The sequence below is a fragment of the Leguminivora glycinivorella genome, chromosome 26 (genome assembly GCF_023078275.1).
Source record: "Leguminivora glycinivorella isolate SPB_JAAS2020 chromosome 26, LegGlyc_1.1, whole genome shotgun sequence".
Lineage (NCBI taxonomy): Eukaryota > Metazoa > Arthropoda > Insecta > Lepidoptera > Tortricidae > Leguminivora > Leguminivora glycinivorella.
In genome coordinates, this window is record NC_062996.1 from 3,592,965 (window position 1) to 3,872,767 (window position 279,803).

Sequence of the window (279,803 nt, forward strand, 5' to 3'; positions counted from 1 at the left end):
TTACTCGCGAAAAAAGAATAATAGAGGTGGTACATGTATTTTGTTACGAGACCATTATGATTTTGAAACACTGCCATGGTTAAATGATTTATGCGTTGAAAAAATATTTGAATGCTGCGGAGTTGACATACCATCAGTAAATGTTATTATTGTATGTGTATATAGGATACCGGGTGCTGATATAGACGTATTTTTTATGAGATTGGAAGAAGTACTGGCAAAAATGTCATTAAAGCGCAACAGAAAGGTCGTCGTCTGTGGCGACTTTAATATAGATAGAATGAAAAACGATCTTGAAATCGGAAAAGAGTTCGAAAGACTATTGAACTGCTATAACTTTAAACTGCAAATTAGCGAACCTACAAGAATAACGGCACGATCTAAAACTTGTATCGACAATATTGCCATAAATTTTAACAACAATCATAAGGCTATAGTACATCATTTACAAATCTCTGATCACTCTGCGCAAGTCATAGACATTCCAATAAAACCTATTATTAGATATAAATATTGGTATGTCTGGAAACGCAATATGTCTGCTGAAAATAAGAAAAAATTTCATGAATGTTTAAAAGCTCTAACATTTAGTGAGACATATACATGTGAAAACACTAACACTTCATTTCAGTCCTATCATGAATTAATTACTCTGTTTTTTGGCCTCTGTTTTCCTCTGCTCAAAGTGAAAATAAAAGCTACAGTTACTAAATCGTGGGTAACACGTGGTATCCGAACTGCATCTAGAACTAAACGTAGGCTGCATCAAATCTACACAATGAAACCTACTATACAAAATAAAACCAAGTACAAAAAATACTCTCAATGTTTAAAGAGAGTAATACGCTACAGCCAGAAAAAAACCAACGAACAATATATTGAGCACACGGACAGCGTAGCCAAAGCTACCTGGGGTCTTATTAACCAAACATTTGGTATTAAGCAGCCAAAGAATATACTTGATAAAATTATGTTTAAAGATAAACTTGCAGAAGATCCAAGGGAAATTGCTAATATGTTCAATGAGCAATTTATACAAGTTGTGGAAAATGAATATAATGAAATACATAAATTGGATACTCTGCCAAATGTTGAGAACTCAATTTTTCTGAAACCTACTGACGTGAGCGAAATAAGTAAAATAATAATGTCACTAAAGAACACAAGTTCAACAGGCTACGATGAATTTCCAACACGCCTTCTTAAAGAAAACTGCACTGCCCTGGCACCACCCTTAAGCTTTATTATAAACCAGTCCATTGATCAAGGCATCTTTCCAGAGCAGTTGAAAATTACAATAACCAAACCTATTTTCAAAAAGGGCGACCGTCAGGATTCTGATAATTATAGACCCATAGCGCTGGTGCCTATCCTTGCTAAAGTCTTTGAAAAGGTATTATATAGTAGAACAGTTTCTTTTTTCAATAAATATGACTTATTATCTAGCAGTCAATTTGGTTTTAGTAAAAATAAAACGACTGTGATGGCCATTTACGAAGTATTAAAAATCATAATGGCCTGTCGAGATAAAAATATTCCAGTGATGACAGTTTTTATGGACATGTCAAAAGCTTTTGACAGAGTATCACATCAGGTATTGCTGTCAAAGTTACATAGCTTAGGAATAAGAGGGAATGCATATAAATGGTACAAATCTTATCTGCTGGACAGACTTCAGTGCACTGAGATAGCTAACTTTTGCCACAAAACAAAAACAGTAGTTACTTATAGATCAGAATACAGTAATGTCAAATATGGAGTACCACAGGGGAGCATCCTAGGACCCCTTCTTTTCTTGGCCTATATTAACGATTTACCTGACGTGACGAAGCATAAAATTGTATTATTCGCTGACGACTGTTCTCTGGTCGTAAGAGGTGATGACCCTATGTCCTATGAGTTCGAAGCGAATCTAGCATTTAACAATGTAATTACATGGCTGGAAAAAAACAATCTCAAAATTAACGTTACTAAAACAAAATTGATGGAGTTTTATGCTCCCCAAGGTAATCCTAAGTGTGTTCGATTATCATGTAATCAAAATTGTAATCAAGAAATAGAACAAGTGTCATCGATTCGTTTCTTAGGTGTCACTATGGATTGTCATAATGATTGGAAACAACACACCGAAAATCTTATTAATAGGTTGAGTCGATTTGTTTTTGCACTAAAGCGACTAAAATCCATAACATCACTTAAAACCGCCCTTATGGCTTTTCATGGTTACGTAATGTCAAATCTTAGGTATGGCCTAATACTATGGGGCAACAGTACAAACGTTCCAAAGGTATTTTTGCTACAAAAAAAATGCTTGCGAGCAGTATACGGCGTCAGTCAAACTGACTCATGTCGACCAATCTTTCGAGAATTAAAGGTTTTAACACTTTATTCTCTTTATATTTATGAGGCGTGTTTATTTGTAAAAAGTAACATTAACTCTTTCTGTAGTTTTGCCTCCACCTCGAGGTATAATACTCGTCATGGATTAAACCTACATTACCCGGGAACAACATCTGCCCTCGTTAATAAAAATATAGTATTCATGTGTGTAAAAATTTATAACCACCTTCCTAATGATCTGAAGGAACTAGAATTGCCGAATTTCAAATCAGAATTATACAAGTGGTGTTTGGAAAAAATGTATTATGGCAACTCGGAACACTTTGCACCTGACATTCCTTAAATCCCAATGTAAATATAGTTATAAGTTTTGTAAATATAGTTGTTAAGGTCATTTTATTTGTATGTCTATAATAGGCTGAAAGTGGAGATACTTTTCATAGAATAAGATCTTTTATATACACCCATTTTTATTGACAAATAAATATTTCATTTCATTTCATTTCAAGAGAGATGGTTTATCCATGTTCGAGTAACATAGGACAAGGCAAGAACTAGAGAAAATAATTTCTCTTATGTGCCACCTATAATATATATGAGAGATACTCCTAAGTACTTCTCCCTTTTGGCCTTTTATTGGCACCCTGCCCCTGTGCAGGATTAACTTTCTGGGTCGCGGAGACCTTTATGAAAGACACACTGCCTTTACCACTCCATGTGCCAGCATCTGTCTTGGCCCTTTCCTTGTCACAGCAGTCACAGCACTTCTATGTGGAAAGAACGAGCTGGGTAGTGTTGACGCTGCAAAAGAGATGCCTTGCAATATTTTAGCGAAACAAAGTTCTGATTGCCGTTACCACCTTTCCTTGTGAGGGATTAACATGCTGGGTCTCGGAGACCACATGTGAGTGAGGTTGCCTTGGGCTAGTAAACCTACATGATTCCTTGTCCCATCTGAGCATTTTGCAGTCCTGAGTAGGGCCAGACAACAGTGTGGTTGGACATTATTAGGAAAATAATCTGGACTGGTGTCAACTTGTCGAGTGTCATGGAACTCATGCCTATGTCAGAGCTGACGGTGATGCCTACTAAATCAATAGAGTATCCTGCATGAAAAGAGAAGATTATTTCTCAGTCCAGAAAAGTCTGGAGAATAACCACATGAATTGCAACACCGGCTGTGACTCCTGAACAGATAAATATATTTTATTCATACACAGTGTAAACAAAGATTAAAGAACTGATGTACAACAATAAGAGTAGCGCCAGATACTTAAAGTTGACTCATTACTCTCACTTGCAAGTAAGGAATTCTAGAGAGGATAGAAACGTTAGATAATAGAACGGTGGGTCAGAGTTATCCATCAGGCAGCAGTAATAATTCACTCTACTGAGTTGCCTAAACTGTGATGTTTAAGATGGCATAAAGACTAATTTAATTGAAGATGAAAAAGCAAGCAGATTAAAATGCATTTATGAAGGCTAAATAAAACTATATGCATAGCTTATATGCCAGTTTTTTTATACAAAGTCTCGCACAGCTTCTCAATTTGGCTATGGCAGATCAATGTTACTACTGTTAGACATACATCACAATTGCAAACTGACTGCTTTCTACAATTGTCAGCTGCTACACAATAGCCTGTTGTGAAAGGCACCTAACCTAACTCTGGCAGACACCTAGACACCTCGGAAGTGGTCACCCTGCCATATCAAGCCATTGTGTTAAAAGACTTCAGATTGAATTTCAGAGACAGTTAACAAATTGTGAAACAACCTTGATGAGGCGATAATCTAGCCTTCTTCCTTGTGAGTTAGAATACCAGATGAATCCACTTAGTGCTCAGGGCACTAGCGGGTTGTACACACTGAGTCAGGCAGACTTGCTGTCAAGAACAACAGTGGACCATTTCAGGTTATAAAGATTTCATGAGGTGGATAGAGTTGACTCCAGGCCTACCTTCCCCAGCAATAGAGACGGTACAACTGCTGAAAAAGGGGGGGGGACAAAGGATATTAAGATACTAAGGAAGACAAAAGTGTTATTGAAAATGAGACTATTTCTATGTAAGTGTTTTAAATAATATAGACAGTAGAACACCAGAGCAGAGGTACATAGATCAGCTGTTCTGGACTAAAACCTCCTCTAGTTATAATAGTTATAAAGTTAGAAACTGCTTTGAAGGTCCCCCAACTAGGACGTCAGAATTGCAGATGCCCTCATCTGCAATGCTGCTCACAGTGGTCCAGATCACTCCAGCTGAGCTCACTCTTGTCCTCCCAGGCTGCGGAAGCTAGTATATGACACGCAAGGTGTCACACGGAGAAGATACCCTAGTGCACAAAGGTTGGCTGGTACGAATTGCCCTTTAGTGACCAACTGCCTGTTGGTGTACAACTTTTGAAGTTGCAGTGTAAGTTACTGTATTGTTTCTGTATTGAGGTGCACAATAAAGAGTATGTCTGGTATTATACCTTTAGCTTTGTGTTAGCTAATACATACAAAATATTTAAGGCTATATACATATGTATATATATTCTTAAAATTAAATAAATTAAATTATGTAGTTTAGACAGTCAAGATTACACATCCCTGAAGATTGGAAATCTAATGAAGAATCTCTGAAAAGCTTGAAATTCCAGGTTCTTGAACACTATACCCATCATGTTTCAATTACCTTCAGTTGGTACTCAGACTGGTAGGTAACCAGGGCAATCAACAACCATAAGTAAGTTGCCACATTTGTGAGGGCTTATAACCATTGAGGAAAGCCCCCTTGGGCCAGTAGTGCCAGAAAGCAAGAAAGGAAGGTAATAAATCTGTATTTTATTTATTTACAGTCAAGTTCCTACACTATCCTGCAGCTTGGTGCAGACTGGACACCTTGAGTTGTAGTACCTACAGTAGTAGGTACTTAGTACAGGGTACGGGCATAGGTGCCCACTGAGCAACTACCGCTCTACCGTCTCCTGCCTTGGACAGACTGTAGGAACTTACTATAGAAGCTTGCCTACAAACAGGTAGTTGGCAGAGCTACAATATTTAAATAAGTACTAATGCCGAGAGATTGATTGCACAGGTACGCGACATATAATTTAAAGCTATCTTAAACATTGTAACATTTAGTTTGATTGTTACTGACTATCATGATCAATTGTGTGTTTAAGGTAAGACATGATATCTCAGATCAAATGCTATGAGAGACAGGACTGACTGATATAAGCTATTGCTATTAGAACAGTCTGCAAATATACTTTAGTCCGTATGAGAACAGACCCTTGCTTTAAGTCTGTTAGTTTTGTACCTTAAAATATTAATAAAAAATTAGGGACATGCCTCCCATCTAATCAGTTTATGTTCATTCTTACTAATGAAGTGATTAACATTATCATCAAATTGCGTGTAATATTGTCACCAGCAGATAACAAACACGTCTTCATAAAGCGACGCTGTGCTTTCCTAAGGCACATAATATAACCGTTTTACATAACAATAAAACGATTATTATGTGCCGAGAGAAAGCACAGCGTCGCAGGAAGTTTCTTCCTGGTGAAGTACGCCATGACAAGTCTAAAGCGCGCGCGCCCTCTGGTGACAGATAATTCGTTCAGAAACGCTAAAAACGTTCAGAAATCGAATAAAAATATCTGACAATAGGTGAGAAAATACATTGCATCTTCATAAAGCGACGCTGTGCTTTCTCTCGGCACATAATAATCGTTTTATTGTTATGTAAAACGGTTATATTTAAGTATAAATACCAAAGTCATGCTTTTTTGATCATGACCAAATGAAAACCATGCGCGTCAGTTACCCGATTGCAGCAGTGGCGATATATTTTAAAAATGGATTTGCACTGCAGCTGCTGCCTGCTGCGGCGGCCGGAGAGGGGACTCGCTACGCTGTACAACCACAACGGCAGGACGGAGGTGTACTCCGACATGCTAAGAGAATGCTTTGATATCAATGTAAGTAAAAGGCTTCCAACGTATCAGTAGATTCTATAGGGCATAGCTAGATAGCTACAATACTAAAGCGGTAACAGGTAAGCTATCCGAACCCAGAATGCATAATTACTTTGGTGACAGATCGCTAAAAAAGCGCATCTCATATCTGCTCAATAGCTTACCTGAAGCCATCCGAAGTGAAAAGCACCCTAATAAACTTAAAACTCAGTTAAAAAAGCACTTCCTGAATACATTAATTTAAATTCTCCTATTTTTGTTGAACTGACTGTTCATAAATTAAATTATTAAGTTGAAGTAAATTATATACAAATGAGAGACTGCTGATCCCGCAGTCAAACTCTATCCAGAGTTTTGCGGGGCAATATTGTAATTATAAGGTTACCACTGTATTTTAATAAATAATAAAGAAAGAGAATAATAATAATTAAAAAAAGTATCACAATGTTTAATAGTGAATTCAGTGTTCAGCTAAGTGCAAGCTACCTCTTGATGAGGTTGTTGTATCCCATAGGTTAGAGGTGGCAAAATATTTTTTTTCTAGCCTGCGTTAGTGTCCCACTGCTGGGCAAAGGCCTCCCCTCTCTTCCTCCACTCGACCCTATCACTTGCATTTCCCCACCAGTTGGGATAAAAATTTTCCAGGTCGTCGCACCATCTCCTTTTTGGTCTGCCTGTACCTCTACCTACACCGTCTATCGTAGTCCGTGGGTCCCATTCGGTAACCATTTTAGCCCACCTTTCAGGATGCATGCGGCAGACGTGTCCAGCCCAGTCCCACTTAAGCTTAGCGGTCTTGGCACCTACATCTACTACTCGAGTTCTGGAGCGCAGTTCCGTGTTTCTGATTCGATCAGTTCTGCGAACACCCAGTATACTGCGCTCCATCGCCCGCTGACAAACCTTGAGTTTGGACTTTAAAGCCTCCGTTAACGACCACGTTTGAGCACCATAGGTTAGGATAGGCAGGATACACATGTCAATGAGTTTGCGCTTGAGACACAGGGGAAGGTCACCCTTCAATAGCGCTTTCATGGACCAGAAGCTCTTCCAGGCGTTTTCGATGCGTCTATTGACTTCTAGAGTTTGCCTGTTTTCGAAGGATGCTATCTGGCCCAAGTAAATGTACTCATCGACATATTGTATATCCTGCCCATCTACCGTGACCCCATCTTTTGCTCCGTTAGTCATCAACTTGGTTTTCGCTCTATTCATTGTGAGTCCAACTTCAAGGCTCGCAGTGCTGAGATCTTGTAGCATGCGTTGTAGTTGAGGTGCCGTGTGGGAGAAAAGGACAATATCGTCTGCAAAACGTAGGTCAGTTAGCCTTTTGTTACCGACAACAATGCCCAACTCCTCCCACGAGACCGCCAGCTTTTTAAATATCTCCTCTAGGCAACTGGTGAACAGTTTAGGAGACAGAGGATCTCCTTGTTTAACGCCTTTATCTATTGTAAATCTAGGACCAGGTGTGTGTAATTTAATGCTGGCTGTACTGTTACTATAAATTGTCGTAACGAGCTCAACATATTTGGGATCTATACCCTGATTCTGCATGGCGGAAAATATAGCGGAGTGTTTAACGCTGTCGAATGCTTTGCTATAATCTACGAAAGCAAGATATAGAGGTACGTTGAACTCGTTAGACTTTTCTATTAACTGATTTAATGTATGGAGGTGGCACAATATTATCTAGTTTAAAAATTATCCCTTTACATGTGAAGATAATACGAGCCAAATACTGAATTTCAATCCGTTTTTCTATTTTTTGAGCCAGTTTGAGAATCTAGAGTGCATTCCCATACATAAAATGGTGACGAATGGGAATGATTTGTGTGAATGGAGAGATTGGAAATATGAATGGGAATACACAACAGACTACATTCACACCTCATTAATGTAATGTTTTGAAAAGAAGTGGCCCGCCGAGTTTCTTGACTCTTGCCGGTCCCATAGTGGATGCCCCCCTCCGACTGAGGGGAGGCTGAGGCGTAAGGTTAGAGCCGTCATAGCTTTATTTGACGTTCATATGCGCATTGTAATATGCCTACTTGGAAAATAAATATCTCATTTCATTACATTTACAGGTGTAGTGCGAAAAGGGTTTCCTTCGGAAACGTTCGTATTTGTCATGCTAGTTCAGTCAATGTCAGCACATCTTGACACTGACTGAAATAGCATGACATGTTCGTATGTTTCGGTAACAATTCGAAGGCAAATCTTTACTCACTACATCTGTACAGTTTTACTGGTTGAATAGCATGGTTCAAGCTTAACTCATTTATAAATATGCCAAATTTGAGTGCTGGTTGTAAATGTTCATACCATTGGACAAAGAATGTCCATACTAAATGACTATGAGAGAACATACTATAAGTAGGTAATGACTTTAATTTAGTTTGCATACTCCATCTAGTAGTTAAGGTGGTCTGTGGAATGCGCTGCATCTCAAAATGTTTAAAATTAAATAGAAATAGCCTGTATTATTGAAGTGTTTTTGTTAATAAGTATATTATCAATTGCATTGGCAACTCCAACTTGTCCCTTGACATAAGCCTCTTCCAAAGTCTTCCAGTCTCTGTTTCTCTCCAGTCTTAGGTCATTGGACCAATATGTTTATCATCATCCTCCTTGCGTTATCCCGGCATTTGCCACGGCTCATGGGAGCCTGGGGGGTCCGTTTTTGACAACTAATTCCAAGATTTGGGGTAGACACTAGTTTTTTTATGAAAGTGACTGCCATCTAACCTTCCAACCCGAAGGGTAAACTAGACCTTGTTGGAATTAGTCCGGTTTCCTCACGATGTTTTCCTTCACCGAAAAGAGACTGGCAAATATCAAACGACATTTCGCATAGAAGTTCCAAAAAACTCATTTGAATGAGCTTATATATGTCTAAATTATTTCATATAATGTTATCTTTCAGCTGATCTCAACATATGATAAGTACGGCATCTGTGAGGTGTGCGTCGGCCGCTTGCGAGATGCCAGTGATTTTAAGCTGCAAGTGAAGTGTTGTCAGGAAAAGCTACATCAATGCCTGCAAAGAGAGTTCTCAGACACAGATAAAATAGAAGAAATAATACTCAAGGATAAGCTTCAAATAGGTTAGTAAATGATTACCATGAATATGCACTGTAAAATAGATCAGCTTAAAAATATGTATGTATGAAAATATGTGCTATCCACACATTCTAAGCTTGTGTAGGTGAACGTGTACCATGCTTGTATGAGTGAGATATGACAGGTCGTCTGTTCGCGTTTTTGACAGGCGGTAACTGTCAGGTAACTGAGAGGGGGTGGGCAGCACTTTCAGCGGGGAGTAGGAGTGGCCATACTGTACGATAGTACTCTTTGTTATACTGTGCCATTGTTAAGCACATTCATTAATTAAATAATTATGTAAAAAATCATAAAGTCCTGCCAGAAGGTGAAATTTATTTATTCCTTTAATAGGTTTAAAACATATACTATTTGCTTGTAGTGTATATTTGCTTGACAAAAAATGCTTCTACCCACTAGTTGTCACAGTAAGAGTAAAGGACCTGGGGTCTCTTTTGGCATCTGAATGGTGTATAAGACTAAAGAGGGTGTAACACGTAACTTCTTTTAGTATTTACATTTGCCCCTGTATTTATAAAAAAGAAAAGAAAGAAAACGTTTATTTGGTGTATTAAAACTTTGACTGTACGTGGTAAGATTTATGAAAGAGTGTCGTATAAAAAAATGCTTTTATTTCAGCGTCGATATACGGCGGGGCACCAACGCCGGCGCCCGCTGACGCAGACATATGCGACTCCCAGAACCGGCCACATATTCCGGCGACACTGCGCATACATGCAACGTCTGCCAGAAATCATTTGACCACAAATCAAGGCTCAAAGTTCACCGTCGAATACACACAGGAGAAAAACCGTACTCGTGCAATGTATGTAATAAAAAATTCGCACAAAAAGGCAACTTGAACGCTCACTTCAAGTACCACATGGGTGACTTTAAGTTCTCCTGTGACAAGTGCGATACGCGATTTACACAGAAATCTCACTGGAGCAAACACATGTTGATACATACCGGTGAAAAACCTCACAAATGCAAAGTATGTAAGAAACGATTCAGACAAAAGGGCAGTTTAAATGTTCATTTGAAAATACATTTGAAATCTGACAGTAATCGTCTTGAACCAGGAGAAGTGATGGAATGTAAAATAGAAACAGCAAACTTAAAATTCGTTCAAAAGGTTTCGGAGAAAAACCTCACACCTGTGATATATGTAAAAAACAATTTGCAGAAAAATGTAACTTAACAGCCCATCTAAAACATCACACGGGGGATTATCAATTCTCCTGTGATGTTTGCGAGAGGAAATTCTCTTCAATATCTAGCTTGGATACTCACAAATTTGTCCATATGGGAGGAAAACCATTCACTTGCGACGTATGTCACAAAAAATATACTACAAAAAGTGTTCTAAAATTACATTCTAAAATTCATTCAGGGGATTACAGCTTTTCTTGTGACGTGTGCAGCAAAAGGTTTATACAAAAAGAAGCCTTGATAAAACATATGCGCGTACACACTGGTGAAAAACCTTATTCGTGTGATATTTGCAAAAGGAAATTCTCGTATAAATGCGGCTTAAAGAGTCATCTAATAGTTAGACACGGCCAAGTTCTCGATAGTCCCAATCAACCCGTCCCGTCCTATTCATGTGAATTCTGCACTAAGCAATTTAAATTCAAGTCCGCTTTAAAAAGACATGTACAAACACACACAGGTGAAAAAGAGTTTAGCTGCGACATATGCGGGAAACAATTTTCCTTAAAGAGTTCTTTAACTAAACATATAGATATACATATGGGTAAAAAGCCACATATGTGCGAAATATGTAGTAAGCGATTTACTCTTAAAAGCACGTTGAGAGCTCACAGGAGACCCATAATGAAGAACGACCATACTCCTGCGATAGATGTAGTAAGTCATTCAGACTGAGCAAATGTTTGCAAGACCACATGAAGGTGCATGAAGACTTTAAGCAGCATTCTTGTGAAATTTGTGGCCAGCAGTTTAGACATAAATCTGCTTTAACAGTTCACATCCGGCGACTGCATCTTAAAGAGAGACCGCATACTTGTGACGTATGTGGTAAGACTTTTCCAGTTCTTGCTGAACTAAAGACGCATTACCGTGTACATACTGGTGAGCGGCCGTACGCTTGTTCGGTTTGTCAGAAGAAATTTCATCGACACGACGGAATCAGGCGCCATCTTATACGAGTTCATCATGAGAAACCCACGAAGTATATTAAATTAAAGGAATTTTATGAGAATAGCTAAATAGAAAATATAGAAAAGACGAGCCAAGCGAAGCACAAGGGTTAATATTACAGTATTCATAATCAACTTTCTATAAGATGAATCTGGATTACATGTAATGGTTATGGGTAAATATGGTCTACCACAATATTGCATGCAAAATCTTATACTAACTTAATACCTAAAAATAATACTAATGAAATCAAAATGTCATGATCTGAAAATATTCATTGAAATTATAAAATGGTCTTATTAATAGAAATGATTTTAATTTTTTTGTAAAATCTATATTGTCACATAGATGTCCTCGTTTAAAAAAATATAAATCTGGATTATTTTTATAATGTGAAAAATTTTTCGATTCTGGTAGCTGTATATCAAATTTATGTCTTAGTCTAGGCTGTCTGTTTTTACATTTACATGAAAACCGAGTTTTATTTTTATAAACAATAAGTTGTTATTTATTTCTAAAGACACAATTTATTATGACTGTTATTACATGTAATAAGCATTTTGTCGTTAATAAATAATGTGAGCTGTAGTAATGTCTTAATTTCTCCTTTATTTTGTTGTGAAATCTAAAGTTGTGGCACTTGTTTAATTTAAGATTGTGGTAGTCCCTTGTCCTTCAGTGGGTCATTATCAGCCGGCTTAGCTTAAGTGACAATCGTTAATGCACAGCTCTGTCGCGCGACTATAGAAGAGTGAAAGAGCTAGCTATATTCTAGGGAATGCAAACCGGTTATAACCGTAACCGAAATAATCGGTTATAACCGGTTATTAGACAAATTTTCATAACCGATTATTAGGAAAGTCAAATAACCGGTTACGGTTATTATTTTATGTCTGAAATTCGACGAATTCGATCTTTTAGTGACTAGAAAATACACCTCTTTGTCTGTGACTATTATTTTTGTCATTCGTTTACTTTGGTAACTAAATTAAAGCATATTTCTTCCCTTACTTGTCTCATTAAATATTATATCACGTCAAAGGCCTTATTATCACTCTCACAAATTTTCGGGTTTTCTTATAAAAACACCGACTATTCTTATATTCTCTAATAAGTTACCTTAAATTATGGTATTTTTTTTTTCGATTAATTGATTGAAAATTTATCACTTTTTATCGAAAATAACCGTATCCTGTTATCGGTTATTTTTCGGGCATAACCGAAACCATAACCGGTTATGATATATGGTCGGTTATTGCATTCCCTACTATATGCTTACGAAGTGTCAGCAATTGTAACATTGGCTCATAAATTTCCCGTTTTCAGTGTCTGGGAGAGGACACTGACTACTATAAGGCCTGATTTAGACGACGAACTCGCATGCGATTTTAGTTAAATTGCGGGCTGTTGGGGGTACCTACAATTTTGCACAGCCCTCAAATACCACGATGTAATAAAACTCGTATGCGAGTTCGAAAGCCGTCTAAGGGTACCAAAAGTTTTAACCCAGCTCAGAACTTGAGGACTTCAAAAACGACCTGTACCTCTACATGTCTTTTGTCAATAAAAACATTTAAATTATATAGCATCGAAACGTCGGTGAGAGAGGGATAGCAAGAGGTGGGAAAGGGACAGGGAGAACAATTTGAATGGTGAACGAGCGAACGTGCGATAGAAGTTATAAAATCCTGTGAAATAGTTTAAGCTGTGGAAATAAAACAAAATTGTGTGTTACTTCGGTTTTTACTCGAGGTCTATAATAACTCAACAATTATTTTGTTAAGAACGATATAATACGGGACTGACAAAGCCCATATAAGAAGCGTACCCCTGAAATGTATGGGTTTTTTGGCTTAAAACTAGGTGGCACTGTTGCGCAGACTGGAAGTGGCCAAAATCATATTTCCCCCAAATATTTTTGCGAGTTTTTACACGTACAATTAAAGATAAAAAAGTATAACTAATAATAACTTAACTAACTAACTTATAACTTTTTTACACTGTGTATTTTCATTTTATGCTGTTTTAAAGTATCCGAATACCTGAACGCCAAGTTGCACATAGAGCATGTGTAGGGCTTGTCACCGGTGTGAATAAGGTTATGTCGGTTCAAACTTTCTAATCGGCCGAAAGGTTTTTTACATATTTTACAGAAAAACGACTTCTTTTCATGAATTCGTTGGTGCCTCTTAAGCAGATCTGATCGTGAAAACCTATAAGTGCATATTTCACACGAGTACATCTTAGAATTTGCGTGTAAACGTTTATGTTTCTCTAAACCATGTTCATCTTTAAATTGGTTGTCACATATTTGGCAAGAGAAGGGTTTCATAGTGTGGACCAATCGTTTGTGTGTGCGTAAATTACTAGACTGCGTGCTTCTGTAGTTACACATGTCACAGGCATAAGGCTTGTCACCGGTGTGGATTCGTTTATGAATCTTCAACTCACCCGGAGTGAGAAATAGTTTTTGGCATATTTCGCAGTTATAGTACAGCTTTACTTCAGAATGACCTTCTTTGTGTTGTCTTAAATTACTTGGAGTCTTAAACTTTTTTTTACAAATGTTACAAGAGTATGCCTTTACTGTCGAATGAACATGCATGATATGAGCCTGTAAATGGCCCATTTGCGTGAACGTTTTGTAACAATGTTCGCACGAATAAGGCTTTTCCCCCGTGTGTATGAGCATATGCCTTTTCAAAGTATCCGCTCGCGCGAACTTACTGTGACATATATGACACGATTGGAGCCTCTCTCCTGTGTGAGTTTGTTTATGCGTCCTTAAAGCACTCGATTGATTGAACGCCATTTTACAAATTTCACAAGAATAAGGTCTTTCACCCTTGTGAATTCGTTGATGTGTCCTTAGATTACTAGCTTGTCGAAAGTATTTTTGACAAACATCGCAAGAGTACGGTTTAGCTCCCTGGTGGATGAGTAAATGTTGTTTTAAACCATCGGCTCCCTTAAACATCTTATCGCATATCTCACAGGGAAAAAGCGCTCCTAAATGTGTAAGGATATGATTCCTTAAACCAGTCGATCCGGTGTAGCTCTTTTTACATATTTGACACGAATATGGCTTCTCGCCACTATGCACTAGTTTATGACACTTCAAACCACTCCAATATGAAAACCGTTTGTCACATATGTCGCACGAATACGGTCTTTCTCCAGTGTGCGTTCGTTTATGAATAATCAAACCAGTTGATTTCTTATACAGCTTGTTACAGATTTCACATTTATATGATTTTTGGGTAGTATGTCTTTGTATGTGTTTTGCCAAGTATGCTTTTTGTATATATTTTTTACCACATAGATCGCAGGTATATGGCTTCTCTTTCCCCACATGATTTCGATTGATTTTTGATGTCTTTTCAGTTATGTTAAATGAGTGTAGTTGAATATGACGTATCAAGTTATGTTTCTGTTCAAATGTTCTACCACAAATGTCACATACGTATGTATTTATCTCAGCGTCATTCTGAACTGTAGCATTAACTTTTTCATGTAAAGTTGTTCTGACAATACTTCCTCGTGATTGATCGTGCGGCCCAAAGTCATCTTTGTCCATTTCAGCTGGCGAGTAGATATGAATCATAACATGTTTCTTCAAATCAGATCTAAGCGCGAAACTTTTGCCGCAATGATCGCAAACTTGGATTGGAACATGTTGGTCAGAGCTATCAGCGGTGTCTCCGTCCGTGTTGCCCGCCTCGGTTTCTGCTCCGGGCAGTTGTAAGCGCTCGAGAGCCACCCAGCAGTCCCTCATGCGAGGGGCGCCGCAGACGACCGACGGCGAGGACCAGACACCCTCGGATACCATAGCCTCGCCTGTTAAAATACATGATAGATATATTTTGGATACTTATATTCGATTATTGGAGGATAATGAAGGGAGAACTACTTCTATCGCTTAAACGTAGGCTCATGGACACGTGCGTACTGTCAGTTCTCAACTACGGTACTCAGAGCTGGTCTTTGACGAAAGCTCAGAAGTCTAATCTCGGAGTAGGTCAGAGAGCTATGGTGTGAATCCATATAAAAGTAATGTGAGTGACGACTTCATCGAGTGTTTATTTGAACTACAGCTGTAAATGAAAGGAGCTATGCATATATCGAGAAAGTAACACTTATTTAGAGATAGATTATCGCTTGAACTTGCATCATGAATAAATGGAACATAACATAAAATCGTGATTCATGTTACTCTTGCCGTGGACTGACTGCGCTCCATGCAGCATATTAACACTTTCGAAACCGGGCTCTACGCGGCGCTACGACATTTTCGCTACATACGGGGAAACCCATGTAATCGGCTACGCTTCTACGAGCGGTGTACCCGACAGTCGGGTTCTTGGTAGCGAAAGTGTTAAGGGATCGGATTCGGAACACCACGCTGCGCTCTAAGACTCAAAAATAGAGCTCGGAAAGTGGCTAACTTGAAGTGGGACTGGGCTGACCATGTCTGCCGAATTCCGGACGACTTGTGGGCCAAGACGAACATGAAGTGGGAGCCCCACGAATCAAATCTGGGATCCGACAGACCACAGCGATGGTGGGATAACCTGGACTCAGTTTTGATTGGTTGGCCAGACATAGCACCAAACAGAAATGAATAGAAACAGAGTTGGGTCTTCTACATACATACATATATACATATACATATAAATCACGCCTGTATCCCATAAAGGGGTGGGCAGAGCACATGAACTACTAAGTTTCAGTGCCACTCTTGGCAAAAAGGGGTTGAAAGAAATTCAAATTGTGACATTGCAGTGACAGGTTGCCAATCTCTCGCCTATGCCACAATTTAACCCATATCCCACAGTCGAGTTGGGTCTTCTAAAAATAAATAAGGAATAACCATAGAATACTCACCTTTTTCTTCAAAACCATACTCCTCTGTTATTGTGTGTTCTTGTCTAGTGTTCCCGTTCGAGAATGGCTCGATTAAGCGTTCAAGCTGCACAAAACAGTCCCTTGATACAATATTATGGATATCTCTCTCACAGTTTATCATATTGTTTTCTTTGGTTTCATGCTCGCCGTCAGACGCGCTTTCTCACAGTTGTCATTGTGACTCGATGTATGTGTAACACCGGCCTCTGCAAAGTGTAAAGAGCTGATCTCAGATAGCAGATTTTGAATGGATATGACTAGTGCATTTTTTAAATACCAAATCACGTACAACATTAACATCGTGCAATCTTCCGTCTGTCTGTCCGTTTTTCACAACTAAATATCTCGAGAACTACTAATGCTATCAATTGAAATTTGGAGTTTGTGAACATTGTAAAGCGAATAGAAATTTATTTTTCTATTAATTGAGTCGTAATAGAACTGTGCAAAGCGCAAAATGAAAGGGGGGCAAACTGTAAATTTCAAGTTACTAGCTCAAGTGGGGTATCGTTAGTAGAGCGCAAAAAACGTATATAAACCTTTTTCAAAATTTTTTTCCTAGAAAGTCTTTATAAAGTTCTACTTTTCCCCCCCTTTTTTTCATATTTTTTAAACATATGGTTGAAAAGTTAGAGGGGGGGGGGGGACGCATTTTTTTCCTTTAGGAGTGATTATTTCTGAAAATATTAATATTATCAAAAAACGATCTTAGTAAACCCTTATTCATTTTTAAATACCTATTCAACAATATATCACACGTTGGGGTTGGAATGTACTTCAAAAAAATATCAGCCCCCACTTTACATGTAGGGGGGGGGGTACCCTAATAAAACATTTTTCCATTTTTTATTTTTGCACTTTGTTGGCGTGATTGATATACATATTGGTAGTCCAAATTTCAGCTTTCTAGTGCTAATGTTTACAGCTGAGATTATCCGCGGACGGACGGACGGACGGACAGACGGACGGACAGACAGACATGGCGAAACTATAAGGGTTCCTAGTTGACTACGGAACCCTAAAAAGAGGAACTTAAATTGATTGAACTAATTAAAAAATTAACAAATTTTTTTTATTGTATTATCATCATAATCTTTGCCCAATATTCACAAAACCATTTTATATTCAGATACATTTTTTTGTGTGTATAAAAAATAATAAATTATGCGAGTCATATCCACATTAATATTAAAATCGCTACCTGAAATCCGCTCTCTAGTAATGTGGACGTCTGCATTTTCAGACTCGCTACCATTGTCAGATGCCCTGTTATCCCTGTCAGTGTCTCCATTGTACTCCTGTTTTAATTTGTTAAGACTCGTGTGTATTATGCAGCTATCTTTACTAACAGAATCGCTGTCAGTTATGTCCTCACTGTCCACTAGTACTGGTTGTTGTATGAGTGGATCAGCAGCAGGTGCCCAACCTGGTGACAAAAAGCTACTGTCAAAATCAAATATCTAGGTGCAATAATAGCATCTGAAAGTATTGTAAAAAAAAGAACATAGTGAAATGTGAAAATCTTCTATTATTTTATCCTCTAGTGTGGGCCACATTTGCCAAACAAATTTGAATTAATGGTACAATACAATACAATACAATACAAAGCATTTATTCATGGTAAACACACATAAAAAAAAAAAATATAAACAAATGGTTATAAAAAAAAACAGTATAAATGTTGTTTACCACGAAATGGTCCCGCCTCAGCATATTGCTAACCATAAGGTCAGCGCTGATCTTCCGTCGAGACCATTTGTGGGCCACGAACGCAAACGTGCAGCACGGCCTTAACAGTTATCCTGAACGCGTCCATTAGGAGCGCGCCATCTTGTATTCGGCCTGCGCGTTAAATGTCATGAATGACACTTGAGAAGATCGTGCTGCACGTGTGTTACTAAATATAATTTCTACATTAATGAAGTATTTATTTGCTAAAGAGTACATATAACGGACATGTCGAAGCAAAGAAAAATAAGTACATTTATACACTTTAAAATAAACAATACAATGGTACTAGAATACAGGGCTGAATTTCTTTTGTTTGAGAATCGAACGAATATAAACAAAAGCAACTCAATTCCATTTAACGAGATTAAAATGTCACCGTAGGTATTTTGTCCTAGTACTAGGACATTGAACCTCAGGGGGCTAAAACAACTTACTGCAAACCGTAGGATCAACGTCAGGTGGGTGTGTGCACTCTTTGGCAGACAAGTCCGCAAGTAGTTTTTGCACCTTGTGGTCAGCTTGCACCTCAGTGGGTGCCCCGTCATCAGAACAGGGCCCTTCTTTGATGTATTCCACTTTCTTATGCCCAAACTCTGTATCCTTCTTTACTTGCACTGCACAAAAAAACATGAAAATATCTACCCACAGTAAGTTAAAAGGACTACTAGTAATTTAGGTTACAATGAGAACTACAAGTAAGTTAGGTTATTTCTTTCCTGTGATATATAAGTAAACAAAAATATTTTCTTGTATAAACATATCCTCACCTTGGACCAATAACTATGCATTCACATACATAAAATAAATAAAAATAAATAAATATTATTAGGACATTCTTACACAGATTGACTGAGTCCCACGGTAAGCTCAAGAAGGCTTGTGTTATGGGTACTCAGACAATGATATATATAATATATAAATACTTATATACATAGAAAACATCCATGACTCAGGAACAAATATTTGTGCTCATCACACAAATAAATGCCCTTACCAAGATTCGAACCCGGGACCGCGGCTTAGCAGGCAGGGTCACTACCGACTAGGCCAGACCGGTCGTCAAAAAGAGAGAAAGTTGTAAAAAAGATAATATTAGTATAAGTAAACATATGATATCTCTCAATTCTGACAGTAATGATGGCTAAAATTGTAATTCACCACTTATGCATTTCTGTTGTCACGCCTCAAGTCATAATAATAATAAGGATGTAGTGTAATATGTATTCGGAAAAGATAATTTGAACTATTTCAAGTGACAAATAAAAAACTATAACATTTCTTCTTCCTTTCCTATGATATCTCGTTGTTTCCGATTATTCTACCATTGTCATTTTTCCTTCTCCTTGCACCATTTTTACATGTCTCTGTTTAGCCCGATGATTGACTGGTAGAGAATGCCATTAGGCATTAAGTCCGCCATTTGTACATTTTTGTTTTATTTGTGCAATAAAGTTTAAATAAATAAATATCTAAGTAAACAAAATTTTTCTGGTATAAACATATCCTCACCTTGATCCGATAACTCTTTGGGTTGTTTCCTGGCGCTACTGTCGCACTGGTGTTCCTCCTTAACCGTTCCTTCCGTAAACATCTTAACCCAACTGTTAAAGACGTACTCGTAGTTACAGCCAGATATCAACCTCTGAGTATTTTAAGGAAGCTTTGCGATGATGCGCCTCCGGTATGGGTGAACACACATCGAATTTTTTTAACTTTTCTGTAGTTTCCATGTAGTTTCACAGGTAACCGGGCCCAGCCAGTCTTCCGCTGTCCTTTGACGTTTGATAATGACAGTGACAGCTGACTGTTCCGAAAGGAAGTATTACAGTGAATTTGTAGGCTTTTATAGCATAATGTTTCTACTATGATCATTCTGTATATGAATTTATATAACTAATAAATAAACACACTCTTCAATAATGTCATCTATTAATATTTTCATAGCTGAAAACTGAAACTTGGCACAAGTTGTTATCACTTGGCCCCATGAGTGCAACACTACAGCGATAAATCATTAAAAAAAAAACAAAACGTCAAGCATGTCAATGACATGGACGCTTTCAATATTTCCGATCGATATGTGGCCCCTGTTTTGATTATAAACCTTATAATAGCAAAGTAATATTCTAAAGTGTATAGGTTTTTCATCAGTTATAATTATGATCTAAATACTGTAGTGATTAAGACGTAAAATGGAGGAATTACAGTGCAGCTGCTGTCTGTTGCGCCCCCCGGAAAAGGGTCTCAAGACCCTGTATAAACATCTCGGCAGGACGGAGATATATTACGATATGCTGAGGGATTGCTTCGACATTAATGTGAGTTTTACAATTCGAAGACTAGATTGAAGTTATTGCTGAGATTTGCAGACATTTTCTTGAACCTCAATTCCTAAACAACACAACCAGCACAAAAAGTTGTCAAGCTCTCTTTAAATTTCAACCAGCCTACATTTATCGGACAACTATTAAGACTAAAATAAGACTGATGATAAGCTTTCAGATACACATAATTAAGTACCTAGAAACTAGGATTGATAAATTGATGTAGACTATAACTTTTTATAAGTTTGCACACAACGTTTGGCCATAGGGTATATTCTTAATTACGCTATTATAACACAGAGAGTTTTCTCACAAGAAAGCATCAATATTATACGACATTCTTACACATATTGACTGAATCCCACAAAAAGCTCAAGAAGGAGCAAATATCAAATGTGTATGAAATAAAAATGAAATCAGGAGCAGGTGCCTTATATAGAGTCAGACCAATTTATTTATTTAAACTTTATTGCACAATACAAAAAAGTACAAATGGCGGACTTAATGCCAGATGGCATTTTCTACCAGTCAACCATGGGCTAAACCGAAAGATTAAGTAGGTGCAGGGTCCTAGTATACTTAGCACGTTATTTATGTTGGTACAAATTTTAATTGCACACTCATTGACCCTGAAGTTAAAAAAGATGTGTTTTGATATCCAAAAGGAGTGTAATACTAACCCATTCTGAAATAGTACATTCCTATACAAGTGCGAAAAAAAAAGTTCGAAACGACTGGCGATAAATTAAAATGCGATCAAAGGGAGTATTTGAAATCGACACAAGTTACGAATTTCCTTTTAGTACGTGTATCATATGACGTTTTTCAAAACAGATGGACTCCGAAGTTTCGACCTGACATAATTATAATGAACCACTTCTTGCAAAACTTTCAAAAAACACCATCTGTACTGAAAAAGTTTTTTTTTATAAGTATGGTTACAGTGATATCCGTTTTTTAGGTTGAATTTGTACAAATAGCTAAAATACACCTAAATCAAGCCAATTTACTATCTGGAAGAAATTGCAATTCTGGCATTAGAAAAGTTTTAACAGTAGATATTTTCTAAGGGGTGAATGAATTTACCTAAGTTTTATTTAGACACAATAATTTAATCTTAAAATTTGTAAAAAATAAGTATTTCATTATAGGTATCAAAACCAATAAATCAATTTTTTTTTTCATTGAAATAATAATGTTGCGGAAATTGCACATAGGTACAGATGTGGTGCGAAAAGATTTGCCTTCGTATTGTTACGGAAACGTACGAAAGTGTCATGTTATTTCAGTCAGTCTCAGTAACTGACAAATACGATCGTTTCCGGAAAAATACGAAGGAAACCCTTTTCGGTTTGACTTATTGGGTTTGACCACACACCCCTTGATCCTATGAACTGCAATTGTTTAACGATTAGTCTTTGATATTTTGATGCCTATACATAATGATACATTTAAAGTTTAAACCATAGAGGAATAAGTAGGGGTAGAGTTGTAACTCCATAAATCAGTAAATGCGAGTTATTTGTATAGGCATAGTTAAGTGTCATCTGATGACGACCGGTCTGGCTCAGTTGGTAGTGACCCTGCCTGCTGAGCCGTGGTCCCAGGTTCGAATCCCGGTAAGGGCATTTATTTGTGTGGTGAGTACAGATATTTGTTCCTGAGTTATGGATGTTTTCTATGTATATAAGTATGTATTTATCTATTTAAGTATGTATATCGTCGCTTAGCACCCTTAGTACAAGCTTTGCTTAGTTTGGGGCTAAGTTGATCTGTGTAAGGTGTCCCCCAATATTTATTTATATTTATTTATCTAGCGACAATCACGCGTCAAACACGCGACAACTAGCGTAAATTATCAGTACTGCTACTTGTCAATAGATGTCGCGACGAACGAAGAGTTTAATGCTCACCAATTTTTAGCTAATATTACAATAGTATTAACCAGTATTCTGTTTTCAATTCCTTCTGCTTGTAATATAAATTGCAAATTGTTCTAATATTACATTTTTGGCAGACGAGACAGTTGCCACCTAGTATCGAGTAGTGGTAAAAAAACCGGTTCCGGTGCTAAATAAGTAAGACGTTTGTCAAACGCTCCCGTGAAATAGTGAGAAATTAGTGCAAAAACAAGGAAACTCTACGCGAAAGTGTTGATAAAAACATTAATTAATCGTGTGTGAACTAGATAAATTATAAATAACACTACCAAACTCGATATCTTTCGTGAAAATTAGTCGGAGAAATCCACAAAACGGCTTTGAGGTTATCTGTCGGAAATCAGACAAAAACCGAAGCGTTACTGAACTGACAAACAACGCAAAAGATTGATGAAAAATTACAACTGAACTACCAACCTAAAACGAGAAGGCGCGTTCGGAAATCAGACAAAAACTACGTTCCGTTTCACGACAAAATGGCTACCGAGCTGTCACCTGAGATGTCACTTTTGTTGACAAAACTTGAAGAGCAATTAAAACTACAAACCGCTGAACTGACAAACAACATAACGGCAATTGCTCTACAAAAGATTGATGAAAAATTAGAACCCATTCGTGCAGAGAACGTTAAACTGAATCGAGCTAGACTTAAGAACTTCGAACGGAGAGAAAAATTTGCGTATCAAATATGTAAAAAAAATGTAACTCAGTTCACAGGTCTGTCAGATCGTGTAGCAATATTAAACCTAACATTTAACGATTGTTCAACTGGAGCCACTGAAAAACTAAATGCGGAAAATACACAAATACTAAAAGAATGAAGATACGAAATGCGGATAACTTAACACTGCGGATACCACAGAAGAGTTGGGGAAGAAATAGCATCATCTATGAAGTTGAACGAATAAAAAAAGAACCCAAGAAATAACAAATTGCCGAGAGACATTAAGGAGTCTAAGTCTATAATAAGTTTCATAAAAGACCTTAAATTCCATATGATCAATAATTTACGTCTAAAATAATAATGTAAAATTAATTGTTATATTAAGTATAATAATTAATTAATTACCTAATAGTAATTTACAATTTAAAATAATTAAACTTTTCAATATTAATTAATAAAAATACTTATATAATAAATAATTATGTAAAATATGTCGAAGATGTAAAAAAAAAACTAAAATTCTTATAATATAAAGAGGTAGGCAGAGCACATTTCTTATAATAACTTTTATAGTCTAGTTCATATTAAACAAATAAGTTAAAACAAAAATCATGTTAATCAATAATATAAATAAATCAATATACTAAACATATAATAAATTAAATGACTACAAGTAAAACCATCTAAATAACCAACAAATAACAACATCTGTAGTGTGCACACTTGCACTGTTATGCGGTGCATCCACTAACTGTCAAACGAGTGTTGACAGTCATTATACCTCCTTAACACTCATATTCTTACTTGTTTATTATCTACGCTGCGACGCATCTGAACCGCCGTTAATAACTAATGATTTCTACCCACTTTTTTCTGCCATGTATGCATAATTGTAAATAGTACTTAAAATAATTAATTTGCAAACCCTTATAAAACTAAATATTTATGTAGTGAACTGCACGTTAGCCATAAGATATTATTTGTAATGTAATTGAATCTCATGTAAGCGAATTTTGTAAATTCTTTATGAGATAATAAATGTCTTAAACCAGAATTTTAAAATCTATAATAACCTAACCACAAAATTAAAATTTTGAAAAAACCCCCAACTGCGCCATAGTAGATCGATTTTCATGAAACATGACTAAGAACACTCCCGCCTTACTCAGCTTTCAGACAAATAAAACTAAATCCAAATCGGTTCATTAGTTCGGGAGCTACGATGCCACAGACAGACACATACACAGACAGACGGACAAACAGACAGACAGACAGACACGTCAAACTTATAACACCCCGTTTAAGTATTTCATTATAGGTATAAAGTATATCTCGAGGGGTGAGTGATCAAACCCAATAAATCAATCCTTTTTCATTGAAATAATAATGTTGCGGAAATTGCACATAGGTATTTTGAATTTTAAAAATAAATTTACCTAAAAACTTATTGGATTTGACCACTCACCCCTTGATTGTATCAAAAATTGTTTAACATTTAGTCTTTTATTTTTAGTTGTCTACACATAGTGATAAAAAATTTCATGTTAACTTGCAGCTAAGTTTAGGCAATGATGAGTGTGGCATCTGCGAGGTGTGCGTGGGGCGGCTGCGGGACGCGAGCGACTTCAAGCTGCAGGTGCAGCGCAGTCAGAAAGAGCTGCGCGCACGCCTTAAAGGAGTCCTCACTGCCAGTAAGCTGTCACAGGTCTTTTTAAATATGTAGATTCTACCATCGGACACTTAGACGCACGGCCGGTTTCCATCCTTACTTGGTAGTAGATATTCCGCGAATTCGCACGAAGCGCTTGTTTCTTCTTTTCTTCGGCGGCTATATTTCCGAACTCATATAACCCGGCAACCTACAAATCAAGATTGAACAGGCATCTTCTGGGCAAGATCACTCCATCGTAGGCCACGTCTTTGCCTTTGGCTAGTCTGTGACCAAGTGAAAAAAAATGGGTTTATTTATAATTTAAAAAAAGATAAAGTTAAAAATTATTTCACACTAAAAGTGCTGCCATTTCGGTGTGAGCCGACCCTTACTGGCCAATTTAGAGCTGGTATGAATCGCACGAATGAGTTTCGACAACGAAAAGCGCTTATTTCATGTATAACATAGAACAAGTAAACACTTCTGCACCGTGGGCCTGAATAACCCGAAAAATTGTATTCACGTATTTTTTATGTAAAAACAAACAAAAAATAGTATATGACTTTTGTAATTTTTTGAGATATTTTTTTTGTACTTGTTTTTTACATTTTTGAATGGGCTTTTGATAAGTCATGACCAAAAAATTAAGTTTTGATGTCTTTTTTTGAATAAGAGGCTTTTCCAAAATTATCCTTTTTTTATTAATATCTGTCAATTATTATAACAAGACAATACATAGTGGTGTAAACTTTAGTCAAAAATGCGTTATTGCCCGAGTTATGACGAAAAACAGTTTTAGAGAAAGATGTAATTAAATATCTCTGAATCTAAACCAAATCCAGATATTTCATACTGACATTATAGTCTCTAAATGGGGTCACTTGTTCAGGAATGCACTGTTAATTTTGTTAGGATTATTCAGGCCCACGGTGTATATAGCGTGCCCGAACTCGGCCAAACCGTCTAGGTATCTAGTCAGTCCCTACTCACAGCTCTCACTTTATTGGTGGAAGTAAACTCAAACATACAAAATAATAATGAACACTCAAGGGTCAGAAATGGGCAAGTATTGTTTTTTGGCCTGACCACTGGTAAATTTTTTATACTACACTGCTAGATGTTATGGGGGGGAGTTACAGTAGCGCTCTAGCGCTGCCTCGTTTTTCAAGTATCCTCATTTTAAAATAGTCATAATGGTCCATTTTATTTTTTTATATACGATAAACTGCGCCAAAAAACACAAAGTAACGCCTTTCGATATTAGTTTAGAAACATGTTTTATTGATATAATAAATCTTAGATGAACTAATCATACTTTTTTGTTGCAGGTGACAAGCTGAAAATCAAGCTGGAGAGAGCTTCTAAAGAGATATCCTTTTTGCGTGAGTATATGAAACCCATTTAAATATTTACTAGTAACGTGCTCCTCCTTTCATGTTTTGAGGCAAAAATATCAAAAAAAATATGTACCTAACTACTAACAACAATGATCTCAGTTAGTCCTTAAATAAATGAAATTGAATTGAATTAGGACTCTAGCCTAGTGTGAGTAGGGCTTAAAGAAAAACAATGAGGTGTGCCGTATAGTTATGTGATGTAGGGAAGTTGTGTAAAGTAAATCCAACTCCAAAATTTTACGACAACTTTTAAGTTAAATAATAAATATTTTTATTTTGCAGCGGACGATATCAAACTTGAGAAATCCGAAGTGGAAATGGCGGATGGCGAGGTCGTATCAGGTGTGTACCTATTTGATTGTATGTCTTACTAGCTTCTGCCCGCGGCTTCGCTCGCGTTAAATTCGAAAATTGCGAAATTCTCTATACAAACGTCCACCCCCCGTTTAAGGGAAGTGGGGGTTAGAAAGAGACAAAAAGTACCCTATGTCGCTCTCCATCCCTTCAACTATCTCCACTTAAAAAGTTACATTAATTCGTCGCTCCGTTTAGCCGTGAAAGACGGACAAACAGACACATACACTTTCCCATTTATAATATTAGTATGGATATAGGGCTACAAAAAAGTCCGAGGTGGCATACGTTTAACTTTTAAAGATCATCATACAATCATACAATCACGCCTGTATCCCATAAAGGGGTAGGCAGAGCACATGAAACTACTAAAGCTTCAGGGCCACTCTTGGCAAATAAGGGGTTAAAAGAAAACGAAACTGGCATTGCAGTGACAGGTTGCCAGCCTCTCGCCTACACCACAATTTAACCCATATCCCATAGTCGACTTCTACGACACCCATGGGAAGAAAGGGGGTGGTGACATTCTTAACCCGTCACCACACAGGCAACTTCTGTCACTTTTAAAGATAACTTACTATAACCGTTTTTATGTACTCTAGAGCTTAGCCAGGGTGGGTCGCTACTCGCTAGTTAGAGATATAGCCTTGATGGAGATTCTTACACTACGTATTGTTTCAGTGGCAATATACGGCGGGCCGCCGGCGCCCGCAGCGCAGCCCGTGCCCACCGCCTCCCGCGTCTCGTTCCGGCCGGCGCCCTCCGTCACCAACCTCGACGACTCAGACCCCGGTGGAGGGGACACCCCCCACCGCACCGTCCACACCTGCGACATCTGCCACAAGTCCTTCGACCACCAAGCGAGACTCAAAGTCCACCGCCGCTCGCACACAGGAGAAAAACCCTACTCCTGCAAAGTATGCAACAAGAAATTCGCCCAAAAGAGCAACTTGAACGCTCATTTCGCGTACCACATGGGAGACTACAAGTTCTCCTGCGACTTGTGCGACACCAGATTCACACAGAAATCCCACTGGGTGAAACATATGCTTATACATACTGGTGAGAAACCGTACGCTTGTGATATATGTAACAAAAAATTTAGACAAAAAGGAAACTTAAATGTTCACAAAAAGATTCATTTGAAAAATGACGTGGAGCCCGGAGAAATAACTGCGTGCAAGAGAGAGTCTGATGAATTTAAAGATCGAATACCCACTGAATTTTTCACATGCGATATATGTAAAAAACAATTTGCAGAAAAAAGCAACTTGAACGCACATTTGAAAAATCACTCTGGAGATTATCCTTTCACTTGTGAAATCTGCGAAAGAAGGTTTAATACACAATCTGCCTTAGATGTTCATAAATTTGATCACACGGGAGGCAAACCTTTTTCATGCGATGAATGTAATAAACAGTATACAACGAAAAGTGCTTTAAGACTTCACTCCAGAATTCATACTGGGGATTATAGGTACGCGTGCGATGTATGTAGCAAAAGATTTATTCAAAAAGAGGTGTTAAGGCAACACATGCGCGTGCACACAGGTGAGAAGCCTTACACCTGTGAGATATGCCAAAGAAAGTTTCCATACAGATGTGGCTTGAAGAGTCATCTGTTAGTTATACATAACCAAGTCATGAACAACCCCACTAAACCTATTCCGACCTATATATGTGAGCACTGCAACAAGCAGTTCTCAAATAAACCCGCATTAAAAAGACATGTACTAACACACACTGTGGGGAAACAATTTTGTTGCGACGTTTGTGGCAAACGATTCGCCATAAAGAGAACTTTAGTGAGACACATGGAGAAGCACGCCCAGAAAGACGGAGAGAAGGAACCGGAAGACCCAAAACCATATATGTGTGAAATATGTAGCAAACGGTTTTCACTAAAAAGCACATTAAGAAACCATAGAGAAATACATAACGAGGAAAGACCGTTTGAGTGCGAAGTGTGTCACAAGAAATTCAGGATGAAGAAGTGTTTGCAAGACCACATGAAGGTACATGAGGACTTTAAGCAGCATTCTTGTGAAGTGTGCGGGCAGCAATTTAGGCATAAGTCGGCTTTGACAGTTCATATTCGACGGATGCACTCAGAAAATAGGCCACATATCTGCGATGTTTGTAAAAAGCTTATCCAGTTCTTGCTGAGTTGAAAGCTCATTATCGGGTACACACCGGTGAAAGACCATATGCTTGCGAAGTATGTTACAAAAAGTTTCCAAGACACGATGGGGTCCGAAGACATCTTATACGAGTTCACCATGAGAAACCTTCCAAATATATTAAACTAAAAGAATTTAATAATCCTAACTGAATTCAAAGAGCAATGACCTGTTTGTTGACCTTGTCAAATATAAAGGAAGGAAGGATTTCGGACATGCCTAGCGATTTGTATTGAATACGCCTGTCGCTTTCTTGAACCCACACACACTTGTAGGTGGACTCTTTTGCTCAATACTCATGCGCATTATTTCCATGCCTGGTTACATGCGAACGACCAGCGACTCGTGGCATCAGGCACGCACACAACAACTGTATGCTCAGTGAGCTAACAACTGCGACTCGTCCGCCGCCGATGTGTCCACTGTAGCAGGGTTCGAAAGGATTATCAACCCGGCAACCTTCAAATCAAGAGTGAACAGGCAGATGCCAAGAGTAGGCCCATTTATAATTTAAAAAAAGTCAACGATAATTATCATGACAATAAAAAGTGTATAATTATCGCTTGATAATAACAAACAAAATGGAAGATCGTAATTGTTGTTTTTTTTTCTGAAAAAAAGTACAAGAGAGTGTACAAGTAGCGTAGGGAGTGTACAAGTTTCTAATGGGGTGGCAACGCGCATGTGACACTGTTTGAGTTGCAGGCGACCATAGGTTTCGGTCACTTTACATCAGACGGGCCGTATGCTTATTTGCCACCTACGTAGTATAAAAAAAGTAAGAAGTAATTTTCCTATACACGATCCGAGCGTAATTATCTTAATAATTTCGAACCCTGCTCTCTAGTATTATACACATGCTCTGAGGTTTTTGTAATATTAATATAGGCAATGTTGTATGGAGAAAAGGCAATGTTAACTACTTATGGCAATGTGAAACTCTGATTATTTTTTCACTACATTAGTTTTACATCTCTGTAAGGGCATTTTCAACGGTTTGCCCAATTAGCGTAAGTTGTTAACAACAATTAACTCACTGTCAGTTTTTTGATGACAATTAAGCATAAAATCTGTTTTTTTTTCACATTCTAAATGTAGATTATCGCTTAGTTTATAATTAACACAAAAACAATATTTTTATTGATTTTTCATGCTTAATTATCGCCACATAACTGACAGTGAGTTAATTTTTGTTAACGACTTACGCTAATCGGGGGGGGTGCCAAATTCTAAAAATGCCCGTGAGGGCATGAGAGCTTGGAGATATTTAAAACAAATCGTTCGAGATGCAAGCAGTCAGTTTTCTTTATAAATATACTAGTTAATAAGAATGTTATGTTTTTCTTTATAATTTGTGATACGACATATAATTTTAACTATAAAACTCCCGTGAGACTCAAACATAATAAAAAATATTTTAAACGGGTTACTCACGTGTTAAGTCGATATAACGTTCGACATGTTTCGATCCATTTCCGAGGATCTTTCAAGAGTAGCAACCCCGCCATTACGTGTCGCGAGCGCGACGCATACTGCGGACGCTTGCTCTGTGCCCAATATTTTTAAATACGACATATAATGTTACACTTTTCATATTGCAATTGTTTCAACTCTAGATGTCTCCTAGACTAGTCTTAAGCAATAACTATATTTTAATTATTTTAAAGCTTTTAAATGCTTCGATGTTAAATAGTTTACATTTACATTACAACTAAAGTCTGACCAGAAATCTATTATTGTCAAGAGGGCGCTGTTACTATTATGTATGCGTTCAGTTCAGTTTATTATGAAGAAAATAGTTCTAGTGAAATTCCGCAAGATGGCGCAGGCCTTAGATTTAAGTCGAATCGGCTGAATATGTTTTTGAACATATGACTTACTTACGTCTTACTTACTTAGGACATATGCAAGAATATTTATTAATTTAAAAATATTTTGCAAATGCAATACTTTTACTTATATTATTCGAGATTGTAATTTTGAGATTAATTATATTTTTACAATAAGTTATATTCACAAATTATGGTATTATTAATTTATATTGTAAAGGTTATCCTATTATTGATTTTATTAAATATAAGGTAAGGTACAGCGGGGCAAATCCCGACTGGGGGACAAATGTAACTGATCCATTTTTTCTATGTTTCACAATGTTTGCATTATTAAATAATAAAGTGTCCACCGGTTGTAGGCGGGTTCAGTAGATACATGTAGAACTCAATATCATAGGGTAATAATGGAAAAAATGGATTAGTTACGATTGCCCCCCAGTCGAGATTTGCCCCGCTGTACTTACCTCTAATTTTCTGCTCTTTAAAATCTAGCTCTTTAAAAAAGAAGACACCCCCTTATTCATATACGTTCACTAAAGTTATCAAGCCGATAAAGTTTGTTTATTTCCGACGTATTGGTGTGATAGAAAGGGACAAACGAACTTTATCGGCTTGATAACTTTATTGAACCTTTATGAATAAGGGGGTAAAAACTTACAATCATTGTGGTCAAAATTAACACAATATCTGTAAATTCCTTGTCATCTTTATGGCAGTTTTGGTCAAATTATTTCAATTAAGTTTTTTTTGTCTCTAAGCACGTTATGGTACAGTCAACCAATTGGAACACTAGGCCACAGTAAAAAAAAAATCGTTTATTCTCAAAATAAACCCTTTTTTAACAACATTAAATCTTCTGCCAAACTGCAGGACAGTAGAACTATGTCATAGTGACGTTATAAATCAGATTGTAAGAAATCTCTCACTGCTTGTTATTTTGACATGGTTGTAGAGTGGCTTAGAGTTCCAATTGGTTGACTGTACACACTATTCTCGAAAAACTTAGAGACCGCGCACACGGGCAACTTTTGCCAGCGACTTTTTTGTTGCGACCATGGCCTAGTATGAAAGTGCGCTCACGAAGCGACGCTACTTTTCATACAAATACGAAAGTCGCCGAGCAACTTTGTCGCCCGTGGGCGCGCACCCTTAATTCATTATTTAAATGTGCTGCTCGGTTTTAACGTGTTATAGTTACATGATTTATAAGTACACAATGTAAATTGTTTTAAGTGTCTTAGCGGCTTAGCTAAACTAAGCTTTAAAAATGTTAAGTTGGTCAGAAAACCAATAAAAGTAAGTCACAGATATATCTATTACTTTTATTGGTTTTCTATATTAAAATAACAAGTTCAATATTGAAACATTTAAAAAGAACTAGTTTTAAGAAGATATACTTAAACATGCAATAATAAAAGTGTTTCTGTTTTTTTGGCTTCAACAGATCTGGATAAGAGCAGTTCCCGGCAACTTTGTACATAGCCACGTCAGCAAATTTTAATTGATCCTATTTTGTTACCAACATTTAGTAATATAAGTCGACTTTCGTAAGATATATACAGGTGAATTGTTATAATTAAGAAAATATAGATACTAGAGAACCTTAATGACGAAATAAAACTTACTAAAATCTCAATTCATCAAAAAAACCTTGGTAACAAAATAGGAATAATAAAAACAAATTTAACTTTTTCCTTAATTTTTGTACAAACTTTTCGAGAACTGCTGATAAAGTGTATAATTATTATCTTAGAAACCATTAAAACAATATATAAAGGTACAGATTAACTGTTGTCTGCTTAAGTGCAATAGGGTTTCAGATACGAAATATACATTTCTGAAATATAAATGACATTTTATTTGGCCAAGCAATTATTCCACTATAACCTTTATTCCCATCCTTTTCATCAGAGCTCAACTACTAGGTACTCTTAGTAGTTTGTGCTAGGTACTATAGACAACATATGAAACTATGAGATAGGAGGCAGAAAGCCCCCTAATGGTAAGTTATCATCGAAATGGAGACCCGAAACAGGTGCGTTGGCGGCTTAGAGACAACCAAAACGTAGTGATTTGATGCTCTTTGGAGACAACACCTTTATTATGTTTTAATGCTAATTTATTCGTAAATCAGTCATTTTAGCGAAATAAAGAATTTTGTTTTCGGTAATTTCCTTACATACAACTTACACAGAAACAATTCTTTCCATAAAACTGTATCGCTTGACTTGGCATGTTATTGGAATAACTTGGCAAATTACTTGGTGCAGCACTACATGACACATTAGAAAAAAAACAAGCTGTCAAACTGGATTGGACGGATTGCGAGAGAATCTCTATATACTAATATTACTCTTTAGAGAATTTTTCTGATCGATATGTAGCTACAAATCCGCTATTTTTTTAACAAAGAACTGCATAAGTCTTAAAGTATACATTATATGAATTTTTGGGTTTGTAAACCATTTGCCAGTGTTTCATATGAATTATAAGTAGCATATTGGAAGACTTACATTAACATTTTAATTACTCCATAAGTGCTTTGATGTTATACTGTTAGATCATGTGTTAAGTTTAATAAATAGAAGAAATAAATATGGAAGAGCTGCACTCATGTAGTTGTTGCTTGGTGCGGCCTCCGGAGAAGGGCCTCAGGACGTTATATAAACATCTCGGCAAAACTGAGATTTATTATGAAATGCTGAAAGACTGTTTCGATATAAATGTAAGTACAATTAACTTGTGATTCTTTGCCGTTGTTGCTTAAGTGCTCTTAGTATACTACTATAGATTTGAATATTAGTAATTTATTTGTTAATTTAGGTAAAGGTAAGGTAGGTCGATTTATTTAAATAAAAAATTAAATCCTTTAAAAAAAAATAGGTACTACTGAAGACTTAGAACAGTACAAGTTCCACAGCATACAAGTTATTATACCACATTCAATGGTTTGTTTCTAATTTCAGAGAAATTTTAAGGTAATTGAAATAGTGCTAGTTTTACTGAAATGAAATGAAATGAAATGAAATATTTATTTCCAAGTAGGCATATTACAATGCGCTTATGAACGTCAAATAAAACTACGCCGGCTCTAACCCTACGCCTCAGCCTCGAGAAGATTTCAGTCCCCCCTCAGTTGGAGGAGGGTATCCACTATGGGACCGGCAAGAAACTCGGCGGGCCACTTCTTTTCAAAACATTACATCTTATATTTAACATGCATTAAAAAAAAAACAAGATACAATTTAATAAGCAAAAGTATTCATAAAAAAAAATATTAACACAAGAAATTATACAAAGTACAAAGCTATTATGATTATTAATAAGAGATGTTAGAGATGTATAGAGTCTCTAAGTGTCAAAGTACATCTAAAAAAATTATACATGAAGAAAAAAACCGAATAACTAAAATAACTTTAGAGTTGTTGTTCTCTGTAAGAGAACTGTAATTCAGTAAATACTTAATCTAAATATATAAAATAAGAAACTGACTGACTGACAGACATATCAGCGCACAGCCGAAACTGCTGATTCTAGAGATTCCAAATTTGTCATTTAGATTCCTTATAAGATGTAGAGGAGCAAGGGTTTCTTCACCTCCTAAGGGGATGAAATGGGGTCCAAAGTTTGAATTATTTTAGTATGCGGGTGAAGCCACGGGAAAAAGTTAGTTTCTAATAAATGTCAGTCATAACTTTATCTTAAATTAGTTATGATAATACGTCATGCCATCAAATTTAAGATAACATTCTGTGATTTGTAGCTCGGCATTGGAAATGACGAGTGTGGGATCTGTGAGGTGTGCGTGGGCCGGCTGCGGGACGCGAGTGACTTCAAGCTGCAAGTGCAGCGCAGTCAGGCCCGGCTGCATGCTCGGCTCAAGGGTGTGCTTACTGCCAGTAAGATACACTACATACTATATTTTAGTGGTACATTAGTGTCCATTATTCCTTGCAACTACTTAACCTTACTTGAACAAAACAATTGCTAATCAACTTACCCTGTTTTGGTTGAGTTCATTCAGTCTGTGGCATGTTATAAAACAAACTGGCAAAATGATTATTTTTGCCAGTTTATTTGTCAGTACCTAAATGATTATTCATTGAAAAGATTGAAAAATATAAACCCACCATTTTTCGAAAACCTTTCCTTTATTTTCATAATTCTTGAATTTAATCTTTCTTGATTAAGTGTGAAGACTGTGAAGCCTAACTACAGTAACTACTCTAACTAGCCCTGAACTATCTTTTTTGTTTGCAGGTGACAAGTTCAAAATCAAATTTGAGAAAGCATCTGCAGATGAAAGTATCACTAGTAAGTATATTAGTTGTACAGTAATTACTCTGGAGGTATGTAAGGCTTGCATGATTATTGGTATTATAAACTTTGTGAGGTGTGCATGAAAGTGTACTGTAACTCTGACCATGATACCCTTGCGTAAACAGGTTACTAAGAATGCATACATATTATATATCCCTGATGGACATGTCTTGCATATATTAGTATTAATGCAGGATCAATGGAGAGTCCTTTAGATGCAAGCGTCATAATATGTGCCATTACTTTGAAACCTAACTATTTAATTCTTTTTTTATACTATGTCGGTGGCAAACAAGTATACGGTCCGCCTGATGGAAAGCGTTCACCGTCACGTCACCTATGGACGCCTGTAACTCAAAGAAAGTCACGTGCACGTTGCCAACCCATTAGAAACTTGTACACTCCTTTTTGCTGTGTACTTAACACAGCAATGTTCTAAAGAGAGTTTTGGTTGCGGACGACTCAAAAGACAATAGACGGAACAAATTAGTTCCGTAGGTCCTTCCGTCACCAGCACACCGCACCCTCGTTTAGTTCCACTATTTCTGGTTAATGGCCAATGTACCTACTAAATTTATTTTGTTTCAGATGACATCAAGCTGGAGAAATCCGAGGTAGAGATGGCTGACGGGGAGGTTGTGTCAGGTGTGTACATATAATGAGTGAATTTTCCCTTTGTTCGTTAATCGGTTATTAGAACCTAGGCTGGAAACATCAGCTGTGATGTTGTAATCACTGTTTACCGTTGCAGTGGCAATTTACGGCGGACCTCCAGCGCCTTCAGCGCAACCCGTTCCTGCCCCAACCGACCGAGTTTCTTCTGCATCAGATCCAACCCTCACCAACCTCGATTCTGTCGAACCAGCTCCGATTTCAACTCGCGGTAAACACGAGTGCGACATATGTCACAAAACATTCAAGAACCCAAACGCGAAAACTAAACTCATAATTCACCGCCGCACCCACACTGGCGAGAAACCGTACTCGTGCAATGTATGCGACAAAAGATTCGCACAAAAAAGCCACTTAAATAGTCATTACGCGTACCACATCGGGAAGTTCAAATTCTCTTGCGAACAATGTGACACGAAATTCACGCAGAGAAACCAATGGGTGGTACATATGCGGATACACACGGGTGAAAGACCGTATTCTTGTGAAATATGCAACAAGACATTCAAGCAAAAAGGACACTTAACCGTTCATAAGAAAAATCATTCGAAATATGATCCTAGTTGCATAGAGCCCGGAGAGTTAGCAATAAAAACAGAGTGTGTAGAAGAATTAAAAAATCAATTAATCACAGAACTTAAGTTTTTTCCATGTGACATATGCAAAAAACAATTCGCAGAAGAAAAGTATTTAAATGTTCATTTAAAACATCATCCTGGTGATTATCCATTCGCCTGTGAAACTTGTGATAGAAAATTCAAGTCGCAGTCTGCTTTAGATATCCATAAGTATGATCACATTGGGGGGAAACCATTTAAGTGTGAAGAATGCAGTAAAAGATATACATCAAAAAGCGCTTTAAGACTTCACGCGAGAATTCATTCTGATGACTATAGGTTTCAGTGCGATGTGTGTAATAAACGATTTCTACATAAAGACGCTATGATCATACACATGCGTGTACACACTGGTGAAAAGCCTTATACCTGTGCGATATGCCAAAGAAAGTTCCCATATAGATGTGGCTTAAAGAGTCATTTATTAGTACAACATAAACAAATAATGGACAAACAATTCTGTTGCGATATTTGTGGGAAACGATTTGCACTGCAAGGGACGTTAAGTAAACATATGAATAAACACGCTGAGAAAGAAAGGGCAGAACAGGCTATCAAGGAAGGGAGACAGGATGATCTCAAAACGTTTATGTGCGAGATATGTAGCAAACGGTTTTCAACGAAAGGTATCTTGAGAAACCATAGAGAAATACACAATGAAGACAAACCTTTTGAATGCGAAGTGTGCCAAAAGAAATTTCGGATGAAGAAGTATTTAGAAGACCACATGAAGGTTCACGAGAGTTTTAAACAGCACGCTTGCGAAGTATGTGGCCAACAGTTTAGACACAAGTCTGCCTTAACGGTTCATATTCGGCGAATGCATTCGGATATCAGGCCACATTGTTGTAATGTTTGTAAAAAGGCTTTTCCGGTACTTGCTGAGTTGAAGGCGCATTATCGAGTACACAGTGGTGAAAGACCCTACGCCTGCGAAATATGCTATAAGAAATTTCAGCGCCATAATGGAGTTAAGAAACACCTAATAAGTGTTCATCATGAGAAACCTTCCAAGTTTATTAAATTAAAAGAGTATAATAATCCTTACTGAATTTTGAGTAACATTCTTCCAAAAAACTTAATATTTTTTTTTGTTGTAATAATTGCTATGTATTAAAAGATATATAACTTTTCTTTATAAAATTACTAGCTTTTGCCCGCGGCTTCGCTCGCTTTTGATTCGAAAATTGTAGAATGCTCCATACAAACTTCCGCTACTCATTTTAGGGAAGTGGGGGGTTAGAAAGAGACAAAATCCCTTCAACTATCTCCACTTAAAAAATCACGTCAACTCGTCGCTCCGTTTTGCCGTGAAAGACGGACAAACATCAGACAGGCACACACACTTGCCCATTTATAATATTAGTAGAAATGACTTATTAAAGGTTACGAAAGCAAATAGCTTGCGTTGTTTAATCACTGAGATCCTGTGACCACATCCTATCTCCATCATAAGATCAGCTTGATGGTACTCATGGTAGTTACCGGAATAAATAAATGATGATTTATGTACCTTGTCACTTTAGCGTCGTGTCTGAGATGCCATACAAAATTTTCCAACGATTTAAAGCGACAAGGTACTGAAATCATCACTTATTTATAACGGTGACTGTACCATAATATGATTTACCTACATAAGTAGACGTGAATATCTTCAGATTCGTCGGAGGAAGGCCAAAATTTAATTTGCAAGATTTGACTGACAATCAGGACTATTGGAAATAATTATAAGCTTGAAATATTACATTACGGTACAAATGCGGAAAACTATGACTATGAGTTACTAATTTCCTTTCCGCACGTGTATCGTACGACGTTTTTGAAGTTTTGACCTGGCAAAAATGTACTACTATGAGAACTACTGCGGAAAAAGCACTATCTGTACTGAAAAAAAAAAAAAACCCAACTCGAGCACATATAGGCATATCCATCACACCATTGACCATATCTAACTTCAAAGGAACTGTTAGAAAAATAAAAACATGAAGTGCAAACAATATTTTTTATTGAATTATAGTTGCCATAACAAATAACATGAGATTTGTGAACATCGTCCAGTGATAAGCAAAACTCGTGAATTAACACAAGATGAAACTTGTGAACTTTATTACTAAATATTAAATGTGTTGCTTAACTTCAAACCTGGGTAAAACCATTCTGCTTTAAGATTGAATATATAAAAAACATAATATGATCAGAAAGATAATAAACCTTATAGCAGAATGGATTTACCCAGTTTTGAAGTTAAGCGACACAAAAGACAAATACTTTATATGATTAAAGAGTTTTGCGTGTCACACGACGAAATGCTCAATACAAGCACAATTTTCTACAAAACCTAAATTTGGAAGCTAAATGTCTTGTCCCTTTCCACTTACTAGGGTTGTCAAAATTAAATTTTGGGTTGAACCCAGGACTAACACTTAAATATTAGCGTCGTCTCGATACCACTAGAGGTACTATACTGTATATCTATAGTAAGCTAAAATGGAAACGTGCAAAAAATGCCCATTGTGTAATAGCTAACAACAAATTAGGAAAGTGTCTCTTTATGAACACTTGTGAGATGTCTTTTGAGATGAGAACGTCGAGCAAATTTCATTGGACATATTTCACAACCGAACGGCTTTTCTCCAGTATGCGACATATAATGGTATTTTAAGGCGGATAGCTCAGGGAACCCCTTTTGACACACATCGCAGGTATATGGTCGTTCGTCGGTGTGCAATCGTCGCATATGAATGTCTAGTGTCGACTTTAATCTAAATTCTTTATTACATACTTTACAAGTGTGTAGCTTAATCCCGGCATGTATAAGCATGTGGTCTCGTAAAGTTGCAGAGCGATCAAATCGCTTCTGACATACTTCACAGGCGAAGGGTTTTTCTTCCGTGTGATTTCTAATATGACGTTTAAAACTCGCCCTGTGTGTAAATTGTTGGCCACAAATTTCACAGGCGTGTTCCTTCGTCTCTTCGTGCACTTTTATGTGATTTTCTAAATACCTCTTCAACTGAAATTTCTTATGACACACATCGCATTCTAAAGGGGGTCCTTGTGAGTGTATTTCTTTATGAACTTTTAAAATACCTTTCAACGAAAACCGTTTGAAACATATGTCACACTCGTATGGTTTTGGATCCTTCTGTTTCCCTTCTTTCTTTGCCTTTTCCTCTTTCTCGTGTCGTTCTTTATGATTAAATAAATTCCCTTGTAGTGCAAATCGTTTCCCACAAACGTCGCAAGCATACTTTTTGTCCACGGTATCAGTATTGAAATGACTTCTTTTATGAATAGTTAATTCGCCTTTTTGTCTATATTTCTTATCGCATATATCACAGGCGAACGGTTTTTCACCAGTGTGTATCCGCATGTGTAAGATGTATTGGTTTTTATGAAGGAATCTCTCGTGACATACTTCGCAAGAGAAGTTAAACTTCCCCAGGTGGAGTGCGTAATGAATATTTAAGGTTGCTTTTTGTATGAATCTTTTGTCGCATACGCTGCATGCGAAAGGCTTTTCTCCAGTGTGTGAGCGGCGATGGATGGCTAGATGATATCGGTCTGCGAACTTTTTTTGGCATATGTCACACGCTTGCCGTTTCGATTGGCTGGTTGAAGTTGACTGGGAATGCTCGTGGTCGGTGAGGGTCGAATTCGACACTGAAGGACTGGGGTTGTGCTGTGTAGTGGTAGATGTCGTCGGTCCGTTTTGTATAGCCACTGAATCTGGAAAGAAAAATTAAAACCTTTACTTTAACGAACTAAAGTCAAGGACGTTTGCAATAGTAAATTATGGTTGTTGGTGGATTGTTTTCATTGCATACAAGCGTGTTGCATCTTAGCGTGTATAAAAGGAGCCCGGACGTTAATTTTGGTTTTATATTCCATGGGACTCAGTCAATCTGTGTAATAATGTCCTATAATATTTATTTATTTATTTTTATCTATTAGGTATGAGCTTAATTCTAAAGGTCCTAATATTGTCTTCGGTTACCGCCAGGGGCAGCTCACTCCGCGATTTTATCGCCACGCTACAAGTATATGCCGGTGGCCGAGAGTTCGCGGCCTAATCAAGGGTGGCGCACGTTCTCACGGAACGCACATTCGCTCTTTCTAATGTTATTTTACGTCGCGAGTTTTTTTTAAGGTTCATATGCGATGTCCGCTTGTGGAATGGCTAATAATGCTTAGTTAAATAAACATCATGAATAAAATAGGACAATCTAACACAGACCTACTATTGATTTTGGGATTAGGCTTGTAATTTTGGGACTTAAACAAATATATATAAATAGCATATATACTTAGAAAGTACCCGAAACTTTAATATAATAATATAAAAAATGTTCCGAGTATTAATTCGTTTTAATCCATAGGCAACCCTATCGTCCGACGCTGCGCACGTGCGGCTCATTTCTTTGTAAGAATTTTTTAGGCATTTAAAAAGGCGGCATTTTGTGAAGATCAAAGCAGTGGGCCTTCTGTACTTGTACTATTATATATTCTGTGTTACCGCGAAAGTTACTCATGAAATAAAACTATGGACACGGATTACACGGACGGATGAATTGTAAATTCATTATACGCGATATAATCCGTTTCCATAGTTTTATTTCTAAAGGTCCAGCATTTTTCTAGCACTATACATTCAGTACCTAAAGCGAACTCATCGTCGTCATCTGCTATCTCGACATCAGCCTTCTCCATCTTGATATCGCCTGGAGGAAAAAAAACACTTGTAAACATACGTTTTCAGTACAGATGGTGTTTTTTTCCTAACGTGTCGTAACTCGTGTCGATTTAAAACACTCCCTTCGGTCGTGTTTTAATTTATCGTCACTCGTTTCGAACTTCCTTTTTTACGCACTTGTATCGTGATGTACTATTATTTCATGACCATCATGACTGACATAAAATACGGCTTTTTCTTCCCTATGGTTGTTTTTCCATTCACTATATTGGGTTTAATAGTCAGGGTTTTGAATGCACAATTGCACATACATACACCATAAAGGGAAAAGTATAATATCCAATTAAAGGGTGAAATTTTACAATCAAATTAAAAACGTAGACAGATTTGAGACAGATCAGAAAGTTGATTCGCCCATGAAGCATACAAGAAACAGCTAGAATAGCAACTTAATTGTCATGGATAATACTCACGTATAATTGTTTCACCTTCAGGGGCTTTTTCCACCTTGATTTCTATCTTGTTACCTGTGGGTACAAAAATACCTGACATTATAGCTTTTACTTAGTTTTAAAATATTTTTCATCACACCCGCACTTTAAATGTGCGCAGGCGGAGGGTGAGTTATAGAAAAATTGTTCTCCCAAGGGAATAAATTAAATTACTCGCGTTCCCAGCACAAGCAATCCTAATCAATTCCTATCAAACCGTGTCGTACGCGAGTGGAATAAACTACCAGAAACAGTGATAAGTGCTCCTTCAGTGAACAGTTTCAAAAACAGACTTGATAAACATTTAAAACTAAAATATAAACAGTAACTTAAAAACAAGTGCAGTGATATACACGCATCAGCTATCAGCTGCTAGTGTATCACACCACACATAGATGGCGCCACAAAAAATGCCTTGTAGCCATCGATTATTTGTAGATTGGCGTTTAGTGTCACTTTCGATCCATAAATCTATGTCAAAAGTGACACTTAACGCTATCTACAAGTATAATCGAAAGTTACAAGACAATTTTTTTGTGGCGCCATCTATGTGTGGTGTGGTGTATGCGCGATCTTAGGCAGTCGCATTTTAATGTATGAGATGGTATAGTCTTCTTATATTTCAATCTATGGTTATATTTCATTGCCTAGGTAATAAAGGATGATGACACTGATTAAAATAGTTCTGACATGGAATTCAGCTTAGCGCCCACAGAACTAAATAAATTCTATGGCAGATTTTCTTCATTTTTGTAGTTCATGGTCTTTAAACTTATCAAAACATTTGTTACAACTTACATGGTTGCATTTATAGGTCTCAAAGAGATCAGATAATATGTTGTGTTGTAACTTACTTGACATTACCCCTTTCTTAAGCCTTGCCTGCAGCTTTGTCTGGCTGCTTTGCACTTGCTGCTTGAAGTCAGTTGCGTCCCGCAGCCGTCCCACACACACCTCGCAGATGCCACACTCCTCATTTGCCATGCTGAGCTGGAAGTTGAAATGAAAATAAAGTAGTTACTAAAGAGGAAGGTGGCCATTCACTTCTCCATGGAAACATAGTTTAGTTAGTTGAATACACATGATATCAAATAATTTCCCTGTTTTAGTTTGTAAGTTATTTTTTCTGCCTGAGATACAGGATCTCCCTATTTTGTGTTAATATAGTTTATGGCCTGTTTATAACTGCTATTTTTGGTACACGAATAATTTTTTTTTTTTTTATAGTTCCAATTCTCCTTCCTAGATTTATGCATGAAGACTGATTTACATTGGTAAAAATAGATGTACAAAACATTTATTCAGCAAATAAGCCACAGGAGCACTTTTACAATGTCATGTCAACATTATTCAAGATTATAATGAATAATATGAATTCAACTAAAATAGAAAGCTATTAAAATGAATATGAGATGTAAAGAAAATGTCTAATTTAATTACATCTTAAAACTACACATCATATATAATAACTTAACCACAAAATTAAAATTTTGAAAAAAGTCCCGACCATACACATAGTGGACCGATTTTCATGAAACATGGCTAAGAACACTCCCGACTAACTCAGCATTGAGACAAAAAAAAACTAAATCTAAATTGGTTGATCCGTTCGGGAGCTACGATGCCACAGACAGACACACACACAGACAGACAGACACATCAAACTTATAACACCCCATCGTTTTTGCGTCGGGGGTTAAAAATACAAACTTAAATAATCTAAAATATTAAACTTCAGAGGTGTAAAAGACTCTAAAATGTCACTACAGATAACATACCTAGGGCGGGTTGCATCAAACCCTCTGTCACCGTTAAGGTGTTTGTTAAATTTTATTGTATGTGAAGTTCCATAGTCATCTGCTGTGTGACGATGATGTGTTTGTCAGATGAGCAATTCCCGTTTAGTTTGTACATTTGGATCACGTCTCCGATTTGGATAAAAATTGGTAGGCTGATAGAGTCCGTGATGCTGAGCAAGATCCACTAGGTTTCCCAAAATGTCCTATGTAGTTTGTATGAAACCTTCCTTTGTTGTTACCAGATTTCTATACATTTTCGGTAACAAAAAAGGAAAGTTTCATACAATCAACCTAGGACATTTTGGGAAACCTAGTGGATCTTGCTCAGCATCATGGACTCTATCAGCCTACCAATTTTTATCCAAATCGGAGACGTGATCCAAATGTACAAACTAAACGGGAATTGCTGAGATGTGGTTGAGGCCTTAACTTAACCTATATTAGATTAGGCCATAGGGCCTTTAACATGTCAACATTGCAATAAAATAATATGTAAATACAACAAAAAAATGTGATCTAACTAAAGCATCATGTTTGAATGTGAGCCTGAGGCCAGGATTGGGCGTAGAATTTCATCATGAAACTTAATATGGTAAAAGATCTTTCAGATCTAAAGTTGCTTTTATTTTACTAAGTTTTTTTTTTTTTTTTTTTAGTATAAGTCAATTTTATTTTATATTGTATAACACAAAGTACACTAAAACCACAGAATATATAATAGTACAAGTACAGAAGGCCCACTGCTTTGATGTTCCCGAAATGCCGCCTTTTTAAATACCTATAAAATTCTTACAAAGAAACGAGCTGCACGTGCGTGGCGTCCGGTGATAGGGTTACCAATGGATCCAAACGAATTAATACTCACATAAAATGTTATACTATTATATTCAAGTCTTAGGTACTTTCTAGGTATATATGCTGTAGTTATATATTTTTGTTCAAGTTCCAACATCACAAGCCTTATTGAACTTTTCCGTGGGACTTGATCGATAGTAGATCTGGGTAAGAATGTCTTATGGCATTTATTTTATTCAATATGTCTATTTAACTAAGTATTATTAGCTATTCCACACGCGGACATCGCTTAAAAAACCTCACGACGTAAAGTAACAGTAGAAAGTGCGAACGTGCATTCCGTCAGAACGCGCGCCACCCCTGAGTAGGCCGCGAACTCGCGGCCGCCAGGATGTACTTGTAGCGCGGCGATAGAATCGCGGAGTGAGCCGCCCCTGCTAAAACATAATAAATATTAAACTAAAACTAACTTAAACTATAAATATATCAAAAAAACTTATACAATAAAAAAAATACAACAACTCAATCATAAAAAAAACACCCCCTCCAGCTGTTCCGCCTGCGGCATGGTGCCAATTACACTGGCAGCGTTTCCTCGCTGTATTGCTAGGGCAATGCGTTGCGAGAAATACGCGCCAGCCCTCGGGTCCCTTGTGGTGTCCACCAGCCGAGTCGACAGAGCTCTTACAAAGGCCTTCATGTTGGCCGACCAAGGGCCCAGCGTCTCCCCCGCGAGCGCCGCAAACTCGTAGTCCTTATGCAAGGACGAGTATTTGCGGCGCTTAAGGACCTGAGCCTGGTCAGCCGCACCACCGGCCTGGATACGGGTTGCCCCAATGTGGGACCCTGCAAGGGTGTCAACGCATGTAGCGTCCCACACCAGGGCTCTCCCTAACTTCCACGGCACCAATGTAACTCCATCGGGACGCTTGCCGTCATCTCTCGCCATACCCACTGGTTCCAAAATTGAAGGCACAGAGACGGTAGCAAGCGCGCGACGAACTAAATCGTTGATGGTACCGTGGCGGTATATACGGCCGGCGCTTTTGACGCAAGAGAGGCCATGGCGACCCAGCTGATCCACACCTTTGCCGCAGGCACACGTGTGTGGAACACATATTGTGCACCCAAGCCTCAAACCAATGGCTATTCTTAGGCTGCTCGAGTCCAAAACAGTGCCTATTGTTTTGGAAGGGAGAGCCTGTAACCAATGGCCCGACTCGGGGGCCGAAACCGCCAGGGTGCGGGCGCGCTCGAAATCGTCCAGAGTATTTTCAAGGAGCGAGGAATGAACAGCTTCCAAACAAGGGACGTCCCAAGCACGCTGAACGTGCCTAGCGTCTGGGATGTCCGCACTCGGGCACGACTGGCACCATGTTTCTCTGGCCTCCGTAAGGCCCGCTACCTCATCATCGAGTATCTGTGGAAGGTTTAGAATGACACCGATGAGAGACAGGGAGCCGTATACGGAAGACAGAAACGCAGGTAAAGCGGTACTAGCCGAAGTGCGTATTCCAAGACCATCAAATTTAATCGGGAGAACTCAAATCCTCAAACGATATATTTAAAACTTTGGATAGTGTATCCTGAAGGGAAATGTCAATGGACTCAGTAATTGAAGGATATTTCCAAATTGCGCAGCTACGGAGCAAGTACATAAATTTCGGGGTAAATAGGCAGAAGCGGATGATAAACAGCACCATATGAGGGTTAATTTTGAAAAGAAATTCTGACCTACTGTTAAATAAATTTAGATGGTGGTTAATGACCGGTGCAATAGATTCATTAAAAATTGGTGAGCCTAAAAGGGTGAGAGTTGAGATTGAACAGCTTGAAATATTCGGCAAAACTGCACTAAAATTGCACAAAATTTCGTTTTTCCTGTCATTCGGAAGATTGTCAGGTATAAAGATTTCGCATTTTGCAGGATTAAGTGACAATCCGATTTCTGAAAACTTCTCTATAATGAATTTTAAATCCTCTAAAACTGTTAAAGCCTCTCCTCCCAGTGACCCATCGTCTAAATACCATAAATTAAATTTTGATTTTAAATTTGATATGATTGGATGAATGACAAGGCTAAAGATGGCTGGCCCAAGCGGGTCCCCTTGTTGGCAGCCCATGCTAGAAGAAATGATGTACTCTCCGAATAGCAATTTAGACGGCGCTCCGTAGCATTGCCACATATATTTGTAGATATCCGGCAAATCGTTTTTCACAGCCGCCAGCAGAGCACCACGATCGATCGAATTAAAAGCGTTTTTCACGTCTATTTTCACAAAAACTCCGTCCGCTCAGTTATAGTACAAATATTGCTGTGGAGACCTAGACTGGGAAGCCGAGGTGACGGGAAACCACGAGCCAGATGGTCGGACGACATCAAAAAGACGGCAGGGCCGACCTGGCACAGAACCACCGCTTATAGAACAGAATGGAAATCCATGAAAGAGGCATATGTTCAGCAGTGGACGCAAATATGCTGAGAAGAAGAAGAAGATACTACAAATATTAGTTAGTCCGTATTTACCATAGAAATAGGATGTCAGTAAGCGGCAGCGAAATGTCTGTGGTATTTATTCTTATAATACTGTGTACAATTTATTGTGTAATTGTTTACTTACATTAATATCGAAGCAGTCTCTCAGCATGTCGTAATATACCTCTGTTTTGTCGAGATGTTTATACATAATCTTAAGGCCCTTTTCCGGCGGCCGCACCAGGCAGCAAGTACATGAATGTAACTGCTCCATTGCCAAATATATAAATGCACTGACAATGGGTCACAAACAGCTTAATACTACTGGAACTTTATAATATATATTAAATACATCTAATGATGAATTTCATGCAGAAATATTAAAATTAGACAGAAAATATACAACAAATTTGACATAGTCATAGACATTATAGACAATGTGAAGTTTTTTTTTATAACTGTAGTGCTGTACCTCTACTATAAAAACACAAATATTTATTTACAAAAAGATAGTTACAAATATTGTAACTGTACCTCTACTATTGATAGCCAAGTTTGTGTGCCAAGTTTCTGTTGATGATTTAGTCCATTTTAGACAATAGAAAAAGTCGGCAAGTTGAAAATATAACCATGGCCTACTTAACTTTCTAGATGACAGAGATAATGGTAAAAACTTGGCAAGTTTTGATTTGACAAACTAGCCCATCTGCAGTAGCATCACTAATAGCAGGGGCGGCTCACTCCGCGATTCTATCGCCGCGCTACAAGTACATCCTGGCGGCCGCGAGTTCGCGGCCTACTCAGGGGTGGCGCGCGTTCTGACGGAATGCACGTTCGCACTTTCTACTGTTACTTTACGTCGTGAGGTTTTTTTAAGCGATGTCCGCGTGTGGAATAGCTAATAATACTTAGTTAAATAGACATATTGAATAAAATAAATGCCATAAGACATTCTTACCCAGATCTACTATCGATCAAGTCCCACGGAAAAGTTCAATAAGGCTTGTGATGTTGGAACTTGAACAAAAATATATAACTACAGCATATATACCTAGAAAGTACCTAAGACTTGAATATAATAGTATAACATTTTATGTGAGTATTAATTCGTTTGGATCCATTGGTAACCCTATCACCGGACGCCGCGCACGTGCAGCTCGTTTCTTTGTAAGAATTTTATAGGTATTTAAAAAGGCGGCATTTCGGGAACATCAAAGCAGTGGGCCTTCTGTACTTGTACTATTATATATTCTGTGCTAATAGTAAAAATCTGATGTCTTGTCTATTAGGCTTGTGCCGATCTGGGCTGGGTGTAGGTATTCAAGTCAAGAGTGAATAGGCTATTACTGAACCAGTGAGCTACAACTTCGGCCTTGTCGTCACTTACCATCAGGTGCGATTAAGGTCAATCACAGGCCAGTTTATAATAATAAAAAAAACGTACAATTCAGAACACCAATGAAAACGCATACGAGTTACGCACCATGTAAATGGGCCATGTTTAGGAATCGTGCTCCTACTAGGTACCACATAAATAATAAAATAAAAATATTATAAGGACATTTTTACACAGATTGACTGAGTCCCACGGTAAGCCGAAGAAGGCTTGTGTTGTGGGTACTCGGACAACGATATATATAATATACAAATACTTATTCAAATTCGAACCCGGGACCGCGGCTTAGCAGACAGGGTCACTACCCGCTAGGCCAGACCGGTCGCCACATACATTTTAACTGTGGTAATATCGCAAAGATTATTGGTGTCAACTGCCAGGAATATTTTTTAGTTGTATATAGATCTGAGGATAGATCCGAAAAAGATAACATTTGTAACAAATGTTATAAAAAAACACGAACTATTTTAAATGATTAATATGATTATATTTTCCATCATCAAAAAGTAAAACTGGGTTGTAAAATTAAACTAATACTTACATACATTTTTTTATTCAATTTGTATATACTTGAAATACTTATAAGGAAAAAAAAAACCTGGGACATGAAATGTGAATATATTTTTCTATTATTTACTGATTTCATCAATTCTATAAGTATGTTAAGCTTTCTACATGACATAAATTGCACAATGTAAACTATAATTATGGTATGTACATAGTTACAGCCTTATACTACTGCGGACATCTTTTCTATTTAGGTATAACTATAAGTATTCATTGTTTTTAATTTAATAAACCTCGTAGGCTTCTCGTGGTGCACGCTTACAAGATGTTTCTTCACCCCACTGTGTCGCTGAAATTTCTTGTAGCATATTTCGCAAGCATATGGTCTTTCCCCCGTGTGAACACGATAGTGTTCCTTCAATGCAGCAAGGACCGGAAAAGCTTTTTTACATACATCGCAAGCATGCGGCTTTACAGTAGAGTGAACTCTTCGAACATGAACTGTCAAGGCAGACTTATGCCTAAACTGCTGCCCACACACTTCGCACGCGTGCTGTTTAAAGTCCTCGTGCACCATCATATGGTCCTGTAAATTCCTCTTCTTCCGGAATTTCTTATGACACGTTTCACACTCGAATGGTTTTTCATCTGAATGTGTTATACTGTGATTTCTTAAAATACCTTTAGTTGAAAACCGTTTGCTACATATCTCACACATATATTCCTTTCTACCTTCCCTTAAAGCTTTATCTTCCATTTCTTTCTCGGCATGTCTATCCATATGCTTAGCTAAAGTCCCTTGTAGTGCAAATCGTTTCCCACAAATGTCGCAACAGAACTGTTTGTCCATAACTTGGTTGTGTTGGACTAACGGCCTAGCCACGACAATGGTCTAAGGCGGCGAGCGGGGCGGCTGGGCTGCGCGGGAAACGCGCGCGGGCGCTAGCCATGCCACGTACTTTTAGAAGCGGCGGCAGGGCCTAGTTGCGGCCAGGACGCTTTCATATTTAAAAACATGTTTTTTACTGTCTAATATGACTCTAAAGTGCATAGAATGCTTTAATTAGTCAATTACGTCTTGTACAAGAAAATATGTGTGATAACTAAATACAGGACATTTATTTTATGGCTAGTTAAATGATACTTAATATAAATAACCAATCAGAAAAAAATTAAGAGTAAATACGAATAAATACTATACAAAAATATGTTTGAAAACATTATTACATACTACACACGCGAAAGTAGGTACATTTCAATTTTTAGTAAATAATGGTTTCGGGTTCAAGACGCTCATAATAAAAACATAATAGATGTCTCTTTAAGCTACATCTATAACGGAAGTTCATTTGACATATCTCACAGTTATAAGGCTTTTCTCCAGTGTGTACTCCAAGATGTATACTCAAAGCGTCCTTTTTAATGAAACGTTTGTTACACACGACACACGAATACTTATAATCCTCATCGTGAAGTTTCGAATGGAGTTTTAAAGCACATTTTGATGTATACCTTTTACTGCATTTGTCACACTTGAAAGGTTTGCCTCCAGTGTGATCAAATTTATGATTTTTCAACGCAAACTGCGTATTGAATTTCCTTTCACAAACATCGCATTTGAATGGGTAGTCACCGGAATGATTATTCTTATGAGCATTATAAGTGCTTTCTTCTGCAAATTGTTTTCGGCATATATCGCAAGTGAATACTTGTTGATCTGCAGATAGTGGATTTATAGGGTCATCTGCAGACTCTCTCTTGCAAGCTGTTATCTCTCCTGGCTCTACTTGACTGTGATCAAATTTCAAATGTGTCTTTTTATGAACAGTTAAGTGACTCTTTTGTCTATATTTCTTATTGCATATATCACACGAAAAGGGTTTTGCAGCGGTGTGTATCCGCATGTGTATAACAAATTCATGTAACACCTCTACACCATACCTATTTTCAAAGGAACTGGTAGAAAAATAAAAACATGAATTGCATTAATTATTTTTATTAAATTAAAGTTTGCCATAACAAATAACATGAGATTTGTGAACATCGTCCAGCCAGTGATAAGCAAAACTCATTAATTAACACAAGATGAGCCTAGTGAACGTTGTTACCATTTTTTTTATACTACGTTGGTGGCAACAAAAAATACTACAAGTTCCGAGGAGGGTTGGGGATGCCGACGACTCAAAGGAATAGACGGAACAAATTAGTTCCGTAGATCCTTCAATCACCAGGTGCCGTAGCCGGATGGCATTTCTCCGACGCGAAACGAAAACGAAACGCCGCGAAAGGTAGTCTGGCTCTGTCGCGCCAATACGCAAGAGCGATAGAGATAGATATCTACGAGCGTTTCGTTTCGTGAGCGTTTGTGCAATTTGGCTACGTACCCAGCACACCGCACCCTCGTTGAACTCTGGCAGCCTTACTCACCGGCAGGAATACAACACTATGAGTAGGGTCTAGTGCTACTTGGCACTAAGATTGACATTAATTCATTCATTCATTCACAACGAAATGTTCAACACAAGCACAATTATCTACAAAACCTAAATTTGGAAGCTAAACGTCTTGTCCCTTTCCCCTTACTAGGGTTGTCAAAAATAAATTTTTGGTTGAACCGAGGACTAACACTTAAATATTAGCGTCGTCTCCATACCACTCGAGGTACTATACTGTATATAGATATATACACAATAGTACCTCGAGTAAGCTAAAATGGAAACGTGCAAATAATTCCTAATGTGTAAACAAATTAGGAAAGTGTCTCTTTATGAACACTTGTGAGATGCCTCTTGAGATGAGAACGTCGAGCAAATTTCATTGGACATATTTCACAACCGAACGGCTTTTCTCCAGTATGCGACATATAATGGTATTTTAAGTCGGATAGCTCAGGGAACCCCTTATGACACACATCGCAGGTATATGGTCGTTCGTCGGTGTGCAATCGTCGCATATGAATGTCTAGTGTCGACTTTAACCTAAATTCCTTATTACATACTTTACAAGTGTGTAGCTTAATCCCGGCATGTATAAGCATGTGGTCTCGTAAAGTCGCAGTGCGATCAAATCGCTTCTGACATACTTCACAGGCGAAGGGTTTTTCTTCCGTGTGATTTCTAATATGACGTTTAAAACTCGCCCTGTGTGTAAATTGTTGGCCACAAATTTCACAGGCGTGTTCCTTCGTCTCTTCGTGCACCTTTATGTGATTTTCTAAATACCTCTTCAATTGAAATTTCTTATGACACACATCGCATTCTAAAGGGGGTCCTTGTGAGTGTATTTCTTTATGACCTTTTAAAATACCTTTCAACGCAAATCGTTTGAAACATATGTCACACTCGTATGGTTTTGGGTCCTTCTGTTTCCCTTCTTTCTTTGCCTTTTCCTCTTTCTCGTGTCGTTCTTTATGATTAAATAAATTCCCTTGTAATGCAAACCGTTTCCCACAAACGTCGCAAGCATACTTTTTGTCCACGGTATCAGTATTGAAATGACTTCTCTTATGAATAGTTAATTCGCCTTTTTGTCTATATTTCTTATCGCACATATCACAAGCAAACGGTTTTTCACCAGTGTGTATCCGCATGTGTAAGATGTATTGGTTTTTATGAAGGAATCGCTCGTCACATACTTCGCAAGAGAAGTTAAACTTCCCCAGGTGGAGTGCGTAATGAATATTTAAGGTTGCTTTTTGTATGAATTTTTTGTCGCATACGCTGCATGCGAAAGGCTTTTCTCCAGTGTGTGAGCGGCGATGAATGGCTAGCTGATATCGGTTTGCGAACTTTTTTTGGCATATGTCACACGCCTGCCGTTTCGATTGGCTGGTTGAAGTTGACTGGGAATGCTCGTGGACGGTGAGGGTCGAATTCGACACTGAAGGACTGGGGTTGAGCGTGACCTGTGCAGTGGTAGATGTCGTCGGTCCGTTTTGTATAGCCACTGAATCTGGAAAGAAAAATTAAAACCTTTACTTTAACGAACTAAGTCAAGGACGTTTGCAATAGTAAATTATGGTTGTTGGTGAATTATTTCCATTGCATACAAGCGTGTTGCATCTTAACGTGTATACCTCTAAAAGGAGCCTGGTCGTTAATTTTGGTTTTATATTCCATGGGACTCAGTCAATCTGTGTAGAATGTCCTATAATATTTATTTATTTATTTTTATCTATTAGGTATGAGCTTAATTCTAAAGGTCCTAATATTGTTTTCGGTTACCGCGATAGTTACTCATGAAATAAAACTATGGAAACGGATTACATGGACGGATGAATTGTAAATTCATTATAAGCGATATAATCCGTTTCCATAGTTTTATTTCTAAAGGTCCAGCATTTTTATAGGACTGTACATTCAGTACCTGAAGCGAACTCATCATCGTCATCTACTATCTCGACATCAGCCTTCTCCATCTTGATATCGCCTGAAGGAAACAAAAACACTTGTATACAGTTGCTATGAAATAGTACATTACGATACAAGTGCGTAAAAAAGGAAGTTCGAAACCAGTGCGATAAATTAAAACGACCGAAGAAAGTGTTTTAAATCGACACGAGTTACAAATTTCCTTTTCGCACGTGTATCGTACGACGTTTTACAGTACACATGGCCCTCCAAAGTTTCGATCTGACATATAATGAACCACTACTCGCACTAGTGCGTAAAAAACACACCATCTGTACTGAAATAGTACATTACGATACAAGCGCGTAAAAAAGGAAGTTCGAAACCATCTGTACTGAAAAATACGTTTATTTCATGACTAAAATAAAAGTTTTCAATGATTCACGGTTATTTTCATTAGACTTATATTGACCGGGATATACAAAAATCAAATATCACGGTCTATATCCCGGTCAATATAAGTCCTTTTTTATGACTGACATGAAATTTGTTTTTTTTTTCTCTTTGGTTGTTTTTCCAATGGAAATATATGAGATATGTCTCGTAACCATTCACTATATTGGGTTTAACAATTAGGGTTTTGAATGCACATACATACACCAAAAGTATAAAATCCATTATTAAATGGTGAAATTTTACAATTAAATTTAAAACCTAGACAGATTTGAGTGGTCAGAAAGTTGATTCGCCCATGAAGCATACAAGAAACAGTTAGAATAGCAACTTAATTGTCAGGGATAATACTCACGTATAATTGTTTCACCTTCAGGGGCTTTTTCCACCTTGATTTCTATCTTGTTACCTGTGGGTACAAAAACACCTAAGTAACATTATAGTCTTTATAAATTGAAATAGATATCATACAGATACACGAAAGAAAAAATGGCAAGGCCCACTGGGCGGGCGTGTGGTCTAGTGGTAAAGACGTTAGCCGCGTAAGCTAAGACCCGGATTCGATTCCCGGCTCGGCCACCAGTGGGCCTTGCCGTTTTTTCTTTTGTGTATGATATCTATTTCAATTTATAATTTATATTGAAAAAAAAAGAACAAATCAAAAAATATTCAATAAAACTAGTTCTATTATAGTCTTTACTTAGTTTTAAAATATTTTATTTATAAACAACATAGGGTATAATTTTATTTATGTAGGTAGGAGTCATTTCTTAAGTCCCATACATTCCATACATTAAAATGCGACTGCCTAAGAACGCACGTACACTACACCACACATAGATGGCGCCACAAAAATATGCCTTGTAGCCATCGATTTGTAGATTGGCGTTTAGTGTCACTTTCGATCCATAAATCTATGTCAAAAGTGACACTTAACGCCATCTACAAATATAATCGAAAGCTAAAAGACAATTTTTTTTGTGGCGCCATCTATGTGTGGTGTGGTGTATGCGCGATCTTAGGCAGTCGCATTTTAATGTATGGGATGGTATAGTCTTCTTATATTTTAATCTATGGTTATATTTTATTGCCTAGGTAATAAAGGATGATGACACTGATTAAAATAGTTCTGACATGGAATTAAGCTTGGCGCCCATAGAACTAATTAAATTCTATGGCAGATTTTCTTCATTTTTGTAGTTCATGGTCTTTTAAACTTATCAAAACATTTGTTACCATTTACATGGTTGCATTTATAGGTCTCAAAGAGACCAGATAATATGTTAGTGTGTTGTAACTTACTTGACATTACCCCTTTCTTAAGCCTTGCCTGCAGCTTTGTCTGGCTGCTTTGCACTTGCAGCTTGAAGTCAGTCGCGTCCCGCAGCCGTCCCACACACACCTCGCAGATGCCACACTCCTCATTTGCCATGCTGAGCTGGAAGTTGAAATGAAAATAAAGTAGTTACTAAAGAGGAAAGTGGCCATTCACTTCTCCATGGAAACATAGTTTAGTTAGTTGAATACACATGATATCAAATAATTTCCCTGTTTTAGTTTGTAAGTTATTTTTTCTGCCTGAGATACAGGATCTCCCTATTTTGTGTTAATATAGTTTATGGCCTGTTTATAACTGCTATTTTTGGTACATGAATAAATGTTTTTTTTTTTATAGTTCCAATTCTCCTTCCTAGATTTATGCATGAAGACTGATTTACATTGGTAAAAATAGATGTACAAAACATTTATTCAGCAAATAAGCCACAGGAGCACTTTTACAATGTCATGTCAACATTATGTTCAAGATTATAATGAATAATATGAATTCAACTAAAATAGAAAGCTATTAAAATGAATATGAGATGTAAAGAAAATGTCTAATTTAATTACATCTTAAAATTAAAATTTTGAACAAAGTCCCGACCATACACATAGTGGACCGATTTTCATGAAACATGGCTAAGAACACTCCCGACTAACTCAGCATTGAGAAAAAAAAAACTAAATCTAAATTGGTTGATCCGTTCGGGAGCTACGATGCCACAGACAGACACACACACAGACAGACAGACAGACACATCAAACTTATAACACCCCATCGTTTTTGCGTCGGGGGTTAAAAATACAAACTTAAATAATCTAAAATATTAAACTTCAGAGGTGTAAAAGACTCTAAAATGTCACTACAGATAACATACCTAGGGCGGGTTGCATCAAACCCTCTGTCACCGTTAAGGTGTTTGTTAAATTTTATTGTATGTGAAGTTCCATAGTCGTCTGCTGTGTGACGATGATGTCTTTGTCAGATGTGGTTGAGGCCTTAACTTAACCTATATTAGATTAGGCCATAGGGCCTTTAACATGTCAACATTGCAATAAAATAATATGTAAATACAACAAAATAATGTGATCTAACTAAAGCATCATGTTTGAATGTGAGCCTGAGGCCAGGATTGGGCGTAGAATTTCATCATGAAACTTAATATGGTAAAAGATCTTTCAGATCTAAAGTTGCTTTATTTTACTAAGTTATAGTACAAATATTGCTGTGGAGACCTAGACTGGGAAGCCGAGGTGACGGTGGAAACAACATCTCCGAGCCAGATGGTCAAGAACTTGCGATGAGTACACTCAACAACTCAGCTCTATCTCAAGGTAGCCGTTCACTCATGGTCACTGCAATATCCATGAGTATATCAAATATAGCAATGTCTCACTTACCAAGAGCGTCGTACACGTGCCACACGGCGAATTACGTACCAGTACTCAGAGCATCTCTCTCCACGTGTCTCAACTCGTTTCCGCTCTTTTCTCCCCGCGGTCACCTCTGACACTTGCTCACCTCCATCGCCAGTGTTACCAGTGAAGAATACGCTAAGAGTGACGGTTTGGATACATACCACAATAACAGACTTCGCGATCTCCGCGACACTCCCGAAGGCGAGAAGATCACATAAGTAGCGTCATCAACTGGCGCGTCCATTCGGCTATTCGTTCTCTAGCCCAAATGGCAGCGTTCCGCCTTGCTCTAGTCACTTCCTGTGGCTGGTCTTCCATAACAATTGTCTCTTTCACTTCTGTCTCGTCGGGTATATCATTATCAGAAGCTTGCTCAGTTTGCATAGGACTAGTTTCAGAATCTAACACAACTTCTCTCTCGATTGTCGATTCAGTAGGGATTGTTAACTCATCAATCTCCATCTCGGGCTCAGGAGATACCATCGTATCAGGTACTTTCGGGGGTTCTCTAATTTCAACTATCTCCATTGGCTCAGCTGGTATCTCTGCCATTTCAGTGTCTTGTGTTGGTAAACGTGCATAATCTGTTGGGCCGTACGTGTCAGACTCTAACGGATACAGGTGTGCTATGGATCTCGTGAATTCTGTATTCCCAACTACCACTTTGGCTGCTCGGCATTCACCGTCATGGCTTCGGATCAAGCTTGAAATTCTGCCAACCTTCCAATTGATCCTATGTTTGGAGTCATTCTTGATCTGAACGATGTCACCAACTTCTGGAGACTTCTTAGATATCACTCGCGGTTGTTTATGAGAGTGGCTGAATCTATCCCGCAGACTTGGTAGGTATTGGTTGGTGAACATCTCTTTATATTCGTTAAGTATCCTCTGACCTCTCTTCCAGCCTTCGACCAAGTCGACTTTCGTATTGGTGCCTTGTGAGGTTCCTTCGCAAAGTTCTGAGTTTATCTCTAGGCACTCACCTAGGGATAGAAAATCTGCTGGCCGCAGCACTGCCTCTGGGTCAGAACCCACTGCAGTCAAAGGTCTAGTGTTCAAGACAGCCTCAATCTCCTTCACTACTGTCTGCATTTGACCATCAGTTAATAAATGCTTATCAAGTGTGCGCTTCAAGCAGTGTTTCACCAGTCCAACTAAACGTTCATAGAAACCGCCTTGCCAGGGTGCAAGCTGCGTAATGAATTTCCACTTGATATGTTTCTCCTGGCAGTATGACTTGATCAGTACTTCACTCGTCAGCTTGAACTGTAGTGCATTGTCAGATATCAATACTTTAGGTGGTCCTCTAGCAGCTACGAAACGCCGTATCGCTAGCAAACACTCCTCAGCTGTCAAAGCCTTGACCAACTCCAAATGTACAGCACGAACTGCTAGGCATGTCATAAGACAAATCCATCGTTTTTCTCTGCCAGTATTTGTCTCCAAACCCTCAACTGCTTGAAGGGCTGGTCCCTCCAAAGATGCTAGCAGGTATGAGAGCTTCTCCACATTGGCAATATCCTTATTGTCTACATTGGCTGCAAACTTGTCCCAGAATGTATTCCACTTTAGGACATCACCATTATATTTGCCGAGTTCTAATTTAGGTAGACGTGTCCTATTATTGTTATCTCCTTCGTGGCAGTAGAGTTTCATGGCAATTTCCAATTCCGTTAGCACGTCCTCCGCTTTAATCTGCACGTCGCGACACTGTTTCCAAAGATCTTCTCTTACATTGGCGCTATCACCAGACAAATATCTGTTGAGGTCTGTTGTGAACGACGATAATCTATTATTAACATTAATTTTGACGGCAACTATCCTGTCCCTTTCTACGCCGGTCCCCATACTATGAAGAGCCTCGGCGGCTCCCGTTAAAGCTTCTGTTAGCCTCTCTAAGCGCAATTCTAATGTTGAAAGTAAAAGGTCCATTTTGTACGCAATGCAAGCTACTGATACTCTTCATTTACTTATTAATCTTATGTGTGTCCTATTTGATGCTAATCTGCAATGAAATGCATTGATTTTAAGTCCACTTTAAACCATAGAAGTTTGCTAGTTTTACAAGAAGATGTTAATTACTATATTTACTTAATAGTGAAGTCGTCTTAAATTTATTACTTACAGCGAGTTATTTAGCAATCTGCTCACACACTTTAGCACTCCTAAATTAAGTAATTGCACAGTTTTATTTAATTTTTACTTCTAGAAACAAACTTTTATCACAGCACGCGAAAACGAAAAGAAAACCGGGTAAGTTTACAAAACTTAAGCCATAGACTAAACTTCACTCTATTTCTTAAGCCTCCTTTACACGACCTGACCTATCAATCTGTCGTGTCCGCTGCCGATTCGTTCCAGACACAACAAATATACCGCACCGTAAATATAGCCGTGAGGGAAATAAAACAAGTAAATGTTTTAATATTTATTATTATCCTTACACCTAAATTAATTTGTAATAAAACAAACGAAGTAAGGTGCACAGAATGACAGATTTATATAATAAATTCCGAACGTGATGAGTTGTGTATTTCCGAACGTGGACAGAGCAGTGTTGCCAATGTTTAAAAAATTTAGACTTATAGAACAAATAAAACTCATCTGTCGGCCGGTCCTCCGTGCAACATTAAGTACGGAGCTCGAGACGTGCACATTCTCTTCATGGTTGGGTAGGTAATATTACTACCTGTCTATACCCACCACAATGGTCATAACTACCCATGTGTATACACCACTATGGGCATACCCAAACCAAAAAAAAAATTGAGTTGAACAGAAAATTCTCAATATTAAGTTCATACTTAATTCCTTTATCTCTCCAAAGACGTCAACCGCAACCGACAGACCGCTTTAAGTTCGGTTTTAAGCATCTCCACCAAAAATGTAGCGACAACATCAAACAGACGGCAGGGCACACCTGGGCCGACCTGGCACAGAACCACCGCTTATAGAACAGAATGGAAATCCATGAAAGAGGCATATGTTCAGCAGTGGACGCAAATATGCTGAGAAGAAGAAGAAGATACTACAAATATTAGTTAGTCCGTATTTACCATAGAAATAGGATGTCAGTAAGCGGCAGCGAAATGTCTGTGGTATTTATTCTTATAATACTGTGTACAATTTATTGTGTAATTGTTTACTTACATTAATATCGAAGCAGTCTCTCAGCATGTCGTAATATACCTCTGTTTTGTCGAGATGTTTATACATAATCTTAAGGCCCTTTTCCGGCGGCCGCACCAGGCAGCAAGTACATGAATGTAACTGCTCCATTACCAAATATATAAATGCACTGACAATGGGTCACAAACAGCTTAATACTACTGGAACTTTATAATATATATTAAACACATCTAATGATGAATTTCATGCAGAAATATTAAAATTAGACAGAAAATATACAACAAATTTGACATAGTCATAGACATTATAGACAATGTGAAGTTTTTTTTTATTAACTGTAGTGCTGTACCTCTACTATAAAAACACAAATATTTATTTACAAAAAGTTAGTTACAAATATTGTATACAAGACTGCCACTCTATAGGATGTACCTCTACTATTGATAGCCAAGTTTGTGTGCCAAGTTTCTGTTGATTATTTAGTCCATTTTAGACAATAGAAAAAGTCGGCAAGTTGAAAATATAACCAAATACTATATACTATAATACGTGCAGCTTCTGACGTTTCCCATACAATTGAGCGGCAACAATTTTACTAGCGCCATCTAGCGGTTCGAGTTGATCAAAGTAGTTGTTCAGACTTTTATTTGAGTAAATTAAAATAGAAAATGCTATTACTTGATCTACTTTAACATTTTTAGACGGAATAAAACTAAAAAATAAGAATTTGTAATTTTTTTTAATTTTATGCTGTATGAAACTAAACTATTTTGATCAACTCATGCCGCTAGGAGCGCTAGTGTGCCTGTTGCCAACTTTGGCACCGAGCTGCACGTATTAACTCGTAGAGTTTACATAGTATTTGATTACAGAGATAATGGTAAAAACTTGGCAAGTTTTGACTTGACAAACTAGCCCATCTGCAGTAGCATCTGCAGTGCATTAAAAATGCACTATACAAATGGCTAATGGCAAAACTGTTCTACTCGATTAAAGTGTAAAATTGTAATATCTTAGTTTAATAATAATAAGTAATTAAGTTAATTTTTAATGTAGTTTTGTTATTGTATAATTTGACAAAACACAGCTAAAAAGTTGGTACACACAATTTATGTAAGACCTATCAGTTAACACTTTTTAAATGCGAATAAAGAATTATGAATTATGAATTATGAATCACTAATAGTAAAAATCTGATGTCTTGTCTATGGATACTGTATGTCAATGTCATGGGTTCGAGATATTCGAGAGAACCGCTCCCGAAATTCATATGTCTGTACAAAGTGGTATAAATATAGATTAGTGTGTTTATTCATTGTGATACAATTGCCAGTACCAACACCGTACATAATGGAGGAATTACATTCGTGTAGTTGTTGCCTGGTGCATCCTCCAGCAAAGGGGCTCAAAATTGTGTATAAACATCTCGGCAAAACAGAGATATACTACGAAATGCTAAGAGACTGCTTTAATATAAATGTAAGCTTTCATGGTTTCGTAGATGCATAGGGTTAGAAGTGCCACGAATATTCGGCACACAGAGCGAGGTAATAAGCAGCTTGCTTGGCCATACAAAAGGCGCGCACTGCGTCAGCCGAGGCACGATAACGGACTTGACACCCGGGACATGGGCTACGGTTCGCTCCCCCTTAGACCCTGTTCTGGATTCACGTCAGAAATAGAGCCGGCCCAGTCAACATTTGGAACAGGCAGGCTAAGAATATTTACATAGAGGAAACTGCGATTTTGCTTCATCCTTGCCTTGCAGAAACTTCAGACCCGGAAATAATAATAAAAATGCCAAGTGAAATGTTCATATAATGTTTGATTTGGATTTTAGCCAGTTTAGATATTATTAATGGTACAATTAAAACAAAGTTGTAGTTTATAATTTAATCCAAATATATTATAAGTAGAGATGGGCCGAATATTCGGTATTCGGCAAGTTTTTCAATGTTCGTTGAATTGCCGAATATTTACCGAATAAACAAAGCAAAGCAAATGTATGAAGATCTTACGTATTCCATTGGATAATAAGCTCCTATTTTAGTATAGTTTTCTAAGGAACTACTAAAAAGAGATAATTATGCGTCAAAAATTCAAAATGTAAATACAATTGTTTAAAAAAAAAGTTAAAAGACCGTAGTTTAAGAGTTGAGAAGAGTTCAGAATTATTATAACTGAATTTTAGTTATCCACTAAATCATAATTCATAAGAACAAAGTTGTAGTGACATATGTAACCGTTATCAATCATTAACTAGTTTTAATCTTAACATCCACTTTAAAAGTATGGCGTAACCGAATATTCGGCCGAATGTTCGGTTCGGTAAGAGCTGAACCGAATGTTCGGCCGAATATTCATATTCGGCAAAATCCATATTCGGCCCATCACTAATTATAAGCCAACATTCTAAACTACACAAGTGTTTTTTAAGCGGGTTACTTACGTTTTTACCCAAGTTGAAATAACACTCAACATGTTTCTATCCATTTCCAAAATTCATTTCCTCGGAAATGGATTAAAACATGTTGAGAGTTATTTCAACTTGAGTAAAATGTGAGCAACCCGCTTAAAATATAAACAAGTGATGTTTAATGTTCAGCTAGGTTTGGGGAATGATGAATGTGGCATCTGCGAGGTGTGCGTGGGGCGGCTGCGGGAGGCGAGCGACTTCAAGCTGCAAGTGCAGCGCTGCCAGGCTGAACTACATGCACGACTCAAGGGAGTCATCACTGCAAGTAAGATGCGTGTGTATTATACCTAACTTGATGGTGCTATGCGTAGAGTATGGTGGTGGCTTTCCAAAGAAGAAGAAAGAGCGGGTAATGGAGTCTTTAAGGTACATTTTATGATTAAATTAATAACAATTAAATGATTTATCTAAAACATAAGTATTACACTTTTTAATTCTTATTCAAGTAGTGCCAAAGTTTTTAAACTAAAAGTATATAGTTTAATGCCTCAATTACCTCAATATAACAATGACAGTCCAAAAAGGAATTGAAAATTTAAGCTGCTATGGTCTAGAGTCTAGAAGAAAGAAGAGGACCTGCCATTCCCCAGAAATGGGACACTCAATATTTTACCTGTTTTCAGGAGGTCTTAAGCCATTGATTACTTTAGTAAGAACAAAAAGTTAGTAGATAATAATGACTCCATTGCCCGCTCTGTCCAGAATGCCACCACATTTACCTACGCTAGTTATGAAAAAGCCCCTTACAAAAAAATTCTACCAACACTAAGCTAGTTTGTGTCTGATAACATTTTAATGAGCCAACAACAAGTCAAGGCATAGTCATTATGTAATGGGTATTGTTTGTTAATGTTATTTTTCTCATGACCAACATAAACATTCACTAACCCAACCTTTATGCAATAATCATAACACATGTTCATTCATAAACATTCACTAACTCAACCAAATATATGATTATTGTGTTCAACAGGTAACAAGTTAAAAATCAAGTTGGAAAAAGCTTCTGGGGAAGAAACAATTTTAAGTGAGTATTATTACCATCATAATAGTACATTACGATACAAGTGCGAAAAAAAGGAAGTTCGAAACGAGTGGCCATAAATTAAAAAACGACCGAAGGGAGTGTTTTAAATCGACACGTTTCTAACTTCCTTTTTTACGCAGTTGTATCGTAAAATGTACTATTAGACTGTCTTACCCTGAAACCCTGCTGTACTGTATTGTTGTATTAATATTACACTTAATAAATACCTATACTTATTATTTTATCAACCGCAATTAAGCTCAATGAATTCATATATGTGTCTGTTCATTAATATTACAAATATTCGGTTTAAAGAATATTTATTGTCTAAAGAAATTACAAAATTTCACTTATAAGACAACAATTTACTATATTATATATGACTAGCTTTTGCCCGCGGCTTCGTTCGCGTTAGAAAGAGACAAAAAGTAGCCTATGTCACTTTCCATCCCTTCAACTATCTCCACTTAAGAAATCACGACAATTCGTCGCTCCGTTTTGCTGTGAAAGAGGGACAAACAAACAGACCCTTGCACTCTTTTCCACAAACAAACAGGCACACAATTTCCCATTTATAATATGAGTCTGGATAAGTATGTTAGCAGTAGCAAGCATAATTGCTAAAACAAATATTTGTTTTTTAATGCAGATGATATTAAAGTGGAAAAGTCAGAGGTCGAGATGGCAGATGGCGAAATCGTTTCAGGTACTTGATGTCTATTGTACACATTTACAGATGCATTGGTCGCAACCCACACTCAGGCGACGCACGTCGTAAGACGCGGAACGGACGTCAGCGCCGCGCCGCCCGAGTGTAATTTGAAAAACATCTCAGTACATTTTGTATAGGAAGGACGCCCAGGCGACGCGTTCCGCGTCTTAAGATATGCATCGCCTGTGTGTGGGGATAGTCCCTTGGGCGTACATATATACTTATTCCTATGTTAAGGTCCACATGACCACTTTTAGTCGATTCCTATAAGCTTACCATACAACCGGTACATTTTGTACAAGTCTTGTATAAAAAAATGCTCCAGCTTATTAAACTGATATATTCAACGCGGCTGTATTAATAAAAATATTGAAGATTTCTTTATGGATGTAAGATTTACATCTATACTTTTGCCTGACAACCACCTGCAACGTAAAAGTTTCATTAAAATTTATTACTGGAAATTTCAACATGGCATACCAGGGGCCCATTTCTCAAAATTGAAAGTTACAAGTCACAAGCGGAAGTCTCTTTCCAACTTGTCATATTATTAGACATTGACTACCACTTGTAACTTGTAGCTTCGAGAAATGGGCCCCAGTCTGAATAATTAAGTTGTAAATATTATTGTCAGTTTCAGTGGCCTTACACAAGCAACCGAGAACGCCTTCAGCAGAACCCGTTGTGCCAACGTCCAGCCCTACATCTGCGCGCGATCCTACTCAAAATAACCTTGACAATTCCGAGCTAGCTCCAGTTCCCAGTCACCCTAAAGAACACACCTGCGATATATGCCAAAAAACCTTCGACAACCCAAATGCAAAATTTAAACTGACAATCCATCGCCGCTGCCACACCGGAGAGAAACCTTACGCATGCAACGTGTGCGATAAAAGATTCGTACAAAAAAGCCACTTGAATACTCATTACGCCTACCACATGGGAAAATTCAAATTCTCCTGCGAAGTATGTAACGCGCGATTCCTCCATAAAAACCAGTGGATCGTACATATGCGGATACACACCGGGGAAAGACCTTACGCGTGTGATATGTGCAACAAAAAATACAGAGAAAAAAGCCACTTGACTTTTCATAAAAAGAGTCATTTCAAATCTGATCCTGTCGACAAAAAGTACGATTGTGATGTTTGTGGGAAACGGTTTGCTTTACAAGGAAATTTTTACAAACATAAGGCACTACATGATAAAAACGAGAAAGAAAAAAATGAAGGAAAACAGGAGGACCCAAAACCATACGAGTGTGAAATATGTCACAAACAGTTTGCATTAAAAGGTGTCTTGAAAAATCATAGAGAAATACATACTAATGAAACACCCTTCGAATGTGAAACGTGTCATAAGAAATTCCGAGTGAAGAAGTATTTAGAGGTGCATATGAAGGTACACGAAAACACAAAGCAACACGCCTGTGAAGTTTGTGGCCAACAATTTACTCACAGATCGAGTTTTAAACGTCATATTGAAATACACAAAGGCGACAAACGCTTCTCCTGTGAAATATGTCACAAGCGATTTGGACGCTCAACAATTTTGCGAAATCACATGCTTATACATAGCGGGCTGAAGCTACACTCTTGTAAAGTGTGCGACAAGCAATTTAGACATAAGAATGCTTTATATATACATGTGAGGAGACTGCACACCGACGAACGACCATATCCTTGCGATATATGTAAAAAAGGGTTTGCTGAATTATCCGCCTTGAAATTCCATTATAGAACTCATACTGGAGAGAAACCATATGTTTGTGAAATTTGTCAAATGAAATTTGTTCGACCTGAAGGTGTTAGGAAACATCTGATACGTGTTCATAATGAGAAACCTAATAAATTTGTGGTAATCAAATAATGCATATAATAAATAAACATACCAGCCAGTTTATAAGATACAGGATTCCGTCGCTAATTAGGTACTGGTCCTAAAACGGCTAAAAACTGGCTATAAAACGAACAAGAGATAATTACTCCCGTGTAAATAAAAGAGACACGGTGATGTTTATATGTAGTTACTAGCCCAGCGGTGACCTATCAATATCGCCTTAGCCGATAGCTCCTAGCTTACTAGCTCGCAGTGGGACCAGTGCCTTACTTGTTAATTTTTCCTCATTTTGAAGGAAGTTACTATAAAAACTAATATATGTATTTACGTGAGTAGTAAAATGTCAAATTATTTTATCTTAATTAAATAAAGTTAGCTTATATGTATTAATTGTTAGAAGTTATGGACCATTGTGATGTCTGAATATGTTATCATATAAAAAAATACAATTTTATTATAAAAAATGTTTAATTTATATAAAATATTTTATTTAGTGTTATTTCAAAAAATACGCATTACTTTTTCAATTATTAACCAAAATATATGTCAAAACAGAACCAATGCATTTTGAAACTATGATTTTTTTTGTATTACTTAACTTTGTCTGGTAATAAATAAAATAAAATAGCCTTTTATTTATTGCTAATTTTAATAATTTCTATAGTTTTTAATATCTTGCAAGAACCCCGTCCTCGCAGGTGAAGGCCTCCTCCAGAGTTTTCCACTCGTCTCTCTCCTGGGCTATTTGCATCCAGTTTTGACCGGCGACATTTTTTATTTCGTCTTCCCATCGGGTAACAGGTTTACCTCTGCCTACTCCGTTTTCTTAGTGGCCCTTTCCTTGACGTCACTATTTTAATCCAGCACTGTTAATAGCTGTACATAATTAATAATCATAATCAAAATATTTATTTGTAATAAACTTAAAAACTACACATTATGCCACAGGGTGTCCACTTTCTGGAAAGTCAGGTAAAGTCAGGGAAAAGTCAGGGAAGCTCATAGTGGTCATGGAAAGTCAGGGAAATGATTTGGAGGTCAGGGAAAAACTTGGCATCAAGAAAAAAATCAAAAAGTATTAAAAAATAATATGATTTCTTGATGGGTTGACCACATCCATGACAGCAAAGATCGATTCCCGGTAGTGATTTTAAGGCATCTTAAAATTGTCACTTTAGACTTTTCATTACATGTATAGTACCTGGCCTCCATCCCAGTGATTGCTAATGAGAGATGTCAGAGACTCAGAGATATCTTCATGCTCTAGCTGACCTTATCTGGCCCAAAATCGTAAATGTGGAAAAATCAGATTTTTTTACATTGCGTGCCCTACCCACATATTCCAAAATGGCGAAGGGGGTCGGGAATAAATTCAATTATTGTGATTCAGATTAACTGGAAAGTTGCACCACAATGTCACCATATACAATAATTCATAATTTGCTTTTGCTAGGGCGATGTGAAAACGACAAAGACAAAGTTACGTCGCTGTCCAAATTTAAGTATCTATCCGACAATCCAAAGCGGAGTTCCTCATAAAGCCAATGGCGCATAACGTCACATAGAGGCGCAATTTGGCATGAGTCAAAGGAGCATAGGAGGATAATATGCGTGACGATGAAAGAACTTCAAAACACTTGGAAACCTAAAGGCATGTAGTGGCAAAACACCTAAATGGGCATCCCGACGCTGACAACAAAGAAAAAATTTCGCGCTCACTTCGCTCGCGTTTAGTATTTCATCAATTTTAATTCCCTTTATTTTTCGTGAAAGTTTCATGAAATTTAAGAGTTTTTGGAAAGTTTCCGCAACTTGCTCATAACTACTCTGCTCTGATAGACTAGGTACTCCATTTTGTTTCCTATGTTATGTACTTAATAACTATTATCAGCCCCAGGGACGTATAAAAGTGGAAAAATTTTCGCGCTCGCTACGCTCGCGATGTTTTTTTCTAGCCTGAACTACCCATTAGGGCGCCGAAACTCAAACTCGCTCTACCCTGTTAGAGTGTACGGGCCGGCACTGGTATAGCCAAAAGTAAATGGCGATAACTTTACTACCAACTACAGATTTCGTTAATGTTAGTTCTATATAACCAGAAATTAAAGTTTGATAGTTAACATAAAGATAAAAAAAAGGTAGGTATAAAAGTATGAACTGCCTTGCAAATTTTAATATTTCGTACTTTAGAAAACAAACATATTCCAGAAAAAAAAATTCTGTGACAGACGGACAGACAGACGCTCGAGTGATCCTATAAGGATTCCGGTTTTCCCTTTTTACGGTACGGTAAAAACTTATATTTTTCAGGTTTTTTTTTTCAAGACAAAAAAAACCGTTTTTTGCAACTCTAAGCAAAAGTGGTAATAGTTGACTGAAAATTTGGTCAGGGAAATTTTCTTGAATGGTCATGGAAAGTCAGGGAAAAGTCAGGGAATTTTTTTTGGGTTTAGTAGTGGACACCCTGTGCCATAAAGTATGACCTAGACCATAGATTTAGAATTAATAAACTAGATTGAGGAATCACATTTTTTGCCATACTAAATTGAACCTTATCACTGAGACAGAAAGGTGATCGTATCAGACTAGCGAAAACGGTCCACATGAGAGGGCATTGTTTGGGCTGGTGTTCCTCCCGCACATGTGGCCAGTGTTAATGAGGTTACCACAGTAGTAGTAATTTTATCTGTATATTACCTGACTTCATAACTTCTTATATTATTTTAGTGTTATATTCAAACTAGGGTTTCGATATATTTCAAAGAATCGGAAAATAATTATAATGTAATTATTTTGATGCCAATAAATCAAAGATTTGTATAATTAGAAATATGTTCAAATGGGTATTAAGTAGTAGATTTGGTAGTAACTTTGAAAATTGACTGGTATCCCCAATGTATGACAGTGATGACGTCACTAAATAATGTTGACATTGTCAGTAAGTGCGAGAGGGACACCAGCCCAAACAATGACCTCTCATGTGGACTAGACACTACAGATCTGATGTAGGTACAAGGGATTGGTAAGTTTATCACGAAATGGTCCCGTCTCAGCATAATGCCGACCCGGAGATCAGCGCTGATCTTCCGACGAGACCATTAAATTTACAAGACACGAACGAGGCCGCGCGGTACGGCCCGTACGAAGGGAGCCGAAAGGCGAGTTTGATAGTAAAACAAATATTCTAATGCCTAAGGCTGGGCGCACACGGAGGCGACAGTTACACGGCGACATCTTTTGTCTCTGTCGTTACTATATGCGTCCAAGACAGAGACAAAAAATGTCGCCGTGCAACTGTCGCCTCCGTGTGCGCCCAGGGTAAGGATGCTTTCAACTTACAGTAGGCCTACTGTAAGTTGAAAGCATCCTTAGGCATTAGAATATTTGTTTTACTATCAAACTCGCCTTTCGGCTCCCTTCGTAAAACAACACGCCCTTAATGCCTCTCATTATGCACCAGTCACATTAGGACTTATTTAACCAGCGCGATCGATTATAGTTACAATGCACACAGTTGAGGTTACGTATTCATCTATTCCCGGCTGAATACAATCTGAGGTTACGTATTCATCTGAATTCAAGTCAAGAGTGAATATGCTATTACTGAACCAGTGAGCTACAACTTAGGCCTTGTCGTCACTTTCCATCAGGTGCGACTAAGGTCAATCACGGGCCAGTTTCTAATAATAAAAAAACCGGCCAAGTGCGAGTCGGGCTCGCGCACAAAGGGTTCCGTAGCAGCAAATATAATAAACTTATTATGTCAATTTATACACCTGGTGAATGGAGCCTAAACTCTCCCGATATTTTGCCTTGTACTTTTATGTATGAATATTAATTTTATATATGTATTTATAAATTTGCTTGAATAAGCTAATATTTCTCGTAAAAAGTACCTACATTATAAAGATTTTATATCATCGCGGATTTTTAAAGGTGTACAATACTGTAGTATATTTTTTGATCTATCTTATAAGGTTCAGCCATCGTTTTCAGTGTAAGCACAATAACTTAACCAAAATTACAGTTAAATCAACCTATCTCAAAAACTATAAGAGATACTTTGATCAAACCAAAAATCGTTGAAAGAGTTAATTAGCATGCATCACCTCTATTTTTTTTAGAATTTTATACCCCGTAGTTATAAAAATAGAGGGGGGGGGGACATACTTTTTACGACTTTGAGAGCTGATATCTCAAAAACCGTTCACTTTAAGAAAAATGTTTTTTAGAAAACTTTATATCATTTTAAAAGACCTTTCCATTGATACCCCACACGGGTATGTACATCGAAAAAAAAATTTTCATCCCTCAGTTACATGTATGGGGGCCCCACCCCCAATTCTTTTTTTACTATTTAGTGTCATAATTTTGTAGCGGTTCATACAACACATATTCCCATCAAATTTCATCACTGTAGTACTTATAGTTTCCGAGTAAATCGGCTGTGACAGACGGACAGACGGACAGACGGACAGACGGACAGACGGACATGACGAAACTATAAGGGTTCCGTTTTTGCCATTTTGGCTACGGAACCCTAAAAAAACGACAATTCAGAACACCAATTAAAACGCATACGCGTTACGCACCATGTAAATGAGCCATGTTTAGGAATCGTGCTCCTACTAGGTACCACATAAATAATAAAATAAAAATATTATAAGGACATTTTTACACAGATTGACTGAGTCCCACGGTAAGCCGAAGAAGGCTTGTGTTGTGGGTACTCGGACAACGATATATATAATATACAAATACTTATTCAAATTCGAACCCGGGACCGCGGCTTAGCAGACAGGGTCACTACCCGCTAGGCCAGACCGGTCGCCACATACATTTTAACTGTGGTAATATCGCAAAGATTATTGGTGTCAACTGCCAGGAATATTTTTTTAGTTGTAGATAGATCTGAGGATAGATCCGAAAAAGTTAACATTTGTAACAAATGTTATAAAAAAACACGAATTATTTTAAATGATTATATTCGCCATCATCAAAAAGTAAAACTGTGTTGTAAAATTAAACTAATACTTACATACATTTTTTTATTCAATTTGTATATACTTGAAATACTTATTTAAAAACTTGAAATACTTATTTAAGGAAAAAAAAAACCTGGGACATGAAATGTGAATAAATTTTTCTATTATTTACTGATTTCATCAATTCTATAAGTATGTTAAGCTTTCTACATGGCATAAATTGCACAATGTAAACTATAATTATGGTATTTACATAGTTACAGCCTTATACTACTGCGGAAATCTTTTCTATTTAGTTATAACTATAAGTATTCATTGTTTTTAATTTAATAAACCTCGTAGGCTTCTCGTGGTGCACGCTTACAAGATGTTTCTTCACCCCACTGTGTCGCTGAAATTTCTTGTAGCATATTTCGCAAGCATATGGTCTTTCCCCCGTGTGAACACGATAGTGTTCCTTCAATGCAGCAAGGACCGGAAAAGCTTTTTTACATACATCGCAAGCATGCGGCTTTACAGTAGAGTGAACTCTTCGAACATGAACTGTCAAGGCAGACTTATGCCTAAACTGTTGCCCACACACTTCGCACGCGTGCTGTTTAAAGTCCTCGTGCACCATCATGTGGTCCTGTAAATTCCTCTTCTTCCGGAATTTCTTATGACACGTTTCACACTCGAATGGTTTTTCATCTGAATGTGTTATACTGTGATTTCTTAAAATACCTTTAGTTGAAAACCGTTTGCTACATATCTCACACATATATTCCTTTCTACCTTCCCTTAAAGCTTTATCTTCCATTTCTTTCTCGGCATGTCTATCCATATGCTTAGCTAAAGTCCCTTGTAGTGCAAATCGTTTCCCACAAATGTCGCAACAGAACTGTTTGTCCATAACTTGATTGTGTTGGACTAACGGCCTAGCCACGACAATGGTCTAAGGCGGCGAGCGGGGCGGCTGGGCTGCGCGGGAAACGCGCGCGGGCGCTAGCCATGCCACGTACTTTTAGAAGCGGCGGCAGGGCCTAGTTGCGGCCAGGACGCTTTCATATTTAAAAACATGTTTTTTACTGTCTAATATGACTCTAAAGTGCATAGAATGCTTTAATTAGTCAATTACGTCTTGTACAAGAAAATATGTGTGATAACTAAATACAGGACATTTATTTTATGGCTAGTTAAATGATACTTAATATAAATAACCAATCAGAAAAAAATTAAGAGTAAATACGAATAAATACTATACAAAAATATGTTTGAAAACATTATTACATACTACACACGCGAAAGTACATTTCAATTTTTAGTAAATAATGGTTTCGGGTTCAAGACGCTCATAATAAAAACAAAATCTTTTGTTTCGCGTGGAATCGCTAGACCCATCTAGCCGCCTAGGCCGGCCGCGCCGCTCCAATGTCGTGGCGGTGCGGGCGCGGCGCGCTACAAGTTGTTCGAGTCGCGCGCCGCCCCGCGCGCCGCTGCCGCGGGTAGGCCCGTGAAACCCGCGCGCGATTTCGAACAGCGGCGCGAGTCGTGGCATGCCTCGCGCGCGCTGCGTTTTTGTTTTTGTGACTTACCGCTTGCCGCTGCCGCAAAACGCCTTAGACCATTGTCGTGGCTAGGCCGTAATCGATGTCTCTTTAAGCTACATCTATAACGGAAGTTCATTTGACATATCTCACAGTTATAAGGCTTTTCTCCAGTGTGTACTCGAAGATGTATACTCAAAGCGTCCTTTTTAATGAAACGTTTGTTACACACGACACACGAATACTTATAATCCTCATCGTGAAGTTTCGAATGAAGTTTTAAAGCACATTTTGATGTATACCTTTTACTGCATTTGTCACACTTGAAAGGTTTTCCTCAAGTGTGATCAAATTTATGATTTTTCAACGCAAACCGAGTACTGAATTTCCTTTCACAAACATCGCATTTGAATGGGTAGTCACCGGAATGATTATTCTTATGAGCATTAAAAGTGCTTTCTTCTGCAAATTGTTTTCGGCATATAGGTATCGCAAGTGAATACTTGTTGATCTGCAGATAGTGGATTTATAGGGTCATCTGCAGACTCTCTCTTGCAAGCTGTTATCTCTCCTGGCTCTACTTGACTGTGATCAAATTTCAAATGTGTCTTTTTATGAACAGTTAAGTGACTCTTTTGTCTATATTTCTTATTGCATATATCACACGAAAATGGTTTTGCACCGGTGTGTATCCGCATGTGTATAACAAATTCATGTAACACCTCTACACCATACCTATTTTCAAAGGAACTGGTAGAAAAATAAAAACATGAATTGCATTAATTATTTTTATTAAATTAAAATTTGCCGAATTAAAATTTGAAAAAAACGCCGCGAAAGGTAGTCTGGCTCTGTCGCGCCAATACGCAAGAGCGATAGAGATAGATATCTACGAGCGTTTCGTTTCGTGAGCGTTTGTGCAATTTGGCTACGTACCCAGCACACCGCACCCTCGTTGAGCTCTGACAGCCTTACTCACCGGCAGGAATACAACACTATGAGTAGGGTCTAGTGCTACTTGGCACTAAGATTGACATTTATCAAATTTATATGACTTAAAGAGTTTTGCTTGTCACACAACGAAATGTTCCAACACAAGCACGGTTTTCTACAAAACCTAAATTTGGAAGCTAAACGTCTTGTCCCTTTCCCCTTACTAGGGTTGTCAAAAATAAATTTTTGGTTGAACCGAGGACTAACACTTAAATATTAGCGTCGTCTCGATACCACTCGAGGTACTATACTGTATATAGATATACAGGGTGGCCCATTCAAATCGGTCAGTATGGGAAAGTCTGAAACTATAAGACATACGAAGATTTGTTCTTAGGAACCATGTCACCGATTTTGATAAAAAGAAAAACTGCATTCATACAATTAAAAAAAAAGTGTACCCAGCTGGGGAATCGATCCCGGTTGTTTTGAAAAAATAAACTTACACTATTTCTATTCAGATATCGTTTGTGTAGGTCTTAAGCAGTAAATATCTCTAAGAAACATAATGTCTAAAATGAATAAAATGCATTTTTTTCACATACTTTAATTTATCATAGTAGGTGTTCAAAGTGACCACCGTATTTTTCAATACAATATTCAACACGTCTAGGTAACGATCTTACTATTGCATTTTGTATCTTCATGTGGTGAATCTGCGTTAAAGTTGACTCTATGGCTACTTTTAGGTCTTCAACGGTGTTATAGCTATTTTTGTACACTGTTGTAAAGATGAAGTGAACTTGCTGAATATTGTAACGGTGGTCACTTTTAACACCTACTATGATAAATTAAAGTATGTGAAAAAAATGCATTTTATTCATTTTAGACATTATGTTTCTTAGAGATATTTACTGCTTAAGACCTACACAAACGATACCTGTAGGCCTAGCACATGATGGCCGCGGGAGTATGTCGCCGCGAGATAGACTACCCGTCCTTATGTCATTAATACAGTTAGAAGAAGACGTGGCATCTATCTCGCGGCGACATACTCCCGCGGCCATCATGTGCTAGGCCTACTGAATAGAAATAGTGTAAGTTTATTTTTTCAAAACAACCGGGTTCGATTCCCCAGCTGGGTACACTTTTTTTTTAATTGTATGAATGCAGTTTTTCTTTTTATCAAAATCGGTGACATGGTTCCTCAGAACAAATCTTCGTATGTCTTACAGTTTCAGACTTTCCCATACTGACCGATTTGAATGGGCCACCCTGTATACACAATAGTACCTCGAGTAAGCTAAAATGGAAACGTGCAAATAATTCCTATTATGTAAACAAATTAGGAAAGTGTCTCTTTATGAACACTTGTGAGATGCCTCTTGAGATGAGAACGTCGAGCAAATTTCATTGGACATATTTCACAACCGAACGGTTTTTCTCCAGTATGCGACATATAATGGTATTTTAAGTCGGATAGCTCAGGGAACCCCTTTTGACACACATCGCAGGTATATGGTCGTTCGTCGGTGTGCAATCGTCGCATATGAATGTCTAGTGTCGACTTTAACCTAAATTCCTTATTACATACTTTACAAGTGTGTAGTTTAATCCCGGCATGTATAAGCATGTGGTCTCGTAAAGTCGCAGTGCGATCAAATCGCTTCTGACATACTTCACAGGCGAAGGGTTTTTCTTCCGTGTGATTTCTAATATGACGTTTAAAACTCGCCCTGTGTGTAAATTGTTGGCCACAAATTTCACAGGCGTGTTCCTTCGTCTCTTCGTGCACCTTTATGTGATTTTCTAAATACCTCTTCAATTGAAATTTCTTATGACACACATCGCATTCTAAAGGGGGTCCTTGTGAGTGTATTTCTTTATGACCTTTTAAAATACCTTTCAACGCAAATCGTTTGAAACATATGTCACACTCGTATGGTTTTGGGTCCTTCTGTTTCCCTTCTTTCTTTGCCTTTTCCTCTTTCTCGTGTCGTTCTTTATGATTAAATAAATTCTCTTGTAATGCAAACCGTTTCCCACAAACGTCGCAAGCATACTTTTTGTCCACGGTATCAGTATTGAAATGACTTCTCTTATGAATAGTTAATTCGCCTTTTTGTCTATATTTCTTATCGCACATATCACAAGCAAACGGTTTTTCACCAGTGTGTATCCGCATGTGTAAGATGTATTGGTTTTTATGAAGGAATCGCTCGTCACATACTTCGCAAGAGAAGTTAAACTTCCCCAGGTGGAGTGCGTAATGAATATTTAAGGTTGCTTTTTGTATGAATTTTTTGTCGCATACGCTGCATGCGAAAGGCTTTTCTCCAGTGTGTGAGCGGCGATGAATGGCTAGCTGATATCGGTTTGCGAACTTTTTTTGGCATATGTCACACGCCTGCCGTTTCGATTGGCTGGTTGAAGTTGACTGGGAATGCTCGTGAACGGTGAGGGTCGAATTCGACACTGAAGGACTGGGGTTGAGCGTGACCTGTGCAGTGGTAGATGTCGTCGGTCCGTTTTGTATAGCCACTGAATCTGGAAAGAAAAATTAAAACCTTTACTTTAACGAACTAAAGTCAAGGACGTTTGCAATAGTAAATTATGGTTGTTGGTGAATTATTTTCATTGCATACAAGTGTGTTGCATCTTAACGTGTATACCTCTAAAAGGAGCCTGGGGCCTATTGCATAACAATTTACAACTCATATTACAAGCGGTAGTCCCCCTCCAATTCATTTTATAAGAAAGAGAGTTCCACTTGTAATACAAGTTGTAAATTGTTATGCAACAGGTCCCTGGTCGTTAATTTTGGTTTTACATTCCATGGGACTCAGTCAATCTGTGTAGAATGTCCTATAATATTTATTTATTTATTTTTATCTATTAGGTATGAGCTTAATTCTAAAGGTCTTAATATTGTCTTTGGTTACCGCGAAAGTTATTCATGAAATAAAACTATGGAAACGGATTACAAGGACGGATGAATTGTAAATTCATTATACACGATATAATCTGTTTCCATAGTTTTATTTCTAAAGGTCCAGCATTTTTCTAGGACAACACATTCAGTACCTGAAGCGAACTCATCAACGTCATCTGCTATCTCGACATCAGCCTTCTCCATCTTGATATCGCCTGAAGGAAAAAAACACTTGTAAACAGGTGCTATGAAATAGTACATTTCGTTATAAGTGCGAGAAGTACTCGCGTGCCGCTCGTGGCAAAATATCTCGGGACTCGTGAAGTAATGACATTTTCGCACGTGTGACGAACGACGTTTTTTAATACAGTTGCGAAAAACAATACTACAACGAAATAAAACAATCCGAACTCTCAATTTTCGCATTGACATTGACGCAGTATATTTGACAATTCAAAGGCGTATTTTTGAAGCTTTTAAACTTGCGGACATATTTTCGATTTTGCTATTCATCCAACACAATTTATTTCATTGGGTACCATAAAAACAAACATTTACGATTTGGGACGATTGTTTAATATATACTAATATTTTAATTCAATCGACCCATTTATGCCTAAATATATTGCAAATAACATTAAAGAATTATGACAAATCGCGCAACATATTAAGGTTTTTGAACGTGCTTGCATTAAGTGACAACTTAATTTGACAGAAGACGCGTTCCGTTCCGAAAGTTATTCTAGAAAACTATTAAAAAGTAAGTGCATGGTCGTAGAAAAAGTATTGTATGCAACGGTGTTTAACTAAGTCAAAAAATACTCGTGGCGTCTTAATAACAATTTTCGGCTTCGCCTCAAATTGTTAGCCACGCCACTCGTCTTTTTTGACCTCCTTTAAACGCCTGTTGCATAAAATACTATTTCAGTACAGATGGTGTTTTTTTCGTAACATGTCGTAACTAACGATTTAAAATACTCCCTTCGGTCGTGACTTAATTTATCGCCACTCGTTTCGAACTTCCTTTTTGTTTTGAACTTGTATCGTAATGTACTATTATTTCATGACTGACATAAAATACCGCTTTTTCTTCTCTTTGGTTGTTTTTCCATTCACTATATTGGGTTTAGTAGTCAGGGTTTTGAATGCACATACATACACCATAAAGGGAAAAGTATAAAATCCAATTAAAGGGTGAAATTTTAAAACCAAATTTAAAACCTAGACAGATTTGAGTGGTCAAAAAGTTGATTCGCCCATGAAGCATACAAGAAACAGCTAGAATAGCAACTTAATTGTCATGGATAATACTCACGTATAATTGTTTCACCTTCAGAGGCTTTTTCCACCTTGATTTCTATCTTGTTACCTGTGGGTACAAAAATACCTAATATTAGTCTTTATTAAGTTTCAAAATTTCGAAATATTTTATTTACAACCAATGTATAATTGATGTAGGTAGGAGTCATTTATTAATTAGAGATTACTTGTGTCAGAAGTCTCTTGCACAGCAACTTGTGTAAATTTATTATTTATTTCAATTTCATTCCAGTTTGTGCAAACAAGCAACATCTTATGTTTATGTAACTACAAATACGTAAAATAAATAATTCATGGTTCAAAAAAAATATATGGATATCATATTTTAAATATTTTCTTGTTTTAATGTTTCCTTTCTATTGCCTAGGTAATTGAAAAGTGGAAGATTCTTCTAAGAGCCCCATGTCCCTAGTGAGGGATAACAGGATCACAACATCATCATCATCATCATCATTGCCTAGGTAATAAAGGAAGAACACTGATTTAAAAGACTCAGTTCTGACATGGTACTCCGCTTGGTGGCCATAGAACTCTGCTCATTTTTGGATCAATCTCTATAAAAAGTAGTTCATGGTCTTTTAAACATTTTAATTTCATTTCATTTCATTTTCATTTTAAACATTTTTCATCTCTGTTTGGCCCTATGGTTGACTGGTAGAGAATGCCTTTTGGCATTAAGTCCGCCATTTGTACATTTTTGTATATTTTGTGCAATAAAGTTTAAATAAATAAATAAATTTAACATATTCGCTAGCACAATTTTATTATTAAGCTTAAATGAGAGATCAGATAACATGTTAAGATGTGTTGTAACTTACTTGACATCACCCCTTTCTTAAGCCTTGCCTGCAGCTCGGCCTGGCTACGCTGCACTTGCAGCTTGAAGTCAGTTGCGTCCCGCAGCCGTCCCACACACACCTCGCAGATGCCACACTCCTCATTTGCCATGCTGAGCTGGAAGTTGAAATGAAAATAAAGTAACTACTAAAGAGGAAAGTGGCCAATCACTTCTCCATGGAAACATAGTTCCAATTCTGCTTTTTAGATGTTTGCATGAAGACTGATTTACATTGGTAAAAACAGATATACAAAACATTTATTCAGCAAATAAGCCACAGGAGCACTTTTACAATGTCATGTCAACATTATATTCAAGATTATAATGAATAATATGAATTCAACTAAAATATAAAGCTATTGTAATGAATATGAGATGTAAAGACAATGTCTAATTTAATTACATCTTAAAACTAGACATCATATATAAAAATACAAACTTAAATAATCTAAAATACTAACTTTAGAGCTGTAAAAGACTCTAAAATGTCACTACAGACAATATACCTAGGGCCGGTTGCATCAAATCCTCTGTCACCGTTAAGGTGTTTGTAAAATTTTATTGTATGGAAAGTTCCATAGACGTCTGCTGATGTGTTTGTCAGATGTGGTTGATGCAACTGGCCCTTATCCTATATTAGATTAGGCCATAGGGCCTTTAACATGTCAACAATAAAATAAAATAATATGTAAATACAACAAAATAATGTGATCTAACTAAAGCATCATGTTTGAATGTGAGCCTGAGGCCTGGATTGGGCGTAGAATTTCATCATGAAACCTATTTATTAGAACGCAACCTCTATGTCATTAAAAATACCTAGCAGCCTTTACAAAAAGATGTCAGGTGTCATGTCAAGATGTCTGTTATTGTTCTTTCAAAAATGCATAAATAAAATATAAACTCTGTTTTAAAACTATTACGGTAAAAGATCTTTCAGATCTAAAGTTGCTTTATTATACTAAGTTATAGTAAAAATATTAGTTGGACGCACAGAACTAAATCAAGATAGAAGGAAAAAGTGTATCTACTTCGCGTGCGGAAAAGTTAAATAGCGAGCAACATTGTTCGCCGCGCAAGTCAGTCTGCTCCCGACCGCTGCCCGCGAGTGACATACAGTGAAAAATACAAAATGGGTCGGTATTCGATAATTAACTGTTCAAACACCACCAATAAAAGCAAGAGTGTTAAACAAAGTGTTTCCTATCATCGGTAAGTACCATTTGTCCTAAAATATTTTTTATTAAATAAAAAACACGATTTTCCTATTTTTATCATCAAAACATTAGCTGACGTACGGCCGTCAAACTAGTTTTCCATTGCGGCTTTAATTTGACGAGTCCGACTTGGCGTGCGTTTAAAACAAGCGATATAAAAATAGGCTATTCAAACTGTCGAGACAAAGTGAAGGTAGATTTGTTATTTTGTCCGTCGAACTCACGTCGAACTTAAGAATAGTGGTGCACCACGGAACTATATCGTCATGTATGCTGCGATTTCCTTATTCGATTTTGCGAAGCAGTGGAAATTATAATTATGTTTTTATATTGTTATGAAACTATACAAATAAAGTACGAGTGAAAAGTAAATTTAAATTTAAAATAGGTTACAGTTACGGTATTAACGTTGAATTTGTGGTCGGCAGAAAAACAAATACAAACATAATACGCTCTATATTTATTATGAATAAAAATAACTCTAAAAATGTGTTAATGGTTAATTATATTTATATACATATTACTAAAAGTTGTAACAAATAACATGAGGATAATGAAGTGAGTACATGGTCGATTTTCTTAAAAATATTACGAAATATTAACTAGTATTAATATCTACCTACTAAAATCTTTGTTCCTGGCCTTAGGCAAATTATATACCTACTAGTGAATTGTTTGTCATCACACGAATACAGGTATATACTTACTTCATTTCACAACGAAGATGAACATCCGATATTTTTAACTTCGGCGGGCATCCCGCAAGCAACCTCCACAATCGATCGAATAGGTTACGCGGCGACAACGTTCCCATCACTAAAGTACACTCGTGACGTCATAGGCTCGACACAAAACGTTACACGCTCGGTTTCGCTGTTAATCGCCGAGCATTTTCCTTCTATCTTGATTTAGTTCTGTGGTTGGACGTGATTAGAATGGACGAGGCCAGAGTACCCAAACGCCTTTTAGATGGCCGACCGGAGGGCAGCAGAGGTAGAGGCAAGCCCAAGCTCAGATGGTTAGACGGCGTATACCAGGACATCAGGACCCTAGGAGTGAAAAGTTGGAGAAGGAAGGCCAGAAATAGATCGGACTGGAGAGACCTGCTTGACCAGGCTAAGGCCCACCTGCGGCTATAATGCCTCAGATGATGATGATAGTACAAATATTAGTTAGTCCGTATTTACCATAGAAATAGGATGTCAGTAAGCGGCAGCGAAATGTTTGTGGTATTTATTCTTATAATACTGTGAACAATTTATTGTGTAATTGTTTACTTACATTAATATCGAAGCAGTCTCTCAGCATGTCGTAATATACCTCTGTTTTGTCGTGATGTTTATACATAATCTTAAGGCCTTTTTCCGGCGGCCGCACCAGGCAGCAAGTACATGAATGTAACTGCTCCATTGCCAAATATATAAATGCACTGACAATGGGTCACAAACAGCTTAATACTACTAGAACTTTATAATATAATATATATATATTATATTAATAGATGTATTCATCTAATGATGAATTTCATGCAGAAAAATATACAACAAATTTGACGTAAGTAGTCACTAGTCATAGACGTTATAGACAATGCTAATTTTTTTTTGTTAACTGTAGTGCTGTGCCTCTACTATTGATAGCCAAGTTTGTGTGCCAAGTTTCTGTTGATGATTTAGTCCATTTTAGGCTTCCCACAGACAGTCTTAAAAATTCATAATCTTAAAAAAAACTTGTATGCAATCTGACAGTTCAAATCTGTCAGTGTCTTGTCAGTGTCAGTTTGAACTGTCAGATTGCATACAAGTTTTTTTTAAGATTATGAAAATTAAAGCTAGGAACATACTACGCGGACGTCCGTCGTAAAACGACCGCGACCGCGACCTATCAGTGTGCACGGAACAAAACATCCAGAGAGCCAGATTTCGATCGGACGTCCGTGCGCTCAAGGCCACGTCCGCGTCCGTCGACCGATAGTTTGCACGGTTATGTGTATTTCCATTGTCCAGATTCCCGTCCGCGGTCGATTTACGACGGACGTCCGCGTAGTGTGTTCCTAGCTTAAGACTCGTCTGTGGGGAGGCTTAGGCTCCCCACAGACAGTCTTAAAAATTCATAATCTTAAAAAAAACTTGTATGCAATCTGACAGTTCAGATCTGTCAGTGTCTTGTCAGTGTCAGTTTGAACTGTCAGATTGCATACAAGTTTTTTTTAAGATTATGAATTTTTAAGACTGTCTGTGGGGTTAGACAATAGAAAAGTCTTGCCAAGTTTTTACAATTAAGTTAGAAAAGTTAAGTAGGCCATGGTTATATTTTCATAACCATGGCCTACTTAACTTTCTAGATGACAGAGATAATTGTAAAAACTTGGCAAGTTTTGACTTGACAAACTAGCCCATCTGCAGTAGCATCACTAATATTAAAAATCTGATGTCTTGTCTATGGATACTGTATGTCAATGTCATGGGTTCGAGATATTCGAGAGAACCGCTCTCGAAATTCATATGTCTGTACAAAGTGGTATAAATATAGATTAGTGTGTTTATTCATTGTGATACAATTGCCAGTACCAACACCGTACATAATGGAGGAATTACATTCGTGTAGTTGTTGCCTGGTGCATCCTCCAGCAAAGGGGCTCAAAACTGTGTATAAACATCTCGACAAAACAGAGATATACTACGAAATGCTAAGAGACTGCTTTAATATAAATGTAAGCTTTCATGGTTTCGTAGATGCATAGGGTTAGAAGTGCCACGAATATTCGGCATAGAGAGCGAGGTAATAAGGCAGGTTGCTTGGCCATATAATAGGCGCGCACTGCGTCAGTCGAGACACGTCCATATAGTGATAACGGACTTGACACCCGGGACATGGGCCACGGTTGGCTCCCCCTTAGACCCTGTTCTGGATTCACATCAGAAATAGAGCCGGCCCAGTCAACATTTGGAACAGGCTAACTACTCAGCAGTTGCTTTTGGCAACTCTAGTTTCCAGCTATCACCTTTATTTTACTAGATTAGAGTCCATTGAAAATTTTAGAGCAATTGAATGTGTAGGAAATATATTTCCATGGATGAAACACACACACACACAGTCTCTCTGCTTAGCCTCGAGGTTGACTGATAGAGAATGCTTTATAGCATTAAGTCCGCCTTTTTTGTACTGCAAGATTTTTCTTTCGTGCAATAAATATTAAATAAATAAATAAACTGTGATTTTGCTTCATCCTTGCATTGCAGAAACTTCAGACCCAGAAATAATAATGAAAATGCCAACTGAAATGTTCATATAATGTTTGATTTGGATTTTAGCCAGTTTAGATATTGTTAATGGTACAATTTACAATTAAAACAAAGTTGTAGTTTATAATTTTATCCAAATATATTATAAGCCAACATTCTAAACTACACAAGAGGTTTTTAAGCGGGTTACTTACGTTTTTACCCAAGTTGAAATAACACTCAACATGTTTCTATCCATTTCCAAAATTCATTTCCTCGGAAATGGATTAAAACATGTTGAGAGTTATTTCAACTTGAGTAAAATGTGAGCAACCCGCTTAAAATATAAACAAGTGATGTTTAATGTTCAGCTAGGTTTGGGGAATCATGAATGTGGCATCTGCGAGGTGTGCGTGGGGCGGCTGCGGGACGCGAGCGACTTCAAGCTGCAAGTGCAGCGCTGCCAGGCTGAACTACATGCACGACTCAAGGGAGTCATCACTGCTAGTAAGATACATGTGTATTATACCTAACTTGATGGAGCTATGCGTAGAGTATGGTGGTGGCATTCCAGACAGAGCGGGTAATGGAGTTGCCTAGGTACATTTTATGATTAAATTAATAACATTAAATTATTTATCTAAAACATAAGTATTACACTTTTTAATTCTTATTCAAGTAGTGCCAAAGTTTTTAAACTAAAAGTATATATATTTTTGCCTCAATATAACAATGACAGTCCAAAAAGGGATTGGAAATTTAAGCTGCTATGGTCTAGAGTCTAGAAGAAAGAAGAGGACCTGCCATTACCCAGAAATGGGACACTCAATATTTTAACTGTTTTCAGGTCTTGAGCCATTGATTACTTTAGTAAGAACAATAAGTTAGTAGATAATAACAACTCCATTGCCCACTTTGTCCAGAATGCCGCCACATGTCCATACGCTAGTTTATGAGAAAGCCCCTTACAAAAAACTTCTAAAAACACTAAAACACTACGCTATTTTGTGTCTGATAATATTTTAATGAGACAACAATAAGTCAAGGCATTGTCATTATGTAATGGGCATTGTTTGTTAAAGTTATTCTTTTTATTGTCTAATGAATCTTTTAAGGGCCACTTGCCCCACCTTAACTCAAGGTTAGTGGGCTGACAACAGTCAAATTCCATATAAAATGGTGGGTTAACTCTCCATTTTCGGTGGAGCAAGTGACCCTTGATGAATGAGTAATTGAGTATTATGTTATGTTGTATATTCACCTTTAGATTGAATTGTCGTTTTGAATAAAATAAAAACATTTGCACTATAGAGAATGAAATCTCCTGTTGATATTTCTAACAGCCATGATCTACATCAATTTCACCAATTTTGCACTGTAGATTCATGACCAACATAAACATTCACTAACACAAACAAATATATTATATGATTATTGTGTTCAACAGGTAACAAGTTAAAAATCAAGTTGGAAAAAGCTTCTGGTGAAGAAACAATTTTAAGTGAGTATTATTACCATCATACAATATTTTAGAATGTCTTTCCCTGAAACCCTGCTGTACTGTTTTGTTGTATTGATTTTACATTAAATAAATACCTATACTTATTATTTTATCAACCGCAATTAAGCTACTCAATGAATTCATGTATGTGTGTGTTTATTAATATTACAAATATTCAGTTTAAAGAATATTGATTGTCTAAAGAAATTACAACATTTCACTTATAAGACAACAATTTACTATATTATATATGACCAGCTTTTGCCCGCGGCTTCGCTTGCGTTAGAAAGAGACAAAAAGTAGCATATGTCACTTTCCATCCTTTCAACTATCTCCACTTAAGAAATCACGTCAATTCGTCGCTCCGTTTTGCTGTGAAAGACGGACAAACAAACAGACACACAATTTCCCATTTATAATATGAGTCTGGATAAGTATGTAAGCAGTAGCAAGCATACTTACTAAAACAAATATTTGTTTTTTAATGCAGATGATATTAAAGTGGAAAAGTCAGAGGTCGAGATGGCAGATGGCGAAATCGTTTCAGGTACTTGATGTCTATTGTACACATTTACAGATGCATTGGTCGCAACCCACACTCAGGCGACGCACGTCGTAAGACGCGGAACGGACGTCAGCGCCGCGCCGCCCGAGTGTAATTTGAAAAACATCTCAGTACATTTTGTATAGGAAGGACGCCCAGGCGACGCGTTCCGCGTCTTAAGACATGCGTCGTCATGTGTGTGGGGATAGTCCCTTGGGCGTACATATATACTTATTCCTATGTTAAGGTCAACATGACCACTTTAGTCGATTCCTATAAGCTCACCATACATCCGGTACATTTTGTACAAGTAAAGTCTTGTATAAAAAATGCTCCAGCTTGTTAAACTGATATATTCAACGCGCCGCCATTAAATTAAACAGTATACTGTGTAGTATCTCTGTTTGGCCCAAAGGTTAGCTGGTAGAGAATGCCTTCTGGCATTAAGTTCGCCTTTTGTACATTTTTTACTGTGCAATAAAGTTTAAATAATTAAATTAATTAAGTAATTAAATAAATAAAGCTGTATTAATAAAAATATTGAAGATTTCTTTATGGATGTAAGATTTACATCTATACTTTTGCCTGACAACCAACTGCAACGTAAAAGTTTCATTAAAATTTATTACTGGAAATTTCAACATGGCATACCAGGGGCCCACTTCTCAAAATGTAAAGTTACAAGTCACAAGCGGAAGTCTCTTTCCAACTTGTCATATTAGACATTGACTACCACTTGTAACTTGTAGCTTCGAGAAATGGGCCCCAGTCTGAATAATTAAGTTGTAAATATTATTGTCAGTTTCAGTGGCCGTACACAAGCAACCGAGAACGCCTTCAGCAGAACCCGTCGTGCCAACGTCCAGCCCTACATCTGCGCGCGATCCAACTCAAAATAACCTTGACAATTCCGAGCTAGCTCCAGTTCCCAGTCACCCTAAAGAACACACCTGCGATATATGCCAAAAAACCTTCGACAACCCAAATGCAAAATTTAAACTGACAATCCATCGCCGCTGCCACACCGGAGAGAAACCTTACGCATGCAACGTGTGCGATAAAAGATTCGTACAAAAAAGCCACTTGAATACTCATTACGCCTACCACATGGGAAAATTCAAATTCTCCTGCGAAGTATGTAACGCGCGATTCCTCCATAAAAACCAGTGGATCGTACATATGCGGATACACACCGGGGAAAGACCTTACGCGTGTGATATGTGCAACAAAAAATACAGAGAAAAAAGCCACTTGACTTTTCATAAAAAAAGTCATTTCAAATCTGATCCTGTGGACAAAAAGTACGATTGTGATGTTTGTGGGAAACGGTTTGCTATACAAGGAAATTTTTACAAACATAAGGCACTACATGATAAAAACGAGAAAGAAAAAAATGAAGGAAAACAGGAGGACCCAAAACCATACGAGTGTGAAATATGTCACAAACAGTTTGCATTAAAAGGTGTCTTGAAAAATCATAGAGAAATACATACTAATGAATCACCCTTCGAATGTGAAACGTGTCATAAGAAATTCCGAGTGAAGAAGTATTTAGAGGTGCATATGAAGGTACACGAAAACACAAAGCAACACGCCTGTGAAGTTTGTGGCCAACAATTTACTCACAGATCGAGTTTTAAACGTCATACTGAAATACACACAGGCGACAAACGCTTCTCCTGTGAAATATGTCACAAGCGATTTGGACGCTCAACAATTTTGCGAAATCACATGCTTATACATAGCGGGCTGAAGCTACACTCTTGTAAAGTGTGCGACAAGCAATTTAGACATAAGAATGCTTTATATATACATGTGAGGAGACTGCACACCGACGAACGACCATATCCTTGCGATATATGTAAAAAAGGGTTTGCTGAATTATCCGCCTTGAAATTCCATTATAGAACTCATACTGGAGAGAAACCATATGTTTGTGAAATTTGTCAAATGAAATTTGTTCGACCTGAAGGTGTTAGGAAACATCTGATACGTGTTCATAATGAGAAACCTAATAAATTTGTGGTAATCAAATAATGCATATAATAAATAAACATACCAGCCAGTTTAAAAGATACAGGATTCCGTCGCTAATTAGGCACTGGTCCCACCGCGAGCTAAACTATGAGCTATCGGCTATAAAACGAACAAAAGATAATCACTCCCGTGTAAATAAAAGAGACACGGCGATGTTTATAGTTACTCGCCCAGCGGTGAGCTATCAATATGGCCGTGTCTTTGTTTGCACGGGAGTGCTTATCTTTTGTTCGTTTTTATAGCCGATAGCTCATAGCTTACTGGGGCGGTGGGACCAGTGCCTTACTTATTAATTTTTCCTCATTTTTAAGGAAGTTAATATATGTATTTATTTATGTGTAGTAAAATGTCAAATAATTAAGTTAGCTTATATGTATTTTAATTGTTAGAAGTTATGGACCATTGTGATGTCTGAATATGTTATAAAAAAATATATTATAAAAATGTTTAATTTATATAAAATATTTTATTTACTGTTATTTCAAAAAATACACATTACTTTTTCAATTATTAACCAAAATATATGTCAAACAGAACCCCAGAACTTATGTGTTTTATTTTGTATTACTTATCTTTGCATATTTTATGTATGTCTGTTAATAAATAAAATAAAATAGCCTTTTATTTATTGCTAATTTTAATAATTTCTATAGTTTTTATTATCTTCCAAGAACCTCGTCCTCGCAGGTGAAGGCCTCCAGAGTTTTCCACTCGTCTCTCTCCTGGGCTATTTGCATCCAGTTTTGACCGGCGACATTTTTTATTTCGTCTTCCCATCTGGTAACAGGTTTACCTCTACCCCGTTTTCTTAGTGGTCTTTTCCTTGACGACACTTTTAATCCAGCACTGTTAATACCTGTACATAAATTAATAATCATAATCAAAATATTTATTTGTATTAAACTTAAAAACTACACATTATGCATAAAGTATTACTAGAAACTACAAATGTACAAGAAATTGGTAAGTTTATCACGAAATGATTCCGTCTAAGCATAATGCGGACCCGGAGATCAGCGCTGATCTTCCGACGAGACCATTTGCAAGACACGAACGCAGCCGCGCGGTACGGCCCTACTGTAAGTTGAAAGCATCCTTAGGCATTAGAATACTTGTTTTCCTATCAAAGCTCCTCTCATAAAACAACCCGCCTTTAATGCCTCTCATTATGCACCAGTCACATTAGAACTTATTTAACCAGCGCGATCGATTATAGTTACAATGCACACAGTTGAGGTTACGTAGTCATCTATATTCTGGCAGGCAGGCTGAATACAATCTGGGCTGGGTGTATTCAAGTCAAGAGTGAATAGGCTATTACTGAACCAGTGAGCTACAACTTCGGCCTTGTCGTCACTTTCCATCAGTGCGACTAAGGTCAATCACAGGCCAGTTTATAATAATAAAAAAAACGTACAATTCAGAACACCAATGAAAACGCATACGAGTTACGCACCATGTAAATGGGCCATGTTTAGGAATCGTGCTCCTACTAGGTACCACATAAATAATAAAATAAAAATATTATAAGGACATTTTTACACAGATTGACTGAGTCCCACGGTAAGCCGAAGAAGGCTTGTGTTGTGGGTACTCGGACAACGATATATATAATATACAAATACTTATTCAAATTCGAACCCGGGACCGCGGCTTAGCAGACAGGGTCACTACCCGCTAGGCCAGACCGGTCGCCACATACATTTTAACTGTGGTAATATCGCAAAGATTATTGGTGTCAACTGCCAGGAATATTTTTTTAGTTGTAGATAGATCTGAGGATAGATCCGAAAAAGTTAACATTTGTAACAAATGTTATAAAAAAACACGAATTATTTTAAATGATTAGTATGATTATATTTGCCATCATCAAAAAGTAAAACTGGGTTTTAAAATTAAACTAATACTTACATACATTTTTTTATTCAATTTGTATATACTTGAAATACTTATAAGGAAAAAAAAACCTGGGACATGAAATGTGAATATATTTTTCTATTATTTACTGATTTCATCAATTCTATAAGTATGTTAAGCTTTCTACATGACATAAATTGCACAATGTAAACTATAATTAGGGTATTTACATAGTTACAGCCTTATACTACTGCGGACATCTTTTCTATTTAGGTATAACTATAAGTATTCATTGTTTTTAATTTAATAAACCTCGTAGGCTTCTCGTGGTGCACGCTTACAAGATGTTTCTTCACCCCACTGTGTCGCTGAAATTACTTGTAGCATATTTCGCAAGCATATGGTCTCTCCCCCGTGTGAACACGATAGTGTTCCTTCAATGCAGCAAGGACCGGAAAAGCTTTTTTACATACATCGCAAGCATGCGGCTTTACAGTAGAGTGAACTCTTCGAACATGAACTGTCAAGGCAGACTTATGCCTAAACTGTTGCCCACACACTTCGCACGCGTGCTGTTTAAAGTCCTCGTGCACCATCATATGGTCCTGTAAATTCCTCTTCTTCCGGAATTTCTTATGACACGTTTCACACTCGAATGGTTTTTCATCTGAATGTGTTATACTGTGATTTCTTAAAATACCTTTAGTTGAAAACCGTTTGCTACATATCTCACACATATATTCCTTTCTACCTTCCCTTAAAGCTTTATCTTCCATTTCTTTCTCGGCATGTCTATCCATATGCTTAGCTAAAGTCCCTTGTAGTGCAAATCGTTTCCCACAAATGTCGCAACAGAACTGTTTGTCCATAACTTGGTTGTGTTGGACTAATAGATGTCTCTTTAAGCTACATCTATAACGGAAGTTCATTTGACATATCTCACAGTTATAAGGCTTTTCTCCAGTGTGTACTCAAGATGTATACTCAAAGCGTCCTTTTTAATGAAACGTTTGTTACACACGACACACGAATACTTATAATCCTCATCGTGAAGTTTCGAATGGAGTTTTAAAGCACATTTTGATGTATACCTTTTACTGCATTTGTCACACTTGAAAGGTTTGCCTCCAGTGTGATCAAATTTATGATTTTTCAACGCAAACTGCGTATTGAATTTCCTTTCACAAACATCGCATTTGAATGGGTAGTCACCGGAATGATTATTCTTATGAGCATTATAAGTGCTTTCTTCTGCAAATTGTTTTCGGCATATATCGCAAGTGAATACTTGTTGATCTGCAGATAGTGGATTTATAGGGTCATCTGCAGACTCTCTCTTGCAAGCTGTTATCTCTCCTGGCTCTACTTGACTGTGATCAAATTTCAAATGTGTCTTTTTATGAACAGTTAAGTGACTCTTTTGTCTATATTTCTTATTGCATATATCACACGAAAAGGGTTTTGCAGCGGTGTGTATCCGCATGTGTATAACAAATTCATGTAAAGCCGATAGCTCATAGCTTACTAGCTCGCGGTGGGACCAGTGCCATAGAAGCAGCTATACAAAATTCAAGTCTAACTTTTCTATTATACTTTTCTACGCACCTTTCTTTTGAATCTGGCTTTTGTTTTTGTATTTGTAGCGTCCATCAACCTGCTATGTTAGATCTGATTTAGACGACGTGCGAACTCGCATGCGATTTTAGTTACATTACGGGCTGTTGAGGTTACATACAATTTTGCACAGCCATCAAATACCGCAATATAATAAAACTGTGAGTTCTCGTACCGTCTAAATGGGCCCTAACTTGAGCATATGACCAGTCATGCTATTACAAGTACAACACTAGAGATAGCACTATATTGTTCCTTCATATCTAGCTTAGTGCCCTCCAAACCCATTAATGTAGTTGATCAAATGACCAGTCAATAACTACAAGTGAGGAGTGTCTTTTCAAAAGGGCTTATTTCCATTTTTTCTTTTTTTTAAACTATGAATGCAGTTTTTCTTAGCATAGAAAATTACGCGTTGTTTTGAGATAAAAGTTCAAAAAGTCACGCCTTGATCTTTAAAAAAAAGATTAACATCAAAGTTTAGAACACATTTTGAAAAATGTGTAATGATTATTTATGTGGATAAACCAATGCATGTATTACAACAACATTCATATCAACTAACGTTAATACAAAATCCAAAAATAAAATAAAACTATTTTAAAATAATAACATTTACGCTACTAGGCCACCACAAAAGGGCTTAATTCCCAAAAGTTCGCATCAAAAGTGCTTAATTCTCAAAAACATGGTAATTAAATATTTATTTAGGTACACATGTTATGTTTGATGTAATTATAGCATTAACGTCAACTTACGAGTACAATATTACAATTTTGCAAATTAAATATTAATTTCAAAATCAATACCGTGGAATTATGTTTTTCTCGATTTCCCAAAAAAAGTTACAAGTGGAAATAAGCCCTTTTGAAAAGACACTCCTCATCCTCAAGTATCATTGAGTATAGAAAATATCTCAGCCCAGTACCACACCTCGGACACTGGCAATCAAATTGTATATGAAAGAGGCGCGTTTCTAGCACACAGTCTAAGCTCGTGTAGGCGGAACGCGTACTATGCTTGTATGAGTGAAATATGACAGGTCGGTTTTTGACAGGCGGTAACTGTGAGGTAACCGACAGGGGGTGAGTGGCACTTTCAGCTAGGAGCGGGAGTAGCCACACTATGATAGTACTCTTTATTATACTGTGCCAGTACACACCTGACACAACCTCGCCATCAGCCATCTCCACCTCAGATTTCTCCAGCTTGATGTCACCTGCACCAAAGGAATACTATTTTTGATACTTTCATAGAAATAGTAAATAATACACATAATAAAGTAGCTAACTTTAGCAAAAAATGTATTTTTGTACAAGATTATATTGCTGTTCAAAATTGAATTAAATATCACAGAGCTAAGGCTAGCTCCCGACTCCATTGTCAAAGGAAGTCCTTGTTATCATAAAAATGCATGGTCATCCAATTAAACATTAAATATAATATTGACATTTATGTAAAATGTCCTCATAATAAATAGTTAAATAAAAAGTTACAAATAAATTGTTATTGACTTAAATTTACATATGAAAAAAATGTATAGAATACTACAACAAATATATGCTTTACTCACCAATAATGTTTTCTTCACCAGCAGCTTTCTCCAACTTGATTTTGAGTTTATCACCTGTAGCAAAAATACCTAATATAATTTCATTCATGAGTGCCTTCTCTTACATATAATTCATAATATAAGTGATCATCAAATGAGATAAACCGGTTTTAAAGGCAAAACAAATTATAAAAATGTAAGTAAGTAAGTAAGTAAGTAAGTAAACACTTTATTGTACAGAAAAATAATACAGCACATAATATTTAAAATAAAAAGTTTCAGTACAAAGGCGAACTTATCCCTTTAAGGGATCTCTTCCAGTTAACCTTTGAGCATTTGAGGGAGAGTTTGAGACGGTAGACATCCACATAATACAAAAACTACAAAATAATAACAATACATTTTTCATTCCTTAGTCTAACACGCAGTATATATTAATAAATATATAAATAATCAATAAATATTTAATAAATATAATATATATATATACTACTAACAAAACCGCATACAATCCCTGTCTCAGTTTTCGTCCGATAGCCACAGTTTCTTTAGATTCGCCTTCAGCGATGCGACCGATTGACACTGTCGAAGAGGAGGTGGTAAAGTATTCCACAGTTTGACCGAGTACACCGTAAACGAATTATTATATGACCGATGTTTGTGGGGTGGGATACCTAGAGTGAGATGAGTGAGTGAGTGAATGTACCAATTGACAACGTTTCAAAATTTTCAATGTCCCTAAATCGAAAACCATTTCGAGATATACGCTTGTAGATCACATAAATATTTTTTTTAATTTTTTTTTCCGTATTTTTAGTATAAAAAATCATAAAAATAGTTTAAAGGGGAAGTGACGTCAAATAGCTGACTTAGAGCTGCCACTATAAGAAAAAAATCTTCCAGTTGGGATGTCCCTTGAGTTTGACAGTGACACTTATCACAGTTCGTAGCAAAGATATTAAAAATTTCATGGCTTAGTCTATGGTTCGTAGTCATTCACTATGGGTTGACAGTGACACTTGACAGTCAAACATACCGGACTGTTTGAGCTGACTGTTAAAACTTTATTTTTTTAAAAAGATTTTGTCGTTTTCTTAGGTGTATGAAACAACACATGTGACGTCACGAAGCTGCGTCTTGACGTTTGTAACTTACGCTCTTTCTGCTCGAAGTAGTAATAAGAAGGGATTTTCCCATTAAAATAGCAGTTTTTGGAAAAATAAAAAAATACGTGTATCTTTTAGTATTAAGTTCTTTCAAACCAAACAATAAAAAGTAGTACTCAAAAATATGAAATGTTGTCAATTGTTTCATATTTTAAATGAACAGTAGACAAACAGTCTACACCTCCTCCAGCTATAATTTAATTTTAAGTTAAATTCTTTATTTGTATTGTAAATTTGTGATTGATGAACAATTAATAATATTTGCAGTCTTTAAATAATTTTAAGAATGATTAAATAGAGGAGCTTAAGCCGCGTATCGACTGCGGGCGGCTGCCGCGCGAGCCATGTTCGACCGCGCCAAACCTGCGTTTTGGTGCGCGAGCCAATTTAAAGCTCAACATTTTCATATAGCGCGGCAGCGGCGCGCGGCAGGCGATCCGTGACCAAACATTCATTTAGGTCCGTCCCAATTGCGCACGCACAACACACTGACGCTCCTTTGCCGCGCCACCAAAAACCGACACGAACTGGTTCGCCGCGCGGCACGTTCGAGCGCGCCAATGTTCAAGCTGCCGCGCGCGGCAGACCCGTCCCCATATTGCGCGGCCGCCGCGCGAGCCAATGTTCGATGGTTTGCCGCGCGCAGTCGATACGCGGCTTTAGAAGAACTAAATACAGGGGGTATAGCTATGGTTTCTATGTAAATTTAAAGTGAAAGAAAAATCTAAAATATCCCCAGGGGAAAGTAGAGAATTTTAGGAAAATTTAATGTAATAATTTGTGTAGGGTAATTGCCTTACCATACACCAAAGTGATGAAGTAAGATGAGTTTGATATCTGATGTAACTTACTGGCAGTGATGACACCCTTGAACCTGGACTGCAACTCAGCCTGGCTGCGCTTCACTTGCATCTTGAAGTCATTTGCATCCCGCAGCCGTCCCACACACACCTCGCAGATCCCGCACTCTTCATTTCCTATGCCTAGCTGCAAGATAAAATTAAGTCATAAAAATAGGGATATTAGGTTAGTTTCTTATACTTAAAATACAATATTTCATGACACGCATGAAATAAAGCACCACATTATTAGAAGAAAAATATGGACAGTAGGTATGTTTAAACATAATTTACATTTGTCAAAGAGAAGGATATAAAGTAAATGAATTGACTGTGACGACACTCCTCAGTATTTCATAGTAATTCCATATTAGCAAATTGTTTTGACAGTTCTTAAAAAGAAGCTAATTTGACTAATAGGAAACTAGCCTATTGAAAAAAAATGACAAACTTTATTCTAGTATACTTCTTATCATTAAGACAGATTATAACCTGTGAACCATTCCATTGATTATTAGGAACTTTGATTAGCGAGACTACCATGCAAAATGGTACCTATGCAATAATCACTTCTACAGTCTCATAGAAACAAATGTATAATACCAAAATGAGCATAACAGCTGCTGAAAGCAAGATAAAATGTTCTAACTTACGTTTATATCGAAGCAGTCTTTCAGCATCTCGTGGTACACTTCTGTTTTGCCGAGATGTTTATACAGTGTTCTGAGCCCCCTCTCCGGCGGTCGCACCAGGCAACAGCTACACGAATGTAACTCTTCCATTGTTACTTATAAAACACTGTGCTAGCACTGACACAAATGATTTAGCTAATACATAGTACACTCTAAAATCCAATTCTGCCATTCCATTCATATAAAGATAGCAGCCACATATTGATTGCTAATTGGAATAAAATTAGGGATATCGACTCCAAATACTCCGAAAATGGGCAAAATGGCTGATCTTCTGTCACGTGTCTGTCACTTGTCAGTCTGTTTTTTTTTCACTTTTTTTACACTAGTGCTGTAGTATTTTTGTGGGCCAAGTTAGTTAAAATAATGCCAAGTTTATTGCTAGACCATAAAATGGGCATTTTTAAACACATTTAACACTTTTAATGAAGTGAAATTAATCTTGTGATATAAGTAATATGGTTCTAGATACTATGTCACTTAAAAACCAGTGCATAGCAGAAACGAAACGCAATTATCACTGTGTAGTTGCGAATGGAATGTTTTCAACTTGTCACTTTCTGTCAAAGCGCCGAAGTCAATAGTTGTATTATCAATACGCTTATCTAGTTTCTTTTCTAGAACTTGCATTTTCAGACCTTATCTTAATATCTACAGGTAAATAACTTAATTCCCGAATACAAATTCATAAATAAGTTCTTATTGAATCTGAAAATTATGCTCTTAGATCTGGTTCCTGCTCTCGGTCGATAAAATAACCTAATACTAAAACTCTTTTTAGGACCATGGCTCAAGGTTTGACTAACGAAGAAGTCGACGCTCTCTGTGTGAAGCCCCATGAAGGAACTAAGGTACTATTTTATTATTATTTCCACAGGACTATCTCTATTAAAGATAAGAACAAGTGGCCACTTGATTAGTGGCATCTGCATAGTGATATCAGTAAATTTAGCTCTTACCTTCAAGCTCTTTACTCAGTTAACATATTTTCATCAAAAACTTGTAATAGCTCATTTATTGTATTCACTTAATAGCTTAGATAGGAATTAAATGCTGGAAGAAAACTGCTGCATCAAATAACATTCAGATTATTTGTTTTGGAAATAATGCGTAAAGTTTCCAAAGCACTGTGTTGTGTTATGTGTGTGAGGGTAGAGAATGCACACACATAAGGAGTTGCAAACAGTCATAGACTATGGTAAACTATGCTATGGTTACCATCAGGTGGTCTGTATGCTATTAAATTTATTCAAAATGGTACTATTAGCTGCAAAAGTGCATGGAGAAATTATGAATCAATTCATTGATAAATTCGCCATGCACTTTTGCAGCTGATAGTACATAAACTGTATTCTCGATGAGCTAACATCTGTGTCATGGATGCCAGTGGCTTGTCCACTCTCTATATGCTCTGAGGTACTATTAATTATTATTATTATTATTTGTTTCTCCGTTTTTAAACTCTCGGGTCTTTCGAGCCCGGTCATTTATAAGGCGTGCGTGGGGATATAGATCCAACACGTAGAGGCCGTTTGGAGATATTTGATGTCATGTAGAACGCCTGCTGGAACCCATTCACGGGTACATGAATAGATACCCGTGAACCGGTTTCAGCAGGCATTGGAAACTATTGTCAATAAAATGGAAAGAATAGATCAGGTCTATGGGTTGAAGTTTGGATGAGTTATGAAAATGGGCTATTGCAAAGGTCCGGACACCTACCATAACATTGCGTTAACAAGTTATCGAGGCAGGCGGTGACTCGCCACTCGGTAGATGGGCACCTGATTTGCCATCATAAAGACGGCCAGGCGCAACACCGGCGTGAGTGGCTCAGGGGTGTCGAGAGGTGGTGCTGCGCTTTCTCCGTAGTTACTCGCGGCGTTATGCCCTTTAACACTTCCACCCCTGGAGCGACAGCTCAGACGTTCCTCTCTGGACGGCCAATGAAGGCAAGCCAGAGCTGAGAGTCCTGCGGGTCCCCTTGGGGTTCCACTCCGGCCGGCGAAGACACGCCGGAGACGGAGACCCTGACCGACTCTCGGGAACACTCGGGTCCGTGGGGTCGTCACTCCCCAACAGCTCGCCACAAGCTGCCCTGCGGGCTTATTATTATTATTATTATTATTTATATAATTCAGGCAGGCAGTTGAAAAAACAACTGATATGGCCATATAATTCAGGCAGGCAGTTGAAAAAACAACTGATATGGCCTGTATCCTGGTATCTTTTTCTAGGTTTATCTCATATTATTATGTGTTAAAGCGTTTGGGATTCTTACACCTGACATGATGCTCAAGATCTACAAAACATATGTTAGGCCAATACTGGAATATGCCTTTCAAATTTGGAACCCTTACTTTGTGAAAGATATTGACCTACTGGAAAAGGTGCAGCGTAGCTTCACTAAAATACCAAGGCAGATCAAGAGATTTTTTAATTAATTTCATAAACATATATCGTTTGCCCCCAGGACTTCATGTTCCAACAAACCATGTACCGCATCAAGGACCCGCGCAAGTCGCTCCCGTTCTACACCGGCGTGCTCGGGATGACCCTGCTCAAGAAGCTGGACTTCCCTGCGATGAAGTTCTCTCTGTACTTCATGGGGTACGAGAACCCGGCTGACGTGCCGCAGGACGAGGCCAAGAGGCTCACTTGGGCTACCACGAGGAAGGCTACGCTGGAGTTGACACAGTGAGTATACAACAATACTGTTTAGGCACTTGTTTTGATGTTAAGTAATTTTATTCTAAACCAGCTTTTGCCCGCGGCATCGCTCGCGTTAGAAAGAGACAAAAAGTAGCCTATGTCACTCTCACTCTCCATCCCTTCAACTATCTTCACTTAAAAAATCACAACAATTCGTCGCTCCGTTTTGCCGCGAAGGTTGGACAAACAAACAGACACACACACTTTCCCATTTATAATATTAGTGTGGATTCATAAGCTTTGTGGAAAATGGATAATATTTATTTTATTATTTGTAAAGCAGGCAGGCATTTGTAGTAACTGATAGGCCTGTATCCAGTTGTCAGCAGAGGTTTCAGGTGTTATGTACAATTGGCACTGTGCTTGTCTAACTTATTCTTGAATTTGTTAACACTTTGGGTCTATATAACATTATCCGGGAGCTGGTTCCAAGCTTTTACCACTCTATTACTAAAGAAATGTCTATGAGGATTGTTGTATGACCTGCGAGACACCAGTTTATACTGATGACCGCTCAGACGGGTGTTGTTGTTACATTCTAGCATTTTATGTAAATCTTTGAGGTCATAATGATCACTGGATACAGGCTATATCAGTTCTTTAACTGCCTGCCTGCTTATTAAATAATAATAATAATAATAAGCCCGCGGGGGCAGCTTGTGGCGAGCTGACGGTGAGTGGCGACACCGCGGACCCCTATTCCAGAGGGCACTTCCATCTAGCCCTCGCCTCTGCGCTTGCCTTAACCGGCCGGCCAGAGTGGATTCGCAAGAGCGGGACCTATGCTCCAGGTTGGAAGTGTAAAATGTCATAACGCCGGCGGCCTGCTGAACGGATCACCGGGATCTGGCTACCGCAGTCTCACCTCTCGACAACCTTTCAGCCACTCTTCAAGTGTTGCTCTGTTGTCGCACCATGCGTGCGGCCGTTTTGCAGGGCCCACTCAATGAGTTGGCGAGTCACCGCCTGTCTTTTACAATCTTGAGACTAGTTGTCATGGCAGGTGTCCGATAGTCTCCCCCATAGACCATTATCCAGTCCATCCAACTTGCACAACAATAGCCTATGACCTTAGTTCCCATCGCAACACAAAAGTGCTGCACTGAAATAGTCTTTACACCTGGCGGGGACCATCTCCGGATGTATCATATTGTGCGCTCGGGGATGGTATCCGCCAGGTGTATCCCTTGCCTTTAGATTAAAGTGTCTAAAAGGGCCTCTGTGCTGTTGGCTTCGGCCCCACACATGCCTCCCAAAAGTCCGGGACCCCATGGTCCCGAGATATGGTAAGACATACAAATAATAATAATAATGTTGGGTTAGTATTTTGTATGTCTTGATAAGGTCTCCATGCTCTCTATTTCTCAGTATGTTGTGATGAATGCAAATATAAAGTCATCATTTTATAGTAGATTGATAGGATTTGAAATCTCTGAAGTGAAAATCATATGTGTTAAATGTTTCTCAAATATAGACATTTGAGAATGAGAGACCTTTCATTTTTATCTTGAAGATAAGCATTTTCAATGTTAAAGGTAACATGTTACATGATGCTTTATATCTCCTCCAGTTTTGAAGTTCGAATGGCTGCCTCTTTTGTAGAAACTAGGTACGTAGATCCTGGACCAATTTTTGGTATTTAGTTGCTAAGTATTATGCAACCATAATGCTCACATAATGCTCATTTAAGTTCAAAATATTTTAAGATTATTTTTTTAAATTTCTTTATATGTTAATCTGAAGGAGATATTTAATAAAATAATTTGATTTGTTCCATACATCGATAGATGCACCATCTATCTCGCTATATCGTAATCCTGCAAAAGGATTCATATAGGAGGTGCAAGTAGGGTTGTAAAAAAACGGTTTTTTTTCTGGCTTGAAAAAAAAACATGAAAAAAAACCGTGAAAAAAAAACAGTTTTTTTTCTGGAGTATGTTTTTTTTCTAAAGTACGAAATCTCAAAATTTGCAAAGTAGTTAATACTTTTATACGGTTTTTTAGACTTAATGTTAACTATTAAACGAATTTAATCAAATAACTTTAATTTCTGGTCTTATAAAAGTAACATTTACGAAATCTGTAGTTTGTAGTTATCACTATTTACTGTTGGCAACACCACCGCCTCTCCACGCTACACGCCGCATCGGGGATTCCCCAATAAACGTTTGTATACTGCATTAAAATGTACGTTATTGTTACGTGCGAATGAAAAGTCCCATCGCTGTGTCTCGCTCCAATGTATGGCGGCCGCTCACCGCTGTCGCGCTTAGACCAATGTCGTGGCTGAGCCGTAACGGTTTTTCGTGAGTTGTAACGTGTTTCAATAACAATAACGTACATTTTAATTCAGTATACAAACGTTTATTGGGGAATCCCCGATGCGGCGTGAGTTAATAGTTTTATACGGTTTTTTAGACTTAATGTTAACTATTAAACGAATTTAATCAAATAACTTTAATTTCTGGTCTTATAAAAGTAACATTTACGAAATCTGTAGTTTGTAGTTATCACTATTTACTGTTGGCAACACCACCGCCTCTCCACGCTACACGCCGTTGTTATTGAAACACGTTACAACTCACGAAAAACCGTTACGGCCCAGCCACGACATTGGTCTAAGCGCGGCAGCGGTGAGCGGCAGCCATACGTGCGAATGAAAAGTCCCATCGCTGTGTCTCGCTCCAATGTATGGCGGCCGCTCACCGCTGTCGCGTTTAGACCAATGTCGTGGCTGAGCCGTTATTGTCGTATTATTTGTTCATCTGAAAAAAAACCATATTTAGAAAAAAAACCAAGGTGCTCGGTTTTTTTTCTATTTACAACCCTAGGTGCAAGCACAAATTGCTCGCCCTTAGAGTTGGTCAAAGGCGCCTAGCCTTCAGGGATAACATATTGGGTAACATGACGGGTACCTCGCCGGTCGAGGTGATATAACGGTTTAACACGTCAGCCGCGTTAGCTTTCTAGGTTCGATTCCCGGCTTCGCCACCAGTGGGCAGTAGTGTTACTACTTAAAAAAAAACTAATAAAAAATATTTAATAAAATAATTTGATTTGTTCCATATATCGGTTCTTTATATGTTGTTCTGTTAATTGTCAATTAGATCGAAACATCGTGGAATGTTGCATAATTTGCAGGTGGTTGTGTAATGTGGGAGTCACGTTGCCTGCACGAATGGAATATGATACTTCTAGTTCAGCTTATTTTTCTTTTCAGTGAGATTCATTCAATCTCTAGAAAATCGATAATACTTTATTTACAAAAATAATGCTGGCTCTGGCTCTAAGCGCCGGTGGCCTAGCGGTAAGAGCGTGTGACTTTCAATCTGCAGGCCGCGGGTTCGATCCCCGGCTCATATCAATGAGTTTTTCGGAACTTATGTGCGAAATGTCATTTGATATTTGCTAGTCTCCTTCGGGTTGGAAGGTCAGATGGCAGACGCTTCTATAAAACTAGTGCCTGCTTGGGATTAGTTGTCAAAGCGGACGCCAGGCTCTCACGAGCCGTGGCGAATGACGGGATAACTCAAGGAGGATGATGAATATTGGCTCTGTGAGACCGCAATTTGCTTAGAAAACGCCATGTGAAAAACACATAGTTCGTAGAGTCATAAACCTAATACGCTGTAGTTTTTTTTATGGGATAGGAGGCAAACGAACAGACAGGTCGTCTGATGGTAAGCGATCACTGCCGCCTATGGACACCCGAAACACTAGAGGTGTTGGAGGTGCGTTGCCGGCCTTTAAGATGGGTGTACGTTATTTTCTTGAAGATTTGGAGGTCGTATCGGTCCGGAAATACCGCAGGGCACTTAAGACTTCATAGACGGTTTAAGTAAGGTTTCACTACGCTTCAGTTTTGTCAACCCCCGACACTCCATAGGTTACGGTGACCGCTTTCCATAAGGCAGCCCGTAAGCTTGTTTGCGACCGACGTAGTGTAAAAAAAAGATCCCAAAAGTCACTAGGCAAAGTTTTCTGGTCCTTTTTATTTAACCGTGTAGAAAGGTTTGTTTTTAGTACATCAAACTACGATTTAAATGAAATTTGTTTATTTCAGCAACTGGGGCACTGAGAGTGATGACTCCAGCTACCACAACGGCAACAGCGAGCCACGTGGCTACGGGCACATCGGCATACTAGTGCCCGATGTGGAGGCAGCTTGTGCCAAGTGAGTATCATCAGTTACCATGGCAACACAGTGACTAGGGCCGCGAGAGTGCGTCCGGTTACCATGGTAACAGCGAGCCACGTGGCTACGGGCACATCGGCATACTAGTGCCCGATGTAGAGGCAGCTTGTGCCAAGTGAGTATCATCAGTTACCATGGCAACACAGTGACTAGGGCGGCAAGAGTGAGTCCGGTTACCATGGTAACAGCGAGCTGCGTGGTTACGGGCACATCGGCATACTAGTGCCTGATGTAGAGGCAGCTTGTGCCAAGTGAGTAATTGAGTATCATCAGTTACCATGGCAACACAGTGACTAGGGCGGCGAGAGTGAGTCCGGTTACCATGGTAACAGCGAGCTGCGCGGTTACGGGCACATCGGCATACTAGTGCCTGATGTAGAGGCAGCTTGTGCCAAGTGAGTATCATCAGTTACCATGGCAACACAGTGACTAGGGCGGCTTGAGTGAGTCCGGTTACCATGGTAACAGCGAGCTGCGCGGTTACGGGCACATCGGCATACTAGTGCCTGATGTGGAGGCGGCCTGCGCCAAATGAGTACGAGTATCATCAGTTACCATGGCAACACAGTGACTAGGGCGGCTTGAGTGAGTCTGGTTACCATGGTAACAGCGAGCTGCGCGGTTACGGGCACATCGGCATACTAGTGCCCGATGTGGAGGCAGCTTGTGCCAAGTGAGTATCATCAGTTACCATGGCAACACAGTGACTAGGGCGGCTTGAGTGAGTCCGGTTACCATGGTAACAGCGAGCTGCTCGGTTACGGGCACATCGGCATACTAGTGCCCGATGTGGAGGCAGCTTGTGCCAAGTGAGTATCATCAGTTTCCATGGCAAGTGGCAACACGTGACTAGGGCGGCGAGAATGAGTCCAGATACCATGGTAACAGCGAGCTGCGCGGTTACGGGTACATCGGCATACTAATACCAGGGGCCCGTTTCTCGAAAGGTACAAGCCTTGTATTACAAGTGTGGTTCCATGACAACCCATACGATTTGACAGTTCGCGCACTTTTAATACAAGGCCTACCTTACCTTACCTTTCGAGAAACGGGCCCCTGTAGGCCTAGCACATGATGGCCGCGAGAGTATGTCGCCGCGAGATAGATCACACGTCTTCTTTTAACTGTATAAATGATAATATCTGGGCGACCGAGCTTCGCTCGGTTGTATTTTAATATGTCACGTCTTTAGATTAAAAAAAAAAACTCTTATAAATACAAAAACAAAAAAAAAACAAAAAACAAAAACTTAATTTCTGGCCGGGATTCGAAACCCTGACACCTACGATCTATCTGCGTACATTAGACCGACCTCGTACGACTGAGCTAAGCGGAATCGATGCGCGCGCGGCGAAATTAAGGACCATATTTTATGTTTACAAACGCGAAAGAAAAACTCATGAAAACTCGAAAATTCGCGTTTTCCGGGATCTAAGGCTACGCTAGATCGATTTTTCACCCCCGAAAACCCTCACATAACAAATTTCAGCGAAATCGTTAGAGCGGTTTCCGAGATCGTCGGTATATATAAATAAATAAATATACAAGAATTGCTCGTTTAATAGTATAAGATAAGGACAGATAGTCTATCTCGCGGCGACATACTCTCGCGGCCATCATGTGATAACCCTGCTGGTGTAGACGCAGCCTGTGCCATTTTACAATATACATCATTATATTCAGCAACTAGCGTTTACATTATACCTTCCTTCACCGCTTTTACGTTAAAAGTTTCTTTAAAAACGTCCTGAACGTAGCAACTTCAGTCATGTAACCTACGTTTTACCAAAGACATATGTAACTCCGTATAGACGGATAAAGTCTAAGAAAAAAACGTACCTCAAAGCCATAGAGAAAAAGGTACGGTGGCCTAGATGGCGTTACACCTTTGGGGAACGCTCGGCTAGATGGCGCTAATATTAATATTTGACATTTCAAGGTAACAATATGGGCCAAATTTTCAAAACTGAGGTTCAAAAGTTTTAAGCTTGTATCGAGAGATGGCAGTCTTTGCACTGTGATTACACGCTTTACTTTGACAGTAACTCTCTATAATACTCGATCCTCTTTGGTTTTACTCTCGTACTCTAAAGTTTTGAACGTTTAAAAGCTAATTGTTCTAACATGGAATTTATATTGCAGGTTCGAGGAGCAAGGCGTGAAGTTCATTAAGCGACCGCAAGATGGCACCATGAAGGGCCTCGCCTTCATCCAAGACCCAGACGGTTACTGGATCGAGATCTTCAAGGCCATGTAAACATACTAAACATTTTGTGAAACCAGGAGAGTGTCGCTTACGATATGCTTTTGCCGTGTAAATAAAATAATGCGAAAGCTCTGGAAATATTCTGCTTAGTGATGTGCAAGTTGCGGAAACAAAAAAATCTTAAATTTGTTAAAAAAATTACGAAACTTTCACGAAAAATAAAGGGAATTTAAATTTATGAAATGGAAAGTTTCCATCCATACAATTGTCCATACAAAGTATGGAAAGTTTCCGAAGCTTTCCTATGTGAAAATTTCAGAATTTTGGAAACTTTCCGTCGGCACATCAGTAATTCTGCCGATTCGTTAATAAAATCATAAAATCTAATTTAAAATACGTGACACTCGGCCATCGTGAACGCTACTCTACTTTATAGGTATGTATGTACTGGCGTTCGAATGTAAAAAAAAAAATAATAAACTTTTAAATGATTTATATGTAGTCAGGGTTTTCTACAGTAAAATGGAGCGTAAATTGAAATAAAAATAGCTACTTGTTCATCTCATGAAATATTAGCACACATAATGTTGCTGATTATTTTGAGAAGTAATAAAACTATTAAAATAATCGCATTTCGTAAGTGATATTCTTGTGGAAAGCCTTTAACATGTTCAGACCTCCATCATAATCAAGAGGGGACTGAATTGTCTTATTCAGAATAATACAGATGTATGTAATATCAAAATCAAATCAAAAAAATCATGTACCTATTTTTATAACTCTACCTACTCTGTTAAAATAAAACTCATCATTAACTATCGCGGTAACCGAAGACAATATTATCTACTCTGTTAACTTTATAAATACTCATTTCTGTTTGTCTTCTGCCAGATTTTCTAGCTATTTCTTTTTATTCAGATTTTTTTCAGATTTTCTAGCTATTCATAGTTTATTTTTTATAGTATCTAAATGACCTTATCGGTTATCATTAAGATTTAAATTGGGCCATAAAATGTTCTAAAAACTATTGTTGATAAGAGAAAGTGAGATTTTAAATTTTGTACACTCTGTTATGTAATGAAATAAAATGTATACGTTAAACGTGTTTCTATTTTTTATTTGAACCACGAACACAATGGCCTGCCTTACCTTCTCACCATATATTATAAGTTTCGTCGTTTTAACTATAAAACTCCCGTGAGACACAAACATATCGTCACTACTTATAAAAAATCTCGTATCTCACGCTGTTCCTCAAAGTTAAAACGCAGTAAGTCTATATGCATTCCATACATACTTACTACAATTTTCTTTTCATTGACAGACGAAGATACAAGTTTTTTTAAAAGTAGTGACGATATTTATAGTACATACGATACTAGTGCGTAAAAAAGGAAGTTCGAAACGAATGGCGATAAATTTAAACACAGGGAGTGTTTTAAATCGGCACGAGTCACGAATTTCCTTTTCGCACGTGTATCGTACGACGTTTTTCAGTACTGGTGGCCCTCCGAAGTTTCGACCTGGCATATAATCACCTCTCGCACTAGTGAGTAAAAAAACAAAATAAGTTTCGTAGTATTTTCGATAAAACATAAAGGGAAAAAAATAATGACCTTTTTCAATTCATTTATTTAAAGATCAACTGAGATCATTATTGTTAGTATGTATACAATATGTACACACAATTATATGTTGTGAATAATAATTATAGTTGGTACCTAATATACTCTATAAAATTACATTTTATGTAATAGTTACGGATTTATAAATGAATACAAATACAATCTAGAATAAAATATATGATTAGGTATACCTATATTTGATAAATATTTTTCATAGTTAATTAAAAAATAAAACAGGAATTTATATTTTGATGATATCTGTTTCCGCTCATTGTTGCATCTCAAATATGGTACTACATGGTAGTACTAATATTATACTGAATAAACAGGAACATCAATACAATTTGATATTGGTACAATCGACATTAAAATAGTACATTACGATACGAGTGCTCAAAAGTGGAAGTTCGAAACGAAAGTGTTTTTAATGGACACGAGTGTCGTGTTTTAATTTATCGCCACTCGTTTCGAACTTCCTGTTTTCCGCACTTGTATCGTAACGTACTATTATATTTTCTGCCTTAAAGTATTGGATATTTTTTTTTTATGAAATAGGCAGCAAACGAGCAGACGAGCCGCCTGATGGTAAGCAGTCATCGCCGCCCATGGACATAAGCAACATCAGGGGAGCCACTTATGCGTTGCCGACCTTTGAGAACCCTAAATACCTGCTTCTTGAAGAACCCCATGTCATAGCGCAAGGGAAACACGTCGGATATATAGGTAAAATGGCAGTATGGGATGATGAACAACCTATATATTACAATATTAGCATAATAAAGTTGCGCAACTTGTGAGCTATAGTAACTCTAAATGATCGCATAATTCTTACATGTCTTATAACAATTTAGATTATTTTTAGAAAATAATCTTATTTGTTTTATATGAAGTGGAACACTACTACTTAAATAAATACTAAGAAAAAGTGACAACAAAGCACCGGCCGCTGGCCGTAACGCTGGTTACATTCCACTTGCATTGCCATGGTCACTTTTTCTTAGTATATTGCATTTACTTAAGTTTATGTTACAAAACCTTAAAAATAACACAATTAAATTATGCGATTTCTTGTTCACACATTTCATTAAGTGTCTGACAATTGCAAATATCTGACTCAGATTGAGTCTCTTAGATCAAATTAAACTATTTTCTCATAGAAAATATTTTAATTTGTATTTTTTAAGCAGTTTCACTACTATTATACTATAAAAATTAAATAAATGTCATATACAAAGAAAAAATGACCAATGCCTCCAAGTGCATCCAGCTTGGAACACTTGGCGGCATTGGTCATTTTTTCTTTGTATATGACATTTATTTAATGTTTACAGATTGAGTCTATACACATATTGTTAGTATGCACATGTATAAGACATCATCATCCTCCTTGCGTTATCCCAGCATTTGCCGCGGCCCACGGGAGCCTGGGGTCTGCTGTGACAACTACTATACATCTGTGCCACACTATTTCCTGTGCGGACATGACTGTATGTGTATTTCATTATTTATTATAAGGGTTATTAAACTCTTTTAATTTAATATATTTGGAAGGTTTCTCGTGGTGAACTTTTCTAAGATGCCTTCTTACACCATCTTGCCGAGGAAATCTCTTATAGCATATTTCGCAAGCGAATGGTCTCTCCCCAGTGTGCACGCGATAATGTTTCTTTAATTCAGCTATAACTGGATATGATTTATCACACACATCGCAAGTGTGAGGCATGCTTTTAGAATGCATGCGACGGATATGCACTGCTAAAGCGGACTTATGTTTAAATTGCTGGCCGCATACTTCACATGAGTGTCGCTTAAAGTCCTCGTGCACTTTCATGTGATCTTGCAAACTCTTCTTCATCCTGAAGTTCTTATGACATATTTCGCATTCGAAAGGTCGTTCTTCATTGTGCGTCTCTCTGTGATTCCTTAAGATACCTTTCGTTGAAAACCGTTTGCTACAAATTTCGCACATGAATGGCCTCTCTTCTGCCCGCCCTTCTCTTTTGGCTTCTTCCTCCCTTTTTTGCTCAGCATGCTTTTCCATGTGTTTACTTAATGTCCCCTGTAATGCAAATCGCTTCCCACAGATGTCGCAACAGAACTGTTTGTCCATGACTTGGTTGTGTTTCTCCAATAAATGTTTCTTCAAGCTGTATCTATAGCGGAACTTAGTCTCACATGTTGCACAGGTATAAGGCTTTTCCCCAGTGTGTGTGCGCATATGCACATTTAAATTCTCCTTTATTATGAACCGTTTACTACACAGCAGACATGCGTGCTTATAATCCTCACTGTGAAATTTCAAATGTAGATTTAAAGCACCTTTGGACGTGTACCCTTTATTGCATTTTTCACATTTAAAAGGTTTCCCTCCCGAGTGATCAAACCTGTGATTATTCAAGGCAAATTGCGTATTAAACTTTCTTTCACAAATATCGCACGTGAATGGATAGTCACCGGTATGATTTTTTTTATGAGTCTTTAAGGCGCTTTCGTCTTCAAATTGTTTTCTGCATATATCACATGTAAATCCGTCAAGTTCATCAGAAAATTCTGATTTAGTTATCTCTCCCGGCTCTACGCGACTAGGATCATACTTCATATGTTTCCTCATATGAACGGTCAAGTGGCCTTTTTGTCTGAAAGTTTTGTTGCATAAATCACACGAATACGGTCTAGCACCTGTGTGTCCCCGCATATGCACAACGTACTGATTTTTTTGAATGAAACGCGTGCCACATACTTCGCAAGTAAATTTGAATTTACCTATGTGATAAGCGTAGTGCGTGTTCAAGTGGCTCCTCTGCGCGAATTTTTTGTCGCATACATTGCACGAGTAGGGTTTTTCTCCAGTGTGTGACCGGCGATGGATCATGAGTCTGGTTTTCGCGTTAGTGTTTTCGAATTTCTTGTGGCAGATGTCGCACTCGTGAACTTTACCGCGGCCAGAAGATCGAGTCGGCTTGGAGTTGTGGTCGGTGGCCGTCTGCTCCACGGGTGAAGACTCACGGTCGGAGAGGGGAGAAACAGGCTTTGCTGAAGGCCCTGGTGGGTCAGTGAATATGGCCACTGTAACAATAATGATTAAATCTCTATCATAACTTAAAATAATATTGTATGATTAAAAAAACGCTCAGTGTAGGGTTCCGTATCCGTACTTTTCTCAAAAACTACTGAACCTATCAAGTTCAAAACAATTTTCCTAGAAAGTATTTATAAAGTTCTACTTTTGTGATTTTTTTCATATTTTTTTAAACATAAGGTTCAAAAGTTAGAGGGGGGGGACGCACTTTTTTTTCCTTTAGGAGCGATTATTTCCGAAAATATTAATATTATCAAAAAACGATCTTAGTAAACCCTTATTCATTTTTTAATACCTATCCAACAATATATCACACGTTGGGGTTGGAATGGAATGAAAAAAAATATCAGCCCCCACTTAACATGTAGGGGGGGTACCCTAATAAAACATTTTGTTGGCGTGATTGATATACATATTGGTACCAAATTTCAGCTTTCTAGTGCTAAGGTTACTGAGATTATCCGCGGACGGACGGACGGACCGACAGACATGGCGAAACTATAAGGGTTCCTAGTTGACTACGGAACCCTAAAAACGAATGTTTTCCAGGCTCATTTTAGGCATTATCAACTAACCAACCGTTTTTGTATTACTATGTCAGTAACAGTCTACCGCAGTTAAGCTCAGTGATCACTACAAAAACATTGCTACAAACGTCACTACTTTTTAAAAAACTTGTATCTTCGTCTGTCAATGAAAAGAAAATTGTAGTAAGTATGTATGGAATGCATATAGACTTACTGCGTTTTAACTTTGAAGAACAGCGTGAGATACGAGATTTTTTAAAAGTAGTGACGAAATACACCATAAAGATCATGTCTGTAAGTGCTAAAAGTCACACATAGAGTGACCAGATTTTTTTAAATCAACCGTGTTGTCGGATATGTATTTCTAAAAAATAGATGGTCTTGAGTATCATTGTTCAGATTTTGATTGAAATAAAATAGACTAAAATTATTTTAGACATATCGTCACTACTTTAAAAAAATCTCGTATCTCATGCTTCTCCTCAAAGTTAAAACGCAGTAAGATGGACTTACTGCATTCCATACATAGTACAATTTTCTTTTCATTGACAGACGAAGATACAAGTTTTTTAAAGTAGTGACGATATATTGCTTACTAAACAGAGTACACACCTGACACGACCTCGCCATCTGCCATTTCGACCTCAGACTTCTCCAGCTTGATGTCGCCTGCACCAAAACAAACATCTGTTTATACATTACTAGCTTCTGCCTGCGGCTTCGCTTGCGTTAGAAAAAGTAGCCTATGCTATGTCACTCTCCATCCCTTCAACTATCTCGACATTGAAAAATCACGTCAATTCGTCGCTCCGTTTTGCCGTGAAAGACGGACAAAAAAACAGACACACACACACACTTTCCCATTTATAATATTATTATACATGGGTGAATCAACTTTTTCTTGCCTGTTATTGCCATGGTTACTATCCTCCGAGTCACGCTGGTTTTATGCAAAATGATGCTACTTAAACTATGCAAACATGCATTTTTCTGGTTTTAACAAGCCCTTTCCTTAATTTGCCACCTACAAACATGGACTACATGCATGCTTGCATAATTTCAGTAGCATAATTTTTCATAAAACCAGCGTGACTCAGGCTCAGGGGACCGTAACCATGGCAATAACAGGCAAGAAAAAGTTGATTCACCCACATATACATTATAATTTATATGTATAGCTTGGCGAGGAAGAGATGCCTTTGGACGGACCTAGTCTTCAACAGAATCACATGCAGTCACGATCCTCAGCATTGAGGGAACGACTGAAGAAGAAGAATATGTATAGCTTGTCCCTTAGTCTGATCAGAGTTGAGTGTAGAGAAATATCCGTTGGCGACTTTAAAGTTTCAGGACGTATACTCAAACCATTTTGGGCGGGGGGGTTTCAAGCACAACAATTTTGTTTTCGCAAAAATAGTGTCAATATAGATATGAGAGAGATCCGCACATCATTAAACAGATAACAAAATTATTTTACTATATTAAGCCTTTCGGAAGTAGTTGTTATATGGCAAGTATTGTTTAAAATACTCACATTTGATGGTCTCATCTCCACCAGCTTTCTCCAGCTTAATTTTGAACTTGTCACCTGAAACAAAGAAAAATAAATATAATAACCTCTGAAGCGCAGTTTCATTTGCTGGCAACTGAAGTCATATTGCTATCTCTTTCTTGCTAATGGAGACCCAGTGAGATTGAGAAGGATAGTACTATGCTGTAACCAGGTGCGGCTCACTCCGCGATTCTATCGCTGAGCTACAAGTACATGCCGGTGGCCGAGAGTTCGCGGCCCATTCACTGCTGACGACCTTTGCGTGGCGCAATAGAATTCAACGTCGGCTGCCCGCGTCCGGTCCCTTTGTTAATGTAGGTAAGAATTTAAAATGGCGGCATTCTGTGAACATCAAAGGAGTGAGCCTTCTGTGCTTGTACTATTATATATTCTGTGCCATAACATCAGTCGCCATTTGGTATTGTGGCAGAGGACAGGTCCCGAACTTCGTGAAAAAAGACAGTAAATTTAACAAGGTTAGTTTGTTTCACTCAAGACAAATAATCTTTTATATTACCAGTAATTGCATAATACAAGTAAATGATATATATTTAAATTTACCTTTGCAATATTTATTTCTTGAACTCAACTTTTCTTATTACTTTAAAAACATTTAATATAAATAAATGTCAACTAAACTACTAAACTATTTTTCATGCAAAAAAAAGTACCTCTTTCACCTGTTTCTTATATTTAATTCTTTAGAATGACATCTTAAAAGATTGTGTGTGCTCTCTAGAGAAACCTATAACCCTTTATAGAGTTAAAGGTGCACTCTTCTCAAAAAAGTCCACAATGTAAGATTATCTTCTTGTATCAGAATTTTTATAACTACAGGATGGCAATGAGGTTATTCACGATGTTTTTTAGGTCTTAGTGTTAAGGGGTAAAATTCATTAAGACTCATCACTAAAACTAGTGTGCATTTAAACCTGATTATAAATAAATAAATATTATAGGACATTCTTACACAGATTGATTATATTTTTAGCTTGTATGTGAAATATCTTACTGGTAGAGAGTACTCCTTTAAACCGAGCATGCAGCTCGGCCTGGCTGCGCTGTACTTGCTGCTTGAAGTCACTTGCTTCTCGCAGCCGCCCAACACACACTTCGCATATGCCACACTCTTCATTTCCAATGCCAAGCTGTGAGATTACATATCAAAGTTATATCTATGCCATTATGTCAGAGACAATTTAAGACAAATAGAGTAATTGATTAACTGGTGCCAAGTTGTGAACAATAATTTAAGTTTGATTCTGATATGATACACAAATTATTTAATTTACGTGCATTATTACGCAAATACACAAATTAAATATTTTTTTTATAATTTCCACTCACTGCACTAATTGTAATAGTGGACAAAATTATACTTTAGTAAGAATGCAGAGAACTCCCAATGACTTAAGTATGAACAGAACCGTTTGATCGAGAATTAGATGAGAAATTCCCGAAAAGTTTGTACATTTAGATTATGTCGCCTATTTTGATAAAAATTGGTAGGCTGATATAGGCTTCCCAAAATGTCCTAGGTAGTTTATATGAAACCTTCCTTTTCGCCATGTCTGTCTGTCCGTCCGCAGATAATCTCAGTGACCGTTAGCACTAAGCCGCGTATCGACTGCGCGCGGCTGCCGCGCGAGCCATGTTCGACCGCGCCAAACCTGCGTTTTGGTGCGCGAGCCAATTTAAAGCTCAACCTTTTCATATAGCGCGGCAGCGGCGCGCGGCAGGCGATCCGTGAACAAACATTCATTTAGGTCCGTCCCAATTGCGCACGCACAACACACTGACGCTCCTTTGCCGCGCCACCAAAAACCGACACGAACTGGTTCGCCGCGCGGCTCGTTCGAGCGCGCCAATGTTCAAGCTGCCGCGCGCGGCGGACCCGTCCCCATATTGCGCGGCCGCCGCGCGAGCCAATGTTCGATGGTTTGCCGCGCGCAGTCGATACGCGGCTTTTTTGGCATCTGTTTTTTATGGACTTCTAATAGATACAGAGAATTTTAGGGAACCCGTTGGGAATCGAGTTGTATCGACGCTCCGCCACTGATAAGTATATCAATCACGCCGACAAGGTGGTAAAATAAAAAGTTGAATAAAATGTTTTCTTGGGGTACCCCCCCCCCTACATGTAAAGTGGGGATAGTTTTTTTTCATTCCAACCACAACGTAGGATATATTGTTGGATAGGTATTTCAAAATGAATAAGGGTTTACTAAAATCATTTTTTGATAATATTAATATTTTTTGCAAATTATCGCTCCTAAAGGAAAAAAAAGTGTGTCCCCCCCCCCTCTAAATTTTGAACCATATGTTTAAAATATATGAAAAAAATCACAAAAGTAGAACTTTATAAAGACCTTCTAGGAAAATTATTTTGAACTTGATAGGTTCAGTAGTTTTTGAGAAAACTCGGAAAACTACGGAACCCTACACTGAGCGTGGCCCGACACGCTCTTGGCCGGTTTTTTTTTGTTACCAGATTTCTATACAAAATTGGAGACGTGACCCAAATGTACAAAGTTTTCGGGAATTGATATGCATAAAATGAAACTGTAAGAGTAAGATATTGCAAAGTAAGCAACTCTCAATGCAGCGGGCTGTAGAGTAAGGAACGTAATCTAAACTAAGTTGAAATAGTAATTCTCATTTGTTGGTGTATTTACATTAATATCGAAGCAGGTTTTCAGCATGTCGTAGTATATTTCTGTTTTGCCGAGATGTTTATACATTGTCTTGAGACCCTTTTCCGGAGGGCGTACCAGGCAGCAACTACACTCGTGCAATTCGTCCATTTTTCAGTTGAGATTCACTACACGAATTAGTTCTTATTCACAACGGAAATTTACATATTTCATACGAAAACAGGCATATCGATCGAAAACTTGGAATGGGAAGCGACTACAGCGTCGTCTGGCGTCTGAAACGTCACATTTATTTGACGTTTAACTTTTTTTACTTGCTGATAGTGCTGTACTGTCAGTTCTCTGTATTGTCTTTTCTATGATGGCCAAGATCGGAAACAGTAGGCCAACACCTTGCTTGTGCAGCACTATCAGCGATTAGATTTAAAAAAACTAAACGTCAACGTCATGAGCTGACGGATCAATGACCCGACCTATCAGTGACAGATTCTGATGAGACGCCATTGCAAGATGCAATAGCAAAGATGTTAGACGACGCTACGGTTAACGGTGTCGACGTGCGCCACCCGTCCATCTTTACTGAAAATAACAGCCTTAGTCGCCCATCTATTGTAGTTTATATTCAACCGATACTTTCTTAAGATAGTCAATGCTAATGTGAAAGACCCGTTTGTGTTTGTGACTCGCAAGCAAAAAATGGAGGAGTTGCATTCGTGTAGCTGCTGCCTGTTGCGGCCGCCTGAGAAAGGACTCAAGACGCTATATAAACATCTCGGCAAAACGGAGATATATTACGACATGCTGAAAGACTGCCTCGATATTGATGTAAATATAGCAACAATTGACAATTACTATTTAATTTTAGTTATGATTACGTTTATTTCTCTACAGCTATATTGCGAGATGCTTACTTTGCAATATTTTTCTAATTACGTGGAATGCCGTAAAACAACCCATTATACTATTACAACCATGATCCACAAGTTTGAATACATAATTATGTAGGAATAACAAATTAATAAATTAGAAATAAAATGTTCTAATAGGATTTCTCTTCATTAAGTTTATACAAATAGCTTAAATGGAAGTTATCTCTCAGGGATAAGTTTGCCTTTCTCCTGTTTCTTTTCACCTTCACCTTCTTGTTTTTTTTATATGTAATGTTTGTCTGTTTTGTGATGTAATGTTTGCTTACTTACAAATTGACACCTGAACAATAGTATTTATTTATTTATTTAAAATACTTACACAAAAAAAAACTTAATGAACAAGAGGCAAGCTTAATGACAGTGAAAAAGTGAAAGGTGCTTTGAATAGTTCATGTCTTTAACACCTTTAATAATAAATAAACTCTATATGTGAGTGTGTTTAGTAAAACGTCCCACTTTGTCGGTTACCATTAAGACGAGATTTGCTTGTATCTTTATATGAATAAACTGACAAAGCAGCTTTATAGCAATCGACAAAGTGGGACATTTTCCCGTGCACACTCACATATTTTTCTTTACACTAACACATCCTACAAATACACATGACGAAATAAGTCATTTTTATAATAAATTTTCAAGAATAGTGGTAAACCAATAAGTTATTTTTTGTACTGTTTGTAGGATGTGTTAGTGTAACAAAAAATAACTTATTGGTTTACCACTAATCTTGAAAATTTATTATAAAATTGACTCATTTCGTCATATTATATTATTTACAGCTTGTGATGGGTAATGACGAGTGTGGCATCTGCGAGGTGTGTGTGGGGCGGCTGCGGGACGCAAGCAACTTCAAGCTGCAAGTGCAGCGCTGCCAGACTGAGCTGCAGGCTCGGCTCAAGGGTGGTGTCCTCTCTACCAGTAAGATATATACTTACTAAACTCGGGCACACAATTTGTCTAAGGTTTAAGTTACAATTGTAGTATGTATTTTCCTATGTTAGACAAATCAGATTGACTTTTTAAAAATCTGTCAAAATTTTTAATATTGAATCACATGAGATACATTCATGTGCCCGTTTTTTCTATAAAATTGTTTTCAGAAAAATTTAGAGGTAGGGTAACCTGAAAGAATAATTATTTTGGATAATTTCTTACTAGAACGAGAAGAAATAATTTAAAAAATAAAGAAATAATTAAAAAGTAAATACTAAAAATAAAGCCATCAGATTTTATTTTTTAAAATCACATATGAATTGATTGACACCTTAAAAATCATTAAAAAACAGAAAAAATCTTTGTCAACATAGTTTTAGACTTGTCCATAAATAAATAGTTTTGTACTTTCCCATTAGTTAATACTAAATAAACACTTACTCCGATTTTTTTTTAAATACTCTGCAATAAAAATTATCATTAGTTATTTGCTTTCGGAACAAAATAATGTGGCAATATTACTAACATAATTATTTTAATTAGGTATAGAAATAAGTATTCTTTAAAAAGCATACTGAAATTGATAACTAGTTCTGCTTCTCAAAATAATCTTCGCTAATCTGTTTCAAATGCTAAATTGGGAATGGCCATGCTATTGAGACTGTTATCTTCATAACTGTTTTAATTACTAATAAATAATCTTTTGAAGTAATATTTAATTATAATTTTAATATTGATTCTTTTACTTTCAGGTGACAAATTTAAAATAAAGTTGGAGAAAGTGGGCAGAGATGAAACCCCCATACGTATGTATATTCATTAAAATGATTAATTTAAGAATTGTGGATTATTGTAACATTTCTAGGAATCATAACTGTGTTATATTTATTTAGTTTTATTATGGATCAGGAGCCTAGAGCCGCCAGACTAGGGTTGCAAAAAAACGGTTTTTTTCTGGCTTGAAAAAAAAAAACATGAAAAAAAACCGTGAAAAAAAACAGTTTTTTTTCTGGAGTATGTTTTTTTTCTAAAGTACGAAATCTCAAAATTTGCAAAGTAGTTAATACTTTTATACGGTTTTTTAGACTTAATGTTAACTATTAAACGAATTTAATCAAATAACTTTTATTTCTGGTCTTATAAAAGTAACATTTACGAAATCTGTAGTTGGTAGTTATCACTATTTACTGTTGGCAACACCACCGCCTCTCCACGCTACACGCAGCATCGGGGATTCCCCAATAAACGTTTGTATACTGAATGTTAATTGAATTAAAATGTACGTGATTGTTATTGAAACACGTTACAACTCACGAAAAACCGTTATTGTCGTATTATTTGTTCATCTGAAAAAAAAACCATGGTGCTCGGTTTTTTTTCACAATTCTGAAAAAAAAAACATTTGGTTTTTTTCTATTTACAACCCTACGCCAGACCTTCCTCATTTTCTCAAGGATGAAACTTTGGGATAATGTAGAGTTCGTATAGACGTTTAATGTCTGTATATTACCTACTTCGGCCCGTCGGTCATTATTTTGCTATAAGATTAAAAAAAAACACTAACTTTCCTTGAATTCTCGGCTGATTTTTACGTATGTGTTAGAAAAGACTAAAGATTTAATAATCATCATTTTCTGACCATTTCCGCCGGCCGTGACTGTTACCAGATGCTTGAAAGTCTCTCTATCTTACCCTAATTTCTCAAGCTACGGCCGGCGCAAATGGTTAGGAAATGATGATTATCAATTCCTAGCAGTATTTTTTATCACATATATAAACATCAGCCTTGAGAATTTAAGGAAACTTAGTGTTAAAAATCATTATAGAAAAATTGGCCGACGGGCCGAACTAGGTAATATACAGACATTAAACGTCGATACGAACTATACATTATCCCAAAGTTTCATCCTTAAGAAAATGAGGAAGGTCTGGCGACTCTGGGCTCTTGGTCCATTATATTTGTTTAATCAAGACTTTATTTAAATAACAGATACAAATCATATATTCAGGAAATAGGCCACAGAGGCACTTTTATATGTTATTATATAAAAGATTTAAAATTGAATTGAAACTACAATTGTTAAAATATTCATTCTAGTTATGTTTAAACATGATTTATATTTAATAAGTCAAAGAGAAAGAGGATCAGTATTTCATAGTAATCCCATATTAATATTATAGCCAAGAGATTTACCTGATCGAGTATTAAAGTGATTTACTGTCAAAGTAAAATGTGTAATCACAGTGCATAGACTGCCATCGCTCGACACAAAGTTAAAACTTTTGAACCTCCGTTTTTACAATTTGGCCCATATTCTTAGCTTGATATGTCTTAAAATGTCAAATATTATTATTAGCGCCATCTAGCCGAGCATCCCCCAAAGGTGTATCGCCATCTAGGTCACCGTACCTTTTTCCGTATAGTTTTGAGGTGCGTTTTTTTCTTAGACTTTATCTGTCTATACGGAGTTACATATGTTTTTGATTCTAACTAAAGTATAAAGCTACTACAGTCGGTTCATCTTTACTTGTCCTATCATGTAAACAAACGAAACGTCAAATATGATCGATGATTAATATCGATCGTTCCTAACGATAAGTTGTCATCCCAACATTACGACTCATAGACAATCTAGACTTCTTAATGTCATCCGTTCGTAATTACGACTATTGATGAAAATCGTTTTAGAAATGATATTTTTCAGTGGTTTTTTTGATTGATTTCAATACTTTGTGAGTTTATTTAAGTGTATAATAACATATTTAGTGATGGTTAATGTGCAATTCCAGAGAAAAGTGAGATAATGTTTTCCAGCAGTGTTTGTTTACATGATTGGACAAGTAAGGTTGAACTGAGTGTACATACATTCAATCTTGTCGTCATGTCGTTTCTCGATTTTTCTAGAACATTCTAGGTTTGTTAATATAAGTTTGTTTTTGGTGCAGGCGATATTAAGCTGGAGAAAGACGCGGATAAGTCGGACAAGTCAGACACGGAGATGGGTGATAGCGAGATCGTATCAGGTATGTATTCAGTCAAAGCATGTAAGCAGTTCTGTATACCGGGTGCCCGGTAATTAATGGACAACCTTTTAACCACCAAGAGAGCACCTTATACTGGTCCAGAAAATCGACTTTAAGGTTTGGTAAAAGTCTCCTGGTTCAAAAGTAAAAGTGTGAAAATCTCGAAAACCAGGCGACTTTTACTAAACCTTAATGCCGATTTTCTGGACCAATATAAGGTGCCCTCTTGGTGGATAAAAGGTTGTCCATTAATTACCGGGCACCCTGTATGTCGGGGCTCATACTAGAGCCTCATTAAGGAAATATCATCATCGTCCTCCTTGCGTTATCCTGGCATTTGCCACGGCTCATGGGGGCCTGGGGTCCACTTTGACAATTAATCCCAAGATTTGGCGTAGGAACTAGTTTTTACGAAAGCGACTGCCATCTGACCTTCCAACCCGAAGGGTAAACTAGACCATATTGGAATTAGTCTGGTTTCATTACGATGTTTTCCTTCACCGAAAAGTCACTGGCAAATATCAAATGACATTAAGCACATACATTCCGAAAAACTCATTGGTGCGAGCCGGGATTCGAACCCGCGACCTCTGGATTGAAAGTCGGACGCTCTTACCGCAAGGCCACCAGCGCTTTTAAGGAAACATACCTGAAAATAATATTTAAAGGAATGCAGTGTAGTTGACTGCGATATGTTCCAATTCAAATTTGACTGACGGTTCCTCTCAGGATCCCAACTGCCCACGGCTGTCATTAATGTCATCTTAACCAGCCAGGAACCAATCCTTTTAACAGCTGTTCGGGTCATATAAATAACAGGCGCTATATCGCAGCCAAACACACTCAAGCATAGACTATTTCCATACTTGACATTCCACCAGACCAAAAGTATCTGATACACTAAATATAGATAAATCTGTACAGTTCGTAGTCAGAAATGTCAGACATTGATTATTTTTGCTATGTATAGACACACATCTCTTTTTTGAGCACACAGAATGGTAGTTACTTCTGATGCGTACAAAAATACTTATTCTCAATAGGATATGCATACAGCGTGACATAATTTTTCCGTCAACGGGACATCGCACATACGATTCCTGATAATAATGTTTTCTTTTACAATACAGTTTCATGTGAAGTCGAATTGTGTCGTGATAGTAAATACTTTCTAAGTTCGAACATTAATTTTTACTGTTTCAGAGACCATATTCGCTGAATCGCCGTCAAGCGTACCTCCCGGGCCTTCGGCGCCCGCCCAGGAAAAACCGCCCGCTAAACGCGGCCGCGGCAGAGTGGTCGAGTGCGACATATGCCACAAGACATTCGACACCAAAAACGCAAACACCAGGCTCATGATCCATCGCCGCTCACACACCGGAGAAAAACCTTACGCGTGCAAAATCTGCGACAAAAGATTCGCACAGAGGAGCCACTTGAACACACACAACGCGTTCCACATGGGCAAGTTCAGGTTCTCCTGCGAACAGTGCGACGCGCGATTCGTTCAGAAAAATCAATACGATGTACACATGCGTGGACACACAGGCTCAAGGCCGTTCTCGTGTGAAAACTGCAAAAAGACATTCATACAAAGAGGCCACTTAACCCGCCACAAAAGAAAATGTGATCCCATTCACGTAGAGCCAGGGGAGATCACATGCAAACTAGAGTATTCAGACGATATTGTGGATTTAACTTGCGATATATGCAAAAAACAATTTGCAGACGAAAGCGCCTTCAAAGCTCATAAAAAAATTCATTCCGGTGAGTACCCATTCTCTTGCGAAATTTGTGAAAGGAAATTTAATACGCAATTTGCGTTGAACAATCATAAATTTGAGCACTCGGGAGGGAAACCTTTTAAGTGTGAGAAATGCAATAAAGCTTATACAACAAAAAGTGCTTTAAATATGCACATGAGAGTTCACACTGAGGATTACAAATATGAGTGTGACGTGTGTAAGAAACGATTTATACTGAAGGAGAATTTGAACGTACATATACGTGTACATACAGGGGAAAAGCCTTATACCTGTGCAACATGTGAGACTAAGTTCCGCTATAGATACAGCTTGAAGAAACATTTATTAGAAAAACACAACCAAGTTATGGACAAACAGTTCCATTGCGATAAATGTGACAAGCGATTTGCTCTACAAGGGACTCTAGCTAAACACTTAGAGAGACATGTCGACAAAGAAATAGAAGATAGAGCGTTAAGAGAAGGGAGGAAGGAATACATGTGTGAAATATGTAGTAAACAATTTTCATCGAAAGGTATCTTGAAAAGTCACAGGGAGACACACAATGAAGAGAAAGCTTTCGAGTGTGAAGTGTGTCATAAGAAGTTTAGAAGGAAGAAGGTTTTGCAAGACCACATGAAAGTGCACGAGGATTTTAAAAGATACTCTTGTGACGTGTGCGGAGTACAGTTTAAGCATAAATCTGCATTAGCAGTGCATATTCGACGAATGCATTCAACGATCAGGCCTCATGTTTGTGACATTTGTAAGAAGGGTTTCAAAGTTCTTGCTGGATTGAAGGAGCACTATCGGGTTCACACTGGGGAGAGACCATTCGCTTGCGAAATATGCTACAAGAAATTTCAGCGTCACAGTGCAGTTAGGAAACATCTAATAAGTGTGCACCACGAGAAACCTAACAGATTTATAAAATTAAAAACGTCGAACATTTATAACTAAATTAAAAATAATTATCGTGTAGAAACTAGGCAAATGCGTAAGAAATTATTGAGAATATTTTGTAAACTTGGTCGGTAAGACCAGTTTGCAAAATTGCTCAGTCAATTTAGAACAGAAAAGTATATATTTAAGTATATATTACTAAAAACCAATAAATACTCTCGGCTGCAGATATAACTAACCCCCTGTAAACATGTCAAACCTTCAAGAAAAGAGCGGACATCATAAAAGGCTCAAAAGGCCGGCAACGCACTTCCAACACGTCTGGTGTTTCGGGTGTCCATGGGTGGCAGTGTTCGCTTACCATCAGGCAACCTGTCTGCTTGTTTGCCTCTTCTAAAAAAAGTTTATATGCAGGGAGTACGGGTCTGGTATCTCTGTAGCTTACTGTACTATTCAGCTTCAATTTCGCATGAATCAGGTAAAAAAAGGTTGTAATATTGGTATTATTAGCTTTATGATACGACTCTATTTTGTATAATTATGTAGTTATCAGACAATCCAACTATAACTATATAAATATATAGTTTTTGCGTATTTGTGCAAGTTCTTAATATGATCTTGTAGTACCTAAATATATTTTTATTCGGTAACCTTGAATGCTTCGTTCGAGATATTTCGAGTCAAAAATCATCGCATTGAGTGCAATTCTCTATTCCTAATGTTTTTATTTATATGTTGTTGAGTGTTGTAGTTTATATGTTAGTTATTACATATACTTACCCCCTTATTCATAAACGTACTCTAAAGTTATCAAGCGGATAAAGTTCGTTTGTCCCTTTCTATCACACTGATATGTCGGAAAGGGACAAACGAACATTATCGGCTTGATAACTTTAGTGTACGTTTATGAATAAGGGGGTTAGTATTGTTTTCACCACACCAACTGATACCCTCCCTTGCATGTGCGAAAACTGATTTAAAAAGATATACATTATTATTATACACAAACCGCAAATGGTTTTCTTGTGTTGGTACGTGCAATTGACATTTAAATTGTGATTTTAGATGATATTTATTTAATAAAGATAATTTTTTTTACAGTTAGTATTATCCTCGCATTGGTGTGTTGAAAATATTTGCGTTTCACTCGGTGGCTATATTGCCTCCTTGTAACCGCGTACGTTTGTTCGTGTTGTCGTGCAATTAAAGGTTAGACAAGTCAGATTCGCGCGCCATCGTAAATGGCACTAATTATTGTAAGTGTTTAAATCGTGTAAAAAATATATTTAAAAATAAATATATGTGGAGTTCCCTTTACTGTCTTGCTTCAATGTGTAATTGAAATTGCAAAATATTTTTGTTGTAATATTTTTAATGTTTAATTTATAAATTTTAATTTTGTAATAATAAAAACTTTACCGAAGAGAAATCAGGAGAATCATAAGATTAATCAAGGATTAATAAACATGTTTTATTGACTGTAAAACTTTTCATTGCCCTTATCCTTCTTAGTGTAAGCACACCTCGGACACTGCCGATCAAATACATGAAAGAGGCACGTTCCTAGCACACATTCTAAGCTCGTGTAGGTGAACGCGTACCATGCTTGAATGAGTGAGATGACAGGTCGACTGTTCACGTTTTTGACAGGCGGTAACTGTGATGAAACCGAGAGGGGGTGGGCGGCGGAGCGGGAATGGCCATACTTTTTTTTTGTTAATACTACTTCGGTGGCAAACAAGCATACGGCCCGCCTGATGTAAAGCGGTCACCGTAACCTATGGACGCCTGCAACTCAAACAGTGTCACATGCGCGTTGCCACCCCATTAGAAACTTGTACATTCCCTTTTGCTGCGTTAAGTACACAGCAAAAAGGAGTGTACAAGTTCTAAGGAGGGTTCGGGCTGCCGACGACTCAAAGGACAATAGACGGAACAAGTTAGTTCCGTAAGTCCTCCCGTCATCAGCACACCGCACCCTCGTTGAGCTCTGGCAGCCTTACTCACCGGCAGGAACACAACACTAATACTGCCGGATAGTACTTTTTATTATACTGTAGTGTAAGGTCCTCAGCGTTCGGCAGGGCGGGCAAGCGTGCATACAATCTATGCAGCATTGCCACAGGACACGTGTATGAGTCCCGCCCCATTAGAGTTGTGCCTGCTCGTTCACTGAAAAGATCGCTCCCAACTAGTACGATCTCCGAAGTGTACTAGTTCGTTCTTTTAGGACAGTAGTACACCGAGAGAGCGAGAGATAAATTGTGCATATGGCGTACAATAACGTTCGCTTTCGGTAGGATCACACGGATCGCTTTGCTGTCATTGTCACTCCTCGGCTCTTCGCTCCCATTCTGTTGCGCGTGTGTGAGTGTACTAAATGTACTAGAGAGCAGAATCATTTGGGAGTAATTCGGTCTAGTACAGTGCAGGGAATCGTGTCTTTTGTACTATTAGTACATGTCCTACTCAAGCCTACGCCCCATATGAGCGTGCACTCACTTACACTTATCTAAACAGTGGCACACGCAGAGGAACTTCGAGTTGTATCTGATGCCGGAAGTGCCCGATCGGGAGAGAGTCCGACCTTTCTTATAAATGGCTATTCTTTACAAAAAGGTATTTATACATTACTAGCTTTTGCCCGCGGCTTCGCTCATGTTAGAAAGAGGCAAAAAGTAGCCTATGTCACTCTCCATCCCTTCAATTTCTCCACTTAAAAAATCACGTCAATTCGTCCCTCCATTTTGCCGTGAAAGACGGGCAAACAAACAGACACACACACTTTCCCATTTATAATATTAGTATGGATTTACTGGGTCTCTTATGGACCTTTTAAAAATTCAGGCGCTAGCCTTTTAAGGCACTGGTCCCACCGCGAGCTATAGGAAACTATGAGCTATCGGCTATAAAAACGAACAAAAGATAATCACTCCCGCGTAAATAAAAGAGACACGGCGATGTTTATAGTTACTCGCCCAGCGGTGAGCTATCAATATCGCCGTATCTCTTTTATTTGCACGCGAGTGCTTATTTTTTGTTCGTTTTTATAGCAGATAGCTCATAGTTTACTAGCTCGCGGTGGGACCAATGGCTAACGTTACGCCACAACAGCGTTCCTCGTTAGAAACGAAACCCCAAAACCGCTTTAAGCGGTGCCTTTTCCACAATGAGCCATAAATCCTTAAGACTGCGGCTAAATTTAACGTAGATCTATCCTGGTACTACCTCCCTGTGTAGAAACGGACTCCCCATAAGTTTTAAGTGCCGTAAGAACGTTTTCATATGAAATTCATATTTCTTGCGGGACCGTGTGAACGGCCGCCTCGTATACGGTAAAACCGTATAAAGGAAATTATCGAATCGAATAGTCGACATGAATCAATAAATGAAATCAACACAAAAGTATTTGCGTTTTATTTATTAAACATATTTTGTACAACAAAGAAAATAATATAGACTTACATAGGTAAGTTGTAATTTTAAAGTATAATAATTTATATAACATGATATTATACAGGATAATAGTAACCATTAGGAATACAAACTTTACAATATTATTCTAATTCTTACAAAACCTCTTCAAATCATTTCTCTTACCATACGTATATATAAAATTATTTATATATTATGAGATTTAGGAGTATATACTAACTGCTTAGCAAGGATACCAAAACACGTAGGGTAGTAATATGTAGTAGTCACTCACTATACAAAGGCGAACATAGTTTTAAGGGATCTTTTCCAGCTAACCTTAGATGAGAAGAAAATTAAAGTAGGTAAGATAATCGTACAGAAGTAAGGTAAGTTATAGTTTATGCTGATAGAGGTAAGAGAAATCATATAGGAAAAAAAACTATATGATTTCCGTTAATTTGATGTATGGATTAGTTTTAATATTTAAAGTTAATTTAGAGGCCAAGCACTGTCCGGAAAAATATAAAATTTCAAGGAGCGTTCCCAGAGAAATAAAAATGGGATTTTCAAAACTAAATACATCGAAACCGTTACAGCTGTTTCTAAGGTTCCCGAAATATAAACAAGAATTGCTCATTTAGACTTACTGTGATTTTCTATAAAGACAAGTTAACATCAAAAGTTTCTTTATAAGTAACTTCATTATTCTATGAGTTCAATAAGGATTATTAAATTCCTTTAATTTAATGAACTTGGTAGGCTTCTCATGGTGAACTCTAATAAGATGTCTTTTAATCGCGTCGTGCCGCGGAAACTTCTTATAGCATATTTCGCAAGCATATGGTCTTTCTCCAGTGTGTACGCGATAATGCGTTTTCAATTCAGCGAGGACTGAAAACGGTCTTTTACATACATCGCATGCATGTGGCTTTGTTTCTGTATGAAGTCTTTGGATATGAACTGTTAAACCAGATTTGTGTCTAAATTGCTGTCCACACACTTCACAAGAGTGTTGCTTAAAGTCCTCGTGCACCATCTTGTGATCCTGCAAATGTCTCTTTTTACGGAATGTCTTGTGACAAATTTCACATTCGAACGGCCTTTCCTCAGAGTGTGTTATTCTATGATTTTTCAAGATACCTTTAGTTGAAAACCGTTTACTACAAATTTCACACATAAAGTCCTTTCGCTCTTCCTTTTGAGTTTTATCTTCTTTGTTATCTTTCTGAAGGTGTTTCTTAATATGTCTAGTTAAAGGCCCTCGCAAAGCAAATAGTTGGCCACAAATATCACAACAAAACGGTTTGTCAGCAATGTTGTGTTTTTCAAACAAATGTTTTTTAATGCTACCTTTAAATCTGAACTTCCTTTGACATATTTCACAGGTAAAAGGCTTTTCTCCGGTGTGTGTTCGCAAATGTTCAATCAAATAATCTTTGCTTTTGAATTGTTTATTACATGTATCGCAGTCATACGTTCTTCTTTTGAAACCTTCTGAAAACTCTGTTTTGCATTCTGTGCCGTCTTCTGAAACGATACCTTTCTTCTCATCGTGCCTTTCCATATGTTTAGCTAACGTCCCCTGCAGCACAAATTGTTTCCCACAAATATTGCACGAAAACTTTCTGGCCATAACTTTGTTGTGTTTCACTAATAAATGTTTCTTATAACTACATCTGTACGGGAACTTCTTCTGGCATATTTCACAGGTGTAAGGTTTCTCACCGGTATGTACACGCATGTGCTGAACTAAGCCTGCTTTTTGTATGAACTGTTTATCACACACTTCGCACGGGTACTGAAAGTCCCCGGTGTGAATTCTTAAATGAAGACCGAACGCACTCCTTGCTACAAATTCTTTACCACATTCTTTACATTTGAAAGGTTTTCCCCCTTTATGATCGAACTTGTGACTATCTAATGAGGACTGCGTCTTGAATTTTTTATCGCAAACTTCACACGTGAACGCATAATCTCCAGTGTGATGTTTCATATGAGTGTTTAAGAAGTGTTCTTCAGAAAATTGCTTCTTGCATATATTACATATGAAATTGATTTGATCTGTGGGTTGATTTTTATATTCATCTGAAGACTCCCTTTTGCATTCTGTTATTTCACCCGGCTCTACGCTATTAGGATCATATTTGAAATGACTTTTTTGATGAACATTTAAGTTGCACTTAAGTCTGAACGTTTTGCTGCATATTTCACAAGAGTATGGTCTTTCACCTGTGTGTATCCGCATGTGAACGAGATAAGGGCTTCGTTGTGTGAATCGCATGTCACAGAACTCGCAGGAGAATTTGAACTTTCCCATGTGTTGGGCATAATGAGTGTTTAAGTGGCTTTTTTGTACAAATTTTTTGTCGCAAACATCGCAGGTATAAGGTCTTTCTCCTGTGTGCGAGCGGCGATGGATCATGAGCTTCCTCTTGGCGCAGGGGTTGTGGAACCGCCTGCGGCATATGTCGCACTCGTAGATTTTGCCACCCTCGGTAGGAGCTGATTTGGAGTCGTCGAGGTCAGTTAAGGTTGGTTCCAGCGTGAAGGTCACGGCGTTGGACTCGGCGGGAACGGGCTGCGCTGAAGGGGCTGTTGGGCCGCCGAATATTGCCACTGAAAGTCAAAGTTAATATTAAGAGAGAGATAATTCATAAGAGTTTTGAATGATTCACGGTCATTTTCATTAGACTTATATTGACCGGGATATAGACCGTGATTAGTTTTTGATTTTTGTCGAGCTCCCGATATTTCGACGCCGTTGCATGCATCATGATCACGGAAAACCAAAATTAAAAAGGTAATCACGGTCTATATCCCGGTCAATATAAGTCTAGAGATAATTCATGTCACAAAGTCACAGTACTTCTATGTGCAGCCTATACCAATTAAGAATAAGATGATAATTGTACATAGAAGACAATTTAAGAGTGCTTATTGTAAGCCTTTTTGAATCCATACATTAGTATAATATTAATTATAAATCGGAAAGTGTGTGTGTCTGTTTGTTTGTCCGTCTTTCACGGCGAAACGGAGCGACGAATTGACGTGATATTTTAAGTGGAGATAGTTGAAGGGATGGAGTGACATAGGGTACCTTTTGTCTCTTTCTCATCCCCCACTTCCCTAGAATGGGGGGTGGAAGTTTGTATGGAGCATTCCGAAATTTTCGAATTTAACGCGAGCGAAGCTGTGGGCAAAAGCTAGTAAAGAATATATATTGACTTTGTCTTTAACACATACTGTTAACATTTGGTGTGTATGGTCAACTACAAAGAGATGTATACACTTTTTCACCTTATTGCATTGTAATAAGGTGAAAAAATGGATACATCTCTTTGTAGTCAATAGTACGTACCTTCCCCTGTTACTGTGGCCGCTGTGGATGACGCCATTATATATTTTTTTTATTTATACAATATGTTACGTAAATGAGTTGAATAAGAGACACACCTGACACTACTTCGCCGTCAGCCATTTCTACCTCAGACCGCTCCAGCTTGATATCGGCTGCAGAAAAACAAGGACTTATTAACGCACACGTTTTTACATCATTGACAAAACATTCAAAGTTGTAATAGCTATTAATTTTTAACATAAAGGAAAAATGGAAAAATTCACACCTCCGGCAGGACTCGAACCTGCAACCTCTGGCCTTGCCGGGGCCATCACGCTCCCAACAGCTTTCCATTTTTCCTTTAATTTAAAAATATGTAATATCGCTCACAGACGTTTCTGCATGATAAAAAAACAATTTTTCAATATGTATATTACTCACGAATGGCGGTTTCTTCCCCAGCAGCTCTCTCGAACTTAATTTTCATCTTATTACCTGCAGCAAAAGAAAAGCTCACTCGTTGTGGTATAAATCATTACACTGCAGAGTCAAGGAGCTATAAATATAGGAGTAAATCTTCATTCCGATATTATTACATAGCTTCACTTTAAAATAGTTAATAGCCCTTAGCCTTTATTAAGGTTGTCTGGAAGACTGTTTAATTTGTTTTTGTTTCTTGTGCATTACTTGTAAACTATGTGAGGTGTGCAATAAAGAGTATTGTATTGTATTGTATTTTTTAGCCCACTTTTCTAAAAGTATGCCATAGTACTTAGTAAGAATATGAAGAGCTTAATCATAGCAAAACAAACAGGCTATACATCATTACATATTGATGTATGTACTTTAGTACCTGAATGTATGTATATCTCAAGCTACGTTATTGAGAGAGTTACTCCCTATGAGGTTCCGTCAAATTTGATCATTGAAAATTGACCTTGACATTTGGAACATTTGAATAAAATTCACGCAGATCCGTGATTAATAGTGACCGACCGAAGGTTGGGTTTCGATTTCGGCCTGTTTCGGCCAAAAAAATCATGTTTCGGCCGCAGTCCCGGTTTCGGCCAAAAAACGGCCGAATCTCTCGGCAGGGCCGATCGACTTACAGAATAGTACTTTTGGGTCGCGTTGGGATCACTATTCCAAGATATTAAAAGTTCCTGACAAGGTGATACGAGTTCAAAAAATAACAAGTGACAAATAGTGAACACAAAAACAAAAATCTTACATAATATACAATGCAGGAGTAAGGTCAAGTTAAGATGAGTCAAGCGCGGATCCAGCTTCGTGCCCAGGGGGGGTCACGTGGTAAAGGCCCAGGCCCCCAGAGGGGGGGTCACGTGGTCTATTTGTATGGCCAGCCTAGGCTCCAGGGGGGAGGGGGGTCATGACCCCCATGGACATATTTTTGGCGATTTTAACAAATCTTCTAAAGTTTCCGTTTCAGTTTCGGCCGACACTAGAGCCAATGCTGAACCTTCGTTATTTCAGTTTTGGCCAGATAACATGTTTCGGTCGGACACTAGTGATTAAGTATAGGAGGGTTTAAGCTGAATCCCATTAATTTCATACATAAGTGTTTCATTAATTCCGGTTTTGCTGTTATATATAGTTCTAATGCTGTTATAATCAGTGCCTCACTCGAAAGGGTGAAGCGTATAGCAGAGTCGGAACCCTTTTGTTTTTGCTGCAATGCACGCAGTGTAGGTAAGCTATTTTTTTTTGTATACGTAATTTTAAGTCAATTGTATGTTTGATTTCTTTTTTCTTCTTGTTGTTCTGTGTTGCATTTGTAAATTGTGTGCTATTGCAGCATTCAAATAAAGCTTCTATCTATCTATCTATTTCCTACCTTAATAGCCTAGCTAGTTGGTAGTGATATTATTTATTTGATACACTAGCAGCTCTTGCTGATCTTGTTGATCATGTTAATCACACACTTTCTCATCACACACGCAGATACCGTGGGGATTTAATAGAGACATTCAAAACACTAACTGAGCATTATGACCTCAAGGAATTTCAAGAGATGTTCAAGCGTAATAACAACACTAGTCTGAGAGGTCATCACTTAAAGCTAGAGTGTGATAGATCTCTAAGTAACCCTTATAAACACTTTTTGAGCAATCAAGTAGTGAAGATCTTGGAACAATCTCCCAGAAGACGTGGTCTCAGCACAAAATGTGAATCAGTTTAAAAATAGACTAGACAAGCACATCACATCTACAACTCGGCTATGATTACTGTCATAATGATCACTGGATACAGGCTATATCAGTTTTTTAACTGCCTGCCTGCTTATTAAATAATAGTAGTAATTTTTTTGTGCTTATTTTATACTTTTTTTTAAGTAACATTGATTTTAAGGATGGATGTTGATGCTTGATTTGCTTTCACTTTGTGTTTATCTCAAATAAGATATGATTTAAAACAACTTGCTAATATGGATTTTTTATGAAATCAAATTGAGTGACGTCATGGTCAACAGTAACTTACTTTATATTTTTTTCTATCTGATTTATAAAATATAAATTAAGAGTTAAAAATAACTTCTGTCCCTGTTTTTCTTATAATTATCTGATACTTTATTTTGTGCATGGTAAAAATTATATTATTTGAAGTATGGTGAAGTTGCCTATTGTTTCATTTTATAGACTATTGTACTCAGAATATAAGCCTTAGTCTTAATGATTTTACTCTTTGATTTAATTTATGGAACATTTATTTATTAACCTAGAAAGGCCCACTATAGTTAATTTTCCCAATTTGAATTTGAACCTTGTTCTATAAGAAAAATTGGTATGAATTTCGTTTGTTTCAAAAATCAATGTATTAATGGAAATTCAACTTTATTTGGTTCATGAAAGATTCAAATTAGATTGGAATAACTATGTACATTGTAATGTACATTGGGCCTTAAGACGTTAATTAAGCTACTAATCACAAGTTATTTGTTCCTTGTCTAAAAACTATAAAATAGTCTTTTTCTGTAAGTACTTCAAATTAGTATGTCGTATAGCTTACTGGTGGTGAGCACTCCCTTGAGCCGTGCGCGCAGCTCGGCCTGGCTGCGCTCCACTTGTTTCTTGAAGTCATTTGCATCCCGCAGTCGCACCACGCACACTTCACAGATCCCACACTCATCATTTCCCATGCCCAGCTGAAAGTTACAGTTTACGATCAAAAATCAAAATATTTGCTTGTGACAATCTTAAACTAAAATGTATACAAAGACATTACTATCACTAAAGATAATATTAAACAATTTTCAAGAGTAATGTCTCAGTCTCGTTATAGTCGAGTGATAACAACCAGTTATAGAGTAATCTTTTAGCTACATGCACAGTACTGGTTTTGTATACTGGTTTTGTATATTGTTATTATTTGTGAATTGTTAAGTTTACTACAAATTTTATTTTAATTTTTTAATTTGAATAGTTCATTTAAAGTAATTATTTTATTTACAGTTTACCTCATTTCAGGTTCTAGGCTAGTTATCAACATCACACAATAAGTACAATACATTGTAAGTTGTTCGCTTTTTGAGATTGATAATCCTATTATGTTGTTGCACTAAATAAATGAAAATAAATAATCAAAAAGGAGAAGATACAACGTAATAATATACATCTATAAGAAGAGATTTGATATAAACTTAAGGCTGTTTATATATTATGTTTTAAATTGTAAGAACAAGAAACATATAAAATAAGATGAGCTTAGTATCCTTACTTGCGACAGTGACCAACATTATCACTATAACACAAAACTGAACTAATTTGAGGTTGAAATTCTAATAGCGAATGGGGAGAGCATGTTTTGAACACCTAGACTTCATAATTTACATACATATTGAACCAAACTATCAAATTGATTATGTATTAAAAACACAGTTCGATAAAGTTAAAATGTATACTTACATTAATATCGAAGCAGTCTTTTAGCATATCGTAATATACCTCTGATTTGCCGAGATGTCTGTACAAGGTCTTGAGCCCTTTCTCAGGCGGCCGTACAAGGCAGCAGCTACACGAATGCAGCTCCTCCATTGTTTTTCTTGAAAACCACAATTGGAATTCTCTTATTTTCGTAAGACGTAAGGGATTATCGATCGAAAACTAGAAATTGGGGAGCGACCGAGCAATGGCGTCATGTCGTTCAATGTCCGATAATAATCACAATGACATTGACGAGACGAGACATTTGTTTTTTTTTCTAGATATTAATGGTAGTGGTATTTGGATTATTCATCTGGTTAATACTTAAGTTTTACTTTTGATTAAAGATTGGAAAAAAAATTTGGGGATACAACATAGATACAAAACGTTCAAAAAACAAATTAGTGCTTGGCTTTATTTAAACCACAGACTACTAAGAGGCAAGTTTCTATAATGAACTACATCACTATAAAAACTTGGCGAATTATTTTTCTATGTGGCAATAAACTGTCCGAAAAATTTAAAATGTCAAATGATATTGTCAATGGTTCTTAATGGCGGTGGCTGATCCGCTGACTTTTTGACATTTCAATATTTATGTTTATTTCATATGTAGATTAGATGGGGCTTCTTAGAAAAGAAAATACATAACTGTATAAGAAAAATTTAACAATGGAGGAGTATTATTCCTGTAGTTGTTGCCTGGTGCGACCTCCGGAAAAAGGCCTCAAGACTCTATACAACCATCACGGTAAAACAGAGATATATTATGATATGCTGACAGAATGCTTTGGTTTAAATGTGAGTATGAAGCGCTAAGTTTCGAGCGGGCTCCTTAAATCATGATATTAATGCCACACCCAATTATATTTATTAATTTTAACATTCTCAGTTCCAAACACCCTGTTTCCATGAAATGCCGAGTAGTTTGTGAGCAGGCAGGCAACTTGTAATGTTTAACCAATTAAATTCTACAGCTTTATAGGTTTTGCAGAGATTACTTTTTTCTTACCTAGTAAAAAAGTTAAAGCATTGTAGGAGAACAAAAAAATAATTTTCTCGCTGCATGACAAAGCTCACTCCACAGCCAAAACGTAAAATATAATATACGTTATAGAGGTATATTTATATATTTTTTTTATATAAGGCTAATTTACTACAGAGATTTATCTTGCCTTAAATGTTTGAGCATCAAAAATGTTCATCCAATATACCAGTCACATAAAATTTTGTATCACTTCAACATGTCCTGTACTACAAATTTAATAGCTGCATTATTACCATGACAAGTTCTGATGAGCATTATTTCTATTTTATTTTCCAGCTTAGTTTTGGCAATGAGGAGTGTGGTATCTGTGAGGTGTGTGTGGGGAGGCTGCGGGACGCGAGCGACTTCAAGCTGCAAGTGCAGCGTGTCCAGGGAGTCCTACATGCACGGCTGAAGGGATCAGTCCCTGTCAGTAAGTATATATGTATAGATTGATTGTTGATAGTCTGAACCTCAGATTTATATTATAATATGTGGACAGTCAGTGGCAATTTTTAATAGGTGGATTCGCGCAGTATCAGCATTACTCCTTGGTTTGAGTAGCTACTGTTATTCTAATTGAATTGGGCCATCTGGGCCCATTCTTCATCATATGTGTGTGTAACAGAATCACAACCATTTCACATGGCTCTTCACCTTCAGATAGACAGTTAAATTTTAAATTGAAAAGGTCTAAGCTACAAGTCTAAACTTTAGTGCTGAGTGAAATGTAGTTGGGATAGGTATGATGACGCATAGTTACCCTTGGCCCCCTGTAATCCCCAGAGATACCTGTTTTTGACTTCTGCACAATAATGTTTAGTGCCAAGCTTACATGCCGCTACTTGTAACACAAGTGCCGCTACTTGGAATTGACTATGTAAGTAAAAAGAAAAAAAATTGTAGGAATCATATTCTCTATCCCAGTATAGTCAATATACTTGATGTGTGAAAGAGATCTAGTTTACAAGCTGGGATAATAATAATATTAAAAAAAAATATATAGGACATTCTTACACAGATTGACTGAGGCCCACGGTAAGCTCAAGAAGGCTTGTGTTGTGGGGACTCAGACAACGATATATATAATATATAAATACTTATATACATAGAAAATATCCATGACTCAGAAACAAATATCTGTGCTCATCACACAAATAAATGCCCTTACCGGGATTCGAACTCGAGACCGCGGCGTAGCAGGCAAGGTCACTACCAACTGCGCCAGACCGACCGGTCATCATAAATAATAAAATAGTATAATATTTATTTCTAGCTACTGCTGACAACATCAAAGTCAAAATCAAGTTAGAGAGACTAACTGGAGATGACGCTACTTCTGACCATCCCCTGTGCCCCCTCGGGAGATCCTCCTCAGCGCCGTGCAGCCCAGTGTAAGTTTGAAACAAAATGATGATACTTTTGTATTACATTTACAAAGTACATTATGAGAAATCATGTAAAAATTGTTTTATATTATGAAATAAATAAATCTAAATCTAAGAGGCGGCCCTCATATTAATGTGTAATTGGGCTAGTTTCCTACTAGTCAAATCAGCTTATTTTTAGGAACTGTCTTTAGTTAGGAACACTTTAAGTTCTCGCGCTTTGTACACATATTTAAAGTCACATACAGGTCGAACGAGATTAATTAACACACTCCGGTGACACTTTGCTGGGACGTCAGTCTTCCGCGACCACGGCCAGTGCAACCTGGCCGAAACGTTGGGAAAAAAGGTAAAAATAATGTTAAATAATCGCGTTCGACCTGTGTGTGACTTTAAATATACTGTCTGATTTTCTAATATTGAATTACTATGAAATACTAAGGAGTGACGTCACGGTCAATTCATTTACTTTATATCTTTCTCTTTGACTTAATAAATATCAATTATGTTTAAAAATATCTACTGTCCATATTATTTGTCTAATAATATGGTGCTGTATTTCGTGCATTGCATAAAATATTTTATTTTGTATAGACAACTAGCCTATTGTGTACCTATGTTGTAGAAAGTCTACAAAAGTTCTAGGATATTCAGGGTATTTTCACTAGAAACTAGGAGATCCTTAATTTCGGATTGGGTGCGCAATTTTCACATGTAGATGAATATAGATTGGTAGTGAATTATTAGTTGGTTGTTGTATAATTTATTCCGAAATGTTACTCTGTTCATATAATTCATCATCATCCTCCTTGCGTTATCCCGTCATTTGCTACGGCTCATGGGAGCCTGGGGTCCGCTTTGACAACCCCAGGCTCCCATCTCACTCTGTTCATATAATTAAAAGTAATAAACAAACTGGCACAATACACCATCATCTATATACATCTTTAAAAAAATATGTAAAGTTTTTACATATTGAAACTAGGACCAAACTAGATACTAACACTTATATTAAGTTTATTGGCTACGTGCACGACAATTACGCCCACTACCATGTGAACCTGAAGTGGAAAATGTCAAAAAATGACATGTAAACAAACATTATATTTTAATGATTTTTCGTTAATTTTAAATAAATCGAATAACAAGAGCTACTATTTCAAGTGTAATTTAGGTAGATACATTATAAAGACATGGATATAATACCAAAAAATCAGTTTCCAAAGCATTACTCACGGTATAAACTTCCAACCCCAGACTACAGAAAGAGTCACTAAATTGGTGCTTGCAGGGCATATAAGGAATCTTGAAGAACATAGGAGTAATGGTACAAGTTCTTCGAGCTAGTGATATGGTATTCGCTAAACCTCCGTCCCGTTAATGCTATAAAACAAATCTAAACGTAAGTACCTAGTCATGTCCGCGGCCTCAGAAATATCCGACACGGGGCTATTCCCAGGCTAGACCTGAGTCTTTAAGCATATTTTTTTACGGTAGGAAAAATACTAACAGCGTATTGAACAATATTAGGTAAACAAAGCTTAAATATAATTTATTATAATGTTTTGTTTTGACATGTATTATCTGAATCATATTTTTATCTGCCTTACCTAAGTTATGTTTTAGCAGGTGGGATCAAGCAGGAGAGGTCGGAGTAAAGGCAGACACTGACATCATTACAGGTGAGTAAAAATTAATGACTAACAACATCGATTTAGTGGTCATCATGTGTTGTGACATAGGCCTCGCCCAGCTGTTTTCCATTCTATTTATTTCTTTCCTAGTTCAGTACGCCCACGAACATAACCTATCAATTATCCTCCTGTCCCGACCACAATACGGGCGAGGTAATAAAATGTTGTTCAGCTCATATATTCGAAATAATTCTTAGTTGTTGCGATGATGATGATGATGTTGATATTCCATCTATTATTATTTTCTTATACTTCCAGTAGTTCTTATTATTACTTTCTTCCAGTAAACCTAAATGGTTGGTTCCATGTTAAAGATTAATATTAACGACTAATGAAAAACACAGAAGGCCCATCTAAATAAACTCGAAAGTTCGAAACGAGTGGTGATAAATTAAAACACGACCGAAGGGAGTGTTTTTTGAATCGACACGTGTATCGTACGACGTTTTTCAGTACTTTTTGAACGCTCGATCTATCTCTATTGCTCATGCGTATTGGTGCGACAGAGACGTACCTTTCGCGGCGTTTCGTTTTCGTTTTTCAGTACAGATGGCCCTCCGAAGTTTCGACCTGACAAGAAACGAACCACTTCTCGCACTATTGCGTAAAGCACCACCTGTACTGAAAAAATATTTATGTAAACTTCACTTTTTGAAACGGTTTCTGGCTGAATCAACTTCCAAATACTATTTCTTATTCCAGTTACATTAGAAGAAGAATTGCCAGCGCCTGATGCTGAACCAGCTCCTACGGCGTCCCAGAGCGTCCCAGACGCGCCAGCTCCGAGCGAAGCCCAGCGCAGCTCCAACACTGGAGACAAACCTTATTCTTGCAACAAATGCGACAAAACATTCGGACAGAAGGGACACTTAAACGCTCATTACGCAACCCATACAGGGAAATTCAAATTCTACTGTGAGTTATGCAAAAGGGGATTCATACATAAACATCAATATGCTACTCACATGCGGAGACACACTGGTGAGAAACCTTATGCTTGTGACAAATGCGACAAAAAATTCCGACAAAAGGGCCACTTCAATGATCACTACGCTACACATTTAGGAAAATTCAAATTCACATGCGAATTTTGCGTAGAGCCAGGAGAAAAACTGCATGCAAAAAAGATCAGAAGAATCGATAAAGAAACTCGATTATGATAGCCATATGTTGATTCACAGTGGAGAAAAACCATACGAAGAAACATTTATTAGAGAAACATAATCAAGTTATGGACAAACAATTCAGTTGTGAGACTTGTGGGAAACAATTTGCACTACAGGGGACTTTAGGAAAGCATATGGAAAAACACACTGAGATGGAAACGGTAGACAAAAAGAAAGAGCTAGCATTCATGTGTGAAATATGCAGCAGACGATTTTCGACAAAAGGCATTTAAAAACCCACACAAGAACACATAACGAAGAAAAACCCTTCGAGTGTGAAATATGTCATAAAAAATTTCGAACAAAAATGAATTTACAGGACCACATGCAGGTTCACGAGGAAAAGAAGCACTCTTGTGAAGTATGCGGTCAGCCTTTCAGACACAAGTCAGCCTTGAACGTTCATATTCGTCGGATGCACACCGGTAGCAGACCACATGTTTGCGATATTTGTAAAAAGTCCTTCGTAGTCCTGGCTGAACTTAAAATTCATCATCGGGTACATACGGGTGAAAAACCGTATGCTTGCGAAATATGCTGCAAGAAATTTCAAGCCCTTACTAAAGTGAAGAATCACCTTATAAATGTGCACCATGAGAAACCTACCAGATTTGTTAAATTGACTGAATTGAATAGATATGATTAAACTTGTTTTGTTAAATATATTATATATACTACCAGTTAACCTTTGAGCAAAGCAGTAGGTTATTGTTAAAATATGTATAAATATCCTTAAATAAGATACATTATTATAATATACTCAAAATTATTATTACTAACGTGATTCTATAGAATTGTAGACTTATCACTGTAACTTCAAACTGTTTTTATAAATTATGTATGTCAATTGCCATCGTTCTATCAATAAAAGACACCTATTAACTAATAATATAGAAATTAAGACTCAATACTTGAAATATTTTCAGGTAGTCTGCGCGCTATGAGAACAATTCAAAGACCTTTCATTTGATACACATTCCTAAACTTAGTGATTAGTTTGAGTACACAAGTTTAAATAAAATCAAAATACAATGCCTGGTTATTTTATTTTTCACTATAAGATGTTTAACAATCTACAAATAATAAATAAATAAATATTGTAAGACATTCTTACACAGATTGACCGAATAACTAAACTAAGCTAAACCTAACTTTACCTAGGGGACTACAATTTATATCTCCCAAGTCGCTGCCAGTACATAATGTGCCCATAAGACTGGCCGCGTTTCCTCGCTACCTGCAATGCCTGCTTGTAAATCTCCACCGGAGGTATATTAGACTGGATTGCACTATTACGCACGCAGTTCCGAAGTAAAACCCTAATTTCACTCTTTTTTTTTTTCTAGTGCTAGTCAATGACAAACAAGAACTTGAATTGCCGTACATTTGTGAACGATAATGCTCAATGGAACGGATTTCGTATCGAGGTTCAAATTATCCAAAATACTAGCTTTTACCCGCGGCTTCGCCCGTGTAATAAAAGTATTCATTAAGATTTTCATTTGGATCCTTTGGTTTCTCTGTAGGTATATTTATCTGCGATTATTTCGATTGCACATAATACTTTTGCTTGCAATGATTGTAGAAATATTACACATCGACCACAGCGTAGGTAATTCTATATACGCTGGGGAAACCTTTATACTCGTAAACATCCCACATAGCCCGTATTTCGACACTATGATCGGTGGGTAAAAAGTACTTTTTTCTATTATCCCTTAAATTTTTTTACATTTTGCTTATACTTATCGCAAACGTAATCTTCAAGCAAGCAAACAACGATCGTCTTAGAGCATATTGATTGTAAGAGACCGCCGACCGATTATCCGTATCCCTCTAACGATACCCATATTATCCGTATCCGTATCGCTATCCCTATCCCCATCCCTATCCCTATCCCTATCCCAATCCCTATCCCTATCCGTTATCAAGATGTTCAATGATTTCTTATCAAGTGCTAAAATATAAAGTTTCATGGTTTTATCTTTTAAAATTAAGAAATCCCATACAAACTTTCAACCTCTTTTTCAACCCCTTCATCCCTTTTTTTCGAAATAAAAAGTAGCCTATGTTCTGTCTCAGGGTCTAAAGATTGTCTGTTTCAAATTTCATCAAAATCGGTTGCGTGGTTTAAGCGGGAAAGCGTAACAGACAGACAGACAGAGTTACTTTCGCATTTATAATATTAGTATGGATTAGTATGGATAGTATGGAAGTATGGATGGATGGATATGGATGGATGGATAGTATGGACTAGTATGGATGGATATGGATGGATTACGATAACTATCATACGCCTGGCAACCCTGCGAATGAGACTTTTTTCTTTGCTGAATGCTAGTGTTGTACCGTTATCGGTTATTTTTTTGGCCAAGTTTAAGTTGCATTGGCTTCTAAAACGCATCAATAAACGTTGTCAAAAAATAAAGTATCAATTCCTATTGTCAATGGTCAGATCAGTGAAATGTCAATGGCGTCTTTGTCGATTATCGCTCATTTTTTGTTTTTTCATTTTCCGATAGCGTGCCGATGAATGAGTGTGAAATAATATATGTATTACTTCTGAAATCCTTCTCACGGCTGATTCTGTGTTAGGATTTTGACTGTTGGGACGTTGACACAAGCGCTTGGTCACTTGAAAAAATCTCAAGTTCTCGGTGAAATTTCCGGTGACTATTCACTAAGAATGTTTATCTAGTTTTGTATTAACTTAGTCTCGATCAGCTGTTAGTGTCGAGCAGCTATCATGTTCAGTCAAAGGTTCATCCTCATAGATGGGGGGACACTAATGTTATCTTTATAACTAGAATACACTAAGAGTGACCAATGTAATGGACATTAGACATACATTATGCTCTGCAACGAAAACGTAGGATTTCTACCGTACCCCTTACATTATAATATACTAGCTTTTGCCCGCAGCTTCGCTCGCGTTAGAAAGAGACAAAAAGTATCCTATGTCACTCAATCCCTTCAACTATTTCCACTTAAAAAATGACGACAATTCGTCTCTCCGTTTTGCCGCGAAAGACGGACAAACAAACAGACACACACACATTTTCCCATTTATAATATTAGTATTGATTACCTAACCCCTAGCTATGTGAGATTTACATAATATTTTGAATAAAATTTTAACTTAAGATCTTTAATTCTTAATTTCTTCTTAGTTTTATATCGGAAGTATATTCAATTTAGTTTTTTTGCAGGTTGGTCAGATGAACACCATTTATTGCAGAACTTTGAAACAACTTATATTCCCAGCCCGGACCCAATTTTATCCAACCTGGTATTGGCATAATAAATGCCATAATAATGATTGATTGAGAAGAGTTGAGTAGTGTTTAACAATTTCAATATCAACCCGTTCGTAACTATTAAGAGTATGGAGGAATACTACTCATGTATTTGTTGCATGATGCGTCCTCCGGACAAAGGCCTCAAAACGCTATACAATCATCTCGGCAAAGCGGAGATATATGATGACATGCTGAGAGAATGCTTCAATTTAAATGTAAGTATAAAGTGTTTAATCTAATTAATGAATATATGGCTGTTACTCACGTTATTATATCGCTACTGCTCCAACATGTTTCAGACAATTCAGACCAATTTTGGAGGCCCCTCTTCAGGCAATTGGCCTGAAGCATGTCGCAGCAGTAGCTATATAATAACATGAGTACAACCATAGATTTATTAATTGAATATGTCTCATGAATATTTAATGTCTGTTTTATTTATCAAAAGCTTTATTGTGGCAATATATCTTGTAGAGGTCTTGTTTGCATAAAACAATAAAAATATATTAGTTTTAAACCAAGTGCCCTATTTCAGTGTGTGCTTAACTAGTTTGGGCCTGTCTAATAGACAAGAAAGTTAAGAGAACCAAAAGTTAATTTTGATGATATACCTATCCTTAGGATAAAAGTGCTTAAATTTATTTTAATTAAATAATCTAGGCTTAAGACTGTTTATAAAAGTGACTTAGGTATTTCTAAAATGTACTCTTCAAACAAGTTTGTCAGTAAATAAGAACAAAGCTAAATCTAAAGCACCTTAAAGAAAAATACTAACAATAAATACAATAATGTTGTATTATTTTAACCTAACCATTGGATATTTGTTTCTAGTCATTCACTGAAGTGTAATTCTTATTGTACGGATGCACTTTTGTTTTGCCGCCCGATGTACATTCAGGTGTCCATTTGGTTGCAATGGAACTTTAACTTTCATGTAAATAAATAATAGTACATTGTGCAACAAGGGGAGGAAGTTGAATATTGCTAACGAGAGTAAGTTAAATCGCGACGGCTTGCCGGAGCGATTTAAAGACTCAAGTTAGTAATATTCAATTATTCATAGTTGTTTCCCTGAGTTAGGCTCTTGACACAATTGAATATTTTCATCACTTACTCTGCAATGTACGGAAAAATATGTAAATAGATGTGATCTATGGTAAAAAGTTCTGGAATGGTACAAGCAATGTAAAAAATTTAATAGATTTTCGGAATGGTACAAGAAATTTCATTTTTCCCTTGGGAGTACGATTTTTCTATAACTTACGCTCCGCCTGCGTGCAATAGCACATTTAAAGTGCGGGTGTGATGAAAAGTTGCATTTCTTTTGTTTCGAAAATTTCTCGAACAACTGAAACTCTAGTCTAGGTTAAGTATGACGGCAAGTATTTTGCCGCTACTAATTAAAGAATAGAATAATTTATTTACCAAGACCAGGAATAGCTACAATTTTATCATTGACTGTGACTTCCACATTAGGCAAAGCCTGTATCGCGGAAGTCCGGTTGAACGTTAAGTAACTTAATGATAATTTTGTGTTCCAGCTAATTTTCGTCAATGATGAGTGTGGGATCTGCGAGGTGTGTGTGGGCGGCTGCGAGACGCGAGCGACTTCAAGCTGCAAGTGCAGCGCGTGCAGGGAGTGCTTCACGCGAAGCTCCAGGGAACATTGCCTGACAGTAAGCTTATACAGTATTTTTATTCAATTTTCTTGCACATTTAGAAAACTAGTTTAATAGCCGGGTCCACACAGAGCGAGGCAATGTGCTCACGCCGAAAATGTCCTATGTAGAAAGAAAGAAAGAAAAATACATTTATTCCGTACAGCACACAAACACAGGACAAAATAGTGAAATTAAAAAAAAAGGAACAGATAATAAATACAAATACACAAAAACGTCGTAAGAAAATTATATACACACAAACAGAAAATTACACTTGTGTGTCCAGCAATGTGTGCAGTAGGGAAAAGGCTTTGACTCAGCATGTTGTTTGCAAGACGCAGGCGAGGCGAAATGCAACGCTGTTATTCTGCCAAGGCCTGAGGGAGTGACTTTTTTGTTTAAATAAAATCAACCAAGATATAACAAATAGTAAAAGTGTAAAAAAAGAAACATAAATATCAACTATTTTTAAGTGATGATACATGCAAACAAGAGAATGAATAATACATTATAAGTGGGCAATGATATGTAATATATAAGTGCCACTATTCTATTTTACTTTTTAGTATTTGAGCAAAGGCAGCTCTAAAACTAAAAAGAAAAAAAAGAGAAAGTATTTAAAAAAATAAACAAACTACTGTGCAGCGAGTCCAGGTTATAATTGTGTGCCTAAAAGTATTTGACTAAGTAGACTTTAACTATGTAGGCATGCCTCGGCCGAGGCAGGTTGCTCGACTGAGCAAAACGCGCGCACTAACTCGACTGACGCACTGACGTCTACATTGGACGTTTTCGGCGTGAGCACATTGCCTCGCTCTGTGTGGACCCGGCTAATGATGAATCTGATTGCCGATTAACCATCACACTTGATGGTAAGTGAGGGCTGAAAATGGGACTCACTAGTTCAGTAATAACTTATTCACTCTAGCTTTAAACAGGCTGAGATTTACTTCTGAAACATATTTCTATAATGTAGCTTAAGCTTAATTTTAACTTCTGATTAGCAGAAACGTCTGCAACCGATGCCACTAGGCTTAGAATAAATTTAAAAGTGGAAAATGTCTGCCTTGGGTGAGACTTGAACTCACGGCCTCTGGATCAATATTCCAGCGCTCTGCCAACTGAGCCACCAAGACTACAGACAACAACAACAACAAGATTTAGCTTAAGCTTAGTTCTACAATGTAAACTGTTAACTGGTTCACCGCGATACAGGCGTAGCCCATATAACCATAATCGGTCGCCGTTCCTACGCAAATCCTCCTATTTTGTGTACACACAGGTCTTCGGGTCTCAATGCTTAGTCGCAGTACGGTCGACGTTTAGTCGCGGCGACCCAAATGGGGACGATTGGTAACAGGCACAAATGGTCACAGAAGTGTGCACTACGCGTGCACACATTGTTACCGTTTGGCGACTACTTTCCCAAAATCATTCGTTCATTTCATTCTTTTCAAATGGCGACTGTCAGAGACGTCAAAGTAAAAAAGAAATAAAATCATTTGACATTAAAATGTAATGGCGTAAGAATTTGTTAAAGATAAATATTGTTTGCATTTGTAATATAATGTGGGCTAATTACCATGGCCAATTAAATTGCTCGAGTGATTTCATAAAATAAGTCTAAATTTATCAACGCGCCATCAATTTACCTCAGTTTAACCAGTAATAATATTATTGACTACTCGGTGTTTGCGTGTTATGTATATTGATTGGTGAAGTTTTAGTGCTCTGGTGCATATACTATACTGAAATAATAAAAATAATGCCTAGAAAACCAATTAAGTTGTTAAAATATGGATTAAGACGGTAATATTCCATGTAAAAAACAGTCGCCAAACGGTCACCAAACGGTCAACAAACGGTCGCAAAATGGTCGCAGCGTACACGCGTGACCGAAAGCAGAATGGCTTCTTGTATTCATTTTTTTCAGGTACCCTCAAACTTTATAAACAATTAAATATGCCGTCGTACTCAGTTGCCCTCACTAAAGAAGATTAAAAGAAAATTGTAACGTGCGTACCGAGCTGCTGGGTTGTAAAGGATCGGGGATCATATTATTATGGTCTTCTATAGAGCAACTAGTATTGTGCGGCATTTCACAATTGACACTTGTTGAAGTAGTCTTCATTAATATTACTATCACCATTCATTTCAGCGATCTGTACTTCTTTTGTCAAGATTTTTGTATAGATAAGTGTCTACAAATTTGTAATGTTAAAGAGACATAAATAAAACGTAGTAGAGTAAATAATGTGTTTTTTTTGTAACCCAAACAAAATACTTGTAGATACGAGTGCGGAAAAGAGGAAAATCGATACGAGTAGCAATAAATTAATACACGAACGAAGGGAGTGTTTTAAATCGACACGAGTTGTGAATGTCCTTTTCGCACGTGTATCGTACGACGATTTTCAGTACCTAAATCTAAGCTAAGAGTTTCGACCAGACAAGAAATGAATCATTGCTTGATTTGCTCGCACTACTGCGTTAAAAAAAGCAGCATCTGTACTGAAAAAAACTATCATTGCGCAACAGAAATTCTATTAATATCACAGTAAATACTCTATTTCATTTGATTCCTACTTTTATTGTGTAAAGCAACACTACACTTCATTTTTATCAATAAGAATTAAAAATTATATATTTAATACATTAAGTAACTATAAAGTGCTTATCTATTTGTATTATCATTCTGCACTTTTCTTAACTTTCCCACATTTCTATAAAATGTCGAAGAGTGCTTAAATGGTCGTCGTCGTTTATTATTATTTAATTCGCTCATATTTAAATGATTCAAAGCAACCAGTCCACAACTTCACAAGACAGTTTGAGAAACCTTCGTATTTCAGATTGTCATTTGCGGATACAGTGGTTTAGGAGCAGTTCGGTAATCAGACCTACACATGTGTGTACAAATTCTGTCAATGTCACTGTCAGAAACCGTTTTGACAGTGACAATGACAGCCACAAATTCGTCCACATGTTGTTACCGTTATGTGTGCAAACGTCGACTAATAAAGTGTCGTTAAAAGTCATTCTGACAGTGACATTGACAGCCACAAATTCGTACACATTTTGTTACCGTAACCAGTGCACACGACGACTACATTTTGTTATTGTATCAATACGGTCGCATTGTTTGCACGCCGTTACCATGCGTTATGTCACATTTGACAGTTAGTTACTGATTTGAAGATTTTGCGACTGAAATGGTTGTATGGGAGCCTTGTGCAGAGATTTTTGACAAATACTGTAATATTACATACATACATACATTCATATAATCACGCCTGTATCCCATAAACGGGTAGGCAGAGCACATGAACTACTAAGTTTCAGTGCCACTCTTGGCAAAAAGGGGTTGAAAGAAATCCAAATTGTGACATTGCAGTGACAGGTTGCCAGCCTCTCGCCTACGCCACAATTTAACCCATATCCCACAGTCAACTTCTACGACACCCACGGGAAGAAAGGGGGTGGTGAAATTCTTAACCCGTCACCACACGGGGTACTGTTTTCCTTGATAATAAACGTATTTCTATTCTATATTCATCAAATCTACTTTAATATATAGGTTGAAATAAAAAGGAAACGTTCAAACTTTGTATAGTGACTTTTGAGATCGTAATGAACAACTTTTATTATGGGACTAATGCTGAAATCGCAAAAAAAAAATGACTGATTAATACATTTCGTTTGTTTCAGCTCCGGTCGACAACTTCAAAATAAAGCTAGAGAAACCAACTGGATATGACCCCATTTCGCGTAAGTAACTTATACCAAAAAACATATAACTCCATCTAGACAGATAAAGTCTAAAAAACAACGTACCTCAGTACCATACAGAAAAAGGTACGGTGGCCTAGATGGCGTTACACCTTTGGGGTACGCTCTGCTAGATGGCGCTTATATTAATATTTGACATTTTAACACATAAGCTACGAATATGTGCCAAATTGTCAAAACTGAGGTTCAAAAGTTTTAAGCCTTTGTCAAAAGATGTCAAGAGAAAGAAGTCTATGTACTTTGATTACACATTTTACTTCGACAGTAACTTTCTATCATACTTGATCCTCTCTGCTTATACGAAGGGTGGCTTTTAGCGCCTATGTGTACCGTGTTTTTCATTTAATACAGCAGTCAAATTTAGTATCATTTCGCGGTACTTCATTCCAAACATTCCTTTCTGTTTTTGTTATAATTTGTATTGCCCGTGTTCATATATAAATATATATTATACTAGCTTCTGCCCACGGCTTCGCTCACGTTAAATTTTATGAAACAAAAAGTAGCCTATGTCACTCTCCATTCCTTCAACTGTCTCCATTTAATAAATCAAGTCAATTCGTCGCTCCGTTTTGCGGTGAAATACGGACAAACAAACAGACACACACTTACCCATTTATAATATTCATAGTAATACTACTGGCCTTAGCGTCTATTTCAGACGAATTATGGTGCAATGTCCGAGAGACATCGCTTTTGATGACTAAAGAGACCTATGCGAGAGCGACATATTTTGCCACATCGCTGACAAGGGAAGCTTGCAACCGATTGCGACGTTCCGCTATGGTGTCTTCTTTCCCTTTTGTCAGCAAGTGGCGCAAACCAGGTCTCATCGACGAACTTGCGACCATCTCCAACGCACTTTCGCCATTCCGTTCGCTTCTCCTTGCGTTGTTCATAGTAATAATAGAATGGATATTAGTATGGATTCTATTTAGTCTACAATCTACATACTGTGTCTATTATAGCCAAAACACGTCTCACGTTGATGTACTGCTGACTTGCGTTTGAATCGCGTGTTTACAAATGCAAAACAAACGCGCATCAAAGACGAGTTAAAATAAAACAACGCGGTGTGCATAGACCTTTAAGGGCCACTTGCACCAACAAAAATGGAGGGTCAACCCCCTATTTTATATGGAATTTGACAGATGACAGCCCACTAACCCTGAGTTAAGTGATTGGTACAAGTGGGCCTAAGTCGTGTTATATATTTTTTCCCCTCACTAGCTCGGAAACACGTGTTTTGTCCTTTAATACCAGCGGGTAAAAAAACATTTTATCCACTAGTGGGTAAAGTAACTTGACCTTGAATAAAGTCAAATTAACTGCTTTAAAATTGATAAAAGTAGGTGAATCTAGTAATAAAGATGATTTACCACCTGTGGAACTACTGGAAGCAGTGGTAAACGCATTTTTTGCGTTGTAGTTTCCTCGCTATAGTGAGGGGAAAAGTTTTGTGTTACACTCAGGTGCAAATGTATTTTACTTCTCGTGTGTTAAAAAACTCGCAAGTTCAGGATTCTATTCTCGAACCACTCGCTTCGCTCGTGGTTCAACTATAGAATCCTTTCACTTGCTCGTTTTTCAATTCCACACTCGGCGTTAAAATACAACTTGTATAACAAATAACTATTAAACACAATTAACTATTAAGACAATTCCCTCTCCAACGCTATTTGTTTTCCGCAGAGCTCTCCGTGTTGGCCGACGGGATCAAGCAGGAGAGCGCAGAGCAGACGGCTGTTAACAACGTGCCAGGTGTGTACTCTTAGACAATTCATATCAATCCAACAAACTGAAGTTGTTTTTTTACAAGCTTTTATTCAACTTGCCTTGTTAGTATGTTAGTTTGGGTCAAAACGTAGAAGCTAAATTTGACCCACTTCCCGGTTTCCGATTTACCTGAAATTTTGCACACATGTAAATCACGTGACAATGCAATATTATGGTACCATGGAGCTGGTCTGATGATGGAGCAGAAAAGTGGTCATAGGCACTCTGTTATGAAACGTCGTATCCCCAATCCCCATCGATTATGGGGTTTTTAGAAATGTCTCGATGAGTAGGATGACTGTTGAAAGAAAGGTACAGTCAGCGATAAAAGTTTGTGCCACAAAAGAAATTTGCAAAAAAACTTATTTTTTATGAGGAACAGGTAGGTAAATCATTTGACCACAATCTCACCTGATGGAAAGTTCTGGTGCAGTCTAGGATGAAGCATGTTTACCCAAAAAATGTCTATACACTCTTGATTTAAAAATATGCCGGAAGTGAGTTCCACTCCTTAGCCGTTCGCATGATAAAGCTAAAAGCAAATCGTTTAGTGCGAATCAGTGGTAGAGAAAAGACGTAAGGGTGAAACGCAACTCTAGTTATCTAAAAAGGGGAAGTGGAGTTTGGGAAGACCAGAGTTCGCAAAGGGTGAGCTTTTGCCTTATAATATGTCGTCAGCAGGGTTAGCACATGATTGCTGCGAGAGTATGTCGCCGCGAGATAGACTACCCGTCCTTATGTCACTAATACCACACCTCGGACACTGGCGATCAAATATATGAAAGAGGCGCGTTCCTAGCACACAGTCTAAGCTCGTATGAGTGAAATATGACAGGTCGACTGTTCGCGTTTTTGACAGGCGGTAACTGTGAGGTAACCGGGAGGGGGTGGCGGGGAGCGGGAGTGGCCATACTGTACGATAGTACTCTTTATTATACTGTGCTAATACAGTTAGAATAAGGACGGGTAGTCTATCTCGCGGCGACATACTCTCGCGGCAATCATGTGCTAGGCCTACAGATATATTCAATTTGAAGGAATATAGCTCATCCTCGCCCACCTCTGCAGGGTTAGCACATGATTGGCGCGAGAGTATGTCGCCGCGAGATAGACTACCCGTCCTTATGTCATTACAACTAGAAGAAGACGTGTGCTAACGATGCTGGTGAGAACAAATGTAATCCATACTAATATTATAAATGGGAAAGTGTGTGTCTGTTTGTTTGTCCGTCTTTCACGGCAAAACGGAGCGATGAATTGACGTGATTTTTTAAGTGGAGATAGTTGAAGTGATGGAGAGTGACATAGGCTACTTTTTGTCTCTTTCTAACGCGAGCGAAGTCGCGGGCAAAAGCTAGTGTAATATATGCCCATGCAGGGGAGAAACCTTGCAAATGCTTGCTCCGTCCCTTCTGTGTCACAGACACAGTTTTGACACAGACACAGTACATTCTAACAGCAGTGGACATTATGAGACAGTATGGACCTATGGCACTGGTCCCACCGCGAGCTAGTGAACTATGAGCTATCGGCTATAAAAACGAACAAAAGAAAATCACTCCCGTGTAAATTAGACACGGCGATTTTTTTAGTTACTCGCCCAACTATGAACTATCAATATCGCCGTGTCTCTTTTATTTACACGGGAGTGCTTATCTTTTGTTCGTTTTTATAGCCGATAGCTCATAGCTTACGAGCTCGCAATGGGACCAGTGCCTAAAGGTTGTTGACCATGTGTGTACAAAATATTTTAGAACAAAAAGTTTTTATGGTTGCACTTCCTAATAATTCTCATTGTTTCAGTTTCATTGCAAAAAGGATGTCCAGCGCCTGTCGCTCAACCCGTTCCTACCGCGTCTCCCAGCGTCTCCGCGCCCGCTCCAAACGTTCCCAAGCGCAGCTCACATGCTGGAGACAAACCTTACGAGTGCAAAATATGTAACAAAAGATTCGGACAGAAAGGCCACTTCAATGCACACTACGCAAACCATATTGGAAAATACAAATTCACCTGTGAAATATGCAAGAGAGGATTCGTACACAAACATCAATATCTTACTCATATGCGGATACACAGCGGTGAAAAACCATACGAATGTGATATATGTAACAAGAAATACAGACATAAAGGCCAATTAAACTTACATAAGAGTAAACATTTTAAATACGATCAGAATCAGTTGGAGCCAGGAGAAATAACTACACGTCAAAATGAATGTCCAGAAGAATTGGAAGGTCAAGGACCTGCAAAAGGTTTTACATGTGATATATGCAAAAAACAATTTGGGGATAAAAAATATTTAGAAGCTCATTCAAAACATCACACTGGTGATTATCGATTCTCATGCGACATTTGTGAAAAGAAATTTAACACTCAGTTCGCTTTGAATACTCATAAAGTCGACCACGCCGGAGGAAGACCTTTTAAGTGTGAAAAATGTAACAAAGGATACACAACGAAAGGTGCTTTAAATCTACATTACAAAGTTCACAATGAGGACTATAAATACGCGTGCCATCTGTGCAGTAAACGTTTCATGATAAAAGAAATATTAAACGTCCATATGCGCGTACACACAGGGGAAAAGCCTTATACATGTTTAACATGCGAAACTAAGTTTCGCTATAGATATAGCTTGAAACGACATCTATTGGATAAACACAACCAAATTATGGACAAACAGTTCGCTTGTGATAAATGTGACAAACGATTTGCTTTACAAGGAACTTTAGCAAAACATATGAACAAACACACTCGGAAGGAAATTGCTGAAAAAAAGAGAAAGATAGAAAAGGAAACGGGAGAGAAAAAGGACGAACTAGCATTTATGTGTGAAATATGCAGCAGAAGATTCTCCACGAAAGGTATTCTAAAAACCCATATAAATACACATGGGGAAGAAAAGCCTTTCGAATGTGCACTGTGTCATAAACACTTCCGAACTAAGATGAACTTACAAGACCATATGCAGGTTCACGAGGAAAAAAAACACTTCTGTGAAGTATGCGGTCAGCCATTCAGACACAAGTCAGCCTTGAATGTTCATATTCGAAGAATGCACTCCGGAAACAGACCACATGTTTGTGATATTTGTAAGAAGAGTTTTGTAGTTCTTGCTGAACTAAAAATCCATCAACGGATACACACTGGAGAAAAGCCGTATGCTTGCGAAATATGTTGTAAGAAATTTCAGGGGCTTAGAAAAGTTAAGAATCATCTGAAAAATGTCCACCACGAGCCGCCTACGAGATATGTTATATTGACAGAATTTAATCAATACGACTAAATTAAAAATTACTTGTTATGTAAAATACATTAGATAGTATGGACTTTAAGAAATACTATCATTTTTGAAGTTATATAGTCAACAAAGAAGTGTTACTAACTTACTATAAAAAAAAACTTACTATATAACTTCAACATTTTATGAGCGTAAGTTTTAAGAGAAATAATTTTTGTTATACTAGTTATATTTCGAAATTTATCCTTGTTTGGAGGTACATGATTGTACAAAAAAGTAAATGCAAATTAGTTATTCTACGAAATGAGTGTTAGAATTGATATTTATGTTACATGATGCTTTGTTGATGTTTATTATTACGACATGATTACACTGATTAAATAAGCAATGCCACGTGTTTATGTATTACCTACTTTAGATTTGGCACTTGTTATGTTATGATTGAGGAGTGTCTTTTCAAAAGGGCTTATTTCCACTTTGAACTTTTTTTGGGAAATCGAGAAAAACATAATTCCACGGTATTGATTTAGAAATTAATATTTAATTTGCAAAATTGTAATATTTTAAGTTGACGTCAATGCTATGATTAAAAAAAAAAACACAAAATTACATCAAACGTAACATGTGTACCTAAATAAATATTTAATTACCATATGTTTTTGAGAATTAAGCACTTTTGATGCGAACTTTTGGGAATTAAGCCCTTTTTTTGTGTCCTTGTAGCGTAAATGTTATTATTTTAAAATAGTTTTATTTTATTTTTGGATTTTGTATTAACGTTAGTTGATATGAATGTTGTTGTAATACATACATTGGTTTATCCACACAAATAATCATTACACATTTTTCAAAATGTGTTCTAAACTTTGATATTAATCTTTTTTTTAAAGATCAAGGCGAGACTTTTTGAACTTTTATCTCAATACAAGGCGTAATTTTCTATACTAAGAAAAACTGCATTCATAGTTTAAAAAAAAGAAAAAATGGAAATAAGCCCTTTTGAAGACACTGCTCGATTGATATGATTTTTAAACTTGAAATTGTATCAGTCACCCTAAATGCTGAGTATATAACTCTAGTAATAAGTAGAAAATATAGAAATTAAACAAAGTATAATGTATAAAAGAAATAAAGATTTTTATTTGAACCTGTTTCTAACATGCTTCTGTTGTGTTTCATCCCGTGGGTGTCGTAGAAGTTGACTGTGGGATATGGGTTAAATTTTGACGTAGGCGAGAGATTGGCAACCTGTCACTGCAATGTCACAATTTTCGTTTTCTTTCAACCCTTTAATTGCCAAGAGTGACACTGAGACTTTAGTAGTTTCTTGTGCTCTGCCTACCCCTTTATGGGATACAGGCATCAATGTATGTATGTATGTTTCTAACATATTCATTCCGCACTCAAGAACTTTTCCGAAATGCCGTACAACCTTCTAGGCGATCGCTGTACAAGATAACAGTTGTAGATAACGATGTGTTTCTGGAGTAGTGCGCCATTTTTGTCTGGCAGTGAATGTGTTAAGTTTAGGGCTTAGTAAGTACATAGGGAAAATAAATTGCCAGTATGTGGCCGGCGTCCTTTTTACGTATAAACACAGTAAAACTGAGCCACGGCTCACGGAAGCCTGCGGTCCGGTTTGGCAACTAATTCCAGGATCTGGCGTAGATACTAGTTTTTACAAAAGCGACTGCTACCTGATTTTCCAACCCAGAGGGTAAACTAGGCTCTATTGGGATTAGTTCGGTTTCCTTTACGATATTTTTATTCACCGAAAAGCGACTGGCAAATGACATTACGCACATAAGTTCCGATAAACTCATTGGTACAAGCCGGGGTTTGAAACCGCGAACTCCGGTTTGAAAGTCACACGCTCTTACCGCTAGGTCACCGGTGCTTCCAATAACTAGTCACGTTATGCTAATAGTTATTTGTTATACAAGGGGGCAAAGTTGTATTTTAACGCCGAGTGTGGAATTGAAAAACGAGCAAGTGAAAGGATTCTATAGTTGAACCACGAGCGAAGCTAAAGTCTCAGTGTCACTCTTGGCAATTAAAGGGTTGAAAGAAAACGAAACTGTGACATTGCAGTGACAGGTTGCCAATCTCTCGCCTACGTCAAAATTTAACCCATATCCCACAGTCAACTTCTACGACACCCACGGGAAGAAACACAACAGAAGCATGTTAGAAACAGGTACAAATAAAAATCTTTATTTCTTTTATACATTATACTTTGTTTAATTTCTATATTTTCTACTTATTACTAGAATTATACTCAGCATTTAGGCACTGGTCCCACCGCGAGCTAGTAAGCTATGAGCTATCAACTATAAAAACGAACAAAAGATAAGCACTCCCGTGCAAATAAAAGAGACACGGCGATATTGATAGCTCACCGCTGGGCGAGTAACTATAAACATCGCCGTGTCTCTTTTATTTACGGGAGTGATCATCTTTTGTTCGTTTTTATAGCCGATAGCTCATAGTTTACTAGCTCGCGGTGGGACCAGTGCCTTAGGGTGACGGATACAATTTCAAGTTTAAAAATCATATTAGTCATAACATAACAAGTGCCAAATCTAAAGTAGGTAATACATAAACACGTGGCATTGCTTATTTAATCAGTGTAATCATGTCGTAATAATAAACATCAACAAAGCATCATGTAACATAAATATCAATTCTAATATTCATCTCGTAGAATAACTAATTTGCATTTACTTTCTTGTACAATCATGTACCTCCAAACCAGGATAAATTTCAAAATATAACTAGTATAACAAAAATTATTTATCTTAAAACTTACGCTCATAAAATGTTGAAGTTATATAGTAAGTTAGTAACACTCCTTTGTTGACTATATAACTTCAAAAACTGATAGTATTTCTTAAAGTCCATACTATCTAATGTATTTTGCACAAGTAATTTTTAATTTAGTCGTATTGATTAAATTCTGTCAATATAACATATCTCGTAGGCGGCTCGTGGTGGACATTTTTTAGATGATTCTTAACTTTTCTAAGTCCCTGAAATTTCTTACAACATATTTCGCAAGCATACGGCTTTTCTCCAGTGTGTATCCGTTGATGGATTTTTAGTTCAGCAAGAACTACAAAACTTTTTTTACAAATGTCACAAACATGTGGTCTGTTTCCGGAGTGCATTCTTCGAATATGAACATTCAAGGCAGACTTGTGTCTGAATGGCTGACCACATACTTCACAGAAGTGTTTTTTTTCCTCGTGAACCTGCATATGGTCTTGTAAGTTCATCTTAGTTCGGAAGTGTTTATGACACAGTGCACACTCGAAAGGCTTTTCTTCCCCATGTGTATTTATATGGGTTTTTAGAATACCTTTCGTGGAGAATCTTCTGCTGCATATTTCACACATAAATGCTAGTTCGTCCTTTTTCTCTCCCGTTTCCTTTTCTATCTCTCTCTTTTTTTCAGCAATTTCCTTCCGAGTGTGTTTGTTCATATGTTTTGCTAAAGTTCCTTGTAAAGCAAATCGTTTGTCACATTTATCACAAGCGAACTGTTTGTCCATAATTTGGTTGTGTTTATCCAATAGATGTCGTTTCAAGCTATATCTATAGCGAAACTTAGTTTCGCATGTTAAACATGTATAAGGCTTTTCCCCTGTGTGTACGCGCATATGGACGTTTAATATCTCTTTTATCATGAAACGTTTACTGCACAGATGGCACGCGTATTTATAGTCCTCATTGTGAACTTTGTAATGTAGATTTAAAGCACCTTTCGTTGTGTATCCTTTGTTACATTTTTCACACTTAAAAGGTCTTCCTCCGGCGTGGTCGACTTTATGAGTATTCAAAGCGAACTGAGTGTTAAATTTCTTTTCACAAATGTCGCATGAGAATCGATAATCACCAGTGTGATGTTTTGAATGAGCTTCTAAATATTTTTTATCCCCAAATTGTTTTTTGCATATATCACATGTAAAACCTTTTGCAGGTCCTTGACCTTCCAATTCTTCTGGACATTCATTTTGACGTGTAGTTATTTCTCCTGCACTCGTAAGGTTTGTCTCCAGCATGTGAGCTGCGCTTGGGAAATAGAATCCTGAACTTGACATCCTTTTTGCAAGTTTTATTAACAACCATAAAAACTTTTTGTTCTAAAATATTTTGAAGTAAAATACACTGGTTGCTGAACCCGAGTATAACACAAAACTTTTCCCCTCACTATAGCGAGGAAACTACAACGCAAAAACATGCGTTTATCACTGCTTTTAGTAGTTCCACAGGTGGTAAATCATCTTTCTTACTAGATTCACCTACTTTTATCAATTTTAAAGCAGTTAATTTGACTTAATTCAAGGACAAATTACTTTACTCACTAGTGGATAAAATGCGTTTTTACCCGCTGGTATTAAATGACAAAACACGTGTTTCCGAGCTAGTGAGGGGAAAAATGAATTATGTTTACCACTATACAGGATTCATTTTAGTAGGTGGCCAGTTATTGGCAACTTACCTTACTAAGAAGTTTCAATAACAATGTGAAGGGTTATCCTTGCGCTGCGATCGCTTTAGTTACCCTGAAGTCCTCGTCAATCAGGAGAAAAAATACGCTCGTATAGATGTCGCAACACCTTTTGTTGATAATGTCTGACCAGAAGAGAAGTATATGACATCTACTGACATAATGTAAATTTATCAATTTCCGCTACCTTAAGGTAGTGTCTGGAAGAAATCGCTCTTTAGCGATAAGACCGCCTGTTTACCTTTGTTCGTGTTGTTTCTAAATTGTGTATTGTTTTTTATCAAGATGTGCAATGAAGAGTATTTGTGTGCAATTCCAGAAAAGTTTGTACATTTGGATCACGTCTCCGATTTGGATAAAAATTGGTAGGCTGATAGAGTCCATGATGCTGAGCAAGATCCACTAGGTTTCCCAAAATGTCCTATGTAGTTTGTATGAAACCTTCCTTTTCTGTTACCAGATTTCTATACATTTTCGGTAACAAAAAAGGAAAGTGTCATACAATCAACCTAGGACTCAGCCTACCAATTTTTATCAAAATCGGAGACGTGATCCAAATGTACAAACTTTTCGGCAATTGCACTTGTATGACTATTGTCAAGAGGGCGCGCTATTCTGATATATGGGGTGACAGTTCAGTTTAGTATGAAGAAAATAGTTCTAGTGAAATTCCGCAACATGGCGCGTCATATATTTCTGGTCAGACATTACTCGGTATCACGCAGCAGGTAAAAGATGGTCAAATTGTCTAAATTTGTGGTTGTAAATATTTAAATTAGAGTTGGCAGTGCAATCTGAAAAAAAATTTTACTCGACAGTAATCTCAATTTGTAGAAATAAATTGGACATTTAAAAATTATTTGTTATTATTATTTAAAGCCTATATTGTGTCCCACTGCTGGGCAAAGGCCTCCCCCTGATTTCCACTCGTCCCGGTTAAAAGCGAATTACACGTCCAGGTCGTCCCGCCATCTCCGCCTGGGTAATCCCCGCCCGTCTTCAATTTTAGCCCAGAAATGCCCAGTCCCAATTGGCGGTCTTAACCCCAACATCTGTAATGCGTGTTTTTGAGCGCAGCGTGGAGTTGCGGATTCGGTCAATCCGTTTTAAGCTCTTTGGCAAAATTTGGTCTTTTGCGCCTCGGTGAGTGACCACGTTTGAGCACCGTAGGTTAGGTTTTAAATTTAAAAATAGGAAGATAAAAAAAACACAACCCTACAGTTTCATAATTTAACTTTTATTTGATTTTCACGTAGGAACAATAGTAGTATTCGAATCATTTGAAATCAATATTATACACCAACTATACATTATAGGTAATATACTATACATGTACAATATTTCACCAGGAAATTCGCAATTACCTTGTTTTCCTTATAGGTGGCTTTAATTGGTGATTTTACATTATACGAGTTAGCGTGAATGTTTACTCACGCCACATGGTAGCCTTAGGGCCAGTTGTATCAACCACATTTGACAGACACATCATCGTCAAGCAGCAGACGTCTATGGAATTTCCCATACAATAAAATTTAACGAACGCTTTAACGGTGACAGACGGTTTGGTGCAACCGGCCCTTAGAGTTGGTTCTGACTTAAATCTGTCAATTTTACAAATCTCGTAGGTTTCTCATTATGGACTTGTCTGAGATGTCTCTTAACTCCGTTTTGCCACGAAAACTTCTTATAACATATTTCGCAAGCATATGGTTGTTCCCCTGTGTGTACCCGGTGATGATCTTTTAGTTGAGCAAGAACAACAAATGACTTTTTGCAAATATCGCAAACATGTGGTCTGTTTCCTGTGTGTATCCTTCGAATGTGAACTATCAAGGCTGACTTGTGTCTGAACGGCTGACCGCATACTTCACAGGAGTGTTTCTTTTCTTCATGAACCTGCATGTGATCCTGTAAATTCATCTTCGTTCGGAATTTTTTATGACACACTGCGCACTCGAAAGGTTTCTCTTCATTATGTGTTCTTCTGTGAGCTCTTAAAATACCTATTGTAGAAAATCGTCTGCTGCATATTTCACACATGAATACTTTTTCCCCGTGTCCTTTTCATTGTGTTTGTTCATATGCTTCACTAAAGTCCCCTGAAGTGCGAATCGTTTCCCACACGTATCACAACTGAACTGTTTGTCCATAACTTGATTGTGTTTCTCTAGTAAATGTTTCTGTAGGCGATGTCTAGAGCGGAACTTCGTTTCACATGTTGCGCAGGTGTAAGGCATCTCTCCCGTGTGCGCGCGCATAATATGTAAATTTAAATTCTGCTTTACTATGAACCGTTTATTACACACGTTACATGCGTGCTTAGGGCCCTCTGTGTGGCCCAACATATGGATTCTTAAACCGGTTTTTGTTCTGTAACTTTTACTGCATTTGTCACACTTATAAGGCCTACCTCCCGAGTGGTCAAACTTATGAGTATTCAAGGCAAACTGAGTATTAAACCTCCTTCTACAAACGTCGCAAGAGAACGGGTAATCTCCAGAGTGGTGTTTTGTATGAGCCTCTAAATAGTGTTTACTGGCAAATTGCTTTTTACATATATCACACGTAAAATATTTTCCTTGATCTTCTGATTCATCTGACGATTCTCTCTTGCATGTAGTTATTTCTCCTGGTTCTACGCGATTCGGGTCATATTTCAAATGATTATTCTTATGTACGTTCAAGCTTCCCTTTTGTCTAAATTTTTTGTTGCATACGTCACATTCGTAAGGTTTCTCACCAGTGTGTGTCCGCATATGAGTAAGATACTGATGTTTGTGGACGAATCCCCTTTTGCATAATTCGCATGAAAATTTGAATTGTCCTAAATGGTTTGCGTAATGAACATTTAAGTGGCTCTTGTGTCCGAATCTTTTGTCGCACATATCGCATGCGAAAGGTTTGTCTCCAGTATCGCAGCGGCGGCGCCTGGCAACCGTTGGAGCTGACGCGACGCTCCGGGACGCAGTAGGAACGGGTCGAGCAACCTTTTGCTCTGGCAATTTTTTTTCTAATGTAACTGAAACAGTAAAATATATATTTTTTTAAGTTTTTGTATGGCAATATAACACAAAATTAATATCATATAATTGTCCTTACTACATGCACAATATACGAAACGCACGTCAAAATCGGAGACAGACAGACACACACACAGACAAACTTATAACACCCCGTCGTTTTTGCGTCGGGGGTTAAAAAATTAATATGAATTAGCTTTTTAAACTTTGTACCCTCTGTGTGCGAGTCCGACTTGCACTTGGCCGGTTCTTGAGCTCTAATCTCACTTCTATAGTAGTTACTCCCGTTCGTAAAGATATAAGTAACTTTCTTGACGACCGGTCTATTACGCCTGCTAAGCCGCGGTCCCGGGTTCGAATCCCGGTAAGGGCATTTATTTGAGTGATGAGCACAGATATTGGTTCCTGAGTCATGGATGTTTTCTATGTATATAAGTATGTATTTATCTATATAAGTAAGTACATTGTGGCCTAGTATCCTTAGTACAAGCTTTGCTTAGTTTGGGGCCTAAGGTTGTCCCCCTATATTTATTAATTTATATTTTATTTGTAGAATATTCACCTGCAATGATATTGCTATCAGCCTCCGCTTCGGGCCGCTCCTGCTTGATCCCGCCTGCCGACAAACAACATAGTTATAAACACTAGACTAGACAAGTCCACTCAGAGTTAGGCATGTATATTAAACCGTATAACGTATGTAAAGAAGTATCTTAAAGATCGAAAATACAGAAAATTAGACAGAAGATAATAGTTATTTGTTATACAAGGGGGCAAAGTTGTATTTTAACGCCGAGTGTGGAATTGGAAAACGAGCAAGTGAAAGGATTCTATAGTTGAACCACGAGCGAAGCGAGTGGTTCGAGAATAGAATCCTGAACTTGCGAGTTTTTTAACACACGAGAAGTAAAATACATTTGCACCCGAGTGTAACACAAAACTTTTCCCCTCACTATAGCGAGGAAACTACAACGCAAAAATGCGTTTATCACTGCTTCCAGTAGTTCCACAGGTGGTAAATCATCTTTATTACTAGATTCACCTACTTTTATCAATTTAAAAGCAGTTAATTTGACTTTATTCAAGGTCAAATTACTTTACCCACTAGTGGATAAAATGCGTTTTTACCCGCTGGTATTAAAGGACAATACACGTGTTTCCGAGCTAGTGAGGGGAAAAAGTAGTTGACGCTCTCACACACGCTCTAACCTTGAAATGCCGTTGGGCTGGGCACTTATCGCGCTACTCTGGCCGAAGATGGACCATTGAGGCAACAAAATGGAAAGGTCCACCAGGAGAGCGGCGCGAAGGTCGACCAAACAGAGTGGGCTGACGATGTAACCCAGGCCGCAGGGAAACAGTGGATGACGCTAGCCCTAGATAGGGACACTTGGAAAGAGATGGAGGAGGCCTTCACCCAACGAGGGGTTCAAGAATATACATGTAAAACAACAACAACATACAATCACGCCTGTATCCCATATAGGGGTAGGCAGAACATATGAAACTACTAAAGTTTCAGTGCCACTCTTGGCAAATAAGGGGTTGAAAGAAAATGAAACTGTGACATTGCAGTGACAGGTTGCCAGCCTCTCGCCTACGCCACAATTTAACCCATATAAGGAATAGTCGCCTCTACCCGACACTCACGGGAAGAAAGGGGATGTAAAACAATTGATGAATAAATGGCTTTTTTTTTATTAACTCGTATGTAACACACTGTATATTAAAGTTAATTGAAATATAGGATACTTACGAGAAATGGCGTCATGTCCAGTTGGTTTCTCTAGCTTGATTTTGATTTTGTCACCAGCATCTGAAGAAAATGTTTATTTTGTTTATTTATTGTATCTTTGTAAGCTGTATTAAAAAAAATCTTTATTTCCGACTAAGTCCATACAGTGAGGAATATACTTTAAAACTTATTCTAATTAAGTTTATCTTAACATATGTAGGTACCGGACAAAAAGCTGAGTGCCTTGGTAAGGTAACACACTCAGTACTAGTGCACCGACACCGACCGAGTGCATTCTAGTCCAGTGTTCATGAGGAGCTGTCTATCCCAGCGATCAGCTAAGACGGCCAGAAGGCTGTTTCGGCTGCCACGCAGGCGGCGCAAAGATTACTCGTATCCATACTATATTATAAATAGGAAAGTGTGTGTGTCTGTTTGTTTGTCCGTCTTTCACGGCAAAACGGAGCGTCGAATTGACGTGAATTTTTAACTGAGATAGTGGAAGGGATGGATAGTGACATAGGCTACTTTTTGTGTCTTCCTAACTCCCCACTTTCATAAAATAGACTTTTGTATGAAGCATTTCGCAATTTTCGAATTTGACGCGAGCGAAACCGCGGGCAAAAACTAGTATTTTTACAAGTAGTTATTATTATTAAATTTCTATTTAAATGTTATATTTAATCCAGCGTCAACCAATCTGTTTAACTTTTACGTCATATCAAATTGTATTGTCTTCAACTGTATTTCTAAAACATTATTAGGGCCTATACAGAAGAAACTTCTGTGCATGCCAATGTCACTGCAAAAAGTAGCTTGGTCTGGGCGAACCCTATCAAAAAAAGGTACCAACTAAGCACTAAAAGTCAAAATATAAAAGGAATTTTAGAGGCGGGCCATATTTTTACACCAAAAATGCTTTGTTACTACAATGCTGGCAAATCTGGCTATATCATAACATCACACACACTATTTTGAAGGACCGCTGGCGCGCTGGATACAATCACTTCGCGGACCGGACAGGGCCTGCGGGCCGTACTTAGCCCACCACTGGTCTATGTCTTATCTCTTATAGCTTACTGGCAAGCAGTGCTCCCTTAAGATAAGTTTGCAGCGATTTTGATTGCCTAGCCTCTGTAAGGGTTAAGTAAACATCATGATTTCATTGATGATTGATCTCCGATGCTGTCAAAATCCTTAACAACTTAGACAGACTCTATTTATTGTTCAGAGTCTAAAGCTGGACTTAAAAATTAAACACTTAAGTTTAGTGAATCATAAAGCTTACTGGCAGGCAGTTCTCCCTTGAGCCTTGCATGCAGCACTCCCTGCACGCGCTGCACTGCATCTTGAAGTCGCTCGCGTCTCGCAGCCGCCCCACACACACCTCGCAGATCCCACACTCCTCATTGCCGAAGCTTAGCTAAAACACAATATACATGTTCTTTACTTGGTGTAAATTTTAATGTTTAAAACATAGCCACCAAGTGGATGCCGACGAAGAAGCGTGATCCGGGTAGGCCCAGGCAAGATGGCGGGACGACCTTGACGACTGTCTAACTAAACAACTGGCCGGAAGTAACGGAGAATTGGGAATTATGGAGAGCCAGGGGAGAGGCCTTTGCCCAGCAGTGGGACACTCCAATAGGCTAAGAAAAAAAAACCGGCCAAGAGTGTGCGTTGGGGTTGGAATGAAAAAAAAAATCAGCCCCCACTTTACATGTAGGGGGGGTACCCTAATAAAACATTTTTTTCCATTTTTTATTTTTGCACTTTGTTGGCGTGATTGATATAATACATATTGGTACCAAATTACAGCTTTCTAGTGCTAACGGTTACTGAGATTATCCGCGGACGGACGGACGGACGGACAGACAGACATGGCGAAACTATAAGGGTTCCTAGTTGACTACGGAACCCTAAAAAACAGTTCCTGTGACTGAGTGATTACATAAATTCATACACAGCCACTTGTACAGTCAACCAATTGGAACCCTAGGCCACTCTACAACCATGTCAAAATGACAAGCAGTAAGAGATTTCTTACAATCGATTTATACCGTCACTATGACATAGTTCTATAGTGGCCTAGGGTTCCAATTGGTTGACTGTACAGTCAAGGTATTAAATATAGTTGCAAACAAAGTGCCAAAAACATGTACGAGTATACACAAACTTAACGCATAAGCAAGGACCATATAATACCGGGACAAAGTCCATAGAAATAAGCGTACCCCTGAAATGTATGGATGGGCCTTTTAGGCTTATAACTAGCCTGTTTCGCAGCCTGGAAGTGGCCAAAATCATATTTTCTCCAAATATTTTTGCGTGTTTTTATTTTACTATAAGAATAAATGACATGCTTTGCAGACTAAATGGCAGAATTTGGGTCCCCCCAATTAACGTAAGTTGTTAACAAAAATTTACTCGCTGTCAGTTTTGTGACGACAATTAAGCATAAAATCTGTCTAGAAATTTACTTTGCTTGCTTAATTATCGTCACAAAACTGACAGTGAGTTTATTTTTGTTAGCAAGTAACACTAATTGGGGGTCCCAAATTCTGAAAATGCCCTAAAAACCTTTTGTTTTTCTTTCATACATGTTGTTTACTATGTGTCTATAGAATATGTTGCCAAAGAGTTTGTCAGAAGCCAAGATATCACTGAATTATAGGTAATAGTAGGTAATTTCTTTTTAAATAGCCTATAATGTGTCCCACTGCTGGGCAAAGGCCTCCCCTGTTTTCCACCACTCGTCACGGCTCTGTGCATGCTCTCCCCTGCCGCCACAAAATGAGTCCAGGTTTTTCCGCCATCTCTCATCTTTGGTCTACCTCTGCCTCTGGTGCCTCTGGTATTATTAGTTTTTTATACTTACATTTAAACCAAAGCATTCTTGCAGCATATCATAATATATTTCTGTTTTGCCGAGATGATTGTAGAGAGTCTTGAGCCCTTTGTCTGGAGGGCGCACCAGGCAACAGCTGCATGAGTAATAGCTCTCCATGGTGCTATTAGCTGTGGATTAATATTATGTCACTGCCTCATCAAGCCTTTATCTTGCTAATATCAAGGTTGGATAAGACTGGGATGGAGAGAAGCCTTTTAAACCAAGATATTAGGTGGACTGTTCTAGCAACCAAAGGACCTCTTGGGAACAGAAACAGAGGGAAACAAAGAAAAAGATGGAATGATGACATCATAGAAACCGCAAGAAATAATTGGGAGCATATTTCAGAAAACAAAATCAAATGGAAGAAGCTGGAGGAGGCTGTTACCCTCACGGGATCACACATCAATATACAATAATAAAAAAAATATAACAACATAAATTTATATAGGATGTGTGAGTACAAAAGCTAATAATAATAATAATGACTGGGTTTAGGTTAAGTAAGTAAACTCTTTACTGCACCAGCAACAGTAGATTGGATTTACAAACATCAAATATAAAAGAAAGAAGTACAAAGATGAACTTATGCCTAATAGGGATCTCTTCCAGTTAAGTGTAGTTGTTTGGAAGTTCAGCAATAGATGGCGTTCAGTAGGTTGGCCAGAGAATCTATAAAGAATAATAGAACTTCATCATCATCATCATCATCATCATGTCAGCCCTTTATAATACAAAGTTACAAAATGTGATTACAACAATTTGCTTTTAGTTTGAAATTTGTTTAAATTATCACACAAAACTTATATATGATGGACAATTTATCCCCACTATTTATGATGAAATTTAAGACACTTAATGATAAATGTAATTATAATCCAACAGTGCAATTCATATTTATGGAATTTATATGCAGGGCAACATGCAGATCTACATTTCGTTCAAATTGTCGATTTTGCTATTGGATAGTTGTATTGTAGACAGGCTACATTGGAGACTCAATGACAGAGAGAGCCTTATCTGATATTATACTATTGATTTCTTACCCGTAGAAGCTAGCAAGGCTGATAGTTTACTGAACTAAAAACACAGTGAAAAGACACACGGATATTTAACGGAAAACAGTTTTTTCAATCGGCTCCAGGGTTTGTTTCAATTCCAAGACGGGCAAGATGCAGGTTTCAATCATTAAAAATGTATATAACATTAACAATAAGTTAATAGGCTTTCATCGCCCACGTTATCGAACGCCTGGACGCCATACGCCAACATCAACATATTCTCCTCACCGACCACTGACAATATGAATTGACATTTTGTTTTTTTTAGTGCTGCGCTTCCTAGGCCAAGTTCAAAACATTACGCCAAGATTGTTAGTACAATCAATTTATTAATAAATTATTGATACGACAAAACTCTTAATTAGGATAAAATAAGTCGTAAATATTATGTAGAAATTATATTTTAGCTAATAGCGAATATGAAATGTTATTTCATAAACTTGACGTGACTGTATTATATTCTTTGGCGTGACTTGAACACTGCAATAAATATTGCGATAAAAAAAAAACGCAAAATGTCAATTACTATTGTCCATGGTCAAGTCAATGAACTTTTCATGGAGTTGTGAATGTTGTGATGTGATGTGATGATGGATTTTCTTTCGATAAAGTCGATGATGGCGTGAATGGCGTTCAATAACATCTACGGTTAACGCCTCTAAACAAAATCAAAGTAAACTTACGTTTAGAGATGCCTAGCACAGCTGGCTTTCTTACTGGATTCTGCCCGTGAAGCGTGGACAAACTTATGCTGGAATGGACAGACGAAAAATATCTTAGTGAAATTTCCGAGTCTTTTTATTCTTTTGATGTGATAATTTGGCACTAACTCTCACAGTTCGCAAGTATCAATGTAATCTTATTATCAATTTTGAAAGTGGTGTAACAAAGACAATACACACAAAACATTGATATTTCTAAATTGGACATTCGCTCAATCGCAGCTAATAAGACCATGGAGAGCTATTACTCGTGCAGCTGTTGCCTGGTACGCCCTCCAGACAAAGGGCTCAAAACTCTCTACAATCATCTCGGCAAAACAGAAATATATTATGATATGCTCACAGAATGTTTTAATTTAAATGTAAGTATAAAACTTTTACCTTCTTCTAATATTTTGTAAATTTTTTTGGCAATACGATATGAAGTCTTCATTAACTCCTCGAGTGCCAGACAGATTTTTGATTTTATTCTAATTAATCAAATTTGAAATTTGATTAACATAATCGACCAGGAGTTGACTGGCCGACACTCCAAAGGTTAACAACATGTTTGGTATATTGTAGTTTGCTTGGCAGTTGCAATGTTCTAATGATTTTTTTTTTCACAACAGTAACAAACACAATCTTGATTGTTTGTAAATCAATGAGAAGGTTGCATTTCATCCTCATTCACTTGATTCCATTTAGTACTAGCTTTTGCCCGCGGTTTCGCTCGCGTTAGAATGAGACAAAAAGTAGCCTATGTCACCATCCATCCCTTCAACTATCTCCATCTAAAAAATCACGTCAATTCGACGCTCCGTTTTGCCGTGAAAGACGGACAAACAAACACACACTTTCCCATTTATAATATTAGTATGGATTTTCCTTCCATTGGTGTGAAAAAAAAAAAAAAACATTTTTCATTTTGGTGGCAAGTAATCCTTGTGACCCAAATAATTGCAATGCCTAAGATTCCACTTTTTGAACCACTTACCTTGCTTGCTTGGGTTTCAATATTGAGTGGTTTAAACAACAGCTTTATATCCTACTAAAACATGACTATTATTTTGTGTTCCAGCTAAGCTTCGGAAATCAGGAGTGTGGTATCTGCGAGGTGTGTGTGGGGCGGCTGCGGGACGCGAGCGACTTCAAGATGCAAGTGCAGCGTGTGCAAGATGTCCTACATGCAAGACTCGAGGGAGGAGTCCCATCCAGTAAGCTATATGATTCACTAAACTTAAGTGTTTAACTTTAAGTCCACTTTTAGACTCTGAGCAATAAATAGAGTTTGTCTAAGTTGTTAAAGATTTTGACAGCATCCGAGATCAATCATCCATGAAATCATGATGTTTACTTAACCCTTACAGAGGCTAGGCAATCAAAATTGTTGCAAATTTATCTTAGCCAAAGTCTAGTTATCAAACTAACTTTCAAAGCAATAAATCCCATGCAGTCCTGTAGACTTTTCAAATCAAACTCTGGAAGCCACAGATTAGCTGCATGCTTTAAAAGAAGATTCAGTTGAATTAAGAACCTCCTCCTTTTTTTGTAGTTGGTCAAAGTCTCAAAAACGTAAATCACTTTCCTGTCCATTTGACCACAAGCTTGGTTTGTAAAATAGGATTTACTGCATACACGAATACCAGTATATTTTCGTATTTTATTTTAAATGGGGACTGACTAATAATTTGCTGTAATCATATAAAGAGCATAAAATGATTCATAATATTTGGCTACTTCAAGAATTTTTAATAATACTAATTTGGCACAGATGGTTGGAACCATTGAGCACATTATACAGCGTGCTGCCCTTTGCATGTTTTCCCAGGCCCTCCCGAAGACCTGTTTAAATTAATACCTCGTGGCTTCGGACCCTGAATGTACATACATGTACATATTTTGAAATGATGAATACATCATACGAATAAATAAATACATTGGCAAAATGTTATATTTGTATACCTACTTACCTATCCTCTTTTTAATTGTTGAAACATGATACAAGCTGTCCAAACCTTTTGGAAACTATGAACACACAGTACACACACATCGATATAATAATACAACTTTTTGTTTTAGCTGCGGATGACAATGTCAAAATTAAGTTAGAGACACCTACAGGAGATGACACCACTTCGCGTAAGTATTCTATAGCGTAAGTATCCTAACTTCTAACATATTACAGGAAAACTTCACAAGGAACAAGAGAGAATTTCTTTGCAGGAATGGAAATTTTCGAGCCCCATAAAGAGTATTGATATAAAACATTTTGCACATATTTTTCAATAGACATACACATTTTGTACATATTTTTAGAATGGAAATCTCGGGACTGACTAGCCGTACGTTAATATTCCCAAAATACTAAGTTTGTGACTTTCAGTTAGAAACAGGAACAGTCAGAAAGTATTTACCTAATCTTGAGTTATAACTTTTGCCTATGTGTTTGTACAACCACCAACTAAGTTGTGTTTTCGGTAGGTGGAATCAAGCAGGAGAAATCAGAAGCGGAGATGGCTGATAGCAAAATCACATCAGGTATGTAATAATCCTTAGAATTTTCGAAATATTTTTCGATGAACTAGAATGAAAGGGCTAACAAGCCCATATTGGGATTACAATATGTCGCCGGCAACAATTGGCGTCCCTCTCTTACTCACACGTTAGAAAAAGTCTGAAATAGTTGCCGGACAAATATTGCAGTAAAAATATTTTCCGTTTAGAAGCCGTCTGAAGCAGATTCGATATGTGTTGTTCTTACTTACTTGTTTCTGGTAACTCAGGTTAATATAATTTTGTATAGATCATTTTAATGTGATTTCGAAATATGTAAAAACCATCCTATTACAAAATTGTAGATAAATTTATGAAAAATCATTTATACATATTGTAAGGCTTCCTCTTTTTCAATACTTGTACCTACTAAAGATGTTTTAAACTCCTTTACATCCCGACCATTCATTGAGTCATGTTTCTAATCTATTTATTTTTTGGTTGTCTGGAAGAAATCGCTTTCAGCGATAAGACCGCCTGTTGTTTACCTTTGTTTTGTGTTTTATCGAGGTGTGCAAGTGACCCCGCCTGCTGCGCCGCGGTCCCGGGTTCGAAGAGCATTTATTTGTGTTGTATTGTCTATCAGCAAAACTAAACCAAAATGTTATGAGCGCACATTCCACTTCCTATTTTTTTTTGTTCCAGATACATCAGAAGAAGAAAAATTGCCAGCGCGCGCAACTCGTGCTTCTACCGCGTCCCACAAAATCTCGGCCGCATCATCTCCAAACGTCACCAGGCGCCGCCGCCACACTAGAGAGAAACCTTACGCGTGCAACATATGCGACAAAAGATTTGTACAGAAAGGCCACTTAAATACTCATTACGCGTACCACATGGGAAAATTCAAATTCTCCTGCGAATTATGCAAACGGGGATTCGTACAAAAATATGAATATGCTACTCATATGCGAATACACACTGGCGAAAAACCGTACGAATGTGACGTATGCAACAAAAAATTTAGACAAAAGGGCAACTTAAAAATACATAAAAATAGTCATTTAAAATATGACCCGAATCGTGTAGAGCCAGGAGAAATAACTGCATGCAAGAAAGAGTCGTCAGATGAATCGGAAGATCAAGAAACTACAAAATATTTTTCGTGTGATATATGCAAAAAGCAATTTAAGGATAAAAGTTACTTAGAGACTCATTCAAAACACCATTCTGGAGACTATCCATTCGCATGCGATATTTGTCAAAGGAAGTTTAATACACAGTTCGCCTTGAATACACATAAATTTGATCACTCGGGAGGGAAACCTTTTAAGTGTGATAAATGCGATAAAAGTTACAGAACCAAAAGCGCTTTGAATACTCATTCGTTAGCTCACACAGAGGGTTATAAGCACGCATGTCACTTGTGTAATAAACAATTCATAGTAAAGCAGAATTTGAACATACATATGCGCGTACACACGGGAGAAAAGCCTTATACCTGTGCAACATGTGAAACCAAGTTTCGTTCTAGACATTGCTTACAGAAACATTTATTAGAGAAACACAATCAAGTTATAGACAAACAGTTTAGTTGTGATACATGTGGGAAACGTTTTGCATTACAAGGAACTTTAGAAAAACATATGAAAAAACACACTGAGAAGGAAACAGGAGATAAAAAGAAAGAACTTGCATTTATGTGCGAAATATGTAGCAAACAATTTTCGACAATAAGTATACTTAAATACCATAGAGAAATTCATAATGAAGACAGACCATTCGAGTGTGAAGTGTGTCATAAAAAATACCAAACAAAAAGGAATTTACAGGACCATGTGAAGGTGCACGAGGAGAAAAAACACTCTTGTGAAGTGTGCGGGCAGCCATTCAGACACAAGTCAGCCTTGAAAGTTCATATTCGACGAATGCACTCCGAAAACAGACCACATGTTTGCGATGTTTGTAAAAAAGCTTTTGCAGTTCTTGCTGAACTAAAAATTCATTACAGAGTCCACACTGGGGAAAAACCGTATGCTTGTGAAATATGCTGTAAGAAATTTCAGCGCCTCAGTGGGATTAAGAAGCACCTTATAAATGTCCACCACGATAAACCTACAAAATTTGTTAAATTAAAAGAACTGAATAAATACGACTAAACTGTAAGTTACTTCTTTATAAAGATAAAAAAGGAAGTATTTATGATATTGAGAATATCCTACATTTTAGACTTATTATTTTATTTTATTTATTTACAAAACAAGTGATAGACATTAATAGAAGAAAAAATACAGGTACTGATCTGGCTTATAATTGTAGACATTGGTATTGATTTTCCATGATATGGTTTCTTTAAATTAAGATGTATAAATTAATGCTTAAGTATCTAATAAAGCGCTTTTTTCCAGCTAAGTATGCCATCAAATGGATAATTTGCCAAAAATGAGTGTGAGGTATGTGATGTTAGTAGACAAGTTGTAGTAGGTATATTTTAAGACTTCGTATTTGTTTGAGATATTACTCTGTACATTATTGTATTAAAAAAGTATTTTATGTAAATAATTACATCGCTTCAACCAAAATTTCCATTTGTAATGTGTGTATTAACATCAGATTTTGTATTAAGAATATTATGAATTATAAAATAAATATTATAGGACATTCTACACAGATTGAATGAGGCCCACGGTAAGCTCAAGAAGGCTTGTGTTGTGGGTATTCAGACAACGATATAATATATATAATATGTAAATACTTATACACATAGAAAACATCCATGACTCAGGAACAAATATCTGTGCTCATCACACAAATAAATGCCCTTACCGGGATTCGAACCCGGGACCGCGGCGCAGCAGTCAGGGTCACTACCGACTGCGCCAGACCGGTCGTCAATTATATAGCGATATCATGTTAATATTTGTATAATGTACATCAGGCCCCGTAGCCGAATGGCATTTCTCCGACGCCAAACGAAAGCGATACGCCGCTAGCTCTGTCGCGCCAATACGCAAGCGCGATAGAGATAGATATCTACTAGCGCTTCGTTTCGTGAGCGTTTCGTGAGCGATTGTGCCATTCGGCTAGCCACCCTGTCATTCAATGTAACTACCTTTTATCGAATAAATTAATAAGGTCAGTGTGGGGATGATCATCTACCCGGAAAGAGAGTAATTATCTAGTTTTATCCGCTAAAACTCTATTTCAAATAAACTATGCCGGTCTTGCCCGCACTGACCTTATAACTGTTATAGATACTCTTGTTACACTGTAACTTTGATTGTTCATTTGGAAGTCATAAAGAATATGAAAATAAATAAAAGCTTTTTTATTTGCCTTGTTATTTGCTGTTCTGTTGTTTTAATTTAAAGCTGTATAGGTACACAACTTTCAATAAAATGTAATAGAATAGACTCGACTTGCAGCACATACTACAAGTACAGAAGGCTCACTCCTTTGATGTACACAAAATGACGTCGTTCTAAATTATTACATAAATACATTAACAAAGAGACCGCACGCGAGCAGCCGACATTGAATTCTATTGCGCCGCGCGAAGGTCACCAGTGAATAGCCGCGAACTCGCAGCCACCGGCATGTACTTGTAGCGCGGCGATAGAATCGCGGAGTGGGCCGCCCCTGCTTGCAGTGCAGAGAATGCCCATAGCGCTAAACCTATGGCGGACGCTGTCAATTTAACCTCATTCAAATACATACCTACATTAGTCGTTTTTGTATAGAGTAAAAAGCGACCAAAATGGTAATTAGAAGGAAACAGCGATTGTGTTCAGTTAGTATCTTTGTATAGGCGAAGTCCCGGGCACATGTAAGTATGTATAAAAAACCGGCCAAGAGCGTGTCGGGCCACGCTCAGTGTAGGGTTCCGTAGTTTTTCGTATTTTTCTCAAAAACTACTGAACCTATCAAGTTCAAAACAATTTTCCTAGAAAGTCTTTATAAAGTTCTACTTTTGTGATTTTTTTCATATTTTTTAAACATATGGTTCAAAAGTTAGGGGGGGACGCACTTTTTTTCCTTTAGGAGCGATTATTTCCGAAAATATTAATATTATCAAAAAACGATCTTAGTAAACCCTTATTCATTTTTAAATACCTATCCAACAATATATCACACGTTGGGGTTGGAATGAAAAAAAATATCAGCCCCCACTTTACATGTAAGTAGGGGGTACCCTAATAAAACATTTTTTTCCATTTTTTATTTTTGCACTTTGTTGGCGTGATTGATATACATATTGGTACCAAATTTCAGCTGTCTAGTGCTTACGGTTACTGAGATTATCCGCGGACGGACGGACGGACAGACAGACATGCGCTAAACTAGTTATACGGAACCCTAAAAAGCGACCAAAATGGTTAGAAGGAAACAGCGATTGTGTTCAGTTAGTACTACGGAAGTCCCGGGCCTATAAAAAAGATAAACATATTTTCAGATTTTAGTTACGCAATGGTTTGTCTGACGGATATACATAACATTTTTTAATGAAGTAGGTCTCAACCAATACAATTTGAAACAACATTCCGTGCATTAATTGTAAACAAAATACTTCATGCAAGTTTATGCAATATACTTATATAGTATAGTATTTTATGCAACAGGCGTTTAAAGGAGGTCAAAAAAGACGAGTGCCGTGGGTAACAATTTGAGGCGAAGCCGAAAATTGTTATTAAGACGCCACGAGTATTTTTTGACTCAGTTAAACACCGTTGCATACAATACTTTTTCTACGACCATGCACTCAGTTTTTAATAGTTTTCTTGAATAACTTTTCTGAAATTCACACTTTTTCCTGTATTTTGACGCAAAGGTGTGCAGCTCAGCTGCCCAAAGCCTTCCCGCGCACGCGCGCAGTATCGTTATAACAATGCGTTGCCATGGTTACAGAGCCAAACAATGCGTTTTCAGTTTTTTCGATACTGCGCGGAAAGCCGGCGGACGCTGGCTTTGGGGAATAGACTTTTATGTAGGGTTTTAAAGATCTATGCACGAGCCTGTAAATGACGAATTACAGTTCGGGACTTCGGGAGTAGAAAAAATATTTTAAGAGTCATTAGAATTCAGAAACATACGAAATAAAGCCAAAGAACGAACTCAAGGAACCTGGCTTGCCGGCAATTTTTAAATTTGCCGCTTTTTTCCAGTAACAAACAAGTTTATTGAAATTTTATTTTATAAGCTTGCTTTTTTTACAAACCACAGGTATAGAACAGAGAAAATATTTTACAACAATTACTTTGCATAAATATTCTAAGACAAAATGTGATTTAGCAATTTAAGAAATCATTTATTACTTAACTTTAAATGTATATACCTAAATATACAGATCATGTATTACTAAAATGAATGTATTTTTTCTGAAATCGAAGAAAAACTTGGCCTAGTATTTTGAACTTGGCTGATACTGACACTAACCTTACCAATAAAAAAAAACAATATGTCAACTGGAATTGTCAATGGGATTCAATAAAATATGTACGTGCAGTAGTAGTACTCTGGAATTTTAATATTTTCAATCGATATGCCGGATCTTCTTGAGAATGGAATGGCATAAGTCTATTTTACAGTGTGGACCGTGTACTTTTAAATCACCGGAACTTTCACTCAATTACAGTAGTGCGTTTATAAGCATCTAATAAGAATGGAGGAGTATCATTCTTGTAGCTGCTGCCTGGTACGCCCTCCGGAAAAAGGGCTAAAAACGATGTATAAACATCTTGGCAGAACAGAAATATATTTCGATATGCTGAAAGACTGCTTTGATATAAGTGTAAGAATTTTATTTCACTTGTTTGTCTAAATATATAAGTAAATATAAAATGATCATTTCTACATTTTCTACAACAGAACCAATGTTTACAGCTAAAGGATACTGTTAAACTTGCAAATGATATTAATATCTGTAGGATTTTGTGTTATACCCTATCAAAAGTGTAAAAAAAACTACATAAGTTCTTTAATGAGATTTTATAGCAAGCAATTAAGCAGTATACTTGCTACATCAGAGGGGTTGTAAGGGTGTATGTGTTTCTTACCAGCATTTAAATTGTATCAGACTGGAAATACTGCAGGTGGCATATCATTCCAAAGACAACTTGCTCTACCCCTTTTTACATAGAGTTTCAAATTACTTTTTTATTAATCAAATAATAGAAACCTCTTAAAATAAAAAGAAAATAACGCTCTTTTAAATGCACCGGGATAAAGCTGGAGCAAATTTGTATCTAGCTGAGTCAGTTTCGTTCTAAATGTGCGAAAGCTTCACATTCAGGAACCATTTTTAAACCATGTTTCAGTTTTCATGGAATATTTCAGTTAAGTTTAGGCAATGACGAGTGTGGAATCTGCGAGGTGTGTGTGGGGCGACTGCGGGAGGCGAGCGACACTTCAAGCTGCAAGTGCAGCGCTGCCAGACTGAGCTGCAGGCACGGCTCAAGGGAGTCATCACTGCAAGTAAGTTATATGCACTATTGTGAACATTGTTGAAAAGCCTGCAGGTTTATATTGAACTGTAGCCACAAGTATGTGCAGTCATGGCAACAACATTTATTTTATATAAAATTGTTGATGTTCGAAAACCCTTTGAACATGTGTGCTGTGTTATAATATCCAATTTAATATTTAAAAATTGTATCTATACTATTGTAAAAAATGTCATATACCTATTGATTTTTCTCGCCTATGATGATATTGATATTTATATTAAACTTTACAATTAAAAATAATAACATAACATTTTTTTTTGCTACAGGTGACAAGTTCAAAATTAAGTTAGAGAAAGCTACTGGCGATGATGCCATTTCTAGTAAGTGCATTCATATAATTGCGATATAATAACGTGACTACAACCATAGATTCACTAATTATTTGAATATGTCTCACGAAAGTTTAACATGTAAAAGTATTCATGTTTTCATAAGTATGACTTAGTTAAAAGAAACCCTTTAATTATTGCAAGAGTTATTCATAATTATGTGTGTTATTTGTATTCATACTTTTTTAGTTTTACTACTAAATAAATTGCTAATAAAGAAGTTGTTTATGGATATAATGCCTCCTTCTGTGTCCACTATCAGATGAGTTTGATGGTAACATAATTATAATCTTCTTCTTCCTCGGTTCCTCATGGCTGAGGGTCGCGACCACATGAGGTCGTTATTTTTCGCACCAAGGCCCTCCACTCTGCGCGGTCTTCTGCAGTCCTCATAATAGGCGCCTGTGTTAATCCCTGGCAGGCCTTCTTAAAATTATAATACTAAAGGGCATTTTCTTAATTAGGGGCCAAAATTAGCATAAGTCGTTAACAAAAATTTACTCGCTGTCAGTTTTATGACGACAATTAAGCATAAAACCTGTCTAAATTTAACAATTATCACGTTCTGGATGTAGATTATCGCTTAAAGCTTATGTAATTAACACAAAACTGACAGCGAGTTAATTTTTGTTAACAACTTACGCTAATTTTGGGTCCCAAATTCTGATACTTCTTGATAGAATAATTATTAAGAATTGGATATAATTTAGCTCTGAAAAAACATTGTAAGTATCAGGGATGGACATTCGTGTTTGGTTTGGATTTTACATTTAAAAATTGCATGACCAGATGAAATCAAATCACTTCATGACAGATAACAGAACATGCAGGATATACAGGTTGTGTGATTGAGTATAATATAAAAACATTATAAGTGAAACTACATTTTATTATAAATTAAGGAAATGGCTGACTATTAATGCTTTTTACGACATCTCAGAATATTATAATAATAATGCATTTTAATGTTTCATGCAATTATATTTTTTTTATTGTTCGACATCTATTTTTTAAATTAATTATTGAATTTCTTTGAGAGTGTTTTCTATTTTTAAAATGTTATATTGTATTGTACCCCAATTATGATAATTTAACTTTGACATGTAAATTTTTTAATTTTATGAATAATAAATATGAATATGGCCTGTGTGGTGACGGGTTAAGAATTTCACCACCCCTTTTCTTCCCGTGGGTGTCGTAGAAGGCGACTATGGGCAGGGGCGGCTCACTCCGCGATTCCATAGCCGCGCTACAAGTACATGCGGGCGGCCGCGAGTTCGCGGCCTAATCAGGGGTGGCTCGAATTCTCACGGAACGCACGTTCGCACTTTCTATTGTTACTATACGTCGCGAGTTTTTTTAAAGGTTCATATGCGATATCCGCGTGTGGAATGGCTAATAATGCTTAGTTAAATAAACATCATGAATAAAATAGGACAATATTACACAGATCTACTATTGACTATGTCATTTATGCCCCACGGAAACGTTCAATCAGGCTTGTGACGTTGGGACTTAAACAAAAATATATAAATACTGTATATATACCTAGAAAGTACCCAAGACTTGAATATAATAACATAACATTTTATTTGAGTATTATTATTTTTTAATCCATAGGCAACCCTAACGTCCGACGCTGCGCACGTGCGGCTCGTTTCTTTGTAATCATTTTGTAGGCATTTAAAAAGGCGGCATTTCGTGAACTTCAAAGCAGTGGGCCTTCTGTACTTGTACTATTATATATTCTGTGCTATGGGATATGGGTTAAATTGTGGCGTAGACGAGAGGCTGGCAACCTGTCACTGCAATGTCACAGTTTCGTTTTCTTTCAACCCCTTATTTGCCAAGAGTGGCACTGAAGCTTTAGTAGTTTCATGTGTTCTGCCTACCCCTTTATGGGATACAGGCGTGATTGTATGTATGTAAATATGAATATACGCTTGTTAAAATTTATCTTTTTTCTGCAGATGACATCAAACTGGAAAAATCAGAAGTGGAGATGGCTGATGGCGAGGTCGTGTCAGGTGTGTACTTTGTCTATGGCTAAGGTGTGTCCAGACGTGGTGCACAATACAACCACATAATGTATAATAGTACAAGTACAGAAGGCCTAAGTCCTTTGATGATCACAAAATGCCGTCATTCTAAATTCTTACCTCGTACATTAACAAACGGACACGAGCAGCCGACATGGAAAGGTCGTCACCACTGAATGGGCCGCTAACTAAGTCCACCATTTGTAAATTGCTGTGGATAGAACATTGCACGTAGAACCGATAGCCGTTGGGGCGGAAAGGTTCACGAGCGGCGACCGCGTACCGGAAGGCGCAGCATGGGTAAGCCCCCCACAAGGTGGACTGATGACCAGGTGAAGATCGCAGGAGTCCGCTGGATGCGTCTGGCGCAGGACAGGTCATTGAGACAATCTTTAGGGAAGGCCTATGTCCAGCAGTGGACGTCTTTCGGCTGATACGATGATGATGTGTATAGAAACTATGGTACTTAACAGGATTTTTATTTAGAGTGAACAGTACACAATATTTCAATGTTGTCAATTTGTTACCTGTCAGCATGGCAGTAAATCTGTTTATTATAGAGGATGTGAGTAAAGAGAAGAGTTAAGAGCTTCATGCCTCTTTTCTCACAGACTTTTTACTAATAACACTAAGTTCTCGCACAAGTACACATATTTAAAGTCACATACAGTTCGAACGCGATTGATTAACATTGTTTTACCTTTTTTCCAACGTTTCGGCCACGGTTCGGTTTCGGTTTGCTGGGACGTCAGTCTTCCGCTACCACGGCCAGTGCTACGGCCGAAACGTTGGAAAAAAGATAAAATAATGCTAATTTATCTCGTTCGACCTGTGGCTTTAAATATGTAGACTTTTTACTAGTAAGTATGTATAATTGTAATTACCTCATTCCACTGCCTAATATTAATATTTATTGTTTCAGTTGCTTTATACGGAGGACCGCCAGCGCCTTCGGCCCACCCCGTTCCTACCGCCTCCACCAGCGTGTCGCCCGAACCAGCTCCAACCGTCACAAACCTCGACTCCAAGCCGCCTCGGTCCAAACGTGGCGCGCACACCTGCGACACATGCCACAAAACCTTCCACCACCACGCCCGCCTCAAACTGCACCGCCGTTCACACACAGGCGAGAAGCCATACACTTGCAATGTTTGCGACAAACGATTTGCACAAAAGAGCCATCTCAACACTCACTACGCGTACCACATGGGGAAATTCAAATACTCCTGCGACCTATGCGACACTCGATTCACTGAAAAAAATCAATGGGTCATACACAAGCTGATACACACAGGAGAAAAACCATTCGAATGTGATGTATGCAACAAAAAATTTAGACAAAAGGGCAACTTAAACGTTCATAAGAAAATTCATTTGAAATTTGATTACAATAACATGGAGCCGGGAGAAATATCAAATAAGAACGAGTCGTCGGGGGAATCGAAAACTCTACTTGCAGAATACTTCACTTGTGATATATGCAAAAAGCGATTTGCGGAAAAAAGCAGTTTAAATGCACATATAAAACATCACTCCGGAGATTATCCATTCACTTGTGACATTTGCGAAAGGAGATTTAATACGCAGTCTCGCTTAGATAATCATAAACTGGATCATACGGGAGGGAAACCTTTCCAATGTGATGAATGTAGTAAGCAATACACATCCAAAAGTGCTTTAAGACTTCATTCAAAAATACATTCTGGGGATTATAGATACGTGTGCGACGTGTGTAATAAACGTTTCATACAAAAAGATGTATTAAAACAACATATGCGAGTGCATACAGGTGAAAAGCCTTATAACTGTGAGATATGCCAAAGGAGGTTCCCGTACAGGTGTGGCTTGAAGAGTCATTTATTAGTGAAACACAACCAGGTTATGGACAAACAATTTTGCTGTGATATTTGTGGGAAGCGGTTTGCACTACAAGGGACTCTAGTCAAACATATGAATAAACACGCCGAGAAGGAGAGGGGAGACAAAGCTCGAGAGGAAGGAAGGATGGAAGACCTAAAACCATTCATGTGTGAAATATGCAGCAAACGATTTTCGACAAAAAGTATTTTAAGAAACCACAGAGAAATACATAATGAAGAAAGACCTTTTGAGTGTGAAGCGTGTCACAAAAAGTTCCAAATGAAGAAATATTTACAGGACCACATGAAAGTGCACGATGACTTTAAACAGCATGCATGTGAAGTATGCGGACAGCAGTTTAGGCACAAGTCTGCCTTAACAGTTCATATTCGACGAATGCATACAGAAAACAGACCACACGCGTGTGATGTTTGTACAAAGGCTTTTCCAGTACTTGCAGAGTTAAAAGCGCATTATCGAGTACACACTGGTGAAAGACCATACGCATGCGAAATATGCTATAAGAAATTTCCTCGACACAACGGAGTTAAACGGCATCTTATACGAGTTCACAATGAGAAACCTTCGAAATTTATAAAATTGAAGGAATTTAATAATATTAGTTAATTCAAAGAATACCTTGTGTTTGCAAATGTGAAAGATTTACATCTCGCCATGGAGAAGCTAGTCAAATGAAAAAAGAAATCTTATTTTGGTGGTATTATAAAATTCTTGATGCAAGAGGATAACCTTGAAACAAGAAAACTTAGTATAAGATGAAAATTTACATAACTAAAGTTCAGACTCGTATAGTTCAGTAGGATTTCTAATTAGATCAGAAATTAAATATATTTTATTTTATTGTTTTTTTTTTATATTGTATTTGTATGTATTTAGTAGAGCGGCGAGAGGGTCTCGGAAAAAGTTGATGTGACTGGAGAGTATACTGCTGACAAGTGGTATCGTTGTGATCGGTAGACTTTACTGAGTACGAAATAATGACTTGTCACATTCTCAGACTGTGGGGGGGTTAACTATGACGTCACAAAGATCGCGGTCCCGGGTTTCAATTTTTTGCCAATTTGTCTAGAACCCCTTATCCAATTTTGAAAAATGAGGTGTCGATTGAAAGCGTATAATATGCTGATTAAGATTTCTTATAAGTGAAAAGTATAGGTTTGTTAGTTATTTTTTAATTAACAATAATGCAAAAAATACTTTTTTTTACTCTCTTTTTTGATTTTTGTGACTCAAAAAAGCAATGAAAACGGCCACTTAGCTAAAAAATATGTTATATGAATCATTTAACTACATTATTAAACTATCTGTTGATTTTTAAATTTCTACGATCGGATATTAAATAAGCAAACTACAAGCACATACCTGTAGGCGGGGAGTACCGCTTGACGCGCGTTCCCATACATTCGGCGTCTACCAAATTACACCTCGCGCAAAATTCGTTTCAAGCAGATATACCTCTAATCTTATTCATTGTAACCTATCAATATTGGTATCATTTGAAAGTACAATTAAAGTACTTTAAGAAACAATGTCAATCATTTTCTTAAAATCAATAATCGCCAGTCTGCGGTGGTTACAAAGGAAAAAAGTGGGTATGGAATTTTACTGGTTTCCTAGGTTTGATACCCTAGACGAGTTTAAAAGGGGAGGTAAAGGTGACATATGGGTTGTTCTCTGGCCTAAAAGCTACACAGAGGGTCAGGGGAGAAAAACTAGGGTTTAAGTTTAGTTTTAAGTTATTTTTTCTTTTATTTGTTGATTTTATTGTGTTTAATTTGTTTTGTAATTTTATCAAGGATACACGTTGGTTTCTTTTGCTGAAAATTCACTTTTTTATGAGAAATGTGATGAATTTCATGGCATTTTCCGATAGAGACTAAAATTAACTTTCAAATAAGGCCACATATACATACTTTTACTTATATAATATTAAGGGTAATACCAAGTAATACCGTTTGAACTCAAACGACTTAGAGGTGCGGTTTTTTGACCCAGTAGGTATTAAAAAGTAATCTTAAAATCAAAACGATTAGACTTCGGTCGTTATACACATTAAATCACTAAAATGAAGTTACCTATAATGTTTTAGTAATTATAATCATTACTTTTAGCCACTTTTCTCAGAACATAATTATTCGACAGAAGTCAAGATAACATTAAGAGCATATTTATTATTAATAATGCGTTATAAATATGAAATAGTTGTTGGGGTACACTTGTTAAGTACATGCAGCTCCTGCAAATACACTCAGTGTCAAAAAAATCACACATCTCAATCGTTTGCGTTGAAGCAGTATTGACCCACATATTAGAGAGCAGGGCGCGCAGGGCACCTCGTAAGACTATGTGTGGCACTGTAACGTAGTACATTTTCTTACAACGCGTTATTTTTAGCTATCTGGCAACCCGTGCACAGATTATGCAGAAAAGTGCATACATGTGTGGATGCAAGTATTTTTGATCAGGATTTGAAACAGAATAAAATCAAAGAAATTTCGATTTTAGATTTATAAAAAAAAATATTAATTACGACCAAGAAAATGTACTACGTTACAGCACTGAGGAACCAGTGAAGTCAGGTCTATGGATTGCTACACTGCTGTCCCGCTTGCACTACTCCGCCGGGGCTATTACCCTTAATATTATATAAGTAAAAGTATGACTATGTGGCCTTATTTGAAAGTTAATTTTAGTCTCTATCGGAAAATGCCATGAAATTCATCGATTTTCTCATAAAAAAGGGCATTTTCACAAAAAGAAACCAGCGTGTATTCTTGATAAAATTACAAAAAAATTAAACACAATAAAATCAACAAATAAAAGAAAAAATAACTTAAAACTAAACTTAAACCCTAGTTTTTCTTCCCCTGGCCCTCTGTGTAGCTTTCAGGCCAGAGAACAACCCATATGTCACCTTTACCTCCCCTTTTAAACTCGTCTAGGGTATCAAACCTAGGGAACCAGTCAAATTGCATCCCCGCTTTTTTCTTTGTAACCACCGTAGACTGGCGATTATTGATTTTAAGAAAATGGTTGATATTGTTTCTTAAAGGACTTTAATTGTACTTTCAAATGATACCAATATTGATAGGTTACGATGAATAAGATTAGAGGTATATCTGCTTGAAACGAATTTTGCGCAAGGTGTAATTTGGTAGACGCCGAATGTATGGGAACGCGTGTCAAGCGGTACTCCCCGCCTACAGGTATGTGCTTGTAGTTTGCTTATTTATTATCCGATCGTAGAAATTTTAAAAGCAACAGATAGCTTAATAATGTAGCTAAATGATTTATATAACATATTTTTTAGCTAAGTGGCCGTTTTCATTGCCTTTTGAGTCACAAAAATCAAAAAAGAGAGTAAAAAAAAAGTATTTTTTGCATTATTGTTAATTAAAAAATAACTAACAAAACTATACTTTTCACTTATAAGAAATCTTAATCAGCATTTTATACGCTTTCAATCGACACCTCATTTTTCAAAATTGGATAAGGGGTTCTAGACAAATTGGCAAAAAATTGAAACCCGGGACCGCGATCTTTGTGACGTCATAGTTAACCCCCCCACAGTCTGAGAATGCGACAAGTCATTATTTCGTACTCAGTAAAGTCTACCGATCACAACGATACCACTTGTCAGCAGTATACTCTCCAGTCACATCAACTTTAAAACTAGACGACTTTTTTCAATTCCGCCGCCTTACTAATTATGTAGAGCTTACAAATGCTTAATAATAAATTTACAGATTTGTTGTTTTTTTTTTCATTACATTATACATATTTTAATAATAAACGAACTTTACTTGTTTTAATGTATTTTATTTATCATTCGTTTTTTTGGATAAACTAAATATCATGCCATTAAATACAAAGCATGTAAATGAAAACGAAATATTTATTTTTCAAGTAGGCATATTGCAATGTGCATATAAAACATCAAATAAAGCTACGCCGGCTCTAACCCTACGCCTCAGCCTCGAGAATAACCTGTAAATAACATAACCATAAAATTTAAATTTAAAAAAATCTCCCCTGACCGCGACATAGTGGACCGATTTTCATGAAACATGGCTAAGAACACTCCCGACTCACTCAGCTTTCAAATATAAAAAAACTAAATCTAAATCGGTTCATCCGTTCGGAAGCTACGATGCCACAGACAGACACGTCAAACTTATAACACCCTGTCGTTTTTGCGTCGGGGGTCAAAAAGAACAAGCCTCACATCTTAGTTAGAATAAAATGGAAAAGAAAAGTCCGTTTTTGTATTGTGTGATGAGTTTCTCTCTTTGATTTTGCTGGCACCTACAATGTTATTTTTTAATTTCCGCTACCTTGAAGTTGTTTGGAAGAGATAGCCTTTCAGCGATAAGACCACCTGTTGTTTACCTTTGATTGTGTTGCTGATTTCACCTGTATTACAGTATGCAATAAAAAGTGTTTGTATTTTATGTAAGAAGAGCAGTATTATTAGCACAGGTATTATTTTACCTAAAAAGAGACAATAAATATTATAGGATATTCTTACACAGATTGACTGAGACCCACGGTAAGCTCAAGAAGGCATTGTGTTGTGGGTACTCAGACAACGATATATATAATATACAAATACTTAATATACATAGAAAACATCCATGACTCAGGAACAAATATCTGTGCTCATCACACAAATAAATGCCCGTACCGGGATTTGAACCCGAAACCGCGGCGCAGCAGGCAGGGTCACTACCGATTGCGCCAGACCGGTCGTTAACACAATCACAGTAATACGTAAACTTGCGAATTGAATAAATAATTTTTCATTTCATCTTTTCATTGTACTATACTATCATCCTGTTTCTGTTATAGAAGCATTGTGCTACGCCTCATATGAGCCTGAGGTACACTTTGACAGCTTTTTAGCTGAGTATTGTTATTCCAAGTTTTGGTGTGAGTACTAGTTTTTATGAAAGCAACTACCATCTGAACTTCTAGGCATTATTGGAATTAGACTGGTGTCCTCTCGAGGTTTTCCTTCACCGAAAAGAGACTAGAGTCTGTCTGTTCGATTTCGATAGGTCTTTGTACGCCGCCGCGATTCGACGCCGAATGGAATAAAATTATACAAAAGAGGCTGCTGTATTGTTGAAGCTATATTTACAATGCAATAATTATGTAGATTTGACAGGTTTTGTATTGTAACTTTAGTACTGATTTGTAAATACGAATAACACTGAAAAATAAAAATAAGGTGACGATGGTGTGTAGACATGGTTGACCTGATGACATCATGACAGTGACTGATGACACTGACGTATCACGCCATGATGTTTTTGTTTTAAGTAGGGATGTCCAAGTGATCCTCTACTTTATCGGTTTTTACGGTTGTGCCAAGTTCTTACACTAAATAAGTCAATTAAAACGCAAACAGACTTTGAGGCCGTGCTACGATAGTCCCAAAGTGAGGGCTGATAAAGAGCTATTACAAAAATGCCGTTCGGAAAAAAAAACAGTAAACCGGTGCACACGTGGGTGCACACGTCTGTTATAGCTACGATTAGCTATCAACCCCCGGTGTGGTAATTAACAATGTGGGGAAAATCCCAGTAGTTAGGACAGGTAAAAACTTGGTGGTAACTAGTGGGAATAGCCACAAAAATATAAGGGAAGTATTTGTCAATGGGGAAATAATGAAATACTAGGACGTTTTAAAACAGTATCTTTATTTTTAAGCGCCGCCCCAAATCTCAAGGAAGGTGGTTCTCAATTCGTACGTATTTCAATTCTCTTCGCATGTATATATATATATATATATATATATATATATATATATATATATATATATATATATATATATATATGTATCTCAATTTAATGTTTATGCCACGATATCTCCGTCGTTACTGGACCGATTTTTAAAATTTCTTTCTGTGTCATAATCTTCAGGCTTAAAGTGCAAATCTGCAAATTGTCGAACGCTCTGAAACATTTCCTTTTATCGGTACAATCGACAGCCAACGCTGCCTCCTTCCTTCATCTTTTGGAACACTGAAAAGTTTAATATTATTCATGTTAATTGTAAAGACATAAACAATAAAGTTGGTATTATTATACTGTGATATGAACTATGAACATAGAAACCGTACCAAGTTGATAGATTTAGCTCCATTCAATAAGAGTAAATACCATGCAAGAAAAAAGATTGGTCACCCTAGTCGTAAAACCACACATAGCATTATTTTTCTTTAAAGGTCATATTTATCGTTCTAAACCTATTCGTGGGAATTTTGATATAATCACAGAATATATAATAGTACAAGTACAGAAGGCTCACTGCTTTGATGTTCACGAAATGCCGCCTTTTTAAATACCTACAAAATTCTTACAAAGAAACGAGCCGCACGTGCGCGGCGTCCGGTGATAGGGTTACCAATGGATCCAAACGAATTAATACTCACATAAAATTGTGTACTATTAATACTATTATATTCAAGTCTTGGGTACTTTCTAAGTATATATACTGTATTTATATATTTTTGTTCAAGTTCCAACATCACAAGCCTTATTGAACTTTTCCGTGGGACTTAATCAGTAGTAGATCTGAGTGAGAATGTCTTATGGTATTTATTTTATTCAATATGTCTATTTAACTAAGTATTATTTAGCCATTCCACACGCGGAAATCGCTTAAAAAAACCTCGCGACGTAAAGTAACAATAGAAAGTGCGAACGTGCATTCCGTGAGAACGCGCGCAACCCCTGATTAGGCCGCGAACTCGCGGCCGCCAGGATGTACTTGTAGCGCGGCGATAGAATCGCGGAGTGAGCCGCCCCTGATATAATTTGAGACAATGAAAACAATATAATGATAAGAACTAACCAAGATTACAAGCAAAATAGCAGAAAATTTATTGCCAGCGAGGTTTATGAACATTTTGGTAAAATAAGTACTTACTTGTGAAATTTTACGTCGGATTTCGGTTTCCATTTACTTCCACAATGGTTCACTATGCAATACATAGCGCAGAACTTAAGTAAATCGTCGAAAAACGTTTATTTCATAGCTACGATATAAATGTCTATGGTTAGAAAAAAAAACATTGTCAACTAAACTAAACTTGTCTATGTAAAGTCAACGCTTACGCTTCTATTCTATGATCAATTTTATTCGCTTCGTAATTTATTTTGTGGTTGAAATAGAATTCAAAAACTTTTAGCATTGTTACATTTATCCTCTTCGTGTATAAGCACAGCGTGTTCTTCGAAACAAGGTAAAGTTTAGTGATTTTTACTTATTACATATTGGTTATGTACACGGATTAATCTAACCACAAAATTATATCAGACTTGTTAGTTTACACTAATCAAATAGCGGTTCAACGGTGGTAGGAATAATTGCGAGTTGTTTTATTTCTAATAAGAAAGCAGCGGTTTCATAACTGTCTCAATTAATCATAAAACACAAAAGGTCAATGTTATGCTAAATGAATAGTTACGTTGTAAGGTTCTGACTTCTGACCGCCTGATATGCCGGTAGGATACCTAAGTTTATAGAGTTTTGTTTTCTTGAGCGGGCCTACAATACTGACAATATGAGTTGACTCAACTCTCTTGACTAATAATCCTATGAATGACATTGAGCGGCTACTCAAAAGCACCCACTGCTTAAAACACCTAAATGTGTCAAGGTAACACATTGGTTATGGAATTGGAGGATACTTTATTTACAACAGATGACACATTTTGTTAAAAATGCTATTAAAAAGTCCCTTTTTATAAAGGATACACAAACTGTACCAGAATACTGACTGGGAACCTAATATATATATATATCAACTGACTAGTAGCAACAGATCTCAGACAACAACTAATCAGACATGCAGGACTAGTGTTCTGTTCATTCCTGTCTTTTCAAATCTTATTTACATTTTTAACCCTAGGCATTCCACAGTCCTATTACTCATTTTTTTTTTTTTTTTTTTTTTTTTTTTTTTTAATTTATTTAGAACAACACTGAAAAACTCATCTGAAAATGTAAACCATTGTGGAGGTGAAGTACCATGAACTCCTAACTCCTATTTAGGTTTTCATAGCTCTATCTATCAAATCTATCTATCTATCGGAGGTACTTTGCCATCAATTGTTATAATAGAACAGATACATTGCTGATGGTGATCAGAATGGAACTCTAACATTGCATACATATTTCTTGTCCAGAAGATTTTTTTTGAAAATTACAACACATGATCAGTTTACTTCAGACTTCTGTTCAAAAGTGGCAACAGCTAATGACAAGCATTGTCATCCAGCTAACTGATGCCAATGTTATAATATAATATTGACTCATACTAGAGATGGGCCGAATATGGACTTTGCCGAATACAAATATTCGGCCGAACATTTGGTTCAGCTCTTACCGAACCGAACATTCGGCCGAATATACGGTTACGCCATATTTTTAAAGCGAATATTAAGATTAAAAGAAATGATTGATAATGGTTATACATACTACAACTATGTTCTTATGATTTAGTGGATAACTAAAACTTAGTTTAAACAACTCTGAACTCTTCTCAACTCTTAAACTACGTTTTTTTTTACTTTTATACAAAACAATTGTGTTTATATTTTGACGCATTTTTAGTAGTTCCTTAGAAAGCTACTAAAATAGGAGCTTATCCAATGGAATACGTAAGATCTTCATTAGTTATTTACTTTGTTTATTAATTATTAATTATTCGGCCGAATACGAACATTGAGAAACTTGCCAAATATGCTGAATATTTACCGAATATTCGGCCCATCTCTAACTCATACCATACATGCATACTTTGTTTTTTTTTTCTTTTTTTTAATTCATGAAAAAAATACTAAGTAGCCTTCATCCTTTACTTATTATTACACATTACAAACAACCCTGATATACTGACTGTACTGGCTATGTGCGTGACTGAGACTTTGACGCTATTGTAAGACATTTTTTTTTTTCATTTTTTGAAAGTAGACATTGAATATAGAATATGGACAGATGACATACTACATTAACTCAGTGGTTGAATGAGTTAAGAGTCGAGAGAAGTTAAGAGTCTGACCAGGTTAACTCTGCATGGCATTTGCAATAACAAGACAAGACAATGTATTATTGATGAATGTTTTCTCTGAAAATATGACGTTTATAATAATACTCACTTTGTTCTATTCACATTACAGTTGATTAGACTTTAACTCCCCGCTCCCTGCACCAGGCAGGCACATAGCCAATGCACAAAGTATAGTCAGCGACAATGACGACTCACAGACCTGTCTATTTCAGTTTGACGACGCTTGAGAGAACTGAGTTTGACCTGAACTGACCGGACTCCAGTACTGCAGACATGGCTACCCGGGACGAGGAAGTTAGCCCTCCCTACTCCAGGGTCTTCGTCGTCTGTGGCAAACTCAATGAGGACGACCTCAGACCTCTATTTGAAAAGCACGGCGACATCGAAGACCTTTACATACCTAGAGACCGAAACACCGGACAGAGTAAAGGCGTAGCCTACGTAAAATACTACAAAACTTCAAATGCAGCCGCAGCCATTGAAGATCTCCACCTTAAAAAAGTTGACAAGCACTCCAAACCTCTCAAAGTCATGGTTGCTAATCAAAAACACGACACTGACTCAGCCAGCGAGGATAAATATAAGCGCCTGTTCATCAAAATACCGAGACAAGCATCAGAGAGTGACATAAAAGACCATTTCTCCGAGTTTGGCTGTGTGGAACATGTCAAGATGCCCAAGGACAGATCGACTCAAGAAAGTAAAGGTATCGCCTATGTCCAGTACAAGTCGTTCCTTGAAGCTGCGAAGGGGTATGAAGGGTGTGATCGCAAGTACCGGGCAATATTCGCGATACCTAAAGAGGAGTTGCAACGTGGTAAAAGTGGACAAGGTCATGATAATTTTATGGATTCTATGCGACCCGACAATGGATTCTACCCTCAACAGGCCTACCCGCAACCGGTTTACTCCCAAAATTCTGTGAGCTCCATGATAAATACCCCACCTGACGGCTACGTCACGGTCAATGCAACCTGCAGCCCTCAAGTCCTTCAGCAGCCTCTCGAGCAGCTCTTCAACATTGTGCCTGGAATGCAACAGTTCCAGTACTCCGTCGACCCTTACAACGGCTATTCGAAAGCGTTAGTCACGTACTCAAACCCGTCCGCGGCAGCGTATGCCGTCGAAAAAATAAACAACTACCAATTCCCTTCAGGCGAAATTCTTACTGTGAAACCGGAGAACCAGTTAAAGAAAGTGGCGAACGATTTGACTAATATGGTCGACGTTTTCAAGAAGTCTCTAGACGGGAGTGGTCCGAGCCCGAACCTCTTGCAGCTAGCTGACGCCATAGCTCAAGCATCGACGTTGATTAAAAAAGCGACCTCCATGCAAGTTGAGACTGAACACGGGTATCAACATGATACCCGTGTAGATCGCCCTCAGCTTGATGATTTTTGGAGCTCTTTGCCGCCACCGCAGCCAATGCTGGACCGTGACACTAGGGTCGCAAAGCGTTGCTTCCTTGTTTTCCACCCTCACCCGCCTCCACCCGCTTGCTTAAAAGATATCTTTTGCCGTTTCGGAGACCTTATTGACGTGTCGACATTCGCTAATAAAACTTATGGCTATGCGAAGTATGGGTCTAGTGGAGCCGCCGATAACGCGATCGCGTGTCTCCACGGTAAGACTGTAAACGGGGTTCGAATGAAGGTCCTGGAAGCCGATGAGAAACCGACGAGAAATGACGATGATGAAATGGACGGTAGACGAAAGAGGTCAAGGAGAGACGATGACTAAATACTATTTTTAAAGGGACTTGAATAAATTAATGAGAAGTTACTTCCGCAAAGAGACGAGTATTAAAAATAAAGAGACTAAGGGCCAGTGGCATCAACCTCAATTTTATTGACAGTCGACACTTCGACAGTGAACTAATATCGTATACTATTAAATTTAATTCACGTTCTTTATTTGCATTTAATGGCTACACGGTTTGATGCAACCTATCCTTACTGAAATATGATATGGGTATTTACTAAAGTTTGGACACTAAGGACGAAGAATTTCGTACAACGGCCACATCCACATCCTATAACCAATAGCTCTAATACGCTTATAATACGCGCGAGGGAAAGAAATAGGAAATTAGGAATTGACTGGTCCTGAGGTCATGGTCAATGTACGAAATTCTTCGTGTTTTTTACTGGTAAGTACAGTCTTTAGATAGATAGTAGAGGTACCAGAATAGTTATTTGTTATACAAGGGGGCAAAGTTGTATTTTAACGCAGAGCTTCCAGTAGTTCCACAGGTGGTAAATCATCATTATTACTAGATTCACCTACTTTTATCCATTTTAAAGCAGTTAATTTGACTTTATTCAAGGTCAAATTACTTTACCCACTAGTGGATAAAATGCGTTTTTACCCGCTGGTATTAAAGGACAAAACACGTGTTTCCGAGCTAGTGAGGGGGAAAAAAAACATTCAAGTGAAAGAAAGACAGAAACTATACCTCTCGTACTCTAGCAAATTTAGTATTGTTAAGGCGCTATTTATTCAAAAAATTGTTGAATAGGAGACGTAAGACGCGCCCCAATGCAACGCCGCGCCGCCGGGGGCGTTTTAATTTTGTCCATTGATGGCTTAGCATGCGTCTCTTAAGTGTGGCCGGTCCCTAAGAGATAAGATGTCCTTGATGGCTTAGCAGAGCGTTGGAACAGTAGTGTGAGATGGATTACCCGTTCCTTTCTGATAAATACAGTTAGAAAAAGATGGGGATGTTGCCGTGGCGATCCTGTAATAAGTTCACTGAATTACTTTCAGGGATAAAGATTTCATACTTAACATAGTATACAGTAAATTTTATTTTTATACCAAATTAATTATTCAATCTATTTTGCAAATGTTATAAATTTACCTAAAATTAGGTAAAAAAATGTTGTGTAGTGTATTTTCACACTAATATTCTTACATTATAAACAGTGTAGCTTCAATTATTAGTGCAGTTAGACCAACCTACGTTGGCATTGAGCAAGAGTTAATTTAAACGTCAAACTTCTAAAAAACACTAACATTTAGGTACTGTAGAATTTCACAGGCAGGCAGGACTGTCAAAATCACTGAAAACTTAACTTGGTCTGACATTGTAAAGGTAGCAGGAAGGAACTTGGACATATAAACATTTTCTATACTGTCAAATATCAAATTAAATGAAAAGTTTTTTAATTCAATAAATGCCCCTGATGAGTAGATAAAAGATATTCATCATAAGCTATATAAACATTTTCTATACTGTCAAATATCATTTTTTTTAATTCAATAAACCGAGTAGAGATATTCCACTTTTTTTTTTTTTTTACCGGCTGGCTCGACAGACTTTTTGTTTAGTTTATTTAATATTAGATTTAAAGATTTATAAGCCTTGAATGTGAGTTTTAATATTACATATAATTAAATAAGTACATTTGTAGGAGGCAAAATGTGAAAAGAGCGACTTAATATCTGGGGAAAGATTATCCCATGTAGGTTTGTTGCTCGGGATGATTTGTAAGTAATATAAGTAATATGTTCATACAACCGATCCGTTCAATTCATTGGCTACGATATTCTAATCAACTTATACTCGGTTTCTTTGAAAGTTAAATACATCTTGTACATTTTTGTCTTCTGTTAATAAAAAAAATCTTCTTTAATTTACTTGTTTTAATTATGTTCATATACATATACATATATTGCTGTAGTTAATTAACCCTTAAATGCATGACCTTGACAAAGATTTATTCAAATTTGAATTTTGACACACTGTCAATAGAGTCAAAAGTGCATGATGCATATATATCACTATGCATTTAAGGGTTAAACAGCTCTGAAAACACTTTTAGAAAGCAGAATACTTAAAAAAAAACTTACTTGGTATGGGAGTGGACAAGGATAGGATTTTGCACAGTAAACCACATAGATTTCAAATCAAACACAACATCTATTGAATTTTCGTCAGAAGCAGGGACGACTCACTCCGTGTTTCTTTCACACATTCCGGCGGCCTCGAGTTTGACGACCTTCTCGCTGACAGTGAGCCTTCTGTACTATGTACTTTTATATATTCTGCGTCAGAAGGTAGATACTTGTTTCTTCTGACGAACTAACTTGGTGACAGCCAAAGTAATTATTAATATTTCGCTACTTTATTATTTCTTTGGTAAAACTCTTTCGAAGCTTATATACATTTTCAATATATTTGGTGCTGACTGCACCATCTAGGCGGCATCTACTACTGTTACAGTAGATAAGATACCGAAAGTACTCTAAAATATGGCGACTTGGCAAGTGATGGATATGAGATCCCTAAAGAAACGCAAATACTTTTGTTAGTAAATTAGTGCCTCCCTTAAGTACAGACCATAACTAATGTTTTGATAATTTGATTACAGGATATAAAACATGATACCAACGCACATACTGTCAAGAATATGTCGAACACATCATTTACTCAGAAGATTCAACCACGCCAAAACATCCACAGGGGACGAAAAGCAAGAAAGAGATTTCAAAAGCCTTTTCGAAAAACATAAAGACAAAATCACGTTCAACTCCTACTTGGAACAAGACAAGTTAGAAATGGGATACTTTAGGTATTATATAAGGAATGTTAAGAAGGCAAAAGAAAAACAAGATCAAGAATATCAGCAAAAGAGTCTACCGCCCCTGCCTGTTGCTTTAAAGTATTTTGTCAAAGAGGAACAATTGTTGAAGAACGATGAAAATGTAATCACAGAAGAACCAGAAAAAGCTTTTCAGTTGCCTTTTGCTAATACTGCAAAAATCGATAAAGCTATTGCAAAAGAATCCAACGAAATTGATGGTGAAGAAAAAGCTGACGTTAATAAATGGATGACGAATTATGAGTACTTTGACGATAGTCAACTCGAAGAAGATACTATAGATAATCAGTGGAGCCATAACTATGGAACTCCTGATCCTAACGCGAGGGTTAGTATGACTCAATGCGGAGGCTGCGGCGCTTTACTACATTGCAATGATCCGGCTATACCAGGATACTTACCAAGTGAAATCTTCAAGCAAAGAAAAGACACTGAGCTTAAGACTTTGGAATGCCAGCGTTGTCATTTTCTTAAAGAATACAATATTGCACTAGACGTGACTGTAGAACCAGAAGAATACGAAAAATTATTGGAATCTATCAGACACAGGAAATCTTTAGTGGTGCTCATGGTAGACTTGCTCGATTTTCCATGCTCGATATGGCCTGGTATTGTTGATATTATAGGTACCGACCGTCCGATTATTATAGTGGGAAACAAAGTTGATTTAATACCGGCCGATAGCGTAGGTTACTTGCAAAGGATCAAGGACTCTTTAATGCAAGAAATAAGCAAGACTAAACTAGGCGAGGCTAATATAAAGTATGTGTCTCTCATTTCAGCTAAAACAGGATACGGTGTTGAAGATTTAATATCAGCCATGTTCAAAACATGGCTTTATAAAGGCGACGTATTTTTAGTTGGATGCACAAATGTTGGGAAAAGTTCACTGTTCAATGCTTTACTACAATCAGACTACTGTAAAGTTCATGCAGTAGATATAATCAAAAGAGCTACTGTTAGCAGATGGCCCGGGACGACCTTGAATCTGCTTAAATTCCCTATTAACAGACCGTCTGGGTGGAAAATGTATGAGCGAGCGAATCGGTTAAGATCGCAGTCCAAACTCATGAAGATAGAAAAGGAGATAAGAAAGGCACAGTTGGAGGAGCAGACGATACGCGAGATGCCATCTTTGATCGGCCATATTGGTAGAACGTTTTCAGATCCATTGGACTTCGAAGACGGCGCAGAAGAAAGTATAGCTGATAAAAAGCGAAGGATGATGGTTTTAGACGAGAAAGACAAATTATTCGTCAACAGCAGATGGTTTTATGATACACCAGGAGTAGTACACCCAGATCAAGCACTCTCGCTCCTAACTACAGAAGAGTTATTGGCCACCATACCTAAAAGATTGATAAGACCGCAGACTTATTATTTGCACAAAGGTTCCACTATTTTCGTGGCCGGACTTGCGAAATTGGACCTCACAGATTGCGAGAACCCGTGTCGCTTTACAATCTTCTGTTCAGAACAACTGCCTATCACTGTTACGAAAACTGAAGACGCTGACGAGGTGTATAATACGTTTTTGGGTACGGAGTTACTCGCGGTACCATCTGGAGGGACTGAAAGATTAAATAATTGGCCAAACATGGAGAGAAAAGTTCTAGAGTTTACAGGAGAAGGTCCTAAAATGTGTTGTGGTGATATAGTATTATCGTCCATAGCCTGGGTGTCTGTAATTGCAAAAAAGGGTGACACATGCCTAGCAACGGCATGGACACCTGAAGGCAAAGGTATATATAGGCGATATCCTTCATTACTGCCATACTCAATAAACCTGAAAGGTAAAAGATTGAGAGATACGCCGGCATACATGATAGGGAAAATATATTCAGATAAAGATGATGTATAAAATGGCTAGATTTATTAAATTTGAAAGGTGAAGAAATCGAAATCTAATGACAAACATGTACTTTTACTCATGAACAATAAAATTGTGAGTAATGGTAGTATACCAAAAAGGTAATTAATGTAATTATTTGTAAAGAATAAGAGCTGTTGTCAAATAAATAAATCAAATGTTGTAATATGTTTTATTATAATATCATATTGATGCAATACATATAAAAGTAATAGACCAACCGTCTAGCACAGGATGGATGAGACAGTATCAAAGGTAGATTTTGATACAAATAATATCCATCCCCGAGAAAAAGACGGATATCTCTCTCAGATTTGATGTTGTTGCACCTCACCTGTGCTAAGCCAACCATATAAGGTACAATACAAAGCTCTTAGAATAACCATTTTAACTTACTTCCTTTAACCCTCATTTTGCCTTAAATATGTAACATCATTGATCCCTGACAGTAACTTATTGACTATTTCCTCATATTGGCTTGTTGAGTTGTGTCCATTCTGGAAGTTAGATCCACTTTCTGCACTACATTTGCTTAACAATGCATTTCCTTCTGTCATCTGAAATAAATAAGTCTTGTATTATAAGACTTATATTGACCGGGATATAAACTGTGATTACTTTTTGATTTTTATTGAGGTTCCGTGATCATGATGCATGCAACTGTGTTGAATTTTATTTTACTTTATTATATAAGACACACCAACAGTACATAAACAATTCAAAGAATATAATGTGACAATAGAGGACACCCATAATATTTATGCACCAATAACAGGCGTGCAGCAACATTCAAACAGTTCGAGGCTTTTACACTACTACCTAGCTAAAATATATTACAAACTATAATTATCTTATATTATTGAAATATCAGGACCTCAATAAAAATCAAATAGGTAATCATGGTTTCTATCCCGGTCAATATAAGTCTTATCAAACGAAGTCTTAGAGAGACCGATTGGACGCCGTCCTGCTGGACACCTAAAATATTGTTGGGCAGATAGAGTGGAGGTAGACCTTTGTGAGCTCGGTGTCGGCGAAAATTGGCGCGATATAAGACCGAGCAAAATGGCGTGATCTAGTGTTGGAGGCCAAAAGTTATCGCGCCAACCAAGTAAGCAGTAGTAAGTAAATACAATGTCAGTTTCAAAACTATACTGTTGTCTTAACCAAGCATATATTATTATTATGTAGGACCATTTGCTTCATCTTTATATGAATAACCAGTCAAACAATTTTTATATAAAGCTACAGACATTTGAACTTACCACTGACACAAATATCTATATTTATGGTTCGAAAGTACATTATGTAATTATTATTCTGTCTCACTAATCTTTAATTAATATAAAATAGATTGCATACTAAAAACTGATGTCTGCAATGAAAGAGCAGAATTGAATCTTGTATTAGATTAATAGAAGTATTTACTGACTATTAGAATATAAATAATAATTACCTCTTTAAATAACTTAACATTTTGGTTCAAAGTTTCCAATTTTTCCTCCATATTCAAATCCTTTGTAGTTGCCTCTTGCTTCAAGTTCTGTCTTATATGAGCGAGGCGCTTATTCAGTTGCTCCAGACTAGCAGCGTACTGACTAACATCAATAGGTTCCGAATTATGAACTGCTCCTTCAACATTTGTTTGGGATTCAATGACAGGTAAATTGCTTTTTAAATGATCCGCATGTTTCTTCATAGTCGCCAAAATTTCATCAACTTCACCCTCAAATTTAATGTCTCCAAAATCTGGTGTAACCAGTTTTAAAGGCTCGGCTTCGAGAAATTTAGACACGGCATCTCTGTCCAAGTTGTGAACTGATAAATTTCTGTTTTTTAAATTGTTGATGGAAGAGAATATGTTTGAAATTTCGTTTAAAGTGTTTTGAGAATCGAGCAGTTCTTGATCAAGAATTTTAGTCATATTTGCTATATCGTCAACGTTTATTGATGTGCGAAGGTGAGCTCTAAATTTACTGGCTCCGGTTTGAGTTTGATCCATTTTCAGTTTCTACGAACTTCCACTGTTCCAAGGTTAAAGTATTTTTTACAGAAACTTTAATTTACCTTTATAATAATTATTTCAATTTAATTTCAAAGAATGCAATTCAAAACATAAAGACAAAATTGCCATTATTGCCAATAAAAGCCGCATAACGGAAAGCGGAAATGAAATAAATGTCAAACTCAAAATGTCGTTTCTTGTAAACGTGGTCCAAATAAGACTAATGTGATCAATTCTGGCACACATTTGCGAAGTTAATTATGTTTTATTGATTTTATATTCATCAATATTTTAAATATACGACAGAAATAAATAGGTTAAAGCTAAATTATGCGATTGTTTATCCGTAACTTTAAATTTGGACTATTGATTGCAGTCAGAGAAAAAAAAAACATTTGTAGTGTTGCAAGTAAAGAAAAATAAATTATAACAAGTATTATTTCTTAATTCTAGTTAATTACAATGTAATTAACTTTTATTTACTCACTTTGGCATATATTATCTCAACATGTTTTATTTTATATCAGTAATAAAATTTATTTGTTCATCATGTTATGTGGCACTGCCACATAATGTGGCAGCATCACATTTTTTTTGCAATGGCAACAAAATCAAACAATTTTTCTTTCATTTCTCCGACGGTCGACGAGGCATTCGTTCGATCGTTTGGTCACGTCATCTTTTTTATCCTGTAATGACTGATTTTTGCGTCCCACATGCTTAGGGGTAATCGAATTAAGAAGAAATCCAAGAATCCCCGCACTAGAAGAAAAGTTCGAGTGACCGCGGACGTAAATGTGAACTAGAAAGTGTGTGAACGGAGTCGCGAGGTGTCTCGTCCGTCCGGTTCGATCTGGATTTTAGCAGTTTGAACCGCGAGTCGGGCTCCCTTTTCCCCGTTAATCATTAATTTTAAAGTTTGGTGGTGTATTTAAAGACTTATTTATTTATTATTGTCCGTTATTCGGAGTGTTTTAGTGGTGTAATCGTTTTATAAGTCGCGTATCAAGATGTCTGAAGAGTCGTCCGCCGATCGTAATGTCGAAATATGGAAGATCAAGAAGCTCATAAAGAGCTTGGAGATGGCCAGGGGGTGAGTTTTTCGGGGGTTATTGTCTATTTTTAACGTTTATTGGTGGTTTTTTTGGCTGCATGGACGGTGGGATTTGCCAGCGAGGCTGCGTCACTTGTCAGTGACATGCGCACCTCAGTCTGCATGCGCAAAGTAACCTCAACTCGCATAGCATCGTAAATAGAAGCACTATGCGCATTTATACATACTAGCATACGCACGCCGATCGATTCTCGTCACCTGAGTGACGAGTGCAAACAAACATCCCAATATGATGCTGATATGAGTAATTTACATGAGAATGTTCAGTCTTAGATGCCAATGAACTTTTATTGTTGAGTCATTCTTTGTTGTATTCTTGCATTGTCGCTCAAATGCAACAAGGTATCTATTAATTCAATTAGATTCTTATTAATATGAAATGCAGATCAATGCTAGGACTGAAATCTGTAATGATTTCTCTAAATTTGGTCATAAAATTATTGCAACTGCAGTCTCTTATTGCACAATGAATAGCAAAAACATTCAAGTTTAGTATTAAACAACAATGTATTTATTTATAAATGCAGATTTTATGAAATTGTGTATTTACATTTGAGAAGCTAGGTATAGTAAACCAATTGGAACCCTAGGCCACCGTAGAACTATGTCATAGTGACATTATAAATCAGATTGTAAGAAATCTCTTACTGCTTGTCTGTAGAGCGGTCTAGGGTTCCAATTGGTTGACTGTACATACATACTGTTCAATCAGCTGACTATGCATTTAATAAAATGTAGTAATTTCCTAATAACAAAGTGAACTAATTACAATCCGTTTCTGTAAATTTATTTGTTACAGTTCAAAGTGCTTAAAATATAATACACAAATGAGCTGATTTGGCATTAAATTTCTTGTAAATTGTTACTGTGACCAATTCCTAAGTAGACCAGAAATTATTGATTGTATAAACACTAAAATGACCTCCATATAGATCAGGGACTGCATCAAAGTTCTGTTATTAATAATGGAAAATTGCTCTATTTGACAATTCCATTTTTTTTTATTGGGAACTAGGTATTGCTTCTGAAACCTTTCACCTTTTTTGTATCCTTTTTGTTCGATGTTATTGCTGGGACTGTACTACAAAAAATAAACATGCTATAAACATACTAAAAGATTTCCTTTGGTAGGATTGGTCCTTAGGGCCGAAGGATGGATTTTCGAAGTGGGGCCACCGTGATTTTTGATGTTAGTTTTTGAGGTTTTGGTAGCTTCTGCTCTGGAGGAAAATAGGGTCTCAATTATATAGAGGTATTCATTATGCTACTATTCCAAGTTTGGTACCATATTTGTATGACTTAAGGATGTCAAACACATTATAGGACTCATATGTGGACGAGGAAGATGTTAAACTACGTAAAATAAAAAAAATAAGTAAAGATTACAGTACCTATTTATTAAAAAAAATCTAAGACAAAAAAATCCAAAAAATTGGCACGATGGTTCCTAGGATCCTAGCCCTCGTCTTCCAATACCTCTAAATCCTATTCTATATCATCTTCGATGAGTGCTTACAGTCCATTACACTGTAACAAAAAATAAAACAATGATTATCCAAAAAGTTGAAACAAACCAGCAAGAAAACTAAAAGCGAGAATTATTCAAACACTAATATACCTAGAATTATCGCAGTTGCCATTACAGGTCTTGGATAGGAGTGTGCACGGCATTCTTTTTCGTCTACAAGAACAACGGCCTCTACATCTGTTCTTACATCCACATTTTACCAACTCTCGCGCCGTATTCCAGATAATGTGCTGGGTTGTCCATATGAGAGCTGGTAAAATGTGGATGTAAGAACAGCTGTAGAGGCCGTTGTTCTTGTAGACGAGAAGGAATGCCATGCACACTCCTATGCAAGACCAGTAATGGCAACTGTGATAATTCTAGGTATATTAGTGTTTGAATAACTGTCACTTTTAGTTTGCTTGCTGGTTTGTTTAAATTTTTTTGGATAATCATTGTTTTATTTTTTTTTACAGTGTAATGGACCGCTAAGCATTCATCGAAAATGATATAGAATTGGATTTAGAGTTATTTGAAGACGAGGGCATGGATCCTAGGAACCATCGTGCCAGTTTTTCGGATTTTTTTGTGTTAGATTTTTTTAAATAAATAGGTACTGTAATCTTTACTTATTTTTTTATTTTACGAAGTTTAACATCTTGCTCGTGCACATATGGGTCCTATAATGTATTTGACATCCTTAAGTCATACAAATATGGTACCAACTTGGAATAGTAGCATAATGAATACCACTATATAGATTGAGACCCTATTTTCCTCCAGAGCAGAAGCTACCAAAACCTCAAAAAACTAACATCAAAAATCACGGTGGCCACACTTCGAAAATCCATTCTTGGGCCCTAAGGACCAATCCTACCAAAGGAAATCTTTGGTTCAGCAAAAGCCGTATTCTTCGTTTTTTTGCCTTGTACAACTGCAACTACTACGCAATGTCCATGCATTTCACTTTGCTGTTGTATATTACTACCTTGAAGTGACACAATGTATGTCCTAATACTTTATCACTACTATCATGAAGAATGTTTGCCTAATAGCGATTCCTCAACTTATTAGATAAAAATAATTTACAACAATTTATTGCAAAACCTTGAAAGTGCATCATAACTGTGACTAACAAAAAAGAAAAACTATTTCCTGTTAATGGAAAAAAAAAGTATGGAATATGGTTAGATATGAAAACCATATTTATACAGTTTCCAGTTTTCTTGTTACAATTTTTACTTTTCCCTCAAAATAGACTTGTTTTACGTAGTTTTTTTGATGTAAACACAGTACTGGATATAGGTGAATAGACTACAAACACGCATTTTTTGCTATAGTCCATTTACAAAAAAATTACTTTCTTTGTCATTACAAATGCCATGCAAAGTTATTCTGGTCTGACTCTATAACCAGTGCAATAATTTCCGAAAAGAGTGAAGGCATCATATTTTTCAGTCCTTCTAATTTACTATGATCAGACATATTCAAAAAAGAGTTACTCACATATTAAGTCGCATCAAATCCAGTTTTCGAGGATCTTTTTCCTTCTAATTTACTATGAGTCTCAGGTTAAAATTTTGAGGTTTTGATTAACAAATTTTAACAATATGAGTATTTGATAGCCAAAATAACTAATTTATGAACCCGCACCATTTTTGCAATCCGTGCAATGCTCTTACCAATTGAGCTACGGAAGCCACGCCGGACCTTTTGTACACACGTCTTGGGGTGACGTCTAGCGCCATCTACCGACAGACTATTACATCTTGTAACGCATCTTGTTGTTGCATTGCACGGATTGCAAAAATGGTGCGGGTTCAAGTCCCGCCGGAAGCGTAAATTTTTCCATTTTTTCCTTTAATATAAAAATGTTTAGAATCGTTAGCAGACGTTTCTGCTTAATAAAAATTAATTTAAAATAACTAATGTTCCTTTCTCATTCCAGCAATGGCACATCCATGATATCCCTCATAATCCCGCCCAAGGACCAGATCTCCCGCGTGTCCAAGATGTTGGCCGACGAGTTTGGCACCGCGTCCAACATCAAGTCGCGAGTCAACCGGCTGTCCGTGCTGGGCGCTATCACCTCTGTACAGCACAGGCTCAAGCTCTACACTAAAGGTACAGTCACCACTTCAATATTGAGTCAGTGCCTTAGGGTTTTCCTATAATATGACTTATTTAATTGAGCAGTTTTCTTTGTTTGCGACGTTGCTCTCTCTGTGTGGACTCGCCAAATCATGTTTCAATACAATTTTGTAGCTCACTTTATATTGTGGCCATTTGTGGCAATCCAAATTGCTAATTCAACTTTGTCAAACTACAAATTGAAATCTCTGCTACAAGTATAGTCTATGTCTCGTATCGAACAAAACAATATCTATTTGAATATAGTAGAAAAAATGAGGATATGTTTTGTTAAACAAGATCATTGCTTTGCGTAACTTCGATATTCTTTAAGGAAATATTTATAATACCTCTCATAACTTGATTAATATATGTTTTAAACTAAAATAGATATCATACATCAAAGAAAAATGCGATCTAAACCATTGATTGTGAACACTGACTGGTTCCAAAAAAAATATCAAAAATTCTGAATATATAAAAGAAGAAACTGACTGACTGACATATCAACGAACAGCTGAAACCGCTGGTCCTAGAGATTCCAAATTTAGCACGTAGGTTCCGTATGAGGCGTAGAGGAGCACTAAGAAAGGATTTTTCAGAATCGGCTACTTGACCTTTTTTTAAAGTTTGTCTTATATGATTAAGTACTGTCCAATTAAAATAAATAAAAATATAAATAAAAATAAATATTATAGGACATTCTTACACAGATTGACTGAGGCCCACAGTAAGCTCAAGAAGGCTTGTGTTGTGGGTACTGATATATATAATATATAAATACTTATATACATAGAAAACATCCATGACTCAGGAACAAATATCTGTGCTCATCACACAAATAAATGCCCTTACCGGGATTCGAACCAATTAACCGAAATAAAATAATATCATATTTTATTATGACTTAAACACAGCAAAAAATATTTTTAAAGTATACTTGTGTCGCTTAACTTCAAACCTGGGTAAATCCATTCTGCTTTAAGGTTGAATATATGAAAAATATAATATGATCTGAAAGATAATCAACCTTATAGCAGAATGGATTTACCCAGTTTTGAAGTTAAGCGTCAAACTTTTACGTAATCAGGCGAAAACAACACAGTCCTGTTAATCTATAGATTATCTGTGTAGCAGGTCATTCTATTCGAAAACAACATTTTCTGACTTATTAAGTATGAAGGCATAAAGATCAATATGTCAGCGATGGTTTTGACATGCAGTAAGGTTCGAATTCGATGACGTCACTACACCGCTGACAGCGTTTTCGGTGACTAAAATAAATAAAAAAATTACACAAATTTTTAATCGAAAATACGTAATCATCAATGTCATCATACGCTTTTAATACCCAAAATCTATAAAAATTGTTATTTTATGTCAAATACTACAGAAGACAATCATTTATTGGGCCAAATTCGATATGAGTCTAGTAGCCTATTCTCATCCTAAGGGGGTGAAATAGGGTCCAAAATTCAACGTTTGAATAAGATTAATTTTAGTACGCGGGCGAAGCCGCGGGAAAAAGCTAGTATTTAATAAATAACTTGATTTGTTCCCTTTTTGTTGAACAGTGCCTCCAAACGGCCTAGTGATCTACTGCGGCACCATAGTCACGGAAGAGGGCAAGGAGAAGAAAGTGAACATCGACTTCGAGCCGTTCAAGCCGATCAACACCTCGCTGTACCTGTGCGACAACAAGTTCCACACGGAGGCGCTCACGGCGCTGCTGGCCGACGACAACAAGTTCGGCTTCATCGTCATGGACGGCAACGGCGCGCTGTTCGGTACCCTCCAGGGCAACACTAGGGAGGTAAGCATTTTTTTAGTCTACCGATTGTTGACAAATTGATTGATCTTTAAAATTTAATTAATTATAATTCATATTATTTATATACCGACACCGACATGTAAATTTCATTTCATTTCATAGGAACAGTCTTTAAAAATGTAAACTAAACCACAGATTATTAATAAGTTAGTAACGAAACAGATCCTTCACTTGCCAAAACGACAAATAACTACGCTTTATTTACCTTTAAGTTACCTACTACGAAAAACTCTGAAGAATAGTAGGTACGTGCTACGCGACTATACAGGCGGGCGCGTGGCGCCTTTCGGCCACTTGTTACCTCGAGGCAACTGCTAGCGGGTAGGTACTGAACGCGCGAGCGAGTGACGTAGGCCTGACTAAACACAGAAGAAACGTGCCTGGTACTGCACTATTATATATTGCGTGCTGGTATGAGTGTGGAGCGTCTACACCACGTCTACAAGAACAGTACTGTTACTGATAAGAGCGAAATACGTATACAAGGATCGAGCTGCATGGCGCGGGCATATTCTTGAGTCGAGAAGTAATATAATTCTCGTACATAACGTACGTGCATCTCACACCGTACGTGCATCTAATCTAAAGCATATCATAATGTGTAGTCTTAGCCAAAAATAAACGCAAAAACGATGGGTTGTTATAAGTTGGACGTCTCTGTCTGTCTGTGTGTGTGTATGTCTGGTCTGTGGCATTGTAGCTCCTGTGCGGATGAACCGATTTAGATTTGTTTTTTTAGCTGAATTGGTCGGGAGTTTTCTTAGCCATGTTTGATGGAAATCAGAAAGAAAGAAAGAAAGAAAAAGACATTTATTCAGTACATCACTAGCAGTACAGCAGCAAATCAGTCCACTATGTCGGGGGTTTTTTCAAAATTTAAACTTTGGGGTTAGGTTATTAAAATCTCTCTATTGTTTTCCAGGTGCTTCACAAGTTCACAGTAGACCTGCCGAAGAAGCACGGTCGCGGTGGTCAGTCCGCGCTGCGTTTCGCGCGTCTGCGTATGGAGAAGCGACACAACTACGTGCGCAAGGTGGCCGAAGTGGCCACGCAGCTGTTCATCAGTGCGGACCGTCCCAACGTGGCTGGTCTCATCCTGGCCGGTTCCGCTGACTTCAAGACGGAGCTCAGCCAGTCTGACATGTTTGATCCTGTGAGTATGTTTCTATAGATGACATAACTATGTGCGCAAGGTGGCTAAGGTGGCCACTCAGCTATTCAAAAAGTATGAAAGAAGATAATTTGATTTGTTACATACTTCGATGCATACATGTTCTTTAAGTAACATGTTTACTAACAGTATTATTTGTCTTGTAGCGCCTGCAAGCCAAGATCATCAAGCTGGTGGACGTGTCCTACGGAGGAGAGAACGGTTTCAACCAGGCCATCGAGCTGGCGGCCGAGTCTCTGCAGAACGTCAAGTTCATCCAGGAGAAGAAACTCATTGGCAGATACTTCGATGAGATCTCACAGGTATGTCCTATACCTATATTAGTATAAAGCCTCCGCCACACATAAAGCGTTTTGATAGCGTAGCGTTAGCGGAGCATCAGCGGAGCGCAATGATAGCGGTGCGCCGGCGGAACGCTGGCGTTCCACTCGCAATCCGCGCTCGTTAGTTCTCGCCGGCGCCCGCTGGGCGCAACGCCAGCGTTCGCCCAGCGCACCGCTATCATTGCGCTCCGCTACTGCTCTGCCTGCGCTATAAAAACGCGCATGTGTGGCCGAGGTTCAAGCCTGTGGATTCAACGATTTCATCCAGGCCATAGAGCTTTAGTGAGCACAGGTTGCATTGCAGAAATTAAAAAAAAAAAAAACTTTGGAAATATCTAGTTATAGTAAAATCTTATACCTTTGAAAGAGCAAGATTTATATCATATTTATTTATTTACGTTCACCCTCGATCTTGGAAACCGCTCTAACGATTTCGCTGAAAATTTTTATGATAGTATAATAAAAGTAGCAAACAAGAACACATAACAAAAATGTGTGTTATTTCGGATATAAACGTCGGCAGATATTGGCTAGTATATTTAACTTTCATAGTTAGTAATATTAAAATTATATCAACCATATTATTTGTGCTGCACGGGAAGCATGGTCGCGCGATAGACGATAACATAGCAGGCTGATATTTTATCGTCTATCGCGCGACCATGCTTCCCGTGCTGTTCTCGAGCAAAAGGTATAGGCAAGGTATAGGTGAAAAACTTAAGAAAGTCACCAGTTGTATGTGTGAGTGACGTGTTCGAATAGGCGTTTGTTTTGTTTGTGTTACTAATTTTAAATATGTGTTCTCTATTCGAACTTTCGAACACGTCCCTCACACATACAACAGGTGACTTTCTTAAGTTTTTCACCATCAGATTGCCATTTCATAAGGACGTTTTAACAGGATATTCTTATAAAGATACGAGCAAAATTCGTCCTTTTGGTAATCAACAATGACGAATGCAAGACGGTGTATTCTGTATGACCTAGTTATACCTCTTCATATTTAAAAGAATAGGCTAATTTCTTTTACTTAAGAATGTTACAGTCTTTTATGGAAAAGTGCAAACAGTGACGTTGAGGAGTTGACAACCGACCAAATTTAGCCGGTACAGTTTATTTTCGTCGCCAAACTTCCTCGTTGCAGATTGATTGATGGCGCGATAGCAATTTGTGCCGCAGTCAAGGTTGCTCGCTGTCGGTGATGTAAGAGGAAATATTTGGACGTATTTGGAGCGTCACACTAAATTGAACACTAGGGTCGTAAGCTTCTCATTCACACTTACGTATTTATGTCATATCATATCGTCACTACTTTTAAAAAAACTTGTATCTTCGTCTGTCAATGAAAAGAAAATTGTAGTAAGTATGTATGGAATGCATATAGACTTACTGCGTTTTAACTTTGAGGAACAGCGTGAGATACGAGGTTTTTTAAATGTAGTGACGATATACCGCATATGCGGTGAGATTAATTTACTTGGTCACTACAGGATCTATCAAATTATATACGAACTAGCTTTTGCCCGGGGCTTCGCTCGCGTTAGAAAGAGACAAAAAGTAGCCTATGTCACTCTCCATCCCTTCAACTATCTCCACTTAAAAAATCACGACAATTCGTCGCTCTGTTTTGCCGTGAAAGGCGGACAAACAAACAGACACACACACTTTCCCATTTATAATAGAATAACTCCGCATTATATATGTCTTTGGTCGGGATATACCTATTATAAATTCATTACATTATACGCGATATAATCCGTGTTCATAGTTTTATTTCTTGTGTAAAAATGTCGTGGAATATTTGTTTATTTATATATGACGGTGACGTCGGTTTCAGGACACGGGCAAGTACTGCTTCGGCGTGGACGACACGCTGCGCGCGCTTGAGCTGGGCGCTGTCGAGACGCTCATCTGCTGGGAGAACCTCGACATACAGAGGTCAGTTCAACAAACAACTTTTTGTCCAACTGCTGTCCAAAAACTCCTTAAATAAAATAAAATAAAATAGTACATTACGATACAAGTGCGTAAGTTCGAAACGAGTGGCGATAAATTAAAACACGACCGAAGGGAGTGTTTTAAATCGACAAGAGTTACGAATTTCCTTTTCGCACGTGTGCACAGAACACAAGAAGACATTACACATGTACATGCAACATGTACACAGTAATAAAATCCTCTTTGTAATATTTCCAGATACGTTCTGAAGTCGCACGCCACCAACCAGGAGACCATCCTGCACCTCACGCCTGAACAGGAGAAGGACAAGTCACACTTCACCGACAAAGAGGTTACATGCTACCTATTACTACTCCTAACCTCCTAAGTCCCAAGCGACTTGTAAAAGAACAAAATGGCGTTTGTTTTTGAATCCTGGGTTTAACTGCGAAGAAGATGTCATAGACTGAAAGTTCTTTCAAAATCTCTAAAGCGTTATAGTCACTGTGTCCTGAACTTTAAAATACAATGTACATTCGTGCGTAATGACATCTGTTGCTATCGAAACATCAGGACTTAACAGTGTTGACATTTTAGCCTTTTAAAAGCTCTCTTGGTCTTTATAACAAGTTTTTCTGATGTGGTAAATACTAAACTGTTATTACTGATCGGTTCACGAATGTAATAAACAAAACTTGGATCGTATGAGTGAAATTCGCTGACTGGACAGTCAGCAACACACCTATGAATACAGCCAGTGGCAAAAACATGTATACACGACCTCATTCATCGAATAAAGTCCTGCATTCATATTTTTGGCACTTCGGCTGTATTCGTATGTGTTGCTGACGGTACAGTCGCCGTCAATAAAATCGTACAAAAAGTAGGCTGCATCAATATCTGACACGATCTAAAGGCTCTAGAAATAATATTGCGAATAAGATCACGTCTACAAAAAGCTACAACCACAGTATAATAAAGTGTACTATCGTACAGTATGGCCACTCCCGCACCCCACTGAAAGTGCCGCTCACTCCGTCTCGGTTACCCCACAGTTACCGCCTGTCAAAAACGCGAACAGTTGACCTGTCATATTCCACTCATACAGGCATAATACGCGTTCACCTACACGAGCTTAGACTGTGTGCTAGGAACGCGCCTCGTTCATATATTGCAGAGTTGCACCGAATATTCAGTTACTAATAGTAACTGAATATTCGGTGCAACTCTAAAATATATGAACGAGGCGCGTTTCGCGTTAGAGATGCAATCAATAGTTGTTTGGCCGGATACCGCATACCGAATATTCGTCCCAACCATCGACCGAATATTCGGTATCCGGCCGCAGAATATTCGGACAGCAGAATTTTACCTACAATTTAAGCAGGGAGAGGGCGCGCCGTGCAGGTTTTGACTTCGCTCGGAGTCCGCTTTTGTTAATTTTTTTTAATAATAAAGGGCTATTATAGCGGTATAATATTATAACCGTAAATGTTTTTTTTACATTTAATATGTTTACCAAAAAAAAATCAATCAAAAATAGCACATCCGTTAAAGAGCCGGATAGTAAGTACGTTACTATCCGGTATCCGGCCGAATATTAAAATAAGCGCTGTATAGGCCGGATACCGAATAGTAAGTCTTACTATTCGGTATCCGGCCTATTCAGCGCTTATATTGATGTTTTTGTATATATTTGATCGCGAATGTCCGAGGTGTGCTAACACAACATCGTGTTGCAGAGCGGAGTGGAGCTGGAGCTGGTGGAGTGCCAGCCGCTGCTGGAGTGGCTCGCCAACAACTACAAGTCCTTCGGCGCCACGCTCGAGATCATCACCGACAAGAGCCAGGAGGGCAGCCAGTTCGTGCGCGGCTTCGGAGGCATCGGCGGTCAGTACACCACTACTAACTTATTCATATTACAGCACGGAAAGCATGGTCGCGCGATAGACGATAAAATAGCAGGCCGTCCCTATCGCACTTACAAATAGTGTAAAATACAAACCTATTTTTTAATGATGCAGAAACGTCTGCGAGCCATACTACATAATTTTAAATTTAAGAAACAAGCCACACCTCTGGCAGGACTCGAACCTGTGGCCTTCTGTTCAAGCAGTACTGGAGGTGTAATTTTTCTTTAATTTAAAATTATTTTAGGACTGTCTAGCACAAATTGACTGAGTACCATGGTAAGCTCAAGAAAGCTTGGGTTGTGAGTAAAAACATCCATGAATCAGTAACAAATGTCTGCTCAGCCCACAAATATAATACTACTAGCTTTTGCCGGCGGCTTCGCTCGCGTTAGAAAGAGACAAAAAATTAAAATTTTGAAAAATCCCCCGACCGCGACATAGTGGACCGATTTTCATGAAACATGGCTAAGAACACTCCCGACTAACTCAGCTTTCAGACAAAAAAACTAAATCAAAATCGGTTCATCCGTTCGGGAGCTACGATGCCACAGACAGACACACACACAGACAGACAGACAGACGGACGGACAGACAGACAGACAGACACGTCAAACTTATAACACCCCTTCGTTTTTGCGTCGGGGGTTATAAAGTAGCCTATGTCACTCTCCATCCTTTCAACTATCTCCACTTAAAAAATCACGTCAATTCGTAGCTCCGTTTTGCCGTGAAAGACGGACAAACAAATAGACACACACTTTCCCATTTATAATATTAGTATGGATTACCGGGTTTCGATTAGTTGATATAAGTACTTATAAAGGAGGCATATTTCTCTTAGGGTCGGTTTTTCAATCGCCAGATTAATATATCTATCAGATAAAGTTATCACTATCCTTTTCATCACACGTATAAATGACAATGACAGCTAACATTTATCTGACAGATATTATTTATCTTGCGATTGAAAAACCTGCCCTTAAACTATCGCTATATTAACAGTAATTTGATAAATTTACAAATATGCTTACTAATCTACAGATGTATTGCGAAAAAACTTGCCTTCGTATTGTTACGGAAACGTACGAACGTGTCATGCTATTTCAGGCACTCTCAGTACAAGATGTACTGACATTGACTGAACTAGGAGGAGGTAGGGCATAGCGAATGATATTCCGCTTTGTGTGGTAGGGCACAGCACAGCGGATATCGTCTCGCTCGAATCTAGAGCAGAGCCCAACTGGGGTAGTACCTCCGCCTTACAGAAGACCGCAGCCAAATAGCACTAGACCCTACTCATAGTGTTGTGTTCCTGCCGGTGAGTAAGGCTGCCAGAGCTCAACTAGGGTGCGGTGTGCTGGTGACGGGAGGACTTACGGAACTAACTTGTTCCGTCTATTGTCCTTTGAGTCGTCGGCAACCCGAACCCTCCTTAGAACTTGTACATTCCTTTTTGCTGTGTACTTAACACAGCAAAAGGGAGTGTACAAGTTTCTAATAGGGTGGCAACGCGTTTGTGACACTGTTTGAGTTGCAGGCGTCCATAGGTTACGGTGACCGCTTTACATCAGGCGGGCCGTATGCTTGTTTGCCACCGACGTAGTATTTAAAAAAAAAAACTAGCATGACCAAAAAATACGAAGGAAACCCATTTCGCACTACATCTGTACCCCTTCTTGTACAGTCGACTTCACAATAATCTTCACAAACCAACTTTTAAAACTACAATACATATACACTTGCCCTAATGATGCTTTCAAGTTGTGAGAAATGCAAGATATTTGTGATCTCGACAGTACCAACTTGTACATATTATTGTTGTAAAGTTATGAATATTGTGCTATATTATATGCTTATGTCTAACCTGATCTGCTGCAAATACTAATCTATATGTTTTCTCTCTTTTCCTGCTGCTTGGATAACAACGCTGGACTTCTGATAAAACAAACAAAACAATAAATACATATCTGGTAAAAAATATAACAAAATTTGATTGCATAAACAAACTTAATTCTCAAAAAAAACGAAAAAAAAACTACACTAAAATGGCCTTAATCTTAACCATTTTTTTTTTATAAATACCAATGTTAAATATAAAACTTACTTTACATCAAAACATGGTGAAAACAGGCATACTTCGATACAAAGTTGATTTCCAGTCTCTTCAGTTGGATGAACCGCTGGACGATGTCGACCTCGACGACTATTAAACGACCGTAGATTTTCAGAAAACGACCAACTCTACTTTTTAAAAAAAAATTACTAACTCCACTACTGAATCACTTTAAAAAAAAAAGTTGGTCGCGTTCTATAAACTATGGTACGGTAGAATCTCAAAACGTTGGTGCACTTAGTACCCTGTCGTTCTACACTCGGAGCATTAAACGTTAAATGCACTGCAGTGTATCAGTTACTGAGACAGCACTATAGTGATCAATGTTTTGAGGACTTATATGGAGCGATTTACATTAACATACAATCTATTTTTTTTTTGCAATTTTAGTGCATCAATTTTTATCCTACAGACTTTGATCTTTGTCTCCGTTGCTATCGAGTACGGCGCGTCGTTTTAACACGTTCAAACGAGCAAGACATTTAAAAAACATCTATATTATCAAGCGCCTCGAAGGGGTTAAATGAAAACGCAAAAGATTTATATAAGGTCTTGTTTTTATTTCGTAATATTAGTCAATGTGAATCGCTCCAAATGTGTGTGGGACGAAATGACGTTTTTAGAATCACTAACGAAATATGCTTGCAGTATAAATACCCTTAGTTTTAACCACCACTTGGATTATATGTTCTGTATCACAGTACCTTACTGAAGACTTTACTGGACGTAACGATCAAGAATAGAAGAGAAACGTTTTAACGTGTTGTTATCATCCTGCGCTTATCAAGATTTTAAAGTGTATGAAACTAAATAAATAAATAAATATTGGGGGACACCTTACACAGATCAACCTAGCCCCAAGCTAAGCAAAGCTTGTACTATGGGTGCTAGGCGATGATATACATACTTATATACATAGAAAACATCCATGACTCAGGAACATATCTGTGTTCATCACACAAATTAATGCCCTTACCGGGATACGAACCCGGGACCGCGGCTTATCAGGCAGGATCACTACCAACTACGCCAGACCAGTCGCCATAATTCCGAAAACTAGTAACTTCCTCCCTTACAATTTCATCACAAAGTTTTTAATACAATACTTTGAGTTATTTTGCCTTGGACTGATCGAAGGTCTTTAATATCAAATATGACTTCAACACATATATTTCCTAGTGGTGGTCACCTCTGATCTTAATCTACATCTGCAAGCGATGCGACACGATTGTCAGACATGTTGAATTGGACATTATGTTCAAAACCCAACGTGAAATCGTGTTGAAGTCCATTGATAATTGTAGGTTAGGATCGGGACATATTCCGACGCTTTGCAGCCCACCCCAAGCTTGATACAATCTCGGTATTATATATTGTTTTGCCGTCCCTTCGCCTGTACTAGACCTTAGACCACCCAGCGGGAGTGTCCCACGTCACTTAAAAATAAAGATACACGTACCATTCCATCACGGAAATCCTACTCTACGTTAGAAGTGTTAGAACGCCCAAATATAAGATTTCGCGAACAAGTTTTGGGGTTTCGCGTACGATGGATTCTAAATTCAAAATCATAACATTCATAAGGAGGTCACATATCAAATTGTCTAACAAAATGCACTTTAGCAATTTTTACTGGAAGAAATCCCTCTAAGGGATAAGTTTGCCTTTGTACTTCGCATCTCAATGTATGTTATTTTTAATGTGTTTTTTTACAATAAAGAGTTACAACTACTACTTTTAGACAACGACTATGACTGCGTAGTTTTGTATCAATATTATCTGCCTGATAATAAGACCATTTCTATTACTTTTACTTGATTTTGAATTATTTTCAAAGTACCGTGTTGTGTGAACACTTTCCGCTGGCGTGACACTAACGTATTTAAATATAAACGTATGTATGACCTTTGTTTGAAACCATGCAATGCCTTCAGCATTAAAAGCAATAGTAACATAGGCGCGTTATATACATTATTACATAATAATAAACGAAACACCAATTGTCTGCCCAGTTTTGAATAATACTCATAAAATTGGGTTTATTTAACACATTCATTGACAGACAAAAAATGGCGCACTATGGCAGAAACAGGTCGCTATCTATAACCACCCCCTTTTGTGACGACTACCCGCACCCGCCCAGCGGGTTCTACAGCATCTGACCAAAAGCGGGTTCTTGGTTACTAAGGCGTCAACAGTATCATAGTAAATCTTTTTACGCGGTTTTAGTATTAAAAATAAGCTTGATATTGATATTTTCATTTCACGAATTTCATGCTAAAATCGTATCTAATCTCTTTATTTACATGAACATATGTACATAATTATATAAGAAACTGAGACTAAACTTAAAAGCTAGCTAATGTCTAAAATAGGCCCTTGAGGCATTGTACCAAGGATACTGGCGACATTTCCTCGCTGTATCGCAATGCTGATACGTTGTGCGAGGAAGTCGCCAGCTCTTCGGTCACCAGTTACCTTAACCAGACGCTTCGCGATTTCTGTGAACAATTTGTTCGCGCTGGGACCCCATGGACCTAGATATGCTAAAATCTATAAAGTTGTGATTTTTTCGCTTTAGAGATTCACGCACATAATACCTACAATTGTTTATATCACTCTGGGCAGACATACACATATTAACCTACGAATATAGACGCCTGAAAGGCATACACTGTACGACCAGTTAAGAATGAGATGGCTTATAAAATATATTTTGTATTAAGTACTATAGTTTATCCAGAGTTATCCCATTAGATAACTCCTATATATAACTATAATTTTATCCACAGTTTGGTATGTTCTAGTCATAGGTTTAGGTTTTAAACGGTTTTAATTTTAGACCCGCTAAGTTATAATTTTAAAGAATAATGATAATTTTTAGAATGTACTCGTGAGGTCTAAGAAGAAATTGTAAAATGGTTTGACAAAATTGTATGCTTTTCTGGTAATAAAAACATTTGCAACGGCAATTCGTTTAAATATGTATTGAAACTCTTAGTTCCCTATATTTTATAATGTAAGAACAAATGTTTTGAAAAACCAATAATATCTACCTACAAAAGAAATCATAATTCGAAAAAAAATACACAACGATAAAAAAAAGAAAACAATAAATGGTCGCCAACCCAAATTCGCAAATCCTGTTTTGAATTTCTGTTACGTAAGTAAAATTGTTGTGTGTATTTACAATAAAGAGTTACAACTACTACTTTTAGACAACGACTATGACTGCGTAGTTTTGTATCAATATTATCTGCCTGATAATAAGACCATTTCTATTACTTTTACTTGATTTTGAATTATTTTCAAAGTACCGTGTTGTGTGAACACTTTCCGCTGGCGTGACACTAACGTATTTAAATATAAACGTATGTATGACCTTTGTTTGAAACCATGCAATGCCTTCAGCATTAAAAGCAATAGTAACATAGGCGCGTTATATACATTATTACATAATAATAAACGAAACACCAATTGTCTGCCCAGTTTTGAATAATACTCATAAAATTGGGTTTATTTAACACATTCATTGACAGACAAAAAATGGCGCACTATGGCAGAAACAGGTCGCTATCTATAACCACCCCCTTTTGTGACGACTACCCGCACCCGCCCAGCGGGTTCTACAGCATCTGACCAAAAGCGGGTTCTTGGTTACTAAGGCGTCAACAGTATCATAGTAAATCTTTTTACGCGGTTTTAGTATTAAAAATAAGCTTGATATTGATATTTTCATTTCACGAATTTCATGCTAAAATCGTATCTAATCTCTTTATTTACATGAACATATGTACATAATTATATAAGAAACTGAGACTAAACTTAAAAGCTAGCTAATGTCTAAAATAGGCCCTTGAGGCATTGTACCAAGGATACTGGCGACATTTCCTCGCTGTATCGCAATGCTGATACGTTGTGCGAGGAAGTCGCCAGCTCTTCGGTCACCAGTTACCTTAACCAGACGATTTCTGTGAACAATTTGTTCGCGCTGGGACCCCATGGACCTAGATATGCTAATCTATAAAGTTGTGATTTTTTCGCTTTAGAGATTCACGCACATAATACCTACAATTGTTTATATCACTCTGGGCAGACATACACATATTAACCTACGAATATAGACGCCTGAAAGGCATACACTGTACGACCAGTTAAGAATGAGATGGCTTATAAAATATATTTTGTATTAAGTACTATAGTTTATCCAGAGTTATCCCATTAGATAACTCCTATATATAACTATAATTTTATCCACAGTTTGGTATGTTCTAGTCATAGGTTTAGGTTTTAAACGGTTTTAATTTTAGACCCGCTAAGTTATAATTTTAAAGAATAATGATAATTTTTAGAATGTACTCGTGAGGTCTAAGAAGAAATTGTAAAATGGTTTGACAAAATTGTATGCTTTTCTGGTAATAAAAACATTTGCAACGGCAATTCGTTTAAATATGTATTGAAACTCTTAGTTCCCTATATTTTATAATGTAAGAACAAATGTTTTGAAAAACCAATAATATCTACCTACAAAAGAAATCATAATTCGAAAAAAAATACACAACGATAAAAAAAAAGAAAACAATAAATGGTCGCCAACCCAAATTCGCAAATCCTGTTTTGAATTTCTGTTACGTAAGTAAAATTGTTGTGTGTAAATCAATATTAAAATCACACATTTTATATTACCAAAACATCAAAAAGTTAAATTCATTAATAAAAAAAAACAGTTGTTTGTGTTCACTTTAATTTGAAACCAAATCTATATCGCTATAATCTTTCATAATTTCCATGTGTTCACCTTATTTTTACATGCATACTAACTTGGAGAAAAGGTAATATTGAGTGTAGCCAATATTGTTTCATTTGCTTTTTATTTGTCTTGTTCTAGATGTTTTTTCTTTTCTTATTTTGGTCTAGAAAAGAGATCATTGCATGTTATAGCAGCTACTTGGTTACTATGTGTTTCCTAACACAGTAAAGTGTAAAAATATGGGCGTACAAACGTTGTTCAGTTTTGTATAGGTAATTAAGGGACTAATTCATTTTATTACGTAGTCACACTACTATGTACCATGTATATCTGAACTAGCTTTTGTCCGCGGCTTCGCTCGCGTTAGAAAGAGAAAAAAAGTAGCCTATGTCACTCACCATCCCTTCAACTCTTTGCACTTAAAAAATCACGTCAATTCGTCGCTCCGTTTTGCCGTGAAAGACGGACAAACAAACAGACGCACACACTTTCCCATTTATAATATTAGTATCTAAAATTATAAACTGAAATACATATCACACACGAAAGTGAATATGGAAGCTTTTTCTTCCATGTATGTTATAATATATTTAAGGTTATTTTTGTAGACCTATATTTTTACACATGACTACAGTAAACGGCGATAAGGAATGCACATCGGGTTTTGGAAAGAGATTAACATCACATTAGCAAGAAATAGACAACTCTCTACTAAAACCAAAAACCGATGTGCAATCATTATCGCCGGGTACTGTACTTTCTGCTAGTTAATAGTTATTTGTTATACAAAAGTGCAAAGTTGTATTTTAACGCCGAGTGTGGAATTGAAAAACAAGCAAGCAAAAAGATTCTATAGTTGAACCACGAGCGAAGCGAGTGGTTCGAGAATAGAATCCTGAACTTGCAAGTTTTTCAAACACGCGAGAAGTAAAATACATTTTGCACTCGTGTGTAACACAAAACTTTTCCCGTCACTATAGCGAGGAAAGTACAACGCTAAAAACGCGTTTATAACTGCTTCCAGTAGTTCCACAGATGGTAAAACATCTTCATCACTAGATTAACCCACTTTTATCAATTTTAAAGCAGAAAATTTGTCTCTATTCGAGGTCAAATTACTTTATCCACTAGTGGATAAAATGCGTTTTTAGCCGCTGGTATTAAAGGACAAAACACGTGTTTCCGAGCTAGTGAGGGGAAAATGATTTGAACTACATGTATTGAATATGTGGTACGGAAGTTTCTTGTATAACTAACGTCTGTTTCTCCCGCAGGCCTCCTCCGCTACAAGGTGGACTTCCAATCCATGCAGCTGGACGACGAGGAGATCGACAACATTTACGACATCGACGACTATTAGGCCGTCCGCACCCCCACCCCCCCACCATCTACTCGACTGACCATGTTCGCCTTACTCTAGCCCGGTTATACTCAACCTTGATTTAACCTCCTTATTCATTTCAAATTAAATACAATAAAAAGAAACCTACATTAAAACTAAACCCAAAACTCGTTCGTAAACAAAATAGATCGTGATCAGCAGCTGGCTTCGTCAAGTGGACATAAAACAAATTAGCTACAGGCTTTGTCAAACTTAAACACTAAATCACCTAGGGTCCCATAACACTGACCGCGTTACCCCGTTGTACAGCCAGGGAAATTTGTTGGACCCGGAACGAGGATCGCTACCCCTTTCTCTAAGCCGACGACCCAATTCCCACACAAACTCTGGCCTCCGCACCCCAAGGCCCTGCAGTCTCCACCGCAACTGGTTTAAAATCATACGTTAGTTCCTTATTGATTAGTTCCAAATTCAAAAACAATACAAACACTTCCGGGACTGGAAGATTTTAAGGCCACAACGTTTTTGCCATAGAATAAATTATAGTAGGACTTTCGATTGATACATAGAACATGGTGGATCGTCGGAAGCTCATCTGTACTGAAAAACGTCGTACGATACACGTGCAAAAAGGAAATATGTTTTAAAACACTCCCTTCGGTCGTGTTTTAATTTTTGCATTCTGCTGTTTAATGTATTAATTTGATAGGATATTATACAGTAAAGCCTGCACAAAGAGGGTACTTAATGAAGAATTCTTTTGGAGATACGAATAACCAATTCTACGGATATCTCGGCAGTTTGTGGTCCCGGCCGCCATCATGCTTTGTACTGGGCCTAAGGCCTCGTTTAAAGAAGCTAATCACTGTTTTGTATATCTATGTAATTCACTTGACATTGGCGAAGTGCTTTGGATGCAGAAAGCCATTATACGAATAAATTATAGCACTGCCGGCCAAGCCGAAGTGACAATCGTTGGCGCAAAGAGATCGAGATCGCAGTCTGGCTCTGTCGCGACACAGAAGAGGGAAAACTAGTTACGAAGCATGACCGATTTACACGTTGGCTAAGTACCCTGTAATTCTTTACAGAGGGCCTACCACAGACCTATCATATCGCTTAGGGCCACTTGCACCAACGAAAATGGAGGGTTAACCCACCGTTTTATATGGAATTGGACAGATGACAGCCCACTAACCCTGAGTTAAGTGGTTGCAAGTAGGCCTTAGTCCGTTTTCACATTATCCGATCGGATGTCGGAAGGATTTCAATAGAAAAAAATCCAAGATGGCACCTGTAATAAAAGCAAAGCCAATTAAAAGCAAAAGGTAAAGCAAATTTATTAATTAAATAAAAACGCAAAGTTCTACACGCAGGCATTATCCGGTGGACTGCAAACTAGGCTATGCCTGTATCTTGCAGCCCACCGTGTGTTACATTTACAGTTGTTAATTAATTAAAAGTAATTAAGATAATGACTAATTAACATTTTTATATAATTTTAGATTTTAACATGTACCTAAGTAATGTAATGTATGGGATATCTTAGGCTCATATCGTACATGTTGAGTATGGCTGTTCTAGAGTAATAAGAAATCTGGTCAGTTGATGTTTAGTACAATAGTTCCTCCGTCCTGTGTGAGGCTCGATCGTTTCATTGCGATATACTCTCGTTCTTTACACAATAAACTTAACGGCTCAGCCAAGACATTGGTCTAAGCGCTACAGCAGTGAGCGGCGGCCATACATTAGAGTGAGATGCAGCGATGGGACTTGTCATTCGCACGTAAGGCTGCCGCTCACAGCTGTCGCGCTTAGACCAATGTTGTGGCTGAGCCGTAAAACTACTAACAAATACCTCTCATGAGCCGTGGCGAATGCCGGGGATAACGCAAGGAGGATGATGATGACCCTTAGAAAAAAAAAGCAAGTGAATGAGGCATTTAAACCCATTCAGTGCTACTAGTGCTAGTCACGACACATAGTCGTTTCGCCTCTACGGCCCATTTTCATTACATACGGGGAAAACCATGTTATCAGCCGTAGCTCTGCGGTGAATGTGTTAATATGTTTCACGTTTTTCTTGTTTTCTAAAGAGATAAACAACGTATCTTCATTATGAATTGTAATGTTTTTTGCGAATTTCAATATGTATTTATTCACGGACACGTGATAAGAATAGTTTTAAGGGGACGGTGGAACTATTGCCAGGCTAACTTATACGTTGATTCATCTTTCCTCCCGAGGTCTATCATAGAACAACAGCCAGCGTGATTTTGAATCTGTTTATAATACAAAACTGATTGATATAGAGGTAATTTAAGAAAAACATGCTCTCTATGAGCTTGTGGCTTTCTTTTCCTAAAGAGTGCTTATGCTTCAAGTGTATCGGATTTCAAGTAAAAGTACCCTTATTTGGGGGAAAGCTACATTTTATTACACTTTCAACTTACATGACGTTTTTTCATAAACTTGAGTTAGCTAAACTAATCCAGTAACTTGTTTATGAATAAGGAGGTCTGTGTCTAAATAGACCTCAGGAGGGTACTGAAAGTTGTAAGGGACTATTAGATCATATCGCATATATCTAGACGATCAATGTGCTCAAAATATCACACAATTCAGTTTTTCAGCTCCCATCTCTCGTCTAGATATTTGCCACTAAAATGTTAAGTAAATGCACAAACATTGATACGGCTCACGTTTCGAAGGCATATGTTTGAAGTCGTATAATAGGATAATAACAACAATTACTTCGAACAGAGGAAATATGTGATATTCCATGCCTTAGGGCCTTATTAAATTGCGGTATTTGAGGATTGTGCAAATATGTTTGTACCCTCAACAGCCCGCAATGTAACTAAAATCGCATGCGAGTTCGCACGCCGTCTAAATCAGGCTTTTTGCAGTAAGGATGAATTTCAAATGAAAATATCTTTATTGCACCTTTTTGGTATGGAACGTCACATATATGTATGCTTTGGGGACTCGGGCCAAGCACTGTCAGCAACCTTGTTGTATACAATAATAGAAATAAACTATTTCTTTTGTGATGCTTTCAATTAAAAGGTATCCTACTTTTGTCTGTGGGGTTGAATTTCAAAAGGAACCTATTGAGAATTGGCGGCTTATTGACAATTTAAGTACCCTTTTAATTGAAAATGTCGCGCTAGTATGCGTTGCGTCTTTAGGTGGCCTTATATGCAATGCTATGCAACAGAGTCGATCTTAAAAAATATTCCTTGAATGAAAGTTATATTTATATTGACAGCAGACGCTTAGTCACAGGTTCGAACCTTTGCGGAAAAGTGATTTCCATTTTTCCTTAAGAAATGAAAGTTGAGAATGGTTTATTTCTACCGTTGTGCTAGCAAATTACTCGACTGATTCTCGATAACAGCGACAAGGTTGCCGGACGAATTGTATAATATTATGTATTTAGTTAATCCGAGTTTAACCGGTTTTTACTTGTTATAAGTCAGTGCGCTTGTGTTAAATAGTAATCTTCTTCGGGTGTTCTACCACACTTAATTTGTATTTGAAAAAAGTTTACAATTTTAGGTAGAAATTATATGAACACTCCTGTTTTTACCTTGACTAAAATCTAAAATGGGTACTAGTTTTTTTTGTATGTTAGTAAAAGGCCCAAAATATGTTAAAGCTATAAGTGTTTTCGTTTCATTGGATATATTACGGATAGTAATTTATTTCGGTTACTTAAAACTTGAAACACATGTTCGTCGATTGAAAAATTTAAATTTTAATTATCAATATTGTTGGATGTTAAAACTGAAAAAAAAAGTTAAGTGTCGTGTATTTTAATTCTTAGTATACGGATGTACATAATCTCTTGTGCAATCGTTTTTTTTTTATATCTCAAAAGCAAAATACACGTCCCACCTTCCTATATCGTCACTACTTTTAAAAAAACTTGTATCTTCGCCTGTCAATGAAAAGAAAATTGTAGTAAGTATGTATGGAATGCATATAGACTTACTGCGTTTTAACTTTGACAAGCAGCGTGAGATACGGGATTTTTTAAAGTAGTGACGATATGTTGCTCATTATATTTACCTAACAGTATGCACTGAGCGTTTGTATCCCAAGACACAATATTCATGTTTTCAAAAACATTCCGTGTTGTGTGACCTTGTGACTGTCATTTTTAACCGCTATGAAATACTTAAACTGTTAAAGGAAATAGCATGATGTTGCATATAATATAGTCATGTGTTCTAAACTAATGCAGTTATAAACGCTTTATAAGCCTGTATTATTTAATAATTTTTCAATTCAATTCAATTCATTTTTTATTTCAAGGACCAACTGAGATCATTGTTGTTAGTACGCAATTACATAATAATTAAATATATGGTTAGTATTCTACAAAACTAAATTTTCTATCAATGTCATTACAAAATTAGAATAAATAAATTAATTGAAAACCATGGAAGCGAAATTAAATCAAATATAACTAAAATAAATGTCAGTAAAACAATATTAGTAAATTAATTCACGTAGAATAAAATAATAGTTATTTGTTTTACAAGGGGGCAAAGTAGTTGTTTAACCGCACGTGCCAATATTGATACCTGAGCAAGCGAAAGATTCCAATATTGAACCGCGAGCGTAGCGAGTGGTTCAAAAAGTGGAATCTTGAGCGTTGCGAGGGTATCAAGGCACGAAGGTTAAACAAACTTTGCCACCGAGTGAAACACAAAATTTTTCACCACACCAACACGAACAAAATACTGACTATAAAACATCAAAATAAATCAAATCCATCAATTTATTCAATATTTATGATTCAAAATCATCATTAATAGGTAAAATCTAGCAGCCAGATTAAGACATCGAGTTAAAATTTGTATGAAATTACTTTGCCCCCTTGTGAATAAAATGCAATTTTGCTATCTGTTTTTGGATAGCAAAGAAAGCCTTTACCAGTTGGTGTGGTGAAAAATATATTTAAAATAATAATAAGTTCCGAGGTATAAAAATGTAAATGTCAAATTTGATAAAATCTCCTCTTTCTATCTTCCTCCTTTTATACATCACCTTACAAATTTTACGGATGTCAGTGTAGATATTTGACATCGCAGTTTAGATGTATATTACAACATCGGTTCAGATAAACACAGTCTGTCCGTTCAGATATCATCTTCAGAATGCCGTTGGTGCTGGCGCGAATCCGGCGCACCAGGGATGTACATCGTTTTCGCATAGTCGCGTAAAAACAATCCACCTGCGCCTCAGCAAACATCCCTGATGCACTGCAGTATGGCGACAGCCCCATCAGCATCCTGAAGGCGTTATTGAACTGAACACGAAGAGCACTGTACCTTGTTACTGCAAAATTCGCCCATAGGCCACATGTATATAATGAGGTACAGTAAGCCCTGAAAAGAGTAACCTTAACTTGTTTAGAGCATTTAGCGAACCTCCGTGCGATCATGTTTGCTCTAACAGACAATGCTCTCCGTTCCCGCTCAATGTCTGTATCGTCCTTAAGATCAGATGTCACAATATGCCCGAGATATTTGAACTGTGACACTACATTGAGTACTTCCCCGTTTAGCTTTAGTGGTGGGATATCGCATGGGCAACTGTTTCTAACCTTAAAGACCATACATTCACTTTTTTTGACGTTGTATTTCAAACCGTGACTATTAGCATACCGCTCACAAATACCTAATAATAGTTTCTCCTTATCTGTCATGTTGACTTATGTATTTGGGAGAAAGGGACAAACACTTTCGAACTAACCAGGACCGTACTATTGTTATGAATATCAGACAGAATACGCCTGTCGCCAGTTCTTGAACCTTGTGCGTTGTTTGCTCAATGAGCTATGGCAGCGTCCCCACTCAGGCGACGCATGTCTCGCGGCGCGGAACGGAAAGTCACCGCAACACCGCCTGAATGTAATGGGGGCGCGTCTTACGTCCTTCCTATACAAAATGTACTGAGGAGACGTTTTTTGAATTACATTCAGGCGGCGTGGCGCTGTCGTCCGTTCCGCGCCGCGAGACCTGCGTCGCCTGAGTGGGGACTGCGACGGAAGGACCTTCGGAACTAATTTGTTCCGTCTATTGTCCTTTGAGTCGGCAACTAAAACCCTCCTTAGAACTTGTGTACTTAACAAAAGGGAGTGTACAAGTTTATAATGGGTTGGCAACGCGCATGTGACACTCATAGAATTGTAGGCGTACATAGGTTACGGTGACCGCTTTCCATCAGGCGGACCGAATGCTTGTTTGCCACCGACGTGGTATAAAAAAACTGCGACATGTCCGCCGGCGGCTTGTCTGCTCTCTAGCCTCGTAGCGCCCACCATACAACATTTTTGTTAGGGAATTTTGATTCTTATTGTACTTAAACTGAATTCAATTTCATTTGTTCGAAAAATATTAGAAACAAAAGAAATTACATTTTATTTGTTTACATGAAAGTTAAAATTCTATTGAAACCATTATGTACTCTAGGAAGTACATTGGGCGCCACGAGGCTAGTATTATGTGCTCCGAAGTGAAAATGTTAGACTGTAAGGTCTCAATGAAATCTGTAGGTTGGTTTGTAAATCGTGGGTCCGCTTCGCCCATGTGTGAGCTTGCGCACTCGACGACCCGTTTATGTATGTATTCAAATTACTATATAATGTGCCTTATCGAAATAAAACGTGGAAAACTGATTATTGTTTTATTTTAAATAACAATTGTGATACCCATGTACAGTCAACCAATTGGAACCCTGGGCCACTGTAGAACCACACCTCGGACACTGGCGATTAATAGTCTAGAGCCAATTTGGCCACAAGTCGTCTCCTTCACGATTTTCGTCGACATCTCTTCTAAATACCTAAAACAGGTATGGATATGTTCCTCGTTCTCTCCAGATTACGAATTGACCTGTTTTAGTTTAAGGAGAGGGGACGGGTCGAGAAAAAGGGGGGGAAAGATGGCGACCGACCATCATAGATATTTATTCACATCTCGAGTCCTATGGCACCAATCTGTTCGTGCGAGGTGTCATTTGAAAGCTTATTAAACCTACTTTAATTGTTTTCAAGTAACTATGCTCATAAAAGTAACCGTTTAGTAAATATTTGAAAATATGTGTTTTTTTACTGCGCATGAATTGCACAAGTACTAGTAAAAAATGCGTCAACTCAATAAACAATAACTTTACCGCAATTGATGTTATTATAAAATTTTCGCGTCTATTCATGCTCTTTCTAAAAATATAAGTTTCATTGGTATATGATAATATATAACCATGTAATTAAGAATTTTGTTTGACAGGGGTTATCCTCCAGGTCGCATAAACGGGCGCTGACCGTAGTAAAGTATTCAATATTTTTGAGGTCTTATTTTACGGATCCATATGTGAGAGGTATCGTTTGAAAGATAATTAAACCTACTATAATTGTTTATACATAACTATAGTATTAAAGGTAGCTGTTTACATAATATTTGAAAATATGTGTTTTTTATCGAGCATGAATCGCACAAGTACTGGTAAAAAATGCTTATATGTCAATAAACAATAACGTTACCGCAATCGATGTTATTGTAAAATTTACGCGACTATTCATGAGCTTTCTAAAAATATAAGTTTTATTGGTAAGTGATAATATAACCATTAAATTACGAATTTTGTTTCCTAGTGGTCATTCCGCCGGTCGCATAAAAATGAGCGCTGACCGTAGTAAAGTATTCAATATTTTTAAGTTCTTATTTTACGGATCCATATGTAAGAGGTATCATTTGAAAGCAAATTAAACCTACTATAATTACTGTTGAATAACTATAGTTATAAAGGTAGCTGTTTACAAAATATTTGAAAACATGAGTTTTTTTTTCGAGCACGAGTTGCACATATACAGATAAAAAATGCTTCTAACTTAATAAACCATAACTTTACCGCAATTAATGTTATAATAAAATTTACGCTAAATTTCATGCGCTTTCTAAAAATATAAGTTTTATTGGTGTATGATAATATATGACCAAGTAATTACGAATTTGGTTTAGCAGGGGTCACTGCGCCCTGTCACGATATTGGGTGCTGACTGACCGTCGCCAAATTTTCTACGTTACTCAGATCCTATTTTACTGATAAATTTGTGAGAGGTATCATTTGAAAGCATATTATGCGTACTATCTTTATTTCTAATATCTCAAGTCGAAACTGTAGAAGTTTACAAAATATTTGATTAGTAATATGTGTATTTTACTGTGCATGAATAGCATTGGCATTGATAAGACACGCTTCTAGCTCAATAAATTATAGTTTTCCGCAATTGAAATAATAACAAAATAAACGGAAAATGTATTTCTTACACAAAAAATAAGTTTGGTTTGTATTGCATAAACAATTAATTTGAATTTGTTCAGCTCACCTACTGCGCACCATCATATAAATGAATGTTCACCGTCGTTGCCTTTTTTCATGATTTTTCAGATTTTATTTCACTAATCGTATATTCATAATAAATATAATCTATCACGTATTGAATTTACTTATATACTTAATTGATCAGTAAAATAAAATCTGTAAAATGATGAAAAAATTAAGGCAACGGCGGTGGACATTCGTTTATATGACGATTGACCGTGCGCAGTGGGTATGGTGGACAAATTAACATTAATTGTTTAAGCAAAACTAACAAAACTCATTTTTTGTAAAGGCCATACATTTTGCGGTTCATTTCGTTATTATATCAATTGCGGAAAAATATAATTTATTGAGCTAGAAGCATGTTTCACTCGTATCAGTGCGAATGCTATTCATATACAGTAAAAATACACATATTGTCAAATATTTTGTAAACTTCTACAATTACGACTAAAATTATTAAAAAGTAACGATAGTACGCATAATATGCTTTCAAATGATACTTCTCACAAATTGATCGCTAAAATAGGATCTGAGAAATACATAAAATTAGGCGACGGTTAGCACCTATTTACGTCACGGGGGTGCAGTGACACCTGCTAAACCAAATTTGTAATTACTTGGTTGTATAATATCATACATCAATAAAACTTATATTTTTAGAAAGCATATGAAATTTCCAGTAAATCTTATCATAAAATTATTTGCGGTAAAGTTATTGTTTATTGGTCATGTACCAAGATACAATCTTAAAAATTATGAAAACGGCAACGAAAATGGTCATCCATGTATATGACGGTGCGCAGTGAGTATGATGGATAAATTAACATTAATTGTTTATGCAATACTGACAAAACTTATTATTTGAAAAGGTCATACATTTCGCCGTTTATTTTGTTATTATATCAATTGCGGAAAAAATATAATTCATTGAGCTAGAAGCATGTTTTACTTACATCGGTTCCAATGCATATTTTCAAATATTTTGTTAGCTACTACAGTACAGTTACAACTAAAATTATTGAGAACTGATGATAGTACGCATAATATGCTTTCAAAAGATTCCTGTTAAATAAAATAGGATCTGAAAAATATAGAAAATTTGGCGACGGTCAGCATCCATACGTGGCCGGGCGCTGTGGCCCCTACTTAACCATATTTGTAATTACTTGGTTATATAATATCATACACCAATAAAACTTATGTTATTAGAAAGCGCACGAAATTCCGCGTAAATCTTATACTAACATCAATTCCGGAAAAGTTGTTGTTTATTGATTAAGAAGCATTTTTTACCAGTAGGTACTTGTGCGACTCATGGTCTATAAAACACATATTTTCAAATATTTTCTAAACAGCTACCTTTATGATTATAGTTATTTATAAAAAAATATAGTAGGTTTAATTAGCTTTGAAACGATACCTCTCGCATATGGATCCGTAAAATAGGACCTCAAAAATATTGAATACTTTACTACGGTCAGCGCCCATTTCTGCGACCGGGCAGAGTGACTCCTGCTAAACCAAATTCGTAATTACATGGTTATATATTATCATATACCAATGAAACTTATATTTTTAGAAAGAGCATGAATAGACGCAAAAATTTTATAATAACATCAATTGCGGTAAAGTTATTGTTTATTGAGTTAGACGCATTTTTTCTAGTACTTGTGCAAATCATGCGCGATAAAAAAACACATATTTTCAAATATTTCGTAAACGGTTACTTTTATGAGTATAGTTATTTAAAAACAATTAAAGTAGGTTTAATAAGCTTTCAAACGACACCTTGTACGAACAGATTGGTGCCATAGGACTCGAGATGTGAATAAATATCTATGATGGTCGGCCGCCATATTTCTCCCCCCTTTTTCTCAACCCGTCCCCCCCTCCATAAACTAAAACAGATCAATTCGTAATCTGGAGATAACGAGGAACACATCCATACCTGTTTTAGGTATTTAGAAGAGATGTCGACGACTTTTTGTAAAAGAGGTCGTTTGGTCCCTGACTATAAATAATGAAAGAGGCGCGTTCCTAGCACAGTCTTAAGCTCGTGTAGGTGAACGCGTACTATGTTTGTATGAGTGACATATGACAGGTCGACTGTTCGCGTTTTTGACAAACTGTGAGGTAACCGAGAGGGGGTGGGCGGCACTTTCAGCGGGGAGCAGGAGTGGCCATACTGTATGATAATACTCTTTATTATACTGTGGTAGAACTATGTCACAGTGACGTTATAAATCAGGTTGTAAGAAATCTCTTACTGCTTATCATTTTGACATGGTTGTAAAGTGGCCTAGGGTTCCAATTGGTTAACTGTACTATCAGCTGCAAAAGTGCATGGAGAAATTATGAATGAATTCATTGATAAATTCGCCATCCACTTTTGCAGCTGATAGTACATGTAACATACAGCCTGGCAATCGTAGAAAATACTAGGGGCGCCACTGTCTATGTAAATCGTCTTGCATGTGGCAACTATTGAGATTGTGACAGATTTTGTCACGTTTCAATGAGAACAGTTAGGTGTTGCTATGATAGAAAAATTTAGTTCCATTTTTACTTATCTTTTTTTCTTTTAACCCCCGACGCAAAAACAAGGTGTTTGACGTGTCTGTCCGTGGCATCGTAGCTCCCGAACGCATGAATCGATTTAGATTTAGTTTTTTTTGTCTGAAAGCTGAGTTAGCCGGGAGTGTTCTTAGACTGCTATCTCTTGACTCAGGCTTAAAGCTTTTAACCTCAGTTTTGAAAATTAATTAATTTGACCCATATTCTTAGCGTCAAATATTAATATTAGCGCCATCTAGCTGAACGTACCCAAAGGTGTATCGCCATCTAGGTCACCATGCCTCGTTCTGTATGGTACTGAGGTACGTTTTTTTCTTAGACTATCTGTCTAGGTGGAGTTGTATAATTATGTCTTTGGTTCTTAGCCATGTTTCATGAAAATCGGTATACTATGTCGCTGTCGGGGGTTTTTTCAAAATTTTAATTTTGTGGTTATATTATAATAGTATTAAGTGATATTTTAAATTGCCCCGCTCAAATTCCGATGGAGGCTAATAATTTCGACTATTTGGTAGTCTGAATTTGTCAAGCTGTAAGTACGCCGTGGGCCTGAATAACCGAAAGATTAAAACAATGTCATTATGAAATATCTGGATTTGGCTTAGATTCAGAGATAACTACATCTTTCTCTAAAACTGTTTTCGTCATAACGCGGGCCAAACGCATTGAAGTTTACACTATGTATTCTCATACTAATTAACTAATACTACAGCAGTTCTCGAAAAGTCTGTACAAAAATTAAGGAAAAAGTTAAATTTGTTTTTATTATTCCTTTTTTGTTACCAAGATATCTTTCATGAATTGAGATTTTAGTAAGTTTTATTTGGTCACTAAGGTTTTCTAGTATCTATATTTCCTTAATTATAACAATTATCCTGTATATATCTTACGAAAGTCGACTTATATCACTAAATGTTGGTAACAAAATAGGATCAAAAAAATTTGCTGACGTGGCTATGTACAAAGTATTCGGGAACTGCTCACTAGAAAAAAAAAACTTTGCAATAAAAACCTCTTACCCAAAAATTATGAAATCCCACTCCAAAACTTAATTTTTTGCTTATGACCACCATATTAAAGGCCACCTAAAAAGATTCAAATATCTAAAATTAAGTTACAAAAAAGAATTTTATTTTGTCCAAAACTTTTTACAACGTTTTCTACTTATAAACTGAAATAGACACCAAAGAAAAAGCGTCAATCCCACTGGTGGCGATGCCGGGAAGAAGCGAACAAAAGATAGTCACTCCTGTGTAAATAAAAGAGACGCGATGATAGCGCGAGCCGAATTATATAGCTCTCTCTCTCTCTATTTACACGGGAGCGGTCATGTGTAAACACTGTATAAAAGAAAATGTTTGCCGAACTTCTCAATAATTGGATTCTTATGTACATATCCCAGGTCTGCAACCCTTTCACATTTTTCGGCTTTCATAGCAATTTTCAGATTTCAGATCATTATTGGTAAAAATTTAAAATTTATACATTTTTACGAGTCATATTAAAACAGCAACATGCATTTAAGACTAAGCTTAAATTATGTGATAGGTGTATTATTACAATTGCTCGATAATCATAAGTTCAGTTAGGTATACATTTCAAATAAATAATTGTTCAAAATTACATTAAATTAATTATGAAATAAGTAGGTAACCTTCGTTCGGTACTTGATCTACAGACATAGCTGGGTGTTAAGTTTTAGTTCGAATTAAACACCATATTTAATAACTGTAGTTTTATTTAGTTTCTGCATACACTTTAAATTAATAACCCAAACATTATTTAGCTTTTTCTTGTGCACCATCGCAACGGCCACAGAGTAAGTACACCATAGACTTATCAATAGATTAAACAATAATAATAGAAAAAAAGGGGATGTACATACATTGTAATTCAACACTCTCCCTCAATGTTTGTACATCAACATTTAAACAAATTAAGTAAATTACACATCCTTTGAAATTTTTCACCTGAGAGAGGCTTAGTTAATATATCAGCAATCTGATCAGTTGTAGTTATGTATTCAATATTAATCAAGCCTTCCTCAACTTTTTCTTTTATAAAATTACATTTTACATCCACATGTTTCAAGCGTTTCTGATCAGGATTATAAACAACTTTCATTGTACTCTGATTATCTTCAAAAATTACAGTGTTACTAATTTCTATATTAAAATCTGATATTAATTTAATTAGCCAATAAGCTTCTACAGATGCTTCACATAAGGCAACTAGTTCCGCCTCTGTTGTACTTAAGGCAACTGTTGCTTGTCTTTTTGACCTCCAAGTCACTGTATTATTGAACAATTTGAATAAATATCCACTTGTGGATTTTCTGTCATTATCATTTGCAAAGCTTGCATCTGCAAAACCTATTAAACTGTCATCTCTACTTTTAGAATAAATTAGATTATAATCAACAGTGTTTTTTATGTATCTTAATATTCGCTTTAACGCTACCCATAGTTTTAACGTTGGTTGGCTCTGAAATCTGCTTAAATACGAAACTGCTGTTGCTAGGTCTGGCCTTGTGCTTACCATGGCATACATTACTGATCCAATCAATGATCTACACTTGTGTTCCAATGTCAAGTCAATTTCATTTAAGTCAAAGTCCAGTTTAAAGTTAGGATCCATTGGTGAATTAACACCTTTGCAATTCTCCATATTATAAGATTGAAGTACTTTCTTTAAGTAATTAGTCTGGTTAAGATAAATACTGTCATGTCTCCTTTGAATATTAATACCTAAAAAGGTCAGATTTTCATTACCTAAATCTTTCATTTGAAATTTTGAATTTAGAAACTTCTTAACACTCTCTATTTCAGTCACACTCTGTCCTACAATCAACATGTCATCAACATACAAAATCAAGAATAATTCACCTTTGTCAGACATACAGACAGTAGTCATTTTTCGAACGTGTAAATCCATATTCAGTGATAACTTCTGTGAATTTCTCATACCAATACTTAGGACTCTTTTTTAATCCATATAGAGATTTTTGCAGTTTTAAAACATTGCCTTCTGGAACTTTCAGTCCTTGTGGAGGTTTTAAGTATACCGCTTCATCTATTCTTCCATACAGGAAAGCACCTTTGACATCCATTTGATGTATTTCATAATCCTTTTGAGCTGCCACTGATAAAAGAACCCTTAATGTTTGTAATTTCAAAACCGGTGAATATGTATTTTCCAATTTCTCCTTCTGTTGGTAACCTTTCACAACTAATCTTGCTTTACATATTTCTTCTTCTCCTACATTCTTCTTTGTAAAAATCCATCTGCTATCTAGTAGTTTCTATTTCTTAGGTACAGGTACAAATTTCCAGGTTTCATTATCATTTAAGGTCTTGAATTCTTCAGCTATTGCCTGCTTCCATTCATTTTCATCCTCTCTTCCTTTAATTTCTTCATAATTTGTGGGAATATCCTGAAAATTAGTAAATAATGCATACAGTGCTGAATCATCTTTGTCCAAGTTCATTTCATAGTCTTTTTGCCAATGTGGCTTTCTCACTTCTCTTTTTACTCTCCCTTTTTCTGAGCTATCTTTCTTCTCTGTCATATTCCTTAACTTGTTCTTATCATTATTATTTTTACTTTCCTCATTTTCTTTACTCTTTGTCTTCTCTATATCCTTTTCCAACACATTGTCTTCTTCAGTTTTCTCTTCATTGTCTTGTTCATTATTACTCACTTCCTTTTCCGTTTCTTCTGTCTTGTCCAGTATATATTTTGTGTAGTCGTCACTTTCTCTTTTTTTCTGATTTTGTCTCATCAAAGATCACATTCCTGGCCACCACAATTTTCTTTGTGTAAGGGTCATAAAGTTTATATCCTGTAGTATAATATCCAATGAATATCAGCTTCCTGCTTGAATTGTCCAGTTTTTGTCTCAACTCTTTGGGTACATGGTTATATGCGGTGCATCCAAACACTCGCATATTTGAGACATTGGGTTTCCTTCCTTCCCATAACTCTGACGGTGTTTGACTTCTTCCTTCAGTTGGGCTTCTGTTGGTCACATATGCTGAAAATAACACTGCATGTCCCCAAAACTCTTTATTAAGCTGTGAATCAATTAAAACTGTTTTAGCCTTGTCTAATAAGGTGCGGTTCATTCTTTCTGAGAGGCCATTCATTTCCGGATTATATGGTACTGTATACTGCATCTGTATTCCTCTATTGTAACAAAAGTCTTGAAATTCTTTAGAAATATACTCACCTCCGTTGTCCGATCTCAACTTCAATATGTTTGTATTAAAATGGTTTGTCACATGGAAATAGTACTGCTTAAATTTGTCAAAAACTTCACTCTTGTTTGCTAATAGATATACCCATACAAAATGAGTATAATCGTCAGTAAATGTCACAAAGTATTTATATCCTTCTTCTGTCACTGGGGTTATTGGTCCGCAGACATCTGTGTGTACTAATTCAAGGGGTCTAGTCGCTCTACGTCCTGGTCTGTTAAAAGGTTGTCTAGTCATCTTACCTAACACGCATGATTCACAAACTGAAATATTATTTTTATATTTAGTCAAGTCATCTAAACCGTTAACCATCTGTTGTGATGATAATAATGTTAGTGTGAGAGAGGGCGCTAGTAAGCTCACGTTAACATCAGCTGATCTATATTAACGAATTTAAAAATAGTTACTTAACAATAAAGTGCTAAACAACGTCTAAAATCGATTGAGTACTATTAGTGCCAGATGTGACATTATTTGTGATCCGTTTCTATCAAGTTAATAGTGAAAAAATGTAAATATTATGTGGAAAGAAACCGTTACTTAAGTGTTCGACATCTCAGTTGAAAAGTGCCAAAAGGACAAATATAGTAAAAGTGTGTGTCATGAAAAGGTCAAGAACAATACCGAACTCCGTTTAAATTAAATTAAAAGACCTTTTATTTAATATAAATTACCAAAGTTTGCAAGAAATAAACCCACAAATAACAACGCCATCTAGCGATCGCACGCCGCGCTATTTAACACGCACCAGATCTTCGCATGAGATAGACGATTGCATTTTCAAGTTAACAGTGCAAGGAGCAAGTGAGACAGCTGTCGTTCTGTGGACTTCGAAATATTCTACGCAAATCAGAAACGAACATCCCCTCCGGCACCTAACTTGCCGTCGGCAAATGTAAAACAAAAGAAAATAGGCCTACTCTATAAACAAATGCTTGTTTGCGGACTTAGCTTGTTTTAAAGTTTACTTTTATTATAACACATTTATTTTTGCGAGCAAACAAAATGAACTGCCAAGCATGCCCATCCCAAATAACCAGCGCCTTGGACCTACTACGGTGTGTTGCATGTAGCGATACCTATCACTTTAAGTGCTTATGCATGACTTCAGCCTATGTAAGGGAAAACGATCATAAATTAAAACTCTCATGGCTTTGCCCCCGTTGCACAAATGTTACCTCTCGACGTAAAGATGACGAAACCCCTATCCGTAAGAGACACGAACAAAGATTAATTAATGATCCAGATATGTCAGTCGACGACCAGTTCCAAGAAGATAGAAGTTTAATAGATGACACTAACTACTCCCTAAACCTAGACTCTACCCATAAACAAACGCCACAAGTACAACAGAAAATTGAAATTGGCCTTGAACAATTTAGCAAACTTCTCAGCCAAAAATTACAGGAAAATAACGCAATAATTATGAAAACTATGAAACAAATGATATTATCAGAAATGAGTACAACTATAAAAGAGCTGAAGGACGATTTTCTGCAGCAAAATAATGTAATCACATCTCAGCAGGCCGTCCTGAAAAATGATATAACTAGTATTACAAACAAGATTGAGAAACTAGAACAAGAACACTACAAACTAACCTGCGAACTCATTGAAATAAAAAATCTCGCACAAAATACAAAAACAACCGACCAAAATAATCAGAAAAAAATAGTATTATACGGCCTCCACGAGTACAACGTCCCCGAGAGTGAGTCAGAATTGGTAAACCGTATATCGAATATGTTCTATGATTTTCTAAACATTGATATCACAAATTATGTTGATTCGGTTATCCGCTTAGGAAAAAAAGGAACACGAAGGCGGCCGATCCTTATAGAACTAACAAACAAAAGGCTAACTAAGCACATACTAGAGCATAGTTACTGTTTTCATAAAAGCGGATATGCAATTTCAGAAGTACTAGAACGCGAAGCTTTACAAGAAAGACGCCAGCAAAGAGAATTGTTATTACAGGCGCGACGAAATGGGAAACACGCAGTTATACGTAACAACATATTATATGTGAACGGACAAGAGTTCATACCACCATCTACATCAAACCGCCAGCCGTTAGTCTCAGACACTAGTGGCGAAAGCAACGACTCCTCATCCAGACATCAACAAAATCGATCCTCCATTCAAAGCGAATTGGAGTCGCATACGTCTCACAAAGACCACTCTTACAATCGAGAGGAACATAACAATTCCTTTCGTGACTACACCCATACAGAATAATGTGAGTATACTTGTGCAAAACATTCGAAGTATAAAAAATAAAACGGAACTGCTTGAATGCTTGCTTCATGAATATAAGTATCCGATTGTATGCCTAACGGAAACCTGGATAGCTGCACACCAGAAAGACATAATACAAATTCAGGGCTACGTCTTCGGAGCGGCCAGCTACAGGACCGGGAGAAGAGGAGGCGGCACGGCGATCCTCATCAAACAAGGAACTTCATACAACGAGAGGAAAGATATATCTGAACTGTCTATAGATAACATTATGGAATGTTGTGCGATAGAATTGTCCCCTAATATTTTGCTAATAACAGTATACAGAGTAAATAACAACATACATATATTTTTTGACGCTCTAAACCAACTATTGTGTAAAATTAAATCAAATAAAAACAAAAATGTCATTGTTGTCGGAGATTTTAATCTAGATGTTTTTCAAAATTCAAATGATTACCGTAAGCTGTTAAACATAATGTTAGAATATAACCTACATCAAAAAGTTACAGAACCAACTAGGGTCACTAGTACAAGCTCAACATGTATCGATTTAGTTTTTACGAATAACAAACAAAGTACCACTTTTGTGAAAGATCTAGGCATATCGGACCATATGGCTGTGATTCATGAATTCCTAGCGGGTAAAACTCCTGAAAGTTCTAACATGTATATAAAAAGAAGGTTGTTTACTCCTCAAAATATGGAACTTTTTAGGGACGCATTAAAAAAACTGGATTGGAATAATATCGTCAAAGACTGTTGTAAAGTAAATGAAAACTATAATCGTTTTGATAGTAAAATGCAGGAACTATTAAATAAGTACATACCTTTAAAAAAAATCCAAATCAAACGCCATAGCAGGAAAACTTGGATCACAACCGGTCTCCAGCGTTCATGTAGGCACAAAAGACTGCTACAGATGTTAGTAAATCAGTCTAACGACCAAACACTAAAAAAACACTATCGCACATATAAAACTATATTAAAAAAAACCATAAAAACATCTAAAAAACTAAACTATGCCCGTGAAATTCTTGGTTCAAGTAATAAAACTAAAAGTATGTGGAGCATCGTAAACAACATAATCGGGTCAAAAACAACAAATCATTGTAATATAATATTAAAACACCACAATTCCACTACCGAATGCCCTCGATCAGTCTCAAATCTATTTAATCATTACTTTTCGACCGTGGGCGCATCATCTTCCACGGAAGGCGACCCATTAACTGGCCGACCGGTTATGCAACCTGCAATAAACTCGATGTTCCTGAGCCCCGTAACTGATAACGAAGTACTCTCAATAATAAGGAAACTACCAAACAAATACAGTGCCGGCATAGACGAAATACCCACCGCCTTGATAAAAAACTGTAGTACTGAACTGTCACCTATAATTACCAAATTAATTAACCAATCCTATACGCAATCAACTTTCCCAGATAAATTAAAATTTGCAATAATAAAGCCAATTCTAAAAAATAAAGGCGATCCACAAATTTCAAGCCAATATCGCCCCATAGCCCTACTACCTGTAATATCAAAACTTTTCGAAAAAACAATGGCAAATCGCATTTACAAGTTTTTAGAGAAATTTGAATTATTGGATGTAAATCAAAATGGTTTTCGAAAAAAACACTGCACCACGCTCGCAGTATATAAATACGTAAATGAAATCCTAAATCACCTCAGGGACAAACATCACGCTATTGGTTTAATGTTGGATATGACGAAAGCATACGACAAAATTTCACATACTATCTTACTAAATAAACTGTATGGAATAGGCATTCGCGGCGATGCACATAAATGGTTAAAATCATATTTAAAAGACAGGGCGCAATGCGTACAGATCCAACATCATAACAAAAACACAGGTGAAGTCTCAAACGTCCAATCAGACACCCTAATAATAAATTGTTCGATACCTCAGGGGTCAGTTTTGGGATGTATCCTATTTTTAGTGTATATTAACGATTTGCCCAAAATAACATCACACACTTGCATAATGTTCGCGGATGACGTGTCCCTCTTGTTCAAAAGTCCGAAAAATCATAATTTCCATAGCGATATCAAGAAAACTTTAACAGACATTTCGAATTGGTTAAATGAACACAGTTTGGAGCTAAATATGAAAAAAACAAAATTAATACAGTTTCATCCATATCAAAAAGATCCCTTAGACTTGTCGGAAATGATAAACGAACTTGGCATCGAAGAGGTCAACTCCTTTAAACTATTAGGATTAAATATAGACACTAATTTAAATTGGAAAACGCACATTGAAGAAGTTAGAAATAAATTATCACGTTTTATATTTGCATTGAGTGTATTGAAAAGAAACACAAACGTAAAATGTGCACTTTCGGCATATTATGCTTATGCTTATGCATGGTTACGGTACGGAGTAATCTTATGGGGGAATAGCACAGACGCCGAAGACCTATTTATAGCTCAAAAAAAATGCGTTCGCGTGATAGCTAACACCCGTCAACCAGAAAGCTGTCGACCACTTTTTGTAGACCTCAAGCTTCTTACCTTACCGTGTATATACATATTGGAGGTCGGACTATTTGTGAGAAAACACATAACTGACTTTCAGTTTGTTAAAAGCGCGCGTAGAAATAATCTTCTAGTTCTTCCAGAACCTAAATTAGCTTTATATAAAAACGGACCTTATTACCAATCAATAAAAATATATAATAATATCCCCGAATCTATCAAACAAGCCCAAACATTCAATATATTTAGAAATCAACTTAAATCGTGGTTAATTAGTAAAACATTTTATTCTTACCAGGAATTTATGACACATGAAACTTAATTGATGAACATACAATATTTATAGGTACCTTTTATGACATCTTTCAATTCTTATCTTGTAATGTAATGTAATTTAATGATAATAACTAATAATAATAATGTAATTTGATGATAATTTGATTTCTATGTAATGTAATGTATTTTTTTGTTTTTTATTTAAGTTAGTGTATATATATAATTATGTTGCTATGCCCTCTCAGGGTTCATGTTGAGACTATATTATACTTAGCCTAAGATCATTATGTGTACACATGAATTGCAATAAAGCATTGAAATTGAAATTGAAATGTTAAATTTTTTATTCCTAGATGAGCAAATCGACGATGCCACAGCTGTTTCATATTTTTGTCACTGTTATTACTAAAGTTACATTCATTTTCAATTAAACTTTCCATTCTTATTGTGTATAAAGAGCCTTCACGGTTACCTATCATTGACAAATAATTATGCTTGTAAATTCTTACCTTTCCAGATCTAAATTCAACTCTGTAATCATTATCTTCTATTTTTGATACAGACAATAAGTTTTTCCTCAAATCAGGTACATAAAACACATTTTTTATAGTTAATATAACTGGTCTCTTACCTATGTAACACCTAGCACGAATATTGCCAACTCCAATTGCCATCAAATTCACATCATTCTTTGCTACTGAGATTACCTTTGGTTGGGACAGTTCAATATATTCTGAATAATACCTTTTGTCATTCACATAATGGTCCGAGCAACCCGAGTCTGTATACCACACTAAATCACACCTGTCTTCCTTGTCAAGTCCTTGGTATCCATCATCTGCAAGAAACGCATGTTCACTGCCTCCTGAAGCCGCATAAGAATGTGCATGTCCACTATCAAAGTTTCCATAAGATCCTCTTCCTCTATTTGAAAAGCCCCGTCCTCTGTTATTAAATCCTCTTGCTCTTGATGAAAAACTCCGTCCTCTAGATATAAAACCTCGTCCGGTTGATGAAGAACCTCGTTCTGAGTAACTTGTCTGTGCTTGGTATCCACGTCCATTTGCAGGTCGAGTACTATGATAATAATTCTCTTTACTTTTTTCTTTACATTCATATTTCTTATGCTTCTTATTACGAATGCTGACTTATTGTATTCAGGCGCGCGTGGCATGTTATGCTTTCTTTTCTCCTCTTCGCCTAGGAGTCTATCTTTGACAATGTCCACTGTGAGGTTAGGAATGGACTCAATAGCCGTGACTATTATTTCATAACTCTCCGGCATAGATAATAACAGGAAATTAATTTTTTCTTCGTCCGATATTTCGCTGCCTGCATCCTTTAACTGATTGAATATTTTTGACATAAAAACGAAGTGCTCTAACATGGGCGTGCCCTCTTTGTATTTACTGTCATTAAGTTGACGCCTCAAAAATAATTTGCTTCTAGTTCCTTTCTTCATAAATTGGTTCTCCAACTTTTGCATCATTTTGAATGCTGTGTTCTCGCATTGTATATACTCTATGTGGCTGTCCGCTACGCCATTTATAATTATCGCCTGTGCTTTGGCCTCCGTATTTTTGTTATCTGCGCCGGCTGCGAAGGTCTCCGTTTCTATGGCTTTTAGGCAATCAAACTGCCTCAAAATGCTGCTTATCCTAAACTTCCATATGGCAAAGTCTTCACCAGCAAATTGCTTTATCTTAATCGAATTAAAACTTGCCTCGGACGATGACGACGCCATTTTTTCTACAAAGTTCTGTTCGTCACAATTTTTTACAATTCTCGTCGAAAGACGCACAACCACGATCTGCTACCACTGTTAAGTTTTAGTTCGAATTAAACACCATATTTAATAACTGTAGTTTTATTTAGTTTCTGCATACACTTTTAATTAATAACCCAAACATTATTTAGCTTTTTCTTGTGCACCATCGCAACGGCCACAGAGTAAGTACACCATAGACTTATCCATAGATTAAACAATAATAATAGAAAAAAAGGGGATGTACATACATTGTAATTCAACACTGGGCACCGTTAATCAAATAGTTAACTTCGTTAATCGCTAATCCGTTATTAAAAAAGTTAACTTCGTTAATCGTTAAAGCGATACATTTCGACAAATTTAACGTAAGTTAAAGTTAATCGTTAATCCGTTAACACGTGAAAAAAAATGAACTTTTCTTTAAATATTTAGTTGCATCAGTATCCACTATAACGTATTATATTTCTGTAAAAGGCCGAAGTACATCTAGCCTATTGAACTCTAGGCTGCACGTGGAAGGCAGTGATCGCCTGAGCTACTGCCAAGAGCTGTGTCAGGAGAGATGCTGGCGGTGACGGGACTGTTGTGGCACTTTGGGCGGTAGAGGATAGGGAAGCGAATGTGGTCGGAAATAGGGCTGGAATTTGCTGCCCTATCACTACAACAATCGCCATGGTAAAGCTTAGGATTCACCGAATCAAAGTTAGTAAAAGCAAATCCACGTGAAGAATACTTTTTTAGGTAAAATTTCGGACTTTTAGCAATCGACATCGGTAAAACCTAGGATTTACCGGCAAATCATAGGATTTGCCGTACTTCGGGCTTTTATAGTAGCGTTCAGAACGTGTTTTTCGCAGCGCAGATGGCGCCTGTGCCCTACTAGATTAACGATTAACGGACTCGGAGAAATTTAACGGAAGTTAACGAATCCGTTAACATTTTTTCAGTTAACTTAAAAGTTAATCCGTTAATCGAAATGTTAACTTCGTTAATTAACGATTAACGGATTAACGAGTTAATGCCCAGCTATGTCTACAGACAATAAAAATGGTGTACTTTGCCTTGGCACAATCATTGCTAACGTATTGCATTAGTGTATGGGGCGGTGCTGCGAAAACTCTCCTCTTGAGCTTAGAAAGGGCGCAACGTGCAGTCTTAAAAGTAATTTATAGAAAACCCTTCAGGTATCCCACTATTGATCTTTACAGGGAGAGTAAAGTATTGTCAGTGAGAAGTTTGTTTATTCGCCAAGTCATTATTAAAAAACATAAGTCTATCACATTTGATAAGAGTCTCTTAAGTAATACGAATAGACGGCGAGTCCGTGTTTGTGATGTAAAAAAATTTCGCCTTGCAGTTGCTGGACGCCATGTTGACTATATTGGTTCTAAATTGTACAATAAGGTTAACGAACTTATTGATATATACGCTCTTACACTAAGAGAATGTAAGCAGAAAGTCACTGATTTTCTACAAACGTTAACCTATGACGAGATTGAGAATTATGTAGCAATTGTAGCATATCATTAACATCACACGACCCTCTTCACTACCCACTTTTACATTTTAACTCACATTCTCCTGTTTTAAATATTGTAGCATGCATAAGTGTTAATTATTTGTTATTTCAGTATTTTATTTTTCTTGCTTTTCCTTCTTCTTTCATTTCTTGTTATTTTTTGTATGTTTTTATTCTGTTATCAGTTCTGTTGTAATTACCTATATGCTTGTACTTAGTCTTTAAGTACATGATAGTGTAGGTGTAGTATTTTTTCTCCGGGGTGAGAGCCTGGTGATCTGTAATACAGGTCTAAACCTAGTTCAGACTCCAGTCTCTCACAAAGGATTTTCAACAACTTGATTCACCTATTAAATTGTTAATTTAGTTAATTTTAGTGTAAAATTCGGAATCCTTTGTGAGCTGATAAATAAACATTTTTTTATTTATTTATTTATTTAACATTATCTAAGTGACCGGCCACACCAGAGCGTCGCGTGTCTCGGGACGCGCAACGGGCGTCCCTAACAACCATCATCAACAATTTTCTACTCTGCCCGCATGAGTATTAACATGAGTTATTAAACTGGCTTCATCGAAGAATAAAGATTCGCATATCTCGCACTCGTACGACTCCTCTCCGGAGTGGATCCTCTTGTGTCTGTCTAACTCCGACTGTGATGGAAACTGGTTCTTACATTCTTCACAAGTGTATGGCTTCACTCCAATATGCGTATCTGAACTATTTCCATCATATGTATGTTTGTTACTTTTTTCATTATTCGGCTGAGTTGTTTCATGATTTTCTGTAGCCCCTTTTCGTGTTAAATGCATGTCATAGGCTAAACCTTTATATGACATGGCTCCATCGTGGGCTCTTTTTCTATGTGTATCTAAATAAACTTTTCTTGTAAACCCTTCATTACATTCCTCACAACCGTATGGTTTCATTCTCTTTTTTTTTGTGCTGTATGTGCTTTGACACCACGGTGAGTTATCTCATGACGTTTTAAAGTCGACTTTAGTGCAAACCCCTTGTTACAAACCTTACATACATGTGGCTTCACTCCACTGTGAGTAGTCTCATGACTTTTTAAATTAGATGTAGATGTAAACCCCTTGTTACAAACCCTACATACATATGGCTTCACTCCACTGTGAGTACGCTCATGATATTTTAAACTGTATTTTTGAGTAAATCGCTTGTTACAAATATTACATACATATGCCGTCACTCCACTGTGAGTATTCTCATGATATTTTAAACCCCCTTTTTGTGTAAACTGCTTGTTACATACCTTACATGCATATGGCTTCACTCCTCTGTGAGTATTTTCATGACTTTCTAAATGCCCTGTAGATCTAAACCGCTTGTTACATACCTTACATGCATATGGCTTCACTCCTTTGTGAGTATTTTCATGATATTTTAAGTTCCTTTTATGAATAAACCGCTTGTTACAAACCTTACATACATATGGCTTCACTCCACTGTGAGTATTCTCATGATATTTTAAGTTCCTTTTATGAATAAACCGCTTGTTACAAACCTTACATACATATGGCTTCACTCCACTGTGAATATTCTCATGATTGTTCAAACTCCCTTTTTTAATAAATCCCTTGTTACAAATTTTACAAATATATGGCTTCACTCCACCGTGAGTTATCTCATGACGTTTTAAATCCCCTTTTTGTGTAAACCGCTTGTTACAAACCTTACATACATATGGCTTCACTCCACTGTGAATATTCTCATGATTGTTCAAACTCCCTTTTTGAGCAAACCCCTTGTTACAAACTTTACAAATATATGGCTTCACTCCACCGTGAGTTATCTCATGACGTTTTAAATCCCGTTTTTGTGTAAACCGCTTGTTACAAACCTTACATACATAAGGTTTCAGTCCACTGTGATATTTTTCATGTATACGTAAGTTATACTTTCGACTAAATCGCTTCATACATTCCTTACATTCGTATAGTTTAACTTCAGTCTGAGTATTCTCATTTGTTTTGACTTTCCCTTTATGTGTAAACAGTTTTAAGGAGGTTTCACGTTTGTTTCTTCGTTCGCAAAGGTTCTGTATATGTGTGAGTAAGGTGGACTTGTGTGTGAAGTGCGCCCGGCAAGTGTCGCAGGTGTAGAGTTGTGTGCGGGGCTCTCGCTGCACAGTGGCGGGCGGCGGCGCGGGGCACGGCTGGCTCGCGCGCGGGGAGTCGCGGAGGCGCGCGAGCCTCACGCAGCAAGCCATCGCGAGCTGCTGTCTGGCGCGCAAGGACACTGACGGCGCCGGCTCCGGGTCCGCTCCAGCCGCGCCGACTAATGCTACTGAAACAAAAGCATGTCTGGATTTGAGTCGACGCCGAGTTTGGTTAGACGGTTGGACGACAGCGGCGGCGGGCGGCGAGGCTGCGCCGTGTCAAGTCCGCATATACAGGAAGTGGCTGGTTAGGAGAGCCAAGCGAAACCTTTCGATGTAGACCACAAGAAGGGAACGTATGATGGACTGAGGCAAGGTTTAACGAATTTTTAAGGCAAGGTTTATTAGCAATGAAATTGAACAGTTATGTATGGTAGTCTGTAATGTATTCATGTAAATATTTCAGTGTGGAAGCCTTATACGGGCGATAAATTACAAACAGAAACATTACATATAGAGACACTAGTTGTACCCGCGGCTTCGCCCGCGTACTAAAAGTATTCTTATTCAAACGTATACAAAAATTAAGATTTTCATTTGGATCCGTAGGTTTTTCTGTAGGTACATTTGTCTGCGATTATTTCGATGACACATATATTACTACTACTATTGTTTTTTAAAAAATGAATGCAATGATTGCAGAAATGTTACACATTCGACCACAGCGTAGGTAGTAGGTATGAGTAGGGGAGACCTTCATAAACAACCCACATAGCCCGTATTCCGACACTATGGTCGGTGGGTAAAATGTACCTACTTAATTCGCTTACAATTTTGCTTATATTTATTGCAAACGTAAAATTATAAAAAGCAAGCAAACAACTATCTTCTTTCAGCACACTGAATGTAATAGTTATTAGGAATGCAGGACACTCGCCGATGCCTACCTACCTACTAATCCCTTCCCACTGAGTCACCTGCTTTTTGCACTATCTAGATACCGATTGCCGACCGATTATTTATTTATTTATACACCGTGTCGTTTTTGTTTTCCGTTAAATTCGACACGTAGCTAGGTTAATTATCAGGGACCACCCTTTAAGTTAAATTCGCAAAAAAAATCATTTTCATATATAAATCAAAATAAATGAATTTGTTAGTGTGTGAGACCCTTAAGACATTCAAGTTAGTGTCAAGTGATTGACGACATATGTCAAAACAAATTACATTAGGAATTGGTAAAAGTTGTCACACACGTGTTCAGTAATTATCTTTATTTTTTGAATAAATCGATAACCGTAAGAGTTAAGACGCTAGTTTCTTAGAGAAATTAATTGTATTTGATCCAAAGAACCTCCCCTTAAAGTTAACGGAATTCAATAAAAACAGGGTGTATAAACTTTATTGCACAAATAAAACAAAACTGTACAATTGGCGGACTTAATGCCTAATGGCATTCTCTACCAGTCAACCATCGGGCTAAACAGAGACATAGAAAAATCCCTATCCGTCTCGTCCCGTCCCTCTCCTGAATCAGAAGTAAACATAAAAACGAAACCCATAAGGCTACTTTAGATATTTAAACCCCATTGCACCACAACAGGGGAAAAGGTACTTCACTTCCGTATCGTTAGATTTTAAAAGCGTTGTATTTACCCTGATCAGCGACCCGATAAACTATAAAGACGATACCTACATAGATTTTTTGAGATTATCATCCCCCTTTCACCCTTTTAGGGGGTACCTTTTCAAGAAACCTGAAACACGTATTTAGTTAATTTAGTCATGTCTTTAGGAATCCTCCTGTGAAGTTCCGAATAAAACAGTCAAACTAATTTTGTTTCCCCATACAAACTTATAACCCCCATTTGACCCCCTTAGGAGGTGAATTTTGAAAAATTCTTTCTTAGGGCTCCTCTACACTATATAAATAACCTACGTGTCAAATTTGAAATCTCTAGGACCAGCGGTTTCGGCTGTGCGTTGATATGTCAGTCAGTCAGTTTCTTCTTTTATATACAGGGTGGGCCAATAATTTTTGCAAATAGCAAGACTGAATTTTTTTTTAACTATCAGAGCTAGAGGCGGGAAAATGGCGGGAAACCATGTGTCACTAAGTGCAGTTTTTTTTTAAATGGAGCGTTTCTCGGGAAAACAGCGTGCTTTTTGTGTTAAGCAGTTTTATAAAAACGACGGTTTCTATGTGACTGGTCAAATATGTATGTAATTGGTCCGTATTTCTTTGAAAATAATGAAGGAAAAAACGTAACTGTCAATTCAGTGGAATATGTGAAGATGTTGCAAGAATGTTTGGGACCACAGTTGAAAGAATTTCAAGGATACAATAGCAGGACATGGATGCAACAAGAAGGAGCAACGTGCCATACGTCAAACATGAGTTTACCCATAGTCAAATAAATGTTTCCGAACAAATTGATTTCTCGCAGAGGTGACATCCATGGCCGCCGAGGAGCCCCGATCTCACACCTTGCGATTTTTTCCTGTGGGGATATCTTAAGAGTCGAGTTTACGTTAACAAACCAACGACTATACCTCAATTAAAGCAAAACATTCGGGATGAGATATCCGCGATACCCCGCAGCATGTGCCAGCGAGTTTTTCAAAGTTTGCGTAGCCGATTGCAAGAGTGCCAACGACGAGACGGAGGTCATCTAGATGACGTAATTTTTAAAAATAAATTGCATTTCATTGTTATTATGTTGAATAAATTAGATTTTAAATAACACATATAGTTTCATTTCTATCGATGTTTCAAATATGCAAGAATTTCTGGCCCACCCTGTATTTAGATAGATATAATTTATTAGTGTTACCATTAATCATGAGGTGTTTTTCAGTTAGTTTTCACAGCATAATTAATTTTTGGAAAATTTATCAACAGCAATGTAATGTAAATATGTTTGCGATAACAGTTAATGACATAACATAAGCGATATGAGCTTTTAAAAGAACCTAACAGTCAACGAGCGTTAACGCGTGTGTGTCTCCGATACAAGGCAGGCTGCATTATTTTATTAGAATTACACACTGTCTTTGGGTCTAGCTTGATTTATATATAAATAAATAATAAATATTGGAGACACTTTACACAGATCAACTTTATAGCCCCAAACTAAGCAAAGCATGTACTATGGGTGCTAAGCGACGATATACATACTTAAATAGATAATTAAGTACCTACGTATATATACATAGAAAACATCCATGACTCAGGAACAAATATCTGTGCTCAAAACACAACTAAATGCCCTTACTGGGATTCAAACTTGGGTCACTACCGACTGAGCCAGACCGGTCGTCAAATATAAATAAAGCTATGGGTGGTCCTGTCTGAAATAATGATCTGATAGACATAGTTTCATCTTATTTTTTTCAAGTCTTATTTGGCTGTACTATGTAGCAATGGCAATAGACTTCACTCAAGATGAAGAGACAGGGTTCCGATACTGGCTGTGGCAGGAGTAATGACTAACCCAAGCTCTTTCATGCGGCACATGGAAAAAAATAAGTTGGCTCCATTCTGATATTTCTTTTAGCGGTCTCAAGTTTTATCACTTACCCGACACCGGCTCGTCACCGGCCACATCTCCATACTCCGTTTCTGACTCCACTATTAATTCTTCTTCTAGAACAAACAAACACAATACACTCAATGTACTTGATAACCGCAAAACTTATTGACACATTTATTTATATACTTTTAATCATGTGAAAGATAATAGATTTTTAGAAAATTCCCACCTCATGCAGGACCTGAACTTGTGGCCTTGCGAGTGCAATTTGTGCCACCAGAGCAATTTTATTTAAAATTATCAAAAAATATTCTATGATCAATATGTAGGTCACTACAAAAAGTCAAGAATAGCTGACAAACAATGTCCTTGGAACGACTTGTAGACAGGACCTCAAGCTTTGCAAGCATTGTCGCCTCCAACTAGGCTAAAACACCTTCTTAATTTTGCTAATTAAACTCATTAACTCTTTTGTTGTTATGAAACAGAATACAATTTAACAGGTATAAATATGACTAGCTAACTTTTAACATGCGCCTCTTGTTGCAGCCCCGCCTGCAGCTCCGCCTGAGTACGCAGCACTTGCAGCTTGAAGTCACTTGCATCTTGCAGGCGGCCCACGCACACCGAGCAGATCCCATAAGAGTCTTCACTGCTCAGTGCCACCTGCAACCATTAGGTTTAACTGACATATGTAAAGTTACTAGCAAACGTAATTGTTTCCATCCAACAAACTAACTCTACAATTGATTCTAATTTAGAAGTTAAACCAACAGTATAATAAACAGGGTTCGACGATATTTATATCAATGGATGTATATCAATAATCAAGATATATATATAGGATATATATCCAGCTGGGTTTGACGATATATATTGTTTAATGGTGAACTAATTGAGCGGACTGTAATTTAATAAAATATCTTTAAGACGAAATTGACAAAGATAACTCGAAATTTTAGAGATTTAAACAAACACTTACTGGGGAAAAAACAGTGCATATGTCACATACCTTTTAGCATGAGGTTCCAGTGGGTTGGTTTCAGCTCGCTTACCATCAGCCTTGGTATGCAAGGCGCACGTGCGGGCCCGGCTTACCGTCTCCTCGAGCCCAGAACTGTTCTTGGAGCAGAGCTTTCTTCCTGTCCACTTTGATAATGTGACTAGCACTGAGTTTAAACTTAATTTAACGATAATTGTTGGGAAAATGTGACTTTAACTATTTTATTAGCAATAAATGGCAATTTTAATGCAGCGACGCGTTCGCAAGTTAGATCGAGAGCGAAAAGAATGTGAGGTAATGGCTACCGGAAATGATTAGTGCCGGGCTAAACACACCGGAAGCTAAAGACAAAATAGTGTTGTTTCTTTAAAAAAACCGATATTCATACGAAAGTTGAACATACCGCTCACCTAAATATGCAATATTTACTCTACAAATAGTGCTAGAGTTCGACAAACTACTTAAAAACTATAATGTTAAACTAAGTGATAATACTAGAACGACGAAAGTTAATTTGAAAGTGGTAAAGGACACAGCTTCACAACTGGTCTTCTGTACTGACCAGTGGCAGTTTGAATTGTGACCACTCTACAGACACCGTCAACTCCGGGATGTAGAGCAACGATGCGCCCAAGAGGCCATTTTAAAGGGCTTGTCTGTTCGTTAATCAACAAGACCAAGGAACCCACGACAATGTTTGTATTTACTTTATTCCATTTAGTCCTCTGTTGTAGAGTATGGACGTACTCAGCGTGCCATCTACGCCAGAAGTCTTGATGCATTTTCTGTATCATTTTCCAACGATTACAGACACTTACTTTTTTATCTACAAGATTTTCCTCTGGGACAATCGACAACGGTTCCAGAGTTAAAAAATGGCCTGGAGTTAAGGCTGAGAGATCACTAGGATCCGAGCTAAGAGGTGTCAATGGACGAGAGTTGAGCATGGATTCAATCTGAGTCAGAATTGTATAAAATTCCTCGAAGGTTAACCTTTGATTACCTCACAGATCAATACAACAAGATGGCCCTTACAGGGCGACTCGCGGTCACCAAGCATACGACAAATCAGGTTTATAAAAGTTTGAACGCGTGCGACACCGATCAGTAGCGCCCAAGTATACGACCCGCTAACAGTGTCCGTGTCCGCTCGGGAAAAAATCTTAAATAATCAATTTTGGTTGCAAACAATGGTCTCTTACAGCATAAAGTGGTGTGGCAAGTCTTCTAACACTTCTACATGTAAAAAAGATGGAACAACATTCCACAGTTAAGTCAAATTAATTATTTTGTTGAATATTGTTTATTGTCCGCGGAGTTCATTTATACTGGTCAATATGGTTGTGCTGAGCGGCGCCGAGGCGCGTCCATCCCTCTTTACCGAGTTAACAATGTGATATGCTATCCCTTTCACGTAAACGACTAGGCATGGGGCCATGTTAGTTTATGTCTGTTGCGGGAACTTCGTACTGCCGTTCGTACCATGTGCTACCATTTTATGAAATATAAAAGAAAGCAGATTTGTAATAGTGAATAATTATCTAGAATCTGTAGAGTCTGTAGTGGTATTTAGTTCATTGATTAGTTTAGAATATTTAGTTGGTTATTTAACTTAGTAAACGTAAGTAAAAATGCACAGTTTAGTTATTAGTTACTAGAATGATTTTTATTGAGATGCTATCACAATTATCATCCTCCTTGCGTTATCCCGGCATCGGCATTCGCCACGGCTCATGGGAGCCTGGGGTCCGCTTTGGAAACTACTACCAAGATTTGGCGTAGGCACTAGTTTTATGAAAGCGACTGCCATCTGACCTTCCAACCCGAAGGGTAACTAGGCCTTATTATAATTTAATTATAATATTATAATTTGTTGCAAAACAAATTCACCACAGTACTGGTACCGGTACCATTGTCTATAATAGACATGTCCCATTCCCATCCCTACTGCTAATCATAAAGGCGCGCCATTATTTGAAACGACCAATGGCAGCACCGTGCGCGCCCGCCTCACCCCGCAAGGATTGGTGATTTGCGTCTCGAACAATATCGCTTGCATTTGGCTTCTAGTGGGGTGTTCTGTGGATTACCTACAACCCGTGCGAGGTGAGCCTTAACCGAGCGTATCCCGGCTTCAGCTAATCCGTTAAAATGAGGCGTACCCGGAGGGTTAAACGAGAATTTAATTTCTTGGGCATCAGCAGCACCTTTCATGAGTGAACCAAGATAGTTACTAGCGCCCACAAAATTCCTACCCTGGTCAGAGACGATGTTACTGCATCGACCACGACGAGCGACAAACCGTTTAAGAACACAGAGGAAAGCTTCTGTCGACAACTCTGAAGCAAGCTCTATGTGAATGGCTTTGGTACTAGTACATACAAAAACACAGATGTAACCTTTGTACGTTTTCGCACCACGGCCACGACCGAAAGCGATATCAAATGGTCCTCCATAATCAATGGCGACACTCGAAAAAGGTTTAATTTGCGAGACGCGAAAAGTAGGCAAATTTCCCATAAGCGGCGGAGATGCCGCAGAGGGATTGGCACGAAAGCATTTCACGCAGCCTCCAATCACTGCCTGAATTGCTCGCTTTGGCGACAAAATCCAAAACGTTTGCGCAAGTAAATTTTGTAAAGTTTGGGCACCTGGATGTAAAAATCTTTTATGATATTCGTCAATTATTAAAATAGTGAGTCGGTGGGAGCGAGGCAATAAAATGGGATGTTTGACAGAAAATTTAATAGGAGAATTTGCCAAGCGACCGCCCACCCTGACAATACCCTGACTGTCAATGAATAATGAAAGCTTGCGCAAACCCTTTGGCAATGCGTTCAAACGATCCTCCCTTAATTGATTGATCTCTACACTGAACGAAGTGAGCTGCACATGTTTTACTAAAAACATGAGAGCTGCAGTGGTTTCAGCTGACTGTAGAGATCCGACAACTTTTCCATCCTTAGCTGACCGTAAAAAACGGAAACAGTAGGCTAACACACGCTTTAATGTGAAAAGCGAGGAGAACCTGCTAAGGACTTCATCAATTAAGTTAGGATCGGCCGTCACGAGTAAGCTACAAATACGTTGTTCCTCTACAATACAGTCATTGCTTGGATCGTGCAAAGGTGAGCAAGGCCAATCCTTCTCTTCCTTTACCAACCACGACGGACCCTTCCACCAAATATCACACTCTACCAAATCTTCAGGCAGTAACCCCTGGATCCTGCATCAGCAGGATTGTGGTGTGTACTGACGTGACGCCAGCGATCAGGAGCAACAAGATCCTGGATATGGCTCACACGATTTGCAACAAATGTTTTCCAGCGTGAAGGGCACGACTTGATCCAAGCTAACGTTACGGTCGAGTCTGACCATGCAAATATTTCCTGAACAACATAGAGAGGTTTTAATGCCTCTTGTGTTGACTGCATCAGGTCTGCCAACAACACGGCAGCCTGCAGTTCCAATCGAGGAATTGATAATTTACGCAGAGGCGCAACCTTACTTTTGGCACAGCAAAGCTCTACAAAAGTAGAGCCTTGTGTGTCATCGACACGACAGAAGACGACAGCAGCGTAACCACGCTCCGACGCATCACAAAATCCATGCAATTGTAATGAAACAAACGAATGGATGATGCGACGGGGAATAACGACAGATTTCAACGACGGAAGTTGATCGGTAAATTTCATCCATTCTGATGTGATTGCTTCTGGAACATCATCGTCCCATTGCACCCCAGATGACCGCAAGACCTGCATTAAATATTTAGCGTGAAACGTGACAGGACATAAGAATCCTAGCGGGTCATATATGCGCGCTATATTCGATAAAATAGTACGTTTAGTACATTTCTGATCACGTGGTGTTGCAACCTCAAATTGGAACGAATCTGTTTGTGGACGCCATAACAATCCCAATATTTTAAGGGACAAATCCGAAAGTTCATCAAAATGTTTAAAATCACTCGAATACAACTCAGAAGATGGAAGGTCAACGATAAAACCTTTATGGTTGGAGGTCCATTTTCTCAAATGGAACCCACCCGACGACAAAATTTCAGATAAATCTGATCTAATTTTTAAAGCTTGCTCAATAGAGTCAGCGCCTGTCACGACATCATCAACATAAATGTCTCTCCCAAGCACTTGTGACCCTTCAGGATAGGAGTCAGCAGTCTCCTCCGCTATCTGTGCTATTGTGCGCAAAGCTTGATACGGAGCCGATTTCACACCATAAGTTACCGTCCGCAAACGATAGTCTTTAACTGGGCCGTCAGTCGAAGGTCGCCACAATATCCGCTGATACTCAGCGTCCTCGTTTGGCACGAGGATTTGACGATACATGGCCTTTATGTCACCCGTAAAGACTATTTTATGCCATCGAAACCTAGTAAGGACATCAAAAATATTAGTTTGTAACTTAGGTCCAGCTAGTAGTGTATCATTAAGCGAAATCCCATTGCTGTCACGACAACTTGCGTCAAAAACGGCTCTCAGAGGTGTACTGACAGATTCGGGGCGCAAAATACCATGATGTGGGATGTAATTAAAATTCCCGACACTAGAGACAGGCGGCGCAACCTGCTCCATATGACCACTGACCTCATACTCTTCCATAAAGGAGGCATAAGCTTTACGAAAATCCGCATGCTTTGTAAGCTTGCGTTCCAACGAAAAAAATCTCCGCATTGCAATTTCACGAGTGTGCGAAAAGGTAGGCTTGTTCGAAGGATCGACGAAAGGTAGAGGTACCTCGAACCGGCCTTCACTCGTGCGACAATAATTTGCACGGAAGTTATCTTCACATAGTTGATCCTCTTTCGACAAGATAGGTTTACTCGGACCACAAATATTTTCTAGTTCCCAGAACCTTTTAAGAGAATCATCCAACGACAGCGACAAGTTTGATTGTGAAGCATTCGACACGAAAAAAACAATCTTTCCGACAATTAGTGAAAGATTGTGTACGAGAGGCATAACAGTCACCCATCAGAACCCATCCGAAAACAGTCTCCAAAGCCTTTGACTGCCCCTTCCGGCCCTCCTTCTTACCACTTAAAATGGAAGATGCAAAGATCTCTGCATTTAAGAGTAAATCTATTGGGCCCGGCTTCGCAAAGTCAGGGTCAGCGAGAGGTAGACCTTGAATGTGATGCCATTCCGATGTATTGACTCTATAGTATGGTTGCTCCGGACAGATAACTGGAAGCACTGACGCTTGGAAGTCAAAATTAACCATTTCTGATCCAATAGGTTTAACAGAGCATGATAACATACCCTTAGGTGCAACTTCAGATAGTCCAATTCCAGTAATTGGCTCGCTAGTATCATCTACCTGTAAACCTAATCTTCGAGCACAGTCATGGGAAATAAAATTGACACCACTAGCACCGTCCAAAAGAGCACGAGCTATTTGATAATTGCCTGAACTATCCCGAACAGCTACCCGAGCAGTAGCAAATAAAACTAATCCATTACTTTGGACCGACGTCAAAGTCACTTTGCTATTTAAACCGCTCACCGTTGGCTGAGGTGCTGGTTCAGCCTCTGGCGAAGCCGGTTCCCTTTTTCCAAAGTGTAATAAAGTGTTGTGGGAACAACCGCATATACTGCACCGACAATCCGATCGACATTGTTTAACTTTATGAGTTTTGGAGAAACAACAAACACACAAGCCCTTGTTTTTCACCACCTTGAACCGCTCCGAAGTGTCTAAAACTTTAAATTTTTTACAATTTTCTAAGTTATGCAGTTCAGTACAGAAAACACATATATTTTGTTGTGTGGCAACTAGTGTTACCTTGCCTTTACCTTTAATGGCACTTGTTACGGGCTTAACCTCCGTTACTTCCAGAGCGCGGACTTGTTTTTCAACAAACTCTTGTAGCAATTCAAACTTTGGAATTTCATTGGAATTGAACTCGAGGAGGAAGGCCTCCCGAGTCGCCTTGTCCAATTTTCCCCACAACAGATGAAATAACATAAAGTTTTTATCGGGTAAGTCGAATCTTTCTAACACTTGTAATGTTTCTCTAAAAACACGGTTAACTTTATCTAGTTCAGTTGAAGACTTGGTCTTCACCTGTTCACAAAGTAAAATCTTTTCATAATACCCAAAGGCAATTTGCCGTTTTCTATTGTAAAAATTGTTTAAAGCATTGTAAGCATCCATGTAACTGTTGTCCGAAATTGGGTAATTCTTAATCAAATCTAAAGCCTTACCTTGACACGATGTCATAAGATAATGCAGCTTTTCAATGTTCGAAATATTCCTTTTATGAATTAAGGAATCAAAGAGTTCCTTAAATGACAACCAATTGTGCAAGGAGCCATCAAATGGTTTCACAACAATTTTAGGTAACTTCGCTGAATTATTATCACTACTATCATGTTTGTCAACAGTTTCATGTTTGCTTGTAATGACAGGCTCAGCTTTCCTTAACCTTGTCAAGATTGACTTTTAGTCAGGGACCAAACGACCTCTTTTACAAAAAGTCGTCGACATCTCTTCTAAATACCTAAAACAGGTATGGATGTGTTCCTCGTTATCTCCAGATTACGAATTGACCTGTTTTAGTTTAAGGAGGGGGGGACGGGTTGAGAAAAAGGGGGGAGAAAGATGGCGGCCGACCATCATAGATATTTATTCACATCTCCAGTCCTATGGCACCAATCTGTTCGTGCAAGGTGTCGTTTGAAAGCTTATTAAACCTACTTTAATTGTTTTTAAATAACTATACTCATAAAAGTAACCGTTTACGAAATATTTGAAAATATGTGTTTTTTTATCGCGCATGAATTGCACTACTACTAGTAAAAAATGCGTCTAACTCAATAAACAATAACTTTACCGCAATTGATGTTATCATAAAATTTTCCCGTCTATTCATGCTCTTTCTAAAAATATAAGTTTCATTGGTATATGATAATATATAACCATGTAATTACGAATTTGGTTTAGTAGGAGTCACTCTGCCCGGTCGCAGAAATGGGCGCTGACCGTAGTAAAGTATTCAATATTTTTGAGGTCCTATTTTACGGATCCATATGCGAGAGGTATCGTTTCAAAGCATGTTCAAAGCTAATTAAACCTAGTATATTTTTTTTAATTAACTATAATCATAAAGGTAGCTGTTTAGAAAATTTTTGAAAATATGTGTTTTATAGACCATGAGTCGCACAAGTACCTACTGGTAAAAAATGCTTCTTAATCAATAAACAACAACTTTTCCGGAATTGATGTTAGTATAAGATATACGCGGAATTTCGTGCGCTTTCTAATAACATAAGTTTTATTGGTGTATGATATTATATAACCAAGTAATTACAAATATGGTTAAGTAGGGGCCACAGCGCCCGGTCACGTACATGGATGCTGACCGTCGCCAAATTTTCTATATTTTTCAGATCCTATTTTATTTAACAGGAATCTTTTGAAAGCATATTATGCGTACTATCATTAGTTCTCAATAATTTTAGTTGTAACTGTAGTAGCTAACAAAATATTTGAAAATATGCATTGGAACCGATGTGAGTAAAACATGCTTCTAGCTCAATGAATTATATTTTTTCCGCAATTGATATAATAACAAAATAAACGGCGAAATGTATGACCTTTTCAAATAATAAGTTATGTCAGTATTGCATAAACATTTAATGTTAATTTATCCATCATACTCACTGCGCACCGTCATATACATGGATGACCATTTTCGTTGCCGTTTTCATAATTTTTAAGATTGTATCTTGGTCACAGATCAATACAACAAGATGGCCCTTACAGGGCGACTCGCGGTCACCAAGCATACGACAAATCAGGTTTATAAAAGTTTGAACGCGTGCGACACCGATCAGTAGCGCCCAAGTATACGACCCGCTAACAGTGTCCGTGTCCGCTCGGGAAAAAATCTTAAATAATCAATTTTGGTTGCAAACAATGGTCTCTTACAGCATAAAGTGGTGTGGCAAAACTTCTAACACTTCTACATGTAAAAAAGATGGAACAACATTCCACAGTTAAGTCAAATTAATTATTTTGTTGAATATTGTTTATTGTCCGCGGAGTTCATTTATACTGGTCAATATGGTTGTGCTGAGCGGCGCCGAGGCGCGTCCATCCCTCTTTACCGAGTTAACAATGTGATATGCTATCCCTTTCACGTAAACGACTAGGCATGGGGCCATGTTAGTTTATGTCTGTTGCGGGAACTTCGTACTGCCGTTCGTACCATGTGCTACCATTTTATGAAATATAAAAGAAAGCAGATTTGTATTAGTGAATAATTATCTAGAATCTGTAGAGTCTGTAGTGGTATTTAGTTCATTGATTAGTTTAGAATATTTAGTTGGTTATTTAACTTAGTAAACGTAAGTAAAAATTCACAGTTTAGTTATTAGTTACTAGAATGATTTTTATTGAGATGCTATCACAATTATCATCCTCCTTGCGTTATCCCGGCATCGGCATTCGCCACGGCTCATGGGAGCCTGGGGTCCGCTTTGGAAACTACTACCAAGATTTGGCGTAGGCACTAGTTTTATGAAAGCGACTGCCATCTGACCTTTCAACTCGAAGGGTAACTAGGCCTTATTATAATTTAATTATAATATTATAATTTGTTGCAAAACAAATTCACCACAGTACTGGTACCGGTACCATTGTCTATAATAGACATGTCCCATTCCCATCCCTACTGCTAATCATAAAGGCGCGCCATTATTTGAAACGACCAATGGCAGCACCGTGCGCGCCCGCCTCACCCCGCAAGGATTGGTGATTTGCGTCTCGAACAATATCGCTTGCATTTGGCTTCTAGTGGGGTGTTCTGTGATCTTGGTGCATGACCAATAAACAATAACTTTACCGCAAATAATGTTATGATAAGATTTACAGGACATTTCATATGCTTTCTAAAAATATAAGTTTTATTGATGTATGATATTATACAACCAAATAATTACGAATTTGGTTTAGCAGGTGTCACTGCACCCCCGTGACGTAAATAGGTGCTAACCGTCGCCTAATTTTATGTATTTCTCAGATCCTATTTTAGCGATCAATTTGTGAGAGGTATCATTTGAAAGCATATTATGCGTACTATCGTTACTTTTTAATAATTTTAGTCGTAATTGTAGAAGTTTACAAAATATTTGACAATATGTGTATTTTTACTGTATATGAATAGCATTCGCACTGATACGAGTGAAACATGCTTCTAGCTCAATAAATTATATTTTACCGCAATTGATATAATAACGAAATGAACCGCAAAATGTATGGCCTTTACAAAAAATGAGTTTTGTTAGTTTTGCTTAAACAATTAATGTTAATTTGTCCACTGCGCACGGTCAATCGTCATATAAACGGATGTCCACCGCCGTTGCCTTAATTTTTTCATCATTTTACAGATTTTATTTTACTGATCAATTAAGTATATAAGTAAATTCGATACGTGATAGATTATATTTATTATGAATATACGATTAGTGAAATAAAATCTGAAAAATCATGAAAAAAGGCAACGACGGTGGACATCCATTTATATGATGGTGCGCAGTAGGTGAGCTGAACAAATTCAAATTAATTGTTTATGCAATACAAACCAAACTTATTTTTTGTGTAAGTCATACATTTTCCATTCATTTTGTTATTATTTCAATTGCGGAAAACTATAATTTATTGAGCTAGAAGCGTGTCTTATCAATGCCAATGCTATTCATGCACAGTAAAATACACATATTACTAATCAAATATTTTGTAAACTTCTACAGTTCCGACTTGAAATATTAGAAAAACAGATAGTACGCATAATATGCTTTCAAATGATACCTCTCACAAATTTATCAGTAAAATAGGATCTGAGTAACGTAGAAAATTTGGCGACGGTCAGTCAGCACCCAATATCGTGACAGGGCGCAGTGACCCCTGCTAAACCAAATTCGTAATTACTTGGTCATATATTATCATACACCAATAAAACTTATATTTTTAGAAAGTGCATGAAATTTCGCGTAAATTTTATAATAACATTAATTGCGGTAAAGTTATGGTTTATTAAGTTAGAAGCATTTTTTATCTGTATATGTGCAACTCGTGCTCGAAAAAAAAACTCATGTTTTCAAATATTTTGTAAACAGCTACCTTTATAACTATAGTTATTCAAAAATAATTATAGTAGGTTTAATTTGCTTTCAAATGATACCTCTTACATATGGATCCGTAAAATAAGAACTTAAAAATATTGAATACTTTACTACGGTCAGCGCTCATTTTTATGCGACCGGCGGAGTGACCACTACGAAACAAAATTCGTAATTTAATGGTTATATTATCACTTACCAATAAAACTTATATTTTTAGAAAGCTCATGAATAGTCGCGTAAATTTTAAAATAACATCAATTGCGGTAACGTTATTGTTTATTGACTTAGAAGCATTTTTTACCAGTACTTGTGCGATTCATGCTCGATAAAAAACACATATTTTCAAATATTATGTAAACAGCTACCTTTAATACTATAGTTATGTGTAAACAATTATAGTAGGTTTAATTATCTTTCAAACAATACTTCTCACATATGGATCCGTAAAATAAGACCTCAAAAATATTGAATACTTTACTACGGTCGGCGCCCGTTAATGCGACCTGGAGGATAACCCCTGCCAAACAAAATTCTTAATTACATGGTTATATATTATCATATACCAATGAAATTTATATTTTTAGAAAGAGCATGAATAGATGCAAAAATTTTATAATAACATCAATTGCGGTAAAGTTATTGTTTATTGAGTTAGACGCATTTTTTACTAGTACTTGTGCAATTCATGCGCGATAAAAAAACACATATTTTCAAATATTTCCTAAACGGTTACTTTTATGAACATAGTTATTTGAAAACAATTAAAGTAGGTTTAATAAGCTTTCAAATGACACCTCGCACGAACAGATAGGTGCCATAGGACTCGAGATGTGAATAAATATCTATGATGGTCGGTCGCCATCTTTCCCCCCTTTTTCTCGACCCGTCCCCCCTCCTTAAACTAAAACAGGTCAATTCGTAATCTGGAGAGAACGAGGAACATATCCATACCTGTTTTAGGTATTTAGAAGAGATGTCGACGAAAATCGTGAAGGAGACGACTTGTGGCCAAATTGGCTCTAGACTATTTACTTTTTGTTCAAAATCGACAGTAACCGAGAACTCCGTATTTACATCCTTTGTTTTCTTCATTATAGCCTTTTGGGCACGATGAAAGTCTTCAACTATTGGGTTTAAGTCGGCCGCGACATAACCCTCTAAATCTATACAATCAAAGATTAACTCTAACCGCATAACCGCGTAATTGCGTTCAACCCTATCCATGTCAACGTCTCTATTGCTCACATCAATGTCCGACATTTTTCACGTAATAATCACTGTTGATTTATCGAAAAACGAGAACGAAAATATAAATTAACAGTTTACGTTACTCAATAAAATTAACTTGTTGACTTTGACAATGACAGATGAGATGACAACCGAATTGTTGCCATACACCAAAGCATAGACTAAGACCGAACGAGATGAGCGGATTGAACGAACTGTCACACTGCTACCAACCTAAATTCTACTATAAAAGTCACACTTCCGGTCAGCCATTAACCGAATCGAGAATTAAAGTTTTACCCACCAATTTATTAGAAAAATATTACGACACGACAAATTTGATATTTTACTAAAAATAGGTAACTTTTCAACGGATCCGGCCGAAGGAACAAATGTTTAATGATGAACTAATTGAGCGGACTGTAATTTAATAAAATATCTTTAAGACGAAATTGACAAAGATAACTCGAAATTTTAGAGATTTAAACAAACACTTACTGGGGAAAAAACAGTGCATATGTCACATACCTTTTAGCATGAGGTTCCAGTGGGTTGGTTTCAGCTCGCTTACCATCAGCCTTGGTATGCAAGGCGCACGTGCGGGCCCGGCTTACCGTCTCCTCGAGCCCAGAACTGTTCTTGGAGCAGAGCTTTCTTCCTGTCCACTTTGATAATGTGACTAGCACTGAGTTTAAACTTAATTTAACGATAATTGTTGGGAAAATGTGACTTTAACTATTTTATTAGCAATAAATGGCAATTTTAATGCAGCGACGCGTTCGCAAGTTAGATCGAGAGCGAAAAGAATGTGAGGTAATGGCTACCGGAAATGATTAGTGCCGGGCTAAACACACCGGAAGCTAAAGACAAAATAGTGTTGTTTCTTTAAAAAAACCGATATTCATACGAAAGTTGAACATATATCAATGGATATAAATATCTGAAGTATATCACGTTTTTATAAATATTGCAATACAAAAGTGGTTTTAAAAAAATATAACATTGTTAAAAATACAGTTTTTTTTGTGTTTGTTACTGTGTTCTACTAGATGTTTGTTATTAGTAGATTTCTCCTTGTCTAAAGTAGTATTCATAAATAATTCAACAAAATAATAATATGCCCTCCATACAAATTGGATATATATCAAAGTTGATATATATATCCGATATTTATTATATTTATCAGATATTTTCGAACCCTGATAATAAAATTGAACATCTTCTTAGTGTATCATGTAATTCATTCATTAGTCATAGAGATTGTTTTGCTATCTCAATTATATCTTGTCATATGTTTTTGGTTTACTTTACACTTTTTCAGCAACCATCACTAATTAGGATTTCTGATGGTAGAGTATCATTATTTAAAATAAAAAATAAACAATTATTAGAAAAATAACATACGATTTTACTATATCCATGGTCCCACACTAGGCGAGGCCTGTGTTGTGGTGACCGTTCTACAGAAATTTCTACATAATATATTTAGGGGCATCCTATCCTTTAGACAATTATTACATTACAATAGAAAAAGCCTGTGTGGTGACGGGTTAAGAATTTCACCACCCCTTTTTTCCCGTGGGTGTCGTAGAAGGCGACTATGGGATATGGGTTAAATTGTGGTGTAGGCGAGAGGCTGGCAACCTGTCACTGCAATGCCACAGTTTCGTTTTCTTTTAACCCCTTATTTGCCAAGAGTAGCCCTGAAGCTTTAGTAGTTTTATGTGCTCTGCCTAGCCCTTTATGGGATACAGGCGTGATTGTATGTATGTATGTATGTATGTACAATAGAAAAAGAAGCAAAAATGTGAAAATAAAATAAACATGCAAAGTTCATACTAAACTAAAGATTTAATACAAAATAGTATTATTTTCTATTTACAGTATTAAGTATTTTTATTTTAAATCTGACGTACGATACACACACACACACTCTCGCTGTGTGAGCGTATGTGTAGGTATCTGTTGTATGGGTGTGTGTTTGTGTGTCAGTGATTGTATTTGTAATTGTACGAGCTACCTTAGGGGATTTGGATCAACATATTCACCATTATACTCTCTTCAGCTCTGTAACAAGAAATTCTGCGCAATTCGCTATTGTTTTATAGGTAACATTGAGGCGCCAAATCGTATATGTGATTTCATACAAAATATAATTTCATTTAAAATAGGCTTGTGTCGTTCACAAACTATGAACTGTTAGGAATAAAATCCCATCAATGACCTGAGAATCGGTCTTTGCTCATTTAGTTCAGTATAGGATCGGCGAGCGAGCGGTTTGGATCGAGAACGAGTGTGTGACTGCACCGACCGAGAATAGAGCTACTTAGCAGACCAACAAAAAAACGTCAATTTTCATATTAAACTTGGGTTACTTACAACCTTTCGGCCCGGAATTTTACTGTCTGTGGACTATTCGTATCATTTTGACACTATTCGGTCCCATTTGTTCTGATCTTTCCGACCGCAGTGGTTGCTGGTCTGGCTGAACTAAATGAGCAAAAGACCTAAAAGAGCGAACTAGTTCGTGGAAGAGATTGAACGAGATCGGAGCGTTCCGATCAAAGAACGAAACGGCACAAGCCTAATTTAAAAACTCTAACTTTACACAATCTCAATACAAAGTAGATTGTGTAAAGTTAAGAAAATAAAGTGTATATTTGTACGTGTTATTCAACAAAACTACACCCAAATCACTTCAACAAACTTACGTGAATGCCGAAGCATTCTCGGAGCATGTGGGCGTAGACCTCGGTCGCGCCGAGCCGGGTGTACGGCGCCTGCAGCTCCTTGTCCGCGGCGCGCAGCTGGCAGCAGCCACACGGGGTCAGCGGCCCCATCACCAACAAATATACGTTCAAAACAATAGAATCAACACGCCGATCCCATGTAATTGCAACCCACACCACTCGCGTTACTAATATGAAATGACACTAATGACAGTGACGTTTTATTTTTTTAACACTAGGGATGTGGGATGTCTGATGAGCAGTATCGGTTTTTAGCGGCTAGCTATACGGAACTTCGAGAATCAAATCAATATACGTACAACCTGGCAAAGAACTCTTCGTGCCAGACTGTACTGTACCTTTGATAGAATTACTATTTCACAAGTAGGTATGGCTTTTATTTATTTATTTAAACTTTATTGCACAAATTATCAATAAAAAGTACAAATAGCGGACTTAACGCCTTAAGGCATTCTCTACCAGTCAACCATTGGGCAAAACAGAGATAGTTAGTTTGGTGCACAATATTATAGAGTCAGTATGAGATTGTAATGATTAATTAAATAGAAAGAAAGAAAGAAAGAAAGAAAGAAAGAAAGAAAATATTTATTTGGCATACAGATACATAATAAAAACAAGTACATAATACTTAATAACTAGTACACCAAATAGGATGCCACTCAGCGAATACCGTGTCTTATAGACGCGGCACTGGTTTTCAGGGCAAATACAAGTCGATACCTACTATTATAAAATAAACCTACATATATATTAGTATAATACAAATATATAAATAAAATACACATACATAAATAAATAAATGTACCTAGTGCGAGATATCAAGTAGAATTTAATTTCGAATGCTTGCAAATAAGTGCTTACGCAACTTGCTTTTAAAAGAGAGTTTACTCTGAGCTTGCCTGATAGGCAGAGGGAGGGCATTCCATAGACGAATCGCCTGACAGCTGAAAGAGTTGGACAAGAATCCAGTGCGATGAGGGAGGACAGCCAGTTTCAGCACACGAGAAGGACGCAGCTCACAACCCGGCCGAGCCACTACGAACTGAAAGTTGGTCCTGAGATAATTGGGCGCAGCTGGGTCAAATAGGATCGAATAAAGAGCACACAAGATTCGCAATGACCTACGTTCACGAATTGGGAGCCAATTAAGTTTACGGCGAAAGGCGGAGACATGGTCATATTTGCGAAGATTAAAAACGAATCTTATACAGTTATTTAGGAGACGATCAAGCTTGGACAGCGAGGCTTGTGTAATGTTGGTGCAACATACATCAGCGTAGTCAATAATTGGCAGTATCAGCGACTGTACGAGAAGCGTTTTAGTGCTGACCGGTAAAAAATGTTTGTGTCGGTAAAGCGCCCGTAATATGTTTGTCACCTTCTTACTAATGTCTGTTACGAGAGGCTCCCATGTCAAACCACTGTCAATAATGAGACCGAGATTTTTAACCTGTGTTGACAGAGGGATCAACGTGTTCTCGAAGAGGATCGGTGAAATATGAGCCAGATCTGTTGACGCAAGCAAGCGGGGGCTTCCCAAAACAATCGCTTGGCATTTAGTGGGGTTAACGGCAATTCCGAAATCACGGGACCAAATAGAGATGCGATTAAGATTATCGTTTATTTTGGAGATTGCACACCCGATATCATTAATACTCGCTTGCGTATAGAGTTGCAAGTCAACAGCATACAGGTGGTAAGAACAGCTAAGGCTACGTGTAACGGAGAACAGAAGAGGAGACAATATACCACCCTGTGGGACACCAGAGGTCAGCTCCAGCCAGTCAGAAAAACACTGACCAGAGCGGACCGTCTGCCGTCGGTTTTTGAGGTAGGAAGAGAACCACTCTGCCACCGATGATGAGATATTCAATTGTTTGAGAGTTGCAAGTAGAAGATCATGATCAACTGCATTAAAGGCGTTGGAAAAATCTATTAAAACTAATACAGTCACCATGGAGTTTTCCATACCATGCCTTACATCCTCAACTACCTTAAGCAAAGCTGTCGAGGTACTGTGGCCAGGTCGAAAACCAGATTGAAAAGGCGACAGTAGCTGGTTGGAGTAGATGTGGGCAGATAATTGTTTATGAACCACTGCTTCCAGGATTTTTGACATGAACGGAAGAATTGATATAGGCCGAAAGTCTTTAAGAGGGCTTTCGTGTTAAAAATTGTGAAATCGCAACCGAGCGCTCGATCATACCGTGTGTGGTATCAAATTAAAGGGCTTTGCGAGTAGTTTATAAATATATATCACATTATAGGACTTTTTCTACTTGGTCTAACAAAATATGAGAAAATGTCCAAAAGTGGTAATAATTGTACCGGTGAAGGCTCGTTTTCAAAAAATTGGCAAAAATCAATAATAGCAGTTTATAATCACTAAGGCATAACAGCAATTTAAGTAAACGTTGCAGATTAATTTAGTACAAAACTTACTTCGATGTGATGTAGATTTTCAAAGAAATTGTCACTTAATTTTAGGTAATTTCTGAAAAAAATTGAATTCGCCTTAGGCTAGTTTACTCTTTTTCAAAAACTTAAAATAAAAATCTAGTCTGAAATGATTGTGGTACAGGATATACGAATTATAAATTTACCCGTTTTAATATTAAAAATTGTCCAAATTTTACAAATAAGATCGACTGATTCAGCTCTATACGTGCGTTTTTCTAAACGTGCATTAGAGAAAAATTCATAATTAATTTAGTGAGTTAGTTTTCAAAAATCCAGTCTTATAAAAATCAAGACAATAAGATGCTCTAACTGGAACTTGAATTAAATAAATCTATTGGATAACGGAAAGTGTAGTATTTCACCGACTAAAACTATCAATTTTACATTATTTTGACGTATTTTTTTAAAGCAGCCTTAAGCGAAACGGGACTAGAAATTTTGGGCAAAAGGGATAACATGGGCATTCCGCCATATTGACGGAAAAACCCCACTGAACATAGAAGAGTTAATGAGAGAAGTGATAACCGGGAGAATACATTCTAAGATGCAGATAACCATTAACCTACTCAAGTCGTCATTGCCAACTGCATTAGCTTTTTAACTAAATAACAAAAAAATCTATGATGTTTCAAATTCTAAACAAAATAATTAGTAGGATTACGGTACCAGTGCGAAAGAGAGCAAGTTAGTAACGAGTGGCGATAAATTAAAACACGACAGATGGAAATGTATTATATATGTATTGACAAGAGCTACGAATGCACTCTTCACACGTGTATCGTACGTTTTTTTAAAGTACTTATGGCCTTAAGAAGTTGCGACCTGGGTCCCATTTCTCGAAGCTACAAGTCAATGTCTAATATGCTTAGACTATATACCTATGATACATCAATGTCTAATATGACAAGTTGGACAGAGACTTCCGCTTGTAACTTTCAGTTTTGAGTTTCAGGGGCCAATTTCTCGAAGCTACAAGTTACAATTTACAAGTGGTTGTCAATGTCTAATATATATGTATGTCGACGAGTTAGCTGGTATCGCAACTCGTACTAGATTTAAGGGTCAATTAATTACTTTCTGAGCAGAGCAGCGCCATCTATGGTAACCTGCATTGATTTCTTGCCAATTGATTTTATCGCCATCTACCGGTGACCGCTAGAAACGCCAAGCGGTAAGCTTGGGTGTGGTCGATGCAGAGCTAGCGCTGGTAATTCGTTAGGTTGGCAAACCGGACAAAGGGGAAGTGTCAGGTAGGCCAACCGTCGAATGGTCCCCTCCACGTGGTCGTCCCGGATGACGACGGCAACGACATTCGGGTCGTGACGATCGTGGCGAGTGCACGCTAAGCTAGCTCTGTGACGAACGCACCGCGTTTCTTAGAATAAAATTGTGTCTACTTAAATTCTAATCCGCTTACATCTAAGTAATCATAGTTGATTTTTGTATTGTTTGAATTGGAATCTAATTATAAAAATCTTATCCAACGTTACCAAGTTTTATTTTGGAATTCGTTTCGGTTTTTATCGAAAAATAGTTGTGTGCCTAAAATGGATGAAATCGATAATAATGGGAACCCAGACGGGGACCCGACATCCGAAGTGGTGGGATCCAATCGCCCGCAATCTCCGCGCCTGCCGGCAAGACGAAGTGGTGATCAAAAGTGGCGGCTATTGATGGAACAGCAGAATCGGAATTTCTTAGCTCTATTGGAAACTTTGAACAAGCCGCAACAGTCAACATCAAAGGAAATTCGTCTGCCAGAATTTGATCCTGACAAACCAGATGTCGACGCACGAGCCTGGGTATCCACCGCCGGCATGTGCATCGATGATCCACAATGCCAAGGAACACCTTTAATGATGGCACTGAGTCGAGCGCTTAAGAAGCAAGCGTCCACCTGGCTTGCCACCGTCGCCTTCCCAGGAATGAAATGGAGCGACTTCAAAGAACTTTTTATTACAAGGTATGACTCATGTGAAACAGCAGCTGCTTTCTTAATTAATCTGAATTCGAAGAAACCAGACGAAAAAGAATGCCTCGCTTCCTACGCATCCGGTTTAATGTCGTCACTTATGTCAAGATGGAAAGGACTTACTACCGAGCAAATAGCCATCGCTACTGTTTTGAATCACTTATCACGTTTTGAGCCACGTGTTCAACGGTTGTCATTTACAACGGATATCAAGACCCGAAATCAACTACAACAGGAGCTTAAGGCAGTCTCGTTTTTGAAACGGAAATCTTCATCGAATAATGACGACGATGAGCCTGAGCCTAAGAAGAGTCAAATAGCTGGAGTCAACACAAACATTAAGTGCTACTTTTGTGGAAAATTAGGACACAAGTCAAATCAGTGTTTTTCAAAAAGAAAAGAAGAAAACCGACTGAAGATTGACGCTATCAGGAAGGATCCAACTGCAGAGAGGCCAATCACTTGCTTCTCGTGCCGCGAGCAGGGCCACTACGCGAGCAGCTGTCCGAAGAGGAGTGCACCAGGGGAGAGCAGCACCGAGCCGACAGCCGCCAAGAAGAAACGAGTGGACTTATGCGTCGTTGCTAACCCAACTGGACTCATGCGACTATCCGGTGAGCACTTTTCATTCTGTTATGACTCTGGAGCTGAATGTTCACTAGTCAAAGAATCTGTTGCATGCAAGTTTAGCGGGAAACGACTTCATGACGTTGTGACTATGACTGGTATAGGGCAGACTGACGTAAACTCTACCACACAAATATTGACGATTGTTGAAATCGATGGAATTAGTTTGGAGATTCTGTTTCATGTCTTACCAGACATTTATCTTCGTCATAGTGTACTGGTGGGACGCGAGATATTAGCTCAGGATTTATCTGTTCAAATGACATCTAAAAAATTACAGTTCACTAAGTTGAAAGTAATAGAATCATGCCCAGTCACAGCGAACAGCGCGATAGATTTCGATTCCCTAAATACTGACGTTCCTCTAGATAAACGGGAGTCGCTCATAGAGACATTAAGACCTTTTAAAGCTTCATTTATAACGGGTGTGCCGACTACCCGAGCTGATACAGATCCAATGCAGATCCGCCTTAAGGACCCCCATAAAACCGTGAATCGCCGACCATATAGATTAAGCCCCGAAGAAAGACAGATAGTTCGTAACAAAATAAGCGAGTTACTCAATGCAGGTGTCATCAGACCTAGTGCTTCTCCTTTCGCTAGTCCAATCCTCCTAGTTAAAAAGAAAGACGGCTCTGATAGGATGTGCGTAGACTATCGCGAATTAAATGACAACACAATACCTGACAGGTTTCCGCTGCCCCTTATATCGGACCAAATAGCAAAATTACATGGAGGTCAGTACTTTACCATCTTAGACATGGCTTCAGGGTTTCACCAAATCCCAATCGATCCTGATTCAATTGAGCGTACGGCTTTCGTGACCCCTGAAGGCCAGTTTGAGTACCTCTCCATGCCATTTGGGTTACGCAACGCGCCATCAGTCTTCCAACGAGCCATTATAAAGGCACTAGGTGACCTCGTTAACACTTTTGTTGTCGTTTATATGGACGACGTCTTAATTGTTGCGGATAGTGCAGATCAGGCCATTGAACGCCTCGAAATAGTCCTGAAAACTCTCACTGAAAAAGGTTTTTCTCTTAACATCAAGAAATGTCAATTTCTTAAAAAAAAGGTAGAGTACCTAGGGTTCGAAGTTTGTCAAGGTGAGGTGCGTCCAAATCCTCGTAAGATCCAGGCATTAACAGCTCTTCCACCACCCGAAACCGTAAGACAACTGCGGCAGTTCATCGGACTAGCGTCTTATTTTCGCCAATTTGTACCTCAGTTCTCCCAAATTATGGCACCCCTTTATGCCCTTACCGCACAAGGCAGTGGCAAACTTAATTGGCAGCAGGACCACGAGGAGGTAAGACAGCGTATAATTAAAAGCCTTACAAACGAGCAGGTGCTGATGATCTTTGACCCCAGTTTAGACGTAGAACTGCATACCGACGCAAGCGCTATAGGGTACGGTGCCGTTCTAATGCAGAGAAAAGAAGGTAAGTTGCGCGCAATTGCCTATTTTAGCAAGCGCACATCGGCCGCGGAGTCAATGTATCATTCATACGAATTGGAAACTCTCGCGGTCGTCAATGCCGTAAAACACTTCAGGCACTTTTTGCATGGCCGCAAATTTTTAGTTGTCACGGATTGCAGCTCCCTTCGTGCCACTAGGAAGAAGCTCGACTTAACACCAAGAGTTCATAGGTGGTGGGCATTCCTTCAAAGCTTCGACTTCGACATCGTTCATGTAGACGGTAAGCGCATGTCTCATGCAGACTTTTTCTCAAGAAACCCGCTGCCTGATGATCCTACAGTTGAGGTTGAAAAAACCGAGATAAAGCGGATTGACGTCACTGAAATATCCGACAACTGGCTTCTTGCTGAACAATACCAGGACGCCGAGTTAAGCAAGATTATAGCCGACCTGCAGGAAAATAGGCTGCCTGAAAACATTGCAAAAACTTATGAGCTGCGGGCTCGTATATTACATCGAAAAATACAACGCCGAGGTAAGACCCGCTCCTTACCAATTATACCTCGTTCCCTCCGATGGACAATTATCAACAACGTGCATGAAAGCCTTATGCATCTAGGATGGCAAAAGACACTGGAAAAGGTTTTCGAATTATACTGGTTCGAAAACATGCCTAGGTATGTTAAAAAGCTTGTCACAAATTGCGTGACGTGCAAGGTTTCCAAGTCTCACTCTGGCAAAGTGCAAGCAGAAATGCATCCAATCGCAAAAATAGGTATCCCTTGGCACACAATACATATTGATGCAACTGGGAAACTAAGCGGCCGAAACAACAAAAAAGAGTACGTATTTGTTTTAATAGATGCGTTTACTAAATATGTCTTGCTTCATCACACCCTGCATATAGATGCTGTCAATAGCATTAAAGCGCTCAAAGCTAGCGTTTCCTTATTTGGTGCACCGATGCGCGTCATTGCAGATCAAGGTCGTTGTTTCGCTAGTAAAGAATTTAAGGAGTATTGTGACAAACATAGTATCAAATTACATCTGATCGCGACAGGAAGTGCTAGAGCTAACGGTCAGGTAGAAAGCGTAATGGGGACTCTAAAAAATATGCTCACATCGGCAGAGGCAACCGGTCGTTCTTGGCAGGACGCTCTATCCGATATACAACTCGCAATAAACTGCACTCATAATCGCGTCACTAAGTGTAGTCCACTAGAACTCTTCATTGGTAAAGTTGCTAGACCTTTGTCTGTAGCACCAGTCGATGAAACAGAAATTGAAGTTGACATAGAAGAAGTAAGGAGTCAAGCGTTGGAAAACATAGAGAAAGGAGCTGCTTATGACAAGGCCCGGTTCGATAAAACAAAAGCAAATTTCACTCCATTTGCCATTGGTGATTTTGTTCTTCTCCAAAATGAAGAACGAAATCAGACAAAACTTGACCCGAAATATAAAGGCCCCTTTCAAATCATCGAGATTCTAGAAGGTGATCGCTATACCTTAAAAGCCCTGAATTCAAACCGGACCTACAAGTACGCGCATGACAGACTTCGAAAAATGCCAGACAATAGTGTACAAGAAGATGACATTGACAGTAATGATAATGACGATTCCGATGCACAAACAGATTCTTTGTCTTTAGAACTGAATTGAACTTGTATTTATGTTGGTATAGCTAATGTAAGCGTAATTATTTATTGGATATTAAATATTAGCTGGTTGTTATTATCGGTCGCCCTTGGAGGTTGTCCATGAGGTCATGTCGATGACCATCGGTCGCCTCTAGGGGTTGTCCAGGAAAAGCCGGATGGAGGCGAATATCGGTCGTCTTTATGGGTTGTCCATGGGGTTGCCAAGAGGTAACCCATCGGTCGCCTATAGAGATTGTCCAGGAGAAGCCGGATGGAGGCGAATGTCGGTCGTCCTTATGGGTTGTCCACGGGGTTGTCAGCAAGAGCAACCATCGGTCGCCTGTAAGGATTGTCCAGGTGTATTTTTTTGTTATGATCGGTCGCTCTAAGGGATAATTTATTGGCAGTCAAATAGAGATAACCAATAGACGTCCCCAAGAGTTGTCCCAGAGTTACCACATGGAAGCAACTGTAGATTGTTTATGTGTCTTAGTTATTATCTGTTTTACATGTCCCAATGTTATTTTGATGGGTTCTGTAAACTCGGGGACACGGCCATTTTATTTTACATCAAATCACTCTAAAAATGGTCAGGTTGGCCGAGACGTAGAGTGCTTGCTGTTGAAAGTTTGTTTTCTTTTTCAGGTACGTCACACGAGGACGTGTGAGATGTCAAGATGGCCGTGTCGACGAGTTAGCTGGTATCGCAACTCGTACTAGATTTAAGGGTCAATTAATTACTTTCTGAGCAGAGCAGCGCCATCTATGGTAACCTGCATTGATTTCTTGCCAATTGATTTTATCGCCATCTACCGGTGACCGCTAGAAACGCCAAGCGGTAAGCTTGGGTGTGGTCGATGCAGAGCTAGCGCTGGTAATTCGTTAGGTTGGCAAACCGGACAAAGGGGAAGTGTCAGGTAGGCCAACCGTCGAATGGTCCCCTCCACGTGGTCGTCCCGGATGACGACGGCAACGACATTCGGGTCGTGACGATCGTGGCGAGTGCACGCTAAGCTAGCTCTGTGACGAACGCACCGCGTTTCTTAGAATAAAATTGTGTCTACTTAAATTCTAATCCGCTTACATCTAAGTAATCATAGTTGATTTTTGTATTGTTTGAATTGGAATCTAATTATAAAAATCTTATCCAACGTTACCAAGTTTTATTTTGGAATTCGTTTCGGTTTTTATCGAAAAATAGTTGTGTGCCTAAAATGGATGAAATCGATAATAATGGGAACCCAGACGGGGACCCGACATGTATAATATGTTTAAGTTGGAAAGAAACTTTCGGTTGTAACTTTCAGTTTTAAGAAATGGGCCTCTGGTAAGAAATGTTCCATCGGGGCGGTATTTATTTTTTACATTTTCCTTCGTAATTTTTTTTTTTTTTCATAACAAAAAAATTATAAAAAATAGTTTTGATATGACCAATTTGAGCTCTTTCTAAAGATACCCCACTTCACCTAGTAACTTGACATTTACAGTTTGCCCCCCTTCCATTATGGCCATTTTCTATAATTAATATTTTTTTAAATAATACTATATAATAACAGCTTGTAGAGGTTTAAAATGTTTATAACTGTTCCAATTCCAAATCGATAGCATAAATAGTTCTCGAGATATTTAGAAATGTGACAGACAGACGGACAGAGCGTCGCCATAAGGGTTTCCTTTCGTACCTTTTTGGTACGGAACCCTAAAAACGACAAAAAAAAATACTAAAAACACTTTGCATTTCCGAAAAATTGTATTAGCATTAAATAAGCTTAAATAATAGGTACCAACGTAAACATATGTTATAAACATTATTCCGAAACCTTGGTTTTCCAATTTTTAACCCCCGACGCAAAAACGACGGGGTGTTATAACTTTGACGTGTCTGTCTGTGGCATCGTAGCTCTCGAATGGATGAACCAATTTTATTTAGTTTTTTTTTTGTCTGAAAGCCGAGTTAGTCGGGAGTGACGTTCTTAGCCATGTTTCATGAAAATCGGTCCACTATGTCGCGATCGTGGGATTTATCTAAATTTTAATTTTGTGGTTATGTTAGGTTACTATTTCTGTAAGGCACACTATGTAAAGTAAACATACATACAAACGCAACGAGTTGACAACTATGAAACAAAAACAAACTAAATTGGTTCATCCGTTCGGAAGCTATGATCCCACGCATGCTTTTGAACACGACGACAGCAAAATATAGTGTTTGATCTGAGTAATCGACCAACACTAGGATGTCTGGTCCCATTAAGCAGAGTTGCCTTACTATTTTAAGAACCAACTCATTACTTTTTTGCGATTCTGCCCGCATGGGAATTAACATGAGTTATTAAACTGGCTTCATCGAAGAATAAAGATTCGCATATCTCGCACTCGTACGACTCCTCTCCGGAGTGGATCCTCTTGTGTCTGTCTAACTCCGACTGTGATGGAAACTGGTTCTTACACTCTTCACAAGTGTATGGCTTCACTCCAATATGGCTATCTGAACTATTTCCATCATATGTATGTTTGTTACTTTTTTCATTATTCGGCCGAGGTGATTCATGATTTTCTGTAGCCTCTTTTCGTGTTAAATGCACGTCATAGGCTAAACCTTTGTATGACATGGCTCCATCGTGGACTCTTTTCCTATGTATATCTAAATAAACTTCTCTTGTAAATCCTTCATTACATTCCTCACAACCGTATGGTTTCATTCCTCTCTTTTTTTGTGCTGTATGTGCTTTGACACCACGGTGAGTAATCTCATGACGTTTTAAAGTCGACTTAAGTGCAAACCCCTTGTTACAAACCTTACATACATGTGGCTTCACTCCACTGTGAGTAGTCTCATGACTTTTTAAATTAGATGTAAATGTAAACCGCTTGTTACAAACTTTACATACATATGGCTTCACTCCACTGTGAGTATTCTCATGATTTTTTAAATCCCCTGTTTTTACAAACCCCTTGTTACAAACCGTACATACATATGGCTTCACTCCGTGAGTACCCTCATGATATTTTAAACTGTATTTTTGAGTAAATCGCTTGTTACAAATATTACATACATATGCCGTCACTCCACTGTGAGTATTCTCATGATATTTTAAACCCCCTTTTTGTGTAAACTGCTTGTTACATACCTTACATGCATATGGCTTCACTCCTCTGTGAGTATTTTCATGATATTTTAAGTTCCTTTTATGAATAAACCGCTTGTTACAAACCTTACATACATATGGCTTCACTCCACTGTGAGTATTCTCATGATATTTTAAGTTCCTTTTATGAATAAACCGCTTGTTACAAACCTTACATACATATGGCTTCACTCCACTGTGAATATTCTCATGATTGTTCAAACTCCCTTTTTGAGTAAATCCCTTGTTACAAATTTTACAAATATATGGCTTCACTCCACCGTGAGTTATCTCATGACGTTTTAAATCCCCTTTTTGTGTAAACCGCTTGTTACAAACCTTACATACATATGGCTTCACTCCACTGTGAATATTCTCATGATTGTTCAAACTCCCTTTTTGAGCAAACCCCTTGTTACAAACTTTACAAATATATGGCTTCACTCCACCGTGAGTTATCTCATGACGTTTTAAATCCCGTTTTTGTGTAAACCGCTTGTTACAAACCTTACATACATAAGGTTTCAGTCCACTGTGATATTTTTCATGTATACGTAAGTTATACTTTCGACTAAATCGCTTCATACATTCCTTACATTCGTATAGTTTAACTTCAGTCTGAGTATTCTCATTTGTTTTAACTTTCCCTTTATGTGTAAACAGTTTTAAGGAGGTTTCACGTTTGTTTCTTCGTTCGCAAAGGTTCTGTATATGTGTGAGTAAGGTGGACTTGTGTGTGAAGTGCGCCTGGCAAGTGTCGCAGGTGTAGAGTTGTGTGCGGGGCTCTCGCTGCACAGTGGCGGGCGGCGGCGCGGGGCACGGCTGGCTCGCGCGCGGGGAGTCGCGGAGGCGCGCGAGCCTCACGCAGCAAGCCATCGCGAGCTGCTGTCTGGCGCGCAAGGACACTGACGGCGCCGGCTCCGGGTCCGCTCCAGCCGCGCCGACTAATGCTACTGAAACAAAAGCATGTCTGGATTTGAGTCGACGCCGAGTTTGGTTAGACGGTTGGACGACAGCGGCGGCGGGCCGCGAGGCTGCGCCGTGTCAAGTCCGCATATACAGGAAGTGGCTGGTTAGTAGAGCCAAGCGAAACCCTCCGATGTAGGCCACAAGAAGGGAACGTATGTGGACTGAGGCAAGGTTTAACGAATTTTTCGGCTGGTACGCGGTCTATTAGTAATGCTCATGAAATTGAATAGTTATGTATGGTAGTGTGTAATAATAATAATAATATAATAATAATAATAAATGTTTTATTGCAGGCAAAAAAAAAAAAAACCCATACATGTCTTAAGAACTATCTATAAAACTATCTATAAACTAGCTAATATTAGTATTCCAAAATAATAATTCTATTATTATTTCCGATTCTCGTTCTGGTGAACAGATAGCCAATGCCTAAAAATATGACTATTTGGGTTCTCGCAGATTGTCTCTAAAATTTCGTTTTTGGAGTTCCTAATAGCTGTCCAAAATGAGGCAACTCTAGCTCTTAGGATCGCGAAAAAATCAGGTACTCTGGCCGTCGCAAACATGTCTGATGCACTGCAGTATCTAGGCTTTCTCATCAGGATACGATATGCATCATTATATTGTACCCTGATGCTACTGTATGCCCGTCTCGTGTACTTTGTCCACAGCTGACACGTATAAAAATTGTACGTAATTAAACGTAATGTATTAATGTAAATATTTCAGTGTGTAAGCCTTATACGGGCGATAAATTACAAACAGATACATTACATATAGAGACACTGGTTTGTACCCGCGGCTTCGCCCGCGTACTAAAAGTATTCTTATTCAAACGTATACAAAAATTAAGATTTTCATTTGGATCCGTAGGTTTTTCTGTAGGTACATTTGTCTGCGATTATTTCGATGACACATATATTACTATTACTATTGTTTTTTAAAAAATGAATGCAATGATTGCAGAAATGTTACACATTCGACCACCGCGTAGGTAGTAGGTATGAGCTGGTATGAGTAGGGGAGACCTTCATAAACAACCCACATAGCCCGTATTCCGACACTATGGTCGGTGGGTAAAAAGTACCTACTTAATTCGCTTACAATTTTGCTTATATTTATTGCAAACGTCAAATTATAAAAAGCAAGCAAACAACTATCTTCTTTCAGCACACTGAATGTAATTGTTATTAGGGATGCAGGAGGACACTCGCCGATGCCTACCTACTAATCCCTTCCCACTGAGTCACCTGCTTTTTGCACTATCTAGATACCGATTGCCGACCGATTATTTATTTATTTATACACCGTGTCGTTTTTGTTTTCCGTTAAATTCGACACGTAGCTAGGTTCATTATCAGGGACCACCCTTTAAGTTAAATTCGCAAAAAAAATCATTTTCATATATAAATCAAAATAAATGAATTTGTTAGTGTGTGAGACCCTTAAGAAGAACATTCAAGTTAGTGTCAAGTGATTGACGACATATGTCAAAACAAATTACATTAGGAATTGGTAAAAGTTGTCACACACGTGTTCAGTAATTATCTTTATTTTTTGAATAAATCGATAACCGTAAGAGTTAAGACGCTAGTTTCTTAGAGAAATTAATTGTATTTGATCCAAAGAACATACATACAGTCACGCCTGTATCCCATAAAGGGGTAGGCAGAACACATGAAACTACTAAAGCTTCAGTGCCACTCTTGGCAAATAAGGGGTTGAAAGAAAACGAAACTGTGGCATTGCAGTGACAGGTTGCCAGTCTCTCGCCTACGCCACAATTTAACCCATATCCCATAGTCGCCTTCTACGACACCCACGGGAAGAAAGGGCGTGGTGATCCAAAGAACCTTACCTTAAAGTAAACGGAATTCAATAAAAACAGGGTGTATAAACTTTATTGCACAAATAAAACAAAACTGTACAAATGGCGAACTTAACGCCTAATGGCATTCTCTACCAGTCAACCATCGGGCTAAACAGAGACATATAAAAATCCCTATCCCTGTCTCGTCCCGTCCCGTCCCGTCCCTCTCCTGAATCAGAACTTCAGAAGTAAACATAAAAACGAAACCCATAAGGCTACTTTAGATATTTAAACCCCATTGCACCACAACAGGGGAAAAGGTACTTCACTTCCGTATCGTTAGATTTTAAAAGCGTTGAATTTTCCCTGATCAGCGACCCGATAAACTATAAAGACGATACCTACATAGATTTTTTGAGATTATCATCCCCTTTTCACCCTTTTAGGAGGTACCTTTTCAAGAAACCTGAAACACGTATTTAGTCATGTCTTTAGGAATCCTCCTGTGAAGTTTCGAATAAAACAGTCAAACTAATCTTGTTTCCCCATACAAACTTATTACCCCCATTTGACCCCCTTAGGAGGTGAATTTTGAAAAATTATTTCTTAGGGCTCCTCTACACTATATAAATAACCTACGTGCCAAATTTGAAATCTCTCGGACCAGCGGTTTCGGCTGTGCGTTGATATGTCAGTCAGTCAGTTTCTTCTTTTATATATTTAGATAGATATAATTTATTAGTGTTACCATTAATTATGAGGTGTTTTTAAGTTAGTTTTCACAGCATAATTAATTTTTGGAAAATTTCTCAACAGCAATTTAATGTTAATATGTTTGCGATAACAGTTAATGACATAACATAAGCGATATGAGCTTTTAATAGTATTTTATGCAACAGGCGTTTAAAGGAGGTCAAAAAAGACGAGTGGCGTGGGTAACAATTTGAGGCGAAGCCGAAAATTGTTATTGAGACGCCACGAGCATTTTTTGACTCAGTTAAACACCGTTGCATACAATACTTTTTCTACGACCATGCACTTAGTTTTTAAATAGTTTTCTTGAATAACTTTCGTAAAATTCACACTGCTTCCTGTATTTTGACGCAAAGGTTTGCACTGTCAGCTCGGCTGCCCAAAGCCTTTCCGCGCACTCGCGCAGTGTCGTTATAAGGCGTTGCCATGGTTACAGAGCCAAACAATGCGTTTTCAGTTTTTTCGATACTGCGCGCATGCGCGGAAAGCCGGCGGACGCTGGCTTTGGAGAATAGACCTTTATGTAGGGTTTTAAAGATCTAGGCACGACCCTGTAAATGACGAATAACGGTTCGGGAGTAGAAAAAAGAACCTAACAGTCAACGAGCGTTAACGCGTGTGTCTATGGGTCTAGCTTGATTTATATATAAATAAATAATAAATATTGGGGACACTTTACACAGATCAACTTTATAGCCCCAAACTAAGCAAAGCATGTACTATGGGTGCTGAGCGACGATATACATACTTAAATAGATAATTAAGTACCTACTTATATATACATAGAAAACATCCATGACTAAGGAACAAATATCTGTGCTCAAAACACAAATAAATGCCCTTACTGGGATTCGAACTTGGGTCACTACCGACTGAGCCAAACCGGTCGTCAAATATAAATAAAGCTATGGGTGGTCCTGTCTAAAATAATGATCTGATAAGACATAGTTTCATCTTATTTTTTTCAAGTCTTATTTGGCTGTACTATGTAGCAATGGCAATAGACTTCACTCAAGATGAAGAGACAGGGTTCCGATACTGGCTGTGGCAGGAGTGGTTCACTATTATCTGGCAGAAACTTTTTACGCATATATTTGATTCGTATAATAGTTCTTGGCAGAAGTCACGTTTGGCAGAAACACCTTACGCAGAATAGGCTTTGGCATAAATCATTTCGCAGATTTTTGTAATACCGAATCGTCTGTTGTCATAATGTTGATGACCATAATAGTCTTCTAGTCGAACAATACTTTTGCAGAGAATATTTGTGCATAATATTTAGGCGGCATAAAGTTTCAATTTGCTATTTGATAGCGAGTTGGATGTTTTGGGGATGCAAGATACCTAACACTCCTCCTCGCTTCGCTCGTCGTCGTACCTAACGGTGACTCTGGGGCAGCATTTCTTTTTTGATAGCGAGTAATAATTCTGCTAATGTAATATTAGGGTCCCCCCACATCTGGCGTCTCGCGAGCGTCGCGTCGGGCCAACTGTATGGAAAAAGACGCCGCGTCGACGCGACGTCGACGCGGCGTCAGGCTTTGCCCATACAGTTGGCCCGACGCGACGCTCGCGAGACGCCAGATGTGGGGGGACCCTTACCTATGCTATGAGATTATTATGGTACATACAATTGTGCTAAATCAAAGTCGACCAAAGTAATGTTCTGTAAAACAATATTCTGCCAAATGTGTCTTATGCGTGGTAGTAATAATGCCAATTAAGTTTTCTGCAAAATTACCATTCGACTGAAAGTGTTTCTGCGAAACATGTTATGCAAAGTTTGTTTCGGACTAAAATTATTCTGCCAGATGAGGGTAACCCGGCAGGAGTACTGACTAACCCAAGCTCTTTCATGTGGCACATGGAAAAAAATAAGTTGGCTCCATTCTGATATTTCTTTTAGCGGTCTCAAGTTTTATCACTTACCCGACACCGGCTCGTCACCGGCCACATCTCCATACTCCGTTTCTGACTCCACTATTAATTCTTCTTCTAGAACAAACGAACACAATACACTCAATGTACTTGATAACCGCAAAACTCATTGACACATTTATTTATATACTTTTAATCATGTGAAAGATAATAGATTTTTAGAAAATTCCCACCTCATGCAGGACCTGAACTTGTGGCCTTGGAGTGCAATTTGTGCCACCAGAGCAATTTTATTTAAAATTATCAAAAAATATTCTATGATCAATATGTAGGTCACTACAAAAAGTCAAGAATAACTGACAAACAATGTCCTTGGAACGACTTGTAGACAGGACCTCAAGCTTTGCAAGCATTGTCACTGTGTTCTGCTAATTAAACTCATTAACTTGTTTGTTGTAATGTTATAATAATCAGAAAACAATTTAACAGGTATAAATATGACTAGCTAACTTTTAACATGCGCCTCTTGTTGCAGCCCCGCCTGCAGCTCCGCCTGAGTACGCAGCACCTGCAGCTTGAAGTCACTTGCATCTTGCAGGCGGCCCACGCACACCGAGCAGATCCCATAAGAGTCTTCACTACTCAGTGCCACCTGCAACCATTAGGTTTAACTGACATATGTAAAGTTACTAGCAAACGTAATTGTTTCCATCCAACAAACTAACTCTACAATTGATTCTAATTTAGAAGTTAAACCAACAGTATAATAAACAGGGTTCAAGGATATTTATATCAATGGATGTATATCAATATTCAAGATATATATATATAGGATATATATCCAGCTGGGTTTGACGATATATACCAATGGATATAAATATCTGAAGTTAAATATCACGTTTTTATAAATATTGCAATACAAAAGTGGTTTAAAAAAAATATAACATTGTTAAAAATACAGTTTTTTTTGTGTTTGTTACTGTGTTCTACTAGATGTTTGTTATTAGTAGATTTCTCCTTGTCTAAAGTAGTATTCATAAATAATGCAACAAAATAATAATATGCCCTCCATACAAATTGGAAATGAAATGAAATGAATGAAATGAAATGAAATTTATTTGATAACAGATCGTTACATGTCAGTACTAAATAATATATTATGTTATTATTGTGTATTAAACTCAAATATATTTATTTCATTTGGTATAAACAATATGTATGTTAAACTATATTATAGTTATAGTATACAGTTATAATTATTTATATTTATGTATATTTATTTATATTTATCACATATTTATCGTACTATTAAAGTGTCAACGGCAATTCAAAGAATTCGTCGTAATCGTAAAACAATTCAAGCAATAGCCACTTTTTTAATCTGGCTTTAAAAATGGCGGTGGTAGCTGCATCTCTTATATTGTGAGGCAAGCGGTTATACACGGCGGGTCCTAGGTGGTAAATATGTCTTTTTGACTTAGCAAGTCTGTGCGCTTCGGCAACAAGTCTGTTATGGTGTTTATTGCTGCGGAGATTGTACTTGGAATTGGTACCCTTTCGTTTAAATATCTCGATGTTCGTTCGCGTAAACATTGCTACTTGATATATGAATAAGCAAGGTAACGGCAAAATTCTAAGGTCATGAAAAAGTGGTCGTGCTGGAGCGTCCGCAGGCTTGCCGGACATTGCGCGGACCGCTCGCTTTTGCATAACGAACGCACGGTTCCAGTCAGAGGCGCGCGCCCAAAGCTCAACACCCATGCGCGGATCCAGGGGGGGGTCATGGGGGTCATGACCCCCCTGGAGCCTGAGTTGGCCATACAAATAGACCATGTGACCCCCCCTGGGGCCCGGGCCTTTACCACGTGACCCCCTGGGCACGAAGCTGGATCCGCGCTTGTCAACACCGTAGGTAAGGAGGGAGTGCACTGTTGCGAAGTAACACTCACGCACTGCGTCCCTACCCGCGGTGTGCACCAGGCGCCGTAGAGCGAAACACGCGCGCCCCAGCCTGCCGCACAGTTCATCTATGTGCGGCTCCCACGTCAGCGCGTCGTCAAGCTGAAAACCAAGGAGGCGCGTGCATGACAGGTGCTGTATAGCTGTGCCGCCCGCACACACCCTCAAAGTTTCGCTTGTGTGCCCGTTTAATTTAAATGTCATGTAGCACGTTTTGTCCTTGTTGAGTGCCAGACCGTTCGATTGGAACCACTCATGGAGCTGTTCCATCACGTGATTTAGCGCCTCTCCCAGGTCCTGCTCGGCGGAAGTGCTGACGACAGCCGTGACATCATCGGCGTACATAAATAACTCCGCGCCTTGTATTGCCATTGGCAAGTCGTTCAGTAGTATAGTGAATAAGGTATTGGAGAGACAGGATCCCTGGGGCACTCCCATCAGGTTTCGCAGTTCCGAGGACACGACGTGACCCCCGTCCCCGACAACAACTTGGGCTCTGTTTGTCATGAAGGAGAGTATCAGTTGACTCGCCGGACCGCGGATCCCGTAGTGGGCGAGTTTGTCAGCGATAAGCGAGTGGTCCGCAGTGTCGAACGCGCGCGAGAGATCGCAGCATATGACCGCTACCGGTCGTCTTGCCTCGCGGGCGCTCATCACACAGCGCACCACTTTTCGCACTAGATCGGTGGTGGACCGGCCGCTAAGGTAGGCGTATTGGTTATCGGATAGTACGTTTCTTGGTGTCCAGAAATTAAGCAACCTTTTATTTATGCCAACTTCAAAACATTTACTAAGGCCTGGTACTAAGGATATTGGGCGGTACGACTTGATAGCCGATTTTTTACCTTTTCCTTTGTATAATGGGCATATTTTAACCTTTTTCATGCTATCCGGGTACACCCCCGATCGCATGCAACTGTTGTACAATTGGTCGAGTACGTGACTTATTGAAGGGCTGGCTTGTTTTAATAACTTGGAGGATAGGCCGTAAGTGTCTGTGCTATTTTTAGAGGCAATTAAGTTTTTAAAAATGCTTTCAACCTCGTCGTGAGTGAATGGCTTAAGTCTCATGGAAGAGTCACTTGCGCCATACCCGCGCGATAGTGCGGTTATACAACGGCCGCGGTTGGCCGCGGGCGCTCCGCACGCGGCAGCGGCCGATACGAACTCGTGATTGAGGGCGGTGGACGCCCTCAATCACGAGTTTGGTCGCGAACGGGCGGTTGGCGCTGTCCACCAGCAGCTCGGTGTAATCGACGCGCTCCCGAACCTTCCGAGCTAATTCAGTATTTATGGCTGACCACATAGCCTTGCTTTTATTAGGGTTGTTAGTGATTACAGAGTTGAAATAAGCAGTACGTTTAGCTTTAAGTTCCCGGTTGTAAGAGTTTAGTTTTTTCTCGGAGGACTGAATCAATGAGGTGTTATGAGGGAATTTTTTTGATAGGTTACTCAGTTCATTTGATAAAAGTCTGAGTTCAATTATTTCAGAATCTATCCAGGGGCAGACTTTACGTTGTGGTATGATCTTTTTTAATGGTATGTGGATATCCAGTAAGTTTGTTAAAATTATTATTATTTTTTTAGCAAAGGTGTTACAGTCACTAAGATAAGTAGTTACTATCCTATTCCAATCTATAGAATCCAATGCGGAAACAAAAGATTCTCTGTTTTTATTACTGTAAACTCGTTTTGTTATCGGTGCAGGTGTTGCATGGCGGGGGCCGCGGGACGGTTAACCTTTGAGCTACGTGGTCGCTCAGATTAGTGTCTATACAGGTGGCGGCTACTCGGTCGTCGCGAATGTTACAGTACGCGTGGTCCAGTAAGGTAGCACTTGTACCGTCTCGCCTGGTCACATCTTGGACGTACTGACTGAAACCGTGTGAACTAAGTATGTCTAACAGCTGTCTTTTTATCGAAGTATTGTTCAGTAAATCGATGTTTATATCACCCATTATTATTGCTGATAATTTGTCGTCGTTAATCTTGGTTAGTAACGCGTCGAACAATTTTAAGTATTCAGTATGGCTAGTGAGATTAGAGTGATATATTCCCACAATTAAAATATTTTCGTTTACGAGATATATAGCACATACATCGAATATTTGTTCCCGGGATAAATCACAATAATCGGGTCTATTTATAGCCTTGATATGCGACTTAACGTAAATGCAGCTACCTCCGCGTTCGATATTCGGTCTACAGTAGTACGAAATAAGGTCGAAATTAGTTAATGTTACAGATATAATTTCGTAGTCGCGTAAAAAATGTTCGGTTAGAATTAGCACGTCACAGAGTAGCTCGTCAGCCAGCAATACTTCTAATTGTCTAGTTTTACTATTAAGGCCTCTAATATTGTGGTGACATGTAGTTATAA

At 37.6% G+C, this 279,803-nt stretch overlaps 24 protein-coding genes and 1 non-coding gene across 32 annotated transcripts; 13 read left to right on the forward strand and 12 right to left on the reverse strand.

The window, feature by feature from the left end:
* The first annotated feature begins 6,092 nt into the window (after positions 1-6,092).
* Positions 6,093-10,410, forward strand: LOC125240017. The gene is made up of 3 exons (XM_048147833.1): positions 6,093-6,309; positions 9,233-9,413; positions 10,048-10,410. The coding sequence occupies exons 1-3, from the start codon at positions 6,187-6,189 to the stop codon at positions 10,269-10,271; spliced, it is 528 nt and encodes a 175-aa protein (XP_048003790.1). The 5' UTR covers positions 6,093-6,186; the 3' UTR covers positions 10,272-10,410.
* A 2,782-nt stretch (positions 10,411-13,192) lies between these two features.
* Positions 13,193-16,666, reverse strand: LOC125239891 (zinc finger protein 678-like). Its single transcript, XM_048147657.1, has 2 exons — positions 16,456-16,666; positions 13,193-15,408 (listed from the first exon to the last, which is right to left on the reverse strand). The coding sequence occupies exons 1-2, from the start codon at positions 16,595-16,597 to the stop codon at positions 13,556-13,558; spliced, it is 1,995 nt and encodes a 664-aa protein (XP_048003614.1). The 5' UTR covers positions 16,598-16,666; the 3' UTR covers positions 13,193-13,555.
* A 320-nt stretch (positions 16,667-16,986) lies between these two features.
* Positions 16,987-19,949, reverse strand: LOC125240090. The gene is made up of 3 exons (XM_048147936.1): positions 19,717-19,949; positions 17,678-17,902; positions 16,987-17,015 (listed from the first exon to the last, which is right to left on the reverse strand). The coding sequence occupies exons 1-3, from the start codon at positions 19,796-19,798 to the stop codon at positions 16,987-16,989; spliced, it is 336 nt and encodes a 111-aa protein (XP_048003893.1). The 5' UTR covers positions 19,799-19,949.
* A 331-nt stretch (positions 19,950-20,280) lies between these two features.
* LOC125239892 (gastrula zinc finger protein XlCGF57.1-like) lies at positions 20,281-29,200 on the forward strand. The gene is made up of 5 exons (XM_048147658.1): positions 20,281-20,525; positions 24,691-24,826; positions 26,115-26,168; positions 26,466-26,525; positions 27,219-29,200. Exons 1-5 carry the CDS (start codon positions 20,400-20,402, stop codon positions 28,706-28,708), a joined length of 1,866 nt encoding a protein of 621 aa, XP_048003615.1. The 5' UTR covers positions 20,281-20,399; the 3' UTR covers positions 28,709-29,200.
* A 3,739-nt stretch (positions 29,201-32,939) lies between these two features.
* On the forward strand, positions 32,940-37,349 carry LOC125239618 (gastrula zinc finger protein XlCGF57.1-like). Its single transcript, XM_048147231.1, has 5 exons — positions 32,940-33,274; positions 34,313-34,448; positions 34,810-34,863; positions 35,458-35,514; positions 35,621-37,349. The coding sequence occupies exons 1-5, from the start codon at positions 33,146-33,148 to the stop codon at positions 37,207-37,209; spliced, it is 1,965 nt and encodes a 654-aa protein (XP_048003188.1). The 5' UTR covers positions 32,940-33,145; the 3' UTR covers positions 37,210-37,349.
* Positions 37,350-38,146: 797 nt separating this feature from the next.
* Positions 38,147-46,745, reverse strand: LOC125240091 (zinc finger protein ZFP2-like). Its single transcript, XM_048147937.1, has 5 exons — positions 46,558-46,745; positions 42,197-42,332; positions 41,325-41,378; positions 40,817-40,879; positions 38,147-39,887 (listed from the first exon to the last, which is right to left on the reverse strand). The coding sequence occupies exons 1-5, from the start codon at positions 46,684-46,686 to the stop codon at positions 38,692-38,694; spliced, it is 1,578 nt and encodes a 525-aa protein (XP_048003894.1). The 5' UTR covers positions 46,687-46,745; the 3' UTR covers positions 38,147-38,691.
* Positions 46,746-48,421: 1,676 nt separating this feature from the next.
* LOC125240092 (zinc finger protein 62 homolog) lies at positions 48,422-80,239 on the reverse strand. The gene is made up of 14 exons (XM_048147938.1): positions 80,072-80,239; positions 77,554-77,689; positions 76,731-76,784; positions 75,568-75,630; positions 74,035-75,030; positions 71,999-72,250; positions 70,608-70,714; positions 59,007-59,165; positions 54,420-54,555; positions 53,473-53,526; positions 52,681-52,743; positions 51,073-52,266; positions 49,622-50,296; positions 48,422-49,182 (listed from the first exon to the last, which is right to left on the reverse strand). Exons 1-14 carry the CDS (start codon positions 80,198-80,200, stop codon positions 48,566-48,568), a joined length of 4,635 nt encoding a protein of 1,544 aa, XP_048003895.1. The 5' UTR covers positions 80,201-80,239; the 3' UTR covers positions 48,422-48,565.
* LOC125239620 (zinc finger protein 235-like) lies at positions 60,251-65,120 on the forward strand. 2 transcript variants are annotated; one of them, XM_048147235.1, is made up of 5 exons: positions 60,251-60,464; positions 61,591-61,726; positions 62,435-62,488; positions 63,138-63,194; positions 63,835-65,120. In XM_048147235.1, exons 1-5 carry the CDS (start codon positions 60,336-60,338, stop codon positions 65,067-65,069), a joined length of 1,611 nt encoding a protein of 536 aa, XP_048003192.1. In that variant the 5' UTR covers positions 60,251-60,335; the 3' UTR covers positions 65,070-65,120. The 2 variants fall into 2 exon arrangements, with proteins under 2 accessions (XP_048003192.1, XP_048003193.1); XM_048147236.1 differs by having other exon boundaries at positions 63,841-65,120.
* A 1,030-nt stretch (positions 80,240-81,269) lies between the features above and the next one.
* On the forward strand, positions 81,270-86,512 carry LOC125239619 (zinc finger protein ZFP2-like). Of its 3 annotated transcripts, none has more exons than XM_048147232.1 (5): positions 81,270-81,500; positions 82,383-82,518; positions 83,459-83,512; positions 84,003-84,059; positions 84,859-86,512. In XM_048147232.1, exons 1-5 carry the CDS (start codon positions 81,372-81,374, stop codon positions 86,091-86,093), a joined length of 1,611 nt encoding a protein of 536 aa, XP_048003189.1. In that variant the 5' UTR covers positions 81,270-81,371; the 3' UTR covers positions 86,094-86,512. The 3 variants fall into 3 exon arrangements, with proteins under 3 accessions (XP_048003189.1, XP_048003190.1, XP_048003191.1); XM_048147233.1 differs by having other exon boundaries at positions 84,865-86,512; XM_048147234.1 differs by lacking the exon at positions 84,003-84,059.
* A 240-nt stretch (positions 86,513-86,752) lies between these two features.
* LOC125240093 lies at positions 86,753-94,054 on the reverse strand. Its single transcript, XM_048147939.1, has 5 exons — positions 93,775-94,054; positions 93,134-93,269; positions 91,138-91,191; positions 90,727-90,783; positions 86,753-86,949 (listed from the first exon to the last, which is right to left on the reverse strand). Exons 1-5 carry the CDS (start codon positions 93,901-93,903, stop codon positions 86,753-86,755), a joined length of 573 nt encoding a protein of 190 aa, XP_048003896.1. The 5' UTR covers positions 93,904-94,054.
* Positions 94,055-94,372: 318 nt separating this feature from the next.
* LOC125239792 (lactoylglutathione lyase) lies at positions 94,373-103,157 on the forward strand. The gene is made up of 5 exons (XM_048147479.1): positions 94,373-94,470; positions 94,595-94,664; positions 96,287-96,510; positions 100,589-100,699; positions 102,863-103,157. The coding sequence occupies exons 2-5, from the start codon at positions 94,599-94,601 to the stop codon at positions 102,975-102,977; spliced, it is 516 nt and encodes a 171-aa protein (XP_048003436.1). The 5' UTR covers positions 94,373-94,470; positions 94,595-94,598; the 3' UTR covers positions 102,978-103,157.
* Positions 103,158-105,854: 2,697 nt separating this feature from the next.
* LOC125239912 (gastrula zinc finger protein XlCGF57.1-like) lies at positions 105,855-112,595 on the reverse strand. The gene is made up of 5 exons (XM_048147682.1): positions 112,385-112,595; positions 110,722-110,857; positions 109,692-109,745; positions 108,770-108,826; positions 105,855-107,617 (listed from the first exon to the last, which is right to left on the reverse strand). Exons 1-5 carry the CDS (start codon positions 112,511-112,513, stop codon positions 106,053-106,055), a joined length of 1,941 nt encoding a protein of 646 aa, XP_048003639.1. The 5' UTR covers positions 112,514-112,595; the 3' UTR covers positions 105,855-106,052.
* A 293-nt stretch (positions 112,596-112,888) lies between these two features.
* LOC125239816 (zinc finger protein 883-like) lies at positions 112,889-121,180 on the forward strand. The gene is made up of 5 exons (XM_048147520.1): positions 112,889-113,188; positions 114,072-114,210; positions 114,978-115,031; positions 117,172-117,249; positions 118,453-121,180. Exons 1-5 carry the CDS (start codon positions 113,060-113,062, stop codon positions 119,952-119,954), a joined length of 1,902 nt encoding a protein of 633 aa, XP_048003477.1. The 5' UTR covers positions 112,889-113,059; the 3' UTR covers positions 119,955-121,180.
* A 2,308-nt stretch (positions 121,181-123,488) lies between these two features.
* Positions 123,489-130,816, reverse strand: LOC125240004 (zinc finger protein 665-like). The gene is made up of 5 exons (XM_048147802.1): positions 130,575-130,816; positions 129,679-129,814; positions 127,093-127,146; positions 126,768-126,824; positions 123,489-125,930 (listed from the first exon to the last, which is right to left on the reverse strand). Exons 1-5 carry the CDS (start codon positions 130,701-130,703, stop codon positions 124,030-124,032), a joined length of 2,277 nt encoding a protein of 758 aa, XP_048003759.1. The 5' UTR covers positions 130,704-130,816; the 3' UTR covers positions 123,489-124,029.
* A 358-nt stretch (positions 130,817-131,174) lies between these two features.
* On the forward strand, positions 131,175-135,861 carry LOC125240094 (chorion transcription factor Cf2-like). Its single transcript, XM_048147940.1, has 5 exons — positions 131,175-131,393; positions 131,917-132,052; positions 132,896-133,013; positions 134,637-134,689; positions 135,404-135,861. Exons 1-5 carry the CDS (start codon positions 131,265-131,267, stop codon positions 135,859-135,861), a joined length of 894 nt encoding a protein of 297 aa, XP_048003897.1. The 5' UTR covers positions 131,175-131,264.
* A 2,495-nt stretch (positions 135,862-138,356) lies between these two features.
* On the forward strand, positions 138,357-150,089 carry LOC125239937 (zinc finger protein 624-like). Its single transcript, XM_048147714.1, has 6 exons — positions 138,357-138,536; positions 139,077-139,381; positions 140,708-140,842; positions 144,536-144,595; positions 146,309-146,377; positions 148,196-150,089. The coding sequence occupies exon 6, from the start codon at positions 148,456-148,458 to the stop codon at positions 149,677-149,679; it is 1,224 nt and encodes a 407-aa protein (XP_048003671.1). The 5' UTR covers positions 138,357-138,536; positions 139,077-139,381; positions 140,708-140,842; positions 144,536-144,595; positions 146,309-146,377; positions 148,196-148,455; the 3' UTR covers positions 149,680-150,089.
* Positions 141,891-141,963, reverse strand: Trnan-auu. Its single transcript has one exon. It is a non-coding gene; the product is annotated as a tRNA-Asn (tRNA).
* A 2,016-nt stretch (positions 150,090-152,105) lies between the features above and the next one.
* On the reverse strand, positions 152,106-153,734 carry LOC125240095 (zinc finger protein 155-like). The gene has a single exon (XM_048147941.1). The coding sequence runs from the start codon at positions 153,732-153,734 to the stop codon at positions 152,571-152,573; it is 1,164 nt and encodes a 387-aa protein (XP_048003898.1). The 3' UTR covers positions 152,106-152,570.
* Positions 153,735-163,438: 9,704 nt separating this feature from the next.
* LOC125239963 (zinc finger protein draculin-like) lies at positions 163,439-168,751 on the forward strand. Of its 2 annotated transcripts, XM_048147758.1 has the most exons (6): positions 163,439-163,934; positions 164,633-164,768; positions 165,634-165,693; positions 166,036-166,092; positions 166,753-168,209; positions 168,456-168,751. In XM_048147758.1, the coding sequence occupies exons 1-5, from the start codon at positions 163,806-163,808 to the stop codon at positions 168,204-168,206; spliced, it is 1,836 nt and encodes a 611-aa protein (XP_048003715.1). In that variant the 5' UTR covers positions 163,439-163,805; the 3' UTR covers positions 168,207-168,209; positions 168,456-168,751. The 2 variants fall into 2 exon arrangements, with proteins under 2 accessions (XP_048003715.1, XP_048003714.1); XM_048147757.1 differs by having other exon boundaries at positions 166,753-168,750.
* A 2,955-nt stretch (positions 168,752-171,706) lies between these two features.
* LOC125240096 (gastrula zinc finger protein XlCGF57.1-like) lies at positions 171,707-177,662 on the forward strand. Its single transcript, XM_048147942.1, has 4 exons — positions 171,707-171,725; positions 172,417-172,518; positions 172,817-172,870; positions 175,841-177,662. Exons 1-4 carry the CDS (start codon positions 171,707-171,709, stop codon positions 177,403-177,405), a joined length of 1,740 nt encoding a protein of 579 aa, XP_048003899.1. The 3' UTR covers positions 177,406-177,662.
* Positions 177,663-183,910: 6,248 nt separating this feature from the next.
* LOC125239842 (RNA-binding protein 45-like) lies at positions 183,911-192,515 on the forward strand. 2 transcript variants are annotated; one of them, XM_048147561.1, is made up of 2 exons: positions 183,911-184,049; positions 190,253-192,515. In XM_048147561.1, the coding sequence occupies exon 2, from the start codon at positions 190,263-190,265 to the stop codon at positions 192,342-192,344; it is 2,082 nt and encodes a 693-aa protein (XP_048003518.1). In that variant the 5' UTR covers positions 183,911-184,049; positions 190,253-190,262; the 3' UTR covers positions 192,345-192,515. The 2 variants fall into 2 exon arrangements, with proteins under 2 accessions (XP_048003518.1, XP_048003519.1); XM_048147562.1 differs by lacking the exon at positions 190,253-192,515 and adding an exon at positions 186,092-188,064.
* LOC125239843 lies at positions 192,512-194,500 on the reverse strand. The gene is made up of 2 exons (XM_048147564.1): positions 193,810-194,500; positions 192,512-192,910 (listed from the first exon to the last, which is right to left on the reverse strand). The coding sequence occupies exons 1-2, from the start codon at positions 194,353-194,355 to the stop codon at positions 192,755-192,757; spliced, it is 702 nt and encodes a 233-aa protein (XP_048003521.1). The 5' UTR covers positions 194,356-194,500; the 3' UTR covers positions 192,512-192,754.
* A 500-nt stretch (positions 194,501-195,000) lies between these two features.
* LOC125239860 (eukaryotic peptide chain release factor subunit 1) lies at positions 195,001-215,069 on the forward strand. 2 transcript variants are annotated; one of them, XM_048147583.1, is made up of 9 exons: positions 195,001-195,451; positions 198,928-199,103; positions 200,684-200,922; positions 201,863-202,093; positions 202,258-202,413; positions 204,272-204,372; positions 204,631-204,724; positions 206,115-206,262; positions 214,423-215,069. In XM_048147583.1, the coding sequence occupies exons 1-9, from the start codon at positions 195,369-195,371 to the stop codon at positions 214,506-214,508; spliced, it is 1,314 nt and encodes a 437-aa protein (XP_048003540.1). In that variant the 5' UTR covers positions 195,001-195,368; the 3' UTR covers positions 214,509-215,069. The 2 variants fall into 2 exon arrangements, with proteins under 2 accessions (XP_048003540.1, XP_048003541.1); XM_048147584.1 differs by lacking the exon at positions 214,423-215,069 and adding an exon at positions 208,416-208,534.
* A 23,883-nt stretch (positions 215,070-238,952) lies between these two features.
* LOC125240097 (oocyte zinc finger protein XlCOF6-like) lies at positions 238,953-259,066 on the reverse strand. The gene is made up of 4 exons (XM_048147943.1): positions 258,772-259,066; positions 244,207-244,348; positions 243,730-243,795; positions 238,953-240,337 (listed from the first exon to the last, which is right to left on the reverse strand). The coding sequence occupies exons 1-4, from the start codon at positions 258,898-258,900 to the stop codon at positions 238,953-238,955; spliced, it is 1,722 nt and encodes a 573-aa protein (XP_048003900.1). The 5' UTR covers positions 258,901-259,066.
* On the reverse strand, positions 244,869-256,604 carry LOC125239731. 2 transcript variants are annotated; one of them, XR_007178555.1, is made up of 2 exons: positions 256,023-256,604; positions 244,869-244,901 (listed from the first exon to the last, which is right to left on the reverse strand). XR_007178555.1 is itself a non-coding variant. In XM_048147375.1 (2 exons), exons 1-2 carry the CDS (start codon positions 256,091-256,093, stop codon positions 249,573-249,575), a joined length of 1,221 nt encoding a protein of 406 aa, XP_048003332.1. In that variant the 5' UTR covers positions 256,094-256,604; the 3' UTR covers positions 248,536-249,572. The 2 variants fall into 2 exon arrangements, 1 of the variants encoding a protein (XP_048003332.1); XM_048147375.1 differs by lacking the exon at positions 244,869-244,901 and adding an exon at positions 248,536-250,722.
* Positions 259,067-279,803: the final 20,737 nt, after the last annotated feature.

What these genes read in the sequence shown, in the direction of transcription:
- LOC125239843 (XM_048147564.1), bottom strand. Translation starts at nt 194,355, where the DNA reads ATGGATCAAACTCAAACCGGAGCCAGTAAATTTAGAGCTCACCTTCGC. An exon ending in ATGTTAAGTTATTTAAAGAG is followed by an intron (nt 192,911 to 193,809) that starts GTAATTATTATT and finishes TATTTATTTCAG; the next exon opens with ATGACAGAAGGAAATGCATT.
- LOC125239860 (XM_048147583.1), top strand. Translation starts at nt 195,369, where the DNA reads ATGTCTGAAGAGTCGTCCGCCGATCGTAATGTCGAAATATGGAAGATC. An exon ending in TCCAGGGCAACACTAGGGAG is followed by an intron (nt 200,923 to 201,862) that starts GTAAGCATTTTT and finishes ATTGTTTTCCAG; the next exon opens with GTGCTTCACAAGTTCACAGT. An exon ending in CACACTTCACCGACAAAGAG is followed by an intron (nt 204,725 to 206,114) that starts GTTACATGCTAC and finishes ATCGTGTTGCAG; the next exon opens with AGCGGAGTGGAGCTGGAGCT.
- LOC125239792 (XM_048147479.1), top strand. Translation starts at nt 94,599, where the DNA reads ATGGCTCAAGGTTTGACTAACGAAGAAGTCGACGCTCTCTGTGTGAAG. An exon ending in GCTACGCTGGAGTTGACACA is followed by an intron (nt 96,511 to 100,588) that starts GTGAGTATACAA and finishes TGTTTATTTCAG; the next exon opens with CAACTGGGGCACTGAGAGTG. An exon ending in GTGGAGGCAGCTTGTGCCAA is followed by an intron (nt 100,700 to 102,862) that starts GTGAGTATCATC and finishes TTTATATTGCAG; the next exon opens with GTTCGAGGAGCAAGGCGTGA.
- LOC125240097 (XM_048147943.1), bottom strand. Translation starts at nt 258,900, where the DNA reads ATGGGGCCGCTGACCCCGTGTGGCTGCTGCCAGCTGCGCGCCGCGGAC. An exon ending in ACAAGAGGCGCATGTTAAAA is followed by an intron (nt 243,796 to 244,206) that starts GTTAGCTAGTCA and finishes TGTTTGTTCTAG; the next exon opens with AAGAAGAATTAATAGTGGAG. An exon ending in CGGTGACGAGCCGGTGTCGG is followed by an intron (nt 240,338 to 243,729) that starts GTAAGTGATAAA and finishes CTTTTGTTTCAG; the next exon opens with TAGCATTAGTCGGCGCGGCT.
- LOC125240093 (XM_048147939.1), bottom strand. Translation starts at nt 93,903, where the DNA reads ATGGAAGAGTTACATTCGTGTAGCTGTTGCCTGGTGCGACCGCCGGAG. An exon ending in CAAGGGTGTCATCACTGCCA is followed by an intron (nt 91,192 to 93,133) that starts GTAAGTTACATC and finishes TTTTTGCTACAG; the next exon opens with GTGATAAACTCAAAATCAAG. An exon ending in TGATGGCGAGGTTGTGTCAG is followed by an intron (nt 86,950 to 90,726) that starts GTGTGTACTGGC and finishes ATTTATGTACAG; the next exon opens with GTATTAACAGTGCTGGATTA.
- LOC125239842 (XM_048147561.1), top strand. Translation starts at nt 190,263, where the DNA reads ATGATACCAACGCACATACTGTCAAGAATATGTCGAACACATCATTTA.
- LOC125240090 (XM_048147936.1), bottom strand. Translation starts at nt 19,798, where the DNA reads ATGTTTACGGAAGGAACGGTTAAGGAGGAACACCAGTGCGACAGTAGC. An exon ending in CAAAGAGTTATCGGATCAAG is followed by an intron (nt 17,903 to 19,716) that starts GTGAGGATATGT and finishes TTTTGTCACCAG; the next exon opens with GTTGGGCACCTGCTGCTGAT. An exon ending in TACTAGAGAGCGGATTTCAG is followed by an intron (nt 17,016 to 17,677) that starts GTAGCGATTTTA and finishes ATTTTGAAAAAG; the next exon opens with GTTTATATACGTTTTTTGCG.
- LOC125240096 (XM_048147942.1), top strand. An exon ending in CAAGGGAGTCATCACTGCAA is followed by an intron (nt 172,519 to 172,816) that starts GTAAGTTATATG and finishes TTTTTGCTACAG; the next exon opens with GTGACAAGTTCAAAATTAAG. An exon ending in TGGCGATGATGCCATTTCTA is followed by an intron (nt 172,871 to 175,840) that starts GTAAGTGCATTC and finishes TTATTGTTTCAG; the next exon opens with TTGCTTTATACGGAGGACCG.
- LOC125239912 (XM_048147682.1), bottom strand. Translation starts at nt 112,513, where the DNA reads ATGGACGAATTGCACGAGTGTAGTTGCTGCCTGGTACGCCCTCCGGAA. An exon ending in TGGAGATGAGACCATCAAAT is followed by an intron (nt 108,827 to 109,691) that starts GTGAGTATTTTA and finishes GTTTTGGTGCAG; the next exon opens with GCGACATCAAGCTGGAGAAG. An exon ending in AGATGGCGAGGTCGTGTCAG is followed by an intron (nt 107,618 to 108,769) that starts GTGTGTACTCTG and finishes TTATTGTTACAG; the next exon opens with TGGCCATATTCACTGACCCA.
- LOC125239937 (XM_048147714.1), top strand. Translation starts at nt 148,456, where the DNA reads ATGCGGATACACAGCGGTGAAAAACCATACGAATGTGATATATGTAAC.
- LOC125239731 (XM_048147375.1), bottom strand. Translation starts at nt 256,093, where the DNA reads ATGTCGGACATTGATGTGAGCAATAGAGACGTTGACATGGATAGGGTT. An exon ending in CGCAATTACGCGGTTATGCG is followed by an intron (nt 250,723 to 256,022) that starts GTTAGAGTTAAT and finishes CCGTGTTTTTAG; the next exon opens with AGAAACATTACAAGTGTTAG.
- LOC125239619 (XM_048147232.1), top strand. Translation starts at nt 81,372, where the DNA reads ATGGAGGAATTACATTCGTGTAGTTGTTGCCTGGTGCATCCTCCAGCA. An exon ending in GAGACTGCTTTAATATAAAT is followed by an intron (nt 81,501 to 82,382) that starts GTAAGCTTTCAT and finishes TTTAATGTTCAG; the next exon opens with CTAGGTTTGGGGAATCATGA. An exon ending in AGATGGCGAAATCGTTTCAG is followed by an intron (nt 84,060 to 84,858) that starts GTACTTGATGTC and finishes TATTATTGTCAG; the next exon opens with TTTCAGTGGCCGTACACAAG.
- LOC125240004 (XM_048147802.1), bottom strand. Translation starts at nt 130,703, where the DNA reads ATGGAGGAGCTGCATTCGTGTAGCTGCTGCCTTGTACGGCCGCCTGAG. An exon ending in TGGGGAAGAAACCGCCATTC is followed by an intron (nt 126,825 to 127,092) that starts GTGAGTAATATA and finishes GTTTTTCTGCAG; the next exon opens with CCGATATCAAGCTGGAGCGG. An exon ending in TGACGGCGAAGTAGTGTCAG is followed by an intron (nt 125,931 to 126,767) that starts GTGTGTCTCTTA and finishes TTTGACTTTCAG; the next exon opens with TGGCAATATTCGGCGGCCCA.
- LOC125239892 (XM_048147658.1), top strand. Translation starts at nt 20,400, where the DNA reads ATGGAGGAATTACAGTGCAGCTGCTGTCTGTTGCGCCCCCCGGAAAAG. An exon ending in TAAAGGAGTCCTCACTGCCA is followed by an intron (nt 24,827 to 26,114) that starts GTAAGCTGTCAC and finishes TTTTTGTTGCAG; the next exon opens with GTGACAAGCTGAAAATCAAG. An exon ending in TAAAGAGATATCCTTTTTGC is followed by an intron (nt 26,169 to 26,465) that starts GTGAGTATATGA and finishes TTTATTTTGCAG; the next exon opens with CGGACGATATCAAACTTGAG.
- LOC125240092 (XM_048147938.1), bottom strand. Translation starts at nt 80,200, where the DNA reads ATGGAGCAGTTACATTCATGTACTTGCTGCCTGGTGCGGCCGCCGGAA. An exon ending in TAAGAAAGGGGTAATGTCAA is followed by an intron (nt 53,527 to 54,419) that starts GTAAGTTACAAC and finishes TTGTACCCACAG; the next exon opens with GTAACAAGATAGAAATCAAG. An exon ending in AAGTGTTCATAAAGAGACAC is followed by an intron (nt 50,297 to 51,072) that starts TTTCCTAATTTG and finishes ATAATTAATGCA; the next exon opens with ATTCATGTTTTTATTTTTCT.
- LOC125240017 (XM_048147833.1), top strand. Translation starts at nt 6,187, where the DNA reads ATGGATTTGCACTGCAGCTGCTGCCTGCTGCGGCGGCCGGAGAGGGGA. An exon ending in GAGAATGCTTTGATATCAAT is followed by an intron (nt 6,310 to 9,232) that starts GTAAGTAAAAGG and finishes GTTATCTTTCAG; the next exon opens with CTGATCTCAACATATGATAA. An exon ending in CAAGGATAAGCTTCAAATAG is followed by an intron (nt 9,414 to 10,047) that starts GTTAGTAAATGA and finishes CTTTTATTTCAG; the next exon opens with CGTCGATATACGGCGGGGCA.
- LOC125240095 (XM_048147941.1), bottom strand. Translation starts at nt 153,734, where the DNA reads ATGTCAAGTTCAGGATTCTATTTCCCAAGCGCAGCTCACATGCTGGAG.
- LOC125240091 (XM_048147937.1), bottom strand. Translation starts at nt 46,686, where the DNA reads ATGGAGCAGTTACATTCATGTACTTGCTGCCTGGTGCGGCCGCCGGAA. An exon ending in TAAGAAAGGGGTAATGTCAA is followed by an intron (nt 41,379 to 42,196) that starts GTAAGTTACAAC and finishes TTGTACCCACAG; the next exon opens with GTAACAAGATAGAAATCAAG. An exon ending in TGAAGGTGAAACAATTATAC is followed by an intron (nt 40,880 to 41,324) that starts GTGAGTATTATC and finishes TTTTTCCTCCAG; the next exon opens with GCGATATCAAGATGGAGAAG.
- LOC125239816 (XM_048147520.1), top strand. Translation starts at nt 113,060, where the DNA reads ATGGAGGAGTTGCATTCGTGTAGCTGCTGCCTGTTGCGGCCGCCTGAG. An exon ending in GGGTGGTGTCCTCTCTACCA is followed by an intron (nt 114,211 to 114,977) that starts GTAAGATATATA and finishes TTTTACTTTCAG; the next exon opens with GTGACAAATTTAAAATAAAG. An exon ending in CAGAGATGAAACCCCCATAC is followed by an intron (nt 115,032 to 117,171) that starts GTATGTATATTC and finishes TTTTTGGTGCAG; the next exon opens with GCGATATTAAGCTGGAGAAA.
- LOC125239891 (XM_048147657.1), bottom strand. Translation starts at nt 16,597, where the DNA reads ATGATAAACTGTGAGAGAGATATCCATAATATTGTATCAAGGGACTGT. An exon ending in GTATGGTTTTGAAGAAAAAG is followed by an intron (nt 15,409 to 16,455) that starts GTGAGTATTCTA and finishes GTATTTTAACAG; the next exon opens with GCGAGGCTATGGTATCCGAG.
- LOC125239963 (XM_048147758.1), top strand. Translation starts at nt 163,806, where the DNA reads ATGGAGAGCTATTACTCGTGCAGCTGTTGCCTGGTACGCCCTCCAGAC. An exon ending in CAGAATGTTTTAATTTAAAT is followed by an intron (nt 163,935 to 164,632) that starts GTAAGTATAAAA and finishes TTTGTGTTCCAG; the next exon opens with CTAAGCTTCGGAAATCAGGA. An exon ending in AGGAGATGACACCACTTCGC is followed by an intron (nt 165,694 to 166,035) that starts GTAAGTATTCTA and finishes TGTTTTCGGTAG; the next exon opens with GTGGAATCAAGCAGGAGAAA.
- LOC125239618 (XM_048147231.1), top strand. Translation starts at nt 33,146, where the DNA reads ATGGAAGAGCTGCACTCATGTAGTTGTTGCTTGGTGCGGCCTCCGGAG. An exon ending in AAGACTGTTTCGATATAAAT is followed by an intron (nt 33,275 to 34,312) that starts GTAAGTACAATT and finishes TGTGATTTGTAG; the next exon opens with CTCGGCATTGGAAATGACGA. An exon ending in TGACGGGGAGGTTGTGTCAG is followed by an intron (nt 35,515 to 35,620) that starts GTGTGTACATAT and finishes TTACCGTTGCAG; the next exon opens with TGGCAATTTACGGCGGACCT.
- LOC125239620 (XM_048147235.1), top strand. Translation starts at nt 60,336, where the DNA reads ATGGAGGAATTACATTCGTGTAGTTGTTGCCTGGTGCATCCTCCAGCA. An exon ending in TGGGGAAGAAACAATTTTAA is followed by an intron (nt 62,489 to 63,137) that starts GTGAGTATTATT and finishes TTTTTAATGCAG; the next exon opens with ATGATATTAAAGTGGAAAAG. An exon ending in AGATGGCGAAATCGTTTCAG is followed by an intron (nt 63,195 to 63,834) that starts GTACTTGATGTC and finishes TATTATTGTCAG; the next exon opens with TTTCAGTGGCCTTACACAAG.
- LOC125240094 (XM_048147940.1), top strand. Translation starts at nt 131,265, where the DNA reads ATGGAGGAGTATTATTCCTGTAGTTGTTGCCTGGTGCGACCTCCGGAA. An exon ending in CAGAATGCTTTGGTTTAAAT is followed by an intron (nt 131,394 to 131,916) that starts GTGAGTATGAAG and finishes TTTATTTTCCAG; the next exon opens with CTTAGTTTTGGCAATGAGGA. An exon ending in AGACACTGACATCATTACAG is followed by an intron (nt 134,690 to 135,403) that starts GTGAGTAAAAAT and finishes TTCTTATTCCAG; the next exon opens with TTACATTAGAAGAAGAATTG.